The 288,358-nt window shown below is 39.1% G+C and overlaps 1 protein-coding gene across 1 annotated transcript; it reads left to right on the forward strand.

The window, feature by feature from the left end:
• Window positions 1-13,866: 13,866 nt before the first annotated feature.
• On the forward strand, window positions 13,867-218,906 carry OCA2 (OCA2 melanosomal transmembrane protein). Its single transcript, XM_074930224.1, has 24 exons — window positions 13,867-13,977; window positions 34,009-34,295; window positions 62,207-62,305; window positions 62,911-63,102; window positions 66,071-66,128; window positions 67,017-67,089; window positions 75,455-75,612; window positions 77,234-77,316; window positions 77,666-77,819; window positions 95,688-95,759; window positions 96,640-96,705; window positions 97,746-97,802; window positions 98,817-98,941; window positions 102,458-102,596; window positions 111,431-111,563; window positions 124,196-124,343; window positions 125,924-125,981; window positions 127,337-127,445; window positions 144,092-144,219; window positions 148,835-148,894; window positions 149,435-149,539; window positions 160,276-160,369; window positions 173,985-174,078; window positions 218,805-218,906. Exons 2-24 carry the CDS (start codon window positions 34,030-34,032, stop codon window positions 218,890-218,892), a joined length of 2,559 nt encoding a protein of 852 aa, XP_074786325.1. The 5' UTR covers window positions 13,867-13,977; window positions 34,009-34,029; the 3' UTR covers window positions 218,893-218,906.
• Window positions 218,907-288,358: the final 69,452 nt, after the last annotated feature.

The following is a 288,358-nucleotide window of genomic DNA, read 5'->3' on the forward strand; positions in this document are numbered from 1 at the left end:
TGGAGGAATCGCCACTTCCATGGGTGGAGGTCACTGGCGGTGGTCTTCCTGGCTGCCCCCTCTGTCCCCAGCCCCCAAGGTTGGGCGGGAAGTGCTCTACTGCCTGGAAAGTCCATCAGCAATGCAAAAGCCCCTCTCTGTTGGTCTGAGTTGCATGAGTTTCACACAATGGCCAACCTGTGCAGACACATTATTCCCTACTGAGAAAGAAGTCTTTCCTCCACCTCTACAGTGTGGACTTGTTTAGAATACATGAGCTATGATCTTATTTATTTATCTATTTATTTATTTATTTATATTAACTTCAAACCCAGAATTTTCTTCATAAAAACCTTTGTAGGGGATGTTGGAAACCCCATTTTTGGTCTGAAAAGACAGATAATGAAACCAGAACCAAGCCTGGTTTGCCACCCAGCTCTGATTAGTTCTGTGGAAATGAAGAAGTTTCATAACTCAGTATTTGAAAAATGATCAGTTTGAGTCTGGACACTAGTTAGGTCCTGTACGGGCTTATGGATGTGAAATCCTAAAGCAAACTGAGCAACATCACAGCTGTCTCTTTGCAGTCTTTTCTATATGTGTTTTCAGAATTTACTAGTATTTTTTGCACGTCTTTTTTGTTAGTATTGCAGATTCTTCTGCAAGTGCAAGGTCCGTTGCTCCACGTAGAACATCAGCGGTGTGTTGAAGGCATTATTTTCAGAGACGAAGCATATGCTAAGCACTGCTTTCTCTAGTGCAAATATATGATGTTACTTTGCTTTTCTTAATTTCTTAAATTGACTAGTAGAATTAGGGAAGCAAAATAATTTTTACTATCAATATAAGCAAATCCAACGACACTGTGTCCCCAGCTTTCACACTTCCTATGCCCAGTGTATTACTGGAATGAATGAGAATGTCACAAACCCACATACAAGCGTAGCAAAGGCCACAGCACTTCATGCACCAATAACCTGCCAACTAATTTGGAGTGTTTCTGCCAACTCCATTGTCCATGTGTGTGCTGGATCGTGGTCTTAAGTGTCCTATTCCCTCCTGACAGCCTAAACCTCCTCTAGCCTTTCAGTGTTCATCCAGATCTTCTTGCTGACACCTTGCTTTTTGCTTTCCAACATTAATTCATAAGCCTGTCTGTCCCACATGTCCACTGGTTGTATTCTTCCCTTTGCTGCTTCTCTTCAGCCATCATTTGATTGCCTTGCTAGGAGCAGACTTTTTAAACAACTGACTGGACTCATTGTATACAGCCTTTATACTCCAGCCTCTGCATTAATACCTGCATCTCTATAACCCGTAAAGCCATTCACATTTGTGTTTCTGCCACAGCTTTGGCCAAGACCTGGTTGCTGGCCCTACCACTCTGGGAGGCAAGCTCTGCCTGGTTTTGAACACTTTTGCTGAAGTTCCTTGAAAGCAAGGAAGCTCTTGCTTCATGGATCTAGGAAAAGAATAATAAACCGTAGATGCATTTTCCTCCAATTTCTCATCTTGCTCAGACATCAGCTTCAGCTTCTCAGGACATAACTCAGGGTACTGAAGTGCATTTGATGTCTTCATCTGAACCATGGATCTTTCAGGTCTGCTCAGCTGCTGTTTGCACAGGATCTGCAGCTAACCTACTTCTGAAACCCCTTTCTACCATAAGGTACTTAAGTGTTTCTTAGTTTTGTTTTGTTCCTTGCATCCTGAGAGTCTCAAGTTCACCTTTATCTGCTTTCCCTAAGGATATCTTGGCTCCTATTTTTGATGCTGGGCAACTTCTGCTGCTGAAGACTGACTGGTGAGAATCATGTCAGTTAATCTCTTCAGTACATTCATCTGGGTAGAACTGACTCTTCCAGGCTTTATAACCTGGTAGCGAAACACTGCAGCTCCTTCCAACCCAGTGGTGTATGCAACTTCAGAAAGCCTGGAAGAGCACAGTGAGCCCATAGCATCAGCAGGAACTTGTAGTTTCTGTGTGCACAGCAGCCTACAAATTATCACAAATTTAGATGCAGGTTTAGGTTAGTTCTACCTTTACGAGGAAATGCCCTAACTTCTATAGATAGCTCTCCAGTTAAAGATTTATAGAAAACACACGCAAGAGCATGACTTTAATTTCCCATTTCACTAGAGTGCGTGAAGTTGCTTATTTAACATATAAACTTCACAGAAAACATTTCTTTTGACTTTTCAGGATTTCTGCCTGGCCTGTCACTGTTAGTATGGCTATTCCAGTGATGTAGCAAAAGTCTTAATGAAAATGTAGGTTAAATGAAGTGATGGGTGTTTGGTAAAGTCTTATAGCAAACAATACTCTGCATCTCTTTGAGGTATGACCTCTTGAAATACTAAAGTTACTGTGCAGATCAGCGATGTCTTATTCCTTACCCTGTTTGCTGTCTTCTGTGTTTTATATCATCTCTATAGAGGGAAACATTTTTTTTTTTCTGTGTTTTACAGCTTTTCCTGCTTTAGGCTGGCTGAAGAATCCAAGCAATAGAAACACAAATAAAGTTGGAGGTGAATAATTTATCTCAATAAAAGGATTCTTTTTTTGCATCAGAATAATCTTTGAAAGGAGAACTGGATTCACTTATCAGCATAAAATTGGATGGGAGGACACCTGTGTGTTTAAAATCTATCTGCAAATTAATATTTTCATGGAAATTATGTTTTCTGTGATTAAAAAGGCCTGTCTTACACTGGCAGGTCTATTGCCACACTAGAGCAATCTAGAGTAGCTGTCTTGTGACACTGGGGATAGATATAAATTGATTTGCATTCACAAAATATGACCAGACATTTCTTGAGTTATAGGGGTGTAAATAATTTCCTAGAGCCTAAGATATTGTCATCTTGGTGTTTGTAAGCAATCAAATTAAACTGGAACCTATTTTACACAAAAAGGCACTCATTATTGTGTTCTACAGCCTAGGGGGGAAAAAAAAAGCTTTGAAAAACATACTTTAGGACAATCAAGTACCTCCAGCAACAGCACAAAAGGAACAATTTTATAGAAACTGTACAATGATCCACCTTACTGCATTTCCTCACCAGGCTTGTGTAGTAATCGCCTCTTCCCAGCAGCGAGAGGGAAGAGACAGGCCATGGATGTACACCCATGATGCACATCAAATGAGAACACTGGAGATGACTGTGGAGATAACTGTTGATGACCTTATGGATAATCCTGAGGGAGCTGGAAGTGTTCATCGTTGCCTTGAATCTTAGAAGGTCAAAAATGGTTACTCATCTTTTAAGAACAATCGCTGCTTTAGCAAGGCTCAGCTAGTAGAAACCATCATTAATACTTAATAACTTGCAGTTCTTCAAGGCAAAATGTCAATAACACCATTCTCTTCGTGATGACTGAATTTTGTGTTATTTTCCTTTGTGTTATTCTGCTTGTAGCTATGATATTAATGTAGCATCTGTTTCTCCAGTTGGCATATACTGTATGGGGAGTGTAGATTATATTTTTTTTTTATCAGTTTTTGTCTGATAAGGCAAAAAGAGTGTGGCTGGTGTGGTGCTTAATTAACATTGCATCAAGTACTGCAGCATAATTAGTAAATCTTTGAAATTCCAGTATAAAGTATGAGAATAACTGTTTGTCAGGATAATCTTTTTAGTACTTTCTGATGGCACAAAAAGGGAAGTTTGTCCCCCCTTTCAAATGCGACTGTTTTTTCACAGCAAGAACTGTTAAATCTGCTCTTTTATAACTTCGGTGGTGGTTTAATAATGGTACTTCTGCTCTTTTCTCCTGCTTCCTGCCCAAACGCAGGGCAGTGCCTGAAGTGTCTGCTCAGTGAAGCTAATCACCATCTGTGTACTCTTTCCCTCTTTGCCACTTGTTACAACCATCTCAGGCTGCTGAAGAGCTGTGTTTGGGCAGAGAGTAACGGGTGCCGGGAGTAAGTCAAGTGCTAGTTCCTCACTGAAATCACATGATGGCAAATCTGGGAATTCCTGCTCCATTTATGAGTGTGCACAGGATGCAATGTCACTCTCTCCCCATCCTGAGATGCTTACTACAAAGAACTGAGCTGAATTCCACAGCAACAAAGTCATTTACCCAAATAAACTCTCTATTCAGAAAACACCAGGCATCTTGCGACTCCCTCAGCTGAACCAAGTCTTATTTTTAACATCTGTGCACATTCTTTTTTGTTTGTTTCAGAGATTTTTGTTTTCAAACAAAAGAACTGCTTCAAGAATTCTTCAAGAGAGCAGGTAAAATGCAATTTTTCTACAAGAAATGTTTTCTAGAATAGTTTAATGCACTTCTGTTATTTTGAGAAGATGAGTTTTCATGTGTGCAATAAAATATTACATATTAAAAGTTAGTCAAACTTTGCAAATAGTGCAGTGTCTCTGGAGAGCATTTATATGTATCTAGCACTCAGCATTTTAAAACAACAGTGAGACACACTGAGTGTATGTTATAATATTGAAGGGTTCTTTTAGTTACATTTCCTTTTACCTTTACATTGCCTCAAACATTAACCTTTCCCAGAATATTTAATATTTAAAAGATTGTTTTAACTTTCTTTAGATTGTAGATTCTTCAGGGTCTCAAACTTACTGTGATTTTTAATGTATGTTTTTTTGACATTCCTATTCTATATATATGCAAGAGTAGTTCAGGCTTACTTTTTTGTCTAGATGTTCTGTAAAACATGAATTTTCATGTTTTAAAAGTATGTTTAAGTCTCTATGTGGAGGTAACACATTGATGTGGAATGAATACATCTCTCAAGTACGCTGATTTAATAAAAAAGAGTGAAGCAGGTATATACTCCCATCACTTTTCTGAGGCATTACTTTTCATGGATTTTACTCATGTTAGCTGTATTTGTAACAAGCTGTTGTGTTTTTTCCAGTCATATTGCTGGAGTAGTCTGCCAGCAAGAGAGCATCTGCAGACCAACAATGGTCTGGTCTGTTCTGCTCAGCCCTGCATTTGCTGCAGGAGGAAGAGGGTGAACCTGTCCCACTTCCCGAGCTGGAGATTTTGCAAATTAGCTGTGAATGTTTGGTTTTCAATGAACTTTAAGGCAAGAGGTCAGGGGATTAGTCATGTAAATGTAGCTACAGATTTTTTATGGGGAATATTCATATATATATATATATTGAGAATAAAATCTATTACTCATATAAAACAGATGTTGAAGAGCTGCAACTTTCAAGAGATATGGTTCAGCTGATGTGTAGTAATATTTTTATATTTAATACAGTTATAGATGGAAACCAGACACTTATTTGTTACCTGAACTCTCACAAAAAAATTTGGTCTTCTCACATGCTGCCGTCAGAATTCCTGATAGCTTCATGAAGGCAGCTCCTGAATTGCTGACAAAAGCTGCACTTTCAATGCAGACTTTGATCTATCGGTAGGAGGCTAATTTGGACCTCATCAGTTCTCTCTTGAAGTGTCCACATATTTTCTTCTGAGTTAAGCAGGTCACCATGAGTTAGTCTTAAGTATCACTGGAACAAAGAGGGGAAACCATGAATGACAGAATTGCCAAAATTTAGAGTTGAACGGATCCTGGTGAGTTGATGAGAAGAATTGTTTGGGCTATGGGCTTTTCCCACAGCTAAATCTAGGAAGAGAAATGGTTCCTCAGCAGAAGATTTTGGAGATGCTGTTTTGAGTAGAAACAAAGGAAAAATTCAGGCTTGTGGCCATGGAAAGTGATGTTGAGGGACAAAAAGGGAAGAACAGTGTTAGTCCAAGGGACTTGCCTTTGACTTTCCCTTCAGAAGATTTGTTAAATAAAGCTAAAGCTTACTAGGAGAACCGATAGATTTAAACTTTTGTCCTCTTTTTCACTCGTAGAGAAATAAAGTACAAAAAGGATAAAATGTATCACATAAGAAGCGTCTTGTTAGTCCAAGACAATGCAGCAATTATTTCTATAATGTTTTCCAATAGTTATATCTGCAGAAATACTGAGAAAAAACCCCACAGTCTAAGGAATATATTTTTTTTTTTTCTTTCTGTGACTGGGTGCTTTTGCCAGATCATATTTTCCCCTGAGGATTAACTCTGAACTGCCAATTAAAAGTTATTGCTAAATCCTGTTACAGCAGAAAGCCTTCAGGTTCTTACTGTTAAGATTTGGCCATTGTATCTCTCAGAATAGATTAAACTGCTGGGATTTGGTAAATTACTTTTGTAGAATAGCCACACATCTTATATATTTTTTAGGGGAAGGGTACTGACTCTATTCAGTTCAGGTTATTTCATTCAATTAAAAACAAAGGGAAAAAAATCTGAAATTGAGATAAGAGCAAATATTACCACCTTGTGTTAATAGTGCAACAAAGTTTGCCTATCAATACAGTGACGACCTGGTTTCTTCTTTGAGAGCTTTATAAAACCCCATCAGCCTGTCCTACTTACAAAAGAAAATTACTGAAATCTGTGTACCAAAGTTTGGATGACCTTTCCTATAATTTTTGGGCAAAGGAGCCAGAATACTGCAATAATCCCACTATTTTCCAACAGGCACATGCTGTGTGTGTCGCTGCTCCGAGCAGGGACAAACGGAGCATTTTCTCAGAAACCTCCATGTGGTAACGGTTGGCAGATCTTTGCTTTTTTAATGTGGTCACTGTAGGATCATCATCCACTCTAAAATCTGTGTGTCCAGCTAGGAACAGATCAAACAGGAAAGAGGAATAAACCCACTGATATTTTAATTTGCCTGAGAGAAGAAAGAAAAGATTATGTGTCCATTAGAAGAGCTGCGTAGCGCTGCCAAAACCATCCACTCTAAGATGTGTTGAATATAAAAATATTTCAGCCCTAAATCAACATTTGGGCTTTCATGCTTCTCGCATTTTCCATGCTTTAGTCATGATCCTAGACCTGTAATCTTGTTGAAAATATTGAAATTCTTGATCCCTGCAGGAATATAACTGTACCCAGCATTTTCCTCTCAAAAAAGGCAGAAAAGGGGTGTTTTCTTAGAGGAAAAATGATAGCTTAGAATGAAATAAAAGTTGCATTTTTCTTCAGCAAATGAATAGATGAACCTGCTTTTATGCAGGGTACAGCATCTTCTGGTTGATTGATGACTTCTTGCATGCATTACCTTGTTTTGAAGCCATCTTCATGACATCTATTGAGAGAAGATTTAGGCTGGCAGAAATCCTTCTGCAGCATTCAGTGGGTTTAGGTACCAGGCCTGTGGTATTTCAGGAGCCTATAAAAAAGAGTAGAAGCAGTACAGAAGAGAGGACTTTGATAACCAGTAGCATCGGCTACAACAGGGATTTCAGCAGCTCTAGACTTCTCTCTCAGAGAAGCAGGCTTTTAAAATGGAGCCTCAGTAAGTGCAAAAGGTATAACATCCAGGGGCTACTGAAGTCTCATAAAAGACTCTTATTAGCTACATGGCACAGGATGAGGGTATGGAGGCATCTGTCCTCCACATGTTTTGTAGTCTGCTTGCTATTTGACAGCCTCCCCCCAGATCAACAGCAGATACTGTTATCTTCTTTCACGGCCATATGTCACTTCAGAGGCTTGCAGTGTCAGCTGGCTCAACACTGTGGAGGTCTCATTTGATGCTCATTGCCTTTTATTAGTTTGCATAAACACATGACTTCTTTTACCCTCTTGGGAGGGTTAATTATTGTTGCGCTTATTTGATTGATGAAGCTACCAGCACACCCTGTGGGTGCTATGCTTGAGGTCTCCTCTAACCATTTCTCTTCTCTGACATAAACTGCTTGTAGCAGAGAACTTCACCTCTTTTACATGTATCATTACAACTATTAGTTTAATTTAACACAGAAAATGGGTCTGGTACATTTCTGTTTTAATTAAATAAAGCATCTTGGTACGATGAGCTTTAGAACTTGAAATTTCAAAACTAGTAACACCTTTTTCAATAGGTTGGGCTGTGATGTCCCCGGCTGCTTCACACAAAGGGACAGCAGAGGGGTGTTGTTTGTTTTGTTGGTTGTTGTTGGTTGTTTTTTTCCCCACTAGTTCCCAGCTATTGCATTCTGCTCAGTGTCCACAAAACTGCTTTCTAATATTGCCGTGGTGTTGCAGCTTGCAGCTCAGCCACCTGAGGTCTGGATTTGGGGAATGAGGTATTGCCACAGCTGGGCTGCAGTTCTCAGCAGCCTTACAGAGATTGTCTACACAGAGCTCTTCTCTAGGACGATTAGAATTTGTGCTGTCACTTTTCCCTGACTGAAATAATGACCTCCAAGAAATACTTAGTTGAATATAATGAAGACAGATTTGCTCATGCTGGAGTGCTCTGGGGCTGCCCCAAAGCGAGAGGCTTGCTCTGGTCTCAGGCCTTGCACTGGACTGTGTCACTATTTTATTTTCCATTGTTCATGGGATAATTTGTTAAAAATCTCATTTTTTTACCTGTCATCAGTCCAGGAGATCTTGAAGCATACCTTTTCCTCCCAGTCCAATGGCAGAAAGCCAGTATGGTTACATGACTTCTTTTGGATTTGTGGATTTGTGTTTAGCGTGGATTTGTTAATTACTGCACAGGGAAGCAGCTGTCCCACCAGGCACAAGGCACAGCTGGGATGTATTTTGTGCTCTGCAACGAGCAGCAGCAGCGGGGTGAATGCAGCAAAGTGCCTCTTCCAGCTGCACGATGCAGGAGCTGCTTCAGCAGGGGTCCTGGGAAGTTTACTGGAAGGGAGTTTGAAACTAAATCAAAGCAGAAATATGTGTGACATTTGGTGCCAGTCTCTGTTCCTTGAACACCCCCAAAGTGTGTTTCAGGGTGATTTTCCCCCTGAAAGAGCTTCTTTTTCAGAGAAGAAATGAAATGCAGCATTTTGTAATTGCTTGTCTTAGAAATACATTTTTGTTATGGCTTTGTAGGTTTATAAATTTGTAATTTATTTTTGAGCAGAACAGCTGGATTGGTTCAAATGCTTTGTGAAAACTAGACATAAGTCATAACACAAGCACCACCAATCTTTAACTATGAAAACTATATATGTCATAACAAAGCACCACAAATCTTTAAGATTTTTTTCCATTTTCTTGGGAACAGGGCAGTGTTCAAGGTGAAAAATGCCAAAAGAGACACCAAATCCAAACTGGAGAGCTGTTGCAACTGTTCGGGATCTAGCACCACCAACTACTCTCAGACTATTACTGCTCTTAAACTACAGCCTCTCTTATATCGGACATTAATCATAACCTATAGACATATGCATAGTTAAGGCAATATCTCTTCATCTGTAGAGATATCATCCAATAATTGTATGATTATGAAGGAGCCAATTCAGTGTTTGCACATCTATCTCTAGTGACTGATCTTTGCAAACTGCGTCTGTTAATTTTGGTAGTGGCTCTTTGCAAGGACATTAATTTTAGTTCCTTGTAGAATTCAAGCTATAAAAGCTGCTGCAAATTTCACAACACTGTGCAGATCTCATAATAGATGGGAAATTTAGAAATCAACAGCTAACCAGAGTTCTGTAGGCAGAAATATTTGTCAAAGCAGTAACATCCATCATCAGTAGTGTTCCTACCATAAAGAACTTTTGAATATTTGACATTTGTATTTAGGAAAGTATGCAAGAAGATTTCTGTTTAAGGGGTCTGTTTAAAGCAAGAATATTTTCTTCTGTTTGGTAGCTCTGGCAATATGTTTTCTTTTACCTTTTCAAAGACACAATGCACCTTCATAAATCTCTGTTAACCACTTTCTAATTTCCTGATTAGGTAATTAAACTTTCTTGCTCTGTTTCATCAGTGAGACAGGGAGAATTTTACCTGGCAGTTGTGAAGGGCAGTGGACAAAACCCAAAGTAAGCTTTGGGATATACATGGATGAGACAGCTGTGTGCCTCAAAGCTAAAGCTCCTACAAATTGGCCAGGGAGGGAGAGGCAGGGACACTTCAGCAGCACTTCTGTAGGAAATGAAGCAGCTGAACACACTCACTCACTAATAAGCACAAGAAAACTTATTGGGAGAGACTTAAATACCCTCAAACAGGGCTCAATCTTCAAAGGACCTGACTTTTTCAACAATAAACAGTCTGTTACAATCAGTTGATATCAAGAGCCCCTTAGCTTTTTGTGCTGGTGTTTTATACTTGCTTTTGTAACTGCTAATACATTTTTTTCAAAATTGGCAGTCTTGTGCTTGTATGCCCTGGCTTGATTTACTTTAAAATTTGGTAGGGCACTGAATGGGGCTAATTTAATTTATAAACTGGTGTTTCACCCTGCAGATACAATTTTCCATTGAAATTATTATTCCTGGTGTGTTACACTAAGAAGCATAAAAACACGGAAGAGAAAGCACTTAACTATAGCCAGTAGTGGGCAGGGAAAGGTGCGTGTGTGTGTGGGCTCTATTCATAAATACCCTCATTCTTCTGCAGCAGGTTTTGCATCCAGGTGCTCCTCAGACTGTCTTTGTCTAACTACGAATGCCTTATTGCCATCTGAGGAATTTTACATAATGGTCAGGCCGGTCAGCTGAGGGGCGAGCATCAGCCAAGTGCTCTTGCTAACTGTCATGTGTGCTGGGGTCTGGCCCTTGCCTGGCATGGTTTGCTACAGGTATCACCCTCTTGTCTGAACCAAACATCCTTCTGGGCAGGCTGGGGCCCAGCTTATGGTGTAGTTTCAGGTGGTGGCTTGTGGAGATGGAGTGGAGGATGATATATTTTCAGAAGTGCCTTGATAAAATAAAGACCTATATTAGCTTTGAAAACTGACCTTATGGACTGACAGGGAGATATCCAGTTCTGCCTAAACCCTTCTGGAAACCTTCTGTCTGGTCCTCAGAAATGCTGATACTTCAGAAACACGTACCGTTGGTGCTGAGATGAAATAAAGACTTCAGGAATAAGAGGCAAATGAGGACTCCCCAAAGGACAATCTGGTGGTTGTTCTGAACTTGGCCCTAGGATACACAAACTCCACATCTGTGTCTCCCAGGAGCCGTAATCTACCAGTTCCTGTGAGCCCACCCTTCTTACTTTGGATTCACATACTCAGAGAGTGCCTGGCCCGAATGCTGGGCTGATTTGGGCACCCCAGCTGATAGTACCTTGGTCTATTATCCGCCTTAGCTAGCTCTGAGGACAGGCCTGGTTTGAGCAGAGACTGGAGTAGGCCATCTGCAGAGGTACCTCCCAACCTGGACTGTTATTGATTCTGTGCCCTTCACAGTGGGTCTCTGGTCTTCCAGGGAAAAAGAAACTTCAAGCTGTATCCTACCAACAGGATATGAATGCCCTGACCACAGGCTGACAAGTCTTCTTTTCCCAAGAGATACACAGAAACTGGCATAGTCGACCAGTTTGTAGAAACTGGTATAACTCCACAGCTTGTACTGGTAGATATTAGCAGAAAAATACCCAAAGTCAGGTCAAATGCTGGGCTGATGGGACATTCAGATGCAAATCTAGCTTTGGACCAGAGATTTTAATCCAGCTCCCTTGTATTCCCAATGAGCTTGGTGTTCTTGATTCTTTAGGGTCCCTCTTTCAGTCTGGTTTTAATCAGAATGTCTGCAGTTGTTCAGGAAAAATCTTCTAATAAAATACCGCTTGCAGTGAAGTATCATGGGCCAGAAGCTCTTTGCAACAGGAAGCTGTGAATACTTGACATTTTTCATGGGTTCAAAAGATGGCTGAGCAAGTCCATGCTATGGAAGTCCAACAAGGGCGCTGGAGAACAAAGCTACCATCACCTGTTCAGGAGCTTCAAATCCTTGGAGACTGGGGAAGGCAGGACATGGGACTCAGGGTGAGGGAGGGTAGCTCTGAGCTACCCTGGGATGGCTGGTCTGTAAGCGTGGTCTTGGCTGTCTACAAACAGATTTACTGCATTTCAACAGCGTCGCTGTGGTTCTTCCTCTACAGACCACATCCTAACGTTATCACATATCCCAGTGACAGTCTTACAAACTAACTTACGTGTTTTGCAGAAGAAATGTTTTTGCAAACACTTCTATATCCCTGACTTAACTGAGGAAGGGAATGAAAGGAGAGTTTCTTGTGTCATTGTGTACTTACTGTTTTGTTAGGCTGCAGGCTTTTCATTGCATACGTAAGTTTGGGCAGCAGCTAGCACATCGTGCTTGTGCCTGCCTCCTCGCCATTTTCCTAGCTGAGTAAAAATGAAAAACAGGAAATGAAAGGAGTTTAAAACAAGTGAATGTGAATTTGGATTGAAAGAAGCAGCTTCTCTAAAAAACTAGATACAACAGTCACACACACCTAACCACTTACAATTACTCTTACAAAACCTCTTACATGCTTTAAGAATTTAAGGCCTGTTGCTCCATGTCTCTATCCTCAATGACCCGTGATACATTAGCATTTCATAGAGAGAGACTGTCAGGCTGTTAGGAAGCACTCATTTCCACCTGAGCATTATACAATGCTGTAATGTTTGTCTCCTGAAGAAGGAAACCGAATAATTTCAGTGAACAATATGGTATTTGATGTCAATAAATTAATGAGGTTTTTTAAAAGTAGAGGGTGATAATGAATTTTCTTCAACCTTGTTAGCTCCCAAAACTCACTAAGTGAACTTTTTCATGCCATCCATGACAGTTTTAACTGGATCTGCCCTGGTGGAGAGGATGCCTTGATTCGGTCCATCCTTGAACAGTTTTTCAGTGTTCTTAACCTGTGGTGGCTATAGTTGCGAGTTTGCCTTTGTAGTTTTTCTCCTTGGGATGTGAGTGCTAATTTTTGCACCCATTTTCCTTTCCTACATTTTATATGACTACTCTTAGATTTTGGTTCCAGTCTTACAGGGTGCATTCTAATGTGGATCAGAAGTACATGTCTGAACTGAATCTCCCCACCACTTCCCTGTGCTGTGCTTTGGTTTATGTGGTGGAGCAGTCTCAGAGTGCACAAACTTTACTTTTGGCTGAAATTAAACCAAAAGATGTGCTCTCATGGCTGATGGGTACTTACTCCACAGGACCAGACCAAGGCTAGTGTGGAGAAGTTTTTGGAAGATAATGGCCACCTGGTCCTTGATACCGACATGAGTAACTCTCTGCTAGCTGCCTCTGTGTAAAGAACTCACTATTCAATGTTCTTCTCTGGCTTGCCACTGCATAGAGAGCTATTGTTTTAGCAAATTCCTTAACTAGAGATATGGAGTGAAGTTGAAACATTGAGTAGGAGGTCCATAGGCTCATGCTTCTTGCGTGTGCTTCTCGCGTTGTACCAATGAAATATGAGTTATATTGTGTGGACAGTAGCTTAGAACCAATCACAGCTTGTTTAGCTGTATGTGATCATGCCCTAATAGTATATAAGATGCTATGTACTTAATAAAATTGGATCAAGCTGGCAAACCATATTGGTGTTATTCTTGATACCCGGGCTTTATCCGTCGACAGGCTAGTTCACACTAAAGCTTTCTGAGGTGTGTATAGTGTGGACTTTAGGCACTCAGCACCAGTCCTTTGCCCTACAGATTCATTCCTGTTGTGCCACACTGCTTACTAACACAGAGGTAGCCACAGACAGCTTGGGGAGTACTTTTGTCTTCTTTTATTACTATTTGGGGCAATAGAGCCAGTGCAGGGTGATATATGTGATATTGTAATGTGCTTCTGTTCCTGCCTTGTCCTGGTGTTTTTCCAGCCCAGAACAAATGTTGTGCTTCTCTCTTTACTAGGTCAGTTCTCTAATATCTCTCTTTGGCCATGTTGACAGCTGCTTTTACTTCCCTTTTAGACTGGCTGTATGTGATGCACTCAAATGTTTCAACTCCTAATGGAAAAACAAAGTATCTGAAACTCCGCACTAGGCAAACTATGCTTTGCAGGGGCACTGGATGCTTTAGCTAGAGGCCAGAAATCTTTCTCAATAACCTAAGTGGTAAATGGCCATTAAAAAACTAGAGTAACTTTACATACAATCACACCTAACTTTGGTCTGGGTTTGAGCAGGGACCTGATATATCAGGAGACAGAAGACAGGGAACTTCTCAGTAGGTAAGTACTAATTTATGCAATTCATTGCTTGGTCACTTGTCTTTGGCTGGCATGGGATACCTTTGGTGTTGTGTACACACACTCTAGCACTCATATGTGCCAAATATATGAAGGTTATAACTTCAGAGTGTATATCTTTATAAAGGCTGTGTGGTCATAACGCCCCAAGAATACCACTTTCTGCTAACATTTTCTGTGCATCAAATTTCATTACGTGGCCCTTTTCTTGTCTTGGATAAACAGGCTGGTTGAGCAGTAGAATCCAGTGTATTTGGGTGTCTCTGCAAGGAAGTCATCCTAGACGACATATCCAAGATCCTGATGAAACTCCTGCATGTACTGGAGATTTTATGACTGAGGGTGTCAGCAGTGTCTCTGTGTTTCCCATTCCTTCTCACTGTTCCTTGTAGCACATCTTGCATCTCTTTCTTATTGCTTATGCCCTAAGTGGGCTTAAGTCTCAACTCTGTCACAACATACATACTTCAGCTTCACTAACTTAAATGCTCCAAATTAAATAATAGTAAACCAGTTCATTTGCATGTATGTCATAATCACAACGAAGCTAAGTCATTGTAGCCTGGCTGAAACTATGAAGCCACAGACAGCTTCATTTTCATTTCAGAAGTGTATATTTTTAGGTTTTTTCAGAGGTACAAAGTAGGAAATATTTGCCATTGACGTCAATAGGGACAAATTTCTTCTCAATTCAAGGGAACCAATGCTTCATCCAAAGCATTTTTCTAAAGCATCTTTAGGATATGAATAGCCAAGAAGTTATCGGAGGAAGAGCTGCTCTGTGACACTGAACATGCCTGGTGTTTTGCAGTAGGTGCCCTTGTGGTTACCTGTCTCAGGTCTGACACAGAGGTCTGGGTGAGGATGATCAGAGAGGCACTGCTGGGGGCAGCGCCAGTGCACCGTGACCTCACTCCCAGGTTTGCAGTGACGACATGCCTGTATGCTCACATCTGAAGACTGTCATCCCACAGCTCTTGTTTTCTCCTTTGACAGCTTCAGGTGCTAGCTGGTCAGGAGGCAGCCATTACCTGGTTGTTGTTGTGATGGTGGTGATTTTGTGCTCCAATTCTTTTGTGTGATTTAAGCAGAGTTTTCTGGAAATGCTTCAGTTCTCATGGATAACAGTCTGATATTGCCTCCAGTAAGCCATTTTCCTGTAAGCCATTTTGATCAGCTTCAAGAAAAAGATCTGAGTCCTACAAAACCATTTGACAGCATGAAGCCATTTACTTTGCACAAAGTCCCTTGGGCTTAGAGCAGGCAGGAACGGGGCTGCTGCTGGACTGGCAGTCCAGTCTCTTTGCCTTACGTGCTTGGTGCAAACAGGAGTAACTGTAGTTGGTATTCTTTTTTTATTTACAACAGAATATTTTATTCTTTGTCTGGATGACTGCAGATAATGTTGTTGCTGATAGACTTGCAATACTGCTGTGTCTTAAGACCATTTTAATCTCAGATGACCAAAAATTTAAAATGTTGGATAAGATGAAGTTTATTGATGAAATGTTTAGATGTAGGAGATCTGAGACAGGGTTTTAAAAAAGTTTTCTCGGGGATACCGAAGATGTTTGTGTCACTGACCAGAGGTGACATGTTCTGGCTGGTAGGGCTCCATTTTAAACTCCTGCCCTTGCTTCCTCAGGCTACATGTGCCAGTCGACACTTCACACAAAGGTATCAGCAATACAAAATGTATGATGTGCAGACTTTTGAATTTATGATCTCTCTGCCTGTCTCTTGAGAGAGCCTGGAAAAGAGGAGATTTTACTGTTGTCTTCAACAAAGGCAGTTATAGAAGAGACGGAGCTAGGCTCTTCTCAGAGGTGCACAGTAAAAGGCAAGAGGTGACAGACACAAGCTACAATAAGAAAAATTCTGCTTAACTGTAAGGAATTTCTTTGTACACTGAGAGTGGGTTGGTACTGCAACAGGCAGACAGAGGCTGAGTAATCTCCAGCCTGGGAAATATTCAAAACCAGGCTGGACAAGACCTGGAGTAACATGGATTCAGTTTGGTGTTAGTCTTGCTTTGGGGAGGGTTTGGACTAGAAGATCTCCACAGGTCCCTTCCAACATGAATTATTCTACAGTGCGTGTCACATAGTTACGTGAGAAAGCAGCCTGCTCTGAGCTTCTTACCTGTATTCTGAGTGCTAAAAGGAAGCAAATCTAGTCTATGTTCATTTTCCAGAATCCCTTATTATGCCATGCAGTGAATTTAAACAACAGCAGGAGTCAGTGACGTGCTCTGCAAGGCTGTTGGACAGACGTGTAGATGGGTGGGTGCTGAGGGGCAGGAGCCTGCTTGGAGAAGCAAGGCTGCCTTCGCGGCAGCGCAACTGGCCAAGGCTAGTGCCTGTGTCCCACTGGCCCCGCTGAGCTCCCCTGGGGTGCAGGGCTCCCTTTCACAGCTTCCCAAGGAGAAGAGGCAGGGGAAGAGGTATTTCAGGTTTGGAACAAGAGCTGGGCTGATGAGAGGAACGCATAATTAAGCCCCTCTCTGGCATGGCCTATTGGAAGGCATTTCTGCAGGTTCAGCAGCTTGGGGCTGGGAAGGCACCTCAGCACTCATTGTCGGCAGCATCCTCCTCTGAAGGGTGGGTGAGGGATCTGCTCCACTGGGGCTGGAGTCACAAGGAGCAAAATCCTGGCGACAGCCCATTTGGTGACAGGGGCTCAAAGGGAAAGAGCAGAGTCTCTCCTCCTCCCCTGGAGGGTTCATTTTGAGAGTTTTCTGCTCATACTGCTGGAAAAGCCAATTAAAATACTAGGTCTGGCTAAACTTGGTATCTTCATTGCAAAAGCATAATGAGCTCTTTGCATTTTGTGTGTCTCTCAGCTAATGAGTTCTCCCCTTTTATACGGAAGCTCTGAAGACTGATTTTTATTATCTTTTTTATTATTATTAAGCAAGGAAAAAAAGGTAGTCTGAATACAGCACCTCTCAGACATCCTGCCCATGTCAAGGGCTGCCAAAGCATGTAGAGTGCGATTACAGCTTCCTATTTCATTGCTGAAGTGGCTCTATAAATAACAGTGTTCAGTGAAAATTGCTGGCAGAAGCATTGCTTTTTAAGCATGAAAATGTACAAAAAAAATCTCAGTAACTAGATGCTTTTTTTGCCTAAGCCTCCTAAAGGTTTTATAGGTCCAAAAGGAACAGATCATTGTAAAGGATTTCCGAATCAACTTTTTCTACTGTGATAAACATTTCTGTTTTCCCTGGTTGTTATCAAAGGTCTGCAAAGCCAAGGTCTAAAAAGCAAATTCCAGTTGATACTGACATTTTTTGCCTGAGCTGGCAAATTAACCCCAAATGATTTTGAGATCATGAACTGAAAGAAAATCTGTACAGCCAGACTTTCATAGCGTTTGGGGCTCAAGGGGGACTCTCGACTCCAACTCTCACATTTTTATTGCACATTTGCACATTTCAGTCAGTTTTCCAAGTGTTGGACTGAGCGGCATGCCTTGTCTAAGCAGATGTTCCAGTGATAACTCTAGTCGAGAAGACATTGCCAGGCTGCTGTCCTCAGTAGTTTGTTTCAGTAGTTAATCAATGTGACGACTTAAAAAAAAAAGGTCATAAAATTGTGCTGTATTTCCTGTTTGAATTTATCTGGCTTCAGCTTGAAGCCATCAGTTTGTGTCATGCCTTGTCCAGTAAGTACAAGAGACTTTTAGTACCAGATATTTTATCTCTGTGAAGGTGGCCTAGTAACTGAGTCAATGCTCCATCTTTTTTTTTTTTAAAAAAACGGACAGATTGAACACCTTCGGTCTCTCTCATGGTAGTGCATTTCTCCAGCTCTTGAATTATTTTCATAGTTTTTTTCTGCACTTCCTTCCTTCTTCCAAATTCCTTTCCAAAAGGGAAGCCCCAGCACAGTACCTAGCACTTGGTGGATAACAAATTCTTACATGGACAGAAAACAACAATCCCAATTCTTATTCACTATTTGGATTTACACCTTCAAGGATTACATTTGTCCTTTTTGATACATGGTGCAGGAGATTGTAGGCTTGCTTTGTCTGTTAAATGCTGGAGCATTTTGCAGGGTCATGGCTCCTAGCTATGTAGTTTCATTTTCTGTAAATAGATTGCATTCCTTGTTCCTAGACCTATTATTTGCATAGATCTGTTTGCAGAGATGCTTGCTTGAAACAGGCCCTGATGACTGCCTTAAAAACAATTTATAATCATAAAAAATTCAAATGGCAATGCTGTCCATTAAGCTAAAGGTTCCTGTATTCTCAGAGAGAAACTTCTTGCATCAGTTCCAGCAATACCTGGGCTAAGCAGCTTACTGTTTTCCTTTATATTTTGAAAGGAACAAAGTTATGCATTCTTTTACAAATGCTTTACGTATGTTTATCAGTCATTCAGAGATTAATGACACCTTTTCCCCTCTTCATGTGAACTGATTTTGTTTAGCCACTTACTCTCTGCTCCAGAAATCAACAGAGAGGGTCCGACATTTTGGCATTAATTAAAGGAGAGACAATTTTTTTTTTTTGCAAACACATTATTCTCCCTCTACCCACAGACTGCTTAAAGTCTCATAAATCAGAAAAAATCTTTAACACATTGATAGCAATACATTTCATGAACACTTTCAAAACAGTTGAATGGAATAAACATAACTCTTTTTGGACTTTACTAAGCAATAAATTAGTTGAGCTATAACTCTGAGCATCTGAGAGACTTGATTTACTTTCAAATAACTGATATTTAGTTTTAAAATACAGACTACTTGGATGTCAGAGAAAGTTAATAATTTAGACTTTTTTTGTTGTTCTGTTAACTCAGAACTATTTCTGCTGTGATGTAACTTTTTCTGAACTTTGACAAATGAAAACTATTTTATCTAATAATTATCCATAATCTAGCAATTATCTTGTATGAAGCAAAAGAAACAAATGTCTGCAGTTTGATGTGAAATTCATACATATCTTTAAATAATATGTCTCCTGAAGTACGATCCATGATTAAATTAAAGACTTTGGGATGCATGAAATTATCTAGTCATTGTCTTCCCATTTTTTATGACTGCTAGGGTGAGATTTCCAAATTATACTGGGGTAAAGAAAATTCTGTATTCCAGTGAGATTGCTGAGAAGTTTAGATAGGTTAAGTTATCTCTTTAAAGGTAATAGTCCTTATTCCCACAAACTCTAGCATTCATTTACACTGCTTTGACAGTGAAAATAGGATTTAGAGTAAGTGCAAATGTATCTTGCTCTAGATTTATGGTAGGGAGACAAGTCATCAGTGCGAGTGAAAGGCCCAACACTTTCCCCTTATTTGTACCTGTGTTCCACAGTGGGAATAGGGTGTCATCTCCAGAATGTAAGGACAGGGACCAAGAACAGAATGGAGACAACTGTCACACAACAAGATGACAGTTTCTTCCAACCCTATGACCTGCAAATTATATTTTTCAGGGTCTATTTTTCAATAGGGATTTTTAAAGTGATAGTATGATGATGGAGGGCTAGAGCTAGAGATGGCATAAACTCATTTGAACTTTTCAAAAGCTCAGACGTGTCTGTGCTTGTGGGTCTGCCCTGACACAAGGCGATCATGGTGCTCACGCATGCTCAGGGCAACTCACTCTCAGCCAGCATGCTGCCCTGCATGACAGCCAGAGTCACTGCAGGACGTTTTCCCTTCCATCTGAGCTGTTAGAGGCTAAAAAACTTTGAATGAGAATAAAGAAAGAAAGGGAAAGGTGGGTGCACATCTCCCTCCCCCCTCTGTTTAACTGTCACGATGTTGCATTGCTCTGTCGGTCAACAGTGAGTTTTTGATTGTGTAAGGCTGTCATGTCACGTTGGACTTAATGTCTGAAAGCCAAAAATACTTAAGGGACTGGAGGATCATGTGGCTATTCTTCCAGCCAAGTTTTCCTCAGATCTTTAAGCAGCTGCTTCAGAAATGCATTCTTGCTGCAGATCTTCTGGAGACTTGGAAAGATTCACAGAAGGGCTCGGTAATGACTCTTCTGTGCGGTGAACTTTTTGCCCAGGAATGCACTGTCTTCAGTGAGTGCCAACAAACACCATCACTCACTCACTGGGGGCAGTTTGCTTAAAATAATCTGAACAGAGAGGCCAACCTTTTTCCCCCTTTCAGGGAAACACAGTCAGGTGTACTCTCACACATAGGTCAAACATTTTGATGAGCAGAGGCTGTTACTACTATAATGTACTTCCTCAAAATATAAAAATAATTTACAGCTTTGATGACTGAAAACTACTGGACAAATGTTATTTAGCAGACAAGGCCCACCTTAGCCCCGAAACAAGCTTCAACGCATAGTAAAGCAGGGAACAGAAATCCCATCTGTGGTCCAGTTCTGTGGCAGCTCCTAGGCTTTGGCTTCACCCCCTCCTCTTAAATGCTTAAAGCAATCCCTGGTTGCTGGAACATTTGAATTGCTTGATCACTTTGGAGATTTTCTTGCTCTTCCTTTTTATTATGGTAGGAAAGCTCTGTTTCTGTGCTATGCTTGCAATATCTTCTTCCCAGGGATGCCTGAATAAAATAATCACATTACCACCAATACAAGAGTGTCTTGGTATTCCTTCTCCCTTGGTGAGGGAGGAGGAAACACTGTGGTCTCCAGGGAGCAGTGCCAGAAAATAGAAATGCACCAACCGCAGCATTGCTATTGATACACCTCCTTTCCTGCTGTGGATCAGAGTTGGTTTAGTGTCCTTTGCTTCCCGCCTTTTCTCTGCCTGTGCTGCCAACTTGACACCATGAAGGGTGAAATTTCTTTGTGTATTTTTGACCCTCTGGCCCTGAGATAGTATTATTCAGCCTTTCCCTTGGAGTCACTTTTTATAACCAAATATCTCTCACAAGCTAAGCATTTCCAGCCTGGTTTACTATCTGTGAAGGACTCAATCCAAAGCTGAGTAAAATCACTGGAAGGACTCTCACTAGTCTCAGTGCATTTTAGATAAAGCCCCGAGACAAGGCTCACATTCCATACATTTTAGCTTGGATTTGGATTTTCATAAGCTTTAACACTCCAGAAAGCTGCCAGCTTCACAAGTCTACATCCCATAGAATGAGCTTTTAGGCTCTTGTTTTTCAAACAATGCTTTAAGCTGAGAGAGAAGTTAATGAATTTGTCAGGACTATAACATGAACCAGGGGCATCAACATCATGGAAACACCAGTTTTCATTGAAGATGCTGTGTTTTCTTCTAGTGCGTGATTGCTTGCATCTAAGAAGTATGAATTTACATAAAAGCAGGCTCATTTGCAACATGAGACAGGTAAAAAGCTGTGTAGAGCAGTAGGGTGTTAATGCAGTGCCAAATCAAAAAAGAAAGTTCTAAATATGTCTGTTTTAATTTTCACCCTTGCTTACTCAGTGTAGGCTTGGTCAATTTTTAATTCATACCAGAGCAGGTTATTAGAATAGCACTGAAATTTCTAATCCAAACTGAGGCTTATTAGCTCAATCAAGTCTGACCCTGTCCCAGCTAAAATCAAAGGAAAACTTTGATAGGAACAGAACCAAATCCCTTTGCCTGTCTGGAAAGAAGAATAAGTATTAATGAGGCCTGAAATCAGTACAGTTACGTTCATTTCCAGGGTCACTGTCTGGCTCTTGGAATGCTTTGCTGTTTGCCATGACTGTCTCAGAAGGATATTGTTTTTGCATTAATTGCTTTGTGAAACAGTTCATAGTTTTGTTCTGGGGTGATGATTGATTTCTGAATGTAGCCATGAAACTATTTAGTACAGGAAGGAAATATTATTTTAAATAAATAAAAATAATTTTTTAAAAGTAAAAACTCCCAACTTTTTTGAGCATTGAATATGGAAATGGATCTATACAAAATACTTGACTACCTCCCTTAATGTCCTCTCTCTGGTCTAATTATCTTGGTTGTATTATGGCCAGTGTCAACAAATCATGTAGTGGTTGTTTTTACCTGCAGTGGAGTAAAAACTCCTGCCACGTTAGCAGGCTATGAAAAATTTACATTCATTATGAACTGTATAATCAAGTAGTATGCTGCTTTATTTGACAGTTGAAATAGTTGCTGCACCAAAGGACATTTCAGAAACCAAAACTCCAGTCTGATAATATTAGGACAAAGAGATCTGTTTAAAACTGCAAGTCTATCTCACTGCCACCTCCATTTGCACTTGGGTCCTGTAGGAAAAAGATGTATTTCATTCTGCTTTGCTGCATGTTTGGAATAAAGGAGAAACCGGCGTTATTGTGAACTCTGCTCTTCTGCACCTGCTGGTATTATCTTTTTTCCATGGTACAGCTGGCAAGACATACAGAGGCTCTAATTCCTTTGTGCAAAGCGACTCCTTATCATCATCTTTTCTATGATATAAATTTAGGCTAACAGCGGACAGGAGAAATGTGACATGAACGCTTATTGCGTATCAGTATTCTAGCTGCTGCAGCAATCTCAAGCACCTGCAGTTTATCAAGTTAGACATAAGAACGATAGACACTGTGGGAATAACAATCATCTAGACATGTCATTCGGGGAGCAATAACATATTTTTTTCCTGCACTTTGTTTTAGGAAGCTTTGTGTTCAGCTTGAAAGTCTGTAGAATAATTTGTTAAGAACTTGTTACATTTATTGGTAGAGTATGGTCATAAAACTAATAAAAAAACAACCCCTGATATAGGTATTCCTTTTCCACTTGGCACCCTGAATTTTCTTTTTTATTTTTTCTGAAACAGAGCTGAAACTAACCAGTCTTATTTTAATGATTTCAAAATATAGTGTCAACTAATCAACCCTTTCCTACTGTCTTGCTCATTACTAAAAAAGGAAGATATAAAGACCTTTATATTCACCAAAGAACAGCACTGCTGTATACCTAGTCTGACATGTCTGAAGGATAAAGAACCCAAAGGAAAAATAACATCACCACCAATCTGTAATAATCAATAAAGACCTTTATTTATTAAAATAAAAACAGTTTATTTTTTAATTAAAATTTATTAATTAAAATAAAGAAAAAATTATTTTTATTTAATTTATTTTTATTAAAAATTTTATTAAAATAAATAAATTTTAAAATTATTTTAAATTTTTATTTATTAATTAAAATAAATACTCTCTTTCAAGAGACTTTGAAAGACATGTAAGATTTCAGAATATTATTTCCTAACAGCATTTCCTGCCTGGGCTGTTGTCACCCTGTGCTGCCTTTGCTTGCAGCAGCTGGGGTGACCCAAGACCCTTGCAGGGCTTGCAGGGCCAAGCATTTCTTGCCTGCCTCTACCTCCAGACCTCAACACTCACCCATAGAAGCTCTTCAAAGTGTTCTGAGAATGTGAGGTATCACTGTTTTCCCATGACCATGTAATGATGGGTTATTAAAGGGCAAAAGAGAAATATCAAGCTCTCAGAAGTCCTCTAGCAAGGCTGGAGTCTTTACTCATTTGTGTGAATCATTTCACATTCTTGCACAGACGTGCCATGAAAGGCCTTGGATATCTCAGCAGGCTATTTAGGTTTTTTGAGACATGGCATTTGCTTTTGATCTCATTTTTAAGAGAATGCTGAAACATTAACTTTATGGCATAAGGAGAGAAGGCATAGCCTAAGGAGAGAAGAAAACCCTCTCTGGGTTTACACTTGGGTCATGACAGGAAGGAGACTGTTTTTCCTTTCAAACCTGCCTGGTTTCTCATCATCTTTTATTCAGAGCAAGCTGCACACGCTGAATGGTCTCCAGCTATATTTTGCAAGGGTCTTCTAGGGTCTCTTTCTTTTTTTTCAAAGTAAGACCTAAACCCCAAAAAGTCTGTTTCAAAGTTACACCATTTTCCTTCTGATACAGCCTACTTCTAATACAGTCCCCAAATCTCCAGGGCCATAAACTTAGTTTTTAGCTTCTTGGTACTTAGCTGCTTTTCTCTCCTGTTTGTCTAAGATGTGGGCAGCATTTTGGTTCCAGTGAGGGTGCCTCACAGGCCCTGTGCACAGATGACACAACTATCATTCAGCATTGGCTGACTTTGAAGTTTACAATGGCTTCTTGTGTTAATACTGATGTTCATCCTCCCTCTCCCTTTACTTGCTCAGCTTACCAGCAAGAAATCTACAGTGTATGCACAGGTTCAGTGATGTGACAGCATTAAGTAAATCTTCAAATGACCAAGCCCCAGAGTTGGTTCCTGGAACTGTTCAGCATTACATGGTGCTACAGGTTTCATGCTCTCAGTGACTCCAGTCCCTGATGCTAACTAGTGACATTTGCTGGAAATTAGCTCACTGAAGCTGAGACATCTTTGCAACGCACAGATCCCTCAGCCCCAGGTCCCTTGGTCAGGGAGAGGTACAGGCATATCTAAAGTATGGTGCATTGGCCCTGCCTCAGGGGTCCACTGCAGCATGAGCTGGATGAGGGCCCGGCAGTCAGTACCTCTTTCTCTCCATGGGCTCCATGGGGACCTAGGATGTAAAGGTGGCGGTGAGGGGGTAGCTAACCTTACAATGCTTTGCAACTTGGTTACCGGTATCTGAATAGAAGCTTTAAAATTCTGTGTATTCATTTGAATAGGCTTTGTACCAACCTCTTTGACAAAGATAATAAGAAAGGAAAAAGGAAATTACTGTTTTATCTGGATTTTTTTTGGTTTGATTGTTTGACCGTCATTATGCCTGCAGTGCTCTCAGAGCCTAATGACCAAGCAGATAGATCTTCCCTGACATTCTTCCTTCAGCAAAGGCTCCTTCTAAAAAGGCTTCCCAAACCAGCCCTTTAGACTAAACACTGAGCAAGAGCAGGATATTGGTACATAGACATTTAGGTACAGTGTTTGCTTTAAAAAATATATCCTAATTTATGGGGATCTTCTGCATAGGGTAATGCTTATATGGGGAGCTGAATCTTCAAGGATGATGACTTATTGCCTGGATGATGATGGGAGTCTGTGTCAATGCCATCTTCAGCTGAAGTGGTTGACACTCCCTAAGTGTTTGGTGGTGGTGTTTTTTTGTTTTTTGTTTTTTGTTTTTTTCTGGCAAATTCTTAAGATCCATCTACCACGGTAGCCTGCACGTGACCCACCGCTATTGATTACCTTAAGACAGACAAACCACTTCCCATCGTGACCGTGCACGAAGGAGCGCCCTATCAGACCCTTCCCGCGCACGCAGAAACAGTTTCTGTTAACTAATTACGGATGATTATCCACCTGCAAGGAGGCGAACGCTGCAGTGGGCGCGGCGCGGGTACCCGGCGGTGCCCAGACCCCCCGCCCGGCCCCCTGCCCCGTGCCGCACTGTGTGTGCGCTTGTTGCAAGCGCCCCGGGGGCGGCCCGGCGTCGCGGACCTTCCCCTGACACCCGGCTTTAAATATGGACTCTCCTGTATGAGGGTTTTTTGGGGGGAGGACCCCCCGTTTCTAGGCGGCGGGCCGGCTGCCAGCAGCGGTCAGCCTGGGCCCGCCTGTGCGCCGGCGGCCGCGCCGGGGCCTGGGGGCCTGGGGGCCTGGGCCTGGGCTTGGGCCGGGGCCGGGGAGCACAGCCTGCGGCCGTTTGGAGTGAATGTCGTGTCACTGCATTTCACATTGACATACTGACATGGTGTCAACACTTCTCTCTCTGTTACATCTGCTCTGTCACATTGACTTGCCATGCTCACTTCTCGGCCACTTTACTTAGCGCAGCCTGAAGGTTTTGTGCTGTCTTGGGATGCAGTCAGGCAACAGTTTTTCTTCCTGCAAGGAGGTCCCACCTGGGCTGTTTGCTTTTGCTCCTGTGCTATGGTTTGCTGCCCAGAGAGTTGCACTGATGCAACCGTCTGTGGGGCTGCACTTTAAAAAAATGAAAATAACATGAAGGTTTTGTTTCTTTTGTCTGCTGGCCTGTAAGTGGTTTCTTCACAACATTATTTTTCTTTTGTCTTGTAGCCCACAAATGGTCTCCCCTTCTTAAGATGCTCGAGTCCTGTCTGTAGAATAAGTTTGTCCCCTGGTTAGCCCTCCCCATTATGACCATCATCATCATCATGACCAGCCCCCAAACTTCTTCCATGCTCCATCACCGGCCATGCCCAGACCCCTCACATCTTCCCTCACCACTCCCCTGGTGCAGACCTCCCATTTACTCATTCTGACTCTCAATCCCAATTTGCCCATTCCTTTCCCCACCAAGGACTTTCTAGCCCAGCCACCACCTCACTGCAGAGAGGGACCTCCATCTTGCAAGGCCTCCACTCCCATATCTCCCCTGAGCTCTGTGGCTGTCTAGTGAACGAGAGCCCCCAGGAGGTAAAGCCATATCTCCAGGCCCAGCAGCTTCTGGATTGCCGCAGCGTCAGCTGAATGCAGAGGAGACTGGGAACTTCATATTTGCAGAGGCCAGGTTTTGACTCTGAGTGCAGCAAGGCTTTTCCTGTCTCCTATTAAGTTCAGAGTGCTCAGGTGAGTGAAGCTGTGGTGCTGGGTCTTCATCAGCCCTGTTGAGCTCTGTGAGCAGTGAGGGAGACAAACAGCCCAAGCATTTACAAGGTCAAGGTCTTGTGTGTGTACCAGGGCAGCTGTCTTCACACAGCTGTAAGGTCTGAGCTGCTGGATCTGAGCAGCAGGATCAGGGCAGCAAAGTCTGAACAGCAGGGTCTGAGCAGCAGGGTCTGAACAGCAAGGTGTCAGAGCTTTTGCTGGGCTGGGAAGTCCCAAAGAGCTGTGCTCCAGTACCGGCTGCCTCCTGGCTGCAGGAAGCCACCAAAGGGACAGCAGAGACAGCCTTGCCCCAAGGTTTAGGGGCTTCTGCTAAATTCCTGCAAAACGCTCTAGCAGAAGCACTTCCTCACTTTCCTGGACACATGAGTGCCCATCCCAGATTGACAAAATGTGAGGCCATAGTAAGTGGCTCCATGCTGCTCCACCTCCAGCAGATCTGGCCATGTAGTACATGGATTAATAAAGCATATTGCTCTCAGACAGACACCCTCCTCTTGACTAAGGAAATGTGGCAACTTGCTGGAAGCTGTGAAGTTCTGTCAGTTCGTAATTGTGGTATTTGAAGCAATTTACAACCTGATGAGGGAAAGTATAAGGTATCTGGGCTTTAATGGTTTGTTGTGTCTGGGAACCTCCACCCAGAAACAGTTCTCATTGGATCAATTTGAAGCAATTTCTTCTTGGGCAGGCCAATGGAGACAAAGATTCTCATAGCCCATCACCCTGCTTCCACCTGCCAAATAGCCCTCCCTGCAGCCCTGGGCCAAGAATTCATGGGGAACCTAAGTAGGGAGTCTTGCTCATCTCAGGTACGAGCCTCAGGCAGTCTTATTTGTACATTTATACATTTGTTGTATATTGATAAAAGTTTATCCACATCATTCCTCTCGCCACTGATGGGTGACAAGAAAAGACAACCCCAAAACATGGAAGAGTCAGTAGTGGCAATCTACTGTGGCCTGCTCTGCAGTCCTACTCTGCACACCATGATCTGTTGTCTTTCCACTTAGTCATGCGAGGGAGGGCTGCTCTGCACAGTGTTATTCTGTGCAATCCCTAAAACTACCTTTTGGGATAATAGAGGTCATATATGTAAGATGGGCAGGTTTTTTGTGGAAAACAGCCACACTGGAATGTACTGTGAAATCCGGGATGTCAAAGTGATTTGTTACACCCTGTACGCCCAAACCAGTCTTGTCTCCTTCCTACAGCTAGAAATACTTTAAAAGAGAAAACACCAAAATTAAGAAATACTGAGAATTCTTGCTTGCACATCACAGCATTAGACACTGCAGTACCCTTTCTTTACTCAAAATAAATAAATAAAAGTGTGTTTTGGTGGTGATAGTGTGGCAGCATGTGTGTGTGTGCGCAGTGTCTTGTTTTTAGATTGTGGCTCTAGGGATAGGTTTTCGGCTGAGTTTTCACCTACAAGTCCTGGGAATGGTTCTCCACTGTCCCCAGGATGGCAGGGGCAGGAATATGTGTGGCGATGGCCTTGCAAGGACAAACCTGCAATGGGACGATTCCTGAGATGTAGTGCTGAAGCCCTGCTCTGTGCTCCAGAGAGTAACAACTTTCCTCTCTGCTGTTGAGACCATTTTAAGGTGTCTTTGCCACAGGAGGCCAGTACAACATCACCTGACTTGTGGGAAAACTGTCAGGAGATGCATATCTGGAGGGAGATGCATAGATAGAAAGGTGCCCCAGTGGCACATCTGCCTTGGCTACTCTGTCAGCATGAGGCTGCAGGAGGTTCCTCGTGGCAGCTTGTACCTGTGGCCTCTGTAGTGCTCCTGGCACAGGCACACTAAGAGAGGAGTTGAAGCAGGAGACAAGTTTATTTAGTCTCAGATGCTATAGAGAGACTTCCCAGGCAGGTAAGATTTAGCTTGAAATTTCCTTGTGAGAGAGGCTCCCCGGCAGATGCACTCTCTGTGGGCTGAGCGTGAGTGTTGCTTCAAGAGTCATGTTCTCCTTCCCCTGGGTGAAGCAGGCATGTGTGCAGACTCTGCTCAACAGTACCACACTCTCCCTCATCAGCTAGCTTTTTTTTAGAACTTGGGTTTCTGCCTGATAATTGGAAGGTTACTTAGTGCAGATGTAATGTTTTTTCCAGTCTTGGTGGGAGAAAGGCTTTGATGGATAATAAGATATGTAAGACAGGAACCATGCTATTTCTGGGCATTACCTGAAGCAGATATGATATTTTGTAGCCTCATGACACCCAAGATTAAATTCTGCTTCATTTTTGATTGCAAAAATGCTATGCTGTGCTTATTGATACCCAGGAAAATAATGTTTTAAATGATGATGTATTACCAGCTACATAATTTGCCTCCAGCATTTTGTTTTGCAACCAGAAAACAGGCTACACAAAACTTCTTAAATAAAATAATGTACCCTGTTGTGGTGATTTGACCTTACTTAAATGCCAGGTACCCACCAAGTTGCTCTACCACTTCCCCCCCCCCCCCCCCTCTTTCCCCCTTTTTCTCAAGAGGGCAAAGAGGGGAAAGAAAATAAGATAGGAAAAAAACCCACAACAAACCCAACCCTTGTGGGTAAAACAAAAGCAGTTTTAATATAAGCAAAGTGAAGCAAAGGTCCATGTGTGGAAGCAAAAAAAAAGAAAACAGATTTATTCTCTACCTCCCATGAACAGGCGATGTCGGCCCTTCTCAGGAAGCAGGGCTCCAATCCAATACGTATAGTGGTTGCCTCAGAGGACCAAGGGTGACCCCCCCCCCCCTTCCTCCTTTCTCCCAGCTTTATACTGAGCAGATGTCCTATGGTCTGGAATATCCCTTTGGTCAGTTCGGGTCAGCTGTCCTGTCTGTGTCCCCTCCCAAGATGTTGCCCACGCCGTCCCATGGTGGGGGGGAAATGTCAGAAAGAGCCTTGGTGCTGTGTAAGCCCTGCTCAGCAGTAGCCACAACACCAGGGTGCTACCAACACCCTGCCAGCTCCCGACATAAAACACAGCACCGTGAGGGCTGCTGTAGGGGAAAACCAATTCCAGCTCAGCCAGACCCAGTACACTCATTGATCTTATTATCACCTGAAAAGTTGAAGAAAAAATTAATTCTGCACTAGTAGTTTAAAAGTGGATGCTCACCTGCTTGGACTGGGATGAAAGGGATGAAAAGGGATAACAGCTATGAAATACTATACTAGCCCTGTGGTCAAAGTCTAGAGATGGGTGGTTGCTGGATCAATTTCTAGCTGTTGCTAAAGAAACCTCGCTGGTGCATGTCTCCAGAGAGATGAACCCAGAATGAACTTTCCTTGGCTAAAATCTCTCCTCACCTTCACGTGATAACGTCTCACCTATGTTTCACTGATGATGGAGGCATTACAAGGTAAAAAAAAAAAAAAGGAAGAAGAAATAAAAGTGAAGAAAAGTTCTGTAACTACAGAGAAATCTGGTCATTTGAGAATTTATTGAATGGTATATTCACCTATGTCTTATAAGCTTAGATACCATGGTGATTGTTGCCTTAGCAATGTTTTAGCTACGTAGGTAATCACAATCAAACCTGTCTCTTGTGGCAAAATGATGCTGTATTATTTTATTTTTTGCAAAGCTTTTCTGAATGTGCAGTAATGTGGTTTATGGTTTTGTATCTAGGCATCAGATTTTCTCTCAACTTTCTTGTCTTTGGCATTCTTTTTTTTTTTTTTTTTTTCTTTCACTGATGTTAATTCTGAAAAGAAATGTCTTTCATGCTAAGGGCTTGTACACATGAAAGCCTGATTAATTTAGTCCTTACTCACCTCAAGATAAAAGATTCCCACTTCTGGGGTGACAAAGGATCAACTTTAGAGATTGTGTTCAGGTTCTTATCTTTTAAAAACTAGTACTGCCTGAGTTGCTGTAGGTGTACTGCTCATGTTTCCACAGCCTGACATTCACAGCAGGCACTCAAACCAAATGTTATGAAAAATGGGTTAAGTGGGCAGATATCTTAATTACAATTTATGGAGTGTCTTCGTAAAACCAGTATGTAAACATATAAAGTGAGATTGAAGACAAGAGCAATTATCTTTTCCATTTGGAGTTGGAATTATTTGCATTTCAAAGTTTTTTATTAAGAAGGAAGGCAGTTTGGGATTCTAGAACAGGGAAAACTGGCTGCCTGGTAGAGCAGTAGCCTGCCAGAGGTGACAAGAAGGTATTGGTGGGGCAGTGCTGGTCCCCACATGGTGTGTGTTGGCCCTCCCAACACGTCTAGTCTCAGATCCCACAGTGAGGGAATGGCAAGTGTAGCCTTTCAGGAGTTTTACTCAGGATTTTGTCTTGGATGACCCAAATTCAGTGCTTCCCAGGCCATGGAGAAGCCCTAGACCCACTCAGTGACAGTGTGTTTGGTATTACATCAGTTATGCTTGTGCTCCTTATACCAGGTGATGAAAGGGCTTGTCCCTTTATGGAAATATCTAGGGGAGAGGTGTTGTCCATTGAAAGTTGAAGTGTCTTTAGTGTTTTTTGATGTATGCCAGCCTGTATAAAAATTGGAGCCCTGTGAAGCCAATACCTGCCACCTTTTTTTTTTTTTCAGTAATTCACCACGGTCTCCCTACCTTCCCTTTCTTTTTTTCTCCCTTTCAGGAAAACCAAGAAAGAACAAGTAAGCAAAGGCTTATTTATGTTGATGTTTTCCAAGCTGTTAATCATAGACTCATAGAGCAGTTCAGGGACTTCCAGCCATCTTGTCAAACCTTACATGGGAAAGGGAGCCTAGATGAGATTATCTGGCACCCTGTCCAGTCATGTGTTGAAAGCCTCAAGTGATGGGGACTCTACCACTTCCCTGGGGATGTTGTTCCAGTGATAAAAAAATATTTCTTATATTGAGATGAAATATATTTTGGTTCAACTTGTACCGATTGTACATTTTTTCTCCATGTGCCTCCTTCTGAAGAGAGAGCCTGTCTTCTTTTTAGCCACCCTTTAAGTACTGGAATACTGCCACGAGGTCACTGAGCCTTCTTTTCCCCATGGAGAAAAGACCTAACTCCTTCAGTCTTCACATAATCGCAGAATCACAGAATTGTCTAGGTTGAAAAAGACCTTGAAGATCATCCAGTCCAACCATTAACCCAACATTGACAGTTCCCAACTACACCATATCCCTCAGCACTGAGTCAACTCTACTCTTAAACACCTCCAGGGATGGGGACTCCACCACCTCCCTGGGCAGCCCGTTCCAACACTTAACAACCCATTCTGGAAAGAAATGCTTCCTAATATCCAGTCTAAACCTTCCCTGGCGCAACTTGAGGCCATTTTACCTCTTGTCCTATCGCTTGTAACTTAGTTAAAGAGACTCATCCCCAGCTCTCTGCAACCTCCTTTCAGGTAGCTGTAGAGGGCGATGAGGTCTCCCCTCAGCCTCCTCTTCTCCAGACTAAACACCCCCAGTTCCCTCAGCCGCTCCTCGTATGACCTGTGCTCCAGAGCCTGCACCAGCTTCGTTGCCCTTCTCTGGACACGCTCGAGTCATTCGATGTCCTTTTTGTAGTGAGGGGCCCAAAACTGAACACAGGAATCGAGGTGCGGCCTCACCAGTGCCGAGGACAGGGGTCAGATCCCTTCCCTGTCCCTGCTGGCCAGGCTATTGCTGACACAAGCCAGGATGCCATTGGCCTTCTTGGCCCCCTGGGCACACTGCTGGCTCCTGTTCAGCCGGCTGTCAATCAACACCCCCAGGTCCCTCTCTGACTGGCAGCTCTCCAGCCACTCCTCCCCAAGCCTGTAGGGCTGCTGGGGGTTGTTGTGGCCCAAGTGCAGCCCCCGGCATTTGGCCTTATTGAAACTCCTCCAGTTGGCCTCAGCCCATGGCTCCAGCCTGTCCAGGTCTCTCTGCAGAGCCTCCCTACCCTCGAGCAGATCAACACTCCCACCCAACTGGGTGTCATCTGCAAACTGACTGAGGGTGCACTCGATCCCCTCGTCTAGATCATCAATAAAGATGTTAAACAGGAGTGGCCCCAACGCCGAGCCCTGGGGGACACCACTCGTGACCGGCCACCAACTGGATTTAACTCCGTTCACCACAACTCTTTGGGCCCGGCCATCCAGACAGTTTTTTACCCAGCAAAGTGTGTCTTTTCAGATAAGGCAGATTCTCTAGCCCTTTGATCATCTTTGTGGCCCTTCTTTGGACTCCCTCCAGTCTGTCTGTGTCTGTTTTGAGTTGTGGGGACTGGGACTGGACACAGTTCTCTAGCTATTGTGTAGTAGTGGGAAGAGTCAAGCTTGTCAATCTGCTTTTAAGGACAGATGAAGAAGATAAGGCTATGACAAGGAATAGAAAGAAAAAGAAATGCAGGCCTGAGAAGGAAATGCCACCTCGAGAAATTATGTTTTGCATTTGCAGTCACTTGTATGTTCAGTTCTTTTTTTCAGGAGCCTTCATTCCTGTCTAGCCTGCAAGTCCATGAGAGCTCAAAGCTGCACAAAATCATCATTAGTTTTTTGTTATTTCTGTTTCTAGTGATTTTTCCTGCTGGGACCTATTCCCTATTACTGTGCTATTTTTGCCTCACTGCCCTGCAGGTCTACTCGCTTGTCCTGTGCTAACATCTCTGCAGGGAGGAGCAGGTATATGCTCCAACAAGGCTGCTTTCACCAGCTGTGGGGATGGCAGAGACTGGTGGGCCCGTTTCCTGAGCTCTTGCTGTCCTCTGCGGTGGCTTTGGCACTTTACACTGAAAAATTCCTGTGATTAGACTCCACAGCGTGTGTTTAAGATAGGCTGATCTTTAACTCAGTCTTTGTGTCTGATTTGTGCACTTTGTGGGATTCTGAAGTGTTTTTTATAACTTTTCATGATGAATTTTAATGATGAGAGCATAAAAGCTTTTTGACTATTATGCACTAAGTTTTATTATAATCACCGTTAATAATCATATAATAGAACCTAATTTTCATCCAGGTTTGATTCACATTTCATAAATGCCTCTGGCAACTACTGAAACAGCATGTTGTCTTCATAAAACTGGAGTACCTGCTCTGCTTTATGAGGGGCCATAAGATGCACCAGAGCTTCAGTGTGACAGGACTTTCCAAAGGAGCCTGAGATCTGGGAGGGGAGCGATGGCTTCGAGAGCGCTGCTGCCACTGGAGAAAAGCCATGTTGTGTGGTGAAGTAGTGCTGTTATAAGCTGGAAGCTGGGAGGATGTTCTGCACCATTGGCTTCTGTGCCCCTGATGTGTAGATGATTTTGGCTTATTCTGTGGGACAGGCCAGTGCAAGCTGCTGGGAAATTTGTGGGAGACAATCATGGTAGACATGGCAAAAGTAGAAGACCCATCTCTTTATGCATTTCAGTACTTCTTATAATGGCTAATTTTGAAGTTACAAGGATGTTTAAAATGTTGGAATTATTCCTGGTGGAAATAAACCAACAAGAGAAACATCCAAAGGTGCACAAAAGAATCTTCCGCTTGGCATTTTTAACATGCTTGTACCTGAAGCAAACATTGAGTCAATTCAATTTAGTCCTAATATATTTGTTTTCGCTTTCGTTAGGAGAGCACCCCCCAGGGACAGATGTACTTGGATAACAAGGATGACAGTACAATTTCTAGACAACAAGAAATGGAGATGAATCATACATCTTTACATCAAACCAGTTTATCTGCAAAGGTGGCAGCCAAACCAGTGACCAGAAGTTGCAATGAGCTGCAGCTATTAAAAGAGTATCATGGCATGGTAGCGAGTCTTGGAGAACCACAGACCCTGTGTGAAAAACCAGCAATAAGAGAGGATGGCTGCATTGCTCTGGGCAATTTCACTCCTGTTCCTATGCAGGGAAGGTAAGAATAAGGATAAAGAGAAAATTTTTTATCCTAATCCAAATTAATTTTTATTTCCTTGCAGAGCAGATATGTATGTTCATTAAGTGGATGTTGTTTCTCCCACCCACATAGAGAACAGGAAGCTTAATGGGACATTAGAACAGACTTAATTGCCATGGGAGGGTCATGGATCACTGTATTTCTGAAATAATCTCAGCTTTAATAGCAGCCATGGGCCAGTTTTGCTGTGTTTTCAAGATCAGACACACCGCTTTTCTTCCCTTCTTGGTGTCACAAAACACCCAGAGATAGAGCAGTTTTCACGTCCCAGCTCTCATCTCTTTTGGAAAAATGCATTGGAAGGCTGTAAACTGAATCACTAGGGCTAAGACTGTGAACACTAAAACGGCACTAATAACGCAACTGTGACAGTTGACACACCACATATCGAGTATACAAGGAGTGTGTGCTCCTTGTGCAGTGCATCCCCTCCTGCATCAGGAAAGGTGCAGGTTTGGGGACGGTAGTGCTAGTCTTTCCTGTTGCAACAGATACAACATCTGCAGTTCTATTTGTAAGCGTTTAGAAATATTTTATATACCCCAAAATATTTTTAAACTTTCTTGTTCACATGTTCACTTTGTTAATCCCCTTTGGTAAGCAGGATGGACCAAGCTTTGCACCAGCAGCAACAACAGTGTGTGGAAGGCAGCCAGGGTGGACTGTTAAACTCTTTGGGTGGTTTGAGAATTTGTAGAGGTAACTTGACAGAGCCTAAAGTGAGAGCAGTGCTGTACCTTATCCAAGTTCCTGCAGAGCACAGGCCTTGAAACACTGTCTGGGGGTGTCTGCATCGAGCAAGATGGTTTACACTTCAGTGGTGAAGTAAGAGTGTTAGCAGTTTCCAGAACTTGATGCTGAAGACTGTTGTTGTACAAATCAGGAAAAGGGGTAGATTTCAAAGCAAATAATGTTTAAATCAGATTTTTAAAAACTAATAACAATACAATTTATTTAATTATTTAATTAAAGTGGATCAGAAGTGTAATGCATATCAAAATCCTGGGTCTTGCCAGTAGTCACCTAGACTTTCCATCCAAAGAACAAATTTTTCTCTTTATTTCTCTCTTCTTCCCTCTCTCCTCTTCATGTGGTTCTCCACAGCTGTTCATGTCAGGTGGGATGTGCATTCCTGGGGGCTCTCCACAGTTCTGAGCATGGTGGTCATATCCCTGCATTGCTGAACAGGCCTGAGGTCTGTCCCATGCCCCTGCATCTCAGTTAGAAGTAAATCTGCTTATACTGGGAATAGTGGAGGTTTGGGGCATTTTGTCCTTGACCTGGGCAAGGGAGAGTCAGACTAGCTGGATAAGCTTTGCTGTGCCATTACTTACCTACAGTATAAGCGTGTCATATATAAGTCTACAGCAAACCAAGTCAAGTTATATGCATCTGAAAATATTTTTGTCAGAGTGAGAATTGGAAATCATTATAGCTATGCTTTCTAAATATTAAAAAAATAATCAAATTGACAGCTTAATCACAAAAGCCATATAAATCCTTTAGAAATGATTTTTGGAGTATTTGAGGATTTGTTGTGATTTGTTACAGAATTGAATCTTGTAAAAGTTCTTCAGCATGTGGCGGGTGTGAGTTAATGTCCTTTTGTAAGGGCACAGTAAATACAATGTATATGTGAGGATGGGAGGAAGGAAGGGGAAGGGAAGGACTGGGTCCATCTGGAGACAAAGTTTTTCTTTTGCAAATTCACATATATGTGTTGCTACAGGTGTGTTTACCAGTGCTATTTACTGTCCCATTAACTGTCCCGGTACAGGAGCAAAAACCACGATTGTGTTCTTACGGAACAGCCCTCACCCTTCTGGCTAAACTTCCTCCTGTTATTTTCCAGTGGGTGATATGAATCTGTGTACTGGCAATACACAACTTACGGTGAACCTATGAACCACAGTTTGGAAATCACAGTCACAGGTGCCAGAGACGAAAAATACTAAATCTCAGGGGACCCCACCTTCCTGCAAGTTCAGGCAGTAGCTCCAGGTCTTTTGATAATACTGTTTTCCTTTTGAGTAAACTGTAGTCACTGTGCGTGTTTTAGGAATAGAGGTACAATTAAACGGCCATGCCCATTCTCCCTTACAGAAAAATATGTATCTAATCTTCTATAGCAATATATTAGGGCTCAGGAAAGGATCTCCTGAAATTTATCTTTGTTGATCTTAATCTCTTTTTCTCCTCCAATACTGATTTTTTTTTCTTGGAGACCAATAATACTGATGTGATCTGTGTGACCACTCTGTATGAGTAATTAACCTTAAATCACTGGGACTACTCAACAAAATGCAGATAAAACCGTGAATAAACCTTTGCAGACTCATGAGTTGTTTGATTAGTTTCACTGGAATGAGGATTAGCTTTCAATGTAAATTGTTCTTTTGCTTGCAAAGAAAACTACTAATCATTAAAAAAAGAGGAGACCAAATCTTTTTTTTTTTTTTTTTTTCATAAAGGAGTTCACTAAATTGACAAGCCTGTATGGTTTATTTTAATGCATCTACTTAACTTAAATTGCTGAATTATCTTTCAGGGATAAGATTCCCAGGTTCTCTAAATTGTTCAAATGTACGCTGAGACAAGACTTTCCAAAGTCTATTTAACAGAACAGGGGATTTATCTTCGTTGCTAAAATTACCTTTGAGAGAGTGCTCTTGAGTTAAACTGGGCCCTTTTCCCAGGGACATAGATGTCCACCCTATTCTGGACTGAACATTTGTGTTAGACTGCAGCACAATCCCTCAGGTATTTTGCGGTCAGTGTGTGTATTGTCTCTCCTGCCTGTCAAATTGCCTTCTCATTTACTTCGTGTATTGAAGAACAGCACCTCCTGACTCCAGCTTTTACTGCATTGCCTTAGTGTCCCTGGGCTCTCTGTGAGGTCTGGACCATCCACAGTGGTCACTCCAATGACTTTGTCCTTCCCCCTGAAATAAGCCTTCTTGTGAGCAGCATGCTTCCTTCAGTCCTGCTGGCTGTGGGAAACACAGGCATGCCTCTCTGAAGTGGACTGTGTATGAGCTCCAGTGCTGCTCAGTGGCAGTGCACCTGGCCTGGGTATACGTTTACTCTGAACTGTGGAGTAGTTTAGTCTATTGGAAGTACTGGCAAATGGCAGTGGAATCTGGATTTTTATTTTGTACTTCTCTCATTCTCCTCAGCTTTTAAACAACGGATTGACCAGGCTCTTTTTCTTTATGATTACATGAAAATGGCTTTTGCAGTTGATAGACATTGGTCCAAGCAACCTTCCTGAGCCCCTTACCTTGCAGGAAGATTTCATGCTGCTCTGTGGCAGCATGGGCGATGATCTTCAGGTCAGTCCTGACAACTTCAAAAGCACAAGCTACTTCCTTTCATCATGTCTCTGAAGGTATGGGATGTGGCCACAAAAAAGGCCCCTTGGTTGCCTTGGTCTCACCATCGTCAGTGCTACTTCCATGGGAAAAAAAATAACAGCATGGCTTTATATCAACCAGATCTGACATCATCCATTGTGATCCACAGGAAGGGGGTGAAGTCAGCTGGTTTTGGCTTAGTGAGCCTTGAAGGCCATCTATAGCAGTGCAATGAATAGTAAATTCTTAATCCCATGTGACCAATTACTTTGTGTTGCTGTTTAAAACTGTTACTGAAAAAAGAAGGGCATTCATTGGAACATAAAAGTGTTGGAAGATGGTGGAAGAGGGGAGTAGTAGAGTAACTAGACCCTGTGGCATTCATTTCACATTGCCTTTTGGTCTTTTTTTTTCTTTGATGTAATTGCCAGTTGTACATCCTTTAGGTGGTCGGTTAATAACATTATCGTCTTAAAAAAAAAAAAAAAGGGGTTGGCAGATATGTATTCATTATGTCGTGAACTTTTCACAAGAAATTAGACTGTGAAAGAAAGTTGATGAAACCAAGCTCTAGCATTACTCCACTGAAGTTATATTTGGATGAATTTGGACCTGGAGTTTGCTGGTCATTTAATATGATGGTCCCTGGAAATTTTTTTCTTTAATCTTTGTGCCTCATTAAGAAGATTAATCTCTGAGTTAACAAAAAATAATCTCTTTCTTTGAATCTGCTTGAATTTGTGTTTCATCGACCAAAACTATTTCTCTCAGCATTTCTCCTGTCTCAGTTTCACTTGCATAATTCTCACTTATGTAAGAAAAAAAATAAAATAATCAACCAGATCCAATTCTTTTGCCCTGAATCTGTGGTCCCAGGATCTGTAGGGAGATTGGTTGTCAATGAGGTCAGTGAGTTAAAAATGTCTATTGACTTTTTGGTTTGCAGCAATACAACGGAAAGATTGCAATTGTATTTCCTGTTAGTGGGAGACGCTGGGAGAGAACAAGCTATTGTATAGTGAAAAGTCAGTAAGAAAATGAAGTTATGCCTTTAGTAGTGAGGGATTATATATCTCAATTTTTATTTTTAATTATGTTGATGTATTGCTACTTTTAAAGGACATTTATGAGACTCAGAATTAGATGTCAAGAAGACATGGTTACTGTCTAAATAAGTAAAATTTATGTGACAATTTAAAAGCTTCTTCAGACAGGGGAAAAAGGCTGAGGAAAAAAAGCCCTCAAAAGCATTCAAAACACATTTTTTTTGTGTCCTAAGACTAATTTTGATTGTTGGCTATTAGAATAAAATAAGATCACCTTCTGTTCAACAGCCAAACAGGGAAAGCGGTTGTTTTCACATCATGATTGCATGTTTGTGTATGAACCATTCTGATTTTTCATGTCAATCACACAAACATTATAGAAGAGTCCAGGATAGATAGATGACTTCACAGCAAACTGCCACATTCATCATCCTTGTGTGGCTTCTGGTGATTTTGCTTGCTGCCTGAATGGTCACGCTTCTGGTTTTCTTTCCCATTTCTTATCTGTGGTGGATGTTTCTGAGTTTTGATTCCCCATAAGGATCTTCAAATGCTATGACACTGCAGTGAACAAATAATACTAAAGAAGTTTTAAAGTCATGACTTTACTAATTGGTTTAATTTGGCTCATTTGATTTTGAATACTTTCTTGATCATTTGTTGCTAACATGGAGGCATGTGGCCGCAACACATCTTGTCATGAGCAAACTGTGTAGGGGCATGAGACTGCTGAGCCTCCCTTAGTTCAGATTACAGTTCCCTCCTGTTGCCCCTACTAAATACCCAAATACCCTTCAAAACCCGAAAAACTCAAAAGAAGCAATAAACAGCTCTAGCAAATCTTTAGCTTGGATGGTATAAAGTATAACAGAAAGACAACATTACACACAATAGGCAAATAGATAAGTTATTGGAAAGTTCTGCTGCCGCCTTCTAACTCTCTGTTCCCCATTTCCTGGAAGAAAGCATCTTGGAGTGGTAATGGAAGGAAGACAGAAATATGGTTATATGGTGTAACTCAAGGGAAGTGTTTGGCTTCATGTGAGTAAAAGAGGTGTGTTCATCAAAAGACTGATTTTAACTTAGCCTGGAGGGGGATCGCAGGTCAGCAGGAGAGCACCTGAAGAGCAGTACAAAGGAATTCCATCCAGTAAGTCAGTTTCATTGGGGGCCCAACTTAAATGCCTCTATGCAAACACATGTAACATGGGGAATAAACAAGAGAAGCTAGAGGTATGCGCACACCTGCAGGACTATGATTTTAATGGCATCAAGGAGACATGATGGGATGACCTCCATGACTGGAGAGTTGGCATGGAAGGATACAGGCTCTTTGGGAAGGACAAACAGGGGAGACAAGGAGGGGGTGTCATTTTCTATGTCAATGATCAACTGTAGTGCATGGAGCTCCGTCAGGGGATGGATGAGGAGCTGACTGAGAACTTATGGGTCAGGGTTAAAGTGAGGGCAGGGACATGTGACATTATAGTGGGGGTCTGCTACAGGCCACCCAACCAGGAAGACCAAGCAGATGAAACCCTCTATAGACAGATAGAAGCAGCGTCACATTCAAAAGTCTTGGTCCTCCTGGGGGACCTCAGTCACCCTGATACCTGTTGGAGGGACATCACAGCAGGGCATAAGCAATCCAGGAGGTTCTTGGAAAGCATTGGTGATAACTTCCTTCCCTAAATGATAGAGGAGCCAACAAGGAGAGGTGCTATGCTAGACCTTGTTCTCACCAACAAGGAGAGGCTGGTGGGGAGTGTGAAGCTCAAGGTCAGCCTTGGCTGCAGTGATAGAGTTCAAGATCTTTGGGACAGCGAGGAGGGAGCACAGCAAGCTCGCTACCCTGGATTTCAGGAGAGCATATTTGGCAGTGTGGGATAAAGTCATGAAGAGAAGAGGGACCCAAGGAAGCTCATTAATATCCAAGGATCATGTCCTCCAAGCTCAGGAGTAATGTAATCCCAACAAAAAGAAAGTCAGGTAAGAATGCCAGGAAGTCTGCATGGATGAACAAGGAGCTTCTGGATAAGCTCAGACATAAGAAGAAAGCCTACAGAGAGTGGAAGCAAGGACAGATAGCATGGGAGGAATACAGAAAAATTGTCCAAGTAGCCAGGAATCAGGTTAGGAAGGCCAAAGCCCTGATAGAAATAGATCTGGCCAGGAACATCAAGGGCAACAAGAAAAGATTCTGTAGGTACATTGGTGAAAAAAGGAAGACTAGGGAAAATGCAGTCCCTCCCTGGAAGGAAATGGGAGACTTAATTACCTGGAATATGGAGAAGGCTGAGGTACTCAGTGACCTTTTTACCTTAGTCTTTACCAGCAAGTGCTCCAGCCACATCACCCAGGACACAGAAGACTGGGAGAATGAAGAACCGGTCGCTGTAGGAGAAGATCATGTTCAAGTCATCTAAGGAACCTGAAGGTGCACAAGTCCATAGGACCTGATGAGATACATCCGTGGGTCCTAAGCGAAGTGGCAGATGAAGTGGCTATGCCACTGTCTCTCATACTTGAGAAGTTGTGGCAGTCTGGTGAAGTTCCCACTGGCTGGAAAAGGGGAAACATAAGCCCCATTTTTAAAAAGGCAAAAAAAGAAGACAGGATATTACAGGCTAGTCAGTCTCACCTCTCTGCCCAGCAAGATCATGGAGCAGATTTTCCTGGAAAATATGCTAAGACACATGGAAAAAATGGAGGTGATTGGTGACAGCCAACATGGCTTCACTAAGGGCAAATCATGCCTGACAAATTTGGCAACCTTCTATTGTAAGCCAAAACATCTTGCTAATAATTTTTTTTTCCTCTTCATTTTGCTAAATATTTTTTTTGAGAATGAAGTAGGTCAATGTAGCTTCTGGAATGTGTAGCTGAAGGTTAGCACTTTTGTGAAGAAGGGGTTTGAAGATAAGACAGTAATAAATAAGACAGCTGGGGCCTGTTCTTGAAGATAACAGGAACAAGGTCGGAACAAATTAAAACAAACCAGCTCAAGATACAACACAGCTGCACAACACCTCCTAAAAATACCTTTGTGAGCATGCATAACACTGAGGTCAACCAGCAGACATGGTGAGGAAGACTACAAATGACCACCAGGGACCCCTCGAGACCACCACCCAGCAGGAATAGTGCATGCATTATTAGAATGTAGATATTGTAATTTGTTCCAGGAAATCTAATGCATAGGTAACTCATTTCTCAGAAGAATTATGAATATGTATGATCTCACTGTATATTAGCTGCCACTTATAGATACGGGTGTGTGCTCACCTTTGCAAAACTATTTGCGTGTGTGCCCAGTGCTGCAATAAAGAATACCTTCTTTCTAAGACTCCAAAACGAGTCTTAGAGAGTTCCTCTGATGGCTTTTACAGTAACACTATGATGGAGTTAGAGTATTGGTGCATAAGGGAAGATCAACCAATGTAATCTACTTGGACTTGTGCAAAGCATCTGACACTGTCCTGCATGACATCCTCATCTCTAAATCGGAGAGATTTAACAGATGGACCGCTGGGTGGGTGAGGAATTGGCTGGATGGTCACACTCAAAGAGTTGTCATCATTGGCTCAGTGTTCAAGTGGAGAGCAGTGACGAGTGGCCGTTCCTCAGGGGTCAGTACTGGGACCAGTGCTGTTTAACATCTTTGTTGGACACATGGACAGTGGGACTGAGTGCACCCCCAGCAAGTTTGCTGATGACACCAAGCTGTGTGATGTGGTTGACACACTGGAGAAAAGGGATGTGCCATCCAGAGGGACCTTGACAGGCTTGAGAGGTGGGCCTGTGCAAACCTCATAAAATTCAACAAGGCCATGTGCAAGGTCCTGCACATGGGTTGAGGCAATCCCGTGCACAAATACAGTCTGGGTGATGAGTGGATTGGGAGCAGCCCTGCAGAGGACTTGGGAGTAGCAGTGGATGGAAAATTTACTATGAACCAGCAACATGTGCTCACAGCCCAGAAAGCCAATGGCATCCTGGACTGCATTCAAGAGAAGTGTGGCCAGCAGGTCAAAGGAGGTGATTCTCCCCCTCTACTCTGCTCTGGTAGCTCCCACCTGGAGCACTATTTTCAGCTCTGGGGCCCCCAGTATAAGAATGACATGGGCCTGCTCAAGTGGGTCCAGAGGAAGATGATGAGGGGGCTGGAGCACCTCCCTTATGAGGACAGGCTGGGAGAACTGGGGTTGTTCAGCCTGGAGAAGAGAAGACTCTGGGGAGACCTTATAGCAGCCTTCCAGTACTTAAAGGAGGCTGACAGGAAAGATGGGGAGGGACTTGTTATCAGGGAGTGTAGGGATAGGATGGGGGGTAACAGATTTAAACTGAAAGAGGGTAGATTTATATTAGATACAAGGAAGAAATTCTTCACTGTGGGGGTGGTGAGACACTGGCACAGGCTGCCCAGAGCAGCTGTGGCTGCCCCCTCCCTGGCAGTGTTCCAGGCCAGGTGGGACGGGGCTTTGAGCAGCCTGGTCTAGTGGAAGGTGTCCCTGCCCAGGGCAGGGGGGTTGGAACCAGATGATCTGTAAGGTTCCTTCCAACTTAAACCATTACATGATGATTCTATGATTAGTTTTTGCTGTTAATGAAACATTCAGAAACAGACCTCACTCCTGATAAATTTCCCTGTCTTCAGAGCTATTTAATTTCTCTATTGTTGGGTACTGTTCATCATCTCAGTGGTCAGTTCTTATAATTATTCACAATATCTCATATTGGTCATACACTACACTTTCTATTCTGTCATCAGCAAACTAAAACCATAGCACTCCCATGTAGCCACTCAAATGCTTTTTGATTCTGACAGAACATTTTGGTAAACAAAAATCCACCACTTTTTTTTTGTCTTTAAGTGGTCCATTGAAAGAATTAGGGGGTACTAATTAACTGCTTCACACTTGTGCAACTGTCAGGCTAAAAACTGAACTCAACACTCAGTGAAAAATTTGCAGTGTACCGATCTCCAAAAATCAAATGTTTCAATTAAGTCCTGTGACATTGCACAAAACTGTTGAATTTTGCAAGCAGCTGCTCTCTTCCTAATGGTTAATAAGATGGTTATGTGGGGTTTGTCTTCGTTAGACCTCTTAGGCCAATTGTGGAAAGATGCCAGTAATATACAAGCTTCACTCCTCTTTGGGGTTGGACAGCTGTTTCCTCATGTAAACCTCTGTTTAAATGGGGGATGTCTTTTAATGTCAGCAATGATTTTTTTTTTACATTATAAGGTTGGAAGGTTGAGTTAACCAGATCCAGACTTTGAAAAGACATGTGTTGCACAGGGACAGTCACAGTTGAGCAGGAGGGCATGCATGGGGCTTAAATAGCTGATGTGAGGAGTAGCTACCCATGTAATAGATATATATGTACAATGTGCACTCTGCTCTGACGGATAGTGAACACACTCTGTAACTCTTGAGTAAGTGTATGGGCCACTCGACTCCAAAGCACTCATAATTTTTTTTTTTCTCTTTCAATTTATCACTCTAAATAAATAATGAAACATCAACTGAAACATCAACTGTAACTGAGGTATTCTATTGTCTAAGTAATTTCTTGAGAGTTTGCATAGTTTTGCTTTATCTCCTCCTCTTGCTTCTTCTTCCAGTGACTATTATTTTGTTGAAGATATAAGGGCCTGAAGGAAGAGGAGAGGAAGAATTTGCAGGCTACTGTCTTTCCTAGTAATCAGGTCAGATCTTGGGTAGCTTAGTTCATACTGAGTATTTGCCCCAAAATATTGCATCAGCCTCTGCTCAAGCTACTGGAGAGCTGCTGTGAACATGGAGAGAAGAGAGAGGACTGTGAGATACAGGTGGAAGGAGAAACATCTGGAAGGAGAGATATCAATAAAATGCAGAGACAGTAGGAATAGTGAGAAGGATTAATGAAACCCCTTTCACGAGGCTCCAGAGGGACACTGGGTGAAATTGAAATACAGAGTGAAATACAGGTGAGAGCAGAGTGGGGTGAGCTATGAAGTGGATTAGATAAAAGCAAGTTAAAACTGTGGTTGTAAACTAAACTCTGATGCCATCAGTCCTCAGTTGTGATAAAAAATCCTAATTCCACCCAAAGATGAAGTTAACAAAAGAATATGAAACTGTCAGTGCCAAACCTTGAAGTGAGGCAGCAGAGTTAACAGAATTCCTAGCTTACACTGAACCCCTTGCACTAGTGAGTACTTACAGCTTGATCTTCCAAATAAAAATAAGGCATGTTAACAAAATAAAAACATGGAAGGCCATGATCCCTCAAAAAATAAAACAATCCCACCCTGCAAGGGGTACAGAAATAAACCTTTCCTTTTTTTTTTTTTTTTTTTTTTTTTTTCCCCCCTTCATATTTTACTGTTAGGAGCAAATGTTTTAGAACTTATTTCTGCTTGCTGATAGAGATGTGTTTCAGTCTGTCCAACATTGTAAATGTCTCTACCATTAGAATTAATTAGCATCAGAGTGGTTTGTGTTAGAAGCACTGGAAATCATTCCTCAGCCACAGCAAAAATTTCCAAGATATTGATGGTCATACATTTAAGAACTGAAGTTCATGTTAAATTGAATGTAGTTGACAGAAAAATAGATTAATGTAAATGGAAGAAATTAGACAGTGAATTAAAAAAAATAGGGTCACAGTTTGTAGTCTGGCAAATCACATGGCTTTTTAAAAAACCTGCTATTCATAAGGAGCTCAAGTGATTTACTCTCTGAAATAGAGCAAAAGCTGATAAATGACTCACCAAAATGCTTACAGACAGTGACCAAGCAAGCAATTCTCTGCTTGATAGGTACTAATGGGACTGCAGGGGCAACCTGCAATAATTGTGCTAATGGACCAGCAGAAGTCAGAGACCACGCAGAGCTCTGTCCACAGCAGGTTGGCGCTAAGTCAAGGACAGCACAATGAGCTGGAGCCAGGTCTGTCAGAACTGGTGAGGTTCAGAAGTAATGCACTTGGGTGTTGGTTTTTTTTTTTTTTTTTTTTTTTTGTGTGTGTGTTTTTTTTTTTTTTTTTTTCATATTTTTATATAATTCCTTTTGGACAGGGTGAAATAGAAAACAGATCAGCAGTTACAGCAACTCGCAGTTTTCACTAGTGCAGCAGAAGATAGTGACTCAGTACTGTGTGAATTAGCATCATTCAGAAGCAGCAGTGAAAGGCTGAAGGTTTTGCTCACACTTTCTGAGCTACTCTCTTTTCCGTGCTAGTCAGTAAGGACAGTAAACACAGTCCATCTGCCATTCACTCCCTGGTATCCTTGAGCAGAGCTTCTGTAAGGACTCCCTTGACTGAAGTGAAGCTCTGGCAATGGTGGAGTATGAAAGCATTTCTCTCAGACAGACATGCTGGCAGTATATTGAACTGGTATGTCTGGCAGGGCATTGCACTTGCTGTTTAAGGAGAAAACATTATGCTATTGATTAATTTATTGTTAGAAGTCTATTTAATACACTGCTTCCTTGAATAGGGTAGGTAAATATCTTGCAGTGACTTTTCCACCCATTCTTGTGGTCTTATGTAATTTATTTCCTCTGCTGCTGAGAAAATAAAAGAGTAAAAGCAGCTTCAAATATTCTTCTGTCTGTAATCTTTCTAGGAGTGATAGGAGCAACTCTACCTCCTTAGCCATGTCAATGACATGTGAGCTGCAATCCTCTTTAGGAGTCTATTGACAGCTGGTTCACCATGTAAACCTCTTACAGGGAAAAGCATGAACCTGAATTTAGTGAACCTGTCTGATAAAAGGAAGAGTAAACCCAGAATGGAGGGTAGCAAGGAATGTACTTCTGTTTTCTCTGATGTGTCTTTGATTATGTAAGCTATAACAGCAGGGCTATGTCATAATATATAAATACACCATTTTGTTATATCCATTGGCAACGCATGGCTTCTTTGCCAAGCTGCTCTGTGTGCTGTATGTTGTGCCTCCCAGTGCTTTCCAATGCAGGCCAACAAAAGCAAATGATGTATGCAGAAGTGGCGCAATGGAATTTGTGCATTTTATATGTTGTTTTTTGCTCATGTCTATTTGGTGTATTGTAGTCTGTGCCCCAAAATAAGATAAGCCAGAACTGTAGAGAACAGTGATGTTTCTGAGTAAAAATTTTGAACGTGAGCCTGTGGAAAACTATTGTGTTTAAACACAAAGAAAATGGCAACCAAACCACTTTACAAACCTGTCTATAGTTGTGTAACAGTATTGAAGAGGTTTATAGGGCCAGAAATATTACAACTAGCCTATTTTGACAGAAGACAGACTGTCTGGCAGAAAATAATGATAGATTGTCATATGGATTTGTATGTGTGGGTATCATGCTAATCACAGTTTCGAACCTATAGGTCTGTCAACAAAAGTTGAAAGAGTTTTATTAATGTCATTAGACCTGTCATGCTTTTCTTCAGATGGAAGGCAAGAACTGCACATCAAAAGCAGTTAACAAATGTACCAAGTTATTTACAATTTAGAGTAGGACTGATATTTAATTTTCTTGATATATCAGTCCAACAAAAGTTTTAGGCTCAAGCAGACAGGATGGAGAAGAGAGAATTTTGTCTCTTCATACTTGTTAAACACTGTACGAATCTGGGGAGATTTAGGTCATACATATAATACTTTGGGATCATCAAAATTAAGTACTGACACCAGCTTCTTTATCTGTAATGGAATTTATTTACTTGTATGCAGAATTAAGCATCAGGATCCTACCTGAGCTACATATGTATCTCTTCAGGAGTGAGGTCTTCATGGTATCATGGTCTATATCACATGTAGTCTTCATTAACAAGAAAGTTCCAAGTAGGAGCATACCTTGTCCTATTGATGTTACAGCATTTGTTCACTGACCAAAATAAATTCATATATAAACTGGAATAAGACTTCAGAACTGAGACTCTAACCATACCTCTTGCAGTTAAGAACAAATGTTGATGGAGTCTGTCCTTCCTTTCTAAATCAATGGCCTTTAAAAAAATTTAATATATCTATATGCTTTCGTCTTAAGTTAAAATCTGTCTTTTAGCTCTGCCATGTGTCATGATATTTTTTTCTCTCCAGCCCACGCTTTTTCGTAATGCTTCTGGAGGAGATAATTTGTGTATCTTTACTTTTTCCGATATTCTGATTAAGTTTCACATTGCATAACCTTAAAACAGTACAAAATTATTTTTTTCTCTGTGGCAATGTGCTATGGACTTCTGCTTCTCATAAACATTTTTTGTTGGTTTGTTTTTAAAACATTTCTTTTGAATTGTAACCTACTTCTAAGTGCCATGATTCAAAAGTCCACTATTTGGACTTTAAAGCTGCTATTTTTGTGTAGAGGAACAACTGTTACTCTGTGTTGATTCTTGAGGTACAGAAGAGCTATCTTTGCATTAAATTTTAAGAGTAATGTCTAGGTATGGACATTTTAGTCTCTTTTTTTTAAATCTTTTTTTTTGTCACTTTGTTTATTGCTCTGCTTCCTAGAGTATCCACTTACCTTTTTCTTTTGCATTTCCATATTGTCAGAGTATCCTTCAGTTTTCCTGCTATGTCACACTCTATGGATAATTTCTTTTGCAAACTACTTGTGCAGACTATATAAAAAAGACATTTGTTAATGCAGTGGTTGTTTATCTTGGTAACAGTTTCTGGGGGTGTTTTATTCAAAAGATAGATGTGAGATGCTGTTTTTGTTAGTACTGTATCCTACGTTCAGGTGTCTGATGTGTTTTTCAGGCTGCTCTTATTTGGAGGCGCTGTTGATTCAAGAGCACTAAACCTTTTTGATCCATTTGAGGTGATAATCAAACAGCTGCATAACTGTCTGGTCCAGCACATAGAGAAGGACAAACTTTGCTTTTTTTTAATGAAAAACCTTTTTTTTTTTTTTTTTTTTCATGCTTTTTAAAATGCTGACAAATGTTTTTGATTGAAGATTAATAGATTCAAGCACTATATCTGCCTGAAGAAACAAAAGACTTCTAAACTTTCTTCTATCTTTAACTGTCTAAATTAGCTGTGCTCCACAGCATCTCTGCCAGGGTGGGACCGGTAACAGAGATCCTTCAGCTCTGTTCTGTTTTTTAAGACAGACTTGTCTATGACTTGACTATGTCTTGCTTCTTTAATGGGTTTTATTTGTAAGGACCTGCTGACTTTTTTCATCTGTCTCTGTATAGCAGCTTGTAGCCTTCTACCTTAATAAGGGGAAGAAGACAGAAAGAAGCTGGTGACAATGGGCAGCCATGTCAGCATGGGATTTCCCCTTTTCTGCAGATAATTTCTTGCTGAAGAATTTTTTTTTTTTTTTAAGTCAGCAACATCAACACATTGACACTTTTCCTTTTCTCTTTTTCTTTGGGAGCACAGAATAAGGTTTTATTTATGCAACCTCATGTCTGAATGGCCAGAAATTTTCATGTGTATGTGAAGTTTTATTGTCCATATGGCTACTGAGCAGAATTTTGTTTGGTGATCGATGTTCAGGATTTATTTAGCTTTGGGATGGTGCTGATTTTTAGAACATGCATAGCAGATATTATGGCATTTATCATCAAGAATGTGTTACTTCAGGAACAAGATGGAAGGAAATCACCTCTGTAAGACTATGGAGTAACCAAAGTGTCACTCTGTATAGGGCCAAAGGGAACACAGTGTCTGAGAGGAGAGTCTGGCATCTCTGTGACTAGGAGGGAAGTTGTACATCATTACTATCAAGAAATACGATATATAGTTAAACTGTGTTTCTGGAACAAAGCCATCTGCCATGTAGGAAAAGGACTTTCCTTCCAGGAGGCATGATTTTGGTTTTTTGACTTTTCAGTGTACAGGAGTATGTTCTTACCTGGAGAAGGATTACAGCTTAAATCAGGAGGAAGGGAAGCTGAAATGGCATCATTATGCTTTGTTTTCATGATTAGCTTCTCCACTTGGGGGGAGACTTGTCAAATATAATTTGCATGCTACTCTGCATGAGACAAGGAAATTCTCAGAGTTTCTTTGCAATGCTTTTTTTTTTTTTTTTTTTTCCTTGAGAATATAATTTCAATGTGTTTGTGGACTCAGATCTTGTGATTTAATTTCATCTCCTATTGGCAGTGAATCAAAAATACGTGTTTTAAAGCTGCTTGTTAACATAAATTAGATAGTTCCTTCTCTGACATTGTAGCCTTGAGGTATCTATAGATATCTGAGGCCTTTCAAGGCAGAAGAAGATGTCTGGTAGCAAAACACAACCCAGCACTGTGGAATGAATTTCCTGAGGCTTGTAAACTGTGTATGTTAGCATCTTACAATGAACTTAGTGAAGGGCTATTACAGGGAAGAGCACCATCTTTGTGAGATAAAACTGCATTTATTCTTAAATGATTTCACTGAATATTCTCCAAATGTATGAGCAAATATTATATTATTATCAGCTACTTTTTTAGTCTGTTTGGTTTCTTTAATTTGTTCCTCTTGGATTTTCAGTGCTTTAAAAATTTTTGTCTCTGATATAACGAGGTAAAATGCAATGACTAGTGATGTGGAAGTTACCTGTTAGGAAGTTATGAAGAAATCATGTTTGGAAGGACATGTTGATAGTTCTTTGTATTCCTAATAAACATTGAATAACTTTTTTGGTAAAAAGTCTTTTGTACAAAAAAGAGATTTCATCTAAGAACAAATAAAAAGTACACGAAAAAAGTACTTTTTGGTACACTAATATAGATATTTGTGTGAGACTTATACATAACTTAGTGAAGAAGTCCTTCTGTCATCTGAAAGTTAATTCTCCACATTCCTTGTACAGTCAGCATGGGAGACAAGGAAGATGAAACTGATTTGAAGAGGTCTCTCTCTTGCCAGTGACTATAACTACCCTAGACCAGACTTTCAGATGTTAAAAGTTATATGAATAACCTCAGTGTCTTATGCTCAACCAGAACATGAGAAGAAATTTTTAGTACCTCCCTTATAATTAAAATAATGGAAAAAAAAAAGTAATGGCAGACTTCCATTATAGTGGAAAAGTATCCATTTTATCAACTGAATAGTGTTATCTCAATATATGATATCTATAACTCCCCCTACAAATTATTGATCTTAAAATTTTATTGCTTTGGAGCATATTTTAGCATTTTTGCTGGGTCCAGTCCACTGAGATCAGGATCTACATAAAGGCCATATATGTTGTCCTAATTATACTGTAATACCTTATGAAGCCCAACTATTACCATATATGAGGGTTCTTGAACTTGTTTCATTTCATTGTGTCCAAAGGACAAAATGCAAGTCCCAGCAAACTTACAATAGTTGGGATCAATCATATGTGTTTTTTTAAAACACATCTTAATTTGAGGACAACTTGAATTTTTTAAGCTGTGTGGTGGCCTGCTGCTTGCCCTTACCTCCTCTCTCTATCACATCTCCAGGCACAGAAATCAGTCACATTTTTTCATGTTAATGAGCTTTTTTTGTACATCTGTCTGGCTTTTTTTATAAACTCTAAACAATGGATACATTTTGATTTTAGTGTTTTAGTTACATTTTTTCTCTAAAAGTTGCAGGTATGAATAGTTACTTCCAAATTCTTGGAATGAAACACATGGAACTATAGTTTTTTAAATAAGTGTTTAAAAAAGAAGAAAAATAACTTCTTAATGACTTCATCTTTAAGTATAGCTCACTAATTACTCTTTTCAATCACCAAAACTGGGGTGGCTGGCATAAGAGTATATTATAAGACTATGCAAGGCCAGAAACATAATTACATGTGACAGCTTGTCAGTACATCGCTTGGATTAAGGAAAATTGTGTCAGAATAATCCCATCTCACCATTGTGTAGGAAAGTGTTCCCTCATCTGGGAAGTGGTCAATGGTCTTCTTTTAATAGTGCTTCCTTTTCTTGTATCATCCTTAAATTCAACTAGTCTGGAAGTGAATCTTCATACTTCAACATATGTTCCACAAACTTTGAGACTACAACATTATACCGCTACAGTGCTTGAAAAATAACCTCTCTAGAGATGGTCACATCATCCTGTTGTTTCTCAGACCTATCCTGTTCATGTTTCTATCATCCAAGTGCCTCATATTACATCTTTAAGAGAGTTTGGTCAAATATAAAATTAAACCATTAAGTTGTGACCACTTCCTTAACTTTTGAGATTCTTGGAATTGTCTCATAGACTAAAAAAAAAAATAAAAATAATTGTGGACTCCCCTTTATTTGTCATAAATTCAGTTAGCATCAGAGCTGGTTAAGCTAAAAGCCCATCATGAATGCCAAAGAGAAATGCTGGCATTTAAAAGCCAAGCTTGCAGAATATGCTGAAATATTACAAGTGCAGTCATGCTGAAAGTGTTGCTGATAAATTGCTTCCCTATAGCAGATTCATTTTTCAGTGTGCACCACAGCATTTGAGAATAATACCTCTTAACAGGTTATCTGTGTAATCCATAGAGAAACTGGGGGTTTGGAATTTGGACCACTACCAATACCAGCTACTGCTGTCTATTTCAAATTTTCAGCTTGCTGGCAGTCGCCAACAGCTAAACTGTTTTGGCAGCACCTGCTCCAGAAATGTATTTTCTCCTTCAGACTGTGTGCGGTTTTTTCATGCTCTCTACTGTAGCTTTCCAATTTTCTTTGCTGAAACAGAAAACGGAGAGGAGGAAACAGCAGCTATGCCTTTTCAGTGCAACTTCTCAGTCCTTCAAAGGGTAGCTTTTTGGACCTGCCCCATCACTGTGGCCCCCCTGGATAGTCACAAAGATCTAGGCTGGTGCAGGTCCCCATTCCTGTTCTGTCCCTGCTCCCTTGCTGGGTGCTGTGGGACAGGACCTGCTTGGGGAGCTCATGGCCCTGCCAGGCTCATGGACACCCTTGGCTCCTGGCTTCTTTCCACAGGGCAGCTGGACCTTGTTGTGCCCTGACATGGGAGTGGAAAATGTGTGGAAAACATCTTCGTTCTCTCAGGTAGTCAGAGGAGCTTCAGGACCGTTTAAGGATTAAGTACTTTTATCTTCATGGTCTATTAACCACACCCTGATGTCTTCTTGATGGCAACTTCCCCTGACAGAGGCAGGGAAAGACTTGAGGAATAGAAGCTACCAAGTCCTGCAAATAAAATTTTACAGGGAAGTACAATAATCCTACAAGAAATACAGGAACCACTCTATTTTCCAAGCTATTTCTGAATTTAAAATTGCTCTACTTCTTAAAATAGCAGCACAAATTAAGGAGGAGAGACCATTACCACATGCTCTTGCATGACATGTTCACTCTTCAAATCCAGCAGAAGTGAATGAAGCAAGCATATTGTGTGTGCCCTATATAAGGAACCATTTCCAGGTTGGAAAACTTGGCACACATTTCACTACATCTTTCTTAAGCATGTTCTTTATTTGCCTGGGGTCTTGGCATGGCAGACACTTCTCAGTATAAGACCCACCAGCTGGCTGTGCCTTTCGCAGTGTCTTGCTGTCAGGTGGTGCCAGCACTACAGTCCTCTAGGGAATCCTGTACAGTCCTGTCTAATAGAAAATTAGGAAAGTCAAAGAGAAAATGAGTCTGTATTAAGTAATGCTTTCATTGTTAAATTTTTCTGACATCTTAATGGTGCATGCTTTTAAAGGGGCTAGAGGTTATTTGCTGATTTAGTTGAAGCTACATAAAGCAGTCATCAGAATATGTCTGAAGCCTATTTAGTGATGTGAGCTGTGGAGTCTTTGATCTGCCCCTTAATTTTTAGTGTATCATTTGACCATACTTCATTTGCGATGGGTAGTCATAACAGTTCCCCAGTGACATGCTACTACAAAAACATGAACAGAGGGTTGCTTCTCTGTGTGGGTACATATATATTATAATGCTGATGGGTGTATGTATACAGCTGCTTAGTACACAGTTAATGTTTAAAAGTTGAATGCTATGATGTTGGTTAACACAGTTTGTACCATGTAACGGTTGTCCAAAAGTGGACTTTATCAGAAACTGACAAATACTAAATCTGGTGGAAGAATGTGTTTCAAGTGTGGTCAAAAACTGGTGTAGCGTTTTGGGTTTTAAAAAAATTTTTGTAAAAACCTCTCTTTTTCAATTTATTTCTGCATTGTGTTTGTTTACAGTTATGATAAGAGTAGTTAGTTCAATATATATGATCTTCTATTCAGGGAAGATGTATGATTTGAATAAATGTTCTCCAGGGAAGATGATGCTTCTGAAATTAGGCTTTAACCTATAGGAATCTAGAAATGATAAATTAAAGTCTTACTGTTGTTACTAGTGTCCTGCATGATTAATTATCTCTCATATTCTTACTCTGGCCTTTTCTAGGAAACTTTTCTTAAATTTGCAATTTGCTCTTGGCTTGGTAGTATTCCTGAACTTTTGTTTAAGAGGCAGTTTCACACTTACAATGGTTTTAGTGATTACTAATTCAGAGAAGCATACTGACTTTTTTTTTTTTTTTTTTTAAGGGATTCTCCTGTTAATTTTTTATATAGTGAAAATTCCAATAAGTTATTTTCCAAACTGTTGATGTTCTGGCATAATACATATGCTTCCATATTCACCTCTACAATTCTGACCAAATCCTTTCCAAAGAAGTGAGAATTATTGCTTTCTGTTGTCGTAGAAATAGCTCTTTTACTGATAGTTGTGTGCACGATGTAGCATATAGCAGATGAAGCATTATATTAGCTGATGTTTAAAATGTATGTTTTTTATTATAGAAAATGAAAGCTTAATGTATTGTGTGGCATGATTAATCTTTTCAATACAAGGCTAAACAATAAGTTCTAGCCAAACCTAGTGATTATTTTAAGTGTAGGCCAGCTAACTAGGATAAGGATGGTCTTTTCCTTTCTCAGATTCTTGTAGGATGTTTACTTCTTTTGGTGTCCTCTGCTGTAGTGTATTTGGAATTGAAAGGTTACTTATTGCTGAACAACAGTTCCTACCACAAAGTCTTTCTTTTGTTTAAATTGGCATGTGTTAACACATTAGGAAATGTCTGAAGATGTGGTCAGGGGGCAGGTATGGTCTTCAACAGCAGGAATCAAGTTCTCTTGTTGAACTTCATCCCAAATCCCCTGAAGACTTTGGAAGCTACCACCTGCAGGTAATGGGAAACAGAGGTGTGGTCTAGGTGGAACCTGCAGCACAAGGAAGTCATCAGTCCATCAGCTGGAGCAACTGGAGTTTCTGAGATTTCTTCCTTTCCTCTCCTGCTCTCCCTGTACCTCTCTATGTGTCCAGGAGTGCAGAAGGAGACTGCTTCTCCTTAAACTGATCAAATGAGCGTAGGAGATTGAAGCTGTACAGCTGTAGAGAAGTACAAATTGCTACCAAAAGACTGTGAACCTTGCTCATCTGTGGGAGCAGTGGCACAGCCACAGGTTGTGGGGGCTTCTGCAAGCCTGTGACTTGTATTTGGACCCTCACATTTTTTAATGCTGTGCATGAGATTCTTCTCCAGCTGCTGTCAGGCAACTGAAGCTTCATCTGTGGATATCTCCATGACTTCACAGAACCTGCTGTATCATCTGGGGTGTGGACAGCCCTTCAACAATGCTGATTCCTCTTCTGGGTTACTATGGAGACAGTCAGAAATTGTAATTACTTGAAAGATTAGTGATGGGTAAGTATGACTTTGACTGCAAGTAACCAGCTCAGAAAACATGATTGTTTGGAACAAACCTATACTCCTGCAGAGAGAGCCAAAATCTGTATATATGACTGTCACAGTGGTAGCCAAGTGGTTAAGAACACAATCTTCTGTTTGAAAGATTTCTCTTAATTAAAAAAACCCATGCCCAGCTATAGCAAATATGAGAATGAATGTGGCCCCAGTAGCAGTTGTACAGGAGGCAGGATATGCTCTTGTCTTTCGGATGTCAGTTCTAAATGGATCTTTCTGTGTCAATGATGCTTTATAAGTCTTTGAAGAAGTACTTGTTAAATACTTTTTTACATAGCTTTTAGTTTTATTTTTCTCCCTTCACTTTTGAATGAAAGAGAAATGAGAATGTTAGATTTTTGTGTGAAGATCTATGTGCATATCTACATATATACGTTTGTAAATGAAATTATTTCATGTCTGTTCTCATAATTGATGTATAAGATGCTAATGATTTTTGCATCTGAACCATGAGAGAACAGTGGACACAACTGATGTCCAGCTTACCAGCTCCTCACCTGTATCTATTACAGTATAAATCCAGAACAGTCTTCTCATCCTATGAATGAGTTCATTCCCAGTGGGCTAATGAGCTGATCTGGTGATTAGGTTCTTGGTAATGTTGCTTAATTCCTCAGTAGAGATAGATGGCACTTCATTCTAGCATGTAAGTGTAATCAAAGTTTCTAGCTCTTTTGATTGTGAAGAAACATTCAAGATGTAAACTGATCCTAGGTTTTGAAATGCGTCATACAAATTTCTTCCCCTTCTTTACACAGTGTCACAATTGCCAGCCACTTGCAGGGCTGAGGAACACCAAGAAGGAGCACTGAGGACACTAAGAGGGTTTTTGAGCACTGCAGACTTGCACCTCTAATAGCAGAGTCTTTGGGCCTTCCTAGGTTTTGATTGCAGATGATCTTTTCATGAAATGCATGACCAAATTGAACCAACAGTGTCTTTGAGGAAGTATGAGAGGCAGAGACATGCTTACATTAGGTTCTCTGTTCAGGAATGACCTTCTTTTTTATAATCCATGCTATTTTTTTGTTTTTTCAACTTTTCTTTCTAGAGCTTTCAGCCTTCAAGATTCTTTTATGCCCTAATTAGCTTTATTGTTTATATTACTCTCATTCTCTAATTAGAGTAATCACATCACAGGGGAGTTGAGGCTCTTCTGCTTTTTCTCTAATTATTTTTGTTTTGTCAAGCCTGCCTGTTTCCTGCTGCTTCTTCTTGTCCATGTGTTTTTACTCTCTGTAAATTGATGCTGTCATGTAGTAATTGTTTTCACTTTATGTGAACACCTTTTCCATTTTTACTGTATTGGCCATTCTTTGCAATCTGTGAAGCTCTACAGTTCTATTTAAAAGTGGCAAGACCTACAGAAGCAAGCAGGGATGACAAATGTGCAAAAAGAAGGTAAAGATGATGTCTTTAACTAGCCTTCTGGATCCTTCACCTCAGGTTCTGACATTTAAACAACCTTCTACCAAACTTTCATTCTCTCTTTCTGGTTGCCATTGCTGTGGTTGCATTTCCCTTCAGGACTGTTCATACTGGTCAGTCACTTAACAGCAGTGGTGAAGACCTGCTGAATTGGGGGGATTGTCAGTAGATATGGTTATGTAACACAAAGCAGTGTTGGTATCAACTTCTAACAATTAGAAGAAAACGGAAGCTTTTGTAGAAAGTTTACCGGTTACTAATCTCAGATTTTGCACGTCCTAGACGGAATAAAAGAAAAGTAAGTGTGTAAAGGTTAGTGGTGTGTGCAATATGAGGTTAGATTAGAGCAGGATAGAGTATATATTATTTGGAGCCTTTTTTGTGAAACAAGTGGCATCATTTTGTGTAAAAGAAGAAACAACTAATTGGTCTTTGTGTGAGTTAAATTTCTGAATGTACAAGTTTGTCATGGGTTGGTCCTCTGGTTCAGCTGCAGCTCCTGGGGTGGGAGTTGCAGTGGCTGCAGTTTCTGTTGTGGACTTTGGAGTGGTTGCACTCTCTGTTACTTTGTTAATAGATCCAGAGCCCTTTTCTTCCTCTCGAGGGTGCTGAACAGTGTTTAATAGCACTTGGTAAGCATGGGCTAGGCCCCAGCATGTTGCAGTGAGCTGTGCCTCTCTGGAATGACCCAGGTGACAACATACTTTTATCCACTTAGGCTCACCTCGGCTTCCAATACAGTCAACTGTTGAGACCCCCCTGTCACTCCTGAAATACAAATGGGTTCTGCCCCTTTAAAATTTGATGGCATTAGGGTGCATTGCGCACCAGTGTCCACCGAAGACTTATACTGCTGGGGGTCAGATGTGCCAGGCCGTCAAATCCACACAGGCTAATAAACTCTATTGCCCCTGTCCTCCGCCTGACTGGAAGCAGAGCCCCTCTAATGTTGGTGATAATAGCCGCTAACGACAAATGGGTTAGTGTGGTGTGCACGGGTTTCAGTCTCATTTTGATCACTCACTTCTTGTGAATACAAGTCAGAAGTTCTCATAGGATCATGAGCAAAGTCAGCCTTTCTGCTCTGTTTGGGCACTTAATTACTGGAAACTGGAGCAGCATTTCTCCTACAAGAACCCCATTTTGTACTTGTTCTTCCTTCCAACTTACATACTTGCTCTTCTAGGAGGTAGGTAGGTTTTCAAGTGATACTTTTAAATAGTTGCTTAACCCTATACAAAACCTGAACCACATGCAGGAACACACTAGCTCCTAGCAGTAGGATGACCATGTTAATATCAGCATTCCAAAGGTATCTGAAATTCCTGAATTCCTCGAAACAATTGTAAATAGCCCCAGAGTCAATGACAGCACCCCATCATAGATAAACATCATATAGTACAGCAAAATCAAGGTCTTAACCCAAGTCCCACAGACTGTGAGCAACAGCATGGGTCTGAGCTGCTTCCAAGGTGATGGGGACTGAAGCAGAGCTCCTCCTGGCTCCCCGATTGCCAGTGCTGGGCTGGAGGTTCAAAGGGAGTGTCCCCTCTACACACCATGCAACTGATGCCATGTGGAGTAAATGGGTCACATCAATCACACAACAGCTTCGAATAGGGACCCCCAGCCATCTGGGAATACTGGAAGTGACTATGAATTAGCCAGAAGGCAAAAATTTTGGAATGGCGCCAGACGAAGAGGTAATGTGCTCAGGAGGCCACACCATATGATAAACTACTGGATAACAAGAAGCGATATGCCCTGTTTACCGATGGGTCATGTCGCATTGTGGGGAAACATCAAAGGTGGAAAGCAGCTGTATGGAGCCCCACACGATGGCTTACTGAAGGTGCTGAAGGAAAAGGTGAATTGAGTCAGTTCGCAGAGGTGAAAGCCATCCAGCTGGCCTTGGATATCACTGAGTGAGAAAAGTGCCCCGTGCTCTACCTCTACACTGACTCATGGATGGTAGCAAATGTGCTGTGGGGGTGGTTAAAGCAGTGAAACGGAGCAACTGGCAGCACAGAGGCAAACTCATCTGGGCTGCTGAATTATGGCAAGATATTTCTGCTCGGGTAGAGAGTCTTGTTGTGAAATTATGCCATGTAGATGCTCACATACCTAAGAGCCAGGCCACTGAAGAACATCAGAACAACCAACAGGTGGATCATGCTGCTAAGATTAAGTTGGCTCAAGTAGATCTGGACTGGCAACATAAGAGTGAACAACTCATGGCTCGCTGGGCCCATGACTCCTCAGGCCATCAGGGAAGAGATGCAACATATAGATGGGCTTATGACTGAGGGGTGGACTTAACCATGGACGCTATTGCACAGGTAATCCATGAATGTGAGACATGTTACAATCAATCAAGCCAAACGGTCAAAGCCCATTTGGTATGGAGAACAATGGACAAAATATAAATATGGAGAGACCTGGCAGATTGATTATATCACGCTCCCACAAACTCAGCAGGGCAAATACTATGTTCTTACAATGGTGGAAGCAGCCACTGGTTGGTTGGAAACTTCTGCCGTGTCCCATGCCACTGCCCAGAACACAGTTTTAGGCCTTGAGAAGAAGTCTTATTGTGGCATGGCACAACAGAAAGAATTGAGTCAGATAATGGGACACATTTCTGAAACAACTTCACAGACACCTGGGCCAAAGAACGTGGTGTTGAGTGGATATATCACATTCCCTACCATGCACCAGCCTCCGGGAAAATTGATACAATGGGTTGCTAAAAACTACACTGAGAGCAATGCATCCGATGAAGTCCAACGCATGCCTCAAGGAGATTCAATTTTGGGTGAAAATAGCTAATGAATCAAACTGTCAAATAATCCTGTTATCGCAATTGATGCCTTGCAACATCCTCCTGCCACATCCAAAGCCTCCTGCTCCACTGAGTGAGCTGACTCCTACTCATTACTCCAGTCTTAAAGACTGCCATGACAGATGGAACCCAAAGTTATGGTCCAAATGAACTCAGTAGACATTGTGGAAGGATGGCCCGTAGACTGGGGGAATGATATCTGTGAGACCTGGGAAAAGGAGTGGTGATACCTTAGGATGTATGTGGAACCTCAGCATGACGTCAATGGTATGGAATAAGGGGTGGAGACTGTCCTGGTTTTGGCCAGGATAGAGTTAACTTTCCTTGGGCTGAGAGAGAGCACAGCTGAAGGGCTGAGTCCCAATAGATCATTGGAGCATTCCATGTCATGTGACATCAAAGCTCAGCAATAAGCGGGCACGTGCTCTCTCATGCACGTTATTTTTGTTTTGGGTTTCTGGATCAGCTGGGTGGGTGGAGTTTCTCTGGTACGATGGGGTCACTGCTGGGAATGGGCTCGGTACTGGTCGCCGTTTGGTTAGCCACTACTGCATTTTACCCATTTTGGACTACTATTATTACTGCTGGTTTTGCTAGTATTTTTTTTTTATTTATTTAACCTACAAGTTTCTTCTTTATTTTGTCCATCCCCTATTTCACCAGGGAGCAGGGGGAAGTAAACAACTGGCCATGTGGCCATTTGCTACCAGCTGAGTTCAAACGACAACAAAGTTCAAGGTTCACCATCAGAATTTTTATTAAAGTTGTCACCTTTGGATGTAAACTCTAAATGTAGTGGGATGCTGGGATTAGATGGGAGCATATCAGTAATGCTTGGTGAGCACACATTTAAAGTCCTGATAGTGTTTTTGCTATCCTTATGGATTCCATTTTGTAAAAGCTCTAGGTAATCTTTTATATCTAAGGCTACGATAAGCTTAGAATAGCACTTACTTCAGAATACTGGGGTTTCTCCACTTAAATTTTTTGTGTGAATGATATTCTCCTATTTTAAAAAAGGAAGCACTTCGATAGCTTCAGAGTATGCAATCATCTCTTCACAGATGAATTGTCAGTGCAATGTAGCACCTGAATTGTAATCTGCCCAACATTTGAACCAAGGTACTGGATAATTCAGTCTCTATAACTCATTCATTCTCTTCCGTTGAGACTGCAAATATGGTTCTTACAGCAGAGTTTGAATGAGCATTGTGACCACTCAAGGCTGAAATAATCATATCCAGTTGCTCCACACCTAACGTGGCTTCTGAATGATAACACTACCAAACAAGCAAGCTAAAACATTAACTGGAGGTTTTATTTTTACAAAGTCTGAGTTCACACATACCTCTACAAATTGCAAGAAATTCTACTGTTTTCCATTGTGATATAAAGTTAAATAGTGATCCTTCTTTTTGATCTGACTTTATATTTAGACGATTGAATTACTACTCACCTTTGTATATTTACTTAATTGTCTATGATTTTATAATTTATTTCTTCTCACAGTCCAGCAATAGCAGAAGACATTTTAGGTTTCCTCTAAGTGTCTTTGGAAGTAATGAGATCTGAATATTTACTGTATGTCTAGCAGATTTCTTCTGGACTTTCTGGTGGTGGATGGCTGCAGTTTTGAATGGAATGAACCTGAGTATGTTTGAATAATGGTGATTTTGATGGGAAATGTCTCTGGAAGAGCCAGGTCTTGGAGAGTGTTCTAAAATGGCTCAATTATTTAATCTCTCCCAGAAGACTGCCTCAAAGCCAGACCCCTGTGATTGTGCTTGATTCTCTTCAGCTATTTCTAAGCCACAGGATTTGTATTTTAGCAAAAGGCTTCTTAACAATGCTAAGCTGCAATATGGCAAGAAGTAGCTTACTCTCTGTTAATTATCTGCAGCACCAGGACCAAGACTTGACAGAAACTGTTTGGAAGGAATTGTGCTGCAGGAATGAAGTATTTGTAGTTCAGATAAAGCTTTCTTCCCTAATACAAAGGGTGCTGAGGTTGCTATAGGGATTAGTAGATTTCTGGTGATCCATGTATCAAATGACGTTTATGGTACAGAAATGATGCTATAATTTTATATTTTATGAAGTACATTAATGTGAACTTATAGGAATATATGTAATTATTTACCTTAAGAATTTTGCCTCACTAATATTAAAGTGAAGTTGTTCCATTGTAAATTTAAGTGTCTAAAATACAAGCATGTGAGTGTGAGTTAGGTGTCTATTGCTCTTCTGTCATGCAGAGGGAATTTAATTGACTATTTTAGGTGCTGCTTTTAGGATAAGATAAATTTCCCTTATTTTATGCAGTAGAGTCCCTCATGACTATAAGAAGGTAACTAGTTCAAACTTAATGAAAACCTTAGTTTAGGTGAATGCCATTCTTAAAGAATATTTAACTAGTTAAATGCACTTGTAACAAAATATTCTGTAGTACTGTAGTGAATCACTGTACTGCAGACTTACTGTTCTTTTTTTTTTTTTTCCCCCCAAAGATATCACTTCAATTTTTCTAAATTATTCAGCTCAAGGTCAAAAAACACTGGCTTTACAGAGAAGACACCACTACTGAAGGTTTCCTCAGAGGAGAATGGGTGAGTTACTTTCATTTTGCTCAAAATATTTTTTTTCTAAGCTCTATTCTGTTTAATTGTGTATGGTTCTTTCTAATATCCTGACACTAAACCTGCTGGGAAATAAAGTGAATGGCAGAGATTGTGAGCAGAGAATTACTCTGGAGGACCTTGAGTGGAAAGAGGGGGCTGTATATGGGAAAGGAAAGGATATAAGGTCTGAGATCAGAGTGGTTAGAGAGCCCTAATAATAGGCAACTGCAGGTCATGTGCTCTAATTTCATCCATGTGGTGTTACATCAGGTGCACTGAAAGACACAGCAGAGCTACAGAAACGCTCCTTATAGGGGGTTTACACACCGAATCCTGAGGTGCACCTGTCTGGTGCATCAGAGAGCTAGTTCTCCCAGGTGTACCTAAACATCATGGAGTCTTTTCTCTTGCTCCCTAGTCTACCCAGCTGTGTCACCAAGGGGAGCTCGGTCTGTACTGAATAAATCTCTTTCTATAAATTTTTCCACTGAAATCTCTCAAAGTGTACCTAAGGACATGCGAGGTCAGTTGCATCTGCCACCTGTTGAAATAAACCACTGTTTTGTTTTATGTTTTCTGCAAATGTGTGACAGGTTGCAGTGCATGGCTCTTCATAATCCAGATTTTACAACAGATGATGACGATTCATGGGACAACAGCTCTGCAGAATTTGAGCAAAGGTTTCAACTGGGAAGTGACATGACAAGTTTGTCCAGATCTGCTTCTTCTGAGAAATATGAAATCTTGGACAACCTTCATGTCAAGTTCAATTTATCAAAGATGAGGTCTGAATTCAAATATTCATTGATTTCTTTTCCATTTTTTAAAAAAAAGATATTTCTGCAGGGATTGATTTTTAAGTACAGAGGTCTAGAAAATTATTTATTTTATGCAAATGAATAAAATAACACTCCATATTTAGGCCATATCTTGCCATTGATAGCTTATAAACAAACTCCGGTGAAAGTAATTACAGCATCTACCTAATGATCAATAAGCCCTTTTTCTTACAGGCATCAATCATAGCACCTATTCTAAATTTAAAATTAAATAGCTCCTATATTGCTTTTAACATTTCTTTGAAACAATTTGTTAAAAGCTCCATGGTTGATTCTACATATTTATTCTTCAGTGTTTTGTTGCTTTTATGAAATACTTAAAATATGTATCTAACACAGTCTTTCTGTAGTAGCTTTTCACATATACACAATGCAAAATCTGAGCATTTTTCTATCTTTTAAGTACATTAATATATTTCATGCTTTACCTCAAAGTAGTCTTTTACCTCATGTAGGCATGGAGGAAATTGAATCTGTTAATATATTAAAAGATACTAATGTGGTAAGAGTTTAAGTTCAAATTTTCTCGGGATATTTTTGCCTGGGATTTAACTAGCAAACCCTTTAATCTTGGATGCTAATCCTGCCTGCCCCTTCCAGAGTTTCAACACTTTGTACTAGTTTGGTTTGGCCTCTGCAAATAGCTCCACAGATTTGCATGGAGCTCAGCACTGCATATCTGCATCTCCAGGTTGATCCACAGTGCCTTTCTGACGAGGTGTCTGTGCATTTTTTCCCAATCTGTATGTTGTTTTAGCTCATCACTTCACAATTGTTTTCCGCCTTTCATACCATGCATATGGTATTGTGTGGAGTGCTGCTCTCCTGCACTGCTGCTGAACAAATGGAGCAGGAGAATTTAAATGGCTGCAATTAGTGCAATATGAGCATCTGTGAAGAAGTTTGGCAGGTGCCTTTCTTCATGCTTTTGGTAGCTTTCCCTGGTATTTGATGGAACAAAGTCATCCAGCGGGAGTGTAGAATCCATTGTTTCCAGTACAGCGTAGGTTTGTAATCTGTGGAGTAGTGTAATTCTCTGGCAGAACTTCCTGTGAAATATTTTCATTGCTACAGTGTGGGTTGTACATATGGGGCCCACTCCTTGGCTGTTGTAAATCAGCATAACTCTGCTGAGATAATAAATGGAACTAAACTGCCTAACACCACATGCAGATCAGACTAAAAATCATTTGGTTTAGAAGAGGAGGTGAAATTCTTAATAGATTTATACTTCATGCATTCCCAACTGAAGTCAAATAGTATTGTGCCGGAGGCATATATCAGCGCAGGTTTTGGCACAGGGTTTGTACTTTCATCGCTGTGCCAGTTTAGCGCTGTAGGAAGAGACAGATTGCAAACCACAGGCGAGTCAAAGGCTGATCACTTCTCAACTGTAAGCTGTTAAAAGCACTTCCCTAATATAAAATGCCATGAAAACAAACAGATAGGAGGAAAACAGCCTTCTCAATTTTACTTTTAATAAACTAACCCTTTCCAAAAGCTTTTTTATTATGTCTTGACAGTTCCTTTACGTGAGATTCTGTTATTTACAGACAAGTGGTTATGAATTTATAAAGGCTTAATTAATGTTTTTAAATTTCTCTTATGTCTTAAAATCAAGTTATTCCTGTTTCAGTAAGAATTTGAATTATTATTATTATAAGTGATAATTTCAAAGTGCAAACAAAATATCGAGTACATTAAAACTAAACCAATCTGGACTGGTCTTTAATAATTCATAACATAATAAGTTCTCAAAAATACTAGAATAGAACTGTAATGTAGAGATAGGAAGAACAGACAAGCAAGGTAGAGGATGCATGACTAAGCTGGCACTAAATTTTTTCCATAATTTACACAATACCAAAAGAAGTTATCAGTTATGAGGTACTGATGGTGGCTTTTGTTGTCATTCCTCTCTATTCAAGCCTTTATTATCTTCTTCCCCCTCTCTGCCACCTTGTTTTTCAGCAGAACAGAGCTACCTGACATTGCTGGAAGAAGCCACCTAACTGCCTTCCTTCCCTTCTTCCTTTAGATTTTTATGCTGCGTAAAGTTGTTACTGCTTGTATTTCACAGGATATTGTAGTCCCCTTGTACCAGTTTGTCACTGGCAACATTTTTATTAGCTGCTATTTTTTTTTCTGCCTGTTTGGAGAATTCTGAAGAGGAAGGGATTTTTAGAAAACAATGCTTTTCAAAAATGTGTCTCCAGTCACTTATGTAGCTTTCTGTCAATGAACTTGATTTAGGGACTTATTTCCACTGTGATTAAAAATTATTTCTGACTCTCTTCAGACTACTCTGCTTTAATATTTTGTTCTACAGGATCTGTCATCTATTTATTGCACTGTTTCCTTCTCAACTAATTATCCTAGTAACTTGAAATGTTTTCCTTCTTGCTTGTCATCAGGTTTAAATCAAACTTTACATTCGTCATTCTGTCAGAAAAGCAATGTTTGAATGTTTACTTTTGAAAAAATGGAATAAGAGTATCAATGCTTTCAACTAATGAAAAGAAGGGCGAATCACCCAAAAGAGTTCTGTATATTAAGACATACTGATGGGCAGCCAGAAAATAAATAGTTGAATTGCCTTTTATGTTAAGATTTTAAACAATGGCAGTTTAAATCTCAAGATTTTTTGCTCGAGAGCATGCATTTTCCCAAGGGGTAACTTCTCCCTCCTGCACAATGAGACCCAGCTGCCAGCAGAACCAGGGCAGGAGCCGTTATAGTCACTGAGGCTTCCCAAGCCCCTGCTGACCCTGTTGTGGTGTCTGTACTCTGACGTGGTATATTATCACTTAAAAGGGCTTTCCATGATGCTTCTGATATGTCAGAGCTATTAAGAGAACAGAAAGGGTTTGTTTTAAACTAGCTGTATAGTAAATACATGTCTTCTATGTTTCAGATGCTGTCTAAAATTCCTAAAAGTTTCAGGCCTGTTCATCTTTGTAGTTGTCTGCTCTGTAAGTATTGAATTTGCATTTCTCCCCCGGCCATTTCCTCAGAATTAGTTTAAAATGAGGCATGATATTTGGTTTTATCTAATAAAAGACTGTCTTGAGGGTGGAGACAAGATAGAAAAAAATGAAAATACTGTTCAGGGCTTCATGCCTAATCAGCCCACTGTTTGGTGCACTAGCCGTCACTCTGGACAATATAGTAGTATAAGCAGTTGAGTTTGAGGAGGCATCTTAAACTCAGATTTGTATGTCCTTTACAATTGTTTGTTGAATTTAGGATAAGTCTTGAGATACTGGCTAACACCTGAGGAATGTTCATAGGAAAAGTTGTGCTGGGGAGGATGCACTAGCAATGGCAGCGCTCCACAGTGTGAAAGGCAGAAGGCCATGGGGAGGTGTACAGATCCCTACCAGGGCTGCCAGAGTGCTGCCCTCCCCTACCAAAATCTTCAAAACTGACAAAATCTTAGACTGCAAGACTTGAGAAACATTTACAAAAGCTGGATTTCACCCTTTTAGCTGCTGTGAGGAACAATTTTTTTTGTTTTGCTAGCAGGGCTTCTGTATCAGAGATAAAATAGATGGCACTGTCTTTTCTCAGATGTGGGTGTTCCTTTCCTGATAGCTCCTTAAGATTACAACTTTGTCCTAAGAGACAGTTGGATGAAACACACCGATATGTGACTTTGGCAGTAAGTTTATGGAAGGAATATTACTTGTCCTTGTTAAGTATCCCAGCTGTGTTGGAAACATACCTGAAAATACTGAAAGCAATCTTACAATTTAATGTATAGTTTGAAAGAGTCTTGCTTGAGTATTTGAAATAGGCTTAGCAGGTATTTTTTAGTTTTTGTGCTATTAATGAATGTTTGGCTTTTATCCTTGCCCTAGATTTTATTTGGCATTTATCCAGATCAAGGTGTGTCCTGGCAGATGTTGGCTGTATCGCCTCTGGAAAGCTTCTGTATCCTTCCTTCATTGAAAAAAACCCAGAATTGAAGTTTCATTGATAAACTAGTTGAATGGGTGGGTGTTTTCTTCTTATACCCTGAGAGGACTGGGTGTCCTCAGAGCCTGGGCTGCATAGACTTGTCCTTTGATGGAGGCCACAGCTTTGCTCCCTATCCAAGTCATACTGAATGGTCTGTGTCTGGGGTGCCCTGTGGTGCCCATCCAGTCTAGGTCGCCTTGTGATGGGTCTGGGGTGCAGTTGCTGCAGCCAGGTCCATGTCCTAGCCATAGTCCCCATTGCTTGCTGAGCCTTGATCCCACTGGGTCTGCAACACCACTTCCACACTCTTGGCTTCATGCAGAGGCACCACAAGAACTTTTGCAAATAAATTACATTTCTTATTCCTGCTATATTCCTAGTTTAATCAGTCTGGTTCGCAATCTGCTTGGCTTTTATTTCACTAGTGTTAAAAGATGATTCACTTATAGATATCTTTCACCTGGGAGGTGTCTTGTTATGAAAAGGTGTAGTAGGATTTAATTTTTGAAATGCTGATTTTTTTTCTCTTTAACTAGGCATTTCCATGGCTTTGAGCAGGAAGAGTCCATTTTAAATAGATTTGATTATTAGCATTCTACTGTCACCAATAATGACACAATATAATGTAATAATTAGAAGAGTAAATGAGGAGGAAAAAGTTAGTGCTTGAGGGCCATTTATAATTAAAAATTGAGATTCCTTTTTGGAGGAAAGCAAGTGAACATTTAGTAGGAATAGTGACGACATCAACTGTAAACTCCCATCAATATCCTGTTCACATCAATATTTTTGTCCTCCTTGAAACTGTTGTTGAAAGCTCCTACATATGGTGGTGTTGAATAGCACCAGGGCTCTCATGGCCCAGTCTGCTAATTGAGGGTGTATTGGCAGCAAGTCTTTAAGTTCAGGTTTTCGTCATAGCATAGCTTGAGGATTTCCTCCCTTTCCACAGATTTTGGTTTGGAACCAGAGCTGCTGCATTGTACACATTGACTCTGCAACCAGTTATTCCTTTTTTTTTTGTTTGTTTCAGGAAAGTGCTCCTGGGATTGGGATTTGAGTGTTTCTATATTTCACATTTTACCTATCATGTCAGGATGCTTTGAGCCAAATAGTGGTTAGACAGTCAGAATATAGCATTCCTCTTTCTTACTTTGCAAACCTGGAGCTGAAGCTTCTTAGTTTGTCATGTGTGTTGAAAACTGTCCCCTACCTGAGGTCACTGAGCTGGGGAAAAATATATGAGAGGCAAGCAATCCAGCAAAGCCATGCTTCATTTTCAAGGTGACCTGGTAATTCAAGCAGAAGGGTCAAGGAGAAAGGTTGCGTTTCTAAATGAAGTTTGGAAAAGGCACAAGCAATTCTGAATGTCATCTCAATGTTGCTGTTAGTCTTCATCTGCACAGAAGTAAGCTCATGTGGTTGTCCTCCACCTTGTTGCATAGTGAAATAAGTATTTACCTTTTTGTCTAGGCTTGGATAAAATTACCCATTCACACAGCAGTGTTAAAGATGTGTTTTATGCTGATTGACAGACTGTGGTATTCCCAGAGGACATTAGTTGCTACTCTCTGAATGCCTATGAGAATTTGATGGTGGGCTGGCAGGCATGCTGCAGTAGTCCTTGTCACAAAACCCCTAGAGGTTGCTGTATGAGACTGCTTTGGGTGGAAAATAAGTCTCTTAGCTCAGATGATGCCAAATTATGCAAATGAAAACTCTTTACCTCTTGCTTATGCCTCAAAAGCTGTTAAGAAATGTTGAATGGATACTAACCACTATATACTTTCTTAAAAAAAATTCCTTCCTCTCATTTCTATTTCTTTCCAGAAACATCCATGCACATTGATGTGTGTTATGGATGCGTGCTCATGCATACAATGTGTCTGCATATGCTAGAAAAATGAAAGCAAAGTTTGAAATATTTTTAAAAAACAAATGGAGTGATCCCCATTGGACCTCATATCCTTTGTCATCCTGGTGTCACTTAGATATTTGTGGTTTTTCTGTCATGCCCATTAGGTCTGAGGCTTGCTCGGAGGCAGGACTTTCTGGGTCTGTGCTGGCGGAGACTCGTGTCAGCTAGCATGGGAGTGACCTGCTTCTCATATAACATCTCTTCAGCACTTTTCCACTTGCTTTAGTTCCCATTTGTTTATGTTTCTATACCTTAATCTCTTTGGATTTACTCTAGCTGTTTTTCTTCCCCTTATTTTTTATTGGACCACTTATATCTCCCTTTGCTTTGCCAATCCCAGTGGGTAACAAACCTGGCACGTAGCAGTGAAGTGTGTGGGCTGCAGTTTCTGAAAACAACATCTTGCCTCCTGTGAATTAATAGAAGCTTTTAGAGTCTGTAAGGCTGTGGGGTTTTAATACTATTTCCCTATCAGACCAGCTACAAATTCAGTGGATTTAGTATAGTTTTTCAAAATAGTGGTAATACTGTTCTTTTTTGACAACACTTGGGATTTATTGGCTTATAAATTCTAATTCATCTCTCTAATACCAGAAGGACATAGGCTTATACTGAAGCCACGCTAGAGGACCCTCTTCTGCAGGAAGCAACATTCAATACCCCTACTGATGTAAATGTGTGAAGCATTTTCAGATCCTTTGCTCCAATACTGTATGTCAAGTGGGAAGCATCAATATTCAGTAAGATGATGTGCCTTTGGAAAGTAGATTATAAAAATAGAAGAGATACAGATTCTGAATAAATTCCATCATTTCTTAGTTTAGTTATATGTACCTATTCTAAGACATGAACATTTTTATTTTCTTTAACAGTTTGACCATTCAAACCTCCAGGTAACTTCTCTCTGTTAACTGGTTGAACAGAGCAAATGAGAAATATTCTTGTTCTCCATAATTTACTTGGGCTTTCAGACTTGAAGAATCTTCTGAAATACTAAATATACTCCATGTTCATTCCTTTGTTTCTAATAACTTCTGCCCTGATCTAAGTAAAATTTTAATTTTTTTCTCCAGCAATGGGAAAAAGGCAGCTGGAGCACTAACTGTGCACTAACTTTTTGAATTGAACTAGGCTTTATGAAACTAAAAAGTAATGGGGATTCGTGAATGCTGTTAAGGAATTATGCAATCAAACTGTATGCTACCTTACTGTCATTTAAAGAAGTGTCTGTCTCCCCAGTACAGTGCTGCCTTTTCTTTCAATTCTACAATTATTGCTATTTCTATACTTCTCAATAGTAGAAATATTTTCTTCGCAGAAGAAAAGGTAAATCTCCTTCCACCACATTTCTGTGCAAAGGGTCTCACACCTACCTTGCTGAGCTGTGGATTTCTGTTTTTCCTCTGCTCCTGACAAGTGTTTCAGTAACAGTTTTGTTTGTCTCCCTCTCAACCTCTGTACTTGTGCCAGTTTCTCTAACAGGTGAGGGAAATTTAGATCAGTCTAGGTGAAGCAATTTCATTTTCCTTTTTCCAAATGTCAGAACTTTCTTCTCTGGGCCCTGAAACCTGCTAAAAACTGAGGAGTGGATTGTGAATTCTTTCTGAGTCTGGCCAAGGATCTTGCATTTTTATAAATATATTTTAAAGTCTTTCAGTCCTTATCTGATTGTTTGCTTTTAATGTTTCATATCTCCTTGGTAAAATTTTTGGAGCAAGGGTTCACGTTTTGCAATGTATATATTTGCACAGTACCCAATGTGAAGGGTTTCTTACTTGCTTTTTATGTGCAAGAATGCCCTTAATGAAAATACATCATCTCAAGTCATGGCTGAATGGGTCTCCAGTCAGTCCAAATATCATTATCCAAATATTAATACAAAACCATAAATATCAAATTGACTAGTCAGTGGCCATTTTCACTGATACCTCCCTCCTCGGTAGCTCTGAGAGATTTCATCACATCCAGTCCAGAACTAAGATCTCAAATTCAGAAAGTAGAAGATGTATCTCAATAGCAGTAACATGTTGAAATTTACATCATAGCCTAGATTTCTCATTTCATTTGGATTCAGTAGAACTAGTTAGAACATTTCCACATGTGGAAGTGGATGGGGAGGCTCTAGATAGGGCAGACATAAAATGGATAAATGTGCTGACCTTATTATCAAATTCCTTGCTGAATATGCATAGGTTTGAATGATTGGTGCAACTGTGTTAATCATGGAGCAAGAAAAGGAAAACTTGTAATCATGCTGTGACCATTAGCAACACTGAAAAAATCACTTTTCCCAGCCTCTAATCCAGAGGCATATATAGAAAAAAAGACTCTGAGGCAAAGAAGATAGTCACATTTTAGCAGACTTTTCAGTTTCCATGGAGGTCCTAAAAATGGGTTTTACTCCCAAAGAGCATAAATTAACTTAATGAATGAAACAATCTCTTTAATCTCTTTCATTCTTTTTCCCCTTTGAATTTTTTTTACTTTCGTAACTCTAGTTCTCTACTGTCAGACACTCCTCTTTTTCCTTGCAGAACACGTTTACAAATCTTTTATGTTTGTTGATGTTGTTGGAAACATACTAAGCATGTTGGCCTGCAGGCAATGTTTAAGCTGCTAAGTAGATGAATGAAGACCAGGACCATGTGCAGAGGCAGAATCTCAAGGCATCATTGAGAAAATGCTGTAGAAAAAAGAGTTTATTAAGGACTCTCAAAACTTCTAGAACTGATGAAGCACAGAGAAAGGATGGATCCAATGTAGACAAAAATGGAACCAGATTGCTGACACTCCAAAAAGGAAAAAAAAAATTATGGAGCATTCTTCAGGTGAGGAAACTCTGAGGAAACTCCTGTACCTTCAATAGGTATAGAAAAACATGTGGTTCAATTTGGTATATTGTGAAGGGATGATGTAAAAAAACCTACAAACAGGGGTAGGACATCAAAAGAGAAAGCTGCAAAGAGTGATGCAGAAATAACCCCAGTTAAGGTCAACATGCAAAAATAGATGTTAAGACCCAGGCAAAATGCCTTCTTTAAAAAGGTAATATCCTGGAGAAACTAGTATGAGTGACCTGGTCATAAATCAGGTTCAATAGTATATAAAGAAACTTGGTGAAAAATAATCAGTAGACATAGTATTCTCAAGGTACATTTTACAGTAGGCAGAGTAGGTTATAAAAGCAGATGTTAAAGCAAGCAAAAGTTAGCCATCTGCATGCAAATATAACAGAAAATCTGTGTCAATCATGGCTTTTCAGCTGGCTCTGTATATGCTGAATTAATGGCATGATGGAGGGTAGAGCAGGGGCTCAGTATTTAGGGAGTGACTCATCTCAGCTACACCTGAGTCAGTCATCCTAGGATCTCTTTATAATTAATAGAGGGAACTGATGCTTCTCATGAGCAATTTGTCTCATCTTTGTATGGTGGTCTAAAGTGAAGCAATGAATTCCATCTTAAAAGAACCCTCTTTTCACTGATTTGAAGGGAGTAAGCAACTCAGATGCAGTTGTCCACAAAAACTACAATAAAGTGACATGAGGTGACTCACACACTCTTCAATACCTTCAAGGAGCAGCTAGTCAGAAAACCAAGCTCAGAAAAAACCACTCTTGGTTTAGCTCTGAGCAGTGGACCCAATCGGGTGCCAGATGTAAATACAGACAGCCCCTGTGTAATGGTGCATAAAGCATACGCAAATCCAAATCCCTTGACAAGATAATTCACAGCAGTAATATAATTTCAAGAATGGAACTACATAAAAATGAGGTATCTTAGCTAAAGTGAAATAAAAAATAACAGCTCTTGCTGCAAATCCTGTCAGGGAAATTTTTTCCTTTAAAAGCATACACTGGAGGTCACATGATAAAAAAAGTTCAGAAAATACAAAATGTCCCAGCATGGTTAAGCTGCAGAATAAAAGGAGATATTAGAAGTTTAGTTTTCCCAAAAGTTAGTCACACCTGAATGATTAAACTAAGAGGAAATCACACTCTGGCAATTTAAGGGAAGTATAAAACCAAGTTAAACAACAAAAATATTCTGAAGAGCAGCTTGATAAAAAAAAAAATCGCATTTTGATTCATGTAAGTGTGGCTGAAGTTTCTTCCTGGTTTGTTCTGAATCCACCTTTCATAAAGACTGTGATCTGCTCCAGTCTAACAATGAAATTATGAGAGAGTCTCTAAATATTGTTTGGAGAAAGATAACTCTGATGGGATTTCAGACCTTCAGTGCAGAATGGTGAATGATGTTCAGTTCCACTTGCAATCAAAGGGGAACCTGTTTTGCTAGGGCTCTTTCTGCTGGTTTTGTAAATGCACAGGAAAGAGTGGGAAAACATTCATCTTTATAGGAAAAGAAGGAAGGAAGCACTCTTCTTGAAAATAAGGTTTAATTTTTTTCCCTCTTTAATTTTAGGCACCTTTTATAATAGCTCCTGAATGTGTCATCTAGGTAATTACAGGATTTATTTTAACAGTATTGCTTAAAAGGAAGCTGCCATAATTATATGCACCTGAAACTTTTCAAGATGTAAATTACTGGCTACACTCCTAATAAAAGGCAGACTGTCAAGCAGTGTCCCAAATCATTGGGATAATGACTTCAGGTCAGCAGGCCTGTTAGAAAGTATAATTAATGTCTCTAGTTAAAAGTATAGCTATAGTTCCAGGTGAGACTAATATTATGTATTAATTAGGACACAGAAAACCTGTGATGCCAAATCACACTTAAAACCTTCAGAACCAGAAGAGAACTGTTGTAATTTGTACGGATGCTTGCTAAGGGCTATGTGTGTAAATTCTCCTGACTGGAGTTGGTCTTCTGATTTGTTGCATCTGAGGTTATTTTTTTACCCTTTCCTGTGTGATTCCTTTAAGCAAATAGATGCTTGAGAGGTTCATTCTTAATGAATGGCATGTGAGTGACACTGATTGCTCTGCTAAGCAGGGTGACATTTGTATTACTTTGCAATGCATGGGCTGCTCACCTGTCACTAGATCTGCTAAGGTCTTTTCTGGGTTAGTGTGAGAAACATCTCTTTTCTTAATTTAGTTCTCCTGCTGGGAATGTGGACAGATGTAACAGCTCTTTTAAAGATGAAGGATCCCTGCATAATGTCACAAAGCTTTCCCCATTAGAGACTGGTCTGCCATGGATGGCCTTACTGGGAAGGATGGAATAGCACTGCCCTGAGTCCCCTCTAACCATACTGTGGTTTTTCTTCTGTTAAAAATCTCTGAGTTCTGTGGACAACAAAACGTCTTTCTGAGAAAATCCTTCTAGTAGGTATATGTTCTTGTATGTGGTTTTTGCAACAGAGTCACTCTTTGTAATATGCTCAATTAAATGTCGGATCCTTAAACCCTTAAGGCACTCAAGCCTGTGATTAAGGTGCATGATTTCAACAGAGCATATATGTGTAAAATGGAGTCTCTTCTTTTCCTTTCTTAGTTTTTTTTGTTTTGGTTTGGTTTTTTTTGTTGTAGTAGATGCCTTAGCTTTCTATCTGATCACAGATAGGAGCAAAACAATTACAATAATGCTCTGCTATTGTAACAAATGGACTGTGAAAGTTCAGTCTTTCTTTCTTCCCCAAACACACAGGGATGCTTCTTTCTCAACCATGCCAGTGGTTAGTGTGATAGTGGACTATCACAATACTAAGTTTAAATAGTCCCACATGTATTTGGACTAATAGACTCAGATTTCAATGGATTTGTGGATCATGGTTGGCTGATTTCTCAATTACATTAGACTAGGAATGTAGTTTGGCCACACCTCACACTAGATATCCAAGAGAGTGAGAAAGAAAAAGTAGATGATGAAGCTGGAGGAGAAAGAGTCTGTGAGTACCCAACTGAGAGGAGTTTGAAAGTAGGTCTTTCAGATGTTTGAAATATTGTGAGTAAAATTTTGACCAAAAAGCAAATCCTCTGTCATGATTAGGACCTTGATTCTGGTTTAGTTTTTCCTGTAGTTGGAGCTTTCACAGCGTTTTCCACAGTACAGATTCTGTGATGTTTAAAATACTGAGCTAATGATGCAGCCTTTCATCTAGGACAAGCACTTAAAAAGCCTTACTTATCTGTCTCTCTGTGTATTTCTGTATGTTGTTTTGGAGCTTTGGTAGATCTACAGTGTCAGCTGAAAGCACTGGTGTTCTCAGAAGTCACTAGGAAAGGTCAGATGTAGTTCTGAATCCGTAACTGCTGATCCCTTAGGAAATGTGGCCAAAACAGTGACACTTGGTGAGGAAGTAGACATCTGTTTTGTTCTTTTCTTAGTTTCTTAAACATTTTAGCTGAAGAATGTTTTTTTAATGAGTTGACTAATCTGTATTTTTTTTCGTGGAATTTGTACAGCCTATGCTCATTTTTACTGAAAATTTACACCTTAACAACTTTATTAATAGCTATGAATCTGACCGATTTCCACGATTCTGCTCTGTTGAAGTTGGACATAGGAGGCCCATTTGTAGCAGATGTAGTTGATCAACAAGCAGAGGACTACATTTTAGTACAAATCAGCCAGACTGAAGATGCTGGATCAAGGAGGAGACGCCAGCAGCAGGTGATGGTCTTTAAATTTTCTTTCACTTTCTCTGAGATGTGCTTTATCACTTATATTTCACCATCATTGTGTGGATTAAATGGTCATGCTTCTCCCTGCTGTGAAGTGTGTCAACATCAGCATTAGAAACTCAATCCATTAAGAGGAAAGTTACATTTTCTTTTGTCTTTTTAAGACTTCCTTTAGCTTCCTATAATAAAATTTTGTGAAATTTATGTCCCTTGACTGACACTTAGCATGGAAGATCTTGTGTTTAAAATGGGCAATGTTTCAAAAGTTGTCTTAGAAGGAAGAAACAAGTGCAAAGTGCCTTTTTGCACTCGCTGAAATACATTTTCACATTTTGTTGCAAATTATTTTCTCAAACGTGTCACATTTGTTGGTTTTTATTCCTCTTAAGGCTTTCTTATTTTTGATGTTTGTAACAAGTTCCTGCTGCTCTCTCCCAGAGAACTCAGTGAGGGAAGATCTTTTACAGCCTGTCATTCTATATCACTGCAAAATAAAAATAAGCTTCATCATTTAATAAATAGCACTGACATACAAACAACTGCCTCTCATTCTGTATATGTGACAGGATGGTCTGCCTCTACCAGTGACAGCACAGCTGAACAATGCCATCATTATTCCTGTTTATACCTAATCTCACAGTCTACAGCAAAATATTAGTCCCACTACCTCAGCATGGCAAAAAAACATCATAATGGCAATTACTCTCTTAAACCACCCACCCCTGTGATGAGGACACTGCTGTAACTTGTGCTGCCAGCATCGATCCCCAAGTAGCCTTTGTGCTGCTGGGGGGGCAGCCAGCACACAGTTGGAGCAGCCCACCTCTGCTGGCACACCAGCCATGGTCCCAACATGAGTAGGTAGCCAAATTAACCTTCCCTGCATGCATGCTCCTCAGGCATTTCTCTGTGTCAGATGTTCCAAGCTGGCTGATTAAGCTGTTGTTTTTCTACACTTTGTAGCATACAGAGTCAGCACAGGCTTAGGATTTAGGCTTCAATTAACCAAATTTGAAGTTCCTCTAATTTAAAAAAGAGAGAATATATGTATCTACATTTAAAGAGTATATCTGCCTAAACTTGCTTGAATATCAGTGTGTAGTAATGGGCAAAGTTTCAGAAAGTGTTTGTCTTCTGAACAGTTTATATTTCTTTTTGCTCAGATCAGCAAACAGTTTTGTTTACTGAAATTCTACCATGTCCCCTTCATAATATCTAGGGGTATGAAGCTGCCTCTGGACCTTTCATGGTCTGTACCTTATATATGTTTTCTTCCCAGACAATCTTTGGGAGTGAACCATATCGTTGTCTATTGAGCCTAATTGCCCTAGATGCTCCTTATAGTCAATGTAAAGTGTGATTTGGCATCCCTGCTCTGGACCACCTCCTGGTGATTGAGTGAAGGAATGAGGATGAGTTTGCTCCAGCCTGAATGCCTGTAACATACCTAATCAGGTGAAGTTAATTTAGGCTGGTGTGTGTTATGCCCTGTCCACAAAAAATTCTCCTAAATGGACAGAAGAGAGAAAAAAGAGGAACAAAACCCTAGATCAGAGACATATCACTTTCACTGATTTTTATTAATATTGCCAAACGTGATTCTCTTGCAGGTGGTCTACAACTGGTCTCTACCTTTAAGTTCAAGAAGAAATCATCAAATAATCACAACTAGAACCTTTCAGATACCAAACAGGTTGGCTAAGAGACTGAGAAATGTTACATTGGAATAGTAGTGGACACAGGCTTGATTATGATGGAATAGATAAAGTTTTTAAACTAATCTATCACTGCCTGTTTCAGAGGGCTGGGAAAGGATGACTTGTTGCTTTTTAAATTATTTATAAGGCTGGTTTGTACTTGAGTTACTTCTGAAAGAATGCTATTTTGAGGGACAGAGTGAAAATGTTTGAAAAGTTGCTTGCAATTGTAAAGGTATAACACATAAAAATATATTGATAGATACTCAGTATAAAATTAATGTTTAAATAAAACTAATGACATTATATTCCAGAAATAAGCAAACCTTCTCTTTCTTTCACCAGAGGCACCATCTTCATAAACATTCAAGCTTTCCTACAAGAGCCTGGAAGTGTTCCTCTCTCCATGAAGCATCAGTACCTTCATGCAAATATAGAGGCACAAGTAACAATTGCATCCATCATCTTAGTAGGTGTCTACGTGCTGATCATACTGGAAGTAAGCCAGTTTTGAAATTTGATTTTCTTTTCCCCCTATACTGTAAATGGGAACACAAGGAAGGGTTTTGTTCTTGAGCTTTAATACAGTTTTAAAACTTATGTACGAATCCTTGCTGTACCGTGAGTATTGCTAATGGCATGAATAAGATACATGCAAGGAAATTGTTCTGAATTGTAACTGATTTTAGCAAGTTATATTAATGTAAAAGTGATCATGTGTATTTTTATATTAGGACCTATTGCTGTTTTAACAGCATTATAGTTTGACTGTGAGAGTGAAAATAATTCTGTGTTATAAAAGGTGTGGAAAATCTGTTTTTAAGTTATTTTTCCAGATAAGGTAAAAGAGAAAAAACTGCTCCCAAGTCCTTCTCTGCAGGGCTGCTCCCAATCCACTCATCACACAACCTGTATTTGTGCATGGGATTGCCTCAACCCGTTGTAGGACCTTGCATGTGGCCTTGTTGAACTTTATGAGGTTTGCATGGGCCCACCTCTCAAGCCAGTCAAGTTCCCTCTGGATGGCATATCCCTTCCCTTCAGTGTGTCAACCACATCACACAGCTTGGTGTCATCAGCAAACTTGCTGGGGATGCACTCAGTCCCACTGTCCATGTGTCCAACAAAGATGTTAAACAGCACTGGTCCAGTACTGACCCCTGAGGAACGGCCACTCGTTACTGCTCTCCACTTGAACACTGAGCCAATGATGACAACTCTTTGAGTGTGACCATCCAGCCAATTCCTTACCTACCCAGTGGGTCAAATTTGATCCATTTGTCAAATCCATATCTGTCCAATTTAGAGACGAGGATGTCATGTGGGACAGTGTCAGATACTTTGCACAAGTCCAAGTAGATGACATTGGTTGATCTTCCCTTATCCACCAACTCTGTAACTCCATCATAGAAGGCCACAAAATTTGTCAGGTATGATTTGCCTGTAGTGAAGCCATGTTGGCTGTAACCAATCACCTCCTTATTTTCCATGTGCCCTTACATAGTTTCCAGGAGGATCTGTTCCATGACCTTGCTGGGAACAGAAGTGAGACTGATTGGCCTGTAATACTCTGGGTCTTCCATTTTTCTCTTTTTATTTTTTTTAATTTTTATTCCCCCCCCCCCCCTTTTTCAGTCAATGGGAACTTTACCAGACTGCCACAACTTCTCAAATATGAGGGATAGTGGCTTAGCCACTTCATCTGCCAGTTACCTCAGGACTCACGGATGTGAGTCCCTCAGGACTCTCATCAGGTCCCATGGACTTGTATACCTTCAGGTTCTTTAGGTTCTTCAGGTGTTCTCAAACCTGATCTTCTCCTACAGTGGGTAGTTCTTCATTCTCCCAGTCCCCAACTTTTGCCTTGTGTGTCTTGGGCAGTGTGGCTGGAGCACTTGCCAGTGAGACTGAGGAAAAAAAGTCATTGAATAAGTCAGCCTTCTCCGTATCCCAGGTAACCAGGTCTCCTGTTTCCTTCTAGAGAGGGCCCACATTTTCCCTAGCTTCCCTTTTTTCACCAACATAGAATCTTTTCTTGTTGCCCTTGACATCCTTGACCAGATTTAATTCTATCAGGGCTCTGGCCTTCCTAAACTGATCTGTCTGCTTGGACAAATTCTCTGTATTCATCCCAGGCTATCTGTCCTTGCTTCCACCCTTTGTAGGCTTCCTCTTTGGGTCTGAGCTTATCCAGGAGTTCCTTGTTCATCGATGCAGGCCTCCTGCTGTTTTTACCTGACTTCCTCATAATCATAGATACTTATAAGTAGATAGATGCTTATACGTAAACGTTTTTGAATTTTAGAATGTGGAAAGTCACCTATTGCATCATGGTGTTAGCTGTTTTCTCCATAACATCTGCAGGAATGACAAATGCTACAATCAGAGTAAGTTTTAAACTATAAATATATAAACCAAAAATTGACTGGTTCTCTCATGGATCTCTTGCAAGAGATCGATGTTAATTTGTTAGAATATGTAATAGGGCTTACCTTATATTCACTATTTATAACTTTAGTGCCTGAAGTCCTGCTTTCTCAACACATTGCACTCTCTATTCCATTAGCAGTTATCACTATTAAAGAAATCAATTGTTGTTGCTGCAGGAACAATCTCTCATAGATTTTAATTTTCAGTGTTGTTGTTCACCATCTTTTATCTGTCTTTATTTTATTCATTATCGTTGGCAACTTCAGACAGTGTGGACACCCAAAGAAGTTTCAGAGCTATATTTTCACATATTTTCTTATAACAATGAAGAAAGAGGAAGCTCATCTGTTTCTTTTTTATCTGTTACAACTCACAAGAACAACCCAAAGGTGTGCCTCTTGCTCCTCCTGCACAGACCTCTTCTCCAAACATGAATCTTGTGCCCACAACATCCTGAACCCCACTGTCCTCATCTTTTAATCCTTCCTCCCCCTTCTCCCCTTGTCGTTTGTTACCTTAGTCACCAGGGAGTGTGCAGAAGAACAGACTGCAAGAGCTTCTACCTCCCGCAGACACAAATGATGGGAAAAGCTGATGAAATGAGAGGTTCCAGTTGGAAAATGAAGTGTATTTACTGTAATTTCTCATCTCAAAATTTGCACGACTGTGTGAAGACACAGAGTAAATTCTGCTTTGGGCAGTTTTTACTGAGCCTCTATGTTGGCATGGAATTACTAGGTCAATATATGCCAAGTACTAGCCCTTGCTGGTGGAGAAGTCTTACTGTGTTGGGATGTGCTGTTCTTCAGAAAACATGTTAAGCTGTTGAACTTTGTTTCTTCAGACATTTATTTTAAGTGTTGTTTCTTTTGAAACCGATTATGTGTTAGATATTCATAAAATACAAATATGTTTCTGGAAAGAGTAGATGCTTCTTTTTTTCTCTTTGATTTCTAGTGATAACTTTTTGGATGCTTACCACAGAATATTTTCTTATTTCATGATCCTACTCTGCCCCTTGAAATTTTGGTATGTTGCTTTGAACTCTCTTTAGATGGACATCTTTTAGATACATTTTCTGTTTGAAATATTTTTTTCTTTTTTTCCCCCATGTAATTATCCTTTATTTCAGTAACTAGACATTCATTCACTTGAAATTGATTTTTCTCCAAATATTGATCAGTTCCCTCTTTGCATCTCAGTCTTCTGCTCCCCTCCCTTTTCCCAGAGGACACAGGAGAAAAAAAATCTGCTTCTTGTGGCATTTTTGAATTAATCTAATCTGTACTATTTTCTAGACTTGTGGAAAACAATTAAATATTTAATTTTGTTCTTAGAAACATACACTGCACAGGAAAATACAAGTGTATGTTAACAAGACAAAAAAAAAGTGTGTCAGGTTTACCTTTGTTGATCTCAGCCCTACCTACCATCTGACCCTTCAGGATTACTGAGGAGCATAGGTAAGACGGTCTATAAGTATGTTTTCATGCTGGTTGACAGGGACATCTGGTGTAAAGGGCTGGTGTACAGAGTTCTATGCTCATGTTGCTATACTAAATTAGTTCACAATGTATTTCAGGATAGGTTCTTTCTAGATTTCATCCTCAAAATGTGTAGCCTCTTTTGATTGAGAGCTTGAAAAAAAATTCAAACATAAAAATCTTAGAAAATTGTGTTTTTACACTTTTCTGATGCAAACTTCTTTGTTCTTTCAGCTAAGAGTGTGTTTTGCTTTTGCCTTCTTTGACTTGCATTCTTTCTCCAGCAAAGCCTTTTACTGTGCATATAGCTGAAGTGACTATTTACAACCCATTCACTCAGGTTCAATAAACAAGAATGTATGGTTGCTTCTGCTGGTACAGCATAGTCAAGGAAAAGTAGTGTAGATACAATCTCATTGTTTCCTCTTTGCAATACAGTAAGATATATTTGATTTCTCCCCTTTTGCCTGTATTTGTATACACAGAGAATGGCATAATACACTGGTTACCCTGAAAAGAAATCAATCTACCTATCTACATCTTAGAATATCTGTTAATATTATAAACTTCTATTGGTGTTTAGAAAAGTTTCTTGAGTTGATAAAGCTCTTATTAGTAATTATTAACTGCATATTTGAAGCTATGTTGGAACTGCATCAGTGAGAAAGATGTAAGGTGGAATGTTAAAAATTTATTATTAAAAGACAGAGCTAATTAATTTGAATGAATTATTGTGTGCAGTTGTCCACTGTTTTCCTTTAATTATATATTTGTTTTGTGTTGTGGGTTAAAATGGAGGTTTAGCTGTTTATGATACTTAAATGAGCCATCAGAAACAAAAATTAATGGCCTTTTAAAAGCTATTTTATAAGAATTTTTTTTTTTAATCAGGAAAAAAGGCAGAGTAATATTCATTTTATTAAATTTAAAAAGAAGATATACCAGTAGCACATCAAATGGCAGAAAAGTGATACCAACAAGTATCAGAAATTCTGTGAAAGTCTCCATAGGGCTTGTTTTATCACAGGACCTATTATCTAGTTTCATATCCTGCCTTGTAGGTAGCCCTAAGAAAGATCTTGCCAGGATCTTTCAAATGATATTTTAATGATCTGACATCTTGAATAACATTTACATTTCTGTATTTCTCCTTAACATACAAATACTTTAAAGTGCAAAATCTGGCCTTAAAAGCTCTAGCTTCTTACTAACATGAAGTATGGGGTTATAATCACAATTTATATTACTTTAATGGAAATGGAGAGTGTCACTTTCTTTCCATATTACTTTTCTATTATTAACTATTTTAAATTATGAATAAACATCCCCTAAGCTTAATTTCTTTAACTCAAAGCAGAGTGATTTTTAATAACATCTAACCAGCAGAAATTAGCTGGCAGAGAGCAAAACTTTGACGTAGTTAAGTCTGACCATTTTTCTGGTTTTGTGGACTGGTTTAACCAGTATTTCCTTGCAGGAAGCATGAATGAAATGAAATAAGATGTTTGTTATTATTGTTGTCTATGCTCACAGAGTCTAGTTTTTGCTTAATTCCAGTAATGAGGCTATTTATTTGCACATGGAAAATTATGCTTCAGAGAGGGAATAGGAAAACAGAAGAAATATTCACTGGTATCTGAAACATAATACTAAGTGATGGTAATAGGCTAATCTTAAGGGAGAATTTTCCCAATGAGAAGTCACAGAAAATAGTGATCAGCTTACTCAGCATGGTTTCCCACTTCCCATCCATTGTCGTATTGATCTGTCTTTAAATATAGGCAAGGAAGAATGTGGATTAGAGTGCTCCTACCTCCACATATATCCTACCAAAAGATTGGTAGCAATGGGACAGAAGAAAGTTCATAGCCTTTATTGGAAAAGATGGTGTAAAAAAGAAAATTGTAGCTGTTGCTCTCCCTGGCTTTTGTGGGAGAGTATATTCCTGCTGCCTTAATTTGTGCCGGGATGGAATAATAGTGAAGAGGAGTTAAAACATTGCTGTAGGAGTTGTCAGAAAATTAGGGTCAGATTACCAGAACAAACCATCTATCCTCCAGTGAAGAGTCCAAGCCATAACTCACTGGGCAATGATAAAAGTTTGCTCTCATCTACCCTCCTGTCAGGGTGGGAGGGAGTAAAAGTGCCCAAGATCAGGGCAGAGCAGGAAAGCCAGTGCCCCTGGGTGTGCTGGTCAGCTTCCAGCAGGGCAAGGATGCTCTCCTGCACACTTTTCCTTCCTTGAGAGAGTACTGGTCCTAACTGGGGGAGAGAGAAGGCTGCCTTGATATTGTCTTGATTATCTGCAGTGTTTTACAGTGAGATAGAAATGGAACCAAGAGGTAGGGCCTGGAGAGCGAACTTCCCAGCCTGAGGCAGAAATCATAAATGTTGTGACTCTGGGGGTTGAACACAACCTGAAACTAGTGTAGTGAAACCTAAACCATAAAATCCAGTAGAAAAACTTAGTTTGAAGAAAAATCTAGGTCCTGCTGGAGCAGGCTAGTGTCCTGGTTCAGCTAGGATAAGGTTAAGTCAGCTGAGTTATTCGATACCATGCTGAGGTCAGGTCCAGGCGCCCAAGCGCGGGAACAGTTTGTGTGTGGCTTTTGTCCCTGACAGTACCCGCGATGGTACTGCTGTATCCTTGTGGTATATCTCTGTATATCTCTTGTTTACTGTCATTACTGCTTATTGTTATTGTTGTTGTTCAGTTTATTATTTCTTACACTGTTGTATTAAATTTTTCCTCATCCCAACCCCAGGGTTTGTGCCTCACTCCCTGCCCCGTTTGGTCCGAGGGTGAGGGAGGGACAATGGCAGCATGGTCTCAGGTCCTGGCAGGGCCTAAATCACCACAGCTAGCTGTGTCCTTCCTAGGCAGCATGTGGTTGTGGGTCTGGTTTGGAGTCCCCATAGCCCAAACCGCCATTTCCCTTCAAAAGTCTACTCTTTTTTCCTATTTTTTTTTTCCCAAACTGAAAATGTGCAATATAATGAGGGCGGTCGTGCGATGCCCATGAATAATGCTTTTAGGACATAAACTCAGGGGGTGCATTGAAAATACTATCAAGGCACGTTGAGCAGATGGAGACAGCAAAGCCTGTTGTGAAAGTTGCTGGAGGACTGGATTGAGCAGAGATACAGACATGGGGCAGATCCATCTGTCCTGGCCTCCAGGGTGAAATATTCACCAAACCGTTCTCCCAGAGAGAAAAACCTGGGACCGAGCTAGCAATTAAGCAATATGAACTATCAAGGTTTATGGTCATTCCCTGCCTTTCTCTGATTTAGGAGGAGGGTGTGACATCTGTCCATTTTGAGAGGTTCAAAAGTGACTTTAAAACAGCTGTGCAGGAGCATTACAAGTTACTCCTTATGAGGAGCATTGGATCAGTACCCCTGAGGTGCTTGGATTTCTACTACTTGGGTAGAACAGAGCCCCTGCCACCAGCGAGGAGGCTCCAACAGGACAGAGCCAGCAACAGTTAGATAAACTACAGTAATTTTTACCTGCTGTAACAGCAACAATGGAATTGTAAAGGAAGCAGAGTGCTCTAAGACAAGGACAGAATAAGTTTAAATTCAAACAAAGATACAGTATAATAGCAAGGAAATTCTCAGCTGGATCACAGCTTGATATAACAACAATTTTGTATTATTAATTATTATGAATATTGATTTTACACCAACTATTGCCTGTGTAATTGTTAGATCTATCTTGGTAGAAGTCTGGCTCTGCTCTGAATATGTGTGCTTTAAGGAAAAATATCTTCTTTTGGGTGTTATGATACTTCTGTAGTATGTAAATTTGCCTTAATTAAGAACTTAATAGGAAAAAATTGCCACTGGATGGTGCTGCTTGCTATTCTAAGTACTCAATAGGATTTTGTGCTTTAAAAGATGCTGCCACCCAGGCTTCACTTTTTGCAGAATATTTTTTTAAATAATAAGATTCATATTTTCAACACTAAGTGTAAAAACTAATTTCCAAATGTCCACTTTATATTAAAACTAATTCTGAAGTGTATTTTGTCCAATCTGTGAAAGACTGTCAAGCACAAATGTGTTGCCCTGCCTTGCATTCTCTGTATGTTTTGGGTTGGTTTTTTTCCTTTCTGTTTGAGACATTCAGTAGAACATTATATTAGCTTAACTGAATGCTGCTGTTCAGCTTCTGCCCTGCCTATGTCAACCAGAGGGGTAGAAAGCCATGTAGTCTTAAACTTTTCCAAGGTGTTAGAACACATATGCTTCTAACAGACACAAATAGGGATGAGAACCGGTCAGCTTCTTTTGGGTCCTCAAAGGATGTCTTCTCTCAGCACAAGCAAGGGCAAAAGTGAATGAACAAACATGAGAGAGTGTAGGCTTGGAGGAAGATGCAATGACATGATCTAAAAGAGGAAAAAAAATCCTGAGAAGAAAACTGGAGTGAGAAAAAGAGGGAAGACTCTCCAGAGGAACTGCTGTCTAGAGTTGAAAGCTCCCTGTAAAGGTAATGCAAGTGCTGCAGTTTGCCGTACTGTTGCTCATAGTGCGTGGCTGTAATTCTGTATGTCTGTATTACCCTGATATTAAAAGAAGGCTGACAAAGATTCGCATAGGTGAAGTAAAATAGTTTGCCCCTCACTTTCGTGATTTGTTCCATGTAATTTCTTTACTAGAAATTCACAATCTCATTAGTCTTGAGGATGCTGAGATAATGGGGAAAAACAGGTGGTGTCATCTTCAGTTTCAGAAAATGTTCTGAAACTTCAAACATAATGATGGTCTTGCAGTCCCCACAACTAATGCTTTTAGGACACAAAAACAAGGGGGTGCATTAGAAATACTACCAAGGCATGTGGAGTGAATGGAGGCAGCAAAGCTTGCTGAGATAGGTGCTGGAGGACTGAACTGACCATTGTAAAAGGGTCTTGCAAGACTGAAAGCTTGTTGCTGTATCAGCCTGTAGATACACAACAGCTTTGGTCATGTCACAGTAATGGTCTGATTTATCATCTTCTAGGTAGAAACATTAGTCCTTTACTGGCTCATGACCAGATCTCCTTTAGTCACATAGCGTATGTTTTTAGTGGCTTAAATATTCCAGGAGTGAGGTGTCTTGGCACATAAAAATGATCACCATCCTGTCTTTCCACAGGGCTCTGCTTTCTATTAATCTGACCTGACTCAAGGCCCTGATTTACAGAACATCAGCTCATTCATCTCTGTGTGCCTCTGTTCAAGTTCACATTAAGACAACCCCCCTAAATTCATAGCAAATAAAAAGACTCACTTTTAAAATTTGAATCTGAGGAGCTCTGAAATTATCACATTACTGGATATTCCCCTTCTGCTGTTTCCTGGAGGTTTATAAATATAATCTGCTTACATCAGAGCCATCCTAACAGGTAGCAGCTGGAAAACATCCACCTGTAGCTGTAATGACACAGATATGGCAGACTCCTCTTTTTGGTATGAATCCTATAGAAATATTTATGATGTACGATGCTATACCTTCTTATCCCTAGTTCACATTAGCAATATTCTGAGGTGGGAGGTTATTTCAAAACCAGACTCAAGTTAGAAGTCAAGCAATGATTTTGACCCTCATCATGCAGGAATAAACCCTCTTCTGGATCCTCTGGCCAACATCTGAACAAATGCTGTTTCCCTTCTTTCTTCCTGACTCTACACTTTTTTCTTCAGGTTTGCTTTTCTCCCAGGTTTCCAAGTCTTGTTCATCACTGCTTGCTATTTGCAGAGGAAACTGGGTAGGCTAAAGCTTCATGCTAATATGGAACATTGAATTAACTGGTTAAAGTAGCCCTTGAATGCTGCAAGGATAAACATATCCTTACTGTATGAGATGAACAAGACTATTGGAACCCTTATATTTTCATGCCTTGGAAACTTGGAGAAATGAATTAATCAGATAATTTATTCACAGAAAATAATTTGATCTCCTTAAGTCTCTCTCTCCAACTATGCATTGTGTTTTACATATAGAAAGAATTGATGTTAGCTGGTGAAACCTAATGTAGTTACTTAATCATAGAATTTCTGGGCTATCTTTCCTAGACAAAAGTACCAAGATATCCCTGCCTTGTGTTTCTTGGTCTCTTCAGTCAACATACTGTAGGAATGAAAGTGAACTTACACAGGCTTGTCTTGGATACCATGTAACATCACCTTCTATTTAAGATAATCATCTTGTGTAGCGTCATCTTATATTTTGAAACACTGAATTAGAAAGTGGCAAATTGGTGCCTTCTATGCATTTCCATAAGGCAAGGTTGTTTATACCATGACTTTCCCCACTGATGTTGACAAGTAGTTTGGCACACTATCTGAATAAAAAAGGATGTTATAACCAAATGTCATAGATGGGGTTGTGTAGATGTTCTTCAGGAAGAACAGAGTTTGCTATAGAACCTCATGTTTCTATTTAAGAACCCCAAGTCTTTTAGGGTTGGGAATTTATCTGTAGCTTATTGAATGTGTATGGAATATTATTTTCACAGTTACAGGGATCAGACATTTACTGTGCAATTAATAAGAATGCATATTAGTACTAAAATACACAGCTAAAGTTTCCAAGTCGATAGACCTCTCCAGTGTGTGCTCTTAACTGATCTTGGGCATATATTTCATGCATATGGTAGGACTATTATACTGAATCACTGAATTCTTGTAAAAATGAGTAAGCTGTTTGTCCAGGTTGTTTGTTTTTTGTTTTTTGTTTTTGTTTTTTCTTTTTTTTTGTTTGTTTGTTTGCTTGTTTGTTTCCAGCAAGGCATACTTATGTACAGTGATACAGTTTTAATGTATTTTGACTTACAAAAATTAGATTAATAATAAGATTTTCTGAAAATTTAGCCCAGTATAAAGTCTTATTTTATGAGAATCTATATATCTATCTATATGTATCTATAGAATACATATAGATAGTGTCCTTATTTGCAGACAAAGATATAAATAGCTGTTCCTGCTGTCGCTGATTTTTTTGATGCTTGCAGTCACTTTGGGAATCTTGATATATATCATCTTCCAGCAGCTGTACACTACATGCTTCCCACAAGAGCTGCTTTAGTTCATCCATGAATACTGCATCAGTATTTTCTAAACTGTCAACCATCTCCCTTTTGCTTCCTTAAAATCCCTACAGAATTTATTTGCTATTACTTAACTAAGTAATTCTAAGGCAATTCATTTTCTGTTAGCATTAATTTTCCACTAGCTGTTGAGAGACATCCCCTGTAAGGGGAAGACTGCTGCGTGGCTGAAGAAGCTGCAGAACTGCTTCTGCAGAGCTTGTGTAGGGAGCAAACTGAGGGGAGGAGGGTGAGGAGGTAAGGCTTTAGCTGCCACCACCAGATGATGGGGAGGTATGTTGCTATGCCTTTGCTAACTGTTTTGGTTAGACTCTCTTTAGTATAGGTGAGCATGAAGAATATCAGGTAAATATGCCTGGCTCCACTGACCTTCCTTTTCTGCTACTCTAATCTCATCTTTACCTGACTGTATCCTGTATTTATAGTCTGTTGGTTTATATTCTATCCAAATTGTGCAATTTGCCAGTATTAAAGCAAATTTTCACGAATTAAGAATTTGATGCCATTCAGCTTTGAAGTGGATCTACTGCAGGACAGAGTTCAAAGTATTGCAAGGCTTTTTTTTGACTCTTGTGTTTTCTAACATAAGCCTAAAATTTCAGTTATGTTGATTGACAGAGGTAGGAAAAATTACCTAAATTAGTAAGCTAAATTACACTTTTTTGTTGTTGTTGGTTTTTTTTTTGTTTTTTTTTCCCCTGCAAATTTCAGTTTTGATTTCAGCTTCTGATGTCAGTTTCAGGCTTCGGCATTTATTTTCCAAACCATAAGTGGATCAAATACATGTAATATGAAAGACTGAATTTTTGTCTGTATCCTGCTAAAACAGCTGGAATAGTCCAAGGCAAAGCAGACCACCAAAATTTATAAAGTATGTGACAGAAAATGATATGATAATTTCCATCAAGGAATCTGACTGAGGAACATGTTTCCAGAGGCAGTCAGGCTAATACTATCTTGATTATCTTTAGGAAAACACACTCTTTTTCTTTGAAAAAACCCTCTTCTACTGCTGAGGATATCTACTTTTAACCCAGTAAACCCTTATTAAAACATAAAAAGGAATAGATATAAAATGTAAAGGCAGAGAAAAAGCTATCCTAGAGCAAATTTTACTCCCTTTCTCTCCCTACTTGTCCCCTGAGAATAAAGAATTGATCTAGAGAATTTATAAAGTCCAAGAGGGATTTGGCTGTTGATTTTATAGGGAAGGTCTCAGCTACTCTGGAGGTAGGTGGAAAATGCATAAACCCCATATATGGCTACAGGGTTGGGAATAACCGCCTCCTGTTGAAATGCAGCAATGCTGCCACTCTATAAAATAAAAATTAATTTCTTAGTAAAATAAGCCGTTTAATGCAACAGGCTTCACTGGAGAAAAAAATGGATAAGAAATTAATTCAGGCTGCATTTGAAGCTTTAAAGTCACTGACAGTCATCTTTCAATTGTCATTTATCACTTATAAAGAAGGACTTGTGGTAATAAAATGTTTAGTGTGATGTATCATTTATCAAATATCTTCAGAAGCACATTTTAGAAATATGCATGCTCTGGATTTCAGCTGGGAAATGTATGCTCTGAAATAGCACACAGGTCACCATTCAGTTGGCTTCTAAATAGTTTCCTTTTACCTCCTGGAGCACTGTACAAGATAAAGAGTTTGGAGTTTTGATTCATTTTTATAATGATGCTGTTGCAGTCTACCGAAAGATTTGATGAACTCTGTGCAAACATTCCAAAGCACTTTCAGATAGATAAAGAAATTTAAACCTGGAGAAGGTCTAGGTTGTCCAAATCCAGTTTGCATTATAGCTCTGAAAATGTGTATTTTTAATTAATATCAAGGACAAAGACTTGTGGCATAAATGATTTATGTTGCTTTCACTTCTTACCTTATAATTAACTCTTGAATTAAGAGTATGGAAATGATCATACAGAACCAGCATTCAGCACATAGTGTTTATCACACAGCAGGCAATCATGACACAAACTTTCTGCAGATAATTATGAAATGAGATTGCTACAGAAGTTTTTCCAAAACTTTGTCCATTCCTAATTGACCCTATAGCATGACCCTATGATGTTGCCATCATCACACCTACACTGTTGATGTTAATTTTAAGGGACTCCATTGTTGCAGCTTTGGGTATTTTTGTTACTTATATAAAATTCTGTAAATATCTGTTCCCTTTTTTGAAATCTCTTCAGCTCTCAGCCTAGTGATATCCCGTATCAGTGAGCTCTGTGACTGAGTTGTGCATTGTAAAGAGTGAAGTCTGGGCTGCATTGTTTTTGGTAGCAGTTTGTATTGAGATAACTGTCCCTTTGTAAAAGTCAAGCACCATCCTTTGCTGTTTCCTTAAGTCAGCACTGCTAGGCATTCTTCAGACAAAAATAAATATGATGTTGGTGGTGAAGATGCCCCTTCTGCAAAGAGATTATAAAGTTTGCAGTTAGGTTGGAAGGTGGGGATCTCTACCATGCAAACTGATAGACTAAAAGCTTTGTATCTTCCTTGTCTGTTCTGCGTTTTATGTATAAATGGCCATTGCTTGTTTTTTTAAGAAACTTTTCCAAAAAACAAGGCAAGGAACTTTTATAATAAGTGCCTTTTACAGAGCGTGCTAAAACTGACTGAATCATTGAAGTGTGGGGATCCGATTGTGGGATGAAAGAAAAAAGAATGAGAAGAAAATAAAAAGTCACTTTGACATGTGGCTTTGACAGAATGAGAAGGGCCAAAGAGGATGGGAGCATGTGAGCAGGTATTTATGTGCAAGAGAGTGGAAAGAGAAATGCAGATAAGAGGCAAGTTGGAGAGAGAATAAAAGATGAGACAGAAGAGCTGTTAGGAGATGTTCAGGATGGAAAGAATTTTAGTGATGTTTTTTGTCAAAGGAATGAATACTGTGTTGCTGAACAGTGGTCCAGGCAAGAGTTTATCAGGTCTGGGAGATGGATTTTGAAAAAGAGAGTTGAAACAGAGAGGAAAATATAGGTACCATAATAAGATCCACAAGAGGTATTGACTACTTCAGTGTCTTTGATGAGGACATGTTACACTGAGTCTTGCACCTGAGTTCGGTCACCCTTGCTACTGAAATAACTTTTGGCCCTTTGTTTCATTCTGTTTCTGTTCCTACCTGGTAAAATGAAAAGTCTACCCAGTCAGACGGATGCAACCAACCTAAATTTGTGGACTTAGAAGCAATTCCTATTTGAAGGAGAAACATTATTAATCACGGTTCTTTCAGTGTAACTGTCTTCTCTTACTAGAGAATTGCACAAAGGTATGCACTTTCTCAAGCATGAGAAGGATCAGATGAATATAGATGATTTCTCACTTAAATTTTCAAAATGCTTTTAGATTCAGAAGTCCACCAAATCTCTCAGATTTCCTGGAGTTAAATCTCTGTGTTAGTTTATTTCTGAGCTATTTCAATTCTGTACCTGAGCTTTTGTTTATGGATACACTCTGAGATTCATCCTGAAATGATGCTCATCCTCCAGCCAGGCTTCAAAAGGCTTTGAATCACAGAATCACAGAACCATTCAGGTTGGAAAAGACACTTGGGATGATCGAGTCCAACCACCAGCCCTACTCTATAAAGTTCTTCCCCTACACCATATCCCCCAACATCTCATCTAAATGACCCTTACACACATCCAGGGATGGCGACTCCAAAACCTCCCTGGGCAGCCTATTCCACTGTCTGACCACTCTGTCTGTGAAAAATTATTTTTCTTATGTCCAGTCTGAACCTCCTCTGTTGCAGTTTAAAGCTGTTCCCTCTGGTTCTATCGCTAATCATCTGTGAGAAGAGACCAGCACCAACCTCTCTATAATGTCCATTCAGGTAGCTGTAGAGAGTGATGAGGTCTCCCCTCAGCCTTCTCCTCCTCAAACTGAACAGTCCCAGCTCCTTCAATCACTCCTCATAGGATCTGTTCTCCAGGCCCTTCACCAGCTTCGTTGCCCTCCTCTGCACTCACTCCAGCACCTCGATACTTCTCTCGTATTGAGGTGCCCAAAACTGGACACAATACTCCAGGTGTGGCCTCACCAGTGCAGAGTACAGGGGACTATCTATCACCTCCCTACTTGTGCTGGTCACACTATTTCTAATACAAGCCAGAATGCCGTTGGCTTTCTTGGCCAGCTGGGCACGCTGACAGCTCATGTTCAACTGTTTGTCAACTAGAACCACCCAATCCTTCTCTTCCAGACAGCTCTCCAGCCACACCTCCCCAGGCCTGTAGCCATGCAGGGGGTTGTTGTGGCCCAAGTGCAGGACCTGGCACTTGTTGAAGCTCATCCTGTTAACGTTGGCCCACTGATCCAATCTCTCCAAGTCTCTCTTTAGACCCTCCCTACCTTCATGCAGATCGACACTCCCGCTTAACTTTGATGTCATTTGTGAATTTACTGATGATACACTCTATGTCCTTATCAAGATCATCAATAAAGGTGTTGAACAGAAATGGTGCCAACACCGAGCCCTGAGGAACACCACTTGTGACCAGACACCAGCTGGATTTAGCTCCATTGACCACCACTCTCTGGGACCATCCATCCATCCAGTGCTTGACCCAGCAGACTGTTCGCTCATCCAGGCCATGAGCAGCCAGTTTTTCTATCAGAATTCTATGGGGAACTGTGTCAGGTGCTTTTCAAAAATCCAGGTGGATAATATTCAAAGCTTTTCTCTTGTCCAATAGTCGGGTCATCTTGTCATAGAAGGAGAACTGTACTATTTTCCAAAAGAATAATAATGGAATTTCACCTAATATAATGCCCTCCCAATGTGTGTTAGATGGAACTGTCTTTCAAAATTTCTGAATTTCTGCGTTTGTAAACTTTAAAAAATGCCTTTACAAATATATTATTTGTTTGGGATTTTCTTTATGTGAAAAGAAAATTAAAGAGTAATCAATTCTTTCCTAAACCTCCCCAGATTTCAACTTTTGAATATTTTCATGTCTCAGAGTTTACAGAAGTGTGTTCTCTAGGCTATACTTTGCTGTATAACTTCCACTTGATAGTTTGCTGGAATGAAGAGTTGTACATTTGACAAGTTTTTTGTAACAGAGCTTTTCACCGGAATAGTCTTTGTTCATTCTGCAGGATATACTTCTGTATATCCTTCTTGAAAAATCACCATGTTGAAGGAACTGACAGATGACTCCATTTTTACATAATTTTTTTCCCCCTTTCTGCAGAAATTAAAGCAAATTTCACCCACAGGAGACAGCAAACTCCTGGAAACTGAAAATGCATTCAGCCCGATGTATGCAATTAAGTATACAACGGTGACAGCAAAAATGATTATGTGGAACCATGCAAAAAATCTAAAGGAAATAAAATCTCAGAAAAGCCATGATATCTTTCTGAGAACTGAAAAAGAGCTATCTAACATAGGTGGTGATTAGATGAGGAGAAAGCCTCTAATCTGAGGACAGCTGAGGGTTTCCCAGTAGTTTACCCTTGAACTTTGCCCTGATAAGAAGCTGATCTCCTTCCCTAAATGACATTTCTGCTCCGTGTCTTTTACTGGAGAGACTGTAAGGTCTAATTGCTGTACCCTGTCATCAGCCACAAAGAAGTATCAAATGTTATCGAATGCTCCCCACCTTTGCAGAATCAGAAGGGCCATACGTAGGTGTTCGTATCAATTCTCTGAAACTGGAGATTAAAGATGAAACAACGACATCACACACATTTCTATGGGAGCTGGTGGTTTTGTGGTGTTCTGTGGGACTTAATTAGTAATTAGTGCTATGTACTTTTAGGTCATTTAGACACAAAAATCTTGGCCTGATCTCCGGCTTTGTCACTATGAATAGGTCGTTCTCCAGTGTATTTTGAAGAAAAACACAGGAGGAGGAGACAGATTTTTCTATTGACTCCTAAATGATTCATCTATGTATTTATTTTTCTAGCAATTTGGTAAATTGCTTATTTACCATTAAAGTTAAAAAATTGTGTTCAAGGAGAAAAACCAAAATCAAATATTTCATTTTTTCTTTACAAGCAGATGGTAGGGCCTTGAGATGTCCACATCCTATTGTTTCTTATCAGCAAAATATTTCCTATTAAATTAGCAACAAAAGAAATATTTCTAGACTGCCTAATTTCTTTCTCAGGAATAATTCTGCTTTGTGTCTGAATAATATTTAAACACATTAATAATAAGTGTTGTTAATTTGATTCAGTCTTTTGTGGTGTGATTTCCATTAATTACATTCTTACTTTAACTGAATTATTTTATACAATCTGTGATCTTCCAGACATAGTGGATTAAATAACTAAAAAATGAGCGCTTGGAGGAAAAAGCACATTTTCAGGGCGTGGTTGCTTTTATATTTTCTCCTTCAGGATTTTAAGTAAAATTTATTCATTAGATATATCGACATGAACAGGTGTCCAAATACTGTAGCAATTGTTGCAGTATTAAATGAATATCTGTGTTGTGATCAGAGGTTTGACTGCTATTTTCAGATGCGTTGCTCATATGCTAGAGAAACATTAGAGATGAAGGAGAACTGTTCAAGGCTCTGGTGAAAGCAGCTTTTGAGTAACTGAGGAGACTGCAGAAAAGGTGTCCAGCAGTTTTTAGCTGAAGTATATGTCTTTCTGGAAGCCAAAACACTTTGTAGAGAAAATGCTTATGTAAAAAACACACTTTATGAAGGTAGAAAACTCTGTGTGTGAGAGACAGAAGGCTGGGGCACAGGGTTGACAGATCTATCTGTGCCCCAGACCACAAATTGGACCTGGAAACTCAAAATCCAGTATATCTGTGTGTGTTGTAGGATGCATCTGCCCCAGTTCTGAGCTATTTGCATAGGAATTGCTTCGTAGACATTGGAGATGAACAAGCACCTATAAAGTATGAGGTGGATCAATTCCTGGGCAGGCATCTTTCCCATGGGCTGTGAAGGGAAGCCATCAGGACTAGGCTTTTTGATCCTTAAGTTAGGGAAGATAAATTGCTTATTAATTGCTTTCCTTCTTGTGTCACCCACTGACAAATAGAAGCAACTGGTGGTGAAGTCCCTTCTCTGCTTTGAGATCAGAGCTGAGACTTCCTAGCAGGGTTTTGCACAGGCATGTTTTTTTTTTTGTTTTGTTTTGGTTTGTTTTTTTTTAAACAACATGCTATAGTGAGGCAAGGTAATCAGCTGTTCTCTGGGCAGGTGTTTTTGATGGGGAGGTGTTGTGGAATAAGGAAAAAAACCCAAACAAACAAAGAAAAGAATAAACTACCATAATTTTTATACTTTTCCCTCCTCTTTTTTTATAGTAAGAAAATGTTTAGAGGACTCTGATCAATTTTTACCCTTTGTTGCAGATTGTTCACAGGACCCTTGCAGCAATGCTGGGCTCTTTGGCAGCTTTAGCCACCTTAGCTATTGTTGGGGAGGTAAGTTACCAAACTATAAGTGCTCATTTTATTTCTGGGTATGATATAAATTTCCATGATTGCCCTGTTGTGACTGGAGACATGACAGAGCAGTGCTTTTTAAGAGAGAGAGATGGTAGGGCAGATATTGAGATGGAGAAACATTTTGGAGAAAACAAGTCAGCCTAAGGTATAGACAAGAAGAGTAGAAAAAAGTCAGTTGATGCTGTTTTGTTCTGATTTGCAGGAAGCTGAGTACAACTATTCTCAGCTTAATTCAGAGTTACTTTAACACTGTTATTTTTAATAATGTTAGGTTACCAAGCAGACCTAAATGGAAATACTTAAGCTACCCTGAATAATTGCACCTCATGTTTACACCTTCCAATTCTTTTGCTCCCCCCCTTGCTTACTCTTAGTTGATAGTTAGTGAAACCTCTGACTGATTTTCTCGGTTTTTCTTGTAACTGGTCACCACAACATTGTTATGTTCCCTTAAATTCCCTCCAGGTAGTTCACAGATGAAATGGTATGCTCTTGTTGTCTTACCAAACAGGAAACTGGGGTGTACAATATAATTTGGTTATCTTTTATTTCTGTAGTGTTACTTAAAGACCAACTAGATAAACCCAATAACGAAATGTAGACTTTTGATAATGACCCACTTAGGATACCAGTAGTATTTTGAATTAGTAATAATAATAGTAGTAGTAGTAATAATAATAATCACAGTAATAATGGTAATAATAGAGTCCTTTTTGTGTACTTTGTAGGAACACTTAATAATTTCCATCATAGCTCATTTAAATGGTTCATCAATTAAGTGGAGTTTGTATTGCATAGGTAATCACAAGTTAGGTGTTTCATGGAATTCACTGGTAATTGTATTTTTTGATTGCAGAGGCCAAGTATGGTCGAAGTGGTGGAGTGGATTGATTATGAAACACTGGCACTGCTGTTTGGAATGGTAACTAAGATATATCTTTTGCTCTAAATATGCTGAAATAATCACATTCAATATAGAATTTTGGGGTTTCTTTTTAACATTTTGTTAATTCTACTTTACTGAAACATGTTATGATGAAAATTTGGGCCTTAAGGAGTTTATCAAAAAAGAGGATGATCAGACCTCTGAAGGAGCCTTTTGAAAATGTTGATCCTTTTCTATTTAAAAAAAAAAATCTGTAAAATCATGTTGATAACATACTAGACTAACCTTGAAGTCTATAAACCTGTCTAAGTGCCAAGTATTATCACTCTTGTTTAACTTGTTAATTTTGTTTACTCAAAGCCATCCTCAAACATACTCTGCTGGAAAAATATTTTTCTTTGTCTTAGTCAGTGCTATGTTTGGAGACAAAATAAGCAAACCAGAAATGGAGGAGAAATATCTGATTATTTTAGAATCATATATTATTTTAATCACTTTGCCTAGAGCTATTTATGGTAAAAAGAGTTGTCCAAGTGCCATTAAACTCTAACACAAATTATACAATATACAGAGACAAAATTGCAATTATTTGTTGCCATTCGGAGCTTTTCTTATTTCCTGACACTGCTCCCTGCCACAGAAAAGAAAGCAAACAAAACCTGTTGGGAGCAAAGATGGAAGGACAGGAGACCTCCCAGAAATGTGGGAAAATGCAAATTATTCTTGGAGCTGCCATCTTCTGCTCTCCGTAGAGCATTACTGCAGAATGAAAAGATACTGATTGATTAATAACATAAGGGAGATACATTGAGTACTTAATGTATGATGCCCACTTAGTCACTACAAATAAAATTCAACCAGGCTAGTACGACATTTACAGACTGTTTATGTTGAGAACTAAATTTCACTATATGACATATTAACAAGAGATATCTGGCATCTGTAGTGGATGTCCCAATATGAAGGTGATCATATTCTCAAAGCTCTGTCAGATAAAGACTTTTGTCAGGATCACAAACTACATCACTTTGGTTTTTGTGTAATAATTCAGTTGCAATTTCTTCATCTTTTGGTAGATGGTTTTGGTGGCCATATTTTCAGAGACTGGATTCTTTGACTACTGTGCAGTAAAGGTAGGCTTCTTTTGGTACTCTTAATTATTACTGGATTAACCAGGTTAGTATTTAAGATCTATTACACCAAGCACTATCTTTGAAGAACCTTTCTTAGGCCAGTGTATACTTACCACATTAGCAATGACAGTGGTCAACTTGTAATTTTGAAAAATCTCTTAGGAATAAAAGGAAGGCCTTAAGGCAATTCTGTTTCTACAGGAGAAAGGTAAAGGCCCCCAGTAGGATACACAAGCATATGAACAATATAAAGCTGAGTTATTCCACTGACTTCGTCAGGACTGCAGTTCCACTGTATCTGAAATCTGTATTTATGCCTGGCAGTGGGAGAGAGAAAATATGGGAACTATCATTAGATTTACAATCCCACATGAAAAATTGCCACGGACCTTTTCACAGTAGCAGAATCAAAGATTACATGAAAAGGGTAATTCTGATGGATTGGTTTTAAAGCAAGTATTACTCATGGTGAGGGACTCCTTCACCTGCTGCAAAGCTTAGTTTTCTTGAGAAGGGTGGAAAGAAAACAAAAGTGACAAGAAGAATTGCTTTGAACACAGAACCCCTAAACAAACCACGGGTGGACACAACCCTTGCCTGTGTAGATGCCCAGACTGTGTAGCCTTGGCAGTGCTGCCCTGAGGATGTGGAAGGTGTCCCAGTGTGTGGAGGGGGTGGGAGGTCTGAGCCACATTAGTATACCCAGGCATCCAGGCAGAAGATGGGGGGCTCAGCCCTGCTCCTACCACATACCCCCTTTATGTCTGGCAGCAGAGCATAGTGTATCTTCAGACTTGTTTCTTCCTCTGCATGAAAGGTTTTCTCACTTTCATGAAATGTTTTCTTGCTAAATTAATACTGGAGAGGGTGCTGCTGGAGGTGCATGGAGTAATAAATACACTGAGCCCACTGTTGCCTCTTCTTTGGTGAAGTTGCTTTCTCTGTCATTTTTTGGAAACTAAGCTGGAGTGATCTAGTCTCTTAATTTTGTTTCTGTTTGTTTGGTTTTATTAGGCTTATCGATTCTCTAGAGGCAAGGTGTGGGCCATGATTACGCTTCTGTGCCTCTTTGCTGCAATTCTTTCTGCATTTTTGGACAACGTTACTACTATGCTACTCTTTACTCCAGTAACCATAAGGTACTTTATTGTTATGGTTTTGGGCTTGGTCATTTAGCCAGCAATCTGTAGCAGACGTGTGCAAAATGCTTGTTTAGACCTTTTTTGATCATCTAAATGGAAATCAAAACTTCAAATACTCCTACTGTAGTAGGGTAAACAGCTAACGTTTTCAATCAGTTGCCTTTTCCCTTTGAGTTAATAGTGAGCGCATATCTGAAGCCCGTTACACTGTCTTGGTAGCTAACTATTCTGGTTTGTCTCCATTATCTGAACTGCAATAGCATATTGCACCAAATGCTCCCTAGTAGATGAAATTTTTTTCCCTTAAGCGGGGAGAATTTTTTAATTAAAGCTGCCTTGTCCTTGACTGACTAATAACTATGTATGATTTTAGATGTAATTTATGTTATAGTGAAGTTGTTATCCCTTCTAATACTAGTGGAAAATAGACTTTAAAAATGAAAGCTTTGTTTTGGAATATGAGACTCTGAATTTTCTTCCTGCTGGTGATCATGACACTGGTACAGCCACTGGTTAATTCTACAATTTGAGATTAGATATTTGGAACTTTTAATAGAGAACAGAGAATTTAATTACTTCAGATTTCTGTAAATTAATAACACGTGATTTGTAACTACATTTAATCAATGTGTGATTATATTACTGTTTAACCTGAATTTAACCTGTGTCTGGCCAGGCAAACCTGGTTAATTCAGTACAGTTTTGGAAAGATCTAGTGTGCTTTTAAAATGTTCCCGAGTGATGTAATGCTTGCAGTCATTATCACATTAAAGTACACAGAATTCTATTAGATATGCTCCCATTTTTAAATGTAGTGTAAAGCAGTAAAAACCAATTTTGGAAGTGGAATTTATTCTAGATTGGAAAACAGCTCGTGAATGAAAGATCCATTTGTCCTCTGTCTGATTATATTTTAAAGAGATTGTTTTGCCTAACTCCAATCAATAATTTCACCTCTAGCAGTAAGCAGCTCTGGAACTATTAAACACCAAGTTTTCTTTAGCTGTGTTGCAGAATAATTTGAATTAACTATAATTTGGAATGGACTGAAATCCAGGCATCAATACATCATGAACTGCTGTTCACAGGCAGAGCTATTATAGCATTTATGCTTTTTCAAAGCATCACAGAGTAGCCCAGTTTGGAAGGGTCCTCAAAAGACTGTCTGGTCCAACATTTCATGGGAAAGAGAGCCTAGATGAGACTGTCTAGCACCATATTCAGTCATGTCTTGAAAACCTTCAGTGATGGGGACTCTACCATGTCCCTGAGGAGGTTGTTTCAGTGGTTAATTCTCACCATAAATTTTTTTTTTCTTATGTTGAGATGAAATCTCTCCAAGTGCAACTTGTACTTGTTGGCCCTTCTCTTCTCCATGTGGCTCTTTGTGAACAGAGAGCCTCTGTCTTTGTAGTCACCCTTTAAGTACTGGAGTTTTATATTAAATGTATACCAAGTACTAAATGTACCAAGTACAAACTCATACTAAATGAGTTTGCAACACTGAAGAAGGGGAAAATCACTATGCAGGAAATATTTGTATCTGTATCACTATCAAAGCTAAAATAAAATTTTGTCTTGCCTAATAAAACCAAATAATTTACCTATTTTTAAAATAGGGGGTATTTTTTATTTTTTGTTTGTTTTTATCTTACTACCATTGTCTTCAGCCCTTGTTTACACCTTCACTATATTTCACTGTACTGTCATTGCCATGGAGATAAAGCTTGCAGAAAATCCTACTGATTCTATGGATATAAGGATTTATATTTCCATTAATAAGGCGCAGAGCAATGATACTTATTTCACTCTGCATTTTGTAGTAAGCTGACAAAAGAATTAATAACTACCCATTTTTAGCTATAGTTTATTTTCAAGATAATTTGTTATTGGGAACTGGAAAAGGCTAATGGTTGTTCACATGGGGAATTATATAATCAGGGTAAGTAAACTGAAGTTTGATCCTACCATATAGCTAACACATTCTGATGGGTTTATACTTTGGCCTTGGCTTTCTTGGCATATGTCAGAGGTTCTTTCTTCAAGGTATCAATAGGCCCATCAAAAAGAAAGAATCACTAAAGAAAAGTTAAGGTTATATTTTGAAACATTTGGAAATCAAGGAGTGATGAAGAAAATTAAAAATATAGTTGTGATCTTGTACCACAATTGATACAGCTGGACCAGCTGTACTACAAAGTACCCTTTATCTGCATAATTTTATGCTATTGGGGAAATAGTGTACTTTTACACAGTTATTTTGTTCTGGAGTTTTTATGGGTTGACGTATGTGTCATCTGACTTTTTTTTTCTGTTTTAAATTGACACTCTTGGTGACAGTGTAAGTGTATCAAGTTAAGCTTTTGTACAATACAATCTTTTCTTTTTGAAATATAAGTTTTAATAATACAGACTTAGACTGAATAGTAAAGCTCAATTCTTCCTTCAGGGAAATGCGTGACAGCACTACAGCAAAATCAATCTTGAGAAAGTATTCTTGCTACCAACTCTTCCCCCCTCCTGTACTAGTTAGAGGGGGCAATCATTTAAGTGTGGCCTCCATCTTTACACACTGGAACAACGTTTTGATAAGCAGTAAGCAGGAAAGCAGTTGTTCCTTATTCCAAACTGCTTAAGTGTGACCTTAACTTTCAGTGTTTAATACCATGGCCAAAGTTTAAAGTCAAACTTGTACTTCAGCAATGAGTGGACTGTGCAGATCTCTGTGTAAATGTAATTTATGTGAGTTGAAGTAATCTGTGTGAAGATTACTGTAAGTGGGCTCTCAGTTGAAATGGATCATGAGGTTACCGAGTCAACCCCAGTATTTCCCAGAGCACTTTAAGATGCTTCTTATTAAAGAAGCATCTTACTAAAGAAGCATTAAATATTCTTGAACAGCTAAAAACATTTTGAGATTTTTTTAATAATGAGGAATGGGTATTTTCTACTCTTGTATTACAAATAGAAATGATCAAGCTTTAGAGAAAGGGAAAAATAGGAACAGAATAAACTGCAAAAACCTAGGCTGAAAACTGAGGTTTTTAATAGATGATTTACAGCTTATAGGTTGCCTGCACAATCCTCATACTGAGTACAAAGCCTGTGGTTGTCTAGAATAGTTTTCCATAGGTCAGTGTAGCCTGGGAACATTGTTTAAAAAGTTCTATGACACTAAGAATTTGACATGCTATTTTCTGTGTAGTCCAACTCTTATAATAGTTGATTACTTTTAATGAAATGCTTTATAAAATGCATCGATTTTGTAACTATTAATTATTACATTATAAATGTAAAAAACCTCATTTTTGCATTTATGTTGCTATAATTACTGTAGTACATATAATGTAGCACAAGTGAACCTTTAACAATGTACACAGACAAAAATATTACGTTTAAAATCCTGCAATTTTTCAGTGAAATGACTGCATTTTGTAAATTTTTATAAATTTTAAGATATAAGATAATTTAGTTATAGGGTAAGAAGTTAATTTCATTCTTTTTATACTGCAGGCTCTGTGAAGTACTTAATCTTGATCCTAGGCATGTCCTGATTGCAGAAGTAATCTTCACAAATATTGGGGGAGCTGCCACAGCTGTTGGGGATCCTCCAAACGTGATTATTGTCTCAAACCAGGAGCTGAGAAAGAAGGTATGTACTGCAAGCTGTTTGGCTACTAAAATTAAGTACTGATATTGACTTATGCAGTGTTGAACCCTCTTTCCCCAGACAGCAACATAAACAGAACAGAATCCACTTTTTCTGCCACACTATTTCTTTCTTAGTAGGATGATCAGACAGAATAGAGTGATCTTTTGGGGACAAAACTGTGGTGAAGAATAGACTGTTTGACACAGACTGAGAATACCATTTCCCTTTTTAAAATTTTTTTGTGGTGGTGGGGAGGATTTCATTATCAATGGCAAAGTGAAGAAGGAAGCAAAACAATGGAGGGGATAAAGAGAAGGCAGTAAGTTGGAAAAAAAGAAAAATGAGAAAATGAAGATGAAACTCCAAACATATTTAGAATAGGCTTTCTCTCAAAAGTTAAATAAATTGAGACAATTCAGTTCCTTTTCTGAAACCAGAAATACTTGTCATATGCAAAACCCACAACGTGAGAGGCTGCGTTGCCCCGTAGACTCATGCCATACATGACTCTGCTGCAGGCAGAGACTTTGTCTTTCAGTCACAGTCCAAGGAGATGTGGTGGTGAGATGAGAGAGGAGGCTTCTCCCATGCAGTACGGGCTGCAGCTGGCTCCCACCTCCTGCCAACATTTTGGTATCCTCAGGCTGCAATGACAGATTTTAACTTCCAGCACTGGGCTCTTCTGCCGTTTCGTTTTGCTGGGTGACTGGTGCCAAAGGGAAGGCTATGGTCACTGGTGCTGGGTGGGGCTGCAGGACTCCAGACACCTGTCAGCAGAACTGTCCCAGTCCCACCATCTCCTCCCACCCACATGGCCCTCTCTCCCCCGTGGACAGACATAGCCACTGCAGGCAGTTCATGTTTGTGTGAGTCTTCCCTGCTTCCAGCTATCCCTGCCTCCCCCGAACAGGGGAGCATCAAATCCCACTCCTGTCTCTGACACTGTGCTCCCCAGTATCCCTTGGTGCACCACTCATCTCTGGTGTGTTGAGGGGCAGCAGGGAGGCAGTCTGCTCAGAATGCAAGGGCCAGGCCCTCCTGGAGTGGGGTAGCTCTGCCCTCCTCCTGCCCCTGCACCACCACCACCAAGCAGCACGATGGAAGGGGCAGTAATGTAACGGGCAGGTCTGTGGGATCACCAGGCATGTGTTTTCTGTTTTAGCCAGGTGTCATAATAAATATATAAATATTTATATAAATAATATATAAATAAATAAATCTAAATAAATAAATAAATAAATCTAAAGGAATTCAATGTAGTGTATGGGCTAGTGTGAAAAATACCTGTGCAAGTGGGATGAGGGCATTGTAGTATAAAACTCTACATTTTTTAATTTGTAGTCAGTTATGTTTCTATTGCTGCACCAAAACCCGATGTCTTCTAATTAACTGAATTGAATACTGCCCAGGCTGGAAAATGTCTTTGAAAGTTCATAGTATTTAATAAGTGCTTACCTTCAAAATATTTGAAATGTCCTGCAATTGATTTGTTTGGGTGATGACTTTGGAGACTCTGTAATATTTCTGGCTAAGGATTTGCTAGCTAAATTTTACATTTTAAAATATGAAATCTGTGCCACTATTTAAACGTTCTATTCTGAAGGAATAATTAGCACCTGCCATGCAGGTAATTTTCCTAAATATTCAGAAACTCATAATCTCTGTAGAACCTTTAGAAGTGGCTGTAAACATGGGAAGCAATTAAGCAATAACGTTGAGAGGAAACAATTTTACATTTCTCTTGAATGAGATATTGATAATTATTGATAATTTTAGGAGGACTGAGATGTATAAATACTCTAGCAAATGTGATAAAGCAAATTCTGTATTTGAAACAAGCACAAAAACTTTACAAATGTTTTCACTCTGGATTGTTTTCACACCTTTTGTTGCATCACAGAAATAAGAACATAATAAAATAGATCAGATTCCACACAGGACCATGGGGCTTGTACTGCTTCTTTCCTATATTCCCAACTGTTATATCTATGTGTATAAGCAAAAGAGCATCATTGGCTCTGAGGCTGAATGGCATGGACTGGCTTATGTCCTCACTCCTTAGGGCTCACCCCCCACCCAAGGAGATTTGCCTGGGAGAGTGCTGGCAGGAGTAACTGGATAAAGCCAAGAGTGAGGGTGGGGAGGGAGCTGAACCATCTGCCTTCTGTCAGTCTGTTCTGCTGAACTAATAGTGAGATTCCTAATTTTGTCCACCTGCTTCAGCATGCTTCCTTTTATTCAGAAGAAACATAGACATTGTTATCTTGTTTCTGAAACACTCCTAGCAAAGGCTTCTGTGAGGAAGGGTTATACGATAAACCCCAAATCTGCCTCTAAAATGCATGGGGTGTCTGCTATATTTGTACCAAACAAAATTTTTAACTTTTTTTAGAAAAAGTGTTTCAGAGGTAAAAGTTCTTGAATGCAGTAATGGCATTTTGGAATCAGCACTTCATGCAATATTTTTTATAGTATAAAGGCTTACTTGGGTAACTGCCCCTGTAGGAGACTGAATAGTGTATTGGGCTATGTAGACGATTGTTTTTTCTATTTTATTAGGTACAATCAGGAGGAGAATTTTACCAGTCTTCCTGAATTTTTACTGTTGTACCTCTAAAAGCAGCCTAGTAAGATATTACACGTTTGCACTTTCTTAGAAAACCTTGGTTTTTATAGCAATACAAAATGAAGTGCAGCCGTGTTACTTTGGGTGCTGTTATTGGATTATAGCATTTGAAAGGCTTTATTCTTTGTTTACTGTAGCGCTGGAGAAATTTTTCCCCTAGGTTCTGGGGAAAACTCATGCCATATTAAGAATATTTTATTTAAAGTATGTTTGAATAAATAAGCTTTTTGTTACAGTTTACTCATTAAAATGTAGGGATAAGTCTGCTTATTTGTCTTGAGATGCAAATGGATGCCAAAAGGATTTTTTCTTTGTAGCAGTGGTTAATTTATAATACTGACATATTCCCTATATGCTTGGAACCAGTGGAATGTTTGCATAAGAGAGGAAGATTTGTTGTACTCTTGCTTATTCTTAGTTGGAGTTGGAAAAAGTTTCACAAAGTAATATTTTAGGGAAGGAAAATAAGATTTATTAATAGCAAATGGAAAACTCATTCAGTGAATATAAGACTTTTTTAAAAAAATTTTTTATTATCTTCAGAATACTGCTTACTGTGTGGCTACTGTTAGCAAAATTATATTTTTATCTTGAAGAGATATGTGCTTCACAAGTCGGGAACTCCATTTTTACGTGCAGAATAGGACATGAACCCATTTGAAATGGTCATTGCTTTCAGAAAGGTTGAACATCGAGTCCTCTATCTTTGGTAACTTCACTAATATCTACAGTCACACCTTTGAAATCAGAATTTTCTTGTGCTCTAAGTTTAGACTGTGATTACAAGTTCTTTAGAGAATGGCTCATGATAAATCTCCAGAACAAAACAATGTTGTGAACACAGTGTGCACTAGTGTATCTAGTTTTAATCTGCCTAAAAGAAGTAATGATAAGAGCAAAGGCAGTTTTATCATGTGTTAGCCACTGTGTTATATCCTCTTATTTACTGTCTTTGTTAGCATCTGGTAAAGTTTGTACTATTAACGTGATATGTGCTGACAATGTTGGGGTTTCAGCATCCCACTCAGTGTTCTTCCTGTCACTTAACTGGAATTCCCTGGAAAATGAAGAGCCATCAGGTTCTCCTGTTCTGCCTTTTGGAAACTTTCCGCCTTCATGCTGAAATTTAACATGATGTGATGTTAGTTGATTATATTTCATGTAAAGTTGTGCTACCAAAAATTTATGAACAAAAGTAGATAATTCTGAAAAATGGAAGAGAGAAAATTCTATACATGAATCTGTAACGGTATTTCAAGCACTGGCAGATTGTGAAAAAGATTCCCGTAGTTTACTAGGCTATTTGTGGATATATCTATATATCAAAATATATATATATTTCTATTGCTAGATACAAGATTGTTAAAACTTTTAATCCATTTGTAGAATCCCTACCCTTACTGTCAATGTTTCACTGATTCCTTTTCTCAAGAAAAAATTAAATCCTAGGTTAGGACTATGAAATAAAATGTATGGATTTATGACTGATTTCAGATATTTTTCCCATCTCTGCATGTAGTAATCATTAAAGAGTATAGTGCAAGACGATTCATCACTGTCTCAGATAAGCATTATCTACATGTAACTGTTAAACCATCAGTGATTTCTGACAGTGACGTCATGAGCAGTTCTCCCTGACATAACTTATATCTCAGTCACTCAGCTAGAAGCAATCTTTAAACCAGTGTGGAAATAATAAATTACTTTTGCTCTTCCTAATTTTATTAGTTTTAAAATATTAAGTAAAGGTCATCCTGGCTAGAAGCACAGTATTGGCTGCTTCCTGAACCACTGCACCTAGCTATAATTTTTGCTTTCTCTTTGCTCTAAAATGGCAGATTTCTTCTGATAAGGTTTGGATTACTAGCAGTTAATTTCACACCTCCAAAATCAATAAAAAAAATTATTATCAGGATGATAGAAATTTAACATTTTAGGAAAACAGTATGATACTTCCTGCTCATATGAAATTGATATATTTGACTTTGCCTTTAAAACTATAAACCAAGGAAAGATGCCCACTCTGTTTCAGCTCTGAATCTGTAGATGGTGGAACCTTTAGGCTGTTGTCTTGCTAAAATAAAATCTTTAGATTTTCTGTTGACTGGGAAATGGGAGAAATTTAATGCAATCAGCATAGCCTCAAGTAAGGGACATTTGAAACATGTATTGTATTTATCTGATGGATTGAAAACTCCTGGAAGAAAAGTATTTCTTGCCTATTGTGCATGCCAATTTTATTTCAGTCTATTGTGCAGGAAAAAGAGAATCTTTATGAAAATGACATTTTGTTGTATGCAGCAGACACGTGGAGCACTTTCATGTATTTTTACAAGGCTGAATCCTGGCCCCAGCTGTGCAGAGGACTCAGGAGGTATAAAATGTGTTATCCACAGCCACAAAGGGTATGAATGTAGGCTCTGTGGAGATTTTGCATGCCCTTTCTAGGGTGTGGGAAAGGGAACAGGAGCAACTGTGCTACCATCTTGGTATGCTCTGCAGCATTGTTTGTATCTGTGGTACGGTGTAAACACTTTAGTCTCTTAAAGTTCTCCGCAGACTGACAGTTGACTACTAGGTACCTGACAATGCCTTTGCCTTCCCTGAAAGAATATTCTGTGTGCTTCAAAGAGGCTGGTGCGAAACACCCAGCCCAAAGCATCAGGGTGGGCAGTGGTCTGTTTTTCACCATGAGCCACTCTGATATCAGCCATAAAAAGGAGTGCACTTGGAAGTCCTCAGCCTCCTCATGGCTGCAGGATACCAGTTGTTCAAGGCTAACGATCACCAGGATTCATTTTTACTCACTGGCTCTTGTGGATCAATGCATGGAGGTAATATGGGGAGGAAAGCCAGGAGCAAGGGATGGGAAGTTAATCAAATCCTGCCTTTCACTATCACAGGCAAAAGTTGTGTAAGCTCTTTCCTGAAATAAGCACACTCTGTGTTAGAAAACGATTTGTTTCAACTGAATTGGAAATCTGTTCTGCAGTTGCAGCAGAGCAGCATGTTTTCTTTTTCCTCAGGGATCTCAGAGATAAGAAAGATCAATGGAGCGATATTATGAAGTTTAACAAAATCCTGAATCTCAGCCCAGCTACTGTCTTTGAAAAGTTTGGGTAAGCTCCTGGATAGGATGCCAAAAAATCTAGCAGACAATTCTTTTCTCTTGTGATGGTGTCTGCAAATCACTTTTAAGGCTCATCTATGTCAGCTCTTATGTCACAAAACTTTGTTAATCCTGATATTTTTTTAAGGGTATTGTGTTCTCCATCTTATTTCAACTATTAGTGAGATCCTTCTTAACCTCAGCATTTTAGTTCACCTTCTAGGTTGCTGTAATTTTCCTTTCACGTTTCTTGTGCCGTATTTTTTGTTTGAGAAGCTTCTGCATTGTGACATTTCAGTAACAAAACGCAATTGTTTTGCTCTGAAATTGATGTGATATTCAAAATGTAGAGGCAAGTGACTTTGTAGATTTTTGCATTTTTTTCCAACGAGTCACTTCCTTAAATTCAAATCCCATTAACATGTGATGGAGACTTCACATATTTAAACTCAAGAGTTTCAAAGGATTCGTTGGGTTCCTATTTTGCTTTTTTATTTCCTACTCTAGCAATTATCTTTATGCTGGAGTATCTCCGCAGAGAATTTCTGCTGGCATACTCTGCCTGGTAGTTGGCATCCTTCTTCATGTCATGGACACATGGCTGCCAGCCTAAGAAAAGCTTCATCTCCTCTGCTGTTTGTAAAACTAGATTGAGTGCAAAAGTAATTTTTCGGCTTCTGGTAATTCTGGTTTGAGTATATTCTGACCACCTCTAATTACTCTGTTGCTCCTCAACCAGCTGTGTCCCAGTCATTTTGTTTTTCAGAGAATGAAATTTTTTCCATTCAGATTTAGGCGTTGTTATTTTGGCTGGTGTAGTTTCAATGTTTTTACAGCTTAATTCCTTTCAGCTTCCTACCTCTCCTTAGGCCATTTTAGAGACCATAGAAAACTGAATCCTTACTTTGCATACTGCCTGAACTGTTTAGTGGCGCACTGTCAATATATGAGAAATTTCCAAACCAAGGCCAGTTCACCTTGCTTTTAAGGATTCTGATTTTTTGGCCAAAATTTTCTGATCTTTCTTTTTGGCTACAATCTTAGAGGCAACCCATACATAAATTAGACTTACTGTCAATTTTAAATGGCTGTAATTAAGGACATACACATGGGGGACATGGACTCTATATACTTTGGGGACAGGTCTCACAAACATTGAGCCTTTGCAGATTTTAATTTTTTTTTTTTCTCATTGGTATTTGTAAATTTCCTGGAGTTATGAATGTTGTTTATCCTTCATAGAAATGTCTCCTGTAGTTCTGAATCATAACTTGATGCCTAGAGGCCAATTTTTCTGAACACTTATAAAAATTGACTTGTAAATTCTGTCTTGAAGAGATGTCAGACTTTTGACTGGCTGACCTATTATGTAGGCAAACTGAATGAAGGTATATTATTTTCCTTTGGGGTATCATGTTTTTCTGTCTGATTTTTAAACCAATTATTTTCCAATTCCTGAAGTGTCTTCCTTCTATTTTCATAGAAGAAATGGCAGTAGCTGAGTTATAACGAAAGGTTTGTGAATGAACAGGTATACAGTTTCACCTTTTAGTGGCTGGAGAGTAGAAGAGGCAGGAAATCTACAGTTAAATAGCAACTAAGAATGATTTTCTTTATCTCATGAAGCTGAAGCCTGTGTTTTTAATAGGATAACATTCTAATCCTAGATCTGTGTATTTATGGTTTGAGATTTATTTAACTGTCTACAAACTATGGATTTTTTTGCAAAAGAGCACTAATCTTTATCTAGCTGTGAAAGTTCTTTATGACTTTAATCAGTTTCTTGTGTCATGTGTCTTTTTATTATGCCCTGTGGTGCAATAGAGAAGCATTTTTTTCCTTTTTTGAACCAGAGACCTCTCAGCTGGGACATTTCCACATAAATTTATTTTGTAGGAGACAATATAGAAGAGCACACATTTAAGGGTAGTAAGTCCCCAGTGATCTTGATACACAGGAGTTAATATAAGCTAATGCTGCATGGGAAGCTGTTTTTAATATGTATTGACATTAGAGAAAGGTCTGTAAGTTGCACACAGTATTTGGTAAAAGACAGTCAGTATAGAGTCACAGAGATGTGGCACAGGGAGATTCCATGACTTTCTAAAGTCTATGGGAAACTGGTCTATGATCTGAAAATTCAGTTTGGACAACCTGAGATATCCAGGGCTTGGACCATGCTTTCTTTCAAGTGTCACAGAGCAGCTCGGCTGGAATCACCAGTTCAGACAGCCTTTGCTTTGTGAATATAAGACAGCTCCTTGCTACCAGAGTATTTGGATATGATTCCCCTGATAGCTTCATGGACAACTTATTTTGGACAGGCTATTTCAGAAGTTCCCAGCCCAAAGGCTAACCTCATCCACTACAGTGTGTGTAATATGGAATCATGGAATAATTCAGTTGAAAGGGGCCCTGGAGGTCATCTAGTCCAACATCCTACTCAAAGCATGACTAATGAATGAAAGTATTAGGGCAGGTTGCCATTATTCTTTCTTAATGCTTAAAACAGTAGCTTTTTAATATATTCTGCCTAACCTTTTGAGAACCCCTTTATTAAAGAGTTTCATTATGCAAAATGTAAAGAAATGTGTCCATTTATTAACCAGGCAGGAAAATAAACAGAATATTGACATATAACGTTTTTATTGTAGAATAATATTTGTGAATTTAGATGAAATCCTTGTTCAGATAGAATTATTGTAAAAATCCACGTTGTCATCAGTTTAAAACAAAAGCTGATCATTAAAATTTAACTATTTCTATGATTCAGTGTGATTTAAAACAAATCTACAGTGATTTAAGTGAAAAGTGAAAGTTAATGATTCAGTTTGGTGGTGGCTTTTTTTCCTATGTATCAGGAACACAAAATGTATTTCAGAATAACTCCTAATGCTATTTTTTACTTCCCAGAATTAAATTGTAATGGAGCTCGTCTACTTGAAACAGATGAAATATAGCATATACTGTACTTGGAACTTGTTTTATTGCTTTATATTTATTATTGATTTTTAAAGTACGTACAGTCAAATACTTTTCTCTGTAAGCAATATAGAAAAATAACTGATTTTTAATTTAGATTTTAATTTTTATTTCCAGGGATTGGATTTTGCAGCCTTCACAGGGCATATGTTTGTTGGCATCTGCCTTGTTGTTCTGGTCTCCTTTCCTTTTCTCAGGCTGCTTTACTGGAACAAAAAACTTTACAATAAGGAGCCAAGTGAAATTGTTGGTAAGTGTGAGCATGAAAACATTTTTATAATTACTACAGTGAATATATGCTAAATAGAAACTGAATAGTGCCTACTACAATGTTGTCCGCGGATGGAAGTGACCACTTTCCTTCAGCCTCTGAACATTAATTGTTTCACTAATAATTTAGATTTTACTTTTAGTTGTGATATTTTCTGACTTTTAGATATGGATGTTTTTCTGATGCAAAGGTTGAGGTGTTGACATGAGTTATTAAATATATTTCAAAATTTATAGGGATATTTTGCATCATTTATAGTCACAGGCTTAAATACCAGGGTGTTCTGTATCGCAACAGACACCACCTGCTCAAGGTGCTGAGTTCGCAAACTAGCATTAGAAATATCCCAGGTTTCCCTTATGACAGGCACAGTGCACTGATGCATTCCCTCACTGCTGGTTTTCTTCCACTGGATTTTTTCAGCAATCTTTTCCTGGTCTATAGTCAGTGAAAGAAAGAGGTGTATAATTTCTATAATTCAGTAGGACTAAATCTATGTCTTTTTTAGGTTGCTCACCTCCATAGTCTCTAGAAGTCTTGGTGAAGATGTTTTAATTGCTGTTGAGTATGTTGGTCCCTTTTTGTCTTCACACTTTTATGCCTTTCCATTCAATTGTTTTGAAGTTTTCATAATTGTTCACAGGCTTCTGTTTCATTGGTTAAACTTAATAAACTCCAAGCTTTCACAATTTCTTTATGAGGAAGAAATAATTCACTAAGTATAATTTCTTAGTAAGCTTTGTACAAAGATAGTTGAATATAATTTTCTTCCCTGTGACTGATGCTTTTTTCACTTTTGGCTACAGCAGACAGGATTCAGGGTTCCACTGACCATGCAACACATGTTTTCCTGTCCTGTGTGACATCTCTGAACCTGTGTGCATGGGGTCTGTTTAGCATGGAGATGACAACTTTTGAAATGGTTGATAGAACTTGCCTCCATTTATAATCTGTGGAGAAAGATAAGCCCTTCTAAGGACTAACATAACTGTTTACAATAGAACAGATATATTGCAACCCCCAAAAGTTTATTTCTCTCTTTTGAGTATAAGGGGAGTCCAAGGTGACTAACTCAGTGGTAGAGATCTTCATGACAGGTAACTAATTTAGGCAAAATGAGTACCACATGTAGTAATGCCTTGTTCCAGGGACAATTAGCTTTAGGAGTAGGATTTTATTAAAAAGACAGAAGTGACTGTCCTCTCTTCAGTGAATTGTACTATGTCTCTTGAATCCCATATGATAGAAAGGTCAGAGAAGAGACTTCACTGCTTAGGAAGTTAGCTTTGTGCAGACATTTGGTTTCGAGGGACTTCAGCACAAGACATGCTCAACCTACTTGTTCATCATTTAGGGGCCAAAGTCTTTCCAAGTGTTAAGAACCAAAGCATTTTTGAGGTGTTCTAGAGGTGATACTACTTAACTGTTTTATAAGAAAATTAAGGAGACTTTTCCTTCTATATATTTGCCTCATATGAAATATGAATTTTCATTACTGTGCCATTGTAAAACAGCTGAGGCTTTCTGTACAATTGGAGGTTTGATCCTGAGAGGAAGAGAAATAAAGCAATGAACTCAGTGCACAAAATGTAAAGATATTTATTTCTCTCTGACACTACAAAGTAAGATTTTTCAGAAAGCCATCAAGAACCTTCTTTTCCTGCCTTCTCGTACCAAAGGAAGGTGTTGCGAGAAGTCTTCCTTACCAGGTAAATAAATCTATTGACTATATACTTCTGGGTCAGCAAGAGGAAAGACTTTACCAATAGAAGACCTACCTCAGTTTACATTTAATCAGTTTCCATTCAAATATCTAGAATTTTATCTTGAGTGCCAGGAATGTCTTTAGAGAAAGTAAATCACTGAAAATAGGCAGCACTAGTGTGCAGAAAGGGATGCTCTCCTCTACTCACCATAGATGTGCCTTAAATTTGTCAATTTGAGATAATGGTTGACTTTTGTCTTATGGGAAGGCATCATTACCTAAAATCCATTAAAAAATTAATAAGAGGCATGGGTGAATGATCTTCCTACTAGTCTGGTCAAAGTTAGTACTTGGAAGAGAGGTGAAAAATTTATTAGCTAAACCATATCCACTCCCACGTTGTCCCCAGTAGACTACTGAAATGCATAATCAGAACAGGTGAGGAGTTGGCTCATGTTCCTATTGCTCCTTCTCTTTGTAACAGTAGATGAAATGCTGGACATGACCCAGCAATGTGCGCTCACAGCCCAGAAAGCCAATTGTATTAAGCGAAGTGTGGCCAGCAAGTAGAGGGAGGTGATTCTCCCCCTCTACTCCACTCTCATGAGACACCACCCAGAGTACCGTGTTCAGCTTTGGGGTGCCCCTTTTTTATAAGAAATATCTTTTATAAGAAGGACATGATCCTGTTGGTGTGAGTCCAGAGGAGAGCCATGATGATGACTGGGGGGCTGGAGAACATCCCTTATGAGGACAGCCTGAGAAAGTTGAAGTTGTTCAGCCTGGAGAAGAGAAAGCTCCAGGGAGACCTTATTGTGGCCTTTCAATACTTAAAGGGAGCTTATAAGAAAGATGTGGAGGAACTTTTATTGGAAATAGCATGGCCAGCAGGGACAGGGAAGGGATCTGACCCCTGTACTTGGTACTGGTGAGGCCGCACCTCGATTTCTGTGTTCAGTTTTGGGCCCCTCACTACAAAAAGGACACTGAATAACTTGAGCGTGTCCAAATAAAACAAAGCTGGTGCAGGGTCTGGAGCACATGTCATACGAGGAGCGGCTGAGGGAACTGGGGGTGTTTAGTCTGGAGAAGAGGAGGCTGAGGGGAGACCTCATTGCCCTTTACAGCTACCCGAAAGGAGATTGCAGAGAGCTGGGGATGAGTCACTTTAACCAAGTAATAAGAGATAGGACAAGAGGAAATGGCCTCCAGTGGCACCAGAGAAGGTTTAGTCTGGATATTAGGAAGCATTTCTTTCCAGAACGGGTTGTTGGGCATTGGAATGGGCTGGCCAGGGAGGTGGTGGAGTCCCCATCTCTGGAGGTGTTTAAGAGTTGGGTCAACATAGCGCTGAGGGATGTGGTGTAGTTGGGAACTGTCAGTGTGAGGTTAATAGTTGGACTGGATGATCTTCAAGGTCTTTTCCAACCTAGAAAATTTTGTGCCTTTTAGTAGGGCCTGTAGTGATAGGACATGAGGTAATGGTTTTAAACTAAAAGAGAGTGGAATCAGACTAGATATAAGGATGAGGGTGGTGAAACACTGGAACAGGTTGCCCAGAGAGATGGTAGATGCTCCAACCCTGGAAACATTCAAGGTCAGGCTGGATGGGGCTCTGAGCAACCTGATCTAGTTGAAGATGTTCCTGCTCATTGCAGGAGGGTTGGACTAGATGACCGTTAAAGGTCTCTTCCAACCCAAACCATTTTATAATTCTATATCAAAATGCTAAATATAGAGCAAGTTTCTACCTGTTCTACACAGGGCTCCAGAATGAGAATCCTTTGTGGAAGAGATCATCTCTGGGAAAGGATTTGTCTTTTTGTTGGAAAGAAACCTTTGAAACCTCCCAGATAAAATCCTTCGTAATTATGCATCATTATAAAAAATGATTACTTTATTGCTTGGATATATATTATTAAATCTTTGGTATTCAGCATTTTTTGGTAACTTTCCAACTTTCTTATTTTAAAAGAATTAATTTATTTTTATTAATTTCTTATATTCTAATAAAAGTCATAGCAATAATTATAGTTGTTATATACTTAAATTATCTTTAAAAGTGCCAACTTGCAAGGTGCCTTGAGATAAGTAATATCTAAACAGTCGAAAAATTTGTTCTACCAGCTGCGAGCAATTGTGATGTAATAGCATTATTTTGTGAATATATATTTTAGAAAATAGAATTATTTTATTTTCATTTATCTCTAAACTTTTAAAGCTTATGTTTGGGATTTTAAAGAAATTTTTATTAATTTGAATAGTACAATTAATTTGCTGATGTAATTTTTTGCCAATGAAACACTATACTAGTGAAACACTGGCTAGCATATTTCCCTCAATTCATCTGTCTGTAATCTTTGCTACTTGCAGCTTAGTATGTTCAGATGTAGCAGTCTCCTAATCAGTATACCGTGCGTTCTTATAATCAGCTGCTCCTCCATTGCTGCAAAGCTAATCAGTAGCTGTTCAATTAGAGCAAATGCTGAAGAGCTACTCTTTCTACTGAAAATTTCTGTGAAAAGGGAAGAGAAAGCAACCAACACAGCTCCATCAGGAGGTAGCTGTTGTGGTTTGGATTTGCAGAATGTCCTTCAAGTTGCTTTCAGAGGTCCTTCCATCTCAGGTTGCAATGATTCTATAATAACTTCACATGGTTTATTTGAAGTAGCTGTTTTAATCAACTAAATACCAGCCTTCCCTCAGACTGCCCCCAATTAGCAATTTAAAAAGATATGTAAGACTCAACTGGTATATTATTCTCCACAGATTTTTTTTTTTCCCTGTATGCCATGTGTTTTAAGATTTTTCTGTTGCCTTGGGGTACACAGATTACTGAGAATGGATAAACACTAATTTTTAGAACAGACAATGCTGTTATTCTGATGATACCTTGGCAGATTAATTTCAATGCTGTGTGTTACTAGTGTCTTTAAATTTTCGGCTTTCAGAGCGAGCTGCAGCACCTGTGCAGCAGAAAAAACACATGTTCCTTCCCCAGGAGCCACTGTCTACCTGCGGTGGCTTGAAGTGTGGCATATTTCAAAAGAAAAAAGATTCTGAACTCAGTTGTGTGAGAGAAAATAAAATGTCTTTTTTAAGAATGGAGGGACATTTTGAGGACTTTTTGAGTGTGACTTGCAGCTGATAAACCTGCACCTTGAACTGTGTGATGCAGAAAGAGATGCTAGGATTACAACAGTAAACTGAAAAGGTTTAAAGAGTATATATATACTTTCCCAAAAGAATATGTAGGGGGAAATAATAATATATGGGTGTAAGAGGAATTAAACTTGCTATTCCCCTCCTGCCCCAAAACTTGAAAACAAAGATTTTACCTCCCTTAAGTGTTAATAATACATTATTTAGTCCCTAGGAAGCATGACAATAAACTACTACCTAGCTGTGGAGATGTGGACCTCAGTGTTTGGGAAGGTGACTATCATCGGGACAACGTATGGCACACGGTCTAGTGACAAGTATTATTATTGCCATTTTTGCCAAGAGGAGGAGCTTTCTCTTAGCACAACAACTTATTTGGCACCAGCTCCCCATTTCTCCTGTGTTGCTTGCTCCAGTTTCTGATTGTTTTGCTGGCTGAAAGAGAAACTCACCGTTGAAGCAGGAGTGGTGATGCCAGGAGAGGGGGGAGCACGTTCTTCTCTCTGGTATAGTTCACTGTCTGCAGCAGCTGGGAAAATACTGTTATGGTAGTATGATAGTCAGTATGCAAAGCTGACAACAGAAGGAATTTTCTAATTAATCATAGTCATGTGTAAAGTGCTTAATGTGTGAAAAACACGGTGCTGTTTCCCACAACGTGAAATGTGGTAGCCAGATGAGTGAGCAAATCTGTTTCTTTCTTTCGTGTGGAGCTTTACAGCTGCTTCTCTAAGACAAGAAAAAGGAGAGGAGGAGGGGAAAAAAGACGTACAAAACCAGCAGTGAAAAGGTAGAAAGTCTAGAAAAGTAAAGAAGTAGAGGGGAGATAACTGCGGGTTTCAGACACGTACAACTGACAGGACTGTGCTGCCTGCAAGATGTCCGGGCATTGTTCCTGGATTTAGAGTATGTACTGCTCACATTGTGCCTCATTTTGTGTGAAAATCTGCATGTTGTGTGAAACTCTGCAAAGAACGGCAGAGCTAAGGGGATGGTCAAGAGAGAAAACAAGGTAAAACTGAAAACTTATTTAGCACTTAATGTCTGGTGAGTTTCCCCCTCTGTGCCCCACAGTGACTACAAATGTCCGCTCTAGTACTTTGTGCTGCATGTGACTGACCAGAAGGTATAGCTCAGTGCTGACATTATTTTGTCCATGTGAACCCTCTGTCACAACTCTGCGATGCCTGCCCTGGGGGAATGGTCCCAAGGGCAGGTGGCCATGGTTAAAGGGCTAACGTCTTTATTGTTTTCTCAGGGCATGGGGTGTTGGGATGGCCTCTGCATCCTCTAACAGTGGTGCATGCCCTCACACCATGCCCTGCAGTGTGATGTACAACCTTTTGGTTTAATGCTGGGGAAGAACTACTGTGTTGACTTGCAAGAAAACACCAATGCTGCTTCAGACAACTTGAATTGAAAAAAACCCACGTAAAATAATAATGTCTAGGGGCACCGAGGGGACCCAGGGTAAGGTGTTATGTAGCATCAATACAGCTACATGTGCTGCTTGGGATCAGAGAACAGTTGTTAGCTTTATTTTAACTAGTAAAATTTTTGTAACTGTAGGAACCATTTCTTGCTAGAATTAGTGAGAGGTACATCAAGTACCTAGCTGGATGAAGTACATCGGCAAATCTCAATCCTGAGGTGCATTTGAACCTATGTAGGTACTTTACTGACTTCCAATAAACATTACTGGTATTTTAATTGTAATGTTGAAAGTAGTGGGTTGTCCTCACTTGAAAGTTGGTTCAGGTGAGGAAATCAGCAGGCAGATTATGCAGAGAATAATGTTCAAAGAAAGGAATACTTCAAGATATTTTTAAACATTCAACTCCAGTCTCAATCTGGATGACAGTTTGCAATATCCATTTCACTCTACAGTCCTCACCCAAGATGCTAAATTCATGGGAATGTATGGGAAGCATTTTTAAATCTTGAAGGACAGTGCAGATCAGGAAAATGTTGGTGGCTTTTTTTTCTTTTTCTCTTCTCTGCAATCCAGTTGTATATATTAACAATTAATAGTTAACATTTTAACTCCGTGGATAACAGCATGCTGAACTAAAAGCTGAAACTTTCTTACAAATTATCTTGGGATCTAAGATTATATCTTGATGGTACCTATTGTGTCTTATTTTAACGAACTGTAAGACTTTCAGTCTCAAAGGAACTAGTTAGTCTTAAGATGCCTGCATACTTTTTGGATAATATATCAGGATCATTGTTTTATACTTGAAAATGTAAAAAAAAATTCTGTCTTATTATTTGCAACTTCGGTAGCTCTTCTAATGATCAGGAATGAAAATAAGTAGAGTTATTTGCTTTACACATATTCAACATTTTTTGTATTTTTAAACATCTTAGATAATTTTATATTTAAAATCTTTTATATGTCCTTTGTACTGCTTTAGAGTTGATGGAGTATTCCCCCTGGACAGAGGAAAATGTTGATCTCTCTTTTCTTGTTTTCAGATGACAAAAATAGTATTCTGACACTGCAATATCATATTATTTGCTTAGTGCATTGATAATATAGTCATCACAAGAACGCAGCTGTAATATTACTTTACCTGCCTTATGCAGAAAGAAAGTATAATACAGCGGCATTTTGAATCGATAAAGCTTTCTGAACAGCCTAACTCCTGGGGCTGCTGCAGCCTGCCCCAGCTTGCCCAGAGGAAGACTTCTGGGAGGTGACTTAGCTGTGTAACACCCTCTGAGCTTTGCAGTATTCTGCCCAGGCTCCAGCTGCTTTGCTGCAGGGATGAGGATGTCCTCTAAGTCCTGTGCCATGGATGCAATCCAATGCTGGGCAACCGAACTGCCCTTAGGTGCCTCGGTGACCAAATGGGGCTCCAGCTGTTGGACTTTGAGTTGAAAAGCTTATATAAATGCTCTGTATTGCTTTATGCAACATTGTGCAGATTTCTTGCATTCCTTTGCAGGTTTTTAGCTGAGTAAGGCAAAGCGTGGGGTTTTTTTCTGTTTTGAAGACCCTGCAATGTTTATGCCCTTGCTTATCTTTATCCACTATGATGAACTGTACTACTCAAAGGAATAAAGACAAGAGCATTTCAGCATTTTTTTTAAAATTTATTTCAGAATTAGAGCCTTATGCTTGTTCCCTGTTGAGGGGTGCCATCTCTAGGAGAGAGGCATGGGTTGTTGAGCTGGAATATCCCTCAGTATGAATTCTTTCTATACTTGGGTTTCACCTTTCTGACTTCGTTTTTGTGCTTTTAAAATGGAGATTACATTTACTTACCACCTAATAACATTTAGGGGATTAATTACATAATATCAGAGATTTAAAAAATTACCAGAAGGTATAGATATTACTACTACTAGATTAAGCTATAATTCATGGTACTTAATTTGCTTTTCAGTTAGCGTTTAAACAGGAGTATTCTTGTTCTGAGAAGTTAGCTAAGAAAAATAATTGCCTTACTGAAAATTGTTAAGCAACAATAGCATGTGGAGGAAAATACCTCCACATTTAGAGGAACATGCTTTGCATGTTGTTAGTCACAGCCCAGCAGTGCAAACTTGTGTTGCTTGCAAAAAGGTAGATAATGTATAACTGCACTTGCAAGTTAAGAATTGCCATTTCATGATAGTTCTTATGATCTCATCAAGGTTGGTTGTGCTCTTCTGAGTATCTTCATCTACCAAGATTCACCTTTTCAGATTCTGAGACTGGGAATTAATTATGCTCATATTTTGGGGGTGTCGTCTTTGTTACTGGCAGTCAGGTGGGAGGGAATATGATTCCTCTAAGTGAAAATCAGTCTGACTATTAATTGTTAGATTGTAGAAAGAATATGCATTTTAAAATGAAACAATGTTTTCTAAAATGTCACAGCTTAGGTCAGTATCTGAAACTCTGTTAAACTCAGTTGTCCAGGATGTCATAGATGAGGTCCCCATGGCAAAATATGATAAATTAATAAACCAGAACAGACTAGCAGCATAAGTTTTACATGTTTGTTGATCCTTTATTTGATCCTAGAACTAAACCAAAAATTATTCTTTTCATGTTGGAAATGGACATTCTGGGAAAAAATAAAAAATAAGAAGAAAGAAAAAGGAAAAAGAAAAAACCACTTTTGTGAAATAATAATGCTAGCTATATTGCTGTGGTGCCTTGGGGGCTTTATGAGTGTACCATGTTCACAAACATTTTAGTGTCAGAATGGGCTGATTTCCCTGACTGAGCTGAAGCTCTCCTGTCTTCTTTTACTCCAGATCACTGCATACTAAACTTTGCTTTGCTTCTATCACTTCAACTACTGCTACTACAGTGGCAGTTAAATGTTAATTTAGCTGCTTTAATGAAAACTGCCATGAAAGATGCATGACACACACATACCATTTCAATTATTAACAATAGACCTATCAGTGGTGGGATAAGTTGGTTAGTAGGCTGATCCACCATGAAGCTAACCCTGTGAAAACCCTGCAGACTGGACAAGTGAGTGGAGTGAGTTTGCCCTGGTGTAACATGACCATTAGATCCTATCTGACACGGGGACAGGAACTGATGAATTTTCCCATTTAGGGACAGCCAAACGCTTCCCTTATGCTGCCTTAACAGTATTTTCAAAGTGATTGGTAAGAACTTGCATTTGCATTAAGCTGTTGTCCATGTGTAATGTAGTGTGTCATAAAATATCTGATGTCCTAAATTCAGGGGGTTGCTGCCCAAATGAGTTTGCAGACCTGAAATGGGAGAAGTATGGAAGGCCCCAAAGGTTTTTTGTCCATGTTCAGTGTTCTCGCTGACCTCAGGGGCTTGCATTATATTTCCTTCAAAACAAAGACTGCTGTTAATATATATGTATCACCTGATGCCACAATGGGCTATTACAAAAAGAGTGCATGAAAGAGAAACAGGAGAAACATTCTGTGGGATGACCTAGAAAACCTCTTCACAAATTATTACTGCAACTGTAGTTGCAGTGTAAAAAGATGTATCAACTGTTCCAATTTCCAAAAGAAAATTTTTGCTCTGAAGTAAATTCCACAGTAGGTTGGATGTTCACATCCTTGGGATGTTTAGAAAACTAATGACTGAAAAATCAAGCATGTTCTTGCTGTACATAAAGGCAAGATCAAATCCATGTGTTAACATGCACATATTTTTTAACATAGACCAGAAAGCACCAGGCCAACCTTGCTGAACCTGGAGATTAGCCCCACAGCACTTCAGACATGGAACAGGGATGTGCAACACAAGTCATGCTTCTTTCTGCTCTGTGGGTTTGTTTGTGACACAGATACAGTGATGCTAGCTGCCTCTTTCTGAAGGAGAGAAGATAAAGATTCTTTGTATTAAAATACCTGCTGGGAATCTGCATCTTGGATAGATGATGAAAGATTCAACTTTCCTCCATCTGCAAAACCCTTGGTGAAATTTCACTTGGAAAGGATGGGGGAAATGTTATGGCAGGATGAACAGACATGATCAGGAAAGGTGTTACAGCAAAGACAAGCTATGGGAAAGCAGGATAGCGAACCGGATAATCATGCTTCATGAGTGTTTGCCAGAGGAAAAGACAAAACCACACTCTTTCTCTTGGAACAATTCCCCAGCTCACAATTTCAGCCTGGTTTCAAGGTGGATGTTATGAGGAGGAAGCTGCCAACTGAAATAACTTGTTGCCCCATTGACCAGAAACTGTGGAGCTGAAGCAGATCCTAAATGTAGTCACTAGTTTATTTCAGAAATTACTATGCAAATTCAGAGACTTAAAATTTAATCTTGCCATTTTATTAAAGGAAAAATGTCACCATTTCTGAGATTTAAAATATGGGGGGTTTGCATATCTCCCATCGACATTCATCCTCAAAAAGAATTGCGTGGTTTTTTTTCTTTCTGTGGGCAGCAGAAGGTCAGCTGTGGCCTAAAGCTCTGTCCCTTTCTTGTTTATATTCTGGAAGAGAATGGAAAATCACTGCTGATATATTTCTGTGTGCCACAAATGTTGATGGAAAAGTAAAAGATGGCCAGGAGAGGGTCTCCACACAAAGTCATGTGCATCCTTTGATAAATAGGACCCATCCATGTTTTAATATAATTTAGTGTCAGATTATGCTCCTGGCAAGAATCACCAAATATATCACAAAGGACAGTGGTAGATTCTGCACCTCATTGATATATCAGTGGTTCAGGTATGAATCCCTTCTTGGAAGAAAAGCTTTAGCCGATCACTGGTTGTTTAATAAGCTGGTATAGTCATTGGTCTTTAGATAGTGTGAATTCACATTTCTGGTCTTTCGTTGTAAGTCTTAGGCAAAGATCACCATTTTGATGGATGTGTGCTCATCTATAGACATGAACCATACAAAATATGAGTCAATTTCTGTTCAGATCCCTTTTTTTTGTTTGTTTCAACTGTGCAGGCTCTGGACATGCTTTTGCAGTTAAAAATTTGAGACCTGTCTAGTCTAATTCCCTCATATAGTCAGTCAATCTTTACATAATTCTCTCTTCATTATCATTATAAATACTTGGTCACAAAGGAAGGGTGGGGGATTAAGCATGTTTAGTACTCTTTTTGATAGTGGATACCATGAACCACAAGGGATTTCCAGGAGTAAATATTAATATCACTGCCTACCTCAAAATGTGTTTAAATATTTCTTATGTTATTACATAATTTACTTTTTGATAAAGAATGCATATTGTTTATATAGATGGTGCAAATACTTCTACATTAATTTCTTACGAACAATCTGCTGATTGAACAGGGATCTTAAGATATAAAGCCTTGACAATTTGTATAAATTCTTGACACACTGTCTTCAACAGCACGAAATTTGAGAGGAACAGAAAAAGGGTGAAGAAACATCCTGTTGCTTCATCAGGAAGCATTTGTGCAGACATTTTCGGAACGAATATTCTGCTTTGATTTCTTTAGTGATTTCCTGGAAAATCCAAAGGGGTTTTTTTGGCATGCCCAGTCTAAAGTACTTCCTGAAGAGGAACACATGCTTTTTGGTCTTTCCCTAAGGCCTTGACAATACTGAAAAAAATAAATCAAAAAGTGTTGAAAATCCTGACAAGATTTTGAAGGCTGATTTCACGTGTTTATCAATCTGTCTGAATTTACACAGGATCAGATATCATTCAGGTCAGCACACAGGTGGTGGTAGCTATGTGTAGGCATATTTTCAGTGCCTAAGAATTAAGTTCTCTCAAGAAACCTCTAAAATGTTATTAAACAATATTCCATAAGACAGTGCTAAATTTCAGTTTTGCCTTACACTGATAAAATTGCTTGTATGAACACAGAGTGTAAATGGAAATGTGTTGTCCATTCTGAATACAGTGAAGGAGCATTTGCTGTAATTCCTAACTACAAAGTAACTGGTATTTTATTAGCAGTATAATAATGTATATTGGCAGTTTATTTTCTGATGAAAAATGAATGTGCTACAATTTTAGCACTAAAGCTTGTGGAAGGCATTGGCAAGTGTTTGAAGACAGTACTTCTTTTTCTTTGGAGAAGGACTTTGAGATTAATTTATTTAAAATTTGAAAATTTACTGCTTATTTTCATTCCCTTCAGCTCTGGAAAAAGAATGGTAAAATCAGCTTCCTAAGTAGAAATAATTAGGAAACCATTCCAATAATTTTAACAGCTTTCAGTCCAGGCACACTACACGTATTTTGTGTACCTCTGCTTTCACACACATTATATGTGCTTCTAAGATAAGTGATTTTATTTCTTTTTAGAGCTGAAACATGAGATCTATGTTTGGAGACTGACTGCACAGCGCATTAACCCGGCCAGCAGAGAGGAGACTGCTGTGAAATGCCTCTTGATGCAAAAGGTATTGACTCTGGAGATGCTTCTGAGGAAGAAGCTGAGGACATTTCACAGGTGAGCAGGGACCAGCCTGTCCCACTTCCCCTGCTTCGACCCTTAGCATGGACAAACTGCAGGCACAGGCAGTTTGTTGGACTGGCAGGGAGCTCCTGTTCATCTGTCTACAGCCAGGAATGGTAGCGTGGCTTTGCTAATATCAGGGATAATATTTCTGTTTGCTTCACCCAGCCAAGGGCTCATAGCTAGTAATTTTAGGCAGAGCTGAAAGTGAAGGATTTCAGGGATCTTCACTGGGATGAGGACTATATTCTTGGTTGTCTCTTGATCAGATGGGTATTGGGGCAGATATGAAGAGCCACCCTAAGTCTCAGTGAAACACAAAGTATTTTAGGACAAAACCGATATAAGGCCTGGAAAATATATTTCAATATGATCCACATTTAAAAGCATAGAAGTTTCAGGTAGTTTTTGTATTAAGAAGATCACAAATATGTTATTAGACTTTTCTTTGCAATAGTGGCTTCAGTGCAGCAAAATAATTTCTTTTTTTACTGAAAAATTCAAGTGTTCTTCAGTGAACTGTTGGGTTTGAAAATACATCACCAGTAAATTTCTGTGTTTTAAAATTATGTCATGGTGTGAACATGACATAATTAACTGTTTATGTATAGAAAAGAAGTTTATATAAACTAGGACTAACAAAAATGCGAACCTTGTTTACATTCTGGCAAAACACGCTGTTCTGCTATGGAATTTGATGACCGAGAACATCAGTGAGAAATACTCTGAAGGTGACTTGACTAAAGTGAAACCGAAATAATTTTCATTAATAAACATGTTAAATAGGCAGTATGAGCAAGGACATGTAAATATGATTTCTTAAACTATTCCATTAATAAGAAGACTTTACATAATTTTTGCTGATATTGTGCACTTTGAATGGAGTGACAGTATTAATACTTAAAGACAAAAAAGGCTGTTAAAATTGCCTCCTTTTTATAAGATTATAACAGATTATTAGACTTTATGACACTCTAAAGAGGAAACTTCTGAAGTATACATAAAAATTGTATATTTAATCTTGAAAATCAGGATCCTCCACCACAGTACATTTACAGCAATGTAAAAATTCATTAACATTAACAATAGCATTCCTGAACTGCAAACCCCAAGGCTTTTTGCTGGAGGACTGACTAGACTGATAACACGTTGAAGTTATTCTGATCTTAAAAACTTTGTTATAAAATGCAAATGTAAAATATATGTGTCCTGACTTGTTGCTGTTAGCATACGACCCTTGTTTTATCACATCAGGACACACATCAACTCCTGAGAAACTATTAAGGGAACTAGATATTGCATACAGCCAGATTCCATACCGAGGTCCATACTCTGGAAGCTAGCTCCTTCCAAGCCTGTGGCACTCTTCACCAACCAAAGGGTTTAGGTATTAGTGAAGGGTGTTACAAAAGTGGAGTCTTAACTTGAATGCTCATGGGAATTTTGCTGCTGTGGTATGAGTGACTCTGTATGGGGGAAAAGGTAGTCTATTTGTGATGAGAGAGATTTATTCCAACACTCTTGGCAGAGCTCTAATTTCACTTTGGAAAAAAGCAGGTGTCATTTTCTTTCAGGCAAATTTCACAGGAAGATAAAAACTGGGAAACAAATATTCAGGAACTCCAGAAAAAGGTAAGTAGATGGCAGTTTTTCTCAGTATCCATGTAAGTGAACCTATGTCCTTGTACCGAGAGAGTGCTTTGAATCTAATGCAAATTTAATAACACTCATGATAGCAGCAAAGCTGCCAGGCAGGCTAGCTGGCTTCTCTGTGGGACAGGGTTACTGAACCACACTGTGAGGTTTTTGTTAGGTTTTATACTTTTGTTCCTTAAAAAAAATATCACTGAAAGAATTAATAAATGATTCATCAGTGTTTTCTTAAATTTTAAATCCATGGCCAGAAAGACTCAGAAGGTGTCAATAGGTTGTTTATAACTGTGCTGCATGACGATAGAGTACACTCCTGCTGATGTACCAAATGCCAACGCTAATTTACTACACTGTCTGTGACATGGCTGTTTTATTATTCAAATAGGGATAAACCACTTGGATAAATCCTGGTCTTTCTGCTGTGCACACATTAATACTGCCTAAGTCTTTATGCTGAAGCCAGGTCTGATGAAATGTAAACTCTGTAGTGGGATTAATTTCATCTAAATTTAATTGTCTAAATGTCACATCCTCTCCACCTCACTGGCATGACTAATGAATCCAGGCCTGTGTTTTGGAGCTCAAGTCCAAAAAGGACATCACTGTCCTCCTATGTATCACACCACAAGAGAACGAAATCAGCAGGGCTTATTAGGTTTTACACCTCTTTCAAGGCACTGCATAAAAGACAACCTTTTAAAAGTACTTGAGTAGAGCTTTAAACCATGTGAAACAAGAGAGGGACTCAGGCTTGGAAAAGGTGATTCCTCAGGTTGGTAGTGAAGGTGAGATCAGAGCTGAGTCATGATCAGAAGCACTGGGTCTGAGAGTGAAACCATGAGGAGGTCGGCACAGGGATGCCAGAGCTGAACATGGGGATCTAGAAGCTGCATAGAGATCATGTGCTTAGCATGCCCATGAGAATTGTACAGGAGGCATGAAAGATCAGACCTCTAGGCTCCTTTATAGGTGTTCAAAGCATACATTGCAAAACAGGGTGATTTTGTCCAGGGTCATGAAACCATAGAGGGCCTGAAGTGCCTTCTGTGGTAGGAATTCCATTTCAACACTACTTCTCCTACAGAAGTGAAGTTGTGATGGGGGTAGCTGAACACAGCTGAATTTATGCAGCAGGTGCTAGCTACTTATATCTGTTAGATCACATTGGGCCACATATTCATGCTTCAATTAAAATATTTCTGTCTTCTATGCTGAAGAGGAATATACAATACAGGAATAGAAGTTCGTGCTTCACACATGCTTTTCTGAACTCTATGTGTAATAGACAACTCCTTCTATAATACACTCATTAATTTTTTCCTCCCTGTCTACAGCACAGAATAACAGACAAGATCCTTCTCATCAAATGCCTGACTGTGCTGGGATGTGTTATTCTTATGTTTTTTCTCAACTCATTTGTTCCAGGCATCTACCTAGATCTTGGTAAGTTTCATAGTTTTGTTTCATGTAAGTAAAACAAACAACTTCCCTGAAAAAAGCCCAATATTTATTTTCTGAGTCTGAATCTTTCAGAAAGCCCTTTTCCATATATCTCTGGTCTTGCAATCCCACCAAGTTAATCAGAACAGCAGTTTCACAGAACATGTTTGCAAAATGCAGTCAGGTCCCAGTCACCCCAGGAGGAATGACAGAGTGCTTATTACTTCATTTTTCCAACTTCCCAATACTAACAAGCTGACTAAACATTACAAAATGTGCAAATTTGACCTTGGCATTATTGCACTGTAGGTTTGAGTGAATGACCAAGATGCTTTATAGAGATCAGAAAATCACTCCCTGGAAGAACAAAAAAGTATTCTGGCATTATTTCTTAAGTATAGATAACTCTTGTATAACTTCCAGACTTCATTACCACCAGAATAAATAATTTCCCAAAATAAAATCAGGAAGACACTGTATATGTGTGAAATGAAAGTAGCTGTATGCATACTTTCTATGTATAGACCTAAATGTGCAGGTTTTTATATAGCTAGTTGTGTACCTATAGGACAGGCTCTGCGTATCCTGAAAACAGAATCAAATTAAAGCTCACATTTAACTGAAAGACAGTCATAAAACCTACCTGTGCATTGCCCTATAAAAAGTTAAAAATCTTTTTTTGGTTGCTGAGCAGTTAAAAGTTATGGAATTTCAGATTTATGTTGTTTCATGCAGTCTGAATTGCCCCACTGTGTACATCCATCCCAGTGGCTGAAAGATGCAACAGTCCTGAAGAGGAATAACTCATAATCAATAAATCATTGATTGAGTCATCATATATGCAGATAGTACATTGAAATCCACACGCAATAGAGAGGTAGTCATAGCTGTACATTGGTGATCAAGTTGCAAGTAAGACCTTCCATATTTGCTACTGACACTTCTGGTGTATTGATTGGCTTAGAAAGGTACCAGTAGCAGAAGGCTGTTCTCTCTGCTGGGTCCTAGGGAAACACCAGTGTTGTATATTGCGGGCACCAGTGGAAAGATATGGACTACTGTGTCTGGAACAACGTGTTTTAGTAGTTATAGCTTTGCTACTAAATGCATTTGTTCCAGGGACTGATCCCCAGCCCTCAGGCCTTAGAGGTGCAAGATGGCTTGTGTCCACAGTGTTCAGACCTTGTCCCTTCAGAGCAGACTATCTCCACAGCACAGCAGCTGGCCTTGTGTTTCCTCTTGACATTTGTATGTATGGGTTAATTAATTTTTAGGTTTGTAGTGAGGGCAGTTTTGTAGCCTAGCAGAGCTGTGTTTTAAGATTATGAGGCTGAGGGCTTATGTTGCATTATCTGGTACATGTAATGGGGTTTGAGTGCATGAAGACACCAGAAATAAAGTTGGAGTAACTGTACAGAGCAGAGACAAAAAACTGATCCAGACTCACGCTTGCTGCTGTTTGGGTGTGATCCCTGAAATGAATGGTCTCCAGAACTGCATCTTGGTTTATTTTTATCTTAGATGAAACAAGCTGAGTCACTTCAAAGGAGTCTGGGAGCAAAGCAACACTTTCACAAGAGGTACTCTGGGGGACCAAGACCTTGCTGTGGACTTGGGCTAAGCAGTTAGCTAATAGTGTTGATACACCCAGCAAGACCTTGTTGGCATGCAGTGGAAGTTCTGGTGCCCTGGAGCAGTATGAGGTTAGGAAAGGGGCCATGTCAGCCAGGCTTTCTTCCACATTTCAGCCAATGCCATAACTGCTGTGGCAGCTTCCCTGTTCCAGAGGATTTGCCATGGAAATGGGTGGTTTCAGAACAAAGATTATTGGGTGTTAAGAAGTTAAAAGGTGTACTGATGTATTACAACAGCAAAAGTGCTATATTACTAAGGTGTAGGAAGATGCAGAAATTGAAGAGATTTGAAGTCACAGTGGCTAAGAACATAAGGAAGGTGTTCACATTGGGAATTTAAAAATCCATTTTCAACCTTACTTTTCTGTCCCAGATAAGTGGACACTGAATCATGTAGTATTTCTTGAATTAAACATATCTGTGCTTTTGAAAAGCTACAGACAGTCAGTAAAGACCACATAGCACTGGTTGCAAATGCTTCTGGTAAGATATTCTTTCAAAACTGCAAAACAGTTGGAGTCAATGCTAGAAGAAACTTAATAACTGATGATTGCTTTTTTGTCTTACTTTACATCAGTAAAATGAATGAAAACAAATGACATGCTTGGCAGTGCAGGGTTCTGTTATTCACTGTCTGATCTTCAACTGCAACCTTGAAAGTAAGCAGGAGCTGTAATGTATTCTGTATAATTTCTCCCTGATCTGTATTCATGGCAAACCTGTCAGATTAATGAATAAATGTTAATAAAGCCTACACATCATTTCTATTAACAATTAATGGCACCTGCACACTTCTACTGAGATCTCATTGGTGATCCCTGATTTCTACTATCTTGATGATAGCTGTCACTTATTTATCATTACTAAAGTAGTGCCACTGTGAGTCTCTATGGATTTTAGTCCTCCAGTGCATGGAAATGAATTTCCTAAAATACAGTACATCTTGTACTCTGATGGTTTGGGAAAATTTGTTCAACACGTTTTTCTCATAAAAAGGAAAGTAGACTGTAGTTCAGTGTTTAATTTTATACCAGACAATGTTTTATACAGAGGCTGAAGTGTTAGAAATCTAATAACTTTTAATTGCATTTGGTAGAGTGAATTAGAAAGATTATAGAATTCTTTATCTGTCCCCAGCCTTGATACAATTACTGACATTTTAATTTAAATAATAACATTTGCATACTTAGCTGCCTTTTAAAATGCAGAACACTTTCCTATTCAGTTTTCTTGTACCTGTTCATCAATTTATTTAGTCTAATTCTATGAAATATCTATGCTAATGAAAGATTAGTACTGAGACTTTAAATAAACAGATATGGCAAACTTTTAAGACTTCTAGAGTGCTTTCATTTGGCCCCATGGGATTTTACTTTATTGATAAAGCATCTGACAAATATGACAAAAGATGAAAGTAAAAACCCTTTGAGGATTGTACCTGGCTCCTCTTTTGTCTAGCTTTTAGGCAGGCATGTCTAGAGTTTTGAACTATGAGGCCCCCCAAAAGAGACAAAAGATTTTAAAAGAAAAATAAAGCAAGTTTTTGTTGAAATTTAAGCTTTTTTTTTTTTTTTTTTTTTTTTTTTTTTAACAGAGGATGCTTAAAGTGACTGGGTCAGAAAGAATACACAAAATCAATTTATAACCTACTTCCTTCTACTTTTGTGGGGCAGGGTCCTTCCTTTTTGGTTTGATTTCAGTTAGTTCAATGAGTTGCTGAGCTACTGTGAACTCTGTGCAGTTCCTTCTAGCATCCATGAGCAGGGACCCATCACCCTTGTGGCCCTGATTTTATCTGCCCCTCTCAGTGGTCTCTGCATGCAAAGCAGGCACCCCACTCCTTGCAGACCCCCTTGTTCTTGCTCCCTCACACCTCTGGACACCTCTTTCCCAGGGCCAGGCCGAGTGTTTTCTGAGGCAGGGGAAGGTCTTCTCTTCCTTTTAAAGGGTTGCAACAAACACTGCTGCTCTCATCTTGAAGAAATAAAGTGCAAACCCAAGAGCAAACAAAAGAGATATTGCCTGTTTTCAGAGAAGAGAGACTGTCTCTATTTTAGCTGCAGACTGCTGGAAGCTGGGAAAGTATGCCAGGAGAAATACAATCGTATGCTTACCTTGGTTTTATATTCATTCCCACGTTATTGCCACTACTGTCCCTTTTGGAGATAGGTGAACCTCTGGTATTACAATCTATGGCTGTTCTCATGTTCCTTTGATTAATTAATTACTTATGCAGGGGGACAGGGAGAGATTTTTGAATTCACTGAATTCTTCTATCATTTAAAACCACTATTTGCTCCAGCCTTAGCAGAAGACAGAGTTTCAAATCATAACCTCAAGGGAAATATCTTGACTTTTTTTGCTTTTGCAGAAGGGTTATGTCTTCATACTACTGTCTGAGCCCATTCTGGTATCTTTGGTGCCATGGATGTCTGTGACCTTTCAGACATCAATGTTTAAGCTAATTACTTCCAGCTACCCTTAAAATAATCTCTGGAGGGGGTCAATAATCAGTGAAGGTGATCAACAGTTGTAATTAATCTGACCTACTTTAAAGGCCTAATTAATGAAATGATTTACCTAACCCTATGTCACTTTACTCTTTATATGACAGAGGGTGTCTTCTCAAGCTCTACCAAGTTTTAGTCATAGATACTTAAAACCCAAAATCACAATAGCTAAATGGACATTTGGCTTGAAAATTGATTATCTGGGGGTTGCACTTCTAACTAAAATCAACTTTGGTATTATTAACCAAAGCAGTGTTAGCAAAAACCTTGAACTTAAGAACTTATAAAAAATTTATGTCTTTATTATTTTCACTAACTAATGTGATCACTGTGACCTTTCTGGTTAATAAGACAGGTTCTATAAATCAGCACACCATATCACTTCTGTCAAGCAAACATCCTAGGTTTAAATTTTTCCTGTCACCCTTTCTCTAAAGCTAAAATCCCTCAATATTTACTGGCAAAGGTCATCTTGTTTGATGAGACCTCATTTATGTAGTTAAATATAGTTCCTCTTGGAAAACTCTCTTTTGTCTTCTATATTCACTGTGTTTTAACTTCTGACTGTGGGCTTGGTCTGCAAATTCTGGTGCAGATACTTTTGAGGAGCTGAAACTTTATTTTTGTGATTTATCTTAACTAGCTGTAGCCTGCATCATTAAAACATTTTTAGACTGTGACTGAAATAGTGGAAAAATAGGGAAATAATTGTTTGCATTTAATTTAAACTGACTTCTTTTTGTTTGGTAGGACATGTGTGTCCTTTTTATTTTATTGCTAGAGCATTAAAGGAGAAATGTGTTCAGTTGCTGTAGACACAAGACTCTTGTATTGTCACTACTTTGGATACCAGTTGTCATATTTTCTGACTCATTTCTGTAATTTACAGAAAAATTGTTGAAACTAACATGAGAAATTAAATACTTGAATTGGAAAGGGTTTCAGCAGAACAAAACCACCCAAATTATGTCTACAGAGAATGTTATGCAAATTATAGCAAAAAATTTGTCTTAACCTGCAGAGAGGAGTGACACCTCAAATTCAGGTGAAGTTGCATCTGAAGTTTCTCCCATATAATTTCTCTTGTTTTTCAATCTGCTTTGTTTAAGTGGATGTGCACAGTTTTCATCTTACACTGTAATTTACATAGGTGAACCAATAATTATAATAGAGTTGGAACTGAGTGACGCTTGTCTGGTAGATTGCTTAGTGATGAAGAAAGAGCTGCACTGTTCTAGAGAGCTTCACAAACTTGCTTAAATTTGCTATTGAATCACAGAATGCCAGAAGTTCTATATCAATATTTAGTTGGCTTAGAAACACTTCATTACTGCAGCCTACTAAGATTTTAACAACTAGCCTAATCCATTTTGTTTTCTGCAACATTTTCAGTAATGAACTCGCTGCAGTGATGATTCTTCCCTAACAACTTTGAGAAAGATGAGCAGCATTAATATGTGTAAAATCTTGTGTGAGAGTTAGTGCTGTAACCAGTGGCAGAAACCTTAACTCAGAGATCTTTGACTAAATTATTTAATGCTATAAGCTGAAAAAGAACTAATATGGCACAAGTGAAATAAATGTAGTCTGTGTGGTTTTGTTCTGAATGTGCAGCCTAGGAAGATGCCTAAGAAGAACAGTAATGAGCTCTTCTTCCCATCTTTTATTTAGGCCCTGGGACAGAGCACGTATGTGCATTTGAACTTGTGCTAAGAGGTTTCTTTAGAATGGTGAGAATGTTTTTAGACTTGAATAACTCCCCTACAGCTCTGGGAGAAAGATCCTGCCTCACAGTGTGCAGCAGAACTTCTCAGGTCCTGAAGAATTACAAATGCTCATGGAGAAGGAGCACAGGGCTGAGAAAGGTGTGGGCAGATCCCATTAGTCTGAAAGGGGTGTTAATGTTAAAGCATCCATAAGGGTCTTATTTTTACACTTTAAAATGTTATTCTGGAACTTTTTCTCATCTGCTACCAGTAATAAGTAGATTAAACTATGTTATACTCTTACCCTGTATGATGGTGGAGTTGTGTAGATCTGACACTTTAAAACAATAACATATGTGCAGAAAGAAACAAACTTTACTCTAAAAATTTAAGTGTTTGTACCCATATAGAGGGAGAAAAAGAGAAAGTGTTCGTATTTTGGAAATGTTTGATGTCAGGTTAGTTTCTGCAATAGTTAAAATGAAAGGTTGATTATAGAGCTCCTTAATGTTACTGAGGAGTTATTTTATAAAATGTTTGAAAAAACAGATCAATTTAATAAGCTGGTGTAGAATTGTTTAGTACTCAAGAAAACAGAAGATCCTGGTTAAACAGACAGCTATTAAGCTATAAGAACTGGTGGATGACACAGATTTAAGAAAGCATAGGCTTAATGTCAAAAGCCACATTGTTAAGTTCAGCACATCTTATATTTCACATCTTATATCCTCATTGTAAAAAGTGCACATTTGCTCTTTAATTTGTCACTGAATCTAACATTTATCTTCAGATTATCTGGGGTCTGTGATATTAATCAATTTTAGCTGAGGAGAGCTTGTAGGTATTGACTACTAAGTAATGGCTCAAATCATGCTGAATTATCAACTGTATTTAAAGCTGTCACAACCAATATTTTATTTTATTTTTTTTTCTCCTTGTATTTTTAAAATTTATTTTATTACTACATAGAACTTTCCAACATTGCTTGATAAATTAAGGAGCCAGATGCAAAGTCTAGGAAGCAACATTTACGAACCTTTTCTATACAGCTAAAAATATCAGCTTCAATAATCTGTGGTTGCCTGGAAACTCTTTCACACATTTCAGTAAAGTAGATTGTTTTGGCCACCAAAACATTTGGACTAGGGAAGCCTTCTCTTCTGTATACGGCAGTAGGCTTCCACTTTCAAAGTATCAGTGACGAGTTATGCTTGTGATATTGTGGGCAAAAAGTGGAACATTCCTTATACCCATAGCTAACAATTTATTTTTTATCTAATTAAAAGTTCTATCAGTGTAAACAAAACACAACAAACAGTTATTGTTAGTCCTCTTACGATAATACTAACACAGTCAAAATGATTTAATTAATACAAACCAAAACTCATTAACAATATGCAGTTAAAACTTGTTTAAAAAAAGACCTGACAGAAAACAAAAACCCCAAAATACTCCCACCATCTTCCTCTTGTATTCTGATGTTAGTGTCACCCTTTGATGCTTTGCCAGATGCTAAGGTTCATAGGTTTAGGCTGGGAGGAGGCGCAACAAGGTGCTGAAATCTTCAGGTCTTTTCTGGGATGAGCATGATAAGAGTGTCTTCCTCCTCCTTACCAGGAGGTGAATAATGTTGATGTTGATGGTCTCTTCCTCCCTGTGCCTGGGTCCACTTGAGAACATTTTTATACATTTTCTAAAGCTTTACCTTTTGCTTTTTCAAATTTGGTATTCAGCTCTGCATTATACCATATATACAATGTACAATTTTATCATACATGGTGTGTTGTGTGCATGTTACATACTTGTTTCTTGTGCTTTCTGTTACCTCTAAAATGGGTTTGGACCATCTCCTAAGTTTGTTTTACCATCTATAACTAACCACTGTTGAGTTGCTGACAAATTTGGGGCCTTTAGTATCATCTGATGCATCTCTTTTTAGCTGCAAATACTCATCCTGTGCACTCTTGTCTGTGGCAACTTCTTTCTTCTCTTACTGTTTTCCATTAACACTCGACCTGTGTGAAACTGTGACACTACTTTCCCTGACTAAAGTGATTTCTTTAGTTCCTGACCTGATAATGGTAAACAGAGCAATGAATTGTAGCATCTGACAAGAGTGTCCAGCCTAAGGTAGTAAGTTATAGTAAGATTAGAGCCATGGTTCTAAGCACTCATCTTTGAAAATACCCAACCCTTTCTGGAGACCCTTCCAGGTCCTTGCAGTTGTGCTCACAGGGGCTGATCTGCAGCCCTTTTCCCCAGGTGTTATCAGCTACAACTGTCAGTGGAGTTTGGTATATTTGCCCTCATTTAGTGCTCTTTGCCTCCCTGCTCTTCATTCTGCTACTATGTTATCTATTCTGGCATGCAATGGTGTTGGTTTAAATTGTCTAGTGCTTTTACATTGACGTCAAGAAGAGGACTGCATGGGACTGACCTACTAGCCTCTGAGTATGTAGTATGGAGATCCGATTGCACCATGAAGATGTAAATTGTTGTTTTAAAATGAGAATGGACATAATTGTATTTAAGAGACTTAGTGCATCTTTGATGCATAGTGATGTTGAAAAAAATCCTGGTACAGTGTTTATGAATATGAGTTAAAAATAAATCTGATGATTTTTTTCATAATAATGAGAATGTTGGAAAGGAGTTAAACATTGACTTGGACTCAGAAAGTCTGGTCCAGATCTTAGTTATTTGTCCTTCTCAGCATAGCCCTTTGCTTGTGAAAATAATAAAAATCTGCTTTCCATAATCCTTGCAGTCTTAATTTCTTTTAGGATAGTTTTCAAAAAGTTCTGCCCTTGAAATTTCACAGTCATCTTTACAAACATGTAATTAAGTCTGGAAAATATCCTCTCTCCTTGGAGCTGCCCATACACCTGACAAGAAGGAAAACAAGAACCAGTAATGGTTGTATCTGATAGTGCAGCTTTTGTACTTTATTGCTTACTTCTAGAAAAGTTGACCTTTCCTCTATCTTACTGTTTGCATCTTCTCAAATTATTTTTGGTTCACAAGAGTCAATGAGGCTATGGCAATAAAGTGTGGGTTTTTTCGCAGTGACCATTACTGAGATAAATCTGTAAATTTTTTAGACTTATGTATCAATGAAATATACACAGCTATATATCAGTCAAAATATATTTGCGGTAGCTGCAGTGCCTAGCTATAGCAATCTCTAGCCAGGTTTTCTTCCTTAGTGTTCTATTTTGAATGTCATCCTATCTCATCAATGAAATTGCATTTGGAGAATTAACAATGTTGGGTGTTGACATTGCGATACAAGGGTGAATGTGATTTCTGCATTCTGACCTCATGGTATTACAGCTATGGAACAAAGTCCAGTGCATCATTTCCTAATATGCATATGCTGCTCTGTGATTACAGAGCAGCTAGTCATCTGCTGCCTTTATTCTACACTTCTGGTTTTTAACATTGCAGTTGCCTTCTATCAGCATAGAATCACAGAACCATTCAGGTTGGAAAAGACCCTTGGGAGATCGACTCCAACCACCATCCCTACTCTACAAAGTTCTCCCCCTACACCATATCCCCCAACATCTCATCTAAATGACCCTTACACACATCCAGGGATGGTGACTCCACCACCTCCCTGAGCAGCCTATTCCACTGTCTGACCACTCTTTCTGTGAAAAATTATTTTCCTCATGTCCAGTCTGAACCTCCCCTGTTGCAGTTTAAAGCCATTCCCTCTTGTTCTATCGCTAATTACCTGTGAGAAGAGACCAGCACCAACCTCTCTACAATGTCCTTTCAGGTAGTTGAAGAGAGTGATGAGGTCTCCCCTCAGCCTTCTCCTCCTCAAACTGAACAGTCCTAGCTCCTTCAATCTCTCCTCATAGGATCTGTTCTCCAGGCCCTTCACCAGCTTCGTTGCCCTCCTCTGCACTCACTCCAGCACCTCGATATCTCTCTCATAGTGAGGTGCCCAAAACTGGACACAACACTCCAGGTGTGGCCTCACCAGTGCAGAGAACAGGGGACTATCACCTCCCTACTTCTGCTGGTCACACTATTTCTCATACAAGCCAGGATGCCGTTGGCTTTCTTGGCCAGCTGGGCACGCTGCCAGCTCATGTTCAACTGTTTGTCAACTAGAACCCCCAGATCCTTCTCTTCCAGACAGCTCTCCAGCCACACCTCCCCAGGCCTGTAGCCATGCAGGGGGTTGTTGAGGCCCAAGTGCAGGACCTGGCACTTGGCCTTGTTGAAGCTCATCCCTTTAACATTGGCCCACTGTCCAATCTCTTCCTCTGTAGAGCCTCCCTATCTTCATGCAGATCAACACTCCTGCTTATCTTGGTGTCGTCTGTGAATTTAGTGATGATACACTCTATGTCCTTATCAAGATCATCAATAAAGGTGTTGAACAGAAATGGTGCCAACACCGAGCCCTGAGGAACACCACTTGTGACCGGCCACCAGCTGGATTTAGCTCTATTGACCACCACTCTCTGGGACTGTCCATCCAGCCAGTGCTTGACCCAGCAGACTGTTTGCTCATCCAGGCCATGAGCAGCCAGTTTTTCTATCAGAATACTATGGGGAACTGTGTCAGGTGCTTTTCAAAAATCCAGGTAGACAGTATCTACAGCTTTTCCCTTGTCCAGTAGTCAGGTCATCTTGTCAAAGAAGGAGATCAGGTTTGTCAGGCAGGACCTGCCTTTCATAAACCCATGCTGACTAGGCCTGATCCCCTGGTTGTCCATTATATGACTTTTAATGGCACTCGAGATGACCTGCTCCATGACCTTCCCTGCCACAGTGGTCAGACTGACAGATCTATGGTTTCCCTGATCCTCCTTTCTGCCTCTCTTGTAGATGGGTGTCACATTTGCCACCTTCCAGTCCAATGGCACCTCCCCAGTTAGCCATGACTTCAGGTAAATCATGGAGTGCAGCTTGGTGAGCACATCTGCCAACTCTTTCAGCACCCTTGGGTGTAACCTATCTGGTCCCACAGACTTGTGTGTATCCAAGTGGTGTAGCAGGTCTCTGACCACCTCCTCTTCAACTGTGCTGACCTCAATCTGCTTCCCCTCCCCATCTCCCAGCTCACGAGGCTGGGTGTCCAGGGAACAGCCAGTTCCACTGCTAAAGACTCAGGCAAAGTAGATGTTGAGCACCTCAGGTACATACCCAAAGACTTGCCAAGACACCTTTAATCTTCTTATCTTTTAGATAAATATCCTGGATTCTTTAAATTTTTCCTCAAAAGTCAAGTTTTTGCATTCTTGATTGTGCTTACTTCTCTGCCTTGGATTTCCTAATGGGTATGCATCATACTTAACGTATATCTTCTTAGGGTTTACCAGGGATGAAGAGAGCAGAGGTTACTTCACAGGATTTACCATTTATAGTCCTGGTTCTGTATTTCAGTGGGCCATTAGGTTCAGTTGTGATACACTGTATTTCTTGAGTCTTTTCTGCAGGACTGTTAGGCATCTAGTTGGTTCCCACCCTTGATTTGTAGTTTTAACTCTTCTTATCTGAATGTAGTACGCCGTGCCTGTCTTTCTTGAACAGCATGCTGTTTTGCCCAGGCCAGCATTGAGATCAATCAATGTTATCCTTGCTTTAGTTTTCAGTGCAGATGTCTCAAGTGACATTTCAGTTTTCACAAAAGTGAAATTTCTGTGTAAACTTAGTATTCATAAACATATTATTCCACATTCTGTCCACATAAAGTGAACATACAGTGTCTATGTGTTCACAGTGTTAGAAGGAAGCCCATTATGCTTTTCAGTTGGTAGTAGGTCAGACAAAATTACTTCTACTAAGGAGTACAAATCTTTCTTAATGAGCTTTTGAAAGGCCTACAGATTACACAGTAATTTTTTTCTTTCATTTATTTCTCTTTCACCTACCTTCCTCCCACATATTCTAGACTCCTATTTGATTCTATTAGATTGTTTTCTATTTTCAAGTTCTTTTTCCTGATTATTTCAAAATAAAGGTGTGGGGTTTTTTTGAGTAGGATTGCAATTGTATTCTGCTCATCATGAGCTATTTATTGTTCCAAAGGTGGTTTTCCCTACTGGGTAAAGTGTATGAGAAAAGCAGAGCACTCAAGCTATTTCTACCATACATTTTTTCCAGTCCCAAGCAGAAGACATGGAAATATTTTCTATGAAGAATGCATTATAAATTTGCAAGGTGCATTTTATAATAAAATTTCATTTTATTATTCCTAAATAAATAGAAACTGTCACTGTCTTCAACAGGTACCATATCAGTGCAGAAATGGAATTTAGATTCAGTTTCTCTCCCTGTTATATTTCCAGAACATCATTTGCTGTGAAAGAGAGGCACTAAAAGGCAGTAAAGGAAGTGGTCTGTGGAACTATAAATGGGCTTTGCTTTCAGTATAATAATGAGAAGTTATTTTTTAAAAATTATTTCTATTTCTCTTCCTCCTGGCTCTCTTTTGTGGCCCAGTAAGCTAGAAAATAAATGATCAGAGAAGCCAGTCTTTAATGTATCCTAGTATTTTCAATTCTTTAAAAAGGAAGGAATACTTCAAATTGAATCCAGGGGAAATGCAAAGCTACCCAAATATATAAAACTGATATAGTATGTTCACTGTCATGAACATACTAAGAAAGGCCTGGAAAAAGCCTTAGAAAACGTGCCCACTTAGAAAGGCATGCTGCCACTAACTTTGTGGTTATCTTTGACAAGCAGTTCAACAGAGAGCAGTTAATCAAGTAGTTATGGCATATACTAACTACTGTGGGCTTCAGGCTTCAGAAGACTTTACTCTCGTCCAGCTGCAGGGTGTCTGAAGCTAAACCATGGTATGAAAGGAAATTGTGAATGGAGATCTTGCATGAAGTCCCTCAAATTCCTCAAGACCTCTCCTCTCCTCTCCTCTCCTCTCCTCTCCTCTCCTCTCCTCTCCTCTCCTCTCCTCTCCTCTCCTCTCCTCTCCTCTCCTCTCCTCTCCTCTCCTCTCCTCTCCTCTCCTCTCCTCTCTCCCTCTGAGAGATGGGTAGCTGTATCTTCTCTTTGCAGGCATAGCAAAGAAAGCAAACACACCCTGAACAGACCTTGTGTGTAAACTGAAATAAGCTCTGTGCAGCCAGAACTGGCAGCTGATGTGTTTGAGCCTTCCGAGAGATGTATTTGCTGGAGCACTGCAGGAGGACACCTCCCTTGCCTGTCCATATTCCCAGAGAACAATATTGTAAGTCAGGGCACTGTTCTTGCATGCAAAGCTGCATGCATGGAGCTAATGCATGCTGGTAACACTCATGGTGCTAGAAAATACCTGGCTCTATCCACATCATGTGCAATTCTGTAATATTTCAATAGCTTTAGCAAATAATTATTATCTCCATATAGCACATTCAAGTTGATTTGTTTTCATTGGAGACAGGAGGGGAAAAATAATGCCAAGATATTATCACAGATTTTAGAAAATGCTGTTCTTTAGTTCTTCACTTTGTTGTACTTACGTGCAAAATATATGTGACAAAATGTAATGCTGTCACATTTGTACAAAATAGCAATAAAATTCTGCTACTAAGCTTCTGATCTGCACACATCTACTTCCCCTTGCAGTGTTCCTCTAACAGGAATTGTCGTCATCTTTATTTATTTAAAGCAGAGTTGAGCCTGATCGCTGTTCTTTACTGGATGTCATGGTTTGAACTTGGCTGCTGGCCAATCACCACATGGCCAGTCACTTACTTTCCAACCCCCCTTCTTGGCGAAATAGGGGAGGGACAAAAAAAAAAAAGAAATTCATAGACTGAGTAAAAAAAAATAAATTAGTAATAGTAACAAAACAACACTAACAATACTAAGTCCAAACGAGTAACATACAATGCAGTTGCTCACCAACTGGCAACTGGTACACAGCCCTCAGCAGTAAAGCGACTGCATCAAAAAAGTCCCACCATGCCAACCGGAAAACAGAGCATGTCTCCTTTATATACTGAGTGTGATGTCACATGATATGGAATACTCCAATGATTGATCTGTGCCCGGCCCTCTAACTGTGCTCCCTCTCAACCCAAGGAAAGATAACTCTATCCTGGCTGAGAATTCAGAGAACAGCCAAGATGACGGTGAGAAGAAAATTAGGCAGTGCATTTCTATAACACCTTTATTTGTATTCAGAGCAAATAACTATTTAATTTCCATGAACAGATTTGCTTTGTTTTTGGAAAGACAGTAAATCAGCTATGCTAGCAAAAAGGCATGGTAGACAGGAACTGACAGTTCTCTTGCTGTTTACTTTGGGAACTCTGGGAGCACTACTCTCCCTGTTGTTTGTAACTGTTTTTGCAAAGTCTATACACATACCCAAAGTCCAGTGCCTACTCTAGAAAATGAATATGTTTTCACTTAATGCCAGAATCCAGCATTCATCCTTAGATCAGTCCTGGAGTCTCTATCCAGTGGTTGGCAAAATGCCATTCTTCACAAGAACATTTGGGACCAGCTATTTTCACCCTGCTCTCTTTTGTGGTTGGTTTTGCTCTCCTCCTCCCTTGAAGTATGGTGCTCATGCATGAACTATTTTTGACCATGCACTCTGATTAGATCACTGTAACCAAAGCAGGGAGGAGACTTGCTCAGCTTGCAGCATGGCAATGTTTCTGTCTTTGGAGGTGAGAAGAGATGTCTGTGAGTCAAGGTTTTTGGATCCAGTGAGGCCCTCAGATCAGATTTTACTCAAAATATGTATCAGGAGCAATGTAGGAACTGAAGCTACAAAATTTGGGATATAAAATTCCTTTGTTTTTCAGATCTCTGCTTATCTTTGGCTTTGTTTCCATCTATATGGTGGTATTTCTGCTGACAAGATATTAAATTTCCTAGTCCTTCATACCTGCTCCCTTACAAGGATTTCCCTGCATCTCCCTGTAGATTAGGTTTGCATCAGTCTAAAAGAAAACTTACTGTGAGAGATGCTTATCAAGGAAATAGCAAGACCAGAGTGATCAGATGTGTGGAAGCTTTTCAAGAAGGATCATGGTGAGAGAGAAGTCATTCATAGTGCTGGGAAATGTGGCTTCAGGCAAGCAAAGAGGACAAAAGCCAGGTTAGGGCTATCAAGAATAGAGCTGAACTGGGGAAGATGCTTGAGAGGACAGAAATAGGTCATCAGCTGAAGAGTTGGTGTCACTGAAAGTGTTTTGGTTTTGGAGCCAAACAGTGCAAGAAGTATGATTTCGCTACTGCACAAATACTGCAGCAGGAGATAAACCCACCTCAAAGCATGAAAGCTGGAGCTAGGGTCAAGCTAGCTGGTTTAGCTCTCCTTACCAAACAGACCAGCCAGAGTATCTCCTGAGCTGCTGGTTTTGGCTTTTGGGCAGGTCTGGTTGCCTGCACTGAGCTTCAGTGTTTTCGGCAGGTGTATGTTACTGATCACAGTTAACCTGAAATTCTCATTTAGAGTGCAGCGTATCACTGAAAGCTCTAAAATGTACCTGAGAGCAAAATTCGTTCTTTGATTTGGGAATTGAATCTGTGACACTGTATAGGAATTTTCACAGAAAACAATTAATGATTACAACTTCATGAACAGTGAGAACATTTGGTGTCTTCACTTGTATTAATTATGATTTAAATGGAGTATAGCTTAATTTGAAACTGTTGGATATTTTTGGATCTCTTTCTTCTTTTAGTTTAATGGAAAAATACATATGCATAAATTGAATGATCTAAAATTGTATGAATCAGTCTGCAGTCTGAATTTTCTTAAAACTGTTAAAGGCTTTTGGAGAGGGCTTGCTTTATTCACCTATCCACTTTGTATCAGGGACCTGTTTCCCCTAAGTCAAATTTGTTATTTGATTACAAGTTGATGACTTCAAGTTTTTTTGCCAGTAAAGATTATTATTATTCTCTTCCTCACTTTTTCTGCAACTCTGTGAATCCATCACTTTCCAACTATGAATATATGAAATATTACGAGGTGTATGAAATAGTCATTTGAAGAAGTGGAAGGCTTTATTTCCATGCCATTAAAAAACCCATTAATTTATGTATCTTAGATTTGTGTATCAAAAATAAAATAAATCATCTGCTATTTAGGAAAAAAAATAGAGAAGAAACAGAAAGAGGAACATCGTTCTGAGGAAAAAACCCACCCAAATGCCTTTTGTTTTACATCTGAAATTCCATTCTGTTACCTAAGATAAATGTGCCAGAGGAATCAAAGAGCTTCAGAAAGAATTTTAAGTGTGCAGAGAGACCGTGAGCCTTGCTCGGGCTGGACATTTGCTGATTGCGGTCTCTGGCTGATTGTGCATTTGATTTGCATTTTTTCTCAATCAGTTGCCTAAATATGTGCCTTAAAACACTTCAGGCTGTATAGAAGGATCCTGTCTGGAGAGGACCTGTTGTGCTTTTTAAAGTCAGTCCTCTTCTGTTTTAAAGAGATTTTCCTTTCCTCTGTTTATTGTCTGGAGCAGGTAGCCAGTGAGTTTTCAAGGGCCTGGGGCTGCAGCCAGCCTTTTGGGAGCTGCAGAATCCTTCGGTCTAACTCCTAAACACCAAAAGGTTTCTCTGTGATTCAAACCCATTGATTGTTGGGGGTAACCCAAATGTGCCTTATTTGCCTTTATTTCTTTTCTAATTTATTTTGATTTGAAAGCAGATACCATTCATCCTGTGGTATCTGTGAACTTTCCCTGTTACAGCATCAGAGCAAAAGTGTGGCAAAAAACTTTGAAAATTGTAATACTGTAACTTTTACGTTGGTAGGACATAACAAGGCTGTGAAAGGTACAGTGTTCTCTCTTTTTCTCACACAGGCTGGATTGCCATGTTGGGAGCCATTTGGCTGCTAGTGCTAGCAGACATCCATGATTTTGAAATGATATTGAACAGAGTTGAGTGGGCAACCCTCCTTTTCTTTGCAGCATTGTTTATTCTCATGGAGGTAAGATTCTCTGATTTCTAAAGGCTGAAGAGTTACAACCAATTTAAAAGATGAATTATGTTCCTGGGCAGAGGCCTCCTGCAGATTCAGTCACATGGGAATATTGTAGATTGAGTGTAGTTATGGTAGTACAGAGAGAAATTGCAGATTGGTGGATGTTGGCTGGACCTCTTTGATATTTAATTTTTCACTGTAAGCTTCATCTAACTCTCCTTCTGCTGTGTTTGTTGAATATATCTGACACAATCATTTTCATATAAGTGGAAGTTTTAGTTTCCAGGTTTGTCGACAGTCTATGCGTGCAGATACTTTATATGTATTTATGTGTTTGTTTTGCAATTACTTAGAGAAGTGGTAGGAAAAATAAAAGAACAAGAATAAACCAGAGCTGAAAAATGTTCCTAATGCTGTCTGCTACATGATGACTACCAAATGGTGTAAGAGATTTCATGGGAGTATGGTTTGAAAGGATAATATCACTGACTTTCAGTTTACAATTTAATTTAAAAATAAATTCACTACTTGAAATGCCTGGATATCTTGCTGTGTAGTTTCATTGTGTTTTTCTGCTTGACTATTAGAAACAATCCACCCATATTTGTATCCCATTTTATGTACTGTTTGATGCTTTCTTATAGCCTGAGTAGGTTTATTTTTACTCCAAATATTTTGATCATTCTTTGTATGAATACTCACATTTACTTGTCAATTAGGCTTCTAGAATGCCTGGTTTTTTAAAGTTGTTATTTGTTGGGTTTAAATGATGTAATAATGTAGAAACATGACTGACAAAACCCAAGTGACCACCAGCACCCCCATGGCTAGTGAACTGTTTGAGTGAGTAGCCTGGGAAAAGCCTGTAATAAAAATTTTACTCACACAGCGTCCTTCCTTCCCCTTCCCCCTCAGTAATTGCAAAGATCCCAAGAATTTGTAAATTGAGATCTATTAAAAAAAAATAAAAATCACCAACAATAAAAGGGACAAAATTTGAAACAAATACAAACAATGAATAATTCAACTAACTCTAATTAAAGCCAAACTGGAAGTTAAAATTTGGTAACCTCTGAGAAGATGAATGGAAACACTGATTATCATTAGGAGGCTTGTTTGCAAGCTACTAGGTCTAAAATTCATCAGGAACTGTTGATTTATTGTACACTCATTAGTACAGGCAATTTTTAGTTCTCTCTGTTGTCAGGCTTTATACATCCTTGCATTTTCTAGCTCTCATAAGGAATCCATATTGAAGACATGTTTATTTTATTTTCTGCTGCTGTAACAGTTTATTAGTTGCATTCCCTGATGTATTTATTGTTTTTGTTTGGATTGAATAGTTTTGATTTGAGTGTTGTGTGACTGCACAATAACATAGTAAAACATGCGGGAAGTTATTTGCCATTTACTGCCAGACTTTGGATATGACTGTTGTTATCCACTGAACTTAATTTTTATGGTTTCTCAGGTCACCAGTGAATAGTTTGCTAATGAAAGAATATTGGAATAGCATCAATTTAACATCATGACAGAAACTTGTACAAATAATCAAGAAAAAAGCAGGAGACATTAAATTTTTTCTCCATAAATGAATGAGGAAAGTGTTCTAAGTATCATCGCTTCCAATTTTGATCTGAATCTATTATACTCTGGATTAGCAGGAGATGACAGTCCTTGCCAAGGCATATTTTTTTTTTCCTTTAGGGCAACAATTGCAAGAAGAAACAAGTCAAGACAAAGTTATGCATTGAAATATAAGACATTTTTCCATGATCTAGGCATTCAGCAGTTGTTAGCTCATATTCTTCACCCCACTGATCCTTTACCTTGGATGGTTACCTGTCTGAATCTACTTCCTACTGCTATAAATGTTTTCTTTCCTATTACGAGACACATTTAAAAACCTGTGTGGGACTTAGGCTACAAGTAATTTTGGAAAATATGATTGAGTTCCATAGCCATAGGGGAAGTCTTGGAAGTTCTGGCTTTGCATGCCCGTCAGTCCAGTCTGATCTTTTGCAATGAAAAAATCAGAAATCCTTTGGAGCTCTGTTGTTTCCTATTGTGTCCTTCGAGTACTTTGTCTCTACAGCTGTCTTTTTAGTCCTTGTTCACAAGTGGCTGTTACAGATTATAAAATCTTTCTGCTTCTTCTGTCTCTGTGACATAAGTTCCTTTGCCTCTCAGGGGTACAGTATTTTGTTCACTTTTATAGTCAAAATTGACATTTTACCTCAGTGCCCTCAGAGTTTATTTTCAAGAGTCTTCATGGCATACTGTCCATAAGAGGGTTTCATGCAAACTTTTATGCATAAATTAAACTTTGATCTAAAATGGCACATGATTTTTCCTGCAGTAAAGCTATTTTGAGCTGTCAGACAGGAACTAGTACACTTGAAATAGTCATGGAGTAATAATTATTCCTCTTAGAAGACACAGGAAGATTCAGGACATCCTCTGTGCATTTTACACCCAGGGGAGGCCAGTGGAGGGGTGCTAACTGCTGACTTTCACTTAGATGCTTGCAGGCCTGGATATTGTAGATACACCCTAAAGCTGGTTATGCAGTTAGTACTGTCATCAGCTCTAACCTGACGAGCTACCTGCAGACTGACTGTCTTGCAGGAGTGATGTGTGTGTCCTTCACTCCCTTCACTCTCTCCTGAATATCTCTTTTGTAGTACCTTTCCTGGATTACAGAACAGATTTCAAGGATTACTGAAAAGTAATATGATCTGTTAATAGATAATTAAGTAATAAGGCGGCAATCTTAACTGAATGTAACTCTGGGCTTTAATTGCCGACAACTGTGCGTTAAAATGTTTATTTTGAAGTGTAAACACAAAGCACTTGTAGAAAAAATATTACTGTTAATTAAGAATATTGCTTTTACATACATTTAAAAAGTCACTGTCATAACCTTTGAGCTGATAAAGCTACACAGATAGCTTAGAATTAAAATGGTAACTTAAAATTACCAACAAGAATTCATTTCTTAGGAAACCTTCCCCTGGGAAATTAATTAAAAACTGTCCTTTTTTTTTTTTTTTTTTTTTTTTTAAAGGTAAGGGGTATGTGTGTGTACTTAGAAGTCTTATCACTTGTTTTCTGTGTGCTGCATCTTTAAATGTAGAGATACTTTTTCTTGTGCAGAGCATTGTTAAAAGGGAATATAATTTCTGGGCCAAACTTAATTTGTGGTGATACCCAAACCACTAGCATTCAGCTGTCACCTGAACAAGCTGCAAATACAGGAACTGCTGGTCTGAAGGACAGTCCCTTTGTCGCTCTAACGTTACCATGTCTTATACCATAACACTTGGTGCCTATTAGGATCTTTGTCCATCTCTGTCATGGAATCTGACAGTGTGCTTGTTGAATGGGGTTTTTTCCACTGGTGTCTCTAAAGGGCTCTGTCTGACTTCCAGGTGTGCAGGTTATACAGAGTTGTGTTGTGTGAATACTGACTTCTGAGGCTCTGTGTGGAAATGGAGTCAGTAAGTGAAGCATTGCAGCTGACTGATTCTTTGTCATGGCAGAAAAAAGTGAAAGCAAGCCAATCAATGTGGTCCAGGCTGAGCCAAAAATGCTGCAATTTTCTCCCCAAGAAACTGAAAAGTCATAAAGTAGATATACCTTATTCAATCTAAAACTAGTACTTCATTCTGGACACTTGTAAGAAAAGAAAACAAACGCAAAGTGAATTAAAGGCTAGCTCTTGTGAGTTAAAATCACCCTTTTACCTTGTGGTTTGAGGGAGCAGATCATTCTTTTGCAGTGTGAAGACTCAGTTTGTACTCTCCTCTCTTCCCGAGGGGAGACCAGAGCAATCACCACTAGGCTGGAGTCTTCCTATGTCTTTTCATCTATGGTAGTAAACATGGTTGTATGGGATGCTATCTAAGTATCCTGTACAAATGGGAGTGGCTCTCACAGGGAGGACAGAGCACTGGTCCAGACTGTCCCCAGGTCCAGTGCTTACCAGGGGTTACCCCCTTGGTTCAGGTGCCTGACTTGAGCCTCAAAGAGCTGATTATCCTGCTTCTCAGGTGCTGCTGCCTCTACACCAATTTCCATTCAGCCAAGATCTCTGCCATTTAGCAGATGGGTACTGTTATTTTTTACGGGTCTGAGAAAGCTGTTTAACAGAAGCATGTATTTTGTTTTTCTGTTTCTTCATCTGAGACTGAGCAGGATATGCCTGATTTCATCTGGCCTTTTAAACACCTGATATACTTCTATCTATATTGCAGTTTTGGGGAAGTTGGCTTGAAATCAGATGTGCTCAGGTATTCAGAAAGTACGGATCGACTGAAGAAATAATCTTTAATTTTCAGCCATTCTCTGATGCCTGTGCCCCACACAGTAATCCTGCAGTAATCCACAGTAATTTTAAATAATCCTACCAGTCATTCCAGCACAACAAACACACTTCTGCAAATACAGCTAACAACTTCAGCCATGTCTTTTCTCTCCACCAATTGCAAGGTTGCTGTAGAAGCTACATGAGATGAATATCAATATTTTGTGAATGGGAAGGAACTGTATTTTCTTACATCCACTAAAGAAAATGTAACTGCATCAGGTTCTTCACTAGTTGATGTCTTCTTTTTTTTAGGCTTTGGCTCATCTGCACTTAATAGACTATATAGGAGAGCAGACAGCTTTGTTAATAAAGGTATGTTTAAAATATGTTAAGGAAAATAGTTCAGCTCCAATAGAATAACGAATGATACATTCATTTTGAATTTAACGTTAATTATTACAGTCCTGCATCAGCAATATCAAGAAAGCATGTCATACTTTGGTATGGATGGTGTTTAATAGGTATGTGTCTGTCCACAGCCAGAATAAGTAGCCATAAAAGCGAAAGGGAAGCCTTTTCTATAGCCTATTCTATAATACAAAGGTGAAAAAAATATAAACAATTAAAGATGGAAATTCACAGTTGCACAATGTATTTCTTGCGTGAAATCTGAGTATTAGAAATATCAGTATTTGTTTTCTTATTTGTTCAAATTTTCTTGGAAAAAGGAACAGTAATTGTGTTACTAAATATTGGACTGTTTTCATTAAGATGCTTTTCCTATCTCAGAGCCTAAAGGAATAATAAATGTTGATAAATTAAGCCTGTGAAGAATGTGCAATTATGCCATGGGGAGTTGACAGAGCAACACTGATCTCATAAAAATTTTAATTTGATCTCTCTCAATTCCAGGTGGTTCCCGAGGATCAGCGCTTGGCGGTGGCCATCATTTTAGTGGTCTGGGTGTCTGCTTTGGCCTCCTCTGTGATCGACAATATCCCCTTCACGGCGACAATGGTAGGGTCTGTGCAGCACTTGCACATCCGTCTTGGTGATGGCAAGGGAGCTGAGCTTGGTGATTAAGACTTTTTGGTTTTGACCTCTGCTGTGTTGTAGTTTACTTTATCCCCTGAGAGTGAATCATTATTACAAGTTTATTCATTCCATTAAGGCATCGAGCTAGCCATTGCTGCTAGCAGCCACAGTTAGCTGTGGGAGTAGAGGGACAGTTTTGGCTGCACTTTTTCACTTTCCCTTGTATATCCACATCTGTAGCTGAAAATTAAAGTTGTCTTTTTGATGGAAACTGTCACTATCTATCCACTGCTATCATATTCCCTCTATGTGCTGTGTAGTTCTGCTAATGTTTTTTTAACACCTGAACCTTCTATTGCTACCTTACTTACGTAATTAGTTTAAAAACCAGCAAAAAATATTAAGCACAACAAATCCTTATCAGCAGCTGTGTTTTAATATCAGAAAGGTATTAAATTATATCAAATTAGGACACGCTCAGATACATTTATTCAATCAAGTTCTCTGTTTAAAGTGCAATAATCCCTTCATTATACCACAGGAATAATTCATTTTTACAACATGTTCTCAGCTAAGCATAATTTTTCTGCACCTTTTTTCTTCCATTGTTATTGGATAATCATGTCTACCCTTAACCTGTGTCAAGGTTTAAGACACTTCTTACAGGGCATATGACAGATTGGACGGTTTTGTGACTGCTTTATAATTATATATCAATGTGGTATTTTGGTTTGATTACAGTGGTGTTTCCTGTGGAATTACATTCATTTACCAACAACTGATTGCAAGCAATAGTCATGAAGGAAAAGATTGGTTCAGGATGAGTTATCTTGCACCAAACACTTGAGGACTATTAAGCGATAATGCAGAAATCTTAGCTTATAAGGTTTTGCCTCATATCCAGCTAGTCTATGAAAATTGGCTTGTGGCAATACCGAAAAGCAGCTGCATGTACATTGATGAAAGGATCTTTTACAGGTTTTGAAAGAAGCCCTCCTTTAAAGGAGTATGTTTTGGGGAATAGATTGAAATGCAGGAATCTTTTGGGATGTCTGAAGACCACATTTTCTGTATCTTTGAGGGAGGGTAATACAGATGGACAGGAATGGATCCTTGCTAACATTTTAGACATATACAATGTATATCTTTTTCGAGAGACTGCTGCATTTTTTTCTTTAAAAATAGGTGGAGAAAGGAGATAGGAAGAAAGAAAAATGCAGACATGTTCTCACCTATGAAAAAGTGGTCATTAGGTGAGGTGTTAAGATACTGATGTGTTCTATGGCCGATTAAGGTGGAGACCTAGCATCATCTAGCTCAGGGAATGGCCTTGCACTTTAGTCTTTGTCATTCTACATTAGAAAATTCTTAAGTCCCAAGTTCTTATGTAAGATTGTATAAACTTTCATTTAAAATTATTTTGGTTTCTTTGGCACTTGGTTCCTACTGTTAAAATAAGCAATATTTGAGTTTTGAAGGCTTTATATATAGATCAAAGTTATGATCTTCTGTTGAGGAGTATTACATATATCAAACCCAGCTCTTCTGTAAAATGGCTTTTCGTTAATCAGGGACTGAGTGTGTGTAACAACCACACAGTGCAGCAGGTATGTCTTAGATTTCTTTTTATTTATTCACTTGCTGTTTACAGAATCATGATGTCATTGTTAATACAGATAACCATCCACATATCGAATTCACTTATTCTACAACATAGTTCACTCACACATTCACACGGTTACCCAGTGGGAGCAGAGCTTGGAGGTCAACCCCAAGTGTGTACTCAGAAGCAGAGGATCATATTGACATTCTTCTATATATGAGTTTGGTTTCATACACCCTAGTGACGTAGGAGTATGGGGCATCTGCTATGATGTAGCCATAAAGGATCCTGTCCTTCTCTGGCAAAAGGTTCCAGCTTCACAGCTGAGCCTGTGCTCATAATAATGGAAGAAGGACTTACTGAGTCCCTCGAGGGCTCCATAAATCTCCTTCAGTGGTGAACAAATGTCTTCATGACAATGGGGCAATCTCTCTTGTGATTTTTGTAGTCATAGCCTTGATGGACCAGGTACTGGGTGGGAATGTGGAATCCATCAAGTTCCTCACATTTTTTGAACCCAGAGATTCAAAAAATCTGGGTAGTTTCATAGATATTAACTGTATGCTCTGAGCAGAGTGTTTGGAGAATGGCATGAGACCTCTGCCGGTAGAGGATTTTCTCAATCCAAGGTAGTTAGCCATGGACCAGTAGGAGTTAGGGGAAACCAGGCTCACAGCATGACAATTTATTTGACTTGTACATGGATAGGGATTCCTGAAATATCATGCAGAGATAATGAAAGGTTCGGTGGCAGCTCACAGTCAAGGACACCAATGGTGTCTCTTCTGCATTAGAAAGGTGGGTATACTGTCATTTTTGTCCCACATTCTAGGGATAAGACAGTCCTGTCAGTCCCAACTCTTGTGGGTGTGAGCCTCCAGCTGATTGAAGACAAAACTACAGTGATGGCAAGGATGTCTAGAAAGTCATATTGCTCTGTTCCTTCAGGGGTAGGGAGGTGCAAAAGACAGGCATCAGTTCTTTCATGGGATGTCTCCAACACTGCCCTTGTGTTCCTGGATAAGGTCTTTCATTCATCCCCTGCAACACTACGCAGTGCGTGTTGTCCAGACTTTGAGCAGGGAGATGGGATGGGCTACACACTGTGTAGTAACTCATAAATGACATGAGGGTAGACAGACGTAAAGTTCTCCAGTGTGAGGTGACTGACCTCCCTGGGCTGAAGGCATCCTAGATAAGAAGAATCTCAGCTCCAACTCTTTCGATCTCCTGTTACACTGTGTTACTTGCTCATGTAGAAGTATCCCATATAATTGATATGTAGAATATTTTGACCCATTTTCTGCCTCAGAAATGGAAGAAATATGGAATTCCACTATAGCATGAGACTTGACTTATGAGGCACATAGATGGAGGAAAGAAATAGAGAAAAACATGCAGATAACTCTGTAACTGTGATATTGTTTCCTTAAAAAAAGATCAAGCTGTAGTGTAGTTGTCCAAATTTTCATTTCAGCTTCTTTGTTTGTACTGGTGGGATATTCAGACTCATAAGGACTTGCTTAGTGTACAGAAAAAAATAAATATGAAAAAAATGTGAATGCATAATTAATGGCTCTTGAGACTAAAAATTTCACTTTATCTGTGTTTCAGATTTGACAGCATTAGAATTTATAACTGATTGATTCTTACTTTAACAGGATGTAAAAAGTGGAAGCTGTAGATCAATATTTAAAAAAGGTAATTAAAATATTAATATATCTGAGCCATCATTACAAAGAGTTCTGTTTTAAGAATTCAAATAATGAAAACAGAGAAGGAAAATGATTTCCTAGCAAAAAATATAAGCATTTGCAAGAGTTTCTAAGTATCTATTTAGACAAATTAGGATATTTGCTTGTCCTAAAATGTGAACACAACACATCCGCAGTTTTAAGAACTAAACCTAAATATTTTCAGTTATTTTAAGATGGAAATATTTTAAGGTGCAAAATATTTATGTGTTTAAATATTCTGAATGCATTGATGCTTTTCAGCAGCTTTCAACACCAGCATTGTGGAGAGGATTTCTCTCTTACTAAAAAATTCAGAAATTACAAAAATTAGATTAGTTTGTTATTTGAAGCACCTTACCCTGAAAATATCTTTTCAGTGCTACACCATTGTTGGTCAAATTCTTTTTTACTCTAGCCAAGAGTAAATCTGTTATAACACCACCATCAAAAGTGTCAGTACTAGGTGGAATTAATGTACAGAGGTTGCTAAACTGAAATGTCTGCAAAGAGCTCAGAACACAGCAAGTATTTTATGCTACAGAGGATGCTGTAGAAAGGTAATTACCTCTATGAAACAGTGGAATGAGTTTCTTAAGGCACTTAGGTCATCATATGTTGATTGCTTTTACTGTTCCTGTCTTGGTGAAATTCTGTTTGTGTTAAATTAAAATAAAGCCTTGGAGCTGCACAAAGACAACTGAGTCTTCCGAGTATCTTCTAATTGCTTGTTTCATATCATTTGTCCTGAATGCGAAGATCATGAACTGCCCCAAAACAGGGTTGAGACTTCCTTGATGAACTGTAATCCCAAGGCTTTTCCCTTCTCTTTAAGCATTGTAAAATGAATGTCCAGCTCCCGAATGAAATAGAAGTTTATATGAGTGAGGGTTTATTGCACTTCATTGTATGTGTGCCTGGCAATTGTGACAGCTATCTGCAAGTGATAGGAAAATAGATCTTGTCAGTATGTTAAAAATGTACTATAGCAAAATTCTTTAGAATTATAAAATAAAATAGACTATTTTGGTTGGAAGGGACCTACAACAATCATCTAGTCCAACTGCCTGAACAATTCAGGGCTGAACAAGTTTAAGAACGTTATTAAGAGCATTGTCCAAATGCCTCTTAAACACTGACAGGCTTGGGAGCTCCACCACTTCTCTAGGAAGCCTGTTCCAGTGTTTGACCACCCGCTCGGTAAATAAATGCTTCTTAATGTCCAGTCTGAACCTCCCCTGGTGCAGCTTTGAACCATTCTCACACGTCATCTCACTGGATCCCAGGGAAAAGAGACCAGCACTTCCCTCTCCACTTCCCCTCCTCAGAGAGCTGTAGAGAGCAATGAGGTCGCCCCTCAGACTCCTTTCCTCCAAACTAGACAAGCCCAAAGGCCTTAGTCACTCGTCACAGGACATTCCTTTCAGCCTTTCACCAGCTTTGTTGCCCTGCTCTGGATGTGTTCAAGGACCTTTAACATCCTTCTGAAATCGTGGGGCCCAGAACTGCACGCGGGACAAGGTGAGGCCGCACCAATGCTGGATGCAGGGGATAATCACTTCTTTTGCCCGGCTGGTTATGCTGTGTTTGATGCACCCCAGGGTGCGGTTTGCCCTCCTGGCTGCCAGGGCACTGCTGGCTCACACTGAGCCTGCTGCCGACCAGCACCCCCAGATCCCTTTCTGCAGGGCTGATCTCCAGCCACTCCCAGTTTATACTTGTGCCTGGTGTTACTCTGTCCTACTTACATAATCTGGTATTTTGACTTGTTAAATTTCATCCTGCTAATCATTGTCCAATGCTCCAACCTATCTGAATCACTCTGCAATCTATCTGAATCACTCTGCAAGGCATATTGTCCCTCAAGAGTGTCAACAGCCCCTCCCAGTTTGGTATCATCAACAAACTTGCTAATGGTGCATTCAACTCCTGTATCCAGATTGTGGATAAATATATTGAACAGACCTGGCCCTAGAACTGAACCCTGAGGAACACCACTGGTGACTGGTCACCAGTCAAATGTAGCCCCATTCACCACAACACTTTGGGATCTGCCCTTTAGCCAGTTCTTCACCCAGCACACTGTGAACTGCTCATCTACAGTTGGACAACTTGCCCAGCAGGATACTGTGAGGGACAGTATCAAAAGCCTTACTAAAATCCAGAAAAAACTATGTCCAGTGCCTTCCCTTCATTCACCAGGCAGGTGACCCTATCACAGAAGGATATCAAATTAGTTACACAGGACTTTCACGTTGTGAACCCATATTGATTGTGCCTGATTATTCTTTAAAAGACTTTCAACAGTACTCAGCATAATCTTCTCCTTAATTTTTCCAGGAACTGAGCGTAGATTAACAGGTCTGTAGTTCCCTGGGTCCTCCCTCACACCCTTTTTGTGGACTGGAATAACATTGGCTAGCTCCCAGTCAGCAGGGACCTCCCCAGACTCCCCAGACCTTTGGTAGATGATCGGGAGGTGTCCTGCCATAACACTCGCTAGATCCTTTAGTACTCTGGGATGAATCTCATCAAGCCCCATGGACTTGTGAACTTTCAGCTGATACAACTGGTCCCTTACAAATTCAGTGTCCAAGTTTTGAGTTTGAGACATACTTTGTGGGAAACTCCATTAACTCTGACTATATGTAAAAAACTATGTTGCCAGCAACAAATCTAATATATATAGATACATATTATAATTGCTTTTAAAACACCCACAAAGTGTTCTCTGTATAAACAATTCTGAAACCAGGAGCTTAGTTATTAAGTCTCACACATTTTAATTCTTGAATAGCAAGGGCTTTTTTCATGTTGGATATCCAGCTTTCTTTGAAGAATAAACGTGGTGAATCATGTAGTGATGCTCCATGTGTCATTCTATTAATCCTCTGATATTTCTTCTCCTTTTTCAACAGGTTAAACTCACAATGACATTCCTTGACAGGTAGACCTAGTCATTTTTAGGCCTGGCATTTTCCTAGTATTGTCATTTAAATGGCCACGGATTTCTGCTCTTAGAATGTTAGGTGACATGATTTTATTATTGGTATGCTCTTTAGTTTTATTGACATGTTTTATCAACTGTATATGCTGGAGCCATCTGTTTATATTTTTCTTTTATTACCAGAACTAAAAATATAGCTGTAGTAAATCCCCATTTTAGCTGAGTTTAAATACTTTTTCCTCAATATGGGGTAACAAACAATTTCCATTAACAACCTGGCTGTCAAGGTGGCTTAGTCTCTGACAGGTATTTGTTAGAAACAAGATAATTTTTGGCCCACTATTTTTGCCTCTAAAACTATTTGCAGTTCTGAATGTCTCATATGTATCTCATGTTCTTACTACCAGTTTTATTTTTGGATCTTCTTTGCCTTCTGCCCTACCAGGGTTTTCTATGTCCCGCATTTCAGTGCTTGATAAAAGTGTAAGGCTGGGCCATAGTCATCTGCAGAGACTGATCAATCATCAACAATTTGGGGAACTACAAATTGTTTTCTACTAATGCTTAGTATGCAGTTTTTACAGATGTCTTTACCACATGCAGTTCTTAGCAAAGTGTGTGCTGTGAAATCCCATGGCATAGAGCAGCAATGAATCCCTGAAATAAAGATGTGAATTGCTGCTTCATTGTAATTTTGCACAAATAGACAAAATGGGCAGTATGACCTGATACCTTCTATTGTGCTGCACAGGTATTGTACAAACTTATCTAAGTTACTCTTCTTGTACAATGGGGGTGTATGATTATTTGTACAATATTATCTTTGGGAAGCAAAAGTAGCTGAGAGGGCTTCACTCTCTTATGAGTCTCCTGCCATCCCAGGAAGAGACAGTCACTGATAGAGCAGGACCAGTGACCGTTCTCTTTGGTGTCCCTTCCACCTATCCAGTGTCCATATAGTAAACCTAAATCATCATTTCTGTTTATATTTCAGAAGAAAGTCTTCATAGATTCAAAAGAGGTCTTCCTTCTTCATAGTCTTGACTGGTGGAATGTCATGCTCATGAGAAGGTTTTGTCGTAAAAATAGGTTAAAGGTCTTGATTCAACTTCTTTGGTAATATGGAGTCTTGGGAAAGAGGCTGTGACAGCAAGGTGTGAAAATGTTAACTCTTTGGTCATGGTTTTGCTTACAAAGAAAGCACCCTATGTACCAATGTAAATATGAGAAGCAAAATGTTCAAGAGTCCTTATTCCACTTTTGGACAAACAAGTGTGGAAGGAACAAGTCTTGAGAGGTGTCCAGTAGGCAACAGAATTGAGATGGGCAAACATCACCGGGCTCTTTTAACAAAAAAGGGACTGCATACCACAATATAAATGCAAGGATTGTTATGAGAAAACTAACAATAATTTATGAAATTTAGCTTAGTAGTAATTGGTGTAAATAATTGTGGTTTAAAATCTCTTGGATTTTTTTTTTTCTTTTTCAAAGCCTTCATTTAAAGTAAAAACAACTTTTTTTTTTTTAATTTTTTCATTTGGCTTAAATTTTCAGCATGTTAGAGGGCTGAGAGAAATAAGAAGAAATACACTGTCCTGCAGAATCATACTTCTTGAGTCTGAATTAATTTCTAATATTAACTGTTAATAGATTATATTTTCTAGGGCAGGTGAATAATTTATAACAGTAATAAAATCCCATTCCATTTTAAAAAGATTGCAATACTGATTTAAGGTTTAAAACAGTCTGAAAGATGAAAGTATATACATTTCCATTTTTATTCTTTTTATATTTGTAACAGGCCCTCTGTACTTCCACAGTATATGGTATAAACAAATATTTTCTTCACAAGGGGCGATTTTGATTAGGTTAGTTATATAGACAAATGTGGCAATACCTGTAGATGCTAACATTGTTCTTCATGCAGCAGCTTACATCCTATATATATAATACACATAGCACCCCATACATAATCAAGATTAATGGCTATTTCCTTTATCAAGTCTGTGAGGACACTCTCCTTCTTCCAGGTACATTCCTTACTTTTTACAGTTGCATTTTTCTGTTTTAATACCTGGAGGCAGACAGTCTTGAAATGAGTTGGTGAGGGGGTTTGGCTTTACTCTGTTGAGCTACATCACTCATTTTATCTATATCTTGCCAGTCAAGCAGCAATGTAGGGTGCTTCTATACTGAACTTTCCACTAAAATTAGCAAGTTTTCAAGAAACTAGTCAAACAGTGATTTATCCTGGTAAGACTGTTGAAATAAAAGGTATAAGGAATGAAGCTATTTTTCTGATAAGACATTGTTTTTCTCCTTCTAATATTGAAAAGGGTTCTGTTCACATAATCTGAATAGGGAATAATGTAAGCAACATGAGGCTTCATAGGCTTTAACTTTTGCCTTTTGTTTGTTGAGGGGCAGCACTTTGTCAAACTATGAAAAGTTAAATCAATATGACAAAGATATTTGTAGAAAATGTATCACAACCAACTAAACTGCAGTTTGCAAAGTATCCTAGCTTGGAGTGCTTTTGATGGTACTGTAAATGCGTATGGCTTGAATCAGAAAAAGTTGTAGAACTAATTCAGTTTTTCAGAAACATTGAAAATTATACTAAAAATTTTACTTCTAAGCCTTTTATATTTTGCATTTCTTTTTCTTTTTTTTTTTTTTTTTTTTAATGTTCAGGTTAATTATAACAGTAGACGAAGTTGAGGTTCATCAAATATATTTCATATTTGAAATAAATAAAACCAGTTTGAATTGCATATCATGTCTATCAGTGATGGCTTGAGAGAAACAAAATTTGTGAGGAGAAATAAAATTTTCTGTGACTGTTTCATGCAAAAAAACAGACAAGATGTTGGGCATGCTGACTCTAGGCCTTCAGATAGAAATAGACATCAAATAGAAATAGACATCTTCAGGCAATGTATAATTCAAGAACAATTGTTAAGACATTAATTTATCTCAGTTAATTGATCAGAGGGTCTAAGAGGGATGATTAGCACCACTGGCAGGAGGGATGGGGAAAGGGTTTTAATTCTTCATAACGCCTATATATTACTCCATACCAAAAGAACACAGTCAGTAAAGGTGAGCATCTTTCAGCCACCAAAGTGAAAACATTTTTCAGGAATCTGTTCCATCTCTGAGATCATACCCTTTGGGTAGGACCTCTGACATACGTTTGAATGACAAATTGAAGGATTAAAAGTCATAATTATTCACTACTGGAAATCCTGGACTCTGAGAAAACATTATTTTTAAGGTATACTACAGTTATTTCCAGAAATCCCTTCCTGCTTGATCTCTTGCTGTTCCACATTTGCTTATTCTTTCTCTCTCCCTTTTGGTCCCATAAACTGCTGCACACATTAAAAACAGGTTAATAACATTATCACCTCTCCCCTTGCTAATGACCTTCTCTCTACAGGCACTGATTAGACCTTTCTTTCAAACCAAGTGGTTATACAATTAAGGTGAACTCAAACCAGTTTTTCCCAACTAAGGTGACAGTTGATTAGCTTTGAAGGGTGTTACTGACTGAGATCTGGTGCTATTAGAAAGCCTGTCTGCTGTATTTTTGGGCTCTATAGCAATTGCCTAATGAAGTCTGTAATGTCTCCCTACAAAATTCATTTAACTTTTCAGAGATTTTATTTTATTTTATTTTATTTTATTTTATTTTATTTTATTTTATTTTATTTTATTTTTTGCTAAAGTGATCAAATGAAATTCATAAGACTTTCAAATATTTCCCAGTGAACTAAACCTACATTCTCTGGTAAATATAATGTTAGAATAAAAATGAAAATAATTCAGCTCTTCTTATGAATCCAGAAGCCTGCCACATTGATCTTTCTCAGTTTTTCCCTAACAGATCAGATACTTTTGATTATGACAAGGATTCAGGAATTTTTTAGGTACTGACACATGATCTACAGCCATCTTGATTGTGAAGGTCCGCGCGTGTCTTACAGCTGTCTCCAGCAAGAAGAGGCGATAGAGCTCTGCCCTTTAGGTTTTAAGAAATGGAGAGGGAATTGATTTATAGTCACTGTCAGTTCCCTGTTGAACTAGAAGGATCTAATGGGACGCATTTATAACCATAAGTGAGCCTCAGTTTTGTTAGCAGTACCTGTGTCAGACCTGGCCTAACATTGCCAATACCTTCCATTTGGCTTACGGATCTAGCACAGTCAGTGGGAAAAGTGCCCACAGATCAAGAATATGGTACAAAGATACTAATTAAAAAAGAAAAAAAAGAAAAAAAAGAAAAAAAAAAGAAAAAAGAAAAAACTGCAAGGTATTCTTTGGACTTGCTGGTGGTTTAATTTTTTTACATAAATTAATTTTATTTGTATTGTGTTGAGGGTCAGATAATGTCTCCTGAATATCTCTCTCTTTTCTTCTTAAACCACAGATTCCTGTGCTTCTCAACCTGAGTAAAGATCCTGATGTCAACTTGCCTATGAAACCATTAATCTTCTCATTGGCCATGGGTGCGTGCCTTGGAGGTAAGAGTCTATGTGAGAAAGATGACATAAAGTAATAGCTATGCAATTATGGCATGTATAAACTGGGACAATAGGTTCAAAGATTTTATTATGCAAAGCATAGGGAGGGCCTGATCCATCTCCTTTTAACTTCAAAGGACTCCTGTATAAGGATCCCAGTCACTGTCTGCTGCTACAATAGGATTTTTGCAATCTGTGTTTGAAGGCTGTATCTGCATAAAGTACAAACGCACAAAGAAGCAGTCCAGATGGTGCTTATAGGGTTCTGATCTTTTGTGAGAGAAAATACAAAGATGCATTTAGCTTTCAGAACAGGGACCCATCATTGTTCATTGAAAAGATGCAGAAAATATATAATAGCTGAGATCTGAAGGCTTGATTCAGTCTACTGAAGTCACTGGGAGGTTTTCTGGCTGGCTCACAGAAACATTTGAGTATCCATTTGCTGACCTCTCTGGCACTCCTCACACTAAGAAGAGCCTTTTTGGAAGTCTTTGGGAACTGTACCTCTAATCATGAAAGCTGATAGCTGTACTTCTAGTGCCTACCTTGGTGCTAACTGGGATTTCTTGTATTGTCAATACATTTGCACAAAACAAGCAGATGGTTTCCTTTTTTTTTTTTTTTTTTTTAATTATTATTTTAAAATGTACCGTGTATGTATTGTAGGCCCAGGATTTTCTCTCTGTTGGACTGGATGATCTCCAAGGTCTTTTCCAACCTAGACAATTCTGTGATTGTGATTGAACAATAAAGGACAATAGCCATCCAGTAGTTTTTAAATTAATGTTTATACTTGATTTTTTTTTCTTTTTATATTCTGCAAATAGCTTATGAAGGTGTTACAAATTTTCCAAATAGCAAGTGTACTAAGTGCAATTAAAATATGTAAGTTATTAATGAGAAATAGTTAATATCTTTTATTACTGAGAATTTCAATGCTAATTACATTGTACTGGACTGTTCTTTAATCCCTAAATATTTAGGTAGTTAGGTTAAATAAAGTTAAAGTGGATAAAATGGTGTTCCGCCATGTATCCACTCCAAATAGTTTCCTTGACTTTACAAAGATTAAAACTACAACCACTTTTGTGAGTAATACAAGTTCTGGTTTGTTTATTTAGCTAAGTGATTGCTAATACAAGTGACCTTAATACCTAACAAAGATTATAATGTAATTTACAGATTGAATTTTAAGATCATGTTGCAAAGGCACGAAAATTGATAACAAACAACAGTTATTCACTTGAGGAATATCTTTTTGTACTCTTCATTACTCATCATTATATTGTAATTTTAAGGTGTTCTTTAAAACCAGTGATTTGAATAATCAGCATATCTTTATATAGATGTTTGTCATAAAAATAGAATCTTTCTTCACAATTTCCTGATCACTGAACATACTCTGATTTCATTAAATTTTGAGATTAAAAATCCCCAAAACATAAGGAATATAAAGCTGGTCAGATTCTGAGTGGGAGGCACTTCACCAGCCTTGGAGCCTTTACAAGTCTCAGCTGATTTTCCTAAAGTATCAGTTATCATTTTAACCCAATTTCCTTTATTTCGATTTATTGAAGGACTGTGCAGATTTTAACAGACTTCTGTGTATATGCAGTATGAGGCAAAAGTAAAAATATAAACAGTACCATGGGAATTATTCAAATTAAAGGCACTAGAGATCCATAGGAAGCATCCAGGTATTCAGATTGGTTCCATACAAATATTTGGATAAAAAGTTAGATCATTATCATTATTAGCAAAAGCTTAAACTCTCCAGACTGTGCTCTATTAGGATAAAGATGAGCATATGCTGAGTTATACTGGCAAGGTCTCATAGGAGTGTTAGCCTGAAAATTAATATGCTTCTGACTTTCCCATGTCAAAACAAAAAGCTAATAGACAGCAGTTTATTGTTTGGGAATGAAAAATGTGGAAAAGCTTTTGCAGCCTCCAAAAATGGAGGGAAAGGAGCTTTTTTTTTTTTTTTTTTTTTTTTTAAAAGAAAGGAAGTGTTGATGGCCTTGAAAAGTTAGTTCTAAAAGAGAAGTCTTAACATCACTGAAGTGGTGTGAAGGAATCTTTAAGGTAGGATAATCTCCTTGTGGAATGGGTAGATGATGCTTACATTATTACTGCCTGCTGCTTAAGGCAAAATATTGGGTCTTATCACTACTTATGCAATCAATGGAACCTGGCAACAAGATATTTTTGTAGAAGAGTCTTATGAAATAATACATTATATCTACATATTTTAGTGTTAGATGTTTACTACACAGTGCAGAGGTTCAATTCTGATTATGTTCAGGGCAAACACTGCTGTGTGCTTACGTGTCCATAAAAGGAGCATCAGCATTTGTGCCTGCTTGGAAAATGCTGTGCGATGTTTTGTCCTGAAAAATTTCCAGTGGTTGCAATTACTTTTTTCTACTTCACAAATTGCACAGGCAGCTACAGGTTTGGAAGGTGATAGGATAGGAAAAGACAGTAATTTTCCTTTATCGCTTTAGCTGTTATCCTGGAAATGAAAGAAAGATTGAGTCAGTCTCAAGCAAAATGAAGAGACCTTTGCCAGTATAACTGCCAATTGTTGTCATCTTCAGCAGTGTCTCCAAAAATAGAGCTGCTGCTATTAAATTTCTGTCTTCTTTCATGGCTCAGATGTAAGGAGTAACGGACTACCACATAGATGCTCCTTGCTCTGTAACATGTGTCTCTGAAGGTGAGAAGGGATGAAAAATCCTCTCTCTTAATCAAGAAAGACAAGGACAGTGATGGCCATGGGCAGTTCCATCCATGGTAAGATAGTCACAATTCTGAAATCTTTGGGTCTTCCTCAGAGTTTACTAGTTCTTTTTCTGTCAGTTTTCTTGCTCAGGTCAGGACAATCTTACATGGTTAAGAAATAAACATGGTAATTTTTCAGGGGAACTGGCTCTGGAAATTTGGGTTTACATTTGTCTCAGGTATCTTTAAGAACTTAAGTTGTAAGTTAGGAGTCTGGCTGCCCCAGGCTTTCTGTTTGGTGATGGGGATACCAGCATGTCCGGCAGGCAGATGTTTATCCATCCGCTGAAATTCCCAGGCAGTCTCTGCAGAGCATACTGGGGCCCCTCACACACAGAACTTCATTAGCTGAGAAGGGTCCCCAAAGACAGGTCAAATGAATTCAGACCTTTGGGCCTTCTGGTTTGTCAGTTCTGAATGCTGAATGATCCTATTATTTCACATCTGCCCAGATATTAATGGTCAGGCTAAGTAACTGGAAAAATTATATTGCTCATGGAGTTTTTTATGTACTATCTGTCAGTATTTCAAATATATTTTGACCATGAAGGGCAAAAGAATTAGAAATTTAAAACTAAAGGAAACAAACAAGTAAGTAACTTCACTTGTTTTCTGTGTTGTCCTGACAAATCTGCATCCGTATTTCTTTTGCACAAGAGGAGATTGAATAAAACTTTATTCATTATGCTTCCTATTCCAGTGCATGATGGAATTATGGTACCTCTAGAGACTGAGTTGTATGTAGACCTTCTGATAGTGTCTAGGGAATGCTGCCCGGCAATTTTGGAGGACAAATGAAGATGGCTAGCAAATTCAGAGCAAGACGATTTTAAATGCACTTCTTCTTTTGGCTCATGAGTTTTAAAATAACATGAAGTATGGATTCACAGTCAGAAATCCACCTGTTAAGACTGTTCAATTGTGTAGAACTAGATTCTTTACTGAACTGAAAAGGTTATAGCTGTTATTTGAAGGGTTTTTGTACATTTGACATTTAAAAGGCTGGAATTTATTTGTCTTTTTATCTCTTTTTTCATGATCTATAAAAAGCATGTTTTTGATAAAGAAAAAAAAAGAGGGAAAAATATTGAATTTATATTTGAAAGTCCCTACCTTACTGAGTTATTTGTTGCTAGTGTAGAAAAGTGCAAAAAGTATTTTTCTTCTGCAGTGACTATTGCTGTGGTCCAAAGGGGATATTTTCTACGGTGCATAGTTTTGCAGTGTTTTCCTTCTCTGTATATTTTCCTGGAGGACAACACCTGAAAGTCATCGTTGTCAGAATTCTGCAGAAAGAGGCAATCTCTAGGGTGCATACAGCTGTGTTATTCCAGCCACACAATCTCAGTTGTAGGTTCTACTTCAAGAAAGGAGGTAGGAGGAGGGGGATACCAACTTTTCTTCTAACCTTACAGGATCAAAACTGTAATTTTGATAAATAACTGTAATTTTATTTGTGTGAATAAAATCCCTTATTCACAGGACATTGTGCTAATTACAGATATTAAAGGAGTGCAACCCACAGTGTAGCTCAACAGTGGGATTACTCTCAGTGGTCCAGTGCTATAGCTATTCTGACTCTCGGCACCCCTCCCTAGATCCCTGATGCAGATGGCGCCTTGCATAGTGAAGTAACATTGATTTATTATTCCTGCTGATTCTGCTTAATAAAATCCTAAATTAGTTTTAAACCTTCAGACACAATGAAGGTAGAAATATTGTTTATATTCTTACACCAACCCTCCTTCTTTGCAGTATGAGGGAAAAGTAATAGCCTTCAATAAAACATAAAATTTTTAAAAATATATAACAATATTATTAAAAAAGCACAGCTGTAGATCCTTTGAAGTTCTTTTATAGTTACAATAGATCAAATTTGTATAATACTTTTAAATTTGAAATATTCAAAAATCTATCAAGAACCAAATGTATGTCATAAAAGTAGTAGTTATTTAAAAGGAGCACTATTCAGTTTTGGTTTTGAACTTGTTTATACAATATGTAATTGAAAAATTTCTAGTCAAGAGAATATACCTACCAGAGCTTGATTTTGATCAGGACACTGACATTGAAAGTTCCTATTATTTCTACAGAAGTCTTTTAATGATGAGAAATCCCAAGGCTCAGTTTTATGTCTTGTGGGTGAGACAGCCCAAGTATTTTGTCTATGAATATAAAACTCATAATCCAAATCAAAGGGTGAGGAATTGTAGAGAATGAGAGTGACTTGATTCTGTAGCTCTTCACTGACTGCAGAGTTTGATTATCCAGGACTTTTTAATTTTTACACATAAAAAATATTAAAAGATATTCAAAACTTGTAGACATTTAACAGATGACTGTAAATGTCTTTGTTTAATGAGGCAAATCTGGATTACTTTTGTGTGAAACAGAAAATTTCTGAAAGCTATGAAGGCTGTCTCCTGTAAAATAATCAAACACATAACTGCTCACTGTTCACTTCTGCAGCCAGATTTATTAGATTTGCTCAGTTTGTGCTTTAAGTAGAGAAATGGAATATGTTATGGAAAGGAAGCCACACATGTCAATCTATCTTTATTTGAAGATGTAAAGCATATGAGAAACTGTACAGAATTTTCTTTTGAAAATGGAAGCAGTGAGATGGCTTCCTCCAATACATTTTGCTGTGAAGCTGTAATGGGATGGTTTGATTACAGCAAAAAGCAGAGCTGAGCATCCTTACCCTAAAATTCACGATTCTCTAGCAAACTCATGGTGTCAGAGTGAAAACCCTTGTCTGGGCCAAAGAAGTGCAAACAGCTGTGCCTATGTAAAACTGGGCTTGTCACAGATGTTTGTCCAAGGCCAGGGAAAAGCTGTTTTCAGGATTTGTGTTGACATGAAACCAGAGTAGTCTTTTGCTTCTGCTTTAGTTAGCCAGAGATACAGCAAAAAGAAAATGCAGAAAGTCTATCTGTTAAGCACTGGTGTAGCTTGTTATCCAGTCAGAGCATATGGAGGGGAAGTGGTCTGTAATGCTCACAACAAAGCAAGACTGTTCTGCGAGCAATCCACTTTTAAGCTTGCTGTTGCATGAGGTACTATCTATCTCCTTTATATATGAGAAAGCTACTGTTTATGAAGGCTACTCATCCTAGGCCAAATAACTTTATTAGTGATAATCCCTTCTCTTTGATTTCTCAGTGCCTTGAGTAATGAACACTAATCCTACTGGGCACTTTTGAGGTGGTAACATATCAATGTTAGGCAAACATATCAATGCAGCAAACCCAAGGGTTAGGCTTGCTTTGAGGGGGCACTACCAAAGTGACTCCTGAGAATGAACAGTATTTAGCTATAATAGAAGTGCTGCTGACAAGCAAAAATCAGCAGTTGAGAATGAGGCTTAAAGTGAGAGGAAATATGTTATTGATGAGAACTCTCTCCCTTTTCTTGTTATGATTTTATCCCTATTTCCCAGTCTGTTCCTTTAGTAACCTTAATCAGTTCTCCCAGCACTGATTTGCAGTGCATTGCAGATTATAGTCACCTGGGAAAACTCTGTTTACTGAGGGAGAGGCTGAAAGATACTTTTATGTCACCTTTTCTGGACAGAAACAGTAGAAGACCTACTGTGCTTCTGCAGTGATTGTGCAAAGCTAGGTCAGGTCCATGGAAAAGTGAGTATGATGTAGCAGCAGCTCTTTAAGTGACATGTCTGTATTTTTCTATGATCACACTTCAAAATGAGAAATTTTTTTTGCATTATGAAAAAAGTCTTGATTTCATGCTTATGAATTATTAAGCATAGTTAGTAGTCCATGTAGTCTACCAAGAATAAAAGTCAGAATAGATATGCAGGATAAAATGTATGGCTTACCTCCTACATAACACGTACTATTGATATTAGAAATATTTATTTCATTGTAAAGAATCCAGTTTCTTAATAGCACAGTGCCTTGTGATAAACGATGAGTTACAGTAGGAGTCATAAAAAGAAGTTAAAATAGAAGGATTCAAAACAGATTGGTTATTACAGTTGTTATTCTTTGGTACTGTTCACATGTGTGTTACTACATTTTGAGCATACAAACAAGCAAGTAAGACTATTTCTATGATTTTTAAGCACTATTATTTTTAAGACTGAAGATGATGTGAAAATGAAGTCAAGACTGGGTGCTAGAAAACACTTAGAATCATAGATTCATAGAATTATTCAGGTTGGAAAAGACCCTTGGGATGATCGAGTCCAACCATCAGCCCTACTCTACAAAGTTCTCCCCTACAGAGTGTCCCCCAACATCTCATCTAAATGACCCTCAAACACCTCCAGGGATGGTGACTCCAACACCTCCCTGGGCAGCCTATTCCACTGTCTGACCACTCTTTCTGTGAAAAATGTTTTCCTCATGTCCAGTCTGAACCTCCCCTGTTGCAGTTTAAAGCCATTCCCTCTTGTTCTGTCACTAATCACCTGTGAGAAGAGACCAGCACCAACCTCTCTACAATGTCCTTTCAGGTAGCTGTAGAGAGTGATGAGGTCTCCCCTCAGCCTTCTCCTCCTCAAACTGAACAGTCTCAGCTCCTTCAATCACTCCTCATAGGATCTGTTCTCCAGGCCCTTCACCAGCTTCGTTGCCCTCCTCTATACTCACTCCAGCACCCCGATACTTCTCTCGTAGTGAGGTGCCCAAAACTGGACACAATACTCCAGGTGTGGCCTCACCAGTGCAGAGTACAGGGGACTACCACCTCCCTACTTCTGCTGGTCACACTATTTCTCATACAAGCCAGGATGCTCTTGGCTTTCTTGGCCACCTGGGCACACTGCCAGCTCATGTTCAACTGTTTGTCAACTAGAACCCCCAGATCCTTCTCTTCCAGACAGCTCTCCAGCCACACCTCCCCAGGCCTGTAGCCATGCGGGGGGTTGTTGTGGCCCAAGTGCAGGACCTGGCACTTGGCCTTGTTGAAGCTCATTCCGTTACCGTTGGCCCACTGTCCAATCTCTCCAAATCTCTCTGCAGACCCTCCCTACCTTCATGCAGATCAACACTCCTGCTTAACTTGGTGTCGTCTGTGAATTTACTGATGATACACTCTATGTCCTTATCAAGATCATCAATAAAGGTGTTGAACACAAATGGTCCCAACACTGAGCCCTGAGGAACACCACTTGTGACCGGCCACCATCTGGATTTAGCTCCATTGACCACCACTCTCTGGGACCGTCCATCCAGCCAGTGCTTGACCCAGCAGACCGTTCGCTCATCCAGGCCGTGAGCAGCCAGTTTTCCTATCAGAATTCTATGGGAAGCTGTGTCGAATGCTTTTCGAAAATCCAGGTAGACAACATCCACAGCCTTTCCCTCATCCAATAAACAGGTCGTCCTATTGTAGAAGGAGATCAGGTTTGTCAGGCAGGACCTGCCTTTCATAAACCCATTCTGACTAGGCCTGATCCCCTGGTTGTCCATTATATGACTTTTAATGGCACTCGAGATGACCTGTTCCATGACCTTCCCTGGCACTGAGGTCAGACTGACAGGTCTACAGTTTCCTGGATCCTCCTTTCTGCCTTTCTTGTAGATGGGTGTCACATTTGCCACCTTCCAGTCCAATGGGACTTCCTCAGTTAGCCATGACTTCAGGTAAATCATGGAGTGCAGCTTGGTGAGCACATCTGCCAACTCTTTCAGCACCCTTGGGTGTAACCTATCTGGTCCCACAGACTTGTGTGCATCCAAGTGGTGTAGCAGGTCTCTGACCACCTCCTCTTCAACTGTGCTGACCTCAATCTGCTTCCCCTCCCCATCTCCCAGCTCACGAGGCTGGGTGTCCAGGGAACAGCCAGTTCCACTGCTAAAGACTCAGGAAAAGTAGGCATTGAGCACCTCAGCCGTTTCCTCATCCTTAGTTACCATGTTTCCCTCTGCATCCAGTAAAGGAGGGAGAGTTTCCCTAATTCTCCTTTTGCTGTTAATGAATTTATAGAAACATTTTTTATTATCTTTAACAGCTGTAGCCAAGTTGAGCTCTAGCTGTTCTTTCCTCTCCTAATGTTCTCCCCGCATAACTTCACTACATATTTGTTGTCTTCATGAGAGACCTGGCCCTTCTTCCACAGGTCATAGATTTTCCTTTTGTTCTTGAGATCCAGCCAAAGGTTCCTGTTTAACCAGGCTGGTCTCCTTCCCTGCCTGCTTGTTTTTCAGCACACAAGAACAGCCTGTCCTGTGCCTTTAAGACTTCTCTCTTGAAGTATGTCCAGCCTTCCTGGACTCCCACATCCTTCAGGGCAGCCTCCTAAGGGATTTTTGTTAAGCAGTCTTTTGAACAGGACAAAGTCTGCCCTGCGGAAGTCTAAGGTGGCAGTTTTACTCACCCCTCTCTGTGTTTCTCCATGGATGGAAAACTCAATCATCTCATGATCACTGTGCCCTAGGCTTCCAACCTTTACTTCCCCCACAAGCTCTTCCCTGTTCACAAGAAGCAGGTCCAGGAGGTCACCTTCCCTGGTCGGCTCACTCACCAGCTGTGTGAGGAAGTTATCCTCTACCCATTCCAGGAACCTCCTGGATTATTTCTTCTCTGATGTGCTGGGATCCCAGCAGATACCCGGGAGGTTAAAGTCCCCCATAAGAACAACAAGTGACCGCGAGATTTCTCTCAACTGTTTATAGAAATTTTCTTCCTTTGCATCTATTGGAATGAATTAGTTGTGTGTAGATTTCCATGTACATTAATCTAGACTTGGGTCTTCCGTGATTCAGAGGTCACAGTGTTGCTGTTTCACTGCTGAGTTAAATGTTTGCCATGGAGACAGATGCTCCTGTGAGGACAAACAAAAGTTTGCCTCGGTTGTTAATTTCAGTGTAGTTTTTTGAAGTCTGCTGTGCCAATACCTAATTAAACTGCACACATGCTCTGAACAAATGAAAAAGATGCTGCTCCTTTCAGATAACATTTAAGGTGACAATTTCTTCTCAAGTGAAATCTACTTGGGGAAATCAATTCACTGCTGAAGCAGAAACTCTTTCCATAATATTTCATTACGTGAAGGCATTACTATAGCCCATGTAAAGTATAGGACAGTGTGCGCTGTTTGGAGATGTTGATATTGTCTAGTGACAGCCATGGGACAAGTGTAGTTTTAGTCCTGTTTCTATAATTTGAAGCCAGAGCTGTATTCCTTGTCTACAGTAATATTATTCTGATGGTGATGTTTGATTGTTCTACACATAGAGCAGAAACCTCTTAGGAAATGTTTGGAGGCTGTAAACTACTGATTAGTTCTGGAATTGAAAATTCCTGAAGTGTTCTACCCTGACTGCTCTAATAACATCAGCTGTATTGATTTGTTCTGTTTTTGCATTAAGCCACACACTTTGTCTCTTGGCTTTCTCATACCAGAGCCCACCAGGAACACTTATGTTCCAAGTTCAATTTCATATCTTTAAACATGCATTAAAATAAGTAAAATATGCTTTGAGGCAAAGAGAGAGAGAGAGAGGGAAATGAGCTGTAAGAAAAAAATAGGAATTAAAAAAAAAATTAAAGGGACAACGATGTGGTTACAGAGTTGGTGGATAAGGGAGAAGAAACCAATGTTATGTCCCTGCACTTGTGCAAATTATTTGACACTGTCCCACACAACAACCTCGTCTCTAAATTGGAGAGACATGGATTTGATGGATGGACCACTTGTGGATAAGGAATTGCCTGGATGGTCACACTCGAAGAGTTGTGGTCAGAGACTCAATATCCAAGTAGAAATCAGTGACAAGAGGCGTTCCTCAGAGGCTGGTGTTGGAACCAGTGTTGTTTAACATCTTTGTTGATGACATGGACAGTGGGATTGAGTGCACCCTCAGCAAGTTTTCTGATGACACCAAGCTGTGTGATGTGGTTGACACACTGGAGGGAAGGGATGTGCCATCCAGAGGGACCTTGACTGGCTTGAGAGTTGGGACCATGAGAACCTCATGAAGTTCAACAAGGCCAAGTGCAAGGTCCTGCACATGGGTTGAGGCAATCCCATGCACAAATACAGGCTGTATGGAGTATGGATTGAGAGCAGCCCTGAGGAGAAGAATTTGGGTATGTTGGTTGATGAGAAGCTCAACATGACCCTGCGATGTGCACTTTCAGCACAGAAAGCCAGTGGTATCCTGGGATGTATCAAAAGAAGCAACCAGCAGGTTGAGGGAGGTGATTCTGTACCTCTATTCCACTCTGGTGAGACCCCACCTGGAGTACTATGTAGAAGGACATGGACTGGCTTGAGTTCATCCAGAGGAGCCATGAAGAGGATCAGGGGGCTGGAGCACCACTCCTATGAAGAAAAGCTGAGAGAGTTAGGGTTGTTCAGCCTGGAGAAGAGAAGGCTCTGGGGAGACCTTATAGCAGCTTTCCAGTGCCTAAAGGGGACCTACAGGAAAGATGGGGAGGGACTTTTTTCCAAGGGCCTGTTGTGACAGGACAAGGGGTAATGACTTTAAACTAAAAGAAGGTAGATTTACATTAGTTGTAAGGAAGAAGTTCTTCACTGTGAGGGTGGTGAGACTGGAACACGTTGCCCAGAGAAGTGGATGTCCCCTAGCTGGAAGTGTTCAGGCCAGTTTGGATGGGGCTTTGAGCAACCTGGTCTAGTGGAAGGTGTCCCTGCTATAGTAGGAGGGTTGAATCTAGATGATCTTTAAGGTCCCTTCCAACCCAAACTATTCTAATGAAATATATGAAATGAAATGTCTATTTTGGATTGCAGGGAGCAGGGGGGAATGGTTTTCTCATTTCTCATTGTCTACAAGATTTCTGCTTCTTTCTTGTTCCATAGCAGGATCAGCTCAATAGCTGTCTGAGGCTGCTGATAGAAAAAAACCAAGACAGTCTCCTGTTCTTAATAGGTGTTGTTTAGGCCACTAACCTGAGACAACAGATATCCATGTTCAGATCTGTACTCCAGGATGAAAATTTCAGTTTGCTGCCTATTTTCTGCTGATAATATTTGACCATCCTGGAGTAAATAAGAATCATGCTTTCTCTTTAGATCAGTTGGAATAATCTTGACTGCACAGGGGATTTTTCCTGGAAAGCTTTTGTTTTAATGAAATCAACTTCAGAAAAAAAAAACAAACAAAAAAACAAGAAAAAAAGGATTCCTGAGCAACTGTTTTGGGTTTCAGTTGTTTCACAGAGTTGTTGCACTGTCCCTAGAATGACCAGTCAAGAACCTGTATCTTAGTATCCACTGATAGTGGTATGGCTTTGAATCCAAACTGGGATCAAAATTATCACAGAGAAGGTCTTTCTCCTACCCTTTTTCTTATTAGAAGAGGAAGATTTTCCTTCCTTCAGTGTTACTTCCACATCACATGTTTTCTTTCCTTTTCCTTACTTCTGCAATCTATCACTTCATTTTATTCGAATTTGAGTGCTCTACTATTTTTTAAGAATATTTTTAGAAGTCTGCTCATTTTGTGTGCACTTTCAGTTGCAGAATGCCATATGGGTACCATGTGTGAATACTTAGGGAAATAATCCTTCTGCCTTTATTCTGAGTTATTCTTTGCCAAAGTGATCTCTGAAACATTTACTAAGTCAAAACAACTAAGTGGAACGGGAATGGTATTTGCCTTCTGATCTGTTTCAAAGTCAGACCAGAAGAGTCTCCACTATGCAGTAGTATTTAACAGGGCCAAAATTAGATGAGTAGCTATATACCAATGAGAGCAAAGAAAGACTTGTGCTTAGAATAATGGATTGTTAATGTAGTGATGCATGGCAAAAGAGATGATTTGACATAGTATAAAAAATTTTCTCCTAGATTGTTACCACTTTTGTTCAAAATTTCAGTTAAGGAAGAGAATGTAGGAGTTACTGTCACTTCCCGAGTCATGCCTTAGATCAGAAACATTTGCTGAAGACATCTGCTTTGTGGAAGTCAAGTATACAGCATTTCTTAAGTCTGAGGCATGACTCATGGGAAAGCTATAGGAAATGGGTAGGTGTTTCTGAGCTCTGAATACTTGACTTGTCTACATTGCCTGATTGTTAAAGGTTTAGAGAAAACACAGGAATAAATTAGTTACTGGAAAAGTCTTAGGAGAATAGATGTATGTAGTTCTTCCAAGAGGATAGATGCTCCTTATAAACAGGGCATATTATTTTCCTTTGATGTGTTCTTCTCCTAAGAGGATTTGTATAATATAATCTGGTGAAGTTCACTGAATAAAGTTATGTACTTTTATGTATTAAAGAACCATTGCAGTTTGGTAAGAAAGCTCTGTATCTGTGGTGATCATTTGCCTTATCAGAGAGATGTGAAATAGATCCCTTTCCCTCCATTGTTCCACTTATTTTATTTTAAATTTCTCTTAAAAAAATATATATATATCTTAGCAATTAGTTACCCCTTCTATGAAAAAGACATTAATTTGTCAGTGTCAAGTTTGTGTAAGAAAAAAAGGCATCCATTTTAATTAGCATCTTCAAACTATCTCATCCTTTGTTTTCAGATCATCTAACGGCACCTTCTTGTACGTATTGATAAAATCAAAACCCAGCAAGTTTATCTGAATGCAAGTCTCTGGTGTCATTTTGACAACAGATAGATTGGTGTTATGTTCCTACCCTATTTTTTCTGGCTTATGTAGAATCAGAGAATAAGACCAGGCTTATCTTTCAAAGCATGAAGCTATTTATAGGATGTGGAGATACTGTCTGTATGTTTCTTTTCAAGCCTATACAACAGAAATTGATTTTTCTTTTTTAACTAGTACATCTTAGGACTTTAGCACAGAATAAACAGAGGAAGAGTAAGAAATAAAGCACAACTATAAACTGGTATTTGTTTTCTGAACTGCAGGTAACGGAACATTGATTGGAGCATCCGCGAATGTTGTTTGTGCAGGAATTGCTGAACAGCATGGTTATGGCTTCTCTTTCATGGAGTTTTTCAGGTACAGTTTTAAACTTCTCACTGTAAATTTGTCTTTTTTTTTTTTTTTTTTTTTTTGTCTAGGCAAACACTGGATTTTCCAAGTAGAAAATCTGGAGAAAAGGTCTATAAAGTAGATCTGTGCTCCTAGTTTGTTGTGGGTGGAGGGCAGATCCCTTAATTTTTGCATGCTGTGGATAGGATGCATAAATGTGGTTGGGAATGCAGTGGAACCCTAGGAGAAGCAAAGCCTCAGAAATTTCCTGCTTTGATCACCCTCAATTTTATCTTCAGCTCTGTAGTGGTATTAAATTGTTGTTTGGTTGTTAAATACAGTTAAATGTACTTTCTCATGTGCACATTTTCACAGACTTTCCATCTCCAGGAGAAAGTGGGATGTCCCAGTTTACACTGAGCGGAACTTTACTCCGTGATCCCATGTGTAAACCTATTTATATAAAAGCAATTACTTCTTTTGACTAGCTGCTTAGCAGCTATGAGTGGAAGTGTGATGAGTAGCTAGTAAAAGCTCAAGTTGTTGTTTAATATTTGTTTCATTAATAATTGTTGTTTAATAATTGAAGTTCCTCTGCAAGCCATTCATCAGCATATTTTTAAGGGACAAGGTCTACTAAATGCATACAACAGTTTAATATTTTTAATATTTTTCCAAACATGTTCAGTTTTTGAGGCTGTGGTTGAAAGCTATAAACGGAACCTTACAAATAGAGGACTAGACATGAAGTTAAAGTGTAGTTAATTTAACTAAAACATAATCCCTTGCTTATTTTTCTGCAAATTTTGGGCAAAGGATACTGTTAAGTTCACATCAATATTTTTTTCTCTTTTCTCGTTACATTGTTATTTTAGTTTCTTGGGTCTATCAGCTTTCCTTTATATAGTTTACCTCAAAGCCTTCAAATCTTCATAATTAATATGATTAATCATATGGGAGTGTCTGGAGGAGAGTCAATGATAAGCCTAAACAGAAAGATGATTTGAACTGTTCTTGCTAAAATTCTTGCTATGAGGGTGTTCTGCTCATAGCACAGTTTATCTCTTCACTCATAGTCCTTGATGATATGTTTCAGAAAGACAGATAGAAATGGATATGAATTAGCAGAAAGAATATAAGCCTACTTTTGTTGGCTTCTTATTCATTGAGTAAGCAGAGCAAGAGCTCCTTCAAAATTTGTTTTAGGAAAATATTTGTTTCAGTTGAATGTGCCCCAATTCAATATTTTCTGAGGCTTCTCCTGGGATTACCAGGTATTCCACATATCCCTTGAGAATTTTGATCTCACTTACTTTTATTTATGAAGGTTGTCTCAAAGCATGAAGGGATTTTTCTTCCCTGTTTGCCCAGGATCACTCATTAGGTTTCACATCCCCATTCAGGGTCCTCTGTGGTGTTTCTACTAGTATAGACACAGACTGTTACTCTCATTTTGAAAATCCCTGTAAATCACCAGGGAAAAATAATGGATACCATGTGTGGGGAGACGATGGCCTCTGCTACCTGACTTTTGTTAAGATGTCTTCTGTGCAACCTGTTCTGGTATTGTTTTGTCCTTCTCAAGTGTCTCTGTGCAGGAAACCCGTGGCATGTCTGTCACAGGTGGCATCTGGGATCATAAAGCACAGTACGCTACTTCCCATACCCTTGCTCCCTACCTGCATGCTAAGCCAAAATTATGCAGCTGTTTTTAAGGGGGGGGAGGGCTCTGCTAGAAGCAGTTTTTTTGCAAACCATGTTTGACATGGTAGTCTGAGGAGGAACTCTGGTTAAAATTGATAAACATATCTGGTGAATACACCTTGACACAACATGGTTGGAGAGGCTCTGGAGGCTCTGGGTGCCTAGTGGCGAGAGACATCATGAGAAAGAAAAGGCAAGAAACAGGCTCTGTGTCCTGTAAGAGGGCTGGTAGGCTCATGACCTTTCCTGTGTATGTCTTTGCGCAGTAGCACTTGTTGCAGTTTGAGGTTTCTCTTCTCTTTTCTTTTTTTTTTTTTAAGAGGGGAGCACTGGCAGCCCAGATGGTGTGCTGTGAAATGCTATTCTGCTGCCCAGTCAGAGACAGAGGTGGCCAGGTGTGATAACTTGCCTTGAATGCTGTGGTATGACCAGCTATCTGGAGTGCCTTGAGAAAAAGAAATCCTGTGCCAGAGGGGTGCATGCCTGAATGACCATGAATGTTGTAGTCTTTGAAAAATCTAGCATCCTGGGGAAGGTCTCCCTTGAGAACCATATCTAATTGCTTCCTTCCCTGGATCAAGAGTCCTACCTCCTTAAGGACCTGGGGACACTCATCTCCTTCCAGACTGTTGGACATGACTGGATGTCCAACATCCAGTAGGGGTGTAAGGGAAAGACAGCCCTGGTGTCCCATCCTTACCTGGTGTCCCATCCTTACCATCCCAGAAACTCAGGCCCATGTGTTGACTGTGCCTGTAAGGAGGTCCCAGTAGGATGACATTTAGGTGGGAAAGAATATATTGAGAAAGGAGTGAGAAAGGCATAGAGCTTCCCTATCTGTGTTGAAGCACCTTAAAGCAGCCTGGTGTCCAGTGTACACTAGTTGAATAGATACTGGATCCCAACCACACATACCTGGCTGTGAGTGTGCTGACCAGTGCCACCAAGTATCTTACCCGGAATGTATTCAAGTCTTGTTCCTTTCTCCCACATTGCCTGTCGACACATGTAGAAACCATTTCTGTCTGAATTGTGCTTACAAAGGAACAAGTGAGATTTCCTGTGAGAAAAGATCTCTTGGTTGCTATGAATTCAACTTGCTACTTCTGACCCTTGTGAGCTTTTCCTGATTCTTCATTATGTTCCACAGGAACAAAAAGATTGTCACATCGCTTAGAATATACAAATACTGTAATAATCTTACTTTATCACTGCGAAAATATTTTAACCCTTGTATCTGTTATACTGGCAGCAGGGCAACAAAAAGGGGCTTCTACCGGTATAGCACAAAGTCCAGCTGGAGATCAGTCACTAGAGGTGCTCCTCAGGGCTCTTGTGACTCCCAGTGGTACCTTCCAAACTCAGCAGTTCTAAGATTCAGCTTTTAACGAGCCCCGGAAATCTGAAGACAAATAATGAATCATTGCCACTGGATGATTTATTTGGTCTATCTGAAATTCAAAGGAAAGGAAGAAATGTTAAGACAAAAAGAAGATGGAAAGTCCTAGGAAATCAAGCTCAGAAGTAGCAATCTGCTTAAAGATGCTCTTGCATTTTTGGCATCAGTCCAGTCAAATTACACTCCTTTTCCACCTTGGAAACTTCCTCATCAAACTGTATTTATGTGTTTTAACCTTTCCTCCTGAAAAAATCTTATATGTACCCTAACTTTTAATTATCCTTCTAATAATTCAGAAGGCAAAGCTGAACACAATATTCCAGGCACAGTCCTCTTATTTTTTTCTTATTTTACAAAGATGAGATTAAATACAAAATATGAGGCTATTTGCCTTCTTGTTGATAATCTAGGCCATTTCAAATTCCTGTTTAATTTGCTACTCACTGTTAAATCCAAGTCTCTTTCAGCTTTCACGTTATTTACTTGAGTGTGAGTATAGCTAGTCCCCCCCCTGCTTCCCCCAAGTTCTTATACTTGTCCTACATTCTGTTTCTAATTAACATATAATCAATGGTCAGAGATAAAAGGGAATTGGTCTGCTATGTAATCTAGTAAGTGAATTGGAGGTTGGACTCAAAGAGAAATATTTAAGTGGTAAAAATAGAGATGATTGTGAGTTAGTGGGGTTTGGAAAAGAAGATTAAAAAGTATTAGGATATTTGCTGTACATGGTAAAGGGTGAACATCAGAGCAAATAAATGAGCATTATGTCTCCAGAGAGAAGTAGTTTTGGTAGTCTTGACCCTGTAGAAAACACCAGATGTGTTAATAATATGAAGGTAATTGCTCAGGGACAGCATATATGATTAAGCAGAAGGCAGGGAAAGATAATATGTGTATTATGATTTTCAGTCTAATTGGCAGGGAAACATTAAATCATAAATAAGATCTTAACATAAAGGAAACCCCCAAATGTAGGACAGTATTATTTCTCTTGGCAAATGGTCAGATAGGGACAGCATAGTCTTGTTGCCTTAATGATTTCCAGAGGTTAACATAGTGATTTTATACCAATTAAGACTGTAGAACAATCAAGAGAGCTTTGTTTTTCTCAAGGAATAAGATAAAAGAAGAGATTGCAGATGTCTCTTCTAATTAGATGCTTTATTTCATGTTTTTAGATTTTTACAAATACATCTCTGTCGAGTTTATTGCAATATAGCATTCCACTAGGTCAGTCTACCCTATGGAATATGAAAACGACTCACAGAAATCTTTTTGTTACCAATGAAAAATTTGTTTCCACCTTCATAGTGTAAGAAGTTCTCATTGTTGTAGAGGCTTTAATTATATGTTTCCACTCACTAATAACATTGCCAGCTTGATTTTAATTTTGTCTTTAAGAGAGACCTTTACAACCTTATAAAGATATGTAGTATTTCAAACATAAAATAAGTCATGTTCCTTCATCCTGTTGTAATTCAGTACCAATCACCACTGTGTGTCTGTAATGCATGATTGATAAAAAAAGAATCACAGATAAATACTGAACCTATTTGACACACAGGAAGTGGGTATTATGGGAAATAGTCAAATAGTATTTCAAGAAAATTTTGGCTGACTGTGAATATATCATGGTGTGGGATATATAGGTAAGAGAAGAATGGATTGGATAACTATGTAATGGGATAAGAATATGGGAGAAATTATTTGATGCATGAAGAAATCAGTCTGCCCAGAGGAACAGGGTATGAGCCTAAGGACCTAGTTTAGATTACAGTGGTAAGGTTAGCTGGGCATGATCCTGAAAGCATTGTGCATATTTTCAGATTTTTCATTATTCTGTCATTGCTCTGCCTTTATATGTCATCTGAAGAGCTGAATTAATATTCTCTGTCTTCTCTGGGAATAACAATAATTTGGAAGTGTCAGAAAATATTGGTTTCTGATAATAGCTTAGGAAAGAATCTGTTTTCGTCATAGGATTTGTCTTGGGAAATATTCACAGCAAAAATATTTACAGTAGGATATCTCGTTTATCCCTGCTTGAGAGCACTCACCCATAAAGACTGTGAAACAGTGTTTCCCGTGAGAAGTGTCATTCATGCATGTGGGAGGACAAATGTGTTGGCCTTTATTACCACCTGTGTATCCTATTTATGCTACTTATTGAAAATAACTTTAAAAAAAATTGGGTTCTGTAAAGTCCAAAAAATGTCTCTACTTGATTATGTATTAGACAGCTGTAGGCTTTATAATTTCTGTTAGTGTCATTTTTCCCTATCTTCTTGCTATTAACACTGCTCTATGTCAAACACTTGCTGTTTTAAGGTTGATTCTGATCAGAATAAAACCAGGCCTACTATTTCGGGTGTGAATTTTTGCTGATGGAGACTTCAGGTGAGCAATGTGGTATCCAAATACCTAAACACGATTCACCTGTGGGCTTTCTGATCAATTTAGAAGCTCCAGAAGATAGAATTTTGGCATGTTCAAAGTATATAACAAAGATTCAATGAACTGATGAATAAAGGTTTAATAATTATGATGCACAAATTAGCTCAATCTCACTTCCCACTACTCTTCTGATCAGTAACGAAGAATAATTGATCATGGGTTAAAGGCTGGTATTTTACATGGTAACATGTCATGTTCTTTTCAAACAAGTGCAAATGCAACACTTGAACAAAGCTCTCTCAACAAACACATGTTAATGTACACTTCCAATTTGGGTGAATTTTAACTTTTCACAACTCTTGCTTCATAAAATTTCTATCTTTAAAAATCTGAATATTTTAGGTTTACTAAATCAACTTATTTTCATCTTTATCTTGATTTCTTTACATGTGTAAGGAAAATATTAGAAATTTTAAAAATAGATCATTTTAATCATAAATTTCAAATCCAGTTACGTATGAAAATATTTATTATCAGACTTAGGGAACTGAGTTTAAGAAATACAATTTAGATTTTAACATACTATTCACTATTATGCTAGGAATGGCAAAGCTACAGATAATTTTCAGCTGATCACTCAAGGAAGTAGAAAGGTAGTTCAGCACGTATTAATCTTTCAGTATTAGCTTCTAGGCTGGGTTTGTTAAGAAGAATGACAGTTTTCTTTCAGCTATCCAAGAATAATCCTTGCAAGTTTTTAAATTGTCAGTGTTGATCTAATGACTGCTCTTAATCAAACAAATGTTACATTTACATCTCTGGCAGTTGAATAAAGTGAATGCTGCTTATTTTAAACAATTGCATAGCTTGTGTCAAACCCTGTGAAAGTAAGTATTCCTGCAATAGTGTGGTGCAAACCATTTTAAGAGTAATTCCTGAGTTATGGGTGGGATTTTTTTTTAATGCATTATTTTATTTAAGGTCAAGAAACACTGTGAGTGGAAGTGTAAAGTAATGCGGTTTTAACTTGTTTAATTTTAGAAAAAAACCCGGCAGAAAATAGTATTTTAAGCCCTTAAACATGAGGATATTTCCTTTTCCAACTTGAAATAGGATTTATCTATATCATGTGAAGTTTTTCGTGGAGCTTAAAATGCTCCTTCCTATGTCTTCTTGGTAGAGTCAATTTCTTTGAATTGTTTGGCCTGTGAACATAAAAGTATTGTTTTTTTCTTATTGTGAAGTCTTTTGGATTAGCAAATTAGTTTCCAGTAAAGGTAGATTTAAATACTTACCATCTTACTCAGTTTAAAATAAGGTTATGTTATTTAGGTATTAAAATTTTATTATGGTTTTATCTTTTAAACTCTATGAAATGTGTGTTTCATCTTTTAGTTTTTGAAAAAGGATATTTAAAAGGCAGTTGCAATAATCTAGTGTTTCATTGGGCTTCATAGGAAGCACTGATCCTCCAGACACAGACACATCACTTTAATATTATGGAGTAAGCTCATGGAATTGGTGTCTAATCATAGGAATCATAGAAAAATAGAAAAAAATCAGGTTGGAAGGGACCTTAGGCGATCCAGCCTTGGTCTCAAAACAGGGTCAGCTATGAGCTACATAGAAACAGCACAGCCTCTTAGGGCAGTCTGCTCCACTGCCTGGCTGTCTGTATGGGGAAAATGTTTCTTCTCTCTCGTTTCAATTTGTGCCAGTTTTTTCTCACCATCCTACCATGCAACACCATAAGAAGCACAGTTTCATCTTCTCAGTTACCCCTTGTAGGTGCTGGGCACATTGCTAGTGCCCCTGAAGCTGTCTTTTCTCCAGGCTGACCTAGATCATCTCTTCCAGCCTCTCCTCAAGGGGCAAATGCTCCCATCCCCACTGCCTTGGGGACCGTCTGTGAGGTCCCTCCAGTTTGTCCATATCTTTCCTGTGCTGGAGGATCCAGAACTGAATGCAGTGTCTAGATATGGTCTAACAAGCACTATGTAGAAGGGAACAATCTCTTCCCTAGATCTAAGGCCCGTTCCCCTTTTCATATAGCCAAAGAGGCTGTTGGCTGCCTTTGCTGCTGGGGTTTCAGCAGGCTCACCACTCTTGGCCATTCTCAAAGGGGCCCAAGAAAGCTCACTAATATCCAAAGATCATGTCCTCCAAGCTCAGGAGTGATGTATCCCAACAAAGAGCATGTCAGATAAGAATGGCAGGAGGCCTACATGGATGAACAAGCTGCTCCTGGATAAGCTCAGACATAAAAAGAAAGCCTACAGAGAGTGGAAGCAAGGACAGATATAATGGGAGGAATACAGAAAAATTCTCCAAGTAGCCAGGGATCAGGTTAGGAAGGCCAAAGCCCTGATAGAAATAGATCTATCCAGGAACATCAGGGGCAACAAGAAAAGCTTCTGTAGGTATGTCGGTGATAAAAGAAAGATTAGGGAAAATGTGGTCCCTCTCTGTAAGGAAACAGGAGACCTGGTTACCTGGGATATGGAGAAGGCTGAGGTACTCAATGACTTTTTTACCTCAGTCTTCACTGGGAAATGCTCCAGCCACACTGCCCAAGTTGAAGAAGGCAAAGGTAGGGACTGGGAGAATGAAGAACTACCCACTGTGGGAGGAGATCATGTTCAAGCCATCTAAGGAACTTGAGGGTGTACAAGTCCATGGGATCTGATGAGATGCATCTGGAAGTCCTGAGGGAACTGGCGGATGAAGTGGCTATGCCACTATCCATCATATTTGAGAAGTCGTGGCATCAGTGAAGTTCCTGCTGACTGGAAAAGGGAAACACCCCCATTTTTAAAAAGTGAAAAAAGGAAGACCCAGGAAAGTGCAGTCCAGTCAGTCAATCTCACTTCTGTGCCCAGCATGGATCCTTCTGGAAACTATGCTAGGGCACATGGAAAATAAGGAGACGATTGGTGACAGCCAACATGACTTCACTAAGGGCAAATTGTGCCTGACAAATTTGATGGACTTCTGTCGCGGTAGAGACGGACTCGACAACTTTTTTTGCAGCAGAATAGCCATCTTTATTGTTCCCTATCTCTTATATACTTTATTCTTTTATCCATACATCATTTTTATTGGTTACATGGCTGTTTGTCTACTACTTTATTGGTTACTTGTCTTAAAATGCCCCACTGTTCGGGTATCTGACAAACACAGTATTTTTCTTCTTTCTTCTTATCTCCAGTTCCTTTCTCAGGCTGACACAGCACTCCTCCAGGACTTTTCCAGCTGCTTAGGGATACATAACAAGCTGGTCAAGGTCAAACTGTTTTCTCTCTATCAGGCATTCAGCAGGCCCACTGCCTCCCCAACAGCCTTCTACAACAGGGTTACAGCACTGATGGATAAGGGAAGACCAACCAATGTCATCTACCTGGAGTTGTGCGAAACATTTGATGCTGTCCCACATGACATCCTCATCTCTAAATTGGAGAGACATGGATTTGATGGATGGACCACTTGTTGGATAAGGAATTGGCTGGATGGTTGCATTCAAAGAGTTGTGATCAAAGACTTGATGTCCAAGTGGAGAGCAGTGCCAAGAGGCATTCCTCAGACGTTGGTGTTGGAACCAATGTTGTTTAACATCTTCATTGGAGACATGGACAGTGGGGTTAAGTGCACCCTCAGCAAGTTTTCTGATGACACCAAGCTGTGTGATGCGGTTGATACGCTGGAGGGAAAGGATGTGCCACCCAGAGGGGCTTTGACTGGCTTGAGAGTTTGGGACCATGAGAACCTCATGAAGTTCAACAAGACCAAGTGCAAGGTCCTGCATATGGGTTGGGGCAATCCCATGTGCAAATACAGGCTGTATGGAGTATGAATTGAGAGCAGCCCTGCAGAGAAGGGCTTAGGAGTAGTAGTGAGTGGAATACTGACTATGAGCCAGCAATGTGCACTTTCAGCCCAGAAAGTGAGTGGTATCCTGGGATGCATCAAGAGAAGTGTGGCCAGCAGGCTTAGGGAGGTGATTCTGTATCTCTACTCCAATCTGGTGAGACCCCACCTGAATTACTGTGTTCAGCTCTGGGGCCCCCAGTATAAGAATGACATGGGCCTGCTTGAGTGGGTCCAGAGGAGGCCACAAAGAGCATCAGGGGCTGGAGCACCTCCTCTATGAGGACAGGGTGAGAGAGCTGGGGTTATTCAGCCTGGAGAAGAGAAGGCTCTGGGAGACCTTATATCAGCCTTCCAGCACCTAAAGGGGACCTACAGGTAAGATGAGGAGGGACTTGTTATCAGGGAGTGTAGGGGTAGGATGAGGGGTAATGGTTTTATACTGAAAAAGGTTAGATTTATATTAGATGTAAGAAAAAAACTCTTTGATGTGACGATGGTGAGACAACAGAACATGTTACCCAAAGAAGTGGATGCCCCCTCCCTGGAAGTATTCGAGGCCGGATTGGATGAGGCTTTGAGCAACAGGATCTAGTGGAAGGTGTCCCTGCCCATAGTAGGGGGGTTGAATCTAGATGATGTTTATGGTCACTTCCAGCCCAAAACATTGTATGCTTCTATGAATGTGTGTTGATTTTATTTAAATTATTTGAATGATTTAAAAAACCCACCTTAAATATGCTCCATATAGCTTTCAAATAATAGATCTGACTACAAAACTGATATCAATTAGTTAGGTGAGATTTTTGGGCAAGAAAACAAATGATGGTAAAGTGTGATACGTGTAACATTTATATAGCTTGTGGTATAAACTACAAAAATGTACAATACTCAATTTGTGTATTACTTCTTGTTCAAAACCTTATTAATTGATGAATGTCTCTTTAAATCCTTAGTTTCAAGACTTTCATGCTGAAAGTTCCCAAAATGGTTTAAAAATTATTATAAATAGTACAGTCTGTGCATATATGTATACATGAAAGAGACGAAGAAATTGAAGTAAACTTATTGGAGGAGATCTGATATACAATCCGAATTGCCTCATAGGACTTCAGGATATCTTTCACTTCTACTAGTGTAAAGCTACTCTTTCTAGCCTCATATAACTACAGCATGCAAGCCACGAAATCCAGACTATTTCCTGATATAAATGGTTATGAAAAAACAAGGAGAAAAGTCCAAGCCACCCCTTGCATTCCAAAGTCTACTGTTCTGCATATTCACCAATGCTCTAAAACCTGTGTATTGAACTTTGCTTGTGTGGGTTTCATAAAAGTGGAAATTGGGAAAGATCTTTACCAAATGGGACAGTGACAAGCTGTGGAGACAGCTGGGTTCTTTTGCAAATCAGTGTGGTTCTTTGGCACTCAATCTTTGAGGTGTTCAGAAATTCATAGATTTGAAAGATTACATTCAGCAGGATTACAGAACAAGGTCCAAATAATATTGAGCTGTCATGAAAATGAGTAATGAATGTAATTCTAAAAGCTCTTCCCTAAATGTTGCATGGATGCAAACTCCTCACATTTTTGGTGTATTGGAGGTATACCTTTATTCCTCTTGTGCAGTATTATATGTATACATAATATGGATGAAGTTATCCATCCATTTCTTGCAGATATTTTTAGTTTGCTGATATTACATATCAGTGAAGTAAGTAAGGAAAATAGATACATATATAAAAGTAGAGCATAGAGAGAAAGGCTATTTTGGATCATACTAAAACCAGCTGAGTACTATTTTTAGTACTAATACTATCAACAATAAAAATACTATTTTTATTGTTAGCTGAAATGCAGGATACTGATCTTGGTTTATTCTGAAAAACATAACGGTTGCATCCAGTATGGCTGTAAGAATTAATTTTGTTACTAGAGAATTTATGATCACGCTAGTGCTCCTACTAGGTGTACAGGTTATAGGAGTTATCATGTTTATAGAGTATTCTATATTCTAATTAGAAATTGCATACAATGGATGTTGTAAGTCACAAACAGTATAAAGTATTTCAATGCTTTAAAACCAATCAATGAACGGTGAGGAGAGTAAACATAATATATAGCTATATTTTTGTAACATTGACCATAACCCATTCTTGGTCACCTTTTCTAAATACAGGCTACCATCTGAATCAATACCTAATAACTTCCCAACAGCACTTAGAATAAAAATAATTTTAACAGTAATGATTTCTAGATATTTTTGGCAGTGTCAGAAAGTGGATATCCCGCAGGGTTTGTACAGTTCTACTCCTATACAAACTATTTTATTCAAAGGTTTTGAAGGTATCTTGGACTGTGTCTTCCTTCATGGAAGAAAAGACATAAAACTCTCCCCCAATACATACGTAATAGTTATATCATTAGGCTGATACACATGTTGGGATAGGAATAATCTTTCAAGTTTTTATGTTAATCTATAGTATTCTCCAGTATTAATCTACACTAAACAAATCTGCCTAAGCACAGCTGGAGAGCATTACATTCCAAGCTTTGCATTTAAAACACATGGAATGGATTTTTCTCTGTGTACATACTTATAGCTGTATTGAGTACAGAGGCAGTCTGGAACTCCTACATGGTTAAAGTCTGGCGCAATGAACCCCTTTCTCGTCTATTCCAACCAACATTTTCTAATTTTACTTCATGTTCAGTACAGATGGCAAGAGGAAGCTAGAATAGGACAGGAAATGTTAGATTAAAGAAACTGGGAGCTGTGCTGAGGCATTCTTGAAACATGAAGGGACAGCCTTCATGCAGTTCAACATGAAAATTCCAGTCCTTTTTTTCCTGAGAGTGGAAAAGGCAAGGATATAACATACAGAATGTTATTAACATAACAGAAAAGGCTTCTCAGACAGAATTTTCTGAAGTATTTTTCAGAAATGACATCCCATTTTTAATAATAGAAAAATATATTAATCTGCTTAGCTATCCTCTGGCCAGTATTACCAACTTTTAAACATATATAAGCTTTCTTTAACTTCCAACACCGTTAATGACTCCTCTCTTCTTGTTCTATCTTCTTCACTACTCTGTGGTACTCCTGTTACCAGAACCCATCACCAGGATGCATGCAAATAGAAAAAGATGTGTTCCTATCATGAGCTTTGGCTTGTGTTTGCTTAGAGCACAGTATTAAAAAATACAGAAGTATTAAGTTGGGTTTATAGAAAACTTCATACTTGCCTGGTTCATATTTTGAAATGATAGGCCAGCTGCAAAGCTAGGAAAAAGAGCAAAATTGTAGTTTTTGAGTTCTAGAGGAAAAACTTGACTGTGATTGAAGTGACTTAAAGGTGCATGGTGCAGGTGTGAGGTAACATTGTCCATCACCCTGGGTCCTTGTCCCTGAATTGTCCAGTTTGAGAAATGGGGTGGAATGTGCTGCGTTTCCAATCTGGCATTCCAAATTTGAACTTCCTTCCTATAGAAACTGGGTGGGAGGGGGGTGGGGTGGGGGTAAGGGGAGAAGAGGCAAAGAGAGAGAAGGAAGGATGAGAGACGCCATTGTGCACCCAGATGTAATTTCAGGTTGGAGCTGGTACATGACTAGAACATAGGCCATTTAGAGACTGACACTGCTCGTGTTCTTAGAGCAAGTCTTCTTGTGCTGCTATTCTCATTCTTCACCCGTATGTGTCTTGGCCATCTTTTCTATAACCATTGAGTTGGATTATTATTTTTAATGAGCTTTGACATACAGATGAACATGGAAACACATCTTTAGAGTCTTTAGCCTATAGTTTTATGCTGTTGTTTCCATAGCTGACTTTTTGCATATGACAAGGTCTGTACAAGTTTTCTGAATTAATTCCACTTTCAAGTTACACAGATGTGAAGGTTGTTACATAAGTGAATATTGCAGTAAGAAAGATATTATTTATCTATAGACTTTTTTGTTTAGACTACTCAGATGTTTTGCATTTCTTTTTATGTTAATTTGTAAAGAAAGCTGAAGAGAAGAAAAAGTCTTATTACATTTAGGTGGATGAGATCGATAGGTTTTGAGAAGTACTTTGTGAAACTTTTACACCATACTTTTTTTTTTTTTTTTAAATGAACAGAATCATATTTTCATGAAAAGATTCTTGAAGTATCTCCAAAGCCCAGAATTTTAGTAGCAGATTATGATTTATGCTGAAAAGTGTATTTGAAAATCAGTATGTCTGCACCAAAGAACAGTGTGGTGAATCTTCAGTATCACTTTAAATAGTAGTCATGTTAAAACTTAAAAAATGAATTACCAGAAAAATCCACAGGGAACAATTTTTCACTGATAGGTGTTGGAGTTTAAATAAAAACTCTTTCTTTGCTGCCATGTCTGGCCATAAGGATTCATATTTTACTGCTACTAATATGGGCTGAAATCATCTGAGAATATTCACCTTTCTAGCAAGCTTTTAAAAGGCAAGTAAATTACCTCATTTTTCATTTCACTGAATTTGATTTACACCAGATCCTCTAAAACTAGTTTGAGTTGTACTGTATCTACAGAATTTCATGGTTAGATATAAGATATAATTGGAATAGGTGTTATCCGGTTTTACAGGCATCTGGAGTGGAAATAAGGCTCTGTAGTTGATTAAACTTATACAGCATCAAGGCAGGAGTTAATTTGTAGCCTTTCTGCTTTTACATTGAAGTAAATATGCTTTTGTTAAATGCTAAAAGGCACAAAATGAAGGTCATATGCACCATTATGCTGTTAGGCTTGTCATGATTGTGATTTAAAAATTTTAAAAAAACTGGAGCCTATTAAATCAGAGATATTTTCTGTAGTTAAAAGAGGTCAGTACATTATTTTCCTAGATAATTCATCAATGTCAGTAGTGCTAATGAAAATGTGGGCCATGTGTCAAGAGTAAGTGTGTCCATGTTTCTGCTGCCATTGTGGTCTAGCATTCACGTGTCATTGCAGATCATTAAATGAAAGGTTTGCTAGTGCCTTACAAGCTGTCAGTAGGTCTATGTGAGAATAGAGGAGAGAGTGTCTACAGTCTCTTCTGAGTGACTGCACTCACTGATGATCATATGCATCTCATATTGCCATCTTGTTTTGCTAGCTAAGATTAAAGAAATTTTTCTGGCAAGAAGAGAAGTGAGACTGTTTGCTGCTTTCCCCCACCATGTCTCGAAGCTAACAACTGGGTTGAATTTCTTCTTGTTACCACCTCAGTTCACGTAGTGCATGTAAAAGGAAAGGGTCTACTTCTGATAGATGTGGTGCCCAGTTGACCTGTGTGTTGTGTAGTGGTAAAAGAGCTGTATGTTATACAAAGGGAAAAATACCTAATAATGCAAAATTTTAGTCTTAGTTATTTTGGTTTAGAAAATATTTATAAAAAAGAGATTTTTGCCACAAGTGCAGGAAGCCTTTGGTCTCTTTTAAATTGCAGTGGAATCCATCTTTGTTGGGGTTTTATAGCCAATACTATACTGTAGGTTAAAACATGTGTTTACAGACAACTAAACAGTTTGACTGTTTGTGGCTTGTTACTTGGTCTTGAGTGTCACCTGGTCCAAAAATAATTAATCCTACTGAGGTTAGCTTTAGGGTTGGTATGGCTGAACCCAAGGCTCTTTCTCTTATGCAAAGCGTAATAGTGGTATTTTCTGTCATTCAGGCGGTCAGATCAGATCCTGCCTTTGGGCAGCCATGTGCTATAACCATTCAGACCCCTGCAAATAGCCCACTTGTAAAGAAACAAAAATGAGCTAATAATAATCCTGCTAAATATTCCAAGTTCTCTGTTGACTTGTGTATGGAACAGGACTTGCTAGAAGATTGTCTTTTTACACTGGTTTTACAGGCATGTGTATTTCATGACTTTTTATACGTTTAAGGTTTCTTTCATGTCTTTTCCAATTTCTCTGTCAAAAAGACAGTGGCTATTGCATATGATTCTCTTGATCTTAACATTTTTGTTTTATTCCTGCAGTGTCTTCTGGGGAGGTTCTAAACTGCTGCCTTGTGCCTAAATTCTTGCCTTTAGAAAAGCAAATGCAGAAGGTCTACTGAAATTTAGTTAAACAGCTGTGAAAGTTTGCCTTACCCAAGTGCTAGCTAGACTGTTTGAAAAATCTGATTGCTGCACAGATTCTGTCCCCACCATTCATAGGAACCCTGTTTACTGATTTGTTTCCTTGTGACTGAGACTTCATGTGTCTTGAAGGGGATTCACTTTGAAATAAACTAAATTATGTTTTTACTTCTCTCAGTATAATGAGGAGCTTTTTAAATCTGAAAAGTATCTTCTCAGCAAGAGTAGGAGGTTTGTCTGTAGTGATAGTGGTAAACGAAATGAAACGAAAGAAAAATGGTGAGCAGTATAGCTATGAATAATCAAACCAGGGAGAGTGAAACCAAAATTGAGACCATTCCAAAACAGCAAAAACCAAAATCCAGCAAATTTTTTTTTTAAAAATAATTCTGTTGTGTTTCTTAAATATATCATATTGGTGAAGGCTGTTTATAGTAAAGGCTATTTGCAGCGTCTGGGAGAATAGTCAAATACAAGTTTAGTGCTTATGGAGTCATCTGCTATTGTAATCAGTGGTTTCTTCCAATTAAATTCAGAAGACTTTGGACTGTTGTTGAATGTGATATTTCCATGCATTATTTCCACTGACTATTGCAACCAGCAGGTTGTCATTAGTATATTAATAAAATATAACATTTTCTATAATATACAGTTAAATAAACTGTATGAGAATAAAGGCAGTGTAGATTACCTCTCATATTTATATCTATCACTATATGGATTATTTGGCCTAGTGGCTAATATGATGATAAACATGGCTGTATTCCTATATAGTAAATAGTCTGTAACATTTTATTAATTAAACGTAATATTTAAAAATATTTTTTTAAAATTGCTCTTATCTGTCATGGACATGAGAGCAAAGTAGGGTCTTTGGGACCTCTGGGCTTTAATTTTCATGTTTAAGCCTGACACTTAAAAATTGTCCCTGTTTGACAAGAAAGGTTTTCTTTTTGTAGGTTTTACAGGAATATCTTTTTGACAGATTGATTGTGTAAGTCTTCATGTTGCTCTAATAACTTCTTTTTAACGGGAGAACTTTAAGTGATGTCAAACTCAAAATTCAGTGACAGATAATGTGCCTTCTCTTAGTTTAGAGGTTAAAAATATTTAACATTTCTGTATGCACAGAATAAACTGCCAATAAAAATATTAATTTCTAGCATTATTTAGATAGGAAGAGATAGAAACAAATTCAAAATGAGTGGTCAGCTTTTCTGTAAGTATTGAGACAGTGAATATGACTGTATTAATAAATACAATCAACAGCCATTACTGATATAATTAAGAAAAGCATGATAAACTAGTGCTTCTTGTCATTACTGTTTCAGATGGAATAGAATTACAGGTTTTGTAATTTTTAATTTTTCTGATGATTTAGAAATTTCAGAAATACTTTTCAGAAAAACAGATAATTTCTGAACTATTGCAGTATAGAAAAATGATTACATTTCTTTTTTAATACAGATAACTGTTAAAAAATTCCACGATTTGCTAAAATACACTGCTGTCTCATGTACAACATGTTTTTCTGATGTTAAAAACATCTGGGTGGAGGAGTCCTGGAGTGGGGTGAAAGGGGATCCTGGTCCATGAGCAGAGGGGAGCTCCAGGGAGTTTGCACAGGAACAGTTTTGTCTGTGGGTACACTCTAGGCCATGGCAGCTGTAATTGAAAATCAGATGATTTACCAACATGAGCAGTGTCTGCAGACTGTTCTGTCTCATGTATATTGAGTAGTAAGACACAGCACAAAAACCTACATACCTGAACTCATGAGTATGGATTATATGAAACTATTTTAAAAGAAGTTGAGTCTGGTTATTGACTTTTTGGATCACCTTTTGGCTGAACCTTTACCTCACAGAAGTTACAGATTTTTCCTTATGGTTGTGTTACTCCAGAATTTTCTGTGTAATCCTTGTGAACAAGACAACTTTAATAAATAGGATACTCATCTTGAAATGTGACTCATCATACCTGAGTTCACCCATTTAATTCAGCCTATTCATTTATATTCATTCTGCAGTTAGTGGAGAGGAAAAGGGAAGACTTGTCCTGACATCTTAAAGGGATATCCTGTGATGGAAAGAATTACCTTCTTGAAGTCCCTTTCTTTCATCTGACTAAAAATAACCCTATACTGTTGTGTCTTAAAGCTAAATAATATAAACTGTAAACCATAGGTTAACCATACATATAGCTAATTTTTAGCAGCTCTTAGATAAGGGCTGTGTTATACCACATATACAAAAGAAATACAGATACAGGAGTAATACTTTTACTACTTCCTGATTCATGAGAGCTAAAGGATAAAATTGGTAATTTATCTTGACAATTATTAGTGGAATTTATGCATGAATGTGGGTATGTCTATGAAAGGCATGGTAACTGAGAGTAATTCTACATTAATATAGTGTATTTAATTAAAAATTAATATTTCAAAATTTTAATTAACACTTCAGCTGAAAAACAAGTAGATCAAACTCACATAAATTTTGAAATAATTTAGTCTTCAAACCATTCTAATGCAATCTTCAAATATTATTGACCAATGCAAGCACTAAATGTTATGGGTTATTTTTATTCCAGAAAAGTGAAGAACAAGAAAGTGAATTAATACACTATTTTAGCACAATTTTATTCTTGCTAATCTTCATGTAACAAAAATATCTTGATTCTCAGTACAGTGATTTACCGAAGATGGCATTCAGCTTCAATTAAAATACCTGATGCAATAAGAGCTAATCATCTAAGCTCCCACTGGAGCTCCCGGTGGAAATGTAAGGCTTTATTCACTTGCCTAAACACACACATTTATCCAGTCCTGTATCCAGGACATCTTCATGGGTCTGATAGATATGACATAAGATACATGGACCCATGCCATCCTCAAGTGACATCTGGAAGCTGAGAGGGACTGTCTTCACATCTCCAATGGTACTGCATGTCTTTTTTTAGGCAACAGATTTGCGCATCTCACAATAGACTCAGTGGAATCTAACGTGTGATTTGTCTCATCCTGCAGTAGACGCATCTATTCTACACACTACTTACTGTGTTGATTAGATTTTCCTCTGCCTACTGCAGGAACTGAGACAAAAAACCACTTTCACATATAGTTCCTATCTGCATGTGCCTGAATCTGGAGCAGAATCCCAGCATGTTTCTCATCATGCATGCACTGACATTGTGCAAAAAATTTTCAAATGAAAATGCAAAAGGGAAAAATAAGCAATAACCAAGACAAACATATTAATGTAGCAACTATGTACACTGAAAAAATATATACATCAAAACTTAATTTGAGATACTGCAACACATTCATCCATGTTTACTTTGCTCTCTTCCTTCTTCTCCTCTCATACTGTCCCTCTGCTCACATCTCTTCTCTTGTTATTTCCTTGTCCAGTAGCAGGTAGTGTTTTCTTCTCCCATAGAGATGTGTGAGAATAATGAGAAAGGCAGAGATAAAGATTTAGTGTTTCCAAGCTCCTGAGTATCTATTAGGTCAATAGGCAGGACTTTTCAGCAGGATCTGTCTAAGCTGGGTTCCAATCTATATTCCATCTGGCTAAATAAATGAAAGGGACTTTAAATGGTAACCTCGTACTTTAGCCAACCACCTGCTGTTTCGGGGCTGATGATGTTATGATTTTTGTATTTAAGGCGTGGGGTGGTTGTGCCCGGTTTGCTGGTGAGCAGCGGAGAGGAGTGAAGGCTCTGTCATTGGTGCTGCAGGGTGGGGCCGGCACTGCACCTTGGCTGCAGCAGGACTGGGCGGCTCCCCTTCCCTTATGTTACTTTCTCTTTATGTACATTTCCCCCCCAGACACTGGAATGACCATAAAAAGGGCAGTTCATAGGGGAGTTGTCATATGCTGACCAAGGTCTGATTCCTTGGGAATACAGGGACTTGAAAGGGTTTCTCCTACTGTGTCTTATTGGTGCGGTCTTGGTGAAGATTGTGCATGGATGCTTAGGTGGCTGGTCACAGTTGTATTTTGCTTTGCATAAAAAATATATATGCAGCAAGCAGGCATCATTTGTCCAGTGTATTTAGGAGGTAAACATGGAAGGACACCGACTTGGTTTTGCATTCCCAAATGTAAAGTTTATTTAGTTAACAGCCTACAATTCTTTCCCAGTCAGCCATTTAGTCTGTTGGAAATAACCCTTTTGCTATGTTTGCTTCACCTTAAAATTCTCATCCCAGTGAAAATTTTGAATATAATTTCATGCTTCTTTTGTCACATGACATATTTTCACTTAAGTTCTGCATTTATCAGATTTAGACCAGGATATATTAAAATAAAAAGATCATGATGCATACCTACTGTAAATTTCAAACTCGATGAGAATAACTTCTGAAGAATCATGAATTGTTGATAGACATAACCTGTATAATCTTCAAGTCTGATCATGAATAAAATGGGAACTTTAAATTTTTATTGGCTAGTGTGAAATTTTGATGCACAAGAAATACATGATCAGCTGTTTATGTTTATAGCTCATGGAGTCACCTGGTGTCTCAGAAAAATTATTCTCCATGAGACTTACAATAATCTTACACCTTTTGCCCTGTCTTTCTTTTTTAATGATTCTGTGCCTGGCTTTCTACATCCCTTGTTAAATTCCTAAAGAAATGATCTATTGTTTTTCCTTAGATGAGGATCATCTATTCAGTTAAACTCCAGATATAAACCTAATGTTTGCAGATTTCACCATTAAATATGACTGCTTATTTATAACTGTTTTTCATTGAAAGCAGCTGAATTTTTTCTGTTATCAGAAATAAATTCCCTTTGAAAAATGGTGCAATATTTTGAAAAGAAAGCTTTCTCATTGCTATGTATGTGCTGATACTTGTCAGAAATCACAGAATTCATGGAAGCATGATGTTTGTTAAAAGGGAACACATTAAGTCTTTATACACGTTCAGATATGTATTGCAATGGCAAAGCTGTTAAGCATTTAATTGACATTTAACATTAGAATTATCAAAAATGGCCTGGTACAAGAACAGTAAATCAAATACTGTCTGGTTATTTCCCAGGGTCTTCATGACATAAACTGTGTACTTATACCATTGCAAGTCTTGTTGCAGGTAGATCAGGATCACATGAGTCATTCTAGGTTGTGACTACAGTGAAGACTGTTTTTATTAAACCCAGAATAACTCAAAATATTTTAATAAGATTTTCAAAATTGATAAAAACAATGACTGAAGCACAGATTGGAAGAATTTGAAATTAAGAGCAAGTCCACTCAGCAGAAGCTCTGCTGAAAATCAAAGGTAAATTTGAAATAAATCTTTTCTTCTGTTCTCATGAGCTAAGTAATATAAATTGCATAACATAATTTGTCTTCATAACTCAAATTCATACTGATGCACAAAAATAAGAAAAGTTCCAGATCCCGTGGTTTTAGAATCATATTGGGCCCACTAATATGCCTCAATTTATGCATGGGAATAGTCCATTAAAATAAAAATTATACAGGTGCTGTAAGTACTTTGCTAGACTGTGGCCAAAAACATAAATTGGGAAATACATGTGATTTTAGAAATGTTTTTTCCTATGTGGTGTGCTAGCTACATCAATGAAATTTTTTTTTATGTTTTTTTTTTTTTATAAAACATGTCTAACGATGCCTTCAATAATATTTTAACTTTATGGCCTCTTCAAATAGCCTTTTCAAATGCTCCACAAGAACAAAAAAATTATTAGTTAATAAACGGAGATTTTTGTTTTCCTCATGTAGTAGTTTCCTTCTATGTCATTGTTGCAGTTGCTAGTGCTGACTCTTAAACTTGAATTTGCAATTCAGGATGTATAATTTATGATGTTTGCCTTTTCAGCCAGTTTGGTGGTTTTTGTTTTTTTTTTTTTTTTTCTTTTCTTTAACTTTCCTTAGAATTTGCTTCATCTGGGAAAGTTTCCACATCGTAGTGTCCACAAAGTATGTTTTGCTGTCTAGGTTCTCTGCTGTTTTGGGTTATAAAAATGGTAATCTGAAATGAAAACATCTGTTCTTTCTAGAATCTCTGACAATAGCCTCTGTTTACCTGATCTGTTTTGAAGGAGAATGTTTCCTTGGAGAAACTAATGGAGACATTAGTATATCAACTTTGTTTTATTATTCTGGTTTGGTATCTCATGTCTTAGAACATTTTATCTAATTAAAAGCAAAGTCTGCTGGACATATTTATAATTCATTAGCCAGAAATAGAACAGGACTATTTAACTAGCAAGCAATTAATACATATTTTTAAAATATTTTAGTAGTATGGATCAAGATTTATCAAAAAAGGAATTTAATTTTTATTTTCCATGAACATTTGATGCAGGAAGTGTAATGCCGAAGTGGTTAAGATTAGAACTAGCTTTCCATTTAAAAGCTGATTTTTCTAACTGTGCTAACATACATGAACTGGCTTAGGACCTGCTACTTTATATGAAGATACAATTAATTTAGCAGCCCAGGGAAAACTGCCAGAAAACCTCTGGTCTTCGTGAAATTCAAGTGCCACATATGTATATTGCAGAAGATCAGGAAGTATGTGATTCACAGTTAACACAAGAAAATCCCTTATATGTAATGTTATAAAAGGAAGACATCCTTGCTTTAAAAGGAGCCCAAATTTCCAAGTTTAAAAGGGTTAAAAGGGTTGTTTACTACTCTAGAGATGAGTGATGAATGGGATTGCTTTGCAAGTAAGTCTTAGATAATAGTGGGGGCACTTGGATATAGTGACAGTGGGAGAGAATACATTGGTCTGGCTTATCTTTTAATTTTGCTGCCATAAAAGGTGGCTTTTTCAAAGAGATAGCCTGAGTTTTATGCATCTGTATGCAAACTCATATGGAATGAGGGTATGATTAACTATAGAAAAACAGGGAAAGTTGACATTAATACCTCCAAGTTTAACTTTGTCATTCTACTCAAAAAAAAAAAAAAAAAAAAAAAGAGAATCTCTTTCTCCTCAGGATATTTTTTGACTATCTCTAAAAAGCTCCTTATCTTACCAAATATGGGTATCAGAGCAGGATAAGATAGACACTTCTGCAGTTTCCATTCGTTGTATTGGTTGGGTCTCCACTGATGGCATTGAGAACTTAGCCACCTTCCATGTAGATGTGTACATAGTAGGCACCTGAGTTTAGGTGGATCGATCTGGAGCTGAATCTCACAGTCAAGGACATATCCAGTGACCTCAGTGTAATGCAGATGTTCCTGACCTTGATCAGATATAGCAGTGTAATCACAATGACACAGTTATTGAAGCAGAATGCACTGAGCTCCATGATGCTGGAACTATACTGCTGCTGGTACCTCTGCTTTGCAGGTGTAATGCCAGCTCAGCCCTGTCCAGACTGTCTACATTGCGCTACAATCTTTGGGGTAACTCTGGTGACATACACCCCAAGAAAGATATCTTGACTTAAAAAAAAAAAATCCTGCTTTTACCGACAGCCATGGCAGAATGTGGAAAACCAGCAAGCCTGTGTTTTCTTGCCAAGGGAATGATTTGATTCATTTTAGACTAGGGCTCGTGTATCAACTGCTGTATATCCAGGGACAAGCACCCTGGAGCCAAACACTGGAAAACACAAACCGGCAGCGTGTTCACACCTTCAGAGACAACAGAACAAATCCTCAGACTGGCAGACTACCGTTTTTTGCAGGAACCCTCAGTGCTGGAGATGGCCGAGTTTAGTATTTTAAGGCAACAGCTGTTACCACTGTCCAGTAAGCCTCAGGCTCTAAGTGAACCAATGAATGATGAGGACTAGGGAGATGAGCTGGACTGGCTGAAGCACAGAAGAGATGGAACATTTTCTCTGTATGAGGGAGCTCCATTTCTGTCACTGTGTTGAGGTCCATGTCACACACCATTGCTCTTAACCTTGATTCGGAGGTAGGTGGGAGTATCAGAAGCTGAACTGATTCGGCTTTGTTGTTATTGCGAAGGCTGATCCCATCTCATTTTTAGAATCAAACCAGTGAGGTCTGTGACTGCTGAAATTATACATTGGTGGTATAATATGTCTCTGTTGAAGCTAATGGGCATTTTTCAGAGAGTTTGGGGGAGAACAGAACTAGGCCAGGCCATGCCCTTTTGGTAAACTCAGCTGCTGCTTATGCCTCTTCAAAGGCTAGGCATTTATGGAGCAAATATGAGTCTTGCTAATGAACAAGAAAAAATATTTCCTTTCAGTTTAATATTTCCAGAATATCTTGTGCATTTGTTTTATCTCTCCATATGAAAGAACACATTTTTCCTTAATGCAGACTTTTAGACTGTGTGCTGTCACTGTAGGCGCTGTTGGATTATATAGAGTTTAGGAGATGGTTCACTAATGGGGCGTAAGCCAGGAGGTGATACAAGAAATCTAATGCAAGAAATTGTCTTCTGCCAGATGGAGCTGTACCTTGCTGATAGATGATTATAAGGCTGCTTATAAACCAGCAAATGGTTCTTGAGCCACTTGTCTAGCTTTGGAACCAAAATGACCTGGTTAATCTAGCAATATCTGTGTCTGTGTGCTGATAACACTTTTTTTTTTTTTTTCTTTCAGTGCTTGCTTAATTTAAATGTCATTCACAGAAATATACATTGCCAAATAAAATGTAGGTATATATTCATGTAACAGAAGTTCACTTGCCCAGACTGTAGGAGTTATCTATCAGCTCCTGAGGCTAGCATAATGTTTGGTAGCTAAACTGCTCTTGATTACCTCGACTGTGAACTGGAACCGTCAAGGTGAAAATCTTTCAGCATGGCAGAATATTTCTTTGTTCTTTTGATACAAACACAGTTTGCAGAGATCACTGTTTCTTCCGGTAATCACTTTTTTTGGCTTCATTTAGAAACATATTCTGCTACTGATTTATGGTGTGCTTGTACAAGGTGGAGTTATTGTGCAGATAGTTTCATGAGAATTGCATTAATGTGCATGTTCTCAACCCAGAGCTGCCTACTCCACCCAGGTTTGTTGTGCTGATTCATGCAGTCGCTGTTACCACAGAACCAAGCTCTTGCCAAGGCCCAGCACAGTAAAAAGGCAAAGCATTTTAAAAGCACTGATCATAAACACGGTACCTCTCCAGCTAACTTGTAATCTGAGTGTAAGATTGTTCAACGGTAATGAATACAAAGAGTGGGCTAATTTAGGCTACTAAAGTGAGATGTTTAACCTGACCCGCACTTCCTGTGTGGTCAATATAAACAGAAGATTATCATAGATATCATATTGTATCTGCATGGATGTCAGCTTAGCACTGAAATACCAGTAACTGTATCAAATTGGAAGGTTGGGACAGAAAACACATCTCCTTGGAATTATAATTTATTTAGCCCAATTGTATAGTAAAAGAATATGATACAAATGATTATGGAGATGTGGCAGCAAAAGTTTGTGAAGAGCAAACAGGAGAACAGGTTTCTTTCTCTACCAAAGGTGAGGAAGGATCTGCTACAGATAAGTAGTAACATTGATCAGATGTGGGGGATCCTGTGCTGGAGCAATTTTCTTTCTGCTCTTTGTTTGCTATCATTTGCATTGGAGCTGTAGTTCTTTTTGTACCTTCTTCTTACCTCCTTTGCATTTTAACCAAACATATGGTGTTTTGCATACACTGGATACATCTTCTTTTCTCTCTTTTATTTTTCCTTAAACCCAGTTCTGCCTGGTCCTGAAGGTGGCTTCCTTTCAATCATGAATAATTGAATTTTTGTGATTTGTGTTTCTATGTGCGGGACCATCGTTGTCAGCCTATGCTTGTACTCTTGGGAGATGTTGCTACATGTTTTGGGGACAGACATAGCTTTCCCAAGGTTTGTAGAAAGTAGTAACATCTTTTATCAGACTTACTAAGTATAACAGGAAAAAATGTGCAAGTTGCTTGAAGATAGATAGGGCATCTCAGAGCTCATGTGTATGTATAAGTGCCTATCTCTTTCTGATAACTGTACAGATTGCTGCCTAGTTCAGAATGCCTCAGTTTTGGACACCCCATATTAGCTCATCTTAGTCCAACTGATAGAGGAACACAAAGAAGTGTAATACTGAGACTGCAGTGAAGATTACTGTGTACTGCCAGTTGTGCCACGACAAAATGGAGGAATACTGACAAGGTGACTTTACAGGCAGTTGTAGGGAATTCGTACCAGTGCTGGGAAGAATTGTGGGAGTAAGGTACTAACATGAAATATGAAGAATGGTGATAAGGGCTGACACCAGGATGCAGCTGGAAACATTGCGCTGTGAATAAACAGATAATTAATGAGGTGCTAGTGTATGAATGTTGACAAAACTTCTGCTCTTCTCAAAATAGAACTAGTGGAGGGATGCAAAGAGTCCTGCAATGATCAAACTTTTGGAGCTGGAGAATAATCCTTGATATTTCTTGAGGCTAAAGAAAAGGACATTGAGAAATTGAGGTGAGAGACACCTAGATTAGCATTTTAGTTATGTGAATAGGCAGGAAAAAACAATTACACAGAGCCAATCTGTAAGACTGTTAGATGTAGGTTGGTTGTGAACAGAGATGTGAATCCAAACTGACTAAAATGATGTGTGAGGTTAAGGAGTACAATGATAGTGCTATGAAGAAAGGAAATAAATGGAGAGATTTGCAAGGGAAATAACATGAGAATGGTGTTGGCTGTCATGGAGGATAAACTGATAGCTAGACATCAGTAAAGATCTGGAAGAGGAGTGCACTGAACTTTGATTCGAAGGGAGTGAGATTAGTTTAATTGGAGCGAATGAGTTCAGTGAATTTTCATCACAGGGGACATTGCTGAATTGTATGTAGTCTGTGGTGAAATCACCCAGAGCTGGGAAGAAGGGGAAGAGAGAGAAGAGAATCAAGGACAGTATCTCTTCAAGAGGACACAGTGACACACATATGAAGAGAGACTAGAAGAGAGCTGGAAGACGAAGCAGCCAAGACAGGTGGACGTGTCAAAATCAGTGATGCCGCTGTGAGGGCAAGGGAGGAATATTGCTTCTAGTTTCACTTAAGAGGAGTGGACTTCCGCAAGAGTGATTTTCTTGGCAATAAAATGAAGGGCTCTGGTATTATAAAGTACTTTTAAAGTTTCTGTCACTGACTGAAGAAAAAAAATATGTTGAGGGCCAAGATGAGGCCTGAAGTGAAATCTGCACTTGATGGTAGTAGTTTACATTACAGCTTAGGTGAGGAAAATCCTATTTTTTGATACCTATATATACACTGTCTTGGAGGAGAACTACATGACATGCATTAGAGTTTAGAGCTGACCCCACCAGAGGCTGTGAATATTGCACAAGATTTATGCTCTTTACAAGGAGAAATAAGCAGAAGGTAATGTTATATCTTTCTTGTTGCCTCTGCAGGGCTTTTTGACTTACAGTGTAAACTAATTTCCTGCCCCTGCCATAAATTCATGTACATGCATACCAAGGAAAAGAAGCTTTATGTCTGGTACACTAGCATTCAAAAAGCCATTGGCGGAATCTGCAATTGCTTCATACATTTACATGGACTTTGATGTTCTGTCATTGTACTAGTCAGACTGCAGAATAAGTGTCTCCTCACTTAAATGGTTACTAAGATTATCCCATGTTTTGAATATTGTACAGAAAATCTAGTGAGTACATTCTTCTGACACAAAGTATATTTAGTCAGTGTATATTCTGAAGTGCTAGCAATTAGTATGTCAATATAACATGTGAATGTTAACTTTTGGGTTTGTCAGATTTCTGAACAGTATTCAGAATATGTAACTTTAGAATACAAACTACGTGCAGAACTATTATCACTTTGAGCAGTAATGATAAATTATTTCCTACTTCAGCAATGTTTTCATGTTCAATAGGTATACTGAGTAGTATACCTGAGTATATCTGAGTAGTAAACTGATTAAAATGCTCCTTTTATTTGAACTTTGTTAGAGATTGTTCATTAAATCATAGAGCTGTTTTAAAATAATTTGGTAAATGGAACTTCACTTTCCTGTTTCTTATTAAAGTCTGAGATATATGCTGTGGGACTGTCAACAGCAGCACACTAGTTAAGATCGCCTTGAAATTTAAAATTGAATTGTGATAGTAATATTTCTTTTTTGTAACTTAATAACTGAATTTTAGTTTTTCTATTTTACTTAGCAATTCCTTCAGGGTTACACGAAATTTCGAATCAAGATGTATGCTAATTTATGCCAACTTTTAAATTCACTTTTCTTTCTCTTCCCCTTACCTTCCCACGCTTATAAGCATTCTGATAAGTTGGAGATTAGAACTGTATAATGTAAGCACATGCAAAGCTAGATCTCTTTCTCTAATCATTCTTGAGTTATATCAAGGTAAGTCTTTAGCACATCTCAAGATCAGTTAGCTACTTGTAACAAGTATGTTTCAGAAAAAAAGAATGCTTTGGAAAAGCTTTTTGTTCCTCTCTTTCCATCAAAGCCTAACTTTTAATCTAGTTTCCTGTGCAGTCATACTGCTGTGAATGTCTCTCTGTTTCACACCTAATAAATTCTGAATGTGCTTATCAACTTCAAACACTTTTGACAGGGGAGAAGATGGTGGGGAAAGAGGGCTTGATTTCTCAAATATAATTAAAATTGCTGAAATGTCATCAAAGTCGGTGGCTGGGAAGAGGAAAAGAAACACTGTTAGTACTCCCACTGAGGGAAAATGTAGTCTGAGCCCACACTTCTTTACACACTGAAAAAATCGATGTCAGTTGAGCGTATAAGTTACAGAAGAAAGCTTCAGCTGGAGCTTTCTACCGAAAGTTAATCAAACTTAAGACACAAATTGATAGGGAATAAGGCTTCATTATTTTCCAGCGTTCATGGAGCTCCTTGTCAGGAAAGGAAAGATTCATCTCACCTCACTTTTCCATTCTACAGTGTTGATAACTTTATTTCCACACACAGAGCTCTTATTGCAGTCAGTGGAGAGAAATAACTTTTAAAAGTGCTTCATTTCAGAGTATGAGCTGTATGCTGAGAACAGGGTTTGAGCTCATAAACAGCCAGATGGAAGATAGTTCTGTTCTGAAAAATTCTGCATCGTAAGCTGGGAATAAGTGAGTTGGTGGGAGAAGGGAGGAAGGGGGGGGGGGTTGAGAAGGGAACAACTTCATCCAAGTAGAGATGACTTAGTAAGAGAAGAATTAGGATACTTTGGCAATTACCAGAATTAGTCTGAAAATGCTGGATTGAGAATATTTACTTGGAGAAATTTATCTGTAAACATTTTTTTGAAAAAGGATTTGCAAGAGATCCAAACACAAAGGTAACTTAAATGGCAGGAAGAGACATGAAGTCTGGGAAACTCAGAGAATGCTGTCAGTCTGAAGCTTATATACATTTGCCATATGAACCCCGATTATTAAGACTTCTTAAGAGAATATATTAATTCTCATCTTGAGCTTGCTTAATCCTGTGCTTCAAGTTTGCTTGCCAAAGCATCATTCAGACATTTGGAATTATATCAGAATCATAGTTTTACATGGCATTTCATTTTCTCAAATAATTTGATATTTTTAATAGTACTAGCAAAGTGATTTTCCCTCTGTTGCTAAATAGTGTGTCAAACAGATCATCCTGGTGTCTCCCAACATGATTCAAAGAAAGGAGGATTTCACCTTTTTTATGTTATTTTTTGCGATAATGCATTTGAAATTAGAACTGCTCAAAGGAAGTAGTGCTTTTCATGGAATACTAAATAGATTTTTGTTTTCTTGCGTAGATGTTATTTGTCACACAAAAGGTGTGGTAGTATTTACTATATTCTTTGCTTTTTTACTGCTTGAACTTAGCAGTGATTTTTGATAACTTAAAACAATAATTATCTTCCTGGTTATGTTTACACTCGGGAGTATTGCATTCATTTAAACAACACTAATAAACCACTTGAATAAAAACTTCCTGGTCAACACTTGCAGTTGTTCAGCTTCAGTGAGGATTACTTACATAGGGGCACTCTAAAGTTTTAAGCAGTTATATAGCAATTCAATAGGCTAAAATTTTAATGGCTATGTAATGACATTAGTTTTACTCTGATAATGACTAAGAGCTGCTTTTCTGGAAGAAGGTACAAAACCTATTCTGGAAAAATAGATAACGTTTTGCAGGTTTTGTTTTGTTTTGTGTTTGCTATAAATTTTATTCTACTTGGCTTGATAAAGTTTATTAAAGAAAAAAGGAAGAATTCATGCTAGAAATGTTTGAAAAGGAGTTCTGCTGGGGTTTTGTTTGTATGTTTGTTTTTTCTTTTGTAGTACTGTGCAAAATATATTACTAGATATTACTAATTAATTTTTAGAATATGTATTTTTGTTTGTTTGTTTGTTTTTTCTGGGTTCATTTTTTATCAACCCTTTTCTTTACTACTTCCTGATAATGAAGGCTGAACAAAAATTGTTAGAGGCTCAAAACTAAGTGGCATCTGTACAGATGAATTATTTTGCTAGTACTATGGAAATTATTTAAAGATTAGACTTTCTAAAGACAAAGAAAAAAAAAACCTAAATTATTCCAAGCAGTCAAGAAATATTCTTATTCAGTCTTGGCACTATAAGGATATTAATGCCAAGATTTTGCTTAAGATTTTGTTTCATGATGGTACAGCTGAAATGCATCTGAATGCATCGCTGTACCTTCTTTTTCTAAGACAGGAAATTTGAAAGTCTATTTACCCTAGCTGAAAAGGCCAAATTCAGAGAAATAAACTAAAATGGAAAATGTCTTAAACATATGAAACAATGATCGTGATATTTTAGAAAGTTAATGTGATTCTGTGGTGGGACTTAGGAATGATTGAGGATCATTTCATGACACTTAAACCAACCATTTGATTGTCCAAGATGTTCAAAAGTAAATGAAACAAAAACGGAGGAAAATTGGGGTGCATGTACCCTTGGTGTAAATGGTTGGCCCAGACCATCTGGTGTGCTGCATAATTCACTTGCTAGGAACTTCCGTCGCACTCTTGTGTCATGTTATGAGCTAAGTGCAGGCCCATGAAGCAATGCCCACGTGGGTTGCTGGTGCATGCTTACATTCCTGGAGCAGCAATCCATCTCTTCCACTGTAGGGGTGAAGGTGGGAGGAGAGAGGCAGAAGCCAGCTTAGTTTTCACCCACTTGTTGAAAATATGAAGACAGTCAAATGTCTTTATAATTAAAAAAAAAAATCCATTAATTTTATTTCTGTTTGTCTCTCATTTCAGTCACTGTGTGTGTAATCCTTATTCCCAATGAGAACCAGTTTCTCATTACCTGACCTTTCAATTTGCAGCACCTTAAGGGTTATCTGCCGTCTATACAAATTAGACAGTGAACTCCAATTGATGCTTCTGGCTATTGACTTGCAACACCTGTGAACCCATGGGTAGCTAGCCCATGTTAAATCACATTCTGCTAGTGGTACTTACCTGCCTTTCCATGCTATACTTTTTCTATCTTGCCCATCTGTTAACTCTCTTCTTTCATCTCATAAGAAATGTTGGTATGTATCTGTGACAATCCAGAGGGATATATCTGTATATTATTTATTTTTCTACTGCTTTGTATATGGCAGCTTTAACATGCTGAAGAGTTAATGTGCTCAGAATAGGATTCTGTGGGTGCGTATGCTGGGTTGCGAACCATCTGCGTCACTGACAATGCAAAAGTGTCATCAGCATTCAAGTTAGAAGATTAACGATGTCTAAATTAATGACGCACTTGTGTTAGCAGACTAACGGCGTCTAGATTAATGACAACTAAAAGCGAAAGTATTTTTGCTCATTAGGGAAGAAACAGATAAGAAAGGAATTTTTAGAATAACAAAGCAGAAATTTATCTACCGGTTGTGCACGCTTAGTAGCGCTTGTTGAAAGTGCTGAGAGGAACGAGTTTTTGAAATGAGCATGCGCCAGAGCAACACACGGATTTGCTGTCACAAGAATATACAAGGACTTGTTTTTCTAATAAACATGAGAGCTTGACTGTTAACCGTATTGGTGTGTGTCATACCTCTCATTCGCGTCCTGCAAAAATAAGGCCTCTGGCTACAGGATTCACTTTACTAGTTTACTAGTGCACTTAAAATTAGACCTGTGGTTAATAAAAGCTTTCCTTGTAGTGAGCACATAAGGAGCTCAGAACTGTGGCTTCTCTGAGGTAGGAAGACCTGTACACTACAGTGCACCATAGTGGAGGAGAAGGCTTGGAAGGTTCCAGCTGCCCGCTGATTTGCCTTTGGTTGGTGTTTCATGGTGGGCTGGAGAGAAGCCTCCAAGTGCACCCTGCTGGACTGAAAATCTCCAGTCTTTGTTCTTCTCTTAGACTTTGTGGCCTAAAGGGTACGGTTTGTCATGGGAAGTTTAGTGGCCTTACAACATCAGCAACCTTTCATCAGGAGGCATCTGCGGAGTTCATAATGAAAAATAATCAGTAGTGCACAGGAAGCATCCTTCTGCTTTTTAATTAAAAATGCAATTACATTGCTCCTTTGTCATGATAAACTGCTGTACGTGAGTTCTCTATCATTACATTGTATGGCACATGAATGGGAATCTCAAAGTGGGGAGAAAGAGGAGAGGGAAATGGGGTGGAACATATTCTTTCTTATGTAGCATCTGGCTTTTTAGCAAAGTCCAAGGCTTTTAAAATAGTTGAGACTAGTTCTCTATTGAAATTATTAAAGAATTTACTGATTAATCTCTACTGTAAAATGTCATTTCCCTTTTGTCTTGTACTTTAATCAAAATAAAAGAGCACAGTGTGGGAAAAAAAAAAAACCAACACAACAAAAAAACAACAAGAAACTAAGAAAAATGCTCCATGATACTGTTTGTGAGGGTTGAGATTAAGGACATTAATGGAAATAACATTCAGGCAACTTCCATTTCTGAATCCTCACTGGGAAAAAGTAAGTTAATACAGAATTAGTAAAGGTTAAGTGAAGCATTTTGGAACTAAATTAAATCATGGCTAATTTCTGCTATATCCATTATATTTGGTTTGTTTAGAATATGTAGAAAAATAATGTAGTCTATAATTTTTTTGTAGATAAAATGTGTTTCAAAAATAAACAAAACATTTTATCAGAAATTTCTATAGCAGAGAGGTTTGAGCTATAAAAAGGTATTTTAACAAAAATGGGGGTAAAACTCAAATTTGCTTTTTACAAAGCAAAAATCATATAACCATCACAAGTGAGTTTACAATATATTAAAGATTTCATAAAATACAGAAACATTAACTGTAAACATTGCAAAACCTATCTCAGCAAGCCTAATGCATTCATTTTTGCACAATGGTCTCACTAGGTTTATGTAAGTCTATCTCATTAGTAGAATATTTGTATCAGAACCATTCAAACAAATCATAAGAATAATTAATTACCAGGAATACTGTGGTTTGTACTCACAATCAGTACATTAGTCTCTTAAAGTACTGTCAGAGAATACATACTTCATTGATTTTTTTCTTCTAGTTGTCCATGATGATTTTAATCTTAAACTCAGATTCACAACTACACTTCATTACACAGATGTGTGGGAGAGGAATAAGTCTGGCTTTCCCAAGGACCTGAATCAGTTACCTATATTTGCATTTCCTAGTTTTTAGAATGGCATGAAAGTTTCATAACAAGTCCAGAAGCAACAAATGGAGGACTAAACTTGTTTTGGGGTCTGCCTGGAGAATGTGGAGATTAGCAATATATTGCTAATATATGATGATAGAACCAAGGATGCATGAAGTTCTGATAAACTCAGAAAATCACTAGCAGGTTATCTTGAATCTTTATGCCAAGCTTTATTATGGCATGTCCTAGTTTTTTAGTAGGGCACGAAGGGATCTATCTATATAGAAGTCTATCTATATAGAAGATGTTCCCTTAATAACGAATGGAAAGTCTACTCTGCCTCAATGACTTACTTATTAAAGCACCAGGTAATGGATTGTTAGGGACTATTTGGGGACTCAAATAGTCTTGGCAATAAAAACCCTGAATTTTGTCATTAGGGAATTAGAAACTTATGTGAACTGCAACTATTTAAACTAAATTTACCAGTAAAATTTGCTAGAAGATGTGCAAATTTGAGTTTGCAGAATTTCTCTCAGCTCTGGTAAATGTAATGGTAAACAATTTGTCTAGCTGCACATTGGCAGTAACAATAAATAATACTGTGTTTGCAATTCTTTGTTCTCGATGGACCAGAAATCTTGGAAACAAAATCAAGTGTGTTACATTACAAGACAAAGAAAAATCATCTGACTAAAGATGAAGCTAAACATATGCCTTTTTGCCAACAGACAACAAGTAAGATCACTTGTTTTCAGATAGTCATAGCAATGCTGCCTGGCAAAGGGTGGAGTTACTACTTTGATTGTAAACTTCTATAGTTCTGACAGCTGACTTTGGAGCTTTATCATTGTATACTGTATGTTTCTTGGGAGTATCTGTTAATAGAGCTAATATACTCTTTTAAACAGACTATACAGATTGAATTACTGAGAAAAATAGATATAAAGCAATTTACATTTTAAAGGGATATGTAGATTTTAGCAGTATTAAAAATTAGGGGAAACTGCTTAAATACAAAGCTGTCTCATAAAATTGCTTGAAGAAACTTTGTCTCTCTGAAGAGACTGCATGTATGGTAGAAAATATAATGACCAATAAAAAAACGTCACACACTTTCTTCTGTTTTCCATACAGTCTTAGAAAGAAAACAAGGCAAACCAGAGGTAAATTAAACTTTGATTATTTTTGAAGGGCAAAATCTGAATAAATAAGAGGAAAGGTGTTTCCAAATAATTCCAGTTTATCCAGTTAGTTGATTAGAATTTGGAAAGCAACTACTGTAATCTAAGATTTTTTGTGTATGTAGTAAATAATTTTAATATTTATCTTGTTGTATTGACAACATTTATTTTTTCAGGATATCAGTGATTTCTTGACAGTGGAATACAATACCAGTGCTCTGAGTTAACGGCAAATATTGTTCAAGTTGCTAGCACATGAACATTTGCCCTTTTTAAAAAAAAAACCAAAACAAAAGGCGCATGATTTTTTTAAAAAATGAGATTTAGGAACACTGAAGCTGTAATAGTATGGAAGGTCTGAATGCACAGTTCCTCATGGAAACAAGGACTGATAGTCATAGTTGACTTTGTAAAGACTTCTTTCTATTTATCAAAGTGTGGGTTTGGATAACCTCTCTGGAAGCCAGAATGTTCTACCAATGTGTACAAGATTGCTTCCTTCTGGAAACTAAGGAAAGATCAGCCCACTTAAAGTATAAGTGCGAACAGATGATCTCTTATCCATGGACTAGTATTTGACAGTTGGTTTCAGCTAAGTTGGGTGTGTTAGGTTGTCAAGACCACCTGATACCGTCTCTTTGTTATACAGGTTATACCAGTTACACAGGTTTTAGGAAAATGAAAATGTTGAGAGCAGTCTGGGTTGGCCATCCTCAATGCAAGAGCTTCCTCTGCTCTCTGTTTTCCTGGCTCTCACCTTGGCTGAATGTTGGTGCAAGCCTTTTTGGCCAAAGGATGCACCTGGTATGTTCAAACATGGTTAGTTCACTCTTGATATTGGAGGTCAGGTAGAAAATAAGTGCTGTCTTGGGGAAATCTTGTGAGTTTCTTTGGGTAATCGTATCATTCATGTCAAGAGTAACAAAATTTTTACTTGAAGCTGCAACTTACCTGATGAAGACCCTGATAGGTGTTTCATGCCATAGAGCAGATAGATGGAGAAAAGACAAAACAAAGCAAAGATGGGTACACAGCGGAATCGTATTGTCTTATCATAGTATTGGCTTTTCTGCCATTGGAGATCTTCCAAAAGAGACTACAGATGAGATATCTTGGGTGCCTTTATTTGTCTGACTCCTGATCCAGTAAAACACTTAAGTGTGTTTTCTAAGTTAGGATGGAATTATTCTCATGCTTAAACAAGTGATTTAAGATGTTTTTCAAGCCATTGGCTTATACATGTCTCTAATAATATCACATTGAAATCTAATTCATAGAGCCTAGTAATCTGGATTTGAGTAGACTATATAAATTTGCATCTCAACATGTGCAAAGATCTCAATCTAGCTTCCTTTACACCCTGTCACACCAATGAGTTTGACTTACATCACTATCTTTCTCATTTAAATGTGGAGTATTTATGTTGGTGTGGGGCCCTTAAGGCTCCATGTGGAAAGTTACTGTTTTTTCCCCTTTTGCCACCTAGATAGAAGGTTTTGAACACGTGCACATCGCCAAATTATTAATATGTATTTATTAATTTAAAAGGATATTAGAATCAGAAGAATTGTCAGAAAAATAACTTCCACACATTTCAGTGTTATGTTTTTCTTCCCCAGTAAAATGTCACTGTTAATTCTATCTGTGTTTTCAGGTTTGTTTCTGTACTTGAGCTCTGTTCTCCCCTGGCTGTCTGCAGGATTTCACCATTTCCTATTGCAGTTGTGTGTTTAGTTTTAAAAGAAAGGTCAGATACTGTTGTCATCTAATAACTAGTGTCTTGCTGATTTTTAAATTTTTTTTTTTTTTTTTTTTTTTTACTAGAATTGATGTGTTTTCCAATTTTTATCATGGTGTTTCATACAGGTTGCTAATTTACCATGTATGAAAAAGTTCTGTATAGTTATCAGAGTCACTTGTTCTGACAGTCCTGTATTTCATCTCAGTTGTACCACAGAGACCTAGACAGATACTGCAACAAATATTCTGTCAATGGTAATTTGAATCTGCCAGGTGGAGCTGGCAGACCAACTATTCTCTTATAGTGAAAGTCTACACTTTCTTTAGATAATCAGAATTTTGGAAGGACAAGGAAAGGCCCATTGCTTGTTCTACAGATAAAAGTGTTGAGGTTACAGCAGGACACCTTTAGGAGAAAGTTCTCAACTGTGCAAGGCAAAACCTAACACCATTACATTTTCTCACTCAAGAGCTGATTTTCCCTATCTCAGGTTCACTCCTGGCAGTGACTCTACGGGGAACCTTGGCATAGGCTCAAAACAGATAGAATACCGTGAGAAATTATTATAATTTTAGCAATCAGAGAAAAATAGGGTTATAGGTTTTGTTCTGTGATTTAAACTACACAGTAACTCCTGTGTATGGTAACTAGTAGGTAACCACACTGTAATTTTTATGTAATTCCAGACTATATGAAATTCACAGCAATTTAATGTTGAATTAATGATCACTTGCAGTTTTAGCCACCTGTTTTCTGAACTACAACAGGTGTCTGGATTTGAAGGGGTCATGGGCATGTGATAAACATTTTGAATCTGTTTTCTTTAAGCTGGCAGGTAAGTCCACACTTTCATTTCAGGTAAATGGGATCGATATGTCAAAGACATGGAATGATTGAAAGGCTGACACAACCAAAATGACAGGAGACTCATAAGATAGCCTGCATTGATAGAAAGGGAAAGAAGAAATAGGATGACAGGAAGGGACCACAGATATAATAAAAACAGAGAAATTGACCAAGAGGAAAACTCCTAGTGGCATTGAGAGTAAGGCAGACAACAAAGTAATGATCTTCCCTTTCAATTTCCATTCCTTCCCAAAACCAAAGAAAAGAGGTAGGAAATTAATCAATAAACCTAATAAAAATGGATTTTTGTTCCCAAGGAATTCTAAGGTTTTCTTTTTTTAACAATTAGCATGAAAGGTCAAAATAAACTTGTGAGAAAATCTCTTAATAGGAGAATTTGGCAGCAAATAATCACAAAGAAAATGAGCTGTACATCTAAGAATTTTATTATAACTATTTTATAGGGTTTTTTTTGATAAATCTGAAAAAAATATGGAGAATTTCAGAAACTACAGTATTCACAAGCAAGTCTTATTTTTATAAAGATCATTTTGTCCTCTCCTTTTCCACAAAAAAAAAAAAAAAAAGTTTTAACTCTGATATGTAATCCTATCTGAGGTACAGAAAAAGAACTTCCTCACAGAGCTGTACTGCATTAGACTATAACTTATGTAGACCTATATAACTTTTGTTAACTAACTGAGTTCTGTTATTCATCAAGGTAAAATTATTCTATCTTCCATTAAAAAAACACCCTTGTAGAGTTCAGTTCATGAGGGTTATAATATATTATTTTCATTAAGGTCCATGAATATTGTGGTTATATCCTTTTGTTGAAAAGAAATATAAGTTAGTTACTTTGCAAATTGAATTATGACACTTCATTAAAAGGTGTAACTTTCCTTTCGCTCAGAAATAACCTTATGTATCTCCTAAGTATATCCACACCTGAGTCTCTTTTTTGAGGCTGCTTTCATAGACATTTAGATTTTCTTTTAAAAATGAGCTTGTGATGATCAAACTTATAGAGGAAAGCATTGCATATGATGACTGTCCAAGAATGAGAAGAATCATCATCTATCCTTTATTAAATATTTTCTGATGACATGCCAATCTTCAGGTGTGCAGATGATGCTTTCTTATCCTTCGTTGCATAACAGAGAAACAAGTAGGTGAGTGAGAATCACAGAAAGGATGAGGTTGGAAGGGACCTCTGGAGGTCCACCTCAAGCAGAGCCCACCTGAGCCTGTTGCCCAGGACTGCATCCAGATGACTTCTGAGTTTCTCTGAGGATGGAGACTCCAGTCTCTCTGGGCAACCTGTGCCAGTGCTGGGTCACCATCACAGTAAAAAGTGTTTCCTGGTGCTCAGAGGGAACCTGAACCTTCTGTGTTTCAGTCTGTGCCCATTGCCTATGGTCCTGTTACTGTGCACCACTGAGAAGGGCCTGGCACTGTGTTCTTTACAATATCCCTTCAGGCACTTATAGACACTGATGAGGTGTGTCCCCCCCCCCCCCCTTCTCCAGGCTGAATAGTCCCAGCTCGCTCAGCCTTTCCTCACAGGAGAGATGCTCCACTCCTGCAATCATCTTTGTGACCCTTCATTGGAACCTCTCCAGTATGTCTATGTATTTTGTACTGGGGAGCCCAGAACTGGACCCAGCACTCCAGCTGTGGCCTTACCAGCGCAGAGCAGAGGGGAAAGATTACCTCCCTCAGCCTGCTGGCAATGCTCCTCCTAATGCAGATCGGGATACCACTAGCCTTCCTTGCTGCAAAGGCACACTGCTGACTTGGTGTACACCATGACCCCCAGGTCCTTTTCTGCAAAGCTGAGGTTATATGTTCTACAGAACTTGCACTGTGAAACTGATATGAAGTGAGAAAACCAAAATTTTAAGCCTGATGCAAACTCCACCAGTCAAGTTTAAATTGTCCATTTAAATGCGAATACAAGTGGGAGTAGAAGTTAGCTTTAACTTTTTTTTAACTCTTACTCCTGGCTATCACCAGGTTTCTTTCACTGCCAGTGTTTTGGTCTTGAAAGATTTCTGCTGTTGCTTTTCCACTGAGGAATCACCCAAGGTTCCCCATTTCCTTGGAGGCATGGTTCTGTCACAGATCCCTCCAAGGATGGACAGGCTCTGTAAGTTATGAGCTGTCATGGAAGGCAGTGACTGTAGGTTGTTTTTTTATGGGTGAAAACATTTATGTGTGTTGGGTATGTGTGTGGTGAGGTTTTTGGTGGGGGGGAGAGGCTACAGAGGTGGCACCTGTAAGAAGCTTCTTAAAGCTCCCCCAGCTCTAAGTCAGACTCTCCTCTGGCCAAAGCTGAGCCAATTAGCAACAGTGGTTGTGCCTCTGTGATAACATATTTAAGAAGGGGAACCTGAGATGAGGAGAAGTTGTGAGTGAGACACTTGTGCAAACACCAAGGTCAGTTGAGGAAAGGAGGAAGAGGAGGGGGAGGTGCACTGATGCAGAGGAGGTCCGTGGTGGAGCAGATGCCCACCTGCAGCCCGTGGAGGACCCCACATCAGAGCAGGTGGCTGTGCCTGAAGAAGGCTGGGACTCTGAGGGAAGCCCACGCTGGCGCAGTCAGTTGCTGGGAGGAGTGTAGTCCATGGAAGGGACCCATGTCAGAGCAGTTCATGAAGAGCTGCAGCCCGTGGGAAGGACTAGCTCGGAGAAGATTGTGGAGGACTGTCTCCCGTGAGAGGAACCCATGCTGGAGCATGACAAGAGTGTAAATTGTCCTCCCTCTGAGGAGGAAGAAGTGGCAGAGACAACGGGTGATGAACTGACCACAACCCCCGTCCCCTGTGCCTGTGCTGCTGGGTGTGAGGAGGTATTGAAATCAGGAGCAAAGCTGAGCCCAGGAAGAAGGGAGGGGTAGGGGGAAGGTGATTTTAAGATGTGAAGGTATTTCTCACTGTCCTACTCTGATAAATCTTTGATTGATAAATTAATGTGGTAGTGATATTCAAATTAAATTGATGTTCTTTTTTTATTTCCCCAGTGGGGAATGTCTTTTGCCTGTGACCATAATGAGAAAATCACTCCTCCCTATCCCTATCTTGATTCCAAAGCTTTCTCTTTTCTTTTTTCTTTTCTTTTCTTTTCTTTTCTTTTCTTTTCTTTTCTTTTCTTTTCTTTTCTTTTCTTTTCTTTTCTTTTCTTTTCTTTTCTTTTCTTTTCTTTTCTTTTCTTTTCTTTTCTTTTCTTTTCTTTTCTTTTCTTTTCTTTTCTTTTCTTTTCTTTTCTTTTCTTTTCTTTTCTTTTCTTTTCTTTTCTTTTCTTTTTCTCCTCTCCTCTCCTCTCCTCTCCTCTCCTCTCCTCTCCTCTCCTCTCCTCTCCTCTCCTCTCCTCTCCTCTCCTCTCCTCTCCTCTCCTCTCCTCTCCTCTCCTCTCCTCTCCTCTCCTCTCCTCTCCTCTCCTCTCCTCTCCTCTCCTCTCCTCTCCTCTCCTCTCCTCTCTCCTGCCCTTGCCAACCTGGGTCCTGCTCACTCTTGAAGTATCACAAAATAGAGCTGCAAGGTACTGTAGGAGATCTGTTTGTCCAGAAAACCTCAATTCAGACTCCAAAGGCTTTACTGTTATTATTTAGCAAATTGTATGGGATAAATTTATAACCTAAGAAAACTGTAATATTCACATCTGTAGATATTCATTAAAACTGGGATTTATTCCCAGAATACTCATACACCAGTTTCCTTTTCTTCTAAGTAAATACAGTCTTGTGGTGAAGCAGGATCAGTAATAACTAGGTCATTACCAGTGAAAAGCTTCACTTGCCTTGCTCTTTTTGTGCCCATGTTTGACTTTTAATATATCACCCTTACTTTCAGGGATTTTCATTTTGTTCATTTCAAATTCTCAATTTATTAAGAACACACTGAATTCTGTTCTCCACAGTGTCTGACATCTCTCCCACGCTGGGACAACTGAATCACTGATGTTGTTAATAAGTAAAACTTTGTCCAAGACAAATCCCTGGGGCTCTGACTTGAAATCCTCTCACTATCTCATGCTGAATTAACATCTGCTTGTTGTATATATTTAAGCTGGGTGATTTTATTTATATTGCAGTTTTACTTGTAAGCTTCTAGTATGAAGAGGAGGGAAGAATGGGGTGAGTGCTAGGTTCTGTCGTCCATCCTTCCTTGTGTCTGACCCGAGTTCCTCTCCGCAGTGGTGAAAACTCCCTGAGCTGGCTGTGGAGAGTCAGGATGAACATTTTGTACCATGCAGGGTGTGCATATCCCTGTCTGCAAAAAGAGGGAGAGGCAAGAAAACAATACCCTGTGCAGGATACAAAAATAAATTTTTATGCCAAAGATGCTAATTAGTGTTTGTTACAAATGTGAAATTTTAGAGCAAGAAAGGTTTTTATGAATTCTAAACTCTTCTGATCCTTTTTCTTGGACAGGAGCAGCTGAATGACGTGGTGTGTTTTGACTCCAAGGTGTATGCTGAAAATGAGAATTGCTGGAAATAATTTTTACCTTGTTTAAAATGCATTCTTAGATGTGATATAACTAAAAAACCCATAGGTATCTAAACATTGTGTTGTATGTGTCCTGGGACAGGAACTGTGTCTTCCTTTTGGGGAGATTAATGGGTAATGTAATAGTACAACAGAGCACTGAACCAACAAAAGTAATCGATTAACTCTGCAGTAACTAATATTTACTGACTGAACTTCATCTCCTGTTTCTCTGGCACACTAATTCCACACTGAGTTTGATCCAATTACTTTAGGGCTCAGGCCAGAAGCCTGAAATTCAGGCCCCAAGTTGAGGGGTAATTGTCCACGCAATGAGAATAATGGTTTCATAGTTGTACCCTATGCAAGCATCCACACTAAACGAAATGAGGTTCCTCCCCAGACCAGCTGTGTCTGGTTCCAGCTACACATTTGACTGGCACTGTCATAGTGGGGGTATGATCACAATTCCTGCATCTTTGTATGTGACCCTGTGTAATTCATCCATTTTCTTGCATGGACCTCCTCCAAGCTGGAGCTAACTTTTCCATTCTCTTTTCAATGGTTGAGTAGCCTTTGAATCTTTCGGATCCTTCCCTCCCCTTGCCAGTGTTCACAAAAGCTTTATGTTGCCATTCACTGCTGAGTTGCTGTGCGTTCTCCAGGGAGGTTTGTTAGTTTGCATTAGTACAAATTAAGATCTGCACTGTCCCTACTCCTCCCAGTACCAGCTCATTATTTACTAACTGTGAGGTCAATAAAATTCTGTTTTCTGTCAGACAACAGCTGGTTTTCTTATGAGAATTGTAGCAATCTCCGCTTCACCAGCCTGTCCTGTGGATACAGCTGCAGGGAGCATTCATTAGGATGTAGGAAAATTTCTTTTAGCCATCCTATTTTATTCCTACAGCCATTGCTTGTTTTGCTTTTTTTGTCTGGACACTTTTATCTAAGTAAGATTAGGGAAGGCCAGAAATCAGATTTGCTGAGAGAAGGAAGGAAAGGGTCTGAGAAGCAGCTGGCTAGCATTCAAATTAATTTATTTTCTCTTTTTTTTCTAAAACAATTCCAAGAGATGCTTTAGCTCTGCTCTTTTACAATATTATCAGCTTGATCATAGTTTAGTGACTGAAAAATGATTCAGTTCTTTCAAGTAACGAGTCATTCAAAAGCAAGGATTTTACCAGTCAGTCTGGAAAAGAAATAACACTTATCTGCAGTATATTTATACATATTCATATTAACAAAAAAAAAAAAATTCAAATGCATTTCAGACTTTTCAGGAAATATTTGAAAGCTTTGTCACAATCCTATGACCTTTTCAACCATTATTCATACATTTCACCCCTTGGACACAGCTGGCCCTTCTCTCTCCTCCTCTCCCTCCCTCTTTTGACTATTCCAAATATCAGCTTAACATTTAATGCCTTTGAAGCCAGAATATCAATAATAATGTCTCTTACCAAAATGGCAGAAGAGGCCAGCACACCAGATCCTAAATCCCAGAGAGATGGAGGAGAAAGCCTCTGGAGCCAGGCATGAGAACTGCACTTCTGGGGCAGATCTTTCAGGCACAGGGCATGCACACAGAGACATGCCAGCTTCTTCAGGAGGATGTCAAGGAAACAGAAGCAAGACAATCTGCCAGCACTGACAGTCTTGCCCTTTGTACATTTCCAGCCTTGCAAAGGTTTCCTTCTGTTCTTGGTTTGACTCTATTTCTACTGGTATATGAGACAAGATCACTTTGATAGTGGGTTAAGAGTGGCTGTGAAGCAGGCATTATGGACAAACTTGTTCTTCACTAAATAATTCCAACATTTTCTTCGGAGTGTTTGGATTTTATTTATTTCCTAATTATTCTGCAAAATTTATAAGGCAGGACTGAATATTGTTGTGTTTGCAGTGGGACTTTCATTCCTGGTAAAGTTCCATTGTCAGTAACTTAAACAATGGCTGTTAAAGATGAAAGCACCTCTGACCTGCTGGTCACATCTATGCCTCCTTCAGCCACCTTTTCAGCAAAAAAGCAATGAGAGAAACATAACTCATGAGGATCTCAAGATTTAGAGTAGTGCCATGGATGCAGGTAGAAAGAGCAGACTACAGTGAGCCATTGAGAAATCTAATTTTCATTTTATGCAACTGGTTTAATATCCTGAGGAAGTGGGGGCCAGAGTTAATGACCCAAGATGTCCCTTCTAGCTGTAGCTTCCTAAAGAAAGAAGTTATTCAACCACCCCAGCTAAGAGAATGTTGTCCTCCTGTCACGTACAGAATGAACATCTCTTTCATTGGTGCTTTGATTAGCAGTGACAGAGGGGAATGGGCTCGAGGAACCTTGCTAACGATTCCTAACATGCAAGGCGAAGTGACAAAACTAATATACCCACATGTAATAAGTAGGTCTTACTTCAAGAAAGAGAATAAATTAAATGCTGTACTTCAGAGAACATTGCCATACTTTGATGAGGTTTATGGAAATTCTTAGCTGGACATGACAAAAGAAAGTACGTAGAGAAGGTTGTTTGTGGCATGATCATTTCTCATCTCAGTTCTCCTTGTGATTTTAGTAACATAAAACAAATGAATGTGATGACAGCAGTGGTTCTTCACAGTCCCTCAGTATCATACAATAATGCTTTAAGTTTCAGAAAACTCCCTTTTTTTCCGCACATATAGAAGACCTACAAATTTATCAGAGTAGAACTTGGCCAACTCCACAACATCCTTTTCAGTTTTCTGTCTCTGCTGCCTGTGTTTGTCAGTCTAAAGAAATCTATAGAATCTGGGTGTTGTCTGAAAATCTTATTCTGTGGTGCAAAAGAAAGAGTTGTTTCAATAGAACATAAAATTCTTAGCATTTTTACAACTGCCTGGAGTTTATTTCCAAGAGTCCATTAATATTCAAGTCTGTTAAACCTGGTGAGAGGTACAGAACAAGAATACTAGCTGTATGTGACTACAGATCAACAGGGAAACAATTTCATGAATTTCAGCCATAGGTTGTTATAAAGTGCCATACCAGGGTTACAAACCTAATCTGAAGTCATACACAGTGGATAATCTATTCTAATACTGCAGGATTTGTAAGAATTGCTATTTTACCTGTAAAATTGCTTGTTGTCTGGGGAAAAAAATACACAAACAAAACAACAAAGCATGTCAGATTCTGAGACAGAGTAAATTGGAAGAGATATCCTGAAACCAATGAAACTATGCTAATTTTGTCCTCCTATCTCTTAAATAGGCTGTAAGTAGAAATGTGAGCTTGCGTATTAGACTCCTAGACATTGCCATTCTCTCAGTACATCCATGTTTTTGGCTCTGCTATAAGCATATTTGAGGCTTGGAATGCGTAGGATAACTTAAATTTCCTTTTCATAAATTGCTTGGAGAACAAACCATTGTATTCTTATTAATCTTTATTTTATTGTTGTTTCAGGTTAGGTTTCCCCATGATGGTTGTGTCCTGTACCATTGGGATGTGCTATCTTCTTGTTGCTCATGTCGTAGTAGGTTGGAACTCATAGTAATTTATACTTTCAAGACTCAAAGAAGCTTTCTCTTTAATTTAGTTTATATATCAGAACACTAAGAACACATATAAAAGGAAAAAGATGTGTAAGACCACAAAATATGGTATAATTCAAAATGATTGTCAGCATCAGTATCAGGTTTGGTCATTCTTAACATCCTGTTTTGTGAGCAATTTGCAGAAACTGACAGTCAAAATTAAAAGAATCCATATATTTAATTGTGAATGCAATTATTGTGCAGATGAAAAAGCACCATCACATGGGAATATGTTGTGCCTAAAAGTTTGTATTGATACAATCTTAGTACAGTCACAGATGAAAAACTCATTCACAATAGCAGATGTTCAGTAATTTCTTTTTAGGGTTTCATTTGTCTTTGTCAATGTGTTTAGCTATTTGTATTAAGTAACTAATATTCAAGTTGTAATAATAGGTGGCTATGCAGAAATTCTGTACACTATGAAAGATGTATCATTATCTACATTTAAAAATAAACACATCTCCTGAAAATGTGCTGTGGAAGGAATTATTACTTTGGAACTGGGGTTGCATTCTATGAAGGCAATATTTTTATTTTATTTTATCTATTTTTATTTTAAAGATCCTAACCTGTGGTAAGCTTCCTTTTTCTTAAACTAATGCCCATCTTCTTACAAAACTATGGACATAAAATATGATAAAGCACTGGACATCTTCCATTTCTAAATCTTTTAATAGGTTAATACACTATATGGAAGAATGATATCATACTTTGGCTTTGATTTCCTCCTTCTGATAATAATGTGGTAAACCACATATATTGTTTTGTATTATTGGCTGCCAGAACAGGTTAAACTCCTCATTACAAATATTAAATCCTGTGAGGCATTCAAGGTCTCAATCTCCATCTTGCAATACCTTTGTGGGATTGGTCTGAATTAGTAACAGTTTTGTTTTGTCTTGAGTAAGAGAAACTGGCAACCTTGTAAGTGCCATGCAAATGAACAAGGTTGAATTACAGGGAGCCAGCAGAGATGATTAAATGTGGCTTTTACTTGTGCTTAGTCCTTGAGATAACCTGGTGAGGGAGAAGCAGTATCTCTCGCACAGAGGGTGTGAGGTTAATCATACACCCTATTTTACTCATATGCAGGTTCTATTCCTCACCTAGATTTTTTTTTAAAGACTGAAATATGATATTAAGAGGCTAATGGAAATGAGTCACAGCACCCACTCAGAGCAAGGCTGGCTCCCACCCCTCCCTGTAGATTCAGTGGTAGCAAAGGAATCATGTAGAGCAGGAGGGAAAGAGTTCACTCCATTGCCCCAAAACCTGCCACCAAGATTTCCAGCTGCATCCATACTTGGGCCCTTGGATCAATGAAGTCTCTTGTGCCCAGGCTGAGTTTTGCACCACTGTTGAGAAATCTCGAGGCTCGTCTAACAGTGACTAGCTGTAGATCACAAGACTTTCTCCCAGAACCAGCATAACCTCCACTTCCCTTTATATTAAAAAAGAAAAAACAAACAAAAAACAAACCACCAAAACCAGGCCCCTGCAAGAAGTCTGGATCAAAACAAAACCAAAAAACAGATGAACCTGAAAGACATTTCTTCAGACAGTTTGTCTGATATTGAATTGGGTCTGTCTCACTCTCCATGTGGAGACATTTTCTTTGTAATAGCAGTTTACTCTGTAGTAACTGGAATTCTGTTTCAATTAAAGAAACATTTATGCTAATCAGCTTAACACTGATCCCTTGTTAAAAATATTCACACAATATTTTTATAGCCCTCAACATTTCTCACATTGGAGCAATCTTGGTGCAGTCACTGGTTGTGCAAGAATTGTTGCATTAAGCCCTAGAGAACACAAAATCAGCCTCTGCTAAAATACATTGGGTTTTATCTGTTATAGGGTGATTGGTTTTGGTTTTGTTTTTGTGTTTTTTTTTTTTTTTTTTTCTCACACAATTTAAAGTTTTATTTTCTTTTCCATTCCATTAAAACACTGCTGGCACACAGGAGCATAAAAATGAGACTATGGTCGCACAGCACAATTTACTAATTCTTTCTTATTGTTCTTTTTAAAGGGGTAAAAAACCTAAACAAAACCTAATCCTGCTCCTGGGACCTTGAAACCCTCCTGCCAACCCTAAACAAACTCATGCTAATAATGCGATCACATTAGCTGATATGAAAATGCATTTACAGTTTGCTGGAAGGAAGATGGAAGTGAAGCAATTTATTTCCACTCACTCATCTTAGCAAATACTCTGGAACACTTCGGTGCAAGACAGATCTCACTGGCTTCAGAAATGATACATCAGCAGGACTCAGATGAGATTTTCATTCCTTTATGTTACTTGTCCTGTCAAAAGAAAGCAAGTAGTGCACAGGGAGTGCAAATCACGCAACAGGCAACCAAACTTAAGGCTAAATTCATTCTAGTTCTAGGAAATTTTTTTATGATATACTGTTTTCCTGAGGATTTCCTCCAAATAAACTGTCTTTCCTTCCTTAAACAACCATTTTGCTTCTTTTGCACAGCCAAGAAAAGCTCAGTGAGAGCTCATATGACAAAGCAAATTGTAAAAAGAAGATAAAGCTGTTTGTTTGCACAGGGCTTTACGTGAGTGTAATCTAATGTTCAATAACCAGAGAAATAACAGTGATAAATATGTTTTTCTGGCCTTTTGCTGTTGTTTTTCACATTAGCAGACAATCTGCTAAAATGAAAATTACCCAGGTATTTCAGATCATTTCAAGGTAATGAAGTATATTTTTCACTGACTTCCATTATAGTTATCAACATCATTTGCACATCAGAAGTGCACAAGTTACAGGCACTACATCCTTCACAAAACTATATAGGAACCCATAAAAACTGAGTAAATTTGAAGAGTGGGTGGAATTTATTTTTGCATTGAAATTCTCTCTAAAAGGCTGAACAAAATATTTAAATAATACACTATGTAAAAGTGTATTATCCTTAGTATGCTCATGGCTGATCTCAGAGAACAGGATTCTCATTTTCATTGACATTCATTTAGGCTATTTGGTGATGTTTGTTTTAAGCCATAGAGTAAATATAAATATATGACTACTCTGAGATCCATTTTCTGAAGGGTGTAAAATGCAAAACTGGTATAAACCAGCAATATACGAATTATACCACTAAAGGGCAATGTAAACAAAGGCCATTAAAAGAAACTATCTCCAGCAGATAAGCAGGGCAATTACTGAAAGCAAGGAAAGTAACAGGGACGTATTAGAACTTCACCAAATACTGAGCTATCTAGCAAATGTCATTGAGAGTGGACAAGAGTCTGCCCAGTCTAGCAGGTGTCTTTGACAATAGGGCGTAGTGGGTGCCTGCGAAGAACACAAGAGTAGAGCAAACATAAAATGATGCTTTCCCAGAATATTGTCGCCACTTTCAGAGATTTCTGTAACCCAGAGACTTCTTGAATGAGAGATGTCATCTTTATATTGCATTGCACCTGATGGGTTGTGCTTCCACAAACTTACCCAGCTCCTTACTGAACCTTTTAAAATTCAAATTCTGTCACAAGGAGTTTCACAGATAAACTATACACCATGGGAAAAATATTCCAGCTGTTTGTTTTGAACTTGTCCTTTGCTAATTTAATTTTTATGACACCTCTCCCCCAACACCTTTCCAAAATATTTTGGTTGGGAAGGGATAATGAATATATATCCTTTCTCTAAATCATGATTTTATAGACCTATTTCCAGTCTGGAGATCACAGTCTATATGTTCATTTGTTATACAGGAATACTCATATCTTTGCTCATTCCTTTTTTCACCTTTTGAAGCTTCATTGCAGCTTTTTTGAGTTGAAAGGATGGGAAGTGTCAACACTAGCCAAGACACAAATACACTATGGATTTTCACAGAAGCCTGCTGATTTCTTCCGCTTTTTCACTTTCTTCCTAAGAAGCACCTGAAATAGAAAATAAATATGCTAAGCATGAGTCTCTGTGTTTATTGTAATGGCATGCTAAGAAAATGATTGGGAACCAAGTCAGAAAAAATAATGAAACAGCTGAAGCATTAAATTAATATTTCTGAAGTGAATTTACAATAGGAAATCCTAGCAATTCAGAATAAGTGCTAACCACCTCAGATTAAGTCAGCATATGAACATCTGAGTGATTTATTAAGGACAACTGAAAATCAACAAGTATTGGAGATTTATTGAGAGGAGGATTTAAATCTTCCTCCATAGATTCTCTAGAGGGAGAAGATGAGAGAAGAAACCTTTTAGCATACATTTCTTATTAGGGAGAATATTATATGATTAGCAATATCCTAGTGCTTCTCAATATAAGAAGCAAAGGGGTTTTGCACTATGTTTAAAGTTGATCACATGCTGTTTTTTCTTTTCTTCAGGTTGCTGTTGCAGCTTTGATAGGCAGCAGTGATTTATTAGCTGTAGTTTCAATTAGTGCTTTGCCTAATGATTCAGTAATGGAAAGAAAGCTCTCTCAAGACGTGGTCTTGGCTATCATTACTATTATCCTGGCTGGAATAAAAGACCTGCTGCTATTTTTAAGAAAAACAGCACACATAGATTTATCCATGGTGTATGAGCTGCACTAACTGTACAAGATAATAGAGAGAAGGGAGCAGCAGAGTGCTATAAATAAGAGGTACAATCAGTGGGGTGTTACAGATTTTTCTCTTTTTCCTGATTCCTTCCATGTCTTCCCCTTTCCTCTTGAATTTATTGTCCACCAGATATTTTCCCTTTATAGATATCTGCTATTCTGAACCTTATTCATTCACATTCTCTTCCTCCAGCCCACCAGTTCCCCAGTGAAACCCTAACTCATTTGTTTTGCCTCCATGCCCTTTCTTCAGATGGCCTGTGCCTACTTATCCTTAATAAAGTATAAGAAGCGGGAAAAAACCCCTCTTACTTAACAAACAATGTTAAGAATAGGGAAATGGATAATTTTTTTCCAAATTTCCTAATGTCAGTGATGTGCATAGTCTCCTTTTTTTATTTCATCCTTCTATTTAATATATTCATTTATTGCACTTTCCAGATTGTAACATCTCATGTGCATTTTATGCATTGGTCATGAGAAGAGTTACACACACTGATTTGAAGTAAAAAATCACAGCAAGTCTGACAGTGCTGGGGCTCATGAACATAAATTGAACAGATTCTCCTTAAATTGACTCAGGAATGTTAATGCTTCAGGATGTTTTGTTTCTCATTGTCCTTCCTGCATTCACTTTTGAGCTCAGATGGTTACAGATTATAGCTACAGATTATGGCCAATTTATTAAGATCCCAGAATGCCTAAGAAAAGGAAACCTGTAAAATATAATTATATTTTTTAAAAATTATTTTTGTAAATACAGAGTGAGTTACATGCTGGTTTGAAATATCTGAAACTTTGTGCTACTAGTTTGGTTATAGCATGTAGATTATTTGACTTGACAGTTTATTTGTCAAGAATAAGGTTAAGGGAATATGAATATGAAACACATTAACACACAACCTTTTCTGTTGAAGAGTTTTAATGCTCTCATGTTTCCACGACAGACTTCAGGGTTTGAAATTTGTCAGAGACTGAGGTACTGCCATAGACATAGTTTTAGGTGTCCGATAAGAAAAATCCTCCAAGCTGACTTTGTCAGCTTTGAAAAATCTTACCAGCTGCTTAGGCTGGCAGTTAAAACCTTTAAAACAGCGTATGCAGTCCATATACTACATCTGGGAGCTGCTGGAGGCTGAGAAAGGCTTTTCACCTGAGAATTTACTACCTGATTTTTCTGATGTGCTGATTAGTCACTGTTGCAAATTGTAAACTCCAAATTAGCATAAAATTTTACTCTTAAACTTTGTCTCACTTATCCTGCTGAGGGATTCTTGTGAAAATGTTGAGTGAGGTTTGTAAAATACTTCAAGGATGTCTGTGAGAAAATCTGCAATTCTGATTAGAGAAAAAAGCTTGAATGTCATTGAATAATGTGTGGCTACATCATGAATTGATGTAAAGCAACATGCCAAGCAGATATTCACAGCACTTGTTGACTAAAGATGGCTGCATTTTTTTAATGAAAAAATTATGTAATCATAAAAATGAAAACTGTGTGACAAAGTAGATGAATAAAGAAGCTGCCTTCAACTTGAATATAAAATTTTTAATTTGGCATTCCTTGACTCTAAAGTCTGCAAATTCGTTCTCGTTCCTGTGTGCAATAAAATACTTGCTGTAATGTTATTTCCACCGTCAGACTGGAAAAATAAGTAGGTGGTCATATTTCTCTCCAATGAAGGTTAGACTGGGAAATTAGTTTCAAAATAACGACTCAAAATTAATATAAATATTCTACAGTACCAACAGAAACTGGAAATATTTTTTGTGTATCTATTAATCTAAACAACTTTAGATAACAACAAAATCCACAGAACATATATAATATATTCTGCATATGAACAGACAGGAGATTTTAAGTATTTAAATATATTTATATTGGAGACATAACATTTGTTGTAAGAGATTTTAAAACCTTTACTGTAAGTTTCCCTTAACATAATTAAATTTTACATGACTTTTCTATGGGCCATATTAGACATGATATTTTTTGTTGCCTTTGTAAGAGATTTATTGAACTTGACATCTCTGCTCTGGAACAAATTTAAGATTCAACCCATCAAGACATTTTTCTATTCATGGGATGGATATATGCATACAATGTGTATTCTTGTTTCATACACAAACAGTAGAAGAGTTTGTGAGGCAAGCACTCAGGAGCTGTAGAACATAAAAATAAAAGTTTTACAGCCAAGTTTAGGTTTGTTTGGGGTTTTTTTTGTTTGTTTGTTGTTTTTGTTTTTGTTTTTGTTTTTTTTCAGTTAAAACAGAGCCCTGTGCACTACGTTTGTGATAGATGGCTGCATTTATTCTCTTTGTGTAGTGTTGCCTGCAGCAGTGCTCCTTGGATTTCAGATGTATGGTTTCTGGTTTTTGTTATAATGATTAATAAAGATACAAGAAAAAATTGGACCTCACACAAAGCTCAGGTAGATTCTCGTGAAGCAGCTTGTCCCAACCTGATACATTAAGCAATTATTCTTCAGAGAAAATACTTAATTGAGGAAAACGTATATTTAATGAAATATTTGCTTTGTTTTTCTAAAAAGGCATCCGTGCTTTTCTTGAATGGTGAAACACTTACTTAACTCCTTTCCTGAACTGGGACTTAGATTGAATGTTTATTTATCTTGGTATTATTACTTTGATCACCAGCAATGGAAGAAAGGAAATGAGTTTTTCCTTGAAAAGGTGCTAAACTGCTGAAATGTGTATCTGATTACCCCATTTGTACATGCAAATCTGAATTTGGAGGATTACAAAATAATGTGTCCCCAAAGGGCAAGCATTTAATAAAATAAACCTATCTGTCCTGAGAAATGGGAAGAACAACCATATTTATTGGTAGAGTAGCCTTCATAAAATCTTTGGAAATCCGTGGGACTAGCAGCAGTGAGGACAGTGTGTAAGAAAAGTTTCAGGGTGTCTGAGAAAGTGTGACTTCTCCAAAATAAAGTGCAGCTGAGGATAACATGTTGTCTGAAGCAGACAGTATTCTTATTATGTTAATAGGTTTTGTGCTAAAACAAAATCTGCATTAAAGTCCTGGATTTTGTAAACAAGCTGTCAACAACACTTTTTATGTATTCACAATACATTTGGGCATATTATTCTTAGTAAAATCGATGCCAACTCGCATTACATTTGATTGTGGAATGGTAAACATATCCCAGCAATAGAACATAAAAGGATTCATACTTTTTTCTCCACTGTAATGCTAAACAAAGTATCTTGTAAACCATAAATACACATTTAGCTCTGCAATGTGCTTAAAAGGAAAATGTCTCATAATCGCAGGAGGTAAGGAACAGTGAAGATACTGAGTCTCATTACAATTCAGAGCATGATAGAGGAAAGGGATGGCAAGAGATTTTGTACAACAGACGAGAAATGTATGCTCAGTTTTCAATCTCCATGTCATTTAACAGGGCAGTTAGAGTCAGACCTGCTCTCTTTTCTACATTTCTGGTTAGTCGGTGCCTAGCAGCTGATTGTGAGCTTTTCACTTCTATTGGCTTTATCATCATTATATATCAGGGAGATGGATTAATCAGAGCTGCTTCAAACAGCACAGCAGTGACATTTGCTTTGGCAACTGAAGGATGACAAAGCTCAAGGAAGGCAATGAAAAGAGAGAGGATTTCTTTATCCCCGCTCACGAGCCAAACTAACCCCTCAGGATGGAGCCATTGATTTTTACATGACATAAGTTTGCACCTGCATTTTGGTGGGCTTTGTGACTGCCCCTCACAGGATACCTGATTTAGGACTTTGCAATGGCTTCTCCCAGGTTGCAATGGAGCAAGAAGTAGGACTTTGCCATCGGTGAGCCGCTCAGAAACTAGTTCAGACTGGTAGCATGAAAATACCTCCCCCCACCAAAACTATCCTGAGAGTCACAGATCCCAGTGACTCCTGACAGCAACCTCATTGCACACTGAATTGATATGTTTTTCTGGAACTTTATAGTTAGTCATTGACTCCAATGACAGCTTCAAAACATCTACTCAGGACAGCCAAGGGGTCCAATGCAAGACAAAAAGCAAAAAACAGCAAACACTTAAAAATGCTCCCTGGAGAAGATGGACGCAAGAAAAGCACCAATAAAGTCCTGGCTGCACAATTCTCTCTGCTTCCTAAAAAGAAATGTTTTGAATCATTTGGCCTGCTGGAAGAATCTGATTTCTGTTGCTGGCATAGTCACAGGGCTGTGGAGGGGGTGGAATGAGGCTTCATGGCTGTAAGCAACTGCCAGCTATAGTGTCTCTTAAGGCAATTTCATGCCACAACGGATATGGAACTGAAAAGGTAACCAAGCCATGATCGGAAAACCTGAAGGGTACCCTAGCATTTATATAGCTGTTGGTGTCATTGCAAATGTTGTTAATACTGATTTTGTGCAGGAGTAAATGGTTGTGCAAAGGAAAACAATTCCCTTGTCACCCATAAAATCTTGTGGAGAATTGGCTCTTTCTGTGCACGCATCTAGAGATGGGTCAGTTTAAATGTAAATAAAACCAAGGAATTGTGAAGGAAAAAGAGATTCCTGTGGTAGAAGGATGGCTCATAGCCTATGCCCATCTCAAGTCTGGAAATAACTCTGGCAAGTATAATATACACAAATGACTATGAGTTAGGTAAATAGTTTTGAGGCAGTACTTTAGCATGCACAGAACTTGGTGCAATCCATACCTCAGTGGCGTTCTCCATTTAGATGGTTTTGTCCCTTTTAATTCTAATTCCAACTCTTCTGTTCAAGCTAGAGTGGGGTTTCTTAGAAATAACTTTATGTCCTGACCTTTAAAACCTGTCTCAGGTAAGTATCTGAAGCACTGAAGTAGTTCTGTTGAAAGTTTTTGCTAAATGTTCATTTTCTCTGCATGTAGCAAAAGCTTTCGATTCTTCTAATTTATTTCTGAGAAGGAACTTTCCCAAGTCTTCCAGCAGCTTTCTCACCTCTACAGTATAGATGGATACCTTTTTAATGTCTTCTAAAGAAATGAGCTCATCCTGTAAGTTTATAGCTTTGGAAGTGTTGTAGATTTGTGCTAGTGTTAAATGAAACTACACGTAGAAACCTAAGCCAGCCACTGAAATTGGAATCTAGTTGGTTTTTCTTCTGGAAACCTAGGAGCACTTCTGATGGGATATGCAAGCCAGCATACTAACATAAATTGACTGACTGCATGTAACACCATAGGCTACTGTTAAATTAAATTATATTTAGAAACCTAAGTCAGCAACTGAAATTGAATTTTAGTTTATTTTCTGGAAACCTAGGAGCTCTTCTGATCAGATATGCAAGCCAGTATACTAATATAAAGTGACTGACTGCACATACATCTATAGGCAAGTCACAAAAGGGGCCAGAGAAAGCTGATGATACATAAAGGTCTGCTTAGTGTTTACCTTTGTCACACCTGATGGTAACACTTTTGTGACTCAAAATGTAGGAAGATCAGCTTATATTTTCTGCCCAGAGAAACCCTAGCTGGCAAATCTATTGTGCCTGTGTTATAAAGCACCTGCCTTTTTGAGAGCAAATGACATAACCCTCCCTGTATCCATATCTCTGAGACAACGACTGGTTAGTAATCTGACGGAGACACAAATCTGCCTCTCCAGCAGTATATTTTCTCTAATAATTATTAGCTTCCTGATACTATGTTAACATACACTTAGCTCTGTTATTAATGAGTTTAACTCCACTGATTGTGTTTCATTATGGAAATTTCTGTAATATAGGTACATTTCTGGCTCTGTTGGAGTGGGTTTATTAATACACAATGTGGTGAAGTAGAGCCCTGTCACCTTTAAGACTGACTTACTCAGGATCTTGCTCCAGATCTCTGCATAAAGACAGGTTTCTGTGATGATGTGCCTGCTCACACTAGAATTGCAATGGATGCTCTATATTCATTCAGAGTGAATAAGTACAACAGATCTAACTTTGCTTTGTGCTTTTTTTAAAAATGTGATAAATTGATGTAAAAATCCCTTTTAGACATGAATGCACAGTAAAAGAAAACCAATTAATTAGAACTTGGATTAACTGAGCATCCATGTTTAGTGTGGAAGTGGTCCCTGCTGCTATATAGAAAGACCTCAAGAGGATGTGACTAAAGGACACCAGATTGAATCATTTAAGTGGTCATGCTGTCAGTAGACATTAATGAAGGTTGCTTTTGCATACTAATAATAGAGTCCCTGGTCTTATCATGTGAATTTTTATTACCCTCTATCTAAGAAAGCAAACCAGCTGCAAAAATGTTAATAATGGAAAGGGATGAGCATAACAGTAACTGCTGCTCATCTGTGCATGAATTCTCTGGCTTATCAGATCTACCAAGATGCCTTTGGCACCCAGACACCAGTCCAGTCAGCTGAAAACCACAGTGCCTCAAATGCAGTGTAATTGCTCTGAAACTCAAGAGAAAAGAGGATTGGTTTGTACGTCAATCTTATTCTCTTTGATGTGATTCATAACTGCATTTGACACTGTGTTCAAAACATATAAATACCAGGTTACCTCCCCAGAGTCCAGTATTGACTGCAGTGGATCCCTGCACAGTGTATGCATGGGTATTCCTGCCATCTACCTTTGGCCTTGAGTTTATGTGCAGTGAAGAGCACTGAAGTTAGAAACACAAAGCCTGAAGTCTTCCCCCAGAACCTCGAACGTATGTGTGAGGGGCAAATGCAATTGCCTAAACTGATGAGAATACTCTCTGCAAAGCAAATATCCAGAAAGTGTGCAGTCTAAGTCTGTGTCTGAAGTATCTTGTCATGAGAGGGAACCATGTGAGGTTTGAAAACCTTCATTTGACAGTTGAATTTATTGTTTGTTTTCAGAAGTGAAACCTTTCTGCAATAAAACTTAAGAGGCACCATTAAAATGCTGCTCTGTTGTTACTGCTGAGTAGAATGTGCAATTCCTTATCTCTTTTTTCCAACCTGACTGTTGCTTTGCCTTTGCTGATATTAGCTGTACCCGTGCCCTGCAGATTTTACATTTCTTTTACAAATATGCTCTACTGATACAAACACATTTAGATCTACACTGCTGAGTCTATGCTCAGGTGGGTTTACCTGTGTAACTACATAGCATGATTAAAGCAATACAGCTTTTGTGTCCTTATTCTTTCCCTGAGGCTGTTTTACCTCAGATACACAATCATTCTCAGTAGAATTCTCCTACTTTGCCTCCTGTTTAATTTTTTAAAAAAATTTTTACTTCTAAAATGTTTACATTTCCCTTGTAAGATGTGTACATTCCCCATTTCTGCTTTCCGCTTTTTTTTCCTCTTGATTTATCTCCTAGACTTCTATTTTTGCTTAACTGCATCTAGCTTCTTGACATGCTTTTTCCATCTGTTGCTTCACTTCTGTCTTTCTATTCTCTTTCTGGCAGTTATTCCCCTTCTTGTCTTCTCTCATGTATTTACGGGCTTCCTGAGAGCAGGAATTGGCCTATTTTGTTAAATGCTTATTCCTTGTCTCATTTTTTTTTAATGTTTCAGGTAGCTACTCAGGTTAATTTTGTAAAAAGATATGCATATTTGATGTCTCCATTTTCTTTTGGGGGAAGGAAGGGCAAAATTGCTACTACTTTTACAAGTCATCTATCACCTCGCTATTTTATTTCTATTTCTCTCCTAACTTTGAGGCAAAAGAAGATTCTGGACATTTGTCTGGTATGGTCTGTTCAACTCTATGTTTTTTCCATGATACAGGCATGGCACATATTTCTGTCCAAGAAATCCCAGACAGAAAAAGGAGGATGCTACATCTCACAAACCAGTGTGTGACATTTTGACTGTTGAGTGGTGGCAGGTATGTTTCTAATATCATTAATGACAATCTTCACATTGTTTCTCCAAAGAGAGGCTTAAAAAATAGAACATCTATTTGTGGCAGGACATAAACAACACATGCAGCATTACCCTATAAGCTGGAAATGATGCCAGGGGTACTTAAAATGAGAAGGCCTTTGTATCTCACAGTAGTACAAAACCAAAGAAGTGCCAGCAAAAAACAATCTTGAGAATAGGCAAACAATGCAACTGTAGTCCCAGCAGAGGTCTGTGACATCTATAAAATATAATTAGGATATAATTAATAATAGCTTACTTTGAAATATAAGCTCTAAAACAGGGTGATCTACAACAATGTGCAAGTATTTTGTGACAATGTGGTGGCAAAACACAATGTTTAAGCATTTTACAAAGGCATGTGAGCAACTTGACCACTAAAGGGACAAAAAAAGACGTGTAGTTACAGATAAGAGGCATGGGAAAACATGTAAGCAGAAATCCTTGTAACCAAAATTTAAGCAAAATAGCATTAGCGGAACTGAGTTGTTAATGAATAAACTTGGTAGTGATTTTTTTAACATTTAACCCTAGTCTGGTTTGTCAGTCTTCTAAACATTCCCATCGCAGCCATCTAATGGACTATGTAGAGATACATATTTAATTGCAATGCAATGTAACATATTGTGAGGTGGATACACATGGCCTAAAAGTTGAGACCAAAGCAAGTACCATGGAGGAACAGTATCGAAGCTGCACTGGCCGTACCAGATGAGAGTCTGATACTTGCTCTCCCTTGGCAGAGCTGCTGTCCTCACGGATATGAGAAATACCTCTGTGATCTCCAGCAACTTCTTGCTTTTCTAAGTTTGGTTCTTCTCAGAAACCAAATACCTTCAGCTACACCTTGCTGAGATACAGAGAGGAGAAAATATTCATTGTTTGCCCTCCCTGCCCGGGAGGTCTCATTAAGGAGGAAGAGATTTTTTTCTGCTCCATTTGCTGCAACTCTTGAATTCTATGTGAGTGGATACTAAAGGCCCTAAACCCCAGCTCCATGAGCATCTTCTTTCCATACATGCTGGTATGGGCAATTTTAAGTATAGCAACGAATCTGAGAGTTTATTACTGTTTGACTTCCAGCTGATCATGGGATTTATAATCTTTCCATCACAAGAAGAGCAAATGTTGAGAGGGGACAGGGAAGAGGTGGCCCCTGGGGATGTCAGCAGCTGTGAGGAGGCAGTGGTCATTGTGCTCAGTCTGTGGGTTGGACCCCAGGAAAGGCAACCTGGGAGAGAAGTGGGAAGGAGTCACATGATGGCCAAGAGGCTTGTCAGAAATAACCAGCTGGGACCTGTGCAAGGATTCAGGGATTAGGCAAAAAGGTTTAGTCTCAGGTGGAGGAGAAGAAAGGGAGGAGTGGGGAGAAAAAAAGGTGAGTGTGGGAATTTGTCCTGAGTGACTAGCTGTCTGTGGGGAAGGGACAGGATGTTTCTTCAGACTGCCAGGGCAGGAAGGACAAAGGTAGGAAAGGTTTGGCCCTGTAAGATAAAGGTTAACCACAGTCCCAAAGGCTTGTGCTTTGTCAAGGGTTTTATAAACCAGAAAAAACTAAGAATGTGAAGCACAGATAACTTCATTTTGGTGGTTCTTGCATTCCCTTTGGAAACATTTATGTGTAGCTCTCAACATCAGGTTATAAACATTTTAAAGTTTCCACTCATTCAGTCCAAAGACGCATTCATGGATTCACGGTATTAAATCAAAAGTGTAGGGTGTGTTTCAGCAATATGATATTTGTGTACAAATATTCAGCAGAAAATTAATTCCAGGATTAGATTAATCTACATATTCATCTTCCTCAGTTCTATTCAAAATGGAAAACAATACCACTTGAGAAGTCAAATTAGATTAACTAGCAATGTATGAATATTCTGGGTTTGATTAACTTTTTAAGAGTACTGGAACAGAATCACCTCAGTGCTGTTCCTCTTGTACTTTATAGCAATAGGCTGGCTTTCGTGAGCCTCACTTGCTGCAGCTTGAGTTTTAAATTTGTATCTTTTTCTCTGTTGACAGTATTTGTCTGTCTTTCTTGCCTCATTGGTTCCAGATAATTATTTATACCAATTTTACTTTCAGATTTTTGTAGCCTTGACAGCTTTGCCTACAGGGATGTTTTCCTGTTTTACCATACGGTTTTGTAATCACCTGTCTGTTGAGATCAGGTTCTTTAATAATTCTACTGTATTGACAGTAAGAGATAACTCATGGCACTAGCCTGCATTTTGGGGTGCTGCCAGTCTTGAGTCCCTTACACTTCAGAAGAGGAGGAACTTTTTACTGTTATGCCATTGATACTCTGTGGTGGAGCCTAGACTTTTTAGGCACTGTGACACTGCAGTTTCACCACAGTTTTGGTTTAAAGTCTGTGTCAGGGAGAAAGAAAGACAGACTTTGGTTGCTTACTGAAATACTGCTGTTACCATTTAAATCTTTACTACAAGAACTATATATAGCTCTGACCACTTCTAATGCTTTAGTGACAAACCTAGATGGCATTCAGGTCTCTATTCATCTCAGTCTACACTGTAATGAAGATTTATGTGAGTGGATAGATGCCCATCTCTCAATACAATGGGCAATTCTAAGAAATTATAAACAAGTCAAAATAAACTCTGGGAATTTTCTAGCCAAGCTGGGATGTGACTGAAGAGTTACAGAACCTACAGATCTACCAAGAATCCATCACTAAAGACAGGGATAATATTTTATTATTGTTATTATTATTAACATAATATGTTAATCCTACCCCTATCACAGACATTTAAAGCATTGGGGGGGGGGGGGGGGAAGTAAAATCATAGCTTTGTTTTGCTTTCTCTTCCAAGAAAATTCATGGTGTCTTTTGTTTTTTTGGTTTGTTTTTTTTTTTTTTTTGTCACAGGGATTTACTCAGGTGGACTGACTGCTTCATGCAGTTTTGTAAAACATGACTGAAACAGTCATTTTAAGCCCACTGTTTTGTAGCATATATTTTGTAGAAGTGGCATAAAGGATAAAGAACAAATTGATGAGTACAGGTAGATATTTTCAATGAGATAAGTGATTCAAAGTAAATGTGACAATTAAATTCTCTAAAATAATCGAAAGTGCCCTTTGCCTCTCTTTTTTTCTCATTCTTTACTTTGGGTTTTTTTCTTTGAGGAAAGGTAATGCTATTCTTTTTTGAGAGAGAGAATTGAGTTTGGCAGACTGCGATTACATATGCTGGCAGAGAAAGGATGCATGGATGGTGTTGGAGCCAGAAGGAGCCACCAACCAAGATTAGAATTTCCACATGTCCCCGTTCCTGTACAAGGGCAGAGAGGTAATACAGGTGGGATATCGCTGCTTGCTCTTTCATCCAGCACTGTGGCAAGACAGTCAGTGGAGGAATACTTCAGACATGTTTTTTAAAGGTGATAAATCCTTGGCTTCATTAAAAATAATGGAAGTTTTGCCATGAAATTTTAAAATGCAGAGATCTGTTTTCTTTTACTTCTTCCTCCCCCTCAAGATTTCTCTTGCAATGAGATATTTCTACAGAATGTCGTAGGACTGACAGTCTGGGGGTCTCGCACTCCTGTTCCTCTCCATGTAGTGAGTTCCCTCAGACAGTTGCTGACTTCCCCAGAGATTAGAAACTTCCCTATTGCACTGCCATACCTTACTGTTAGAGGCATCTGTGTGCCTCAGGGGATGCTTAATGCCCTCTGGGAGCTCAGATGATAGAAGAGACATTTCAAGATGGGAATATATCAGTGGCTGGGCAACAGCTGGTATTTTGACACTTTGCTGGTAAATTGAAATCTTCTGTAGACATCTTGTCCAAAAAGTGTATGCATGTACATGTATGTATGTATATATATAAAAAAGTGTGTACTTATAAGTGTATATATGTGTGTATCTGCATATAGAATAGTTTTTATAACCTTTTCCATAAGGGAACCCTCTCTGCCCCTATGTTATGCACTGGCTGCTGTTAACATGGAATTCAGCTGTCTTACTGTCAGCTGCCTAGTATGTCTCTGTCGTGATGTCAATACACTTGAATATCTATGGATAGTGACTGAAATACACAGTAAATTAGTATTGTTAGTATTGCTATTATTTTTATTATTTGTGTACTTACATTCATGCATTCTTTTGGATATGTTTCACAATCCCATTTACTCCCATTAGCACACAGACATGTTCGATTTCAAATTGACTTTTAAAACAGACGTCGTATCAAATCCATTTTAAAAATAGTTTGTACCTACCCCAGGGAGATCTGGAATCCTTTAAAGCCGACAGCAATTTACATTCAGAAAAAAATGTTCAAGCCAAGCTTTATCAGTTCATGCTGTGCACAGTTTGGTGTGTTCAGAGTGGATGGTAAAAAAATAGGAGCTTTGCAACTTGTAGCAGTGTGAACATAGGTCTGATACAGTGTTCAGGATGAAAAAGAGGCTTCTTTCTCTTAAATAAAAGGAACAAAATCAGTGTTTTGAGCCTTGCATCTTCTTCGCTTGATTAGAGGTGTTAATTATTTTAGCATAATCACTGTCTATGTTCACAAAGTGTGGTCCCCTCAGGACATTGTGCTACCTCTTATCAGCCGCCTTTGTATGGCACCACTCTACTCAGCTGGAGTGGTGTTTTGCAAAGCATGTCAGATGGGGTCAATAAATCTTTTCAGCTCCTACTTTACAGCCATGTATCTGCCTGAGTGCTCTTTAGTTATTCACATACTTTGTGTAATTGGACATTACAAGAGGAAAAGTAATTTTCCTTCTGCATGTTTTAGTCATACACTGGTCCAACCTTATTTTCAGCTAAGTTTTAGAGAATAATTTTGGGATAAGAGCAGGAAAGTTTATGAAGTCATCTGCAAACCCACTTACAAAGCTTCCCACTGCCTTTTGGAAGTAATCCCAGAAGTGTCCTAAAGGATCAAGCTAGGGCTTTGGGCATTTCAGTCCTTGAGCTTCTCATGGGTGCAGCTACTTGTTGGCAACAGGAAGCATGTGTATTTCCTGGGGGGACATGCTTTGGCCTTTGAGTCAACAATGTGGTTCATAAGTCTAGTAGAGAAAACAAAAAGATCAGAGATGATGGGAAACCCAGACTTCTCAATCTGAATGGTATCTTCAAGTGCTGCTTTCTTTCTGAAGACTTCTATCCCTTTTTCAAGTCTTCAAGACTTTAATCTCACTTTTTATTACACCAAGCTATCTTTGACATTAGCATTCTTCAGTATTCTTGTTTTCTATTCTTTTTCATGCCAAGTAAATGCTTTTCTACCTTTGCCTCATCGCTTTTTCTTTTCTGTGGAACATGAGTTGTCCTGAGAGAATTCTTTATGTTAGCAACAGAGTTGTGTCCTAAAGTTGGTCTTATAGATTTATTCCATACTTGAATATTACTTTTTGGTCATCTCGAAGAACAATCTTTTCTTCTTTTGCAACATCTTCCTTGAAATAAGTTTTCATGGGTTGGAGTCATTCTCCTTTGTGTCTTCCTGTATCCCTCATGAAAGAAAAAGAAAGTCAGACGTATTTCTCCCTATTCTGTTGTCCTAAATACTTGTACTGCTGGGCTATAATTTTAAAAGGCAAAAATGATTGGAAAAGAAAAATCTTAAAGAGTAAATTGTAAATCAAGAGGCAAGCACATCATTTGACTGCAATGCAATGAATGAGCATTTCCGTGGAGCTGAAACATGACTCACAATTGTTAGCACACTGACAGAAATGTTCTCTGGCGCACTCTTGCTGCAGGTCCTATAATTCATACCCATTTACAGATTCAGGAGCAAGCTGGAGCTTTTTAAATAACAGTTTGCAAGAATGATAATTGCAGACCTGTCATACAGTAAGGAATGCTATAGAGGCATTCAGTGCACAAGGGAGGGCTACAATTTTCAGGAAAAAATCATGATTGCATCTAAGGACGGTTGAACTACAAACAACTGTTTCATGACATGTCAAGAGAGGGGCTGGAGATCAAGCACAATCTATAGATGAAATACTTTAAAGGTAGACTGGAAAGCAGAAAACTGCTTTTTTTGCCTTTTCCTTTCCATGTTGTGTAAGTTATTTCAAAAAAACAGTAGATTTCTACTTTTTCCCTTCTTCCCCCCCCCTTTTTTTTTTTTTTTTTTTTTTTTTCATTTTATGCTTCATGTCATTGCTACTCAGGGCTGAAAGATTAGGTATTCAGGTACCTGAAACAGTAAAGCCATCCAAAGGCATAGTTAGCAGTCAGATCCCCTTGCTCTATTCCCATTAACTGGAAAAATCTCTTATTCACATGGGAGTTATCAATATTTGGGCCTTTCAGAGGCCTTATCAAAAATCTTGGAGGAAACTGAAGCAATTCAGGAAAGCAAGGAACAAGAGACAGTTAAAACCAGAAATCATGTAAGCACAACAAAGGTTACCTTTATCATGGACATGAGTGGCAATTTTGTAGGTAATACAGTATGATCACCTCTGTTACAAAGAAGAAACAGCTGTAAGGGAAGGTCTCTCTGAGGCAGAAGACACATAGCCTCCCCTTTTTTTACTAATTTAGGGAAACAGGAGGATAGATATAAAAAGGAATATTATTTTAAACTTTCTAACTCTGGCAGAGAAATGACATACTATGGGATACCTGGAGGAATGAATACCTGGCTGCTGCTGACATGGTTAAAGACTGGACTGCTGGAAAACTTGTTTCCTTCCTTCCCTGACTGCAAAATGGCTCCCCAAGAGACCTATTTGTCTCTGGTTTGGATTTTCTTTCTCTATCTTTGTCTGCTCCCCGCTCTCCAACCTCCCAGACTTTCTGAAGCATAGAAAACTCTTTCTTTCCTTCTCTTATAAATTTTGCTGCTTGTTTTCATCATTCTGTGTGGCAGTGCTCTTATATCAGAGAACATCTGAGATTGCCTTGCCATTTCTCTGAGACTCTCGAAGTCTCCTCACTGACTTTTATCCCCTGTTCCTCACATCCCCATCTGACTCCAGGCTGTTCTTTGACTTAGAAAAGAAAAGCCAGACACTGTTGAAGATCCAAAGCCTGGGATGTCTCTGACTTGGCTGTCATGTCTGTTAGTCAAGCTTCAATCATCTCTTTGTTAGAGCATCTTTTGACAGAGGATTTTTACTTAGCAGAATCATGAAAACAGCAGTTATCCCAAATTATCACTGCATTATGCTTATGCTGCTCCGTCTACTCCCAGTGATGCAGTCTAGACTATTTCTTAATTTTATGTTCTTCAAAGAAAAGAAAAAAATGCTAAAAAAATAGAGACCAGGTAAAAATTTCCATTTTTCAGACAGTGTTGGCTGTGCTTCTATCTTTCAAGCCTGCACAAGTTCTGCTGACAGAGTAGTGATTGAGTAGGGTGTAAAGAAGATGAAGAATTCCAAGGTGTTAAACCGAAATAGTTTAAATCATGCCTGACTGAAAAAAAGGGAAAGAAAAAGGAAGAAAACCAATTTTTAGACAAAGCTTTGTTTCCAATAAGTAAGTTAACTTTTCTGTTTCACTGAGCATGTGATGTCTTTCCATGTAAATCACTTTGGAAAGTGGATGTGCTCATCCAGGTTCAGTAATTTCAGTGGCTCTATCATGCTGATATAGGTGACATCAGCTGGTATCAGCTGTTTTAGTGTTGCATAGCATTTAGGGACAAGCTGCATGTCACTGGGAATATATGGAATTTTTCATATAGTCTGGATTTCCTAACTGAAAAAATTCTTGAGACAGGAACTAACACTCTCAAAATCTGAAGATCTTCCTCAAAAGAATAGCATCCTAAATTTCAAATAACCTCCTGAAGAAAAAAGCCTGATCCTTTTGAAAATGTGAAGTAACTGATGAGATCTTCCTGAACAGGGTTTCAATACAAGACCGCTACAAGAAATAAACCCAAAATAACTAGAAAGATTAGTCGTAAATTTATTCAGCTGCTTTTATTTCTGAGCAGATTATGATCCTGATATTTTAAAGTTGCTGAAAAAGAGTGGAGACAAATTCATGCTGGAAATCACAGCTTTTGAAATGACAAGTGGTATTTCTCAGACTTCTGGGAGATAGTATGTACTACTGCAGATGAAACAACAGATTCTGTCACACTACCAGGTGGTAAAAAGCAGAGCCAAACTCAGTGAAAATTTTGAAAGTGTTATAAAATCACTGAATCACTTGAAGAATTATTCAAATGCTAAGGTGTACATTAAAATCTGAAGTACACACATTCTGATACTCCAGTGGGCTATCATTCCCCCAGGCTACCAGCATGTTATCACTGTAAGCTGAAAATTTTCAAAGTGATATTTTTCTAGCTGCTGTTCAGCTTCATGGACAAGCAGGACTCCTTATCCCACATTTCAAGGATGGACATTCTGCAAATGCAGTGATTTTTTTTTTTTTTTTTTGGCTTGCTGGCTCAGTAACTCAACAACAACAAAAAAAAGAGCAGGCAGAATCTAAGTGAGAACTTCACTTGAGTTTATATAAATTTTGGACTGAATGTTTACAACAGGAAAGAAGTGTGTGATGGACTTGCCTTTTGCGTGCTTCTCCTGATTCAAGTTTCTTTATGTTGCACACAGTTACTTGTAGTTTCTCTCAACTGTAAAGAAGTGTCATTTTATTGTCTTTATTAAGAAGATTAATGTAATTACATATTGGGACTGTTGCTTTCCCACCAATTTTTTCCATACTTTGGCCTGTTGCCTACCATATTACATCATGTTTTATGGTATTTCATAACAAAATTATCCTATGTTAATTAAATTTTTAAAAGGCATTGCCTTCAACCCCTTTAATATTTTCTTCATTTCCATCCAAAACATCAAAAACCAAAAAACATTTAAGAATGTGAACCAGTGAAATCATACAGGGTCTTCATTTGGCCTGAATCAAAATAATAAAAGAAATATTTTGCATCTAATGAGTCTTAGGCCTTTTGGCAATTATCTGTGATTAGTTCTAGGTGTAGATTTTCCTTTTACCCCTCTTTTTCCCTGTTCGACCCTCAGCAATTTGCAGTTACAGGCAAACTACATAATCACTGCCTCAATTTCTGCATCTGTAAAATAGGTTGTACGCTCTGGTGAGCCCCCACCTGGAGTACTGCATCCAGCTCTGAGGCCCTCAGCACAGGAAAGACACAGACCTGTTGGAGCAGGTCCAGAGCAGGGCCACAAAAATGATCAGAGGAATGGAACACCTCTCCTATGAAGAAAGGCTGAGAGACCTGGGGTTGTTTAACCTGGAGAAGAGAAGGCTCTGCGGAGACTTTATTGAGGCCTTTCGGTATTTAAAGGGGGCTTACATGAAAGATGGGGACAGACTTTTTAGCAGGCCCTGTTGCAGTAGGACACGGGGTAACGGTTTTAAACTAAAAGAGCGTAGACTCAGACTAGTTATAAGGATGAGGGTGGCAAAACACAGGAACAGGTTTTCTACTGAGGTGGTAGATGCCCCATCCCTGGAAATATTCAAGGTCAGGCTGAACAGGGCTCTGAGCAACCTGATCTAGTTGAAGATGTCCCTGCACATTGCAGGGGGGTTGGACTAGATGACCGTTAAAGGTCCCTTCCAAACCAAAATATTCTATGATTCTATTCTATGACTCTATGCTTAATACATTTTTATACAGATGACTGAGAAGTCCTGTGCAAGTTTTCTTTTTCTTTTGCTAGACCTTGAATAGACAATACAGAGTATTTTCTGAGTTTCTCAAGAGAGAATTTAGTACTGAAACTTCTGCTGTAACACAGACCTCCCTCACCTACAACCAGTAGAAGAAATTGCTGTCTCTTTCTTCTATTCCCTCTTCTGCTTGTCAAACGAAGCCTCCCTGGGCACCCAGACTGCAACCAACAGATGCTGCTGGGACAAACCTGGGAAAATCTTTCTTTTGGCCACTTGCTGGCAGACACTGTATGGCAGTAGAGGAGTATTCTTTACGCTTCATTGCTGCAGTGATCTGAGCTAACAAGAGGAAGAGCAGACTTGCAGGGCTTGAGCTGAAAAAGACTTGAGAAATTGTGCTGGCTACACAGGGAGTTTTGCACTCCTGAGCCCCAGCTGGTGAGCAAGGGACCTTTGCAATGCCACACAGTGACCTTGCAGCAGACATACAAGTGGAGGGGACAGATGCACCGAGGCTGCAGGCAGCCCTGGCATGTGTCACTGAGGTTCTGGGTATGGTATGTATAAAGACTGATTGTGTCCTTCTGGAACCTTGTAATTAATTTCCTTTTAATGGTATCATATTTAATTTTTACATATGATCTTCATCTGGAGCTAATCAGGCAACAGTTTCATTGAACGACTTAAAGCACAGCCAAAAACTAAGTTTTAGTGTCTGCTTTTGAATTAGTCTAATTTTTGACTGTTTAATAATGAATGGAGAATGGGTTTGATTTTTGTGCCTGTACACAGTGGTACATAAATTCAGGAGAAAAATATAATACACTGCATCTAGTAGCCTGAGAGAGGTAAAGCTGCAGCAGCTCCATGCACCAGGTCCAACCCGTAGTGAAGCTGAAGATGCATTGCCAATATGCACATGAACACAGAGCACATATACACACCACCATACATACATGTATATACATGGCTGGCCACACAGATCACAGACAGACACACAGGACACTCCACATGAGTACAGACAGCACCAGCAGCCTCATCCTGCCCCCCTCTCTGTCTGAGTAGGATGAAGATCCACTAGTAAGAATGCATATACACATATACAAAGTACATCCAACAACTAGGCTCAGACACACAGTCTGACCAGTAGCTACACCTGCATCCCAGTCTCCCCAGTTCCTGGCTCCTGGATTTATGAGTCCCTGAGGCCACAGCCACCTTCCAGTTGTTTGTACAGGCTCTCATGAACACACAGAGAAATGAGACTCATGCCTAGAGACCCCAGACACTGCTATCCCTCTGCCAGCTGGCTGGGGCTCCTCAGGTTCCCATTTTTCAAACACACCCCTGATCTTGCCCTGTCTTCCAGGCAATATACTTGCTGACTAGTTGGGCTTGATCCTCACTCGCCATCACATGCTTACCCAAACACCCACACTTGCTCCAGTTGCTAAGCTCAGACCCCCATATACACACACACACATACGCCAGACAAGGGTACCACCCAGCCAACTACTTACAGGTGATCAGCCTTGTTTATCTCTTACCCCTCTATTTTTCCACACTTCTTTCTCCTCAGATTGCTTAAATCCATCCCTTTCTCCACTTTTGGTTCCTTTTCTAAACATTCTATTAGTCTTGCAATCCCAAAATGCTCTTCCCTTGCTTCCCATCATGTGTCCCACAACCCTACACAGTAACCTCCCTAAGCCCAAAAGATGCTTTGGAGCTGACTCCCCCTGATGGATTCCACTCCTGGGTGTGGGGAGGAGGGTCTCCCAGCACAGCCCTGAGAAGGATCTGGACAGACTGTCCCTTCCTCTGAATCCTTAATTTGGGTTTACACTTGCCTTTGTGCTCTTGTACTCTAGGCTTGTGGAAAGGGGCCTTTGATGGGCTGATGGCTCCTGTGATAAGCTTGGGAGCAGCTGGAGCAGGGTGTTGTTTGGGCTTCCCCACTGTGCTCCTCTGCGTGTTTGCAGACAACCTTTTATAACAGAACCTAACGCTAAATATATTCCTACCATGACACCACCTTTAGCTTTGTAACTCTTCCTCTGCCAACTGGACTTCTCTGAAAATGTAGATTTTCACTTCAGGCAATGCCATGAGCCAAAATTTACAACAGACTAGCTAAACATTTAAAGGTAAACCTTCTAAAAGTCAGCATTGCAATAATGAAGTTTAATAAGTGTTTTCTGGTTCATGATTTAATCTCAATATACCAGGAGAAATAGTCTTCTTCCAGTTTTCTACAGACTCAGACGGTACAAATCTGATTCTGGAAACTACCTATAAGGCTGAAGGTTTCTGTCTGAACCTATCATCAGCTTCAGTGGGCTCTGCAGGGTTAAAAAATTCTCTAGAAACTCAAAGATCATCTGCACAAAGCAAAAGATCCTCCATGTGTACCTCTTCTTCTGCCCTTGTAAGCAATGTTGCTAACTTTCCTGACATTGGGTCTTTCTCTCAAAGACCCAGAATCTTGGATCTCATTTTTTAAGTTTATTGCAGAGAGAAACTTAAATATGTTGAACCTAGAAATGTGGTAACTTGAACAAGAATAAAAGGAACAAAACCATAAACTATTTTTAAAAATTATGCTATTTTCACACTCATCTCTTCCATTGTTTTTCCTGTGGCATAATGCATGAAGTCTGGATAGCTGCAAGAATGTGGCAGAAAGGCAACACATTAGTTTTTAATGTGAATTATTACTAAAACATTGCATGAGACTCCAAGGGCAAGCAATTCAAAAGCTATGAAAACAACTTTAAAATTAGATGCAAAAATAACAGTTTATTTCAGCTGGAAATAAAGAGAGAGAGCTGAGGAAGGGAAAAAAAGCAGCTGTTTTTATAATTCATTCAAGAACATGTAAGCCTAAGCCGCAAATCCTTTCATACTTCCAGCTTGGCATTCTGTAGTTACAGTTCTCAGTGGAACTATATAATCGGTATTTATGTCTAACATACAGAAATAACATTTCAAGGCAGACCACAGAGTAGTAAAATCAGAGCATTTTAAAAGCTCAGTAAATACTAAAGAGCTCTTTACACTCAAGCTGTTGTTCATGTTTTTACAAATCCTCATGAACATTTCTTTTTTTTTCCTAAGGGCAAGTGGTGTGTAATGATGACTTGACTTGGAGGCATAACATGTAATTTAGCTGCTGTTTGCTAATACCTTTCTTTTCAGCAATTCTGTGTTTTATAGCAAATGCTTGTGACGAATGCTGTCTCATTGTTTTATCTGGAATGTGAATAACTTACTAAAATTAAAGTTGAAAACCATATGGGTCTGTAAGCATCACATCAGGAAAAACTGACATTCTAGTAAGCAACCTGTTTTCTAAAAATTTTGTCCACAATCTGGAAGTGTGGAAATGATTGGTGTTATTTAACATTTTTAGTATGCTATAAGTCTATAAGTAATAGATATGAATTTTTATAAGTCAAATCCGTAAGGGGTAAGCAACTCCATCAGAGCGGTTTAATACCATATCTTTTTTCCTTATCTTCTTTTTAAAAATACATTTCCCCCCATCCCACCCCCCCCTTCCTCCGGCCTTCCCATTAATGATCTGGGAAGATTAGATGTATGAAGCTATAAAAATACGTTGTAAGAAATCAGTGTAAGAAATCAAGCACTTAACCATTAGGATATCTGCTGAAATGCCAACATTACAAAAGAGGTGATATTTTCCATCTCAGTTTGTCGTATGAAAGGTGGATGTTACTGTGGTGTTTCTTATTAAAATGTACAAACAAATAGAAGATGAAATAGAAACTGTCAATTTTGTCATATCTCTAATAAAAGCAGCAGTAGGTCTTTTGACTTTTCTGATGTGGAAAAACTTGATCTTCGATTCACTCTTTTCAGTGTGTAAGGATTTCATGATGTACTGTGTATAAAACAAAAATGTAGCTTTTGCATTGGATGTCCAAAAAGTAGTGATGTTCTTACTACTCAAGGTGTAGTTTCCTTGCATTTCTATTTTTCTTTGGGGACAATAAAAGGAGTTTAAAAGGCTTCTAGATGCATTTTGTGTTGTTGTGGATTTGAGGAGTGAACAGAAGCTTTTTGGTGGTATCATTTTGTCTGTCTTCAGAAAATAACATTTACTTCAGTTCTCAAGAAATTACATTACCCTGAAAACAACAAAGCCCCAAGTTGTTTCTATGACATGCATTATATGTTGAAGAGAAAGAAATGAATAAGTATCTAGTCTAATTTTTTAAAACTCTGAAAATAAAAGAGTGTGTTTGTAGTTCTCTAAATTTCTCTAGATTGGTGCCAGAAAAGGAAAATGTGCAGTAAAGGTGATCTCATTTGGAAGTGACATCCCAGAGATCAGAGCCACTGAATTGCTTTCATCTCTACTTACAATCCTCTTCCTTTGAGAAACCACATATGTTCAAATAAAAACACAGGCCAAATTAGTTTTATGGCAGCCGGCCCCCTGCAAATGTACATCATCTTCAAATACGCATTGAAGAAGAGAGTTTAAATTTGTGTTTCTATCCTAATCCTCTCAGGATAAAATCAGAATGATGCAAACACTGTCACTGCCTCTAGGTTAAGTAACAGCTTCCAAACCTGAATACATCTGTCAGTGGCAGATTGCAGCTAACACCATGCAATTGGCACCATGCATCCAGAGACTGATTAGGAAGAGCCAAGTGATTTTGCTGCTTAGTCCTTTCCTTTTTTTTGTTAATTAATTAATGTATACACTAAATTAAAAAAAAAAAAAGCCTGGAAATTTCCTGGTTTGTGCTGAAGTAATCTGTAATTAAGACACATCTTTTTGCAGGTTTTGCTGTAGGTGTCTGTTGTAATTTCCCAGAAGAGTAGAAAAATGTGATTAGACATAACTTTTTTTTCAGTTCTGCAATAGCTCTCTGCAAGATTGCTCTTTAGTTTATAGGAGAAATTTATTAGCGGACACATTTTTCAACCTACTGAATTCCCACTGAGAGCTAAAAATACTTGATGCCTCCTATTTCAGAAGTCTTCTATTTAGGTAAAGTATTTGGATAGTTATCTACTGTTCTCCTACTTTGAGGCTTCTCGTGTCTAAATAAAGATTTCTCCTACACCTAAATCTGCCCATCAATAAGCAATTGCTATTTGGCAGACAGCTAACATCAGGAGAAAAAAATGCATAGTAGATGTGTATTTTTTTTTTCAGCTGATAAAAGGAGCCTTTATAAACAGAAGCAGTAAAGATATCTGATTTTCTCTCTAGTCAGTAAAGATGAGGACATCTGTTCAAAGTTAACATATACTATGAAACAAATTTAATACATGATATTCCTTATCTGAGAAGCTGTAGGCACCATGCCTACTTATAGAGAAGCAAAAAGGAAAAAAAGAATAATAGTTTAATTTTGCCACATGTTAGTGCTCTTCTGCTTTGTTCCTTTGCCCTTAAAAGAACGCATCAAATAGGGGAAGTGTTTTAAAGGGATGTCTTCTATTTCAACATGAAACCAATACAAGAGACTATGCAGAACAGATTGCTTTTAAAAAAACAGCTTTACTGTAGTGTACATACATATCTCCAAAAGTCAGAATTGAATTCAATGTCAGCTGGATGTGCCTCTACATGACTGTACTCAGAGGTGCACCCTGCAGGGGTCACAGCACCACCGTGGCAGAGATGATGGAAGGGACTGTGCAAGACACACAGATGGGTTTGTTCTTGGCTGGGCTGGCAGTCATCCTTACCTGCTGCCATATGTTTGTGTAGGAGAAAGGAAGCAGAGACAGTCTTTCAGTGTAGGCCCAAATTAAGGAATTTGCAGTTATTTAGAAAGTAGGAGAACAGAAGATGATAAATTGAGTTTGTAAGAGCTTGAACGTGTTTAGCTCGCCCTTGGTGATAGATGTGGGAACTTGAGAGAGAAAATGACACACTGCAAAGCTGAAACATGGTTTGAAACAGGAAAGTGTGTTGAAACTTGCCCCAAAGTAGGATACCTGAATCACTTATGTTGTCTGTAAGCAACGGGCCTGCAGATTTCATGAGTAGTACTGTGCTTAGACATGGGGGTGAAGTGCTGGATGAAGTCTCAGAAGACTGGTCCCTGCTGACAGGCACAGGGCTGCCACTGAGGTGCTTGGCAGGGTGGTCTGGAAGCTGGTGGGAAGGCTGGGAAGGAGACACATGCCATTCACACAAGACATCAGGACAGGGCCCTTCCAAGCTGTGCAGTTATGTTTTCCAGAACTTTCAGGGTTGTTGTTACTCTGAGGGGCCTTTGTAGAACCTTTGACCAAACACTGCAACCATTCATCCCATCCACCCCCCAACCCATGTAACCACTCAGGATGGCCTGTCTGGCATACAGAGCTCTTGTAATTTGCAGAGCTGGCACAGGGAGCTGCACCCTGACCTAGATCCCATGTCTAGAATCATTTCCTCTCAAAACTGCCTGTGTCCCTCCCAGTGAGGCAGGCAGTGCTTCCCCACTCTCCTGGGCTTCCTTGAGTCCTGTGAGGAGCAGCCATCTCCTGACCAAGATGTGCCTCTTGAATGAACAGTGAATTTTGGCAGGTAAGGAAGCCCTCACCCTGTGTGCAGGGGGTCCTGCCATTCTTCCTAGGGGCACTGGGGAGTTGTCACCTCTTCCCACCCTGTGACACCAAGTACGCTTTGCCCAAACATGCATCTCGCCTGTCCTCACCACTGTGACTGCTCCCTTCAGAGTAAGGATGTCCTGTTTTACAGGTAAGATGCAGAGGCTATGTTTGCACTGTACAGACAACAAATGAAAAGGAGCAGGTCTGCAGACCAAAGCAGATATTTGTGAAGACCTGAGATGCCTTTCAGAGGAGTTTAATTTAGACTACATCTTGCTTGCTCTGGCGGACTATGTGCTAGTTAGGAGCTGGAGTGCTTTAGGTGTGCTCCTGCCATGCACCTTCTGGTTTACTCTAATCCAAGAATAATCTTGTTTGTTCACTCTGATGACATTTCAGCAATGTGAAGCAAAGCACAACAGGGAAATAAATCTGCTTCAAAAGTGTACTTCTGGTGAAACACCAATATAAAATCACTCAGTGAAACGTGGAAGACCTTAGACTGGAAAAGTCGATACCTATGACCTGGATGTTAAATGTAATCCACAAACCCTTGAACATCCATTCTCATATCCCAGGCTCTCCGTTTAGTTTTTTAAAAGATGACTGCAGACTATGCTAATCCTATTGAATGTAGTAAGATATTTCCTCAGGGTGACATCTTCCCTTGGCAGTGGGTAGTAAAACCAACTGTGCCAAAAAATTGTAATCAAAAAGTCTCATTCAGGAAAGGACAGAAAAGAGCAGAAGGTTTTGTTGACTTTTCTTTTGCTACAGACTACCAAAAACTGAGTAAATATTTAGATGCAGGAAATTGTTTTTCTTCCTAAAACACTCTCATAATTTTATGGGGGTGCTGAGTGCACTTCCTCACAGAAGAGCTCCACACTGAATGTTTTTCATATATTATATGCTGGGCTTTTCCATAGCCAGCCATTGCTGCAGCCTTTCCTTAGCAGACCACAATGAAGCTGAGAGAACAGTAACATCCGAGCTGTAAAACTGTTGGAATTTCTGATTTGACCACTAAAATGAAACATTTGCATAAGTTTATAAACTCTTCCGGGACAAGGCTCTTTACTTATAGCTGCTATACTTCAAATTGATAAATATTCTTCAATCTAGAAAGAGGAAGAAAATCACAATGGCAATTTAATCAAGGACTTTGCTGCAAAATGTAGGTCTGAATCCCTGGTCATATGAATATTCTTTTTATATAAAATACAACAGGAGATACTTTGCATTTACATGATAGTTCAGGTATCTTTAGGGAGGGTTGCTAAACAGGGATTTTAATCTGGATCTCTCATGTCTCTGACCAGTGTCTTGTCTCACTGAGCTGGAGTTGGGGGCTGTTGGGGAATGAGAAGAGACAATGATGCCTCGTTTCCCTTTTTTTTTGTCCACGATATCAAAGTCCTTAAAAGCAAAACATTGAGGATGGGATGCAGATGTGTAAACGTAAGTGTCTGATGCCATTTGATCTGTCTTAGGATAGCTGAACTGTTGACACAGAGATAGAAGATAAGTTCCAGGTTGCTCTACAGTGGGGGCCAAGTAGGGTGTTCAAAGGGTATTCAGATGGCTCTAGGTACCTACACTAAGGCAACAGAACCTCAGTCTTAGTTTCAGAAATGCAAAAACAAGATACTGATTTTTATTTTGTTCTTATTTGGCCAAAGCTGAGTGTTCATCAAAGAATTACATTCCCCAGTAATCTCCCCCTGTTTTATCTGATAACATGTGCTTACTGATGTGAAAATGAATAAATTACCAAGATTGCTCCTACACCATTTCTGTGGAGGTAAAGTGAAAAGAGGTATTTCAGTCTGGTGTTTCACTTGCAGATACCTCTCCAGGAAATAAACCCATCAGCAGAAATTCTTCAAATGTCACAGGCATGCTGACCTTATGAAGCTCTGTAAGTGTCTAAAGAAAATGAGGTGGCACCACAGGGCAGCAAATTCCTCATATAAGTGGAAAAAAAACCATCTCCGTGGCAACCAGAGGGATCTAGCACAAGCAAAGTGTACTTTTGCAATGTGTACTGCACTGGGCTTTCCTAAACAGGCACTTGATCTTGGCACAAAATCACATCTGAGAAGGTAGCTGGATTTTACTTGTTGACTTGGATCATATAGTATACGGGCTTTATAAAATAATTCCTCTTTTTTTTTTTTTTTTTTTTTTTTTCCTGTTCAGTCATTTGCTGTATAGTGTATGGCAGTTCAGACATTGCCACAGCCTCCCTGAAAATATTGGCTGAGGTACTCTCAACTTTAGTTAAAACTGCTTTTTCGTTCAACTACTTTCGGCTGTAGTTATATGAGAAAATGGGGGACAGTTATAGTTTTAACGCTTAAAAATTCAGTTAATGAATGAAATTACCCTTACAACAGGGAGTATTCTGGTTTCTACACCACAGGCAGGTTGTTTACAGGGCTTTTTTTTTGCAGGGCTCTGCACAGGCCCCACTGCTGAAGCATCCACTGGCAGCAGTGCTCAGATGCTGCAAGCCAGGAGCACTGCTGCTGTCAACAACCCAAACAACACTGGGTTGTCTGAGCAGCAACACCCGCACAAACTGCTTTTATTATCTCCCCAAATAGGAGAATGAGCTTGGCAATGGTATATATTATACCCAGAGCAGACGTTAGCACTCAGAGGGTAACTATGTGGGTCACTGAATGCAAAGCTTTGCTTTACGTTAGTGGAAGCCAAGACCCATGTGAACATTATTCAGTTGTATTTTAAGAGAACAATCTCACATGTTTTATACAAGTGTGAGGAAACCTCATGTGTTAGACAGGTTGATACGGTTTTCCATATACTCAAGGAGGCTGCAGGCATACCTATCAGCTGATCTCTGTAAACTACAGTTGCCATTAACACCTATAGAATTCTCCATACTGCTGAAGTCCTTGGCCTAGGAGGATCTCTTGGATTGCACTATCTTCTGGATTATGTTTTTCTTCTTCCATACAAGGAAGAACTGATGTATCAGTTTATAATGGGATAATATTACAATCTAAACTGAAAAATGATTTAAGCGTCATCGCCTTATCTGCTTTAAATTCATATCAGGGTGTCTGGTCAGCTGTTGTTATTGCTATTAATTGGATGTCAATAAATAAAACCAGAATGTCCTTGTGTTTGGTGTAGTTCACAGTTGGGATGATCTTTGTTTCAGAAAATGGAACAATGTTTGCTCATAGGATGTGGGAAACAAAAGATTACTCTTGTTGTGTTTCAGATGAAAGGATTAGCAGACAGACTGGGTGAGTTGCTTGAGCTCACACAGAGTCCATAGGGAGAGCTGGACTCTTCCAACACCATTCTGGTCTCCTATCCACAAGTTCATCTACCTCCAAAGAGAAAATTCAGAGGAATTTGCAACCCAGGAATCCAATTTCCATATCTCAACTCGTCCATTTCTCTGCTAATGATCCTCTGCTCTCAAAGCACCTGACATCATCTTGTATAGTAAGAGAGCTAAAGACAGTATTGACCTCTAATCTTTCTGCTACTAATGTCAGCTAGCAGCTCAGGGGCAGCACACTGCGTGTATTTTGAGAAGAGAGGGTGCTGTTTTCCAGGGACTTCTGTGATAAACCCAGCCCAGCCCACCGACCGGGACCAGGATCAGAGGCAGTGCAAAACCAGCCTGGACTGCCCTTTCTGTCTTTCCAGTCTTGGCTGTCTTCTGATTTGGTATGAGAACACTGCCTTGGGTTTTGGGGATTATCTCATTACAACTTTCTTTTCCTTCTTAATTCAATATATTGTACCTAAAAATTTTTAGCTGCCATTTCCTGATATCTGTTACAGTATCCTGAACATGTGCTGGCAAAATCTGTTGGAGATTGTTAAATACAAAGTATTTTTGACAAATCTCTATTTATTTTATCTCTGGGTATCCCATGGTGCATACTTATTGCTTATAGTTTGCAAATACTGAAAAAAATTCAGAGCATCTGAAATCTGAAGTCCTTTCTAGACTGCATTTTAGTCTAAGTATTACCATAGTGTTACTTTGTAGACAGGCTGTGGGGTTGCTCAGGAGAGACTCAGAATCAGTTTAAACATGATACCCCTGGACAGTAAAAATAGTCAGTTGAGAAGGCTTATGCTATCTAGCTCAATACTCTCCACCTCCTTGCACACACATTTCTAGATTTGGGGGGAAGTCCTTCTGTCAATCCTATTACAGGCAGGCTACAAATTGTCATAAAGGTCCACCTGGTGTGAATTATAGGCACTAATTATTTTTTCTTGTAGTTTGGCAGCACCCCTCTTTCCTTGCTATACTTACAGCAAAGGAAGAAGTCCCAGGAGAACTCTAAAACTTGGTCTATGTTCAAAAGGATTATCTTTGCAATGGGAAAATTGTCATCATGTCAGCTAACAAGGCTTTAGGTCTGCATTATGTTTGTAATGCAGTACGAAGTGAAGATGTCAGAGCAGAGAATCTGGCCTGTTTTGTGTGATGTGATAATTCTACATGTTGCAACAGAGCATTTAATATATGTGTGCACACAAAGAGAAATAAGGGGTTTTGGTTTTATTCTGGCTCATTATGTAAAATTGCAAAAAAACCCCTTGGCTGTAGTAGTGTAGCTGTCTTGATCCAGAGATGGCTGTAAGAAAAATAAGGCCTCAATTAATTAAAAAATTCAAGAAAGCAAACAATGCTTCTGGTGCAAACTCTCTTCATCATAGATATAATTTTATAGGAAGAGTTCACAACTCTGGGCTAGATTTTCTTTCCCAGATTATAAGTTTTTTATTCAGAAATTTAACTGGACAAATAATGGACATTTCAGTCTGGTGACTGAGTGACAAACTGAGAAAAGTCTGAGACTCAAAGGAGATAAATATTTATTTATTTAGTTAGTTAGTCTTTTAACTTACATTTAGACATATACCCCCCTCCCCTCAAGTTGCACAGAAAAAATATTTGCAAGTCAATCAGAACCATTTACTTCAACATAAATCAAAGCGGATTTTAAAAAAAAAAAATTATCATTTGTAGGGGGAGAATCATTGACTGCTTTTATATCTATATTTACAGCTTTATTTGTTTAGATTTTTTAAACCTGCTCGTGTCTGGCATCAGACCATGGCTTGAGGAAGTCTAAAATGCTGTCAGCCAAACATATGTAACCCATCTATGGGACCTTGTTTTTCAAATGCAAAACCAAATAATCAACAGATACTCAGATTTTCCTTTCTCCTTGTTCTCTGGATCTACTGATGTGGAATTAAGTCATTCCTTTCCAAATTATAAAATAAGTTTAGAAACTACTAGTGTATCAAAGCTTGATCCATGGTGTTAGATACATATTTGTCAGGAATGAAACCATCCTGGCTGATCTGACCTAGGGAAAGGCTAGATGGGATTCCTGATCTCCCTTCCTCCATGACTCTCTGACTCCCAGAGAGACTAATTTCTGTTTGTGCCAGGTTCTTCTCTACACCTTCAGGTCTGCAAGACAGAGTCTTCCTGTAACTGCATTTGGCTCAAGTCCCAGTAGCCCAGAGGCAGGGCTTTGTGTGCCGCAATGCTGTGCTGCTCACTCTGACATTGTTCATGTCAACATCTGACCTGAAACATTTTTAAGGACTGTAAGTAACCAGTCTAGCTCTCTCATTCACCCTGCTTTTGATTTATCTGCTGTGACAAAAAGTCCTCAGCAGAGTTCACTGTATATAGCAAAAGTTAGTACCCCCCGTGGCTGACTTAGTATGTCCATCCTGGGAGAGCAGAGGTTTGTCTGCACAGTGCTTTCTTGCAGCAGAGACGGCTGCAACATCTCAGTTGCCCAAGTCCTCACAGCCAGCCAAAAGGTAATAGTAAGGTGCTATTTATGCTAAAAATTATGTCTGCAGAAAGGATTTCAGATTTTAAACACTCTGAACTTCTCCAGCATTTGCAAACCCAAGGTTATAAAAGTAAAATAATAATTTAACCTAAGGTAAATAGATAAATAGATAGTGATGCTCAGATTGGTACCCTAGCTCTGTGATGGCAATTAGAAGATTATGGTCACACTCAGTGTCCATGATATTTGGTGCTGAACTAGGTCACGGGGAAACACCTTTCTTGTCTCAAGTGCTTCACAATATCCTGTAGCTTCCTTAAAAATTAAGGACCTCAGCTACGTATTTCAAATAAATTTAAAGAAGGCTTTTATTTAGTAGCCTATAATGTGAACACTGACTTCAGGCTTGTTTCTGGGATGTCTTCACAGAAGAGGAAGTCACTGGCTAAACACTGTCTATGCATGTGAGTGGATAATTATGAGATATATAACTAAACTAGAATTATAAACAACACGGTATAGGGAAAAGCAAGGAAGAAGGGACAACTGTCATGCCAGGGCAATCATCTCCTATGAGAAATCTGATATCCGAGTTTAGAGGTTCAGGGGCATGAGAATAACAGCACAAGGATAACAGCAGGAGAACAATACAAGAAAAATATCACCACAGCATTTTAGGTGAAAGATGGCACATTGAAAGACAGAATACAGAATTGCAAATCTAAGATCTTTAGAATTACAAAGGTTGAGGCACAGTGCAACTGGGAATTTGATGAGACAGTCATTATTCCTAAAAGAAAGAAAAGCAAGATCAATAGGAAAATAAATAGACCACTCTGCAGCTTGACAGGGTTTTACAAGCTCCCCTAATTGCTCAGTTTCCTCCCTTTGCATCTTTCAGTTCAATAATGATACCTGGCTCTATAAGTCACTGCTATGAAGCCAGCTTGACAACTTCAGCTGAGGAATTTAGATTTCAGCTTAGATCCCCGCCATGGGCAACATACTGACGTAGGAAAGGGTATGGCAAATTTGCTCTGCTGGTTTTGGCTGGGGTAGAGTTAGTTTTCTTCATAGTAGCTGTTTTGGAGCTATGTTTTGGATTTGTGCTGAAAACAGTGTTGATAACACAGGGATGTTTTCATTACTGCTGAGCAGTGCTTGCACAGCCTCAAGGCTTTTTCTGCTTCTCACACCAATCCACCAATGAGAAGTCTGGGGGTACACAAGAATTTGGGAGGGAACACAGATGGAACAGCTGACCCCAGCTGACCAGAGGGATATCCCACACCATATGACATAGTACTCAGCATATAAAGCTGGGCTAAGAAGAAGGAAGTCAGGGACATTTGGAGTGATGGCATTTGTCTTCCCAAGTCACCATTATGCATGATGGACCCTGCTTTCCTGGAGATGGCTGAACACCTGCTTGCTGATATGAAGTGGTGAATAAATTCCTTGGTTTGCTTTGCTTACACATGCAGCCTTTGCTTTGCCTATTAAGCTGTCTTTATCTCAACCCATGAGTTTTCTCACTTTTACCTTTCTGATTCTCTCCCCCACGCCACCCAGGGGGAGTGAGCAAGCAGCTGCATGGTGCTTAGTCGCTGGTTGGTGTTAAACCATGACATATGGCAACAGCTATGGTTGATGGATGTGGAAGCGTAGCATCTTTGAGATTTGGAAGCAGAATAATTCTGTGCTGTTTAGGGCTTGCTGAGCCTGTGATGCTTTCATGACTATCATCTGGCATCTCCCTCCACTAGGTGTGGGTCCCACCTGGGTGGTCAGTCAAAGCTTTAACTGTAACTTATCTCAGGCCAGCTCTTGTTAAGCCTCTATCATTTTGACCATTTGAAGACATACTGCGGAAAGGAAGTATTAATACGAGAATTTCTTAACAATCCTTGCTTAACCTGTCCAATTTTGTGAAACAAATTTCTCAAGAGAACTCCATGTCTAGTCGCTTAACATCAACAGCTCTAATAGGTATAGGTATGGAAGCCAAAAATCTAGAGTAGCTAATAGTATAGAGTAAGAAACTAACAGCCAGGAGTCTGTCTGCAGTGCTGCCTTCTTGACAAAGAACAAGTACCTGGCAGAGATTTCTAGCATAAGAGAAACTTTGTAGAAGATACAGTTTCTCAGGAGGATAATGTGGTGCCCTCAGCACAGATTGTGGTGGTCCCTGGTAGTGTGCAGTAGATACTGGTGGGTTGTTCAGTTTCTGGTAATTGAAATGACATTGCTACTACTTCTTTTTTTGTAAATATTTTCAAGTTCTGGGAGTTCCACTACTATAAACTAAATGCAGGCTATTTTACTTAAGAGTTATAATTTAAAAACTGCAATCAACTATGCATAAAATGCCAGTTACTCTTAGTTTCATGGCTCAGTGCTCAAAGTGAGCACTTTGAGTGACTTTGCATTGAAAACCCTTGAGAAATGCTAGTCTTCAATTGCTTATTTGAGAATGACATTAATTTCAAAATATGCAGGCAGAGTAACTACATCGAAAGTTGTCAGTGACAATAACATGAATACTCCTAGGGGCTTTGTCCACACAACCTGCATGCTTTTGCATCTATTCAAGTTGACTAATAAAATGACAGATTAAAAGGTTCTTCTTCCAACCCCAAAATGCAAAACCAAAGATTGCTACAAAGCTCAAAATTGTGTGCCTGTGGTGGTGTTTCTTTGGGCCACTGTTTAGCCCTGTTGCAGAGACCCTGCAAGCAGGGTATACACAGCATTAAAGGATAAGACAATTATGTCTTAGCCAACACACACAAAAGATAACCTGTATTTAACAAGCCACATGGTTTGTTATGCTCTCCACCCCAACAAGACACTCAGAGTGTTTGCAGGCCAGGCAGGCATTAGTGAGGACAAGAAGGACTTAACTGCTTTGCTACATGGCATAGATGCTGTGGCTGAGTTGCTATCCAAAGCATCACCTTTGTTTTTTATTTCTCAGGATTTTATACCCTTTCATGACAGCACTTTCCTTCTTGAATCCTTGAGCTACTAATGAACCTGTCTCAGAATTCCTACCTGTCTGCAGTTTTATCTTATCTCTGCTCTACAGACATTTTCCACATCTCTTTCTCAAACTGAGCAATTACCTCAGAATTCTGGTTATGCAAGGTTATGGAGTTGGGCCAGGTCAGTGCAGGGCTTCCCATTCCTGGCACGCCTGGAACAAGCTACAGAGAGGTACTGAGAGAGAGACCTACACCATCTTGCCTTTCATGTTTCCCACTAGGTAAAGGTCAGTGAATCAAGGAATGGCAACTATACAAAGACTTTTCTATATGCTGACATTCCACATTAGAAAAGCTTCTAAATAATATATGACAGAGCTCTGTGGTAAATCCTTTGAGTTTTTCCTGACCACTTTCAAACCAGGATAATTTGATGTTGCACATATATATCACTTTGCATTAGTAATGCAATCCTGAAGTACAGGTGCAAAGTGATTAAAAAGGTAAGGGAAAATCCTTGCATGTGAGTTTGCACTTCCTTCTCATTTAATATTATCAATTTGTAAACACAGTGGCCTCTTGTGCCCTCCTGAATCAGACTAAACCATTATAAAGTTTATAGTAATGTCTCTTCTTCTGCTGAATTGTTTATGGAATTGAGCAATATTTTAAACCTCACATAAAATCAGAGAGTCATTTAGGTTAGAAGTGAGCTCAGAAGGTGTCTAGTCCACACCCTGCTCTAAACAGTTCTGCCTTCAAAGCTAGATCAGGTTGGTCAGAGCCTTCTCCAGTTTTGAAAATCTGCAAGGATGGTGATCACACAAAAGCTCTTGGCAGGATATTCCAGTATTCGACGGTCCTCACTGTGAACATTCTTTACTTTGTGTTCAGTCAGAAATTTTGTGGCAACTTGTGCTTGTTGACATTTATTCTTTGTAGTGTACCTGAGTCTGGCCTCACCTCCTGTTCAACCCCTCTTTAAATAGTGGAAGATGGTAGTTAAATCCCTGCTTTGTCTTGTTTTTTTCAGGCTAAATAAGCCTATCTCCTTTAACTTCATATTTTATCCCATATGCTCCAGCTCCCTTCACTTACCCATCTCTGGACTCTCAAGTTTGTGAACATCCCTCTTGCACCAGGGAGACCAAACTAGACACACTGCTCCGGAAGTGGCCCCACAGGTTATCAGTAAGCAGAATAACATCCCTTGACCTGCTGACTGTGATATTACTAAAACACCCTAGGATGCAGTTGGTCTTCATCTCTGGTCATATTGCTGACCCATGCTCACCTTGGTGTCCATGAGGACCACTGGGTCTTCTCTGAAAAGCTACTTTTTAGCCTGCAGGCCCCTGGCCTGTCCTGGTATTATGCAAACCCAGGTGCAGGACTTCGCACTTATCTTTGCTGAACTTCATGAGGTTCCTGTCAGTCTATTTCTCCAGCCTGTCAAGTCAGCCCCATCCTCCAGTTTATCAGTGACTCACCCACTCCCCTGGTTTTCAAATCATAATAATTTGCATAAATGTTGCACTTAACCCGTTCCCTTTCCTCAAGTGATGTCAGTAGGAGTAGGTAGTACTCCTTAATCACAATGGAGAAAAAGCAGACTTGGAGCTTGTGGCATATTTTACAACCGTGCATTCACATGAGTAATGATAGGGTCAGTTCTCCAGTTGTTATACACTGCCGTTATTCTCTCTGCCGACTTTAATTTTTATTTTCCATTGTTTGTCTCCCCTCACTTTTGGATGCACAAGAAGGAAGTCAAGGAAATCTGAACTTCTCCCAAAACAGTGAGAAATCATAAAATCATAAGAGAGTCATAGAATACCAGGTTGGAAGGGAACTCAAGGATCACCTGGTCCAACCTTTCTTGGCAAAAGCATAGTCTAGACAAGATGGCCCAACGTCTTGTCCAGCTAAATCTTAAAAGTGTCCAGTGTTGGGGAATCCACCGCTTCCCTGAGGAGATTATTCCAGTGGCTGATTGTTCTCATTGTGAAAAATATTCCTCTTGTGTTCAGTTGGAAGCTTCCCAGGAGTAATTATACTCATTATCCCTCATCTTTTCCATGTGACTTCTTGTAAAAAGGGAGTCTCCATCTTCTCTGTAGCCACCCTTTAATTACTGGGATATGGTAATAAGGTCTCACCGAAGGATTCTCTTCTCAAGGCTGAACAAACCTAGAACTCTCATTCTTTCCTCATATGGCAGGCTTCCCAGTCCTTTGATCATCTTTGCGGCCTTTCTCTGGACCCTCTCCAGCCTGTCTACATCGGTTTTGTATAGTGGGGACCAAAACTGAACATAGTATTCCAGGTGTGTACTGACAAGTGCTGAGTAGGGCAGGACAATGACTTCCTTATCTCTGCTGGTGTTGCCGTTGTTGATGCAACCCAGCAACCTGTTGTTTTTCCTTGCCACTGCAGCACACTGTTCACTCATATTGAGCTTGTTGTCCACCAGGACCCCCAGGTCCCTTCCCACAGAGCTGCTCCCCAGGCAGGTAGATCCCAGTCTGTGCTGCACTCCTGGATTATGTTTTCCCAGAAGCAAGACCTTACACTTGTCCTTGTTGAGCTTCATAAATTCTTGTTAGCCCACTCTTCCAACTTATCCAGGTCTTCCTTCAGGGTGGCTCTCCCTTTTGAAGTGTTCATATCCCCACTCAGGTTCGTATCATCAAATCTATCATTTACTTCAGAAACCATAATTTCCTTCAATATTTCAACTCTTCTTTACAAAAAGACAAACTTCAGCTGAGAAAATGCAGTGAAAGAAGAATACACCAAAACGTTTTATAGTTTAGGTTTCTGAATATAACAAAGCATAAAAATCTTCAGAAATTATATAAAAAACACAAGACCTTTACAATAGAATAGCTCATTTTGCACTTTATGTTCATTTTGGCTTGTAATTTGTTTAAAAGCCCTGCAGAGAGAAGCATTTATGTTTTGATAAAAAATGGTTAGTGTATATATTAGTGCACTTAGATTGTCTTGTTTGCATAGACAATGAAGTTTGAGGTTAATCTCATCTAATCTAAGTGATGCTCATATTAGATTTTGTCAGAGAGCTGCAGAGTCCCATGTCTGTGCAGCAAAGTAGATACCTCCCACATTTCTTAAAAGAAGCATTATGTTCAGATGTCTTATGCTTATATTGTGTCCTCAGTTCAACTCAAACATCAGAAAGCAATTAACTGCTTTCATCCCTGCTTCTGGATGGATGCACAGGCAGTAGCAAGCTACCTGGTTTTCAGAACATTTGACATGGAGGGCTATATTTCCACTTCAGTGCATGGGATTCGTCCTCTGCCTCCTATTAACAATAATGGGGATCCACTAAATCCCCTGCAGTACACTGAAAATCTCTTTCTGTTTATAACTCAGGGTCATGTTGTTTCTCTGTGGATTGTGTCCTGAGGGGATTATTTCCATTTTTATGCCCATGCTTTCATATGAAATAGGAGGACATGATTCTAACAATTTCAGGCAGTATAATTTGCCTTTCATGAATCTCTAGGAGCTTTAAGGTGATTAATATGTCATAGTTCTAATTTTCCTCTAAACTTAGTCACACCAAGGAACAGTTCTTCTGGCCCCCAAACAAAAAAAAAAAAAAAAGGAATAAAGTACATTCCCTTAGATCTTTAGTTTTATTGTGAGTTGTTCAAGACCTGAAATCCAAATCTGCAGCTCATCTGGACTGACACTTTGCAAGAGTACACTAGTTTCTGCATGGACCGTGTGTATAGGTCTTGTTTTAATGTACTGCTGGGAAGTCAAGGACTTTTAACCCCTGGAAAGCACTCCCACATTTCATAGTGTTCAAGTAGTCCTTCTGTGGAAGAACACTGCTCTGTGTGTGTGTATAAGGTGAGTTGCTGACTTGTCTTTGCAGCTGGAGGTACATAATAAGAATTAAATAGGGATTTGTTTGGACAGATGAAAAATGGTCGCAGCCATCTCTTCAGGGTGCAGCAAAGTTGCTTCAAGAGATGAAGTGAGAAAGCTGTGCAAACATTAAGGAGTAAATGATATAACAAACACTCGAAATATCTAGTATGCCTGTAGATCAAAATTAAAATACTGTATTCAAAGGCTATGTTTGTAGTAGTAAATAAAATGTGTCTAGGAACAATCCTGGGCATTGATGTTAACTGTCAGTGAGTGGTGTGCATCTCTGCAAAGGAACTGTATTAATCTCCCTAAACAGCTTGCTTGTCTGTCAACTGCACGCGTGTGCGGGATGGTCCCTGCCTTGCACCAACTGCTGAACTGTGCCTGGGAAGCATTTGTATCACACTGACTGGTTTGGGTCAGAACAGTCCCAGAGTCCACCTATTTAACCATATAGAGGGGCACACTAATATAAATGTATCCATACTGTTTGCACACATATGTTTGCTAGTTCAGGTAACTGGCGTAAGAAATGTAGGGACAATAGGTCAGCTCAGCTTTATCTGAGGAGCTGCCAAGGTACAAACTTTTGACTCTAGGAGCAGATTGTTATGTGGCCTTCTAGCAGCACATGTTGACATTGAAACTATTACATACTTGTTGATGTTGCTGCCCCTGCTATCTATATTAAATCTGCCACATTCTTTTTATGGTGTGGACAGACCATATGTTCCTTAGAATTTAATTTCCATTTTAAAAATCATGTGAGTGTTCAGCTGTCTTAAACTTTCCGAAAGTCAGCAGAGTTTAGGTCAAAAAAAACTCAACAAATTCTTCTGCAAAAGCTGCTCAGAGCCTTTCATGGGCAGCCAGCAATCAGGGGAGCAGAGCTGCAGCTCAGCCCCAGAGGACCATGCTGGGACAGGGTAGACTTGCAGTGTATATGCCCAGCTTAGCCACAGGTTTCCACGGTAGAAGAAATAGATCTCTGCATATGAGTTAGGAGCTCACATGCCTGTTGTCAACCTGCACTTGCTCCCTTATTTCTGTTTCTACTGTAACCCAGTCATAGTTGAAGCAGCTTCAGATAGCTGCCTCTCATGTATGTATGGTGCTTGGGACTGTAAAGAGCTTCTCAAGTGAGCTTTGCAATCTGTGTTAAGATCAGTGTTTCTAATTTGGTGTGCAGACTAGCTAATTTAAGGCTATTTGTGATACACACATATTACTCCACAGGCACAGCATGGTGCTTAGCAGAGCCACACACCAGGAGAACAAACAGGCATGCAAACTGCTGCCTATGCACATTTGGATACTTACAGAAGCACGGCTTATCACTCCTGTGTAAGATACTGGTTTGTATCTGTTGGTCAGAGAAAGGGAGTTGCCCTCTGCTGGCCCAGCCCTCCCACCAAGCATACTTCCCACCTTCTGCACACGTGTGGAACATCCCAGAGGGGCTCAGGTCCAAGCTGGTGAGATAAGCTTCATGTCAACATAAGCTGTGGCCTGTGCTTTCCTCTGTTCAACCACAAGTTCACAGCAGGAGATGAAGAGTAGTGCATTCAGTAAAAAGTTCACAGGCATATAGAGGTCATTGGGAGAGTGTTGTGCCAAGGTGAAAATGTGGCTCACTCCCTATCACTTACAAACACTACCAAGTGGTCTCTAATAATCATAAATGGCTAGGGCTCAGGATTGTGGTTCTCCATGGGAAAAACCCCAACTAGTTTTTAGTTCACTGCCCTATGAAAAGCGTTAGAGCTTGAGTCAGAAGGAAGAGTCCTGTCAGCTGAATAATTCACATTTATTGTAAATATAAATATCCTGGCTACTGGCAGTTCTACTTCTTTAAATGAGTGATGTAGTCTGTTGCACAGCAAGCATACATTTTTAAATAGACAAAAAATATTTAATAATTTAAAGTTTTGTGGTATTTTTGCATTAAAATCTTCTCCATGTGTCTTAACTTGAAGATCAACAAAAAACTGACCTTTCTCCTCTCCCTTTCAAATAAACCCTTGCATTTTGAAATAAGTGGAGATGATAAATAGGCAATGTTTAAGCCCCAATTTAAAGACTAAGAGAGGTGGCAGCAATTTTTTATGCCTTTTACTGGCTACCACATTTATTTCAGTGAGCTTGGAGCCAGACTCATTAGATGGTGGAAAAGACTGAAGTACAATCCCCTAAACCCAGGAAAAGCTCACAGAGACCTTTCTTTCTTTTTTTTTTTTTTTTTTTTTTTTTTTTTGCAATTCCATGGTGTGTCAAGAATCACATTTCTGAGATTCGCTGAGTATGTCCCTGCTGGCTATTAAAAGACACTTGTAATTCTGCAGTTACATTGTTCATGTATCATTGTCTTCCAGCACTTCAGAGCATAATTGGGTTTTTTGTGCCACATGTTTCAATATATTTGATACCAAGTTTTTAAAAAAAAACTAAGGGGGGCAGGTTTATGACAGCCATCTCCTGATAATGGAACAAGTTGCATCTTCAGGGAATGCTGGGAGCTCCTTTTAATTGTCTGAGCAACTAAGGTCCAACTGCCTGCACTTTACTCCCTTCACATTTTTCATTCAGATTGTATTCCTTTGGGTCATATTCATTGCACTCCAATAAATTACATTTGTCAATCTATTGCAAGTGATGTTTTAACTCCTGGGTGTCTGTTGCACCTATGGCTGTGTTCAGAGTGCCTGCTGTGGTGCTGAAGATGACACTTGCTATGGTATTCAAGTGATTTGAGTTGAGCTTGATTTGACAGACCTTGGCCAGCTTTAGCGTCAACAAGGAAACCTAAGAATTACATCCAGGTTGTGAGATCTTATGTATGTAACCAGGTCCTTTGCCCCCTGTGCTTCCCATGTTTGTTTCCTCCTTACAAAGAATGTAGTTTGGACATGGGGCCTGTATTTCCCATGTTTCTTGTGCTGTGTTAAAGAAATTAGGAGCATAGATATAGGATAACAGGCAGGTTATGAAACCTTTGTGTTACAGCTGCTTGTGTTGTTGTAATACATTCTTTATTACTTGGATTTTTAAAACTTTCTTGTGATAAAACCAGACGTTCATTTTTTCAGGCTGTCAGTCTATAACTTATAAGGTGTACTTTTTAAGGAACTAAAGCCACTGTTGAATACTTTTTGCACGTAAGCACTGGAGGAGATTGCTTAGGGGGATAACAAAATCTCCTTTACTAGAGATCTTTAGGAACCTCTGCTGGGAAAGTCAGTAGTTTAGTAAACCCAGCTGTGGGGAGATGCAGATAGACTGAATGACCTTTTGAGGTCCCTTGTAAGAGTGTCTTATATGAGCTTTGTATTAGTTAAAGCAAAAAACCCCACCCCAAATCCATAAGGAAGATACAGGACTAAAACTTTTTTTTTTTTTTTTTCTCTTTGGTTTGAAAGTCTATAGAGTGCAAACCTGGGAAAGGGCATTGGTTGTTCTACAGGTTTTAAGTGAAAAAAATAAGCTTCAAGAAAGTTGCCAAAACCAAATACTGCCCTTGGAATACTGGATAGACATTAAAAAATATGATATTGTAGATCTAGTCACTGTCTTCCTAATGGCTCTGTTTACAGTGGCTTGAGGATGCTCAGGGACCATGTCAGATTTCACAAGTTTGTCACCTTCCCTACAGAGAGAAGTTCCTACCTTTTTTTTCTTCTAATACTAGAGTTCTGATATTAAAATGAGATATAGATCACAATATACAAGACAGATTTTTAAGTCCCCTTCCATCTTGCAAGATGAATGTAGCTTTCCACAACACTGTCAGTGAAGTATCCATGTAAGGGCAATGGATTCTGCATCTCACAGAAAAGGGAGGTTTCCCATTTTTTCAAAGGCACAGTGCAAGACTCTCTACAGATTGTCAAAGGCATATCCTTTCATCTGTTACGCTTGCTTCTATTTCCAGAATTATTTAATGACTAAGATGTACTTGCCTTACTTCATTAAAATGCTGGAAATCAGAGCAACAAGCTCAGAGAAATCTTGCCAGTGCTCACTGCTTGTGCCTCTAACTCTTTCTCTGAACGCTTGAGTGAGCGCTCCTTGTTCCCTCTGTTTGTTGACATTGTTTGTGCTGTGTTTTGGTGGACATCTGGGCCAGGAAAAAAAAAAAAAAAAAGAGAGGGAAGACAGGTCACAAATGAATAAATGAAATCCATGAAACAATAACATATGAAGTGAATTACATGCTAATTAGATTTCCCTGTATGTTTTAGCTTTATAGCATAATATATGTTATAGCATCTGTCTAGATATATTGTCCCCATCACTATGTGAAGACCTTACAAATATTTAAAAACAGGAATAACTATGGAAAGTTATTTTTAGCAAAGATATGCTCAGTGGAATTTTGGAAAACAGTCAATAATTCAGGCTTTATGATCTATCTCTGACAAAGAAAACCTATAGCATGGACAGTGACACAATTACATTTCTAGAAGGTCAGGTGTTCCCATGGACTGCTTAAATGAGTTCTGGCTCAGCTTTGGAGAGAAAGTCTAGTCTTGAAACAGGATTGTAATTAATACCTTCGCCTTTTGATTTCTGGCTTGTGACATAAGAACTCAGATAAGCGAAAACTCTCTCTAGATAAATAATATATAACACTAGATTCCCTGGAGCTTTTTTAAGATGCTCATGCCCTTTGAAGAAGGAAGAAACGCTATTAAATAAAAATGAGGTTGTTTGTATTTAATTTGCAATGGAAGATACAGGGCAGCAGAGAATCTGACTCCTGACATTTTCTCTGTTAGAGATGAAGAAATCATTCAGTCTCAGTCACAGGAAGTGAAAAGAGGTGAAGTCTCTGAACAGCTCACTGAAGGAGTTCTAAACTTCCAATGAACAAAAGTGTGCTATACCAATAAAGCAATGATTTCTTTAATTCTTTGCTCTTTGGTCATTATGGACAGTTACATAGGGGATGGAAATGTTGTCACTGTACCGATCTATTTTTTTCATGTACTTCTGGAAGCTACTATGAGTCATGCTGATACATCTTCTTTGGGTTATTATTGCATTGACAAATTCTGTGAAACATCAGGATTTTCAAATGGGTCTGTGAAGACATGTTACTTACGGACTCATATTTCAGAAACTGATTCATTAAAGAATGAGAAATGCATATTTTCTTAACATATCTTGTGCAAAACCTGTTACGGAAACTACTGACAGTTGTGACAAAGCTAATGCCTCAGTTTTATGCTGGACATGCTTGCACAGGCTTGAGAAGATGCATGGTATGTGCTGAATGTTGGCATTTCTGTGCATCCTGCTTCATGCTTGGACAACCTGGTTCTGCTTGTTTTGTAATGATGGGAGTTGGTAATAAGAACCGTAAAATTAGATCTAACATGGATTTATGAATCAGTTATACTAGGAAGGCAGGATTTTCTAAAATCATTTATGAGTTTTTTCAGAAAAAGCCTGAAAGAGCGGGGACTTAGGTGTGGAATCTACACTGAATGATTCGTTGGTGACTTGTGGAGTCTGAATATTAGGACATCATGATTAAAGAAGAGCTAAACAAGAATGATAAATTAAAAGTACCAAAACCAATGGTTTTGATCATAAATGGGTGCTTAGGCAAAACTCACACCTCAGAATCCTTATAGTGATGGCAAACTGATTTAATCTTGGTTAACTTTTCTTTATGGAAAGATTCTGACAGATTCTGACAGATCACATAGTGCATCTGCAGGGTATGCAAGGAGGAGTCATGCAGAAAAATGATCACATACTTCAGACAACTTCAAGGAGAGGCTCTTAAACACTCAGTTTTGTGTAAAAGTTAATAATTGATAAAAGGCCATCATGAATTAATTAAAAATATAGAAATAGCTACATTCTTTATTTTAACTTCTCAAGGAGATGATATGCTCTATTTCTGTGCCAAAGCTGCCTAAATGGTGATGTGACACACCAACTGAAGTGTGAGCATTCTTCGGAAATCTGAAATAGTGTGCAGGTCTTGTTCTGGCCTTTGGCCCTCAAAAGTGAGAATTTTCTCTGAGGACAACTATAGTTTTGTTAAAACATCTGAAAAATAAATTTTGAATGACAAATTTTAGCAATTTGATTTCAACAAAATAAAGTTAGGATTCTTTGTTTATAAAACTAAAGAGATAATTGTGTTCTTAAGGGAAGAATAGTATCAGTAGCTAAGGCTAAATGCATATTTTAATTTAACTATCCAGTAAAACATATATGACACCTTATACAAGGTTTTAATCTTCTTCCCTGTGGGTATTCTTCTGCAATGGACTCTTACTCCCTCCTAGCACCCTTTCATTAAAAAATCCCTCCATATTCATAGATGTGCATCATGACATTTTGCCGAAGAGATTAATCAAGGGGAAACAGACAAACTCATCCATCCGTATCAGATCTAATGCTGTGAACTAAAAATTAACAGCTCAAATTTGTTTAGACTATTCAGGTACATTAGGGCAATTATTATCCAATCGCTGTATCCAGATGAACACTATAATCCAAAGTGGATTTGGATGAAATATGTAATGTACACTTTAGAGTGCAGTGCTCACCTGTATTCATGCTTCTTAAGACAAACAATAGTTTGTCATTCACACTGGGAGTTTTTCTGAAGATATTAGTATTTTGAGCAGGTTTGAATGTAACCAAGATGCTGAAAACAGCTGCATTGATAGCAGTGCTCAACATTCATTCTGGTTAGTTTTGGTATACATCTATTATGTTCATCTTTACATCTGTAAAAAACTTTTCTGTGTTTAAATAACTGTTTGAATCTGGATAGCTGAACTTGCCACTTGAGTAAGGTCAGCTGAAGAGAAGTAGGGTTTCTTTTGTTTTTAGATGACAATAATATACTCACTTCACCTTTTGTGTACCTCACTTCACCCATCCCAGTGGTGCCAATGAATATATATTACTGGCTCACCTTTTTTATTTGCTTAAAATTTCAAATTGATATAATGCTAGACAAAGTAATTTATATTTTGGCCGTGAAAGTCTAACCCTTCCAATTTGCTGCTGCAGTGGGACACCTCCACCCTGTAAATCCCTCACATTACTTCACTCTTTCCCATGAACATCACAAGTGCCACCCTGTACTGTGTTCCCCTGGCAGAGGTAGTGGGATACCCTGGTGCTGGATGTGAGCGGGTCACTGAGAGACGGGAGACAGTTTCCTGGGGTCTCCCTTCCCACCCTTTGCTGTTTCACCATAGCTCTGCCTTTAGCAAGGGCATAGCACAGTGATGATGTGACAGCCATGGCAGCTCGCCTGTGACCCCAGCTGACCTCCAAATGCAGGGATGGGAAGTAGGGCTGGCACTTCTGGGTCTCCTCCCATAAAGAGCCAGGAGAGACAGCCATGCCATTTTATTCCATTTATAAGCTTATTCTGCTCAATATGAAATTTATCCAGGGGCTTCCCCCCACCTTTCTCTCCTAACAGTTTTCTCCAGAGTATTGCTGTTCCCAGATTTAGGATCATTCTCCCAATTTACAGTCTCACCTTCCTCATGGTCAGTTTAAACCCATCAGTTCCTTGTGCTAGTATTTTCTTTCTGTCTTCCTTACATGTTCTTCTGCCTCTCTGGTAAAGCTTTGACCATAACTCCTCCTGACCTAGACTTCGACAGATCAGATCAATCAATTATTGTAATCTCCTCTTGGATAATATAATCGTCTTTCTCCTACTGTGTTATCTCCTTCTGCACCTTTTCCACATTCAGTTTATCTCTTCTAATCATATCTGACAAGAAATGTATGTATTTCATTAATTGTGTGACCAGAACTGCAATAGCACTTATATTTCTCTGTCTCCTCAAACATCTCAAGATACCATTTCTCTTTGATATGCAACTTTGCAATGATTGCATATAATTATGGTGTCAGTGACTAGATTTTCCAGAGGCTCCCTTCTTATTACAGAGTCCATCTTTCTGTGAGAGATGGAGAGGTGAAACTGTCCTATGTCTTGAAATATTTGTCTTATCAAAGAGAAAGGAATAGATGATTAAGGAAAACTGCAGCTTAAAACTCTCCTGACAAACATACTTACAAAGTTGTGGTGATATAAGTAATAAAAAATGTTTTGAAAAAAATGCATCCTAATAGCTTCCAAAAATCTCACAAACACTTTAAAGAAACTTGAATTGTAATTGCAGGGGAAAATGGGGAAAAGAGGATGCAGTAAAAATGGTATAATGATCACTTGCTAATTTTGGTTACTCATCCCACTGGCTAATTGACCCTGTACATATTCGTCTGTGTTAATCACCATGCATTGTATGTCATAATAGCTAAGACCAGCATTTTCTTATATTGATATTTTTAGTAGGCTTTACTGGGTAATGTTTGCATTCTTTGATAGCCAGTAAAATATCTTTCTGTCAGAGGACTTTTACATATTCTTTTACATATTATTTTCTTTCCTGGTTATTTGTTAATTGTGAATAGCACAAGGAAAATAATGCCACCTTAACTAGTTATATTATGACTTAAACTTGTGTTCTGGTTTCTGCTGAGATAGAGTTAATTTTCTTAATAGTAGCTGGTATGAGGCTATGTTTTGCATTTGTGCCGAAAACGGTGTTGATAACACAGGGATGTTTTAGCTACTGCTGAACAGGGCTTACTCAGAGTCAAGGTCTTTGCTGCTGCTCACACCACCACACCAGTGAGGAGTCTGAGGGTGCTTAAGAAGTTGGGAGGGGACACAGATGGAACAGCTGACCCCAGCTGACCAAAGGGATATTCCACACCATATGGTGTCATGCTCAGTTTATAAAGCTGGGGGAAGAAGGAAGGCAGGGACATTTGGAGTGACAGTGTCCTGGTTCAGCTAGGATAGGGTTAAGTTTCCCCAGCAGGGAGAAGGGATCTCCAGCCAGGTTATTCATACCATGCTGATGTCAGGTCCAGAGCAGCAGCGTGGGAAGCTTTCCTTTGGGGCTTTTGTGGAGGGAAGCACACGTGGCAGGCTGGCTGTGTTCACTGTGGTATCTCTCTGTATATCTTTTATCTTGTTTACTGTTATTACTGTTTATTGTTGTTTTTATTGTTATTGTTGTTCAGATTTGTTTATTACACTGTTGCATTAAATATTTTCTTATTTCAACCCCAGGGTTTGTGCCTAACTTCCAACCCTGACCGGCTGAGGGTGGGGGAGGGACAATGGCAATATGGTTTCCGGTCCCGGCAGGGCCTAAACCAGCACAGATGACATTTTGTCTTCCCAAGTCACTGTTATGTGTGACAGAGCCCTGTTTTCCTGGCAATGGCTGAACACCTGCATGCTAATAGGAAGTAGTGAATGGATTTCTTATTTTGCTTTGTTTGCATGCATGACTTTTGCTTTACCTATTAAACTGTCTTTATCTTAACCCATGAGTTTTCTCACTTTTACCATTCCAATTCTCTCCATCACCCCACTCATGGGGAATGAGTGAGCAGCTGGGTGGTGCTTAGTTGCTGGCTGGGGTTAAACCACAACAGTCTTTTTTGGCACCCAGCAAGGGGCTCAAAGGGATCAAGATAACAACAGATTTGATTGGAATGTGCCAGATGGAATTTATAGCTGTTACTGCTGTTTAGCTATTAATTGACAGGCTTCTGTGCTTGCCATGGGGCTTGCTTGACTCACTGTTTATTAGAGTCTGGTGCTCATTAGCAGCTGCTTTTTGCTTTGGCTGCTTGCTGTGATGCTGTAGTGTTTATCATCTTACTCTGCTGTGCCTGGGAACATTTTGATAGCAGCAATGGTGATGTGCCTGGGCTGGCAGATGGCCAGGGCATCACTGCTGTTTCTGAGCTGCTGCACTGGACAGGCTGGAACTCCAGTGTGAACTTGAGTCGAAGGGACTGTGACCTGTGGATGAGTCTACGTGGGTAGAGGACCCTGAAGGGTCTGTGACTGTGGATAGTTTCACACCGGAGCAGGTACAACTCGAAGCATCTGTGACCGTGGTTATGTCTGTGCAGCAGCAGGTATACCTCTGAAGGGATTGTGGCCCAAGGATAAGTCCATGCCTGGGGATGGGACACCCATCAGTGTGGTGGCTGTGAATGAGGTCATGCTGGAACATCTCAAAGCATGTGGCCGTAGATAAGCCCATAATAGAGTAGGTACACCTCTGGAGGGACCACAGCCATGGGTAAGACCATGTTGGAGCAGGTTTACCTCTGAAGTGACTGTGGCTGTGGGTAAGACCATGCTGGAGCAGGTATATCTCTGAAGGCATTGTGGCCCATGCAGAAGGCCATGTTGGAACAGTTGCACGGCAAAGCAACTATGGCTGTGGATAAGTCTATGCCGCAGCAGGTACACCCCTGAAGAGGCTGTGGGTCATAGAAAAGGCTCCACTTGGAGCAAGTACAACCCTAAGGGACTGCAGTCTGTGGATAAGTTCAAGCTGGAGCAGGGGCAAGGGGATGAGTTCATTGCAATGTTAAACCCTATAACTTAGCCCAAAGGGACCAGGGGTGTAGACTATAATGGATATACCTTTAAAGTGTTGCAACCTGTGATTTGAGTTGCATGTTAGAGGAATTACTATAGCAGGAACCATCCAAACCTGTGCAGGACAATTCTCACAAGAAGCAGTGCAAGTACAGCAGTGACCCAACTTGAGATGGCTTTGGTGCCCAGTAACTCCATGCAACACATCACCTCTCCTGTCCTGAGTGACTGCCACAACAGATGAAGCCGAAATTCATGGACTAAATTAACTCAGTGGACATTTTGCAGACATTTATGGACATTTTACAGGTGTGATCTGTAGATCAAGGGAGTGATATCTGTGTATTATGTTAATGGGTGGTAGGGGTTAATAAGAATGTATGGGGTAGTGTAGTACCTAAGCATGACATAAATAGTACAGAATAAGGTTGGAAAATGTGCTGGTTTGGGCTGAGATAGAGTTAATTTTCTTCATAGTAGTTGGTATGGGGCTATGTTTTGTATTTGTGCTGAAAACAGTGTTGATAACACAGGAATGGTTTTGTTACTGTTGAGCAGCACTTGCACAGAGTCAAAGTCTTTCCTGATTCTCACACCACCCCCACCAGTGAGGAGACTGGAGGTGCACAAGGAGTTGGGAGGGGACACAGCTGGGACAGTTGACCCCAGCTGACGAGAGGGATATCCCACACCATATGATGTCATGCTCAGCATATAAATCTGGAGGAAGAAGAAAGAAGGCAATCAAGGATAACAATAAATGTTTCTATAAGTATGTCAGTAGCAAAAGAAAGTCCAGGGAGAGTCTCCATCCCCTGCTAGATGCAGGAGGAAATATGGTAGCAAGTGATGAGGAGAAGGCTGAGGTGCTTTATGCCTTCTTTGCCTCAGTCTTTAATAAGAAGACTAGTTGAACTGAGGAAATCCAGCCTCCACAGCCAGAATAGAGAGACTGGGAGAACGACCCCCCTGCAACCCAGGAGACAGTCAGTGACCTACTGCATCACATAGACATACACAAGTCTATGGGACCAGACAGGATACACCGGAGGGTGCTGAAGGAGCTGGCTGGGGTGCTTGCCAGGCCCCTTTCCATCATTTACCAGCAGTCCTGGCTGTCTGGGGAGGTCCCAACAGATTGGAAATTGGCCAGTGTGACAACCATCTATAAGAAGGGCTGGAAGGGTGATCCGGTAAGTTACAGGCCTCTCAACTTGACTTGGTGCCCGGGAAGCTGATGGAGCAGCTCATCCTGAGTACCATCACACAACACATGCGGGACAAACAGATGCTCAGGCCCAGTCAGCATGGGTTTATGAAAGGCAGGACCTGCCTGACAAACCTGATCTCCTTCTACGACAGGGCGACCTGCTTATTGGATGAGGGAAAGGCTGTGGATGTTCTTTACCTTGACTTTAGTAAGGATTTTGACACAGTCTCCCACAGCATTCTCCTGGCAAAACTGGCTGCTCAAGGCTTGGATGGGCACATGCTTTGCTGGGTAAAAAACTGTCTGGATGGCCGGGCCTGAAGGGTTGTGGTGAACGGAGTTAAATCCAGTTGGCAGCCGGTCACGAGTGGTGTCCCCCAGGGCTTGGTGTTGGGGCCACTCCTGTTTAACATCTTTATTGATGACCTAGAAGAGGAGATCGAGTGCACCCTCAGTCAGTTTGCAGATGACACCCAGTTGGGTGGGAGTGTTGATGTTCTCAAGGGTAGGAGGCTCTGCAGAGAGACCTGGACAGGCTGGAGCCATGGGCTGAGGCCAACTGGAGGAGTTTCAATAAGGCCAAATGCCGGGGGCTGCCCTTGGGCCACAACAACCCCCAGCAGCCCTACAGGCTTGGGGAGGAGTGGCTGGAGAGCTGCCAGTCAGAGAGGGACCTGGGGGGTGATTGACAGCCGGCTAAACAGGAGCCAGCAGTGTGCCCAGGTGGCCAAGAAGGCCAATGGCATCCTGGCTTGTGTCAGCAATCGCGTGGCCAGCAGGGACAGGGAAGGGATCTTACCCCTGTACTCGGCACTGGTGAGGCCGCCCTTTGATTCCTGTGTTCAGTTTTGGGCCCCTCACTACAAAAAGGACATTGAATGACTTGAGCGTGTCCAGAGAAGGGCAACGAAGCTGGTGCAGCCTCTGGAGCACAGGTCATACAGGGAGCGGCTGAGGGAACTGGGGGTGTTTAGTCTGGAGAAGAGGAGGCTGAGGGGAGACCTCATCACCCTCTACATACAGCTCCCTGAAAGGAGGTTGCAGAGAGCTGGGGATGAGTCTCTTTAACCAAGTAACAAGTGATAGGACAAGAGGGAATGGCCTCAAGTTGTGCCAGGGAAAGTTTATACTAGATGTCAGGAAGTATTTCTTTACAGAATGGGTTGTTGGGCATTGGAATGGGCTGCTCAGGGAGGTGGTGGAGTCCCCATCCCTGGAGGTGTTTCAGAGTCGGGTTGATTTAGAGCTTAAGGATATGGTGTAGTTGGGAACTGTCAGTGCTAGGTGAACGGCTGGATTGGATGATCTCCAAGGTCCTTTCCAACCTAGATGATTCTGTGAAGGCAGGGACGTTTGGAGCGATGGTGTTTTCTCTTCCCAAGTCATGGAGTCTTGTTTTCCTAGAGATGGCTGAACACCTGCCTGATTATGGGAAGTAGTGAATTAATTTCTTATTTTGCTTCGTTTGAATGCATGGCTTTTGCCTTAGATATTAAACTGTCTTTATCTCAACCCACAAGTTTTCTCATTTTTACTGTCTGATTGTCCCCACCATCCCACTGCGGGGAGTGAGTGGGTGGGTGGGTAGGTTTAGTCAGGGTTTAATCATGAGAACTTGTCAGTAACGTTATGTTTGATTTCCGTGTGGAGATTATCTCAGGTTCTGAGTGAAATAGATGGACAGTGGGAAAAATGTAAGTATGGTTGAATGAGATTATTTTCTTTAGTAGTCATGGCTTTTTATTCAAAACTGCAGAATAACTGGAGTTTATTGTGCCCTTTAGACACATTAAGGATGTTTCAGCAGACACTGGTGAAAATCTGATATTTAAATCTAGCCTCATCTTTGGAAAAATATTCTAAATTACTCAAAGTCCACAGTTTCCAGCTGTGTGTACTTTGTAAGCTGGAGAATTAATTGTTACAGCTATATTCAGTAAAAGGTATTCCATAAAGGAATTTTTGAAAAACGACTGTAGTCCAGTATAAAATTATCCCTTTTGAATGGTGAATCAATATGCACATAGAACTTTAAACTGAGTGTATCTGTTTCTTTTTGTTTCTGTGAATTGAGAAGTCTAGTAAAACTTTAATGAGAATAAAGTGAACACCACAAAGTTTTTCCTGGCCCAGTTTATTTTCTGCAAGTAGGATAGAAATCCAGACCTGATTCTGTAGTGGAAGTGATGAACTGAAATATGTAATTAGCAAGGAGATACTAAAGAAGGAGAAAGAAGTTTCAGACAATCAACTCTACAGTAATATATCTCCAACCTTTGACCAAGCCCTCTGCTCTGGTAGCTGCCTCACTCAGATAGGACTTACTAGGAGGGCTCCTCAAGAGACTAAGGAGAGATATTAGGAGAGCCAAAGTGCAGCTTGAGCTCAACCTGGCTGCAGCTGTTAAAGATAATAAAAAATGTTTCTGTAAATTCATTAATGACAGAAGGAGGATTAGGGAAAAGCTTCCTCTTTTCATGGATGCAGAGGGAAACATAGTAACCAAGGATGAGGAAAAGGCTGAGTCGCTCAACGCCTACTTTGCCTGAGTCTTTAGCAGTGGAACTGGCTGTTCCCTGGACACCCAGCCTCATGGTCTGGGAGACAGGGAGGGGAAGCAGAATGAGGTCAGCACAGTTGAAGAGGAGGTGGTCAGAGACCTGCTGCACCACTTGGATACACACAAGTCTGTGGGATTGGATGGGTTACACCCAAGGGGCTGGAGAACAGGCTCCTATGAGGAGCAATTGAAGGAGCTGGGACTGTTCGGTTTGAGGAGGAGAAGGCTGAGGGGAGACCTCATCACTCTCTACAGCTACCTGAAAGGACATTGTAGAGAGGTTGGTGCTGGTCTCTTCTCACAGGTAATTAACAATAGAACAAGAGGGAACGGCTTTAAACTGCAACAGGGGACGTTCAGACTGGACATTAGGAAAAACTTTTTCACAGAAAGAGTGGTCAGACAGTGGAATAGGCTGCCCAGGTAGGTGTTGGAGTCACCATCCCTGGATGTGTGTAAGGGTCATTTAGATGAGATGTTGGGGGATATGATGTAGGGGAGAACTTTGTAGAGTAGGGATGATGGTTGGACTCGATCATCCCAAGGGTCTTTTCCAACCTGAATGGTTTTGTGATTCTGTGACTCAGTAAGGAAAAGTTGTCATCTGGTTAGCATTGAGAAGATACTTCATGATTAAGGAGTTTCACTACAAAGTAACTGTTTCTTGAATACAGTTCTTTAGACTGATTGATGGTTACTGTTTGTGAGTTTAGTGATAGTAGTTTTTAGACATATCGATCTCTCCCTCTCAGGACATTTCCTGTAGTATCTGCTGACATGCTTGTTTAGTCTAACCTACTCCTATATTAATAGGGGAGGTTCAAATTCCCAGACCAGCTTTTAAAGCTTATGCACACATGCCACATTAGATGATAGAGTGAATATTTACTCTCTGAAGACTCACCTTCCCTAACTGAGGTTAAACCTAGAGTGTCTTTGGTATTCATGGAAGAAAACTCTGTCTTGTTTACACTTTTCTCAAGAGCTTTTATCTAGAGCTCTAGACCAGACTCTCTCTATTATCTTTTTCAGCTTGAGCTATTCTGCAAGGTTAATAATTTTTAAAATGATCCCACAAAATACCTGTTTGGAATTCACATACACTTAATATTACACATTAAAATCCGAAAGAAACGTGCCTACTTTTTCACAGAAATCACCTAGGCCACTTTCTTTTTTTAGCAAATTGTTGAAGAATGGAAGAATGGTCTTGTTATCAGTGGAGACAAAAGACATGGTGGGTCCTCTGTTTTGTACAGAAAGTATAGTCTTAATAATTAGTGGTAATGCATGAAAAAATACATACTGCTTTTCAAATTCAGGGTATGTAATGCTTTCTAACTGGGGAATTTTTGTATGCTGTGGCAGTTGTGCTAATAACTGTGCCTTGGGAAGTTATTACAAATTTTTCCCCTGATCAGTTCTATGAACACTTTACTTCCTAAAATAAAGCAGAAAGATTCCCCTAATTGTGCTACTTTTGAAAGAACACTTATGCAATTAAATGGTCAGAGAGAAAAAAAAAAATCTCAATAACCATCCTTGGTAATAAAGGGAGATCTCTATATAAAGTGTTTCTGAAGAGGCATGCTCCAGGCCAGACAGGGACCAGCTATTACCCGTGGTGTTGCCAAGCAACACTTACCTTGCATTCTTAAAATTAAAATGACTTCTCTTTCATTTTACAGATCAATGGGGTTGAAATGGAGGGAACACACGAGCCCTTCAAGTGAAGAAATGAGCTGGAACTTTGCATGGTTACGTATTCTCTGTGTAATTGAATAGTGTATGAGCATTCCTGTTCTGTAGCAGAAAGATTCATTTATTGTGGCTACCACTGTAGTGTATCAGATGTAGCACACCAGTGTTTCTGTATAGATTTATCTGTATAGATTAAAAATTCTGGTTTTTTTGTAATCACCGGATTGTTCTGTGCTACACAGTTATCTTTTCATCATGAATCTCATGCTGGGCAGGTATTAAAGTGTTGATAACAGGTGGCTAACAAAGCAAAAGAAAGAACAGATGACCATTTCATATCAGCATCATCAGACACCAGCTGCAGTCCAGAGGATCTGCTCCTCCACAGTGTTACCCAAATAAATCAACTAATGAGGTCCCTGAATGAGGGATGCGAATTCATAAACTAGGGAGAAGTCACCTAATACCCTGGAAAATAGAGGTGTAAGGAGTCTTTTCCACTGTTACTTGAGGAAGGAGAATGCACACCTCTGCAGGGTGAAAGCTCAGACAAGAAGCTGAGAGGTGTAACAGAAATATCTTCTAAGGATTCCCACAAAGGGAGACTACACTATATTCTTTTGTTGCCTTTCTGTACTTGTCTTTCTGTGTGTGAGAGGTACTGGTTTGCAGATTTCCCAGAAAAGTCTACATGATGCATTTACTCCACTAGGTCTTGAAGACAGACATTTTCTTGGCTTTAGAGGAAAACGGGTTGCACGAGAAATTTGGGAGAGCTGTCATTAATGTTTAGATGTAGAAAGTTGATCTCTTATCCATTTCTAGAGGAATGAAACTAGAAGGAGATCCCAGAAAAGCCCCAAAACAGGGGGTCTGATTCAGCTCTGGATTGAGATACTGAATTCCAGGTATGGTAGGTGTCCATATGTGAGATAGATGCCTAAGCTCCTGGGATGGAGCCAGGACAAGAGATGTACTCTAGTGAGTTATTCATCTCATCCTCTAAGGACGGGTCAGATGCTAATTTTTCATCACCTGGAGAGATGTCTTTAGGATTCTTGGTCCTTACTGATCAGTTCAGTGGCCTAGTTATAGGCGACCAAATAAAGATCTAAATCCCCACAGATGATAAGAAGTTAGATGTGTAGCATACAGGCTGGCATCTATGTAAGACACCTGATAGTGTCTGAATCTGAGGCCTAATGGTCCCCACAGGTGATAATTCACTTGTCTAAACATCAGTACCTACTTCTGTTCCAGCTCTTTGGAGATATCCATACGGCTGGTAGGTGCCATTCCTGGAGGATACAGTCCTACACTAACACCCCTCCCATTTCTGCTAGTCTCACACACACAACTTGGACTCTGCATGATTTCTAAAATGGTGCTGGATTTTTTTGTTTAGGCAGAAGTGTCCATGGCACCCAGTGCTTTGCTCCACATATACCCTCGTACACATTTTCTGAGGGTCCAACTAATGTATTTGTAAAGCAAATGCTGGGATTCATCTCATGAAATTTCAGAGGCTCAAAGTGTAGGAAAAAGTTTCAATTGCCAGTCATAGCTGTCCAGGGCCATTTCAGACATTCTGAGACTTCTACACAGGTCAATTAGGTATGATATAGGAGCTACAGAAGGATAGGTATGGAAACAAGGTGAGATAACTTTGTAGATTTAAAATGGTGATAGACACCTGTGTTCAGGTAACTGAATTGCATCCTAGGTGTCTATATCTAGGCTAGCCACCCCATACTTCTTTTATAGTCTACAGAGGGAAACGGGCTCTTCAGAAGCATGATATGTCTTATCCCAATACAAATGTCTGTTCTGCATAGCTTGAAAGTAGGCATGCACATTGTAATTTTCTAAAGCAAGTCAAAATGGATGTAGCTGGAGTTTCCTACTTAGTTTAATCTTAACTATAAAGCAAGGATGGCTCTAGAAAGTGAGGCTGCATCTGCATTCTGTTTTCTGAGGAAATACTACTGAAGAAAAATAATCAGAGAGTGTATTTTTTAAACAGTATCAGTACCTGTAGTTTATTCAAACTAGATATACTTCCACAAGAAGGTTTTAAACTGTTTTTGGTTCATGCAGAGCATAGACTGCACAGGATGTTTTTGAATGTAGCTCTAGATCTATTTATTTTGGTAAAGAGGAATAAAGATGTCTGAAGAGGTGATAACATGAGTCACCTATGGTTTTAATGACTATATAAATATTACTGTTCTGCCAAATATCCACTAGAGAGGTCAATAACCTCCAAAGCAGTGAGCTAATAAAGCTTAATAGTCTAAGATAGAGTGACATTTCTTATGCTGACATTATGTCATGCTCTCTGATACACTGTGTTGCTTGCACTGTTGGTAAAGGTGAAAATTGTTTCTATCTCATTCAGTTTGTTTCTGTGATGATGTTTAAGCAAGCCTCATTAGTGAGGCATGAGGTGTGAATAACTATGAAGTTGTGTGTTTTTACACAGTAGATGCAGGATTTCCAGGTGTGAAAGGATTGTACTACCAGAATGTCATAGGATCATAGAATAGCTCAAGTTGGAAGGGACCCATAAGGATCATAGAGTCCAACTCTCTGCCTCTTGCAGGACTACCTAAAACTAAACTACATGACCAAGAGCATCGTCCAAATGCTCTTTGAACTCTGACAGGTTTGATGCCATGACAGCCTCCCTGGGGAGCCTGTTCCAGTGACCAACTACCTTAATTTTTCCCTAGATACAGACAGCACAGCCGTAACTGTATAAGCAGAGGTGACTTTCTACAATACTTTTTCAGTTCTGTTAGTTTTCTTCAGAGCCCTATAGAAAGTAACCTGAGTTTAATACTTTTTCATTTGTGAAGCTAAGCAGAACATTTCTACCTTGACAGAAACTGTTAAAATGTACGGGGGATTTTCATGACCTCCTCTGATTATAAACTGAAGATCATTACCACATTTTGTTTCCCATACAGCTAACTGAGAGGGAAGTTCCAAATACATCCCAGTCAGGAACAGGGTCCTAAAAGGGAAAAATAGTGGGCAAGGAGTGTTAATGTACCAAAAGTTGAGAAGTACCATTACAGTGCATGTAATGTAGGAAATAGTGAAATTAATATTTCTAAAAAAGCTTTCATCCAATAACAGCAGAAAAATCTCTTGAAATTGTTTTTTTTTGTGCCATGAAGACTAATGCATATGATTGATTCTCTTACAATTTATTTGAAACATCTTCTCAGTCTGATTTATAACATGTACTGCATTCTTTGAGGTGGGATGGGACCCTGAGTCTTGCTTAATGCCATGCATCTTGTTTAAAAACATCCTGGGGAGGACAGCTCCCTTATATTTTATTTATATGTTCCTTTTTTCTCGTTATACTATCTTGTCTTCATGGCTTTAATGAAAGACTTAGGTTCCCAGTAGAGAGAATAAAATGTATGACATTTGTAAATGCCAGTTTAATAAACATTTCTGGAGACCCTGTATATTGTCATTGGCTTGACTGAACATTAGAAGAATGAAAAGCAACTGCTCCTTTCAAGTTACAGCTTATTAACAGGTATAACCTATGAACAGTGGATACACTGTCCTGCTGACTGTCAGGAAATGCAGCGTACATAGCTAGACAATCTTCTTCACCAGAATTCCTGTTGATAAATCTTACAGAAACATACTTTTAAAGTTCATCTGTCTTCTCCAATTACTCCTTCCAAGTACTGTAGGTATTTTCACTTGGTCTTTCATAAATCTTAATTTAAAACCAGGGATCTTTTTGGCAGTTAAATTTTTGTTTATTTTCATTAAAAAGAAAATTGCTGTTTTCTTCTGTTCCTAATTCTACTTTTTCTTATTTTTTCTTGTATCTCTCTGAGAGCACCAGAGCAAGTTTTTTCTTCTCCAGCCTGGGCTGCTCAGGAGTAGGTGTAAGAAGTACAGTCACTTTTGCAGGCTGTAAGAAAGAGACCCAATTCTCTGGGTACATTAATGCCATTCTTGCAGCTGCAAAGGTGGTTCTAACTTCCTAGAGTAAACCACTACATCCTGAAAAGCCCAAGATGCTGATCAGGATAAACACTATCTTGTAATATTTTTAATAGACAGTACTGCAAGTCACAGACCTTTTACAGGATAGTTGCTGTTGATTAACTAGAGAGGCAAGAGGAACTGTCGGAGTACTCAGGGAAAAGGAATTTCCATGGCTTCCTCTAATAGATACTACAGTGTTGTTGTCAGTATGAACTTGCTGGAAAAGGAATATAAGATGAGGCTTAGCTTTTGTAGTTTAACATTCAGGGATGTCTGCCAGGTGGTGGACAAATAAATGTGAATAAAACACAGGAGCGCAGCAAGCATGAAGCAACTTGCAGGAATCTGTCATTTGACACAAGGGAGTAGCAGAAATTGTAAGACACAGAACCAATGTTGGAAAGAAAGGAAATAAACTTAGGGAAAAAATGCCAATAAAACCAGGGATGATCTCAGATACCATTCCACTTCATGCTGCTGTAAAAATACTATTTTGATCAAACCCCTGACATTCTTTCAAAACACAAAAGGTAACTATCATTATCTATAATTCACACAGAGAGAAACAGATCAGAGGGATTAGGTGACCCAGGAGAGCAGCAGAAGACATTGGCTGGAGGGGACATGATTATAACTCAGAATTCTTGGGTTCCAAACAAATCATACCCTTTTATATCTGAAAAACAAAACAGAGGAAGATTTAAAAATACTGCTGGAGATAGTGATGGGCATTTCCTAACACCCGAGTGCCTGTTTTAGAAGTTCTGCTCATATCCTTTTCGTTTCAATAAGGCCAAGTGCTGGGGGCTGCACTTGGGCCACAACAAGCCCCATCAGCGCTACAGGCTTCGAGAGGAGTGGCTGGAGAGCTGCCAGTCAGAGAGGGACCTGGGGGGGTTGATTGACAGCCGGCTGAACAGGAGCCAGCAGTGTGCCCAGGGGGCCAAGAAGGCCAGTGGCATCCTGGCTTGTGTCAGCAATAGCGTGGCCAGCAGGGACAGGGAAGGGATCTTACCCCTGTACTCAGCACTGGTGAGGCCGCCCTTTGATTCCTGTGTTCAGTTTTGGGCCCCTCACTACAAAAAGGACATTGAATGACTCAAGCGTGTCCAGAGAAGGGCAACGAAGCTGGTGCAGGGTCTGGAGCACAGGTCGTATGGGGGGCGGCTGAGGGAACTGGGGGTGTTTAGTCTGGAGAAGAGGAGGCTGAGGGGAGACCTCATCGCCCTCTACAGCTACCTGAAAGGAGGGTGCAGAGAGCTGGGGAATGAGTCTCTTTAACCAAGTAATAAGCAACAGGGCAAGAGATAACAGCCTCAAGTTGCACCAGGGAAGGTTTAGACTGGATATTAGGAAGCATTTCTTTCCAGAACGGGTTGTTAGGCATTGGAATGGGCTGCCCAGGGAGGTGGTGGATTCCCCATCCCTGGAGGTGTTTAAGAGTCAGGTTGACGTAGCGCTTAGGGGTATGGTGTAGTTGGGAACTGTCACTGTGAGGTTAATGGTTGGACTGGATGATCTTCAAGGTCTTTTCCAACCTAGACGATTCTGTGATTCTGTATAGTTTCCTGTTGACAGATGTGTTTCTGTTCACCCTAAGACTCTTTTTCAGAATGTATCAGTTAGATAATGAAGAAGAAGGAAGCAGGAGGAAGACACAGATCTTGCTTTTGTTGTATTAATCATAGTCTGTTAGCTTCAAAAAATGTCATGGTACCACCCAACTTCCCAGGTTGGACTGGATCTTGGAAAAAGCAAGTTCAATGCCATTGAACTCAAAGGCTTCCAGCCAAAAAACTTGAGATTTTCCCCCCGCATCTAGAAAAATAGTTCTTCATGGAATATGTGTTGATAGAAATGGGGATAAATTTTACTAAGATGGCTCTGACTGAATCCAGAAAGGACATTTGCTAAGAAGAAAAAAAAAAAAAAGTCATGTTAATTATATCAAATGTTCTTTCTTTGAAAAAGTCCCTCACTCTACTGCTGTGGTGCAAAGAAAATTTTGGCAAATAACAACCGTTTCCAGGAACCTGCCATGACTATATTGAGTCCAAATAGTATATTCAGGGAAAGAGCGCAAAATCTGTTTTTTATACTCCTGACTCTGATCTATAAAGTGTCCCCCTAAAAGTGCTTTTAAGTTTTATTGATCATCCAAGCTAGATGATGCAGGTTCATTGTTTGTTGGTTTTGATTTTTTAAAATTTGATTAAGCAGTGACTTCCAATTCTGTCTGTTAAGTGGGGTGACCTTATTTCCATCCTATTGCAAGCTTTGGGATTCCCTTGTGATATCTGTTAATGTGAAGGGAAAACAGCAACACACAACTCTACAAGTTTTACATATTAGCAAAATCCATCAGTTCATGGAGAACAAGCAGAACTGTCTGGAATAGATCAAGTCTAAGCAGATTAATTTACATGTATGTTTTGCAGCATTTTGCAGTATTTCTCTTCAGAAAAGCAAACAGCTTTCTTTTGCTTCTGGAATGAAAGTAATGATTATGCTCAAGAGTTGAAAAGCCTGGGTAATTAAATTGCATCCAATTTGAATGGTTTCTTACATGATTAGCTGCGTCTTATAGGGCTGGGATGAAGAAGCTGTCAGCAAAGCAGGTTCAACTGCTTTCTTACTTCAAAAGTAGAGAAATCTCTGCAGAAGAAGTTCCCCTTAAATTCAAAGAGGCAATGAAATCTGTGTATGTCCCCAGTACACCTCCAAAAAATATTACCTTGTGTACACAAAACTCCCCAGCACAGCAGAGTGAGCAGCAAACCAATGCAGTATCATGGCTAATAAGAGCAACTGTTTGAGGCTTAAAAAAAACCAAGGGCCTTTGGTGTACCTAAAGATTTGGTTTGGGGGGAAAGTACTGGGAACCAGTGATACTGATCTTGGAAAGACTGGAAAATGTGACAGTGTTATGGTGAAAAGCTAAGCAGCCTGGCTGGAAATGCTGCAGCTGCCTACTGTAATGGAGCTGATTATGGCAATGTGTCTCTTGGGGCTCCACTGAAGTGTCACTAAAGCTCAGGACAGTGGTGAATCAGAAGGCAATAGTCAAAACTACCGGAAATCTCACCCCTCTAAAATGGATCTGCACACATGCTCTGGTGCCCACAAGCAGACAAAATGGAGAAAACTGCAAAAGATGACTAGGAATCCAAAATTCAATCTCAGTTTTATGTGACTGTCAATTAAGAAGCTGTGTAGGACAGCCCTGTGCAAGGTGGTTGAGGCAGTTCCTCAGCTCAAATGCTAGGAAACACTGTTCTTATGTTTATGAAGCACATATTAAGCAACTTAAGGAAGCACAATGTATCCTTCAGCTGGGATGAGAGCACAGTTTGTGAATAGCTAGCACCAAGGCAAGGGTAAAAACATTCCCCAAAGCTGTAAGATTTGTTCTTCAGTGCTGACAGCATTAAAAACTGTTGTTGGAAGCAATGTGCTGTTTTCGACAAAGTCTGCTCAGGACATCACAAATTACAGTCTGTAACATGCATTGATTTGTATTTCTAGCTTCCCCACCAAATCAAATGAACTTTATTTAGGAAGGGGTTTTAGCTGCTTACTGTTCATCTACTAGGAAAGCTTAAAAGGATTTTATACTTTTGTGTGTAGCTAGTGCTCATGTGATCTCAAGGGTTAAGTGGAGACAAACCTGTGCTGGGAAAACCAGGTTACTCCCAGTCACAAAGGTGCTCTCCGTTTTGGATTAAGATTCCAGCTGGTTTAAAATTTTGAAACAAGCAACTGTTTCATTTTAACCTTTGTCACCCCTGAAACATGGCTGTAAAATGTGTTCCAAGTACACTGGTGAGAACCTACAGAGCAGCTTAAGGGACTGTATAATTTGATTAGTTTGGGATTTAGGAGAATCACCGCATTCACATACTTATAATTCTTTCCTAATTTTTACTTGTTTTCTACAATGGTTATGTTCAAGTAAAAGATCAATTCAAAATTTTTATTCTAAAAGAGCAGCTGGCACACAAATCATCATTATGTTGCATCATCCAATTGGCTCATCCTGCTTAATATACTCCACATTGCAGTGCCTTTTATCAGCTCTTTCAAAAGCACACTATACTTTTCTTGTGTTTGAATATACAACACAGTGTCCAGAGGAAATTTTGTCTATGATTCTGCTTCTCTCCTGTATTCATATTCAAAAGAAAACAATTTCTCCACAGGAGATGTCTCTACCCCATTGGATTAAGTATTCCTCTTCCTTTCATCAGTGCCAGATGTCTAGTAAGAAACATACAAACATTATTTTCTAGCTCTTTATGAGTGCCTTTCTTCACTTAATCTTCATGGCCCTGTAAGTTTGTACTGAATTCCCATTGTGCAAAAGAAAGACAGGATATAATTCAACCCTATCTTGATCTTCTAGGCGCTGTTTCTTTTTCCTGCAACTTCCTCTTCACTTCTCCCAAAGAAGGTGCTAATAATTCATATACTATTTTCAGGGGGTATTGCATCTTTAATATTTTATGAGCTGAGATAAAAGGTATTAGCTCTTTGAATTTTCACTCTTTATCTTGTGGAGAGGGTCAGGGAACCCGCTTGGGCACTCTGGAACTTGTCATCTGCTTATGATTATTGGCATCAAGTCTCAGATTTGTAGTCCGAACCTTTTGCCACAGACCCCTTCATGCACTGGTCTTATGAGTCATGATGCTCCATACCCTGTCTGTTGTTCCCGCTTTGCCTTTTCTTTCTTTTCATTAACTGGGAACACAGTTCTACTTGTCTCCTTCCAGCCCACCACATTCCTTCTCCTTTCTGTGCTGTCATTTCTTTCCATTTCCCTGCTGCTCAGCTCCTCTGCTCACCTCCTATGATCATTTTAGTTCACTCCTTGTTGTCTGCTGCATCTTCCTACTGACCGAAAAGAGGGTTTTGTGGGGAAGACAAAATTGCCGTAGGCTTAGATGTTGTCTTAAGTGAGGCTTTAATACTCTGAGACTAGTGTTTGCTGACATATGCGTTTTTCTCAGTCCCTCAAATTAGCACCCCAGCCCCCCGAACTCCTATATGCATTAAGATTTTCTTTACATACACACACTCCTTTTTACCTTTTTTTGTTTCTGGAAAACAACTTTGCATATTCAAAGATGTTCCAAATCAAAGAAATGTAATAATAAAAAATAATAGTAGATTCTCATTTGATCACTTGGCTGTGGGAACAGGACTTCAAGACAATGTCCACTATCATAAAAATTATGGTAAGATTTTGAAATCTAGCAATGTAGTTAAAGTATTCAGCAAATGTAACTACTTGTTCGGGTTTTTTTTGTTTTTTTTTTTTTTTTTTTTTCTTTGCTTATGGAAATGGAGTGAATATAATTGAAATACTTCACAAATTTGAGATGGAGAGAAATTTCATCTGAGGCATAAGGCTCAGCTATTCTTGCCCTGTGTGCATCTTGAAAATGTGTCTTGAATATGAAGTGACCACTGCTCCTGTTGCCATGTTAATGTGACATGTGGATAGAGCACTTCCTAGAGACATGGCAACACTTCTGTACTATCTCATATAAAGATTAAAAATATTTTTCTTATGAAAGGGACTTTGATGTTTGGATGCTATTTTTATAACTATTCATCAGCTTCTCTTCATACTGATTACACTTTTTAGTTAATATATACAAAAATTGTTTCCAGGCAAGTACTAATTAAAGCTATCTTTACGGACAAATAGGAGAACAGAAAGAAAAACAGTATGAGTATAGTTTTTCCTTTAACCCTTTAATACACAACTTGGAAATGTCTTCAGGGCTTCATAAGGAAAATTTAATAACAATTCTTTGTACAGCTTTATTGTCTGATCCACATTATCATCAACTGATTACAATACCCTAATAATGTAAGTAAATCAGAATTAATATCCTTATTTAAGCAGAGGAGAAACAGCTAAGTCATAACAAAAATCATGGTTTCAGTTGTATCAGGCACACATTCTGCTTTTTAGATTCAGAAACAAACAAGGTTTTGAAGCTGGTTCCTAAACCACATAACTCTGAAATACTGAAAATGCCACTCACTTCATTCAGAGCAGGAATGTCTCTGAAATTAGGCTTTTGGTGCTGTTCAAAGCAGAAATTCTCCTCGGTTTAGAAAATTTTATGTCTTACTATTCTGTAACTAGCTTTTGAATTTTTAGCCTGCTTTTGTGAAGAAATGTGGCTTACAAGATTCTGGTGTATATCTCTCTGTGTGTGATCTGGACAACCCTGAAGTTGTGGATCAAATTCATTCATGCTGACAGAGTAGAACAGTTTCCTAGAGTCGTGAAAATAGGAACTCAAGTGGAGGATAGAGAGACCTTTGTTTTCTCATGGGAGAAAAGCTAAAAAAACCCCTTACCTCCTTTATTTTCTCATCAAAGAACGAATACATGCTTTGCTATACCATTTGTTCACAAGTTCACTCCAGTGTGTTTCTTCCACATCAGTTGTTTATCCTATGCCTGTCAGCCCTTGCACAGGTATGTATAGATATGATTAAGCACACTATCTTTATTCATCAGTGAGCACATCCTTAGGTCACACTGAGTTTACTAGGACTTACTCACAGGGCATCTTGAATTAGGTTAGAGTAAAAAGGGTACAAACCAAAAGGGACTATTTGCCTCTTTTTTGTGCACCTGAGTGACAGCAAATTCAGGCTGGCAATGGCTTTGCTCCAAAGCTATGCAGGAGGATGGCTTGCTAGGACAAGATTGCCAGACTTGCTTTCAACAACTTAATGTGGGCACTCAAAGTGATTTCAGCCATGGCAGCAGCCAGGTTTACCCTGTATGTGTGTGACTTGTTGATGTCATGGCTGGATTGCTTTGGACAATTCATATGGACAATCAAATTTGCCTGGAACAGACCAGTCCTACAAGACTTGAGGTTTTTTTTTAGACACATTGTTATGGTTGGCTGTGAGTTTGCCTTTTTTTTATACTGCTGATTATACTCAGATCAGTAAATAACCCACAGTGGACAGATTGTTACTGGAAGTTGACAGAGAACTTTGAAACGAGACACCTGAATTTAAATGCTGCCAATGTTTCAAGGCTTGTGGGTATTCACTAGAGATAAAATGGAAATACACATAAAATATAAACCCTTTGCAATTCCATGTTCTTGAGTGGAAAACAATATTTAAAATGAAGGGCTTTGTTTTTAATTCAGCTGTACAGCTAAACCACAATTTAAGAAAAATCTCATAAGGTTTTAGCCTTGATCCAGATTACCTGGGTTAAATGAAGGCTACACATGCGTTCAAGGATTTTGTTATAATGGAATGACAGCATGCAACAGGATTGGGCCATTATTTCTCCAGATTACAAAGGCAAGACTCATCTTGGCAAGGTCATGGTGTAAAAATGAAAGCTCAACAAGTTTTGCTAACCAAATGAGATGAAATTAGAAAGTAGAAATAGAACCCAGCTATATTTAATATGTGTTGGCATGTTATGAATCTGTGAGAAATGCAAGTACATGCTAGGACTGTGTGTGACCATATGAAACATACCATGCACTCTGAACAACTGATTTAATTTACAAAACCTGATTAAATGGTGGATGATTATGGCTTGATTATGTTTTTTATTTGATGTATCAATTATTGCTTTAAATTATTGAAGAAATAAACAATCAGTGAAAGCCTTTAACATACTCTACTTCTATATTTACCTTTTCTACTTTTTCCTCTGCTATGGAAAATGAAGCTTTTGACTTTTGACTTGTGGGGGTATCACTCTATAACTTTGGATTTATAAAGAGGGTATGTTTTATTCAGTGCTGGGCGCATGGGGAATCACTCCACCACAGACATGCGCGCCGTTTGCAGCTCCTGTCCGACTTATATGTTACAAAATAGTGCATATTCATAGAACGCCTATATATATACATAGTCTACCCCCGCCTCCCCTCGCTTCTCATGGTAATCAGGTCTCCTCCCCTTGAGCCTGCGCAATGAGCTCTTCAAGTTCTGGGCAGGGGTCGCAAATTCCTGGGGAGGGGTCGTAAAGATGAAGTACCTCTTCTTCCTCGCTGATGAACTTTTCACCCTGTTGCTCTGC

This window comes from Athene noctua, chromosome 1 (assembly GCF_965140245.1).
Source record: "Athene noctua chromosome 1, bAthNoc1.hap1.1, whole genome shotgun sequence".
In the NCBI taxonomy this organism is placed as follows: domain Eukaryota; kingdom Metazoa; phylum Chordata; class Aves; order Strigiformes; family Strigidae; genus Athene; species Athene noctua.

Coding starts and splice junctions, on each gene's coding strand:
- OCA2 (XM_074930224.1), top strand. CDS start 34,030: ATGTACTTGGATAACAAGGATGACAGTACAATTTCTAGACAACAAGAA. Junction 75,613..77,233: donor GGAGGAGACGCCAGCAGCAG/GTGATGGTCTTT, acceptor ATTCTCTTGCAG/GTGGTCTACAACTGGTCTCT. Junction 144,220..148,834: donor CATTGTTTATTCTCATGGAG/GTAAGATTCTCT, acceptor TCTTTTTTTTAG/GCTTTGGCTCATCTGCACTT.